Source organism: Plectropomus leopardus, chromosome 22, assembly GCF_008729295.1.
Source record: "Plectropomus leopardus isolate mb chromosome 22, YSFRI_Pleo_2.0, whole genome shotgun sequence".
Taxonomy (NCBI): domain Eukaryota; kingdom Metazoa; phylum Chordata; class Actinopteri; order Perciformes; family Serranidae; genus Plectropomus; species Plectropomus leopardus.
The window spans coordinates 22,468,210-22,749,023 of record NC_056484.1 but is presented as its reverse complement, the minus strand read 5'-3'; the positions used below and the strand labels follow the sequence as shown (position 1 = coordinate 22,749,023).

At 38.6% G+C, this 280,814-nt stretch overlaps 5 protein-coding genes across 8 annotated transcripts; 2 read left to right on the top strand and 3 right to left on the bottom strand.

Annotated features, from left to right (window-relative positions):
• The first annotated feature begins 117,236 nt into the window (after positions 1–117,236).
• On the top strand, positions 117,237–187,414 carry arhgef39 (Rho guanine nucleotide exchange factor (GEF) 39). 2 transcript variants are annotated; one of them, XM_042511454.1, is made up of 12 exons: positions 117,237–117,294; positions 120,931–121,102; positions 123,285–123,379; positions 129,855–129,975; positions 134,808–134,926; positions 149,716–149,786; positions 155,614–155,742; positions 168,459–168,688; positions 178,287–178,375; positions 184,857–184,980; positions 185,094–185,191; positions 187,057–187,414. In XM_042511454.1, exons 2-12 carry the CDS (start codon positions 120,953–120,955, stop codon positions 187,088–187,090), a joined length of 1,260 nt encoding a protein of 419 aa, XP_042367388.1. In that variant the 5' UTR covers positions 117,237–117,294; positions 120,931–120,952; the 3' UTR covers positions 187,091–187,414. The 2 variants fall into 2 exon arrangements, with proteins under 2 accessions (XP_042367388.1, XP_042367387.1); XM_042511453.1 differs by having other exon boundaries at positions 187,054–187,414.
• Positions 187,415–192,773: 5,359 nt separating this feature from the next.
• Positions 192,774–214,168, bottom strand: rergla (RERG/RAS-like a). Its single transcript, XM_042511664.1, is given in 6 exon segments — positions 192,774–193,618; positions 194,592–194,655; positions 194,658–194,739; positions 211,410–211,483; positions 213,833–213,889; positions 214,008–214,168. Coding segments are annotated over 6 exon segments (615 nt in total). The 5' UTR covers positions 214,060–214,168; the 3' UTR covers positions 192,774–193,332.
• A 15,340-nt stretch (positions 214,169–229,508) lies between these two features.
• Positions 229,509–245,639, top strand: il17ra1a (interleukin 17 receptor A1a). 2 transcript variants are annotated; one of them, XM_042511191.1, is made up of 11 exons: positions 229,509–229,710; positions 232,242–232,266; positions 232,826–232,972; positions 233,106–233,227; positions 234,683–234,809; positions 237,409–237,456; positions 237,543–237,697; positions 238,626–238,700; positions 238,833–238,905; positions 241,146–241,259; positions 241,434–245,639. In XM_042511191.1, the coding sequence occupies exons 1-11, from the start codon at positions 229,615–229,617 to the stop codon at positions 242,879–242,881; spliced, it is 2,430 nt and encodes an 809-aa protein (XP_042367125.1). In that variant the 5' UTR covers positions 229,509–229,614; the 3' UTR covers positions 242,882–245,639. The 2 variants fall into 2 exon arrangements, with proteins under 2 accessions (XP_042367125.1, XP_042367124.1); XM_042511190.1 differs by having other exon boundaries at positions 241,143–241,259.
• A 9,043-nt stretch (positions 245,640–254,682) lies between these two features.
• Positions 254,683–256,448, bottom strand: tmem121b (transmembrane protein 121B). The gene has a single exon (XM_042510945.1). It carries the CDS (start codon positions 256,446–256,448, stop codon positions 255,270–255,272), a length of 1,179 nt encoding a protein of 392 aa, XP_042366879.1. The 3' UTR covers positions 254,683–255,269.
• Positions 256,449–262,632: 6,184 nt separating this feature from the next.
• On the bottom strand, positions 262,633–279,942 carry mkrn1 (makorin, ring finger protein, 1). Of its 2 annotated transcripts, none has more exons than XM_042511307.1 (8): positions 279,840–279,942; positions 279,020–279,151; positions 271,669–271,889; positions 270,421–270,644; positions 268,574–268,788; positions 268,042–268,152; positions 266,121–266,265; positions 262,633–263,372 (listed from the first exon to the last, which is right to left on the bottom strand). In XM_042511307.1, the coding sequence occupies exons 1-8, from the start codon at positions 279,911–279,913 to the stop codon at positions 263,160–263,162; spliced, it is 1,335 nt and encodes a 444-aa protein (XP_042367241.1). In that variant the 5' UTR covers positions 279,914–279,942; the 3' UTR covers positions 262,633–263,159. The 2 variants fall into 2 exon arrangements, with proteins under 2 accessions (XP_042367241.1, XP_042367242.1); XM_042511308.1 differs by having other exon boundaries at positions 271,708–271,889.
• Positions 279,943–280,814: the final 872 nt, after the last annotated feature.

The window sequence follows — 280,814 nt, the reverse complement described above, 5'->3', positions numbered from 1 at the left end:
TTGAGGTAATCATACAGGCCTTTAGATAACATCTGAATTCTCTTTTGAAATGTGGACAACATGGCTCCATCTGTTTCACACCGACCCTCTGAGCAACCCTCCGCATCACACACTGTTTGATGGGAACAATACTTGTCTAATGGACCTTCAAGAGCTCATTTGTTTGAAGCAATTATTCCAGGAAGACTGTTCCTGTGAAGTTTCCCCTCAGACAGCACAGATTATTTGCTCCTTGCTTTAGAGAATGACTGAAGGGCATTTCTGCGCTGCGCTGCTACCAATAAAGACAGAAAAGGTACGACTCTGGGGACAGCCATCTGCCCGCTGTGTGTGTATACAGAGGTGGAGGGGATCAACCAATCAGCTCTCACTGATGTATGTGTGTGTGTGTGTGCGTGCGTGCGTGCGTGCGTGTGTGTACTGTATATATATGATCCTATGGATGGGAAAATGGCAGGATGTGGTGAATCTGGGTTATGAGCCTCGGTGTCATTGGTGTCAGGGTGTATTAAATGGAGCTGGGTCATCTGTAAATATGCCCCTGTTGCAAGGAAGAGGACATATGATCATTGTGTAGCAGTTTTGGGAGCTTTTCAACCTCCATTTTGATGCGAAGGCGCGGACCACCAGGAGGAAGCCCACTGCTGACTCAGACCTGCTTCTCTTTCATTTCTCAGATTGTTTTCCCACATTGAGAGCTGATTGGTTGATCCCCTCCACCTCTGTATACACACACAGCGGGCAGATGGCTGTCCCCAGAGTCGTACCTTTTCTGTCTTTATTGGTAGCAGCGCAGCGCAGAAATGCCCTTCAGTCATTCTCTAAAGCAAGGAGCAAATAATCTGTGCTGTCTGAGGGGAAACTTCACAGGAACAGTCTTCCTGGAATAATTGCTTCAAACAAATGAGCTCTTGAAGGTCCATTAGACAAGTATTGTTCCCATCAAACAGTGTGTGATGCGGAGGGTTGCTCAGAGGGTCGGTGTGAAACAGATGGAGCCATGTTGTCCACATTTCAAAAGAGAATTCAGATGTTATCTAAAGGCCTGTATGATTACCTCAAGTTAAAGACACAGTATGTGTTCATCCTCAGATCCTCAGTGATCTGGTGGACTATAATTATTGAAAAAAAATATATTGTTGAAATATATTCAGAAAATCTTGCAACTTCTTGGAAATGGTTATCAATATGTCTATATGCTAACAATATTGTATTTTTCATTTTTCATTTCATTGTTTTCATGAAATATTCATGAGAGACAGGGTTTTAAAAAAGAATATACAATGAATATAAATAAAATAATGATAGAAATAGCGAATAATATTAATATAAATTATATCTGTATAATTGTAATAAAATCAATATCTATATAATTGTGAACATTCTCACAATTATATACTAAGGGTGGGAATCACCAGAAATGTATTATTAATTTTTTTAATATAATGCATTAAGGCTTAAATGTTACGCGTCAGAACCATTGAGCCAGTACTGTACACAAAGGACAATCAATTTTTTATGTAATCAGTATCACTCACTCTTGTTTTTTTGTTTACAATACCCATCATATATTTATTAATATATTACAATGTAAAAGTCTAGCCAAACAAGTTGTTGAAATATGTCACTTACAGTGTGTCAGCTGGAACTACAACAGATGCAAATCAGTGACTTATCTTGGGTTGATGGTTTTGATATATGATGCAGATAATGCCAACCAAAAAAGAAAAAGTCAGTGGATGTCAGGTGCTCAGTGGGAAGCTCACTGAGTAACCCGAGTTTGATATACAAACTGGCTTTTATTCATTCTCTTAATTTCCCAAATGTTTATATTTGACATTTAAAAATCCAGCAAACTTAATTCCGTCATCTGAACGGGCTGCTATGAGGCACTGCGCAGCTGTTGAGTGTTGTTGAGTGTGAGCATGAGTGTGTTTGTGGGAGTGTGTTGCTTCCCTGAAGAGAGGCTATAGGGAAACAACTGAAGGAAGGTGTGAGTGGAATGTCAGTAGAGTTTTCTAGTTCATTTTTTAATAGGTGGAAATTACACTGAAATAGCTGGAAAAAATGATTGGCATTGTACGTTTCTGCAAAGCGTGGATACGTTACATTTGTACGTCATTAAGTAGTAGATATGCTGAAACTTCAGGTTTGGTTATGGTTAGGAAAAGATCATGATTTGGCTTAAAATACCCTGTTTTAGGGGCACAATTACTGAAGGAAACAAAGCAAAGTTTTGGGAAAAAAAACATCCCTGCTGGAAATACTGTGAAGTGTCACTACAAAACACCCACATTTAGTGCCTAAAAGCTGCAGAAAACATAGGAACCAGTCGCTATAAAAGACTTACGGGTTGCTACAGAACAGACATTTTTGTTGCCTAAAAAGTAGCTAGAAACATAGCAACCAGTTGCTATAAAAGACAGTGAATCGGTCACCACAAAACACCCACATTTAATGCCTAAAAAGCAACTGGAAACATAGCAACCAGTTGCTATGTAATACAGTGACAGGTCGCTACAAACACCCATTCTTGGTGCCAAAAAGCTGCAGGAAACATAGCAAATAGTCGCAATATAAGACAGTAGTGGGTCACTACAAAACAGCCACGTTTTAGTGCCTAAAAAGCTGCTGGAAACATAGCAACCAGTCACTATGTAAGACAATGATGGGTCGCTACCAAACATCAGCGTTTGGTGCCTAAAAAGTTATTGGAAACATAGCAGCCAGTTGCTATAAAAGAGTGACAGATTGCTATGAAACAACCGTTTTTGGTGCCTAAGAAGCACCTGGAAGCACAGCGGTAATTCAATATACTACAACCGATTTTGTTGTTTGCTGGTCTCCGAGAGTGGTCTGCAGCTCGACTGGTGTCTTGGTTAGATGACACAACATCCACCAACCCCTTGTCATGGTACTGTTTCTGGTGGAAAAATAGCGATAGGTAGCCTAAGAACACCCTCATCTGATGGAAACACAGTAATGACCTGCTAAGAAAAAAACATCAGTTTTGTTGTTTGTTGGTTGTGAACGTGCAAATGTGACATATTTTTTTATTTGCAGAAACCTATGCCAACATCATCTTCTGGTGACTGGGAGGTGTATTGGCTCAATCTGATATTTTTAAATTAAATATACTGGTGACCTTTAGGCCAAGAGGAAAATAAATCTTTTTCCTGACTTGTGCTAAAATATTTGTTGCATTTGAGCATCTCATGAATCATTTGTGTGTGAATTCAAGAAATATTTCTTGTGTTTTTCCCTGAGTAAACTCCAGCAGATCAAATATTACTGTAAGACATTTAATCACTTCATTACATCAGCTAATCACAGCATGTAGTGCATGTGCTCTTTCAGTTCAACCAGTCAGCTCTCATAGAGGGAGAGCTGGCGGGACTGCCGTATATTGACCTGATTAAAACCAAAGTGAATATTTTATTATCTGATCATTGCGTTAGAAAATCAGTGATCAATATGTCCGCTAAGAGAATGACATTTCAGCCCTATACTAATGTGCAGTGATGTGTGTGTGTGTGTGTGTGTGTGTGTGTGTGTGTGTGTGTGTGTGTTTGCTTGCCCATGTATTCATGTGTGCTAATGATTCAGAGAATTTCCCAGGGTGTTGTTAGCAGGGCGGCAGCAGGCAGCCCTGGCAGACTCCTCAGCTTCGATTATGTATCCTCTTTTATTCAATCATTGCATTGCTCTATAGCTGACGTTTGGTCAATACTGCAATCTTCTAGTGATCAGAATATGCCAGACAGTCCGCTGCACAGAATTCCATTAGTTTGGCCTTCAGATTGATGCACTAAAACAAGATATTGAGTCAGAAACAATAATTTGACAACTATCTCAGGGGTTTTATTCTGGCCTCTGAAGGATGTTGAGTCAACAGTTTATACATTCTTAAAATGTCTGTTATCATCTGTAAATGCATGTTAAGTATAAAATGGTATACTAAAATATCTAAAGCCTCAAAGCCACAGATTTGAGTTTCCTTTACCTTTAACTTGAGCAAGAATTGGAAAGACTCACATATGTTGTTTGTCCATTCTCCCGGTGTAAACACTGACCCGAACAGCTCTGTTTTTATTGTTCTGCACACATGATATCAGTGACCTGGTAGAAGGAACTGATGCTCGTGTTCCTCACAGGAGACTTACAGTATCGCTGGTTATTTTTTGACATACTCAATAATTAACTGCACTTCGTCCTTTTTGTTTGGCTGTTGCGTCACCTCGTCTATTGCTCTGGAGACAGAACGCATGTCTCCATAGATTGCCACAATGTGAATATTTAAAAGAAACAGCATGAATAAATCAATGCCCTACAACTGGATGTACTTATCAGCAGCCAGAGCCTGTGACAGACAACTGGATCAAACCCAAACAGCCTCCGGTTCAGATGCATCACACTTGACTGGGATTCAAATCCTGTATGTTCTGCAGAAACCCTGACCTTATATGGTCGTTGAAACAGCGATTTTAATTTCTACTTTTTATAAGCTGTTTCAGTAGCTTTCTATCATGACTGTTATACTTTCACTGTATGCTGAGCACAGTCGTTTTAGTGATGAAAACATCACAAATATGCCACAGTAGCTGCCTGGGTGTAAGATTTTTACAGTGAAACAGCACAAGAGCTCAGGCTCCGCCTAAGAGATTTTCACATTTTGCTCTTCGACAAAAAAATATGTCCGTAAATACCCCACTTATGAATTTTGAAGCTTTTATGTGTCTTAAAAAAGACCTTTGCTAACAAGTCGCTAGATGAGACTACAGAACATCATCAAGCCGAACCGTGCCAAACATGGTTGTATAGTCTCAATGTGGTGGTGACCGTAGTGTAGTTTGTTTATAGCCTAATGTGAGCTTTTTACTTCTGGTGATAGCAGTTAGGGTTTTGGGTTCTATTGGGGACAACCATACATGAACTGGACTTCACCCATAAATTGGATCCAATCCAGAACCAAGACAAACAACCAGTGGTATATAATGTAAAATGCATGATTACGGCCTCAGTGACACCTTGTTTGTTACTGTTAATTATGTAATTGTCTTAAAAAAGCATAGTATCAAATTATTAAATTTAAAACTGTCATGTATAATATCTTTAATCCCGATTCTGCTGAGAGGGCCACAGCTAGACAAGCAAAAAAGTTGCTCACAAACAACAAAATGCAATCAAAGTCATATAAAAGAGAGAGCAAAGTAAACATTTCCAAACATATATGTGCCTCTGCTCAGTCTATGTGGATGTAATAATGAAGGAACCTTAGCCTGCACCAGTATTGGCTCACTCACATTCCCACAGTATCAATTGAGTCAATCAGAGCTTATTCCAAAGGCTGGGGTAGGACACCGGGACCTTATTTCCAGATAGAGGCTTGGCATTATCATTCATATTAAACAATAACCCAATGGCACTTATTTTCAGAGAACAATATCAGCGGTCAATCAATAATGCATCCAAGGTTCAATTTGAAATTGATATTCTGCTTGCAGTTAATATCATGTGGCTGCTCAGCTACAGCTCTGTGTCTATGAAGGAATTACCTGGCTAAATAATCAAAGGCTAGAGTGTGAGTGGCTGCTACACAGCAGATATTTATCTCCTGGGAGGACGGCTTAATATCGCAGGAAACATTAATATAAGAGGAGGATAAGCAAATACTTGCGGAGATAAGATGACTGCTATCAAGCAGCTAAACGATTTTCGACTACCACATGTCAATAATAGGAAAGCTTATGCATTTGTAAAAGTTCTGCTTTATTGCCGATTTACATAGAAATTGCCTTATTTTAGACTAAATAAGGACTTCTTTCATTCTCTTATTATAGCTCTTTATCCGAGGTCTGGGATAGGATATGGTATTGATTGAGAGTGTTCCTGTGCTAGTGCACTGCACGAATGGAGCAATTTTCAACACTTAATAATGGTCTTCCCATTCTATTGTTGCTTATCAGACGGGGTAAGAAACATCAGTACTCAAGTACTAGACTTAAGTACAGTGCAGTACAGTTTATGAGACTACCTTTTCCTATAGATATCTATCTGCAGTTTCTATATACAAACACCATTAGAGTTTAAACTCATTGTGTGTTGACATTAATGCAGCTGTAACTCTGGTAGTAGCACAGGTTATCCAAAATCATTGCTGGTTCAATCCCCAGCTGTTACTGTCCACATGTTGCCACATGTCCTTGACCAAGACATTGAACCCCAAAACTGGTCACAGTGGGTGTGAGGAAAAATGTGTTTGGACAGAAGTGTCCGCCAAAGGAGTGGGTATTTACTCAGTGATGGCAAATCTTTTCCAACATACTCATTTTCACTTGTACTAAATTTGTGGTGCTTTCTTTGGTTGGTTTGATTGGTCTTTGGCTGAGTCCGAAATGTAAGGGGGACTGCTGATCATCCTGATGGCTCCATAAAAATGTTAGCATTGTATGTTTCTTTAAACCAAGGATATGTGTCATTAGTCAACAACATTGGTGAATATGTGCTTAGTTTTAGGCACAAAAACTAGGCATTTACAGATTATTGGCCTGGCAGATTATTGGGGCCAATATTGGCCATTTTGCCAAATATCTGTATCAGCATTTTATTTTAATGAATGCTGAGATAGTTAGTTAATGAAAATGTGCAAAGAAAGTATCAGCATTAGAGGAACTTTCACTTTGTAAAACCTCAGGAAGCTATTTTTACTCATTCATTGTTTAGTAAATTTTCACTGAATTTGATTTTTAAAAAAGTCATCAACATCATGTACACCAAGGAAACTTGGTGTACATGATGTTGAAAGTTTCACTTTTGATTAAACATTTGCTAAAAGCATTTCAACAAAGTTTTGTGTAGGAGTTTGTTATATTACAAATCCAAAATTCTGTATTTAAAGTAATAAATATTCCAAATATTGGTTATCAGTCTCATTAAGTACTAATAAATGGTATCAGTTTTGGCCCTGAAAAAAACTTTCAAGCCAGAAACTTAGAAAAATACAGTAACGAAATAAAGGCGTAGACCCTAAACATTGATAATAATAATAATAATTAGCAAGATGAGGGCAAAATAAAAGATAAGTAAAAAGATAAAAGTTAAAATGAAAAGACAAAAAAATAAAAAAAACAACAACAAAAAAACAAAACAAAAAAACAGATTAAAAGATGACATCACCTAAAGGCAATTCTACAAAAATGGGTGTTAAGAAGTGATTTAAAAGAGTTCACTGATTCTGCCAGCCTTAGCGAGCTGGCACATATAGGATTAACATTTCTGTAGTGTGTAGCAATGTCTTTGTTGACAAAAGTGTAAACTTATATGCAAATTATATGCGTGATCTAAGCAGCTAACTAACGTTAACTCCAGCAGGTAGCCAACAACCCGGTTTTATATATCTAAAGAACTGCATGGCAACCAGACTGAGCCTCTAATTGGGACTGGTCTTTATTTGTCAAAATGTTTAGCCACACCCAGCCAGTAAAAGGGACTGGGTGTCTATTTGGGATTAGGCTTTTATTTGAAGTTTTACGGTATACATATTTTGGTTTTGAGGTGACCTGTCCCTTTAAATCTAGCCTCTCTTTCTATCGTGAAAGAAGGCCTGCAGTGTGTAATTTCCCACAGACGGATTCTGAAATCTGGTCTTGGACAGAGCTGTTGTAGAGACTTTTGGAGTTTTCATGCACACATACTTTCAAAGTGCGACGGCCATTGATTTGGTTTAAACTGGCCAAAAAAAAGATGCATGGTTTGGATGTTTCCTCAATCGATAACAACAACAAGCAGAGGTTCATTCGTTCACCAACATCCATTCCTCACTTTGTCTCTGGTGTCATTTAGGAAATATAGTTAGAAGCTATTTTTGCCTGCTCAAAATGTAAAAAAAAAAAAAAAGCCCCATCATGAGTCCATAAGGTAAATGAATGGAGCACCCTGTGGCAGGAGTTATGTTATCCGTGTAAACAGCGAGTCCGGCGACATGCATGAAATACAACTGCCTCCACAGACGCCCACAAACGGTTATTGATGAAAATATGATGGTGGATTGTGCTCTCCCTCTGAGGCTCAGCGTTAGCACACAAAGACCATAAGAATAATTATCATTTCAGGAGAACAAATATTACCCCTTGGGCTCCAATTATTTTCATGCATTTGCTCCTTCAGTGTCTGACTGGAATCTTTTTTAATGGTTAAAAAAAAGAAAAGAAAAAAAGTGTTGTGCTTCCACCCTGTGTGTAACAATCGAGCTGCTACGTGATGCATAATGAGGCGAGGTCACGGAGATACGGACACTGGATCTGATTTCTACACAAGTACAAGACATGAAGCAAGACCAGGGGTGAAGTCACTGAGTCTGACTGGTGTGGAATTATACTGCAGGTGCCAAGCCAGTTCAAAACCGAGGTGTGATAGTCTGCCTCCTGATGAAATACATTACAGCTATCTGATGTGATATGTTTTTTGCATCTCTGTATCACAATGTAGCCCAGTTGCAAGAAGAAAATGTTGGCATTGACTGCAAGTCAGAATAAATAGCATTTTCAAGTTTTATTCAATGTTTCTAATGTGACACAAAGCGGGTTTCCGTTAACCCTCAAATTGCGCAAATTAAAGTTGCAAATATTGCATACAAAAAATCGAAACACGTCAATTAAACAAAAAAAAGGAAACCCATTGATTGCAAAAAACTTTTTATGTTCGCATGAGGTGGTATTTTAGGTGATTCGAAATTGCAATTGAAACACTTTTTGGCGTTTCTAGGTCACATGATGCTATGGCTATGTGCTTGTCAGTAGGAACTGGCTCCCTCATGATGCAGCAGGAGCTACAAGAGCTGTTATTGCATCACATAACTCTTCAATAGTTTAGCAGATCATCAAGAAGATTTGAATTCACAATTCCTCTGTGAAATTATGGACTATCACCTCCCTCATCTTTCAATTATGGCTCCATAACATGCACATGTGGCCTTGGATTAGAAATAATGATGGCTGGTGTGGCATTTTTGTCTCCCATCACTTTGCTCAAAAACAGATTATCATTGATAACAGTGCATAAGTGCAGTGCATTAACAGGCCTTCGCTTTAACATCCCTGAGCTGTCAAAATAATATACAGCAGCATGCAGCATACATTATAATACAGCTTTCACAACATGCATTTCCCTACTTTAAAACTAAATATAAGTTGGTTTTGGTCGAGATTGGCCTGTATCACACAGCGCGCGCAAGGAGCACGTGAGCAGTGCCGAGCATATTGTTTTTTATTTTGGCGGCCATGTTATCAAGTGAGAGCGTGCTCACTGCCCCCCTGAGCAGCGCTTGTCAGGAGCATCTCCGCTGCGTGCCAGTTGCAGCACATTCAGAGAAACGGTGGCTTGCCGATATTTTTACCCGTGACGCTTGTGTTTGTCAGCAGAAATAGACAGTGAAGATTGTGTTTTGATTGTTATATTGGCTCTATACCACTTTTTACTGCAGTTTAAAAGTCTCTCTGTCACAGAGATAAGGAAATACAAAGATGGCTGTTTTACTCAACTTCCCCACATCCCTTTCAAAACAAAAGGAAAGCAGTTGCCTATACAAGGCATTTTATTTTGAAACATTTACAGGAATATGTTGTCGACTGTACAGGAGCTTGCATGACTTCATAAATGAGTGGAATTTTTGCTTATAAATGTGGAAATACAGTACTAATATCTGCTGGCCATGAGCTCTCCTCCTCCTCACCTTTGCTTTCAATTTAGATGCTGCATCACCGTTGGATGTCACTTTTGCATATATTGCAGCCAACACACATCCTCGTTTTGCATAACGTGAAGTGCTCCCAAACTTTGAAGTTTTCCTACGAAACGTCCTCTCTGCCCCCTCCGTGCCTCTCCAAAACACCGGCTTCTCCCGTCTGCATGTGATGCAACCAGTCCCACAATACAGCAAGTGTGGAAATAAATAAAATATATTTAAAATATATTACATTAATACACAATTACACTTTACTGGACGGCTTATTTGTCTGTTTTCAAATTGCAACACTGAACCACAGGGGCCAAATGCCTAAATCACCAGTTCACCAAAACTTCAAGTTTTTAAAATGAAGACCACTGAGGTTTCTGAGGCCTAACAATTTATTTCTGCCACTTTCAGTTTTTGCAGTGTACTTGTGTATATCTACTATTCATCCAGTTAGATAATTTAATGTAATACTGCAGGTTATGTTTTTTTTTTTTTGTCCCTGTAATTACTGCACATATCAGGCCATATTTATGCTGCAGCAGCGAAATCGGTGATCGACCCATTTAATGGAAAATGACCGAACGCAGAGCAGCAGACTTGAGCCAACTTTTGCTCCACGCAAAGACTGCTATCATCAAAGATAGTGTAAAGTTTATTCCAACTAATTGGCAGCAACATAAAAGGGAGATTGAGCAGCATTGAAAGACACAGAAAAACCTCCAAATCTTCTCTCCTTTTTTTTTTTTTTTGAAATTTATCTGTTTTCTTTCATACGGCAAAAACAAAGCATTTGCTCGTTAATGATGAAAGAGCTCCATAACTCCCATGTTGACTGACGATCACTGAGATGTATGACACCTCTCAACTTGTCATAGAGGAGTTATTTGTACTCTGCTGCGATCCATTCTGTGAGGAAAGACCAGATGTCCCGTCTTAATTAGGCCGGCAGTGATGTTTTTAATGACTTCTAGCCCATTACAGGCGACGGAAGAGTTTTCAGATCTTCCTCCTGTCACTCCTGTGGGCCTGCTGCTCTTTGTCTCAGGCTCGAATGTGAGTTTTGACACATTTAAATCCTCCAAAGACGGTCGGGGGAGAGAGAACGTGCACTTTTGTGTGTGTGTGTGCAGGCACGCACAAATGAGAGCGGCAGACAAAGAGTTGTCGAATCTGTTGTCGAAGAATGAGAGCAACTTGCCCCTAATGTGCTCTGTGTTGTTCGTTTATCACGCGCGCTTCATTTATGAGAAATGTGGGCACGTATTGTAAAATATATTTAATTCATGGTATATAAAGTTGAAAAACTAGGCCATCGTAGTTGATGCAGGATCTGCTGTGTGTGCGCCTTAAATAATAGTGCAAAGGAAGGGAAAAAAAAAAAAACAGCCTCCAAGGAATCTGTGTAGTTCTCTCTCTAAGGTTTTGAGTCAGACAACACCTTCTTTTCCCCCATTCTTCCCTCCCCCCTTTGCTTCAGCTCTCTTTCTTCTGTTTGGTTATTCTGTAGTTCCGCTCCTCGGCTTTTCTTTTTTTTTGGAAGCCAACACACCATCATATTGTCAGAGAACGTCTCCCCTCTCATTCATTTTAACTGGATCATGGCTCAAAAATTGTTCACAATGAAAAAGCATCAGAAAGGGCAGCTGCAGATCAAATATGAATATAGTATGTTTCCAGTGATATGATATGTCAGTGAGGAGGTGAAGCGACCTTACCTTCCACGCCCTATCCGTAACACACGAAGCACCTCAAGGTAAAGAAAGAAGTAAGTTTCTGAACAAATGTTATTGCTTGCTGTAATGAGGGTATAAAATGTTATTAATATTTTAGAACAAGCCCTATTTTTCATTTCTGAAACCCACTGTGGGGCTCCTTTTCAAAGGGTTTCAGTCAAAACCCAATGGGAGATTCAATTGACTTTAATCTTGCATTCGTTTGAAAATTTGAGCCCATTAGTTAACTTTGCCTTCTCTGTGCAGTTTTCATTGCATTTCAATGAAGCCGCTTTCCTGTGGTGTTAAAACACTAATAGTTGCTTCAAATAGCAAATGAGAGCGAGGGAGCACGAGAGAGATGGAGACGAAAACGAGAAAGAGAAGACGGTTAAGATGGTCGAAAAATGTTGCGAAACGTCTATATTTTTTTCAATTTGGGGATTTTATATATGTGACCTTGCACTGTAAAATCTCACAGGTTGATCTTAAGAAAATCAAGGAAACCCACTGCCTAGAAAACACTGTGAAAAAATAACTAGTATTATGTTTATATCAATTTGTTAGGTTTACTCAAAATTTTATTTAGTTTATTTTGTAAGATCAACCTAAAAATCAGCTTGTTTTAAGAATAGCGGCTGTGGCTCAGGGGTAGAGTGGGTCGCTCTCTCATTGGAAGATCAGCGGTTCGTTCCCCGGCTTCTCCAGGCAACATGTTTAAGTATCTTTGGGCAAGATACCCCAAATTGCTCCGATGCTGTGCCACCGGAGTTTGAGTGTGTGTGAATGCTTACTGAGTAGCAGGTGGCACCTTGTACAGTAGCCTCGGCCACCAGTGTGTGAATGTGTGTGTGAAGGTGACATGTAGTGTTAAAGCGCTTTGAGTGGTCAAAAGATTAGAAAAGCGCTATTCAAGTGCAGTCCATTTAAGTGACAGCAACTTACTCAAACCGCATTAGTCTGACGTAGCTTAGTAATTGTGTTTACTCTGTAGTGTTTAGGAAACTGGTTGCATTTGATAAATAAAGTACACCAATACACCAAATACACTAAATACACCGAAGAATGATTATTTGGCAGGATTATTTTCATTTTAACAAAATGCAATTCTGTGCACCCTAAGACAAGGCTAGTGTTTCTACTAAACAAACAAACCATACAATCAAAACAAATCCACTTTAAAGTAAGGTTGTCAGTATTAAAAAGGTTAATGGCAATGCAGTTAAAGTCTGTACATATTTATTTTTAATTGCGTTAATCGCCAGCCAACAAACTGGTATTATATGAAATTGGAAGACCTGAGTCATTCAGTGGTACTGTGATTGGTTGGACATGTTGGGACCCAAGCGCTGACACAAGACACAGACAAGAATTACGGTGAATCAATAGTGCAATTTATTTACAGTGATGTTAGAGCAGGGTGGGGGGAGGTGAGTGAAGTCGGACCGTCCTTCGATGGTGACGTGAGGGGGGAATGCTCCGTGCGATCTCCACGTGAAACAAACGAACCAGTTCAACCAAGGTGAGGATCCCTTCCGTGAGAACTTGAGTGCTCGGATGAGTGTGGGAAGCGAGCAGGCAGGCAGGCGGGCAAGCGGGCAGGCAGGCACACAGATGAGTGAACACGACGACGGCTAGAGCAGGAAGCTGCGGCGAATCTGAGACAAGAGGGGAAAACACAAGGGACAACAGGCAAAAAACACTTGGAGACAACAAAATACTGAGAGGCCTTGAGGAACATCTACCACTTGGCAGGAGTAATACTCTGGCAACGAGTAGGTCTGAAGCCACAGCTTAAGTACACCACCAGCTCATCAGGAGATTGCCTGTACCTGGCCCAGCCTATGGGAGAACAAACCACGGCCACACACACACACACACACACACACACACACAGGTTAAGGCACAGAGGGGTATGCAGACAGGGAGAAATACACAAAGGAGGAAGGGGAGGGGGGCTGCACAGCAGTTGATCATGACAGGTACCAATCACGTAATGCTAGCTGTTCTTAAAGGGTAATAAATACAGCTCCAAAGTTAGGGTAAACTTTGGCAATGGAAAAAAAGGCATGACCATTTCATATTAGTCCCTTGACCTCTGACCTCAAGATATCTTATTAAAAATGGGTTATTGGATACCCATGAATCTCTCCTTTACAGACAAGCCCACCTTATGCTCGTCCCATGCAGTTTTTTGCTGTCATTTGATTCCTGATCAAAACAATCTGGTAAGAATTGCTCTGCCTTGTGAATAAGAATTTTATAACCGTTTTAATGCAAAACTAAAAACATTTGAATAAAAAAGTGACTAATTGTAATTATATGTTGAAATTCTGTTATTTTTCACAGTTTAAAGAAACATAATATTTGATAGCCCTACTTAAAAGCCCTTTAAAATGTGTTTAAAAATAGATATAAGACTAAGTCTTTCCATTTGATGTAAGGTTTCAGTCTGGAGCTCTGCAAAAGCCCTGCTTTTTGTGTGTGTGTCTGCGGAAGGCAGACAGGCGTAGGAAAGCGAGAGAAGAAGAAAAAAACGACAATGTTGGTGTATGAATCCCCACGTTCAGTACCGCTTTCCAGCTCCTCCATGATGTTTGTTTTGGTGCCCTGCACTGTATTAACGCCACCTCGGCTACACGGGTGAATGCAAATCGTTATCAGGTGACATAAACGAAATAAACGATATAGCATAATATGAAATGATTGACGTTTTCAGTCCTCAGATGTTTTATTTTGTCATATTGCACAGCACTACTGAAGATCATAAGATAGCAGCTTTATTTTTGCTGGCTGTATTCTTGCTCTGCTGTCAGTTGTGAGTTGCCTTTATTTATAACTGATGACTGTAAATTGTAGTTATATGAACTCAGGAGTAAATTGACTGAAACAATGTAACTAGTTATTGTAACAACTTATTGTAACCACTCGGTATTACTGTTATAAGATGAGGCTTGGACTGGATTGCTGGTAATTATAAATAGGTCAGTTAAAGGGTGAAATACTGCCCCCCATTTGGTTGAACTGGGTGGCTGGTAATTAAAAATAGGTCCTTTAACAATTAGATTTGAAGTATACATGAATTAAAACTGATATATTGTATTTACTTACCAAATCCAGGCATTCTGTTTTCTAGATTTAAAAAAGGAAGATGAAGTTGTGAGCGAGTGTTGGTGTAAGAGAAATGTAATACGTCGCTGTGAAGTGCAGTCATCATATATTTATGTGCCGGAGTGAATCATTTTCAGATTGAGACATGACATTCGGTATGGGGTGGCATCCTTCATGCTCTGACAATGTAACAGCTGCATCCACATAGCAAGGCTAATTGGGGGAACACATAGTAGCTGCAGCAATGAGAGGTCCGAATGGCCGTAATGAAATAAAGGAATAAGGGTGGGACCTGAATTATTCTCTTTGATGTCAGCTGGACCTCGGAAGTGAGACTCTCTAATTGCCACGGCTCAGTAGCGTTTCCCTCCTCTCTGCGCTCTTTCTGGACACTGTTCACATGTCTCTCTTTCACCTGCTGTCCCTGCACTCCGCCTGAGCCAAACTTTGGAGGTTTCCTCACCTAAGGCGAGCTCATCTCCACTCAGTATGATGGATGTGAATGCTCTTCATACAATATATCCCCTTTAGACTTTAAGTTCCAAGCGTCTTGGAAATTGCCTTTTTTGGATTCATGAGCGAGGGCATTGAAAACCTCCCAGCAGTGCTTTCACCAAACATTTTTCAAAAGGTGTTTGTGTCACCAAGCTCATCTAGCTCTCCACTCAGCCGGCCTCTTCCGACCAGCAGCCTCACCCTGATCACAATAGGCATACAGCCGCGGGGGTCAGTGGATGTGACTGCATCCACTCTGTCCGCTTGCCTTTAAGCAAATGTCATTATGCTTTTCATCACGGGCTAAACAGCTCTCTTATTCACCCCCAGAATCCCCATTAATGAAAAGTAGGTCAAGTGCAGAGTTCCAAAAGGAATGCCAAAATCTCCCACCCCTGCTCTACCCCTGCCGCCAGCCCGACCCCGTGGAAAAACGTGCAGAGAAGAAACTCTCTCCAGCGATTTGTCATGCTTCTCAGCCAGCTCTGGCTCACGTTAAATGTATGTACACATCAAAGGAAATGATGAGAATGGCTATTTCAAAAGCACTCGCTGCATTGTTAGATTACTTAAATGCCTCTCCTGCTGGCGAGCGAGGCTGCGTCAAAGCGAAAATGAGTCAACAGATCTTATAGAAGCGCCAAAGTATCTCATGGATTTTATAGAATCAGCCTCAGTGTCCTTGTGGGATCCCTCCTACCTTAGCGCCGTCCCTCATCAAATGAAAGCTCATGTTGTTGTTTCTGCTGCCTCTGTTTAATCAAGCGGGCCCATCCCCCTCCCCGGCATCATCACAAGCTACTGACACAATGCCTGACTAATCCTACGCCCAGCTTTGGGATATGGCACCCACACAGTCAAATGAGCAAACAAAGAAGCTTAAGTCCTCTATACTGGATTAAGGAGGTATAGGAATAATGGTGGGCCATAGATACTCGGCGAGCGCGGCTGTTGTCGGCTAACCCCAGGCACCCAGTCACACCGAGCCAAGTGTCTCAGACTGTCTGAGCCTGGCCTAGCTGAGGCCATCTGTCATGACCCCGGTCCTGGACCTTTGGCAACACGCAGCGGTCGCTTCGATCATCATCAGTCTTGTCGATAAGTATCAACTGGAGACACACATCATTTCAACAACAGCAGATGACTGATAGACCTGCTGATAGACGCCAACGAGAACTCTTCTCACACCTGACTGGATGAACTCAGCACTCACTGGGTTGTCATCTCTGTTCCTGGACAAACATTGCAAACCCACATATAAGCCTTTTTGTGGGAAAATTGCCAAATTATGTACTTACAAGTACAACATGTTTATTAATGAGCTTGATAGGTGGACTTTTGAACTTTGGACGGAGCGAGGCCAGCTGTTTACCAGTGCTTCTACTCTTTATGCTAAGCTAAGCACGTCCTGACTTCAATTCGGGACTCCACTTTAGTCTTTTTCTTTTTTTGTTTTGCACTTAAGACATACTGTAGAACTTCATAGCCCGGGCTTGTGTTTGCTTCAGCCACTGTATTCGACTGGCCTCTATTTGGGACAGGTGTCTATATGGAACATTGTAAATCTTAATAAATTGTATAGTTAAACCAGTATGCATATGAGCTGAGTGATAAGGCTTCAAAAATACTGTGATATTTCAAGGCGATATCACGATACACAATATATATCTTGATATCTTTGAATTCCCTTTAAACAAATATTAGCTCCTAAAATACTAACTTATTATACTTATTGAATGAACTGCAGTACAATAAAGTTAAGTAAAGTAGCTACTGGCATATAATAAAGTTGAATACACTACTGTTATAATGACATTCAATAAAATACAATTACAATGAAGTTAAATAAAGTACTTTTCTAATGATTTATTTAAAAATATTGTTATGATTAAATAAATTAAAGTGGGACCCATGGTGCCTTTAGCACCACATTTTTTAAAAGCACTGTTTGCTCCTGGTGACTGCATTTAGGCTGCAAAATCCTGAAAGTAGTGTCCATTTGTGAAAATTATCCTGCTGAACAAAAATTTTAAGTGTCAAACATGTATTTGCCACATTTTCTGCAATGATTAAAAATCCAATGGAAAAATCCCATAGGTTTTTTGACAACGGATCCAGGGCGATTCTGACTTTCGCGTTGGCCTACAGGAAAACGTCATCCCTGGAGTACGTTATATAGTCACCATCTTGATTAAGCATAGTAGCATGCTAACGTGCTGAGCAGCTCTAAACAAAGTCTAGCTGAGGCTGACAGGAATGTCATTAGTTTTGCAGGTATTGGACAAATTCATATTTTGACATGATGGTGATAAATAAGGGGATAAGTCAGAGGAATTCATCTTTTAGCCACTGCAGATGTCAGTGCCAGATTTCATGGCAATTCATCTGATAGTTACTGAGACCAAAGTTAGTATTTCCCAAAATGTTGACCGATTTCTTACTAAGAGAAGATTCAAATGGAAATTTACAGTGGTGAAAAACACCTTGGGAACCAGGAGCCGCTGGCCACAGTCAGCTGTCAGAAGATGTTTTCCAGACTGGCAAATCAGACCTGATTACCCAACTCATCTTATCACTTATAGATCCAATCAAATTGTGACACCAGCCTTCCTTCTTTCATTTGTAATGTCATGTAATGTGATTTTATTTAGACAGAGTTGGTGCATAATAAAGCATTAACCTTCTATAAAACGAGAGCTGCATTGTTCCAGGTTTTTTCCGCCCATAGTCTCTGGGCAGCTAGGTGGAACGATAAATTAATGACAGGATTTGATGTAAATATTAGGGGTCGCCCGATATTGGTTTTTCAGGGCAGATACTGATTATGTATAGTTTATTAGACCAATAACTGATATTTGGAACCGATATGCATTTACAATAAAAATAAAAATCTTTCTGTCAATATTTAACATTTAGAATATAACAAACCAACCAACCAATGCAAAACTTTGTTTAAATGCCTTTAGCAAATGTAAAATCAAACTTAAACTTTCAACATCATATATAGCAAGTTTCCAGCAATGTTTTTTTTTTTTTTTACAAAGTTCAGTGAAAATTTAAATAAAAAAATAAACTAATGAATGTAGCTCCCTGAGGTTTTACAAAGTCAAAGTTCTTCCCATGCTGACACTTTCTTTGCACGTATTGCCCACTGCCCTCCCCTGATGTTGGTTTAGTGTAATATACACACTTTTTCATTAATTGATTTTATTGGCGATCATTGTGTATATGTGTGTGTGTGTGTGTATATGTATGTATATATATAGGAATATATATATATTGTTTCAACAGGATGAGCAGACTGGCGCTGCACTGTTGTGTAATGAAAGGTTGTGAGCATCCAGCACAACAAAGTGTGGACTCTCCGATAGATTATGGAGCAGGTGGGATTTAATACTCGACTGGACTGTTCAAAGCAGATGCTTTGGAGGGGTGTGCATATTCCTAACAGCATATGTGCTGGTGTGTGTGTGTGCTGATTTTTTTTTTTTTTTTTGGTTTGTGTGTTTAGAGGCAGTATTTGTGTTTTGTATTTGTGTGTGGAGGTGTGTGTGTATCTGTGTGTCAGTCTGTCCATGAGCGTTTAAAGGCTCAGTCATTGGACCCGAGGGAAAGAAAAATGAAGGAAAAGGCACAGGGCAAAGTTGCAGTGTGGGGGGTCTGTATCGAACCTGGGCCATCTACCCACGATCCCTGCTGCATCCAATTTCAGCACCAACGCTTCCTGTTAAACCCCATCAAACAGACACACGGTGGCACAAAGGAAAACCTCATCTCCACGGGAAACTAATCCGCCGGTGTGCGCTGTAAGCCTGTCAGGTTTTTTTTTTTTTTTTTTTATTGAAAGAAGTCATCACTCATTTCGCCAAAGATTAAAAGTATGGCTAAATTGAGAAAATCCGCTTAGGAATTCTGAATTTAAATAGTGAGTTGGAGGGGCAGCTAGGAGAGATGCCAAGGCTTGTGGGGAGCACAGACAGGTATGGGAGGTGAGATAAATTGAAAATATACATATTTGTTTTTGTAGTTGGATTTCCCATAACCATCAGACTGTTTTTCATTTTTTAGTGAAAGCAGAGGGTGGAGGAGGGGGGGGGGGGGGGGGGCTGGAAGCAGGAGGCCTCCCCATCCATACGGAGCAGGAGTTGGAAATGAGAGAGCCTCACCTCACAGGCAGTCTCCTGATTGGAGATTTCTGATGCACAGACACACATGTGAAATTACTTCCTGTGACTTTAATTGCCTCGCTGTTGGCAACAAGGTGTTTCAGCAGGGAATGCCAATTGCTACCCAGCTTTGCCACAGAGAGAGGGTCAGCAGGGGTGTGTCCGAGGAATGGCCTGGGTCACTGTGGGCATGTGGCACCCTATTATCTCAAACTATGATTGGCTATCTGCCTCAGAGGCGGGACTCAACAATGACAGCTGAAAGAAGTTAGTAACCAGCCCGTTCTCATTCCAAACTCATAAACTACTGTCGTTATGACAGTGCTTTTGGGGTGTAAATCACTGGTTTCATCGCTATACGATATTATATCAATACTTTGGAAGATGATACAAACAACATATACATAATTGTAATTAACTGAAACTATTTCATTTCCTTGAAAATGTTTTCTGGAAAAATGTTTTAATTTAACTGAAACCATGATCTTTTTCTTAAAACTTCAGGGCTATCTGACTAAAACAAACTTCTCTCAACATCAAAATGTGGATTAATAACAAGATCAGTATTAATTGTCAAGTATCATAGACAAAACAACTTTTTTTTGTAAGTCATGTTTTCCCCACATATACATCGTGCTAACATTATTAGTATAAGCCTTTGGCATTTTACATTGCATAAATTAGCTTAGCAGCTGGAGAACTCTTCCTTTACTCATAACTTAAGCAGTTTACATATAATATTTATGCTTTCTCTTATCTCACCGTTGGCTTAAGTCCCTGCATCTCCTGACAGAACAGATCGGATGAGTTTCAGCCTGCATGCTGTTTTTTTTTTCAGTCAAACATCGTTGAAACAGAGCAGCTAATGTTGATGTTTCAAAAAGTTTTAGCAGAGTGAGATGCCCAGTATGTACGTAATTTTTCCTGAGTACAGCTTTTGTTTACATATGCTCTGTCTCTTGACTTCTAGTTTCTCCAAAAACTCAACAACTGATGATTTATTCCCGAGTAAATAACATTATCCTTATCATCTTTCTCTTGACTGCTCCCTGTCATCTGCCTGATGCAGTGACACAGAATTTCAAAATAAAGGTGCATCAGAAAGAGCATGATATGGATCGATGATTACATTTTGCATCAATGATACAGGATTTTTGCTCATCTAATCGATATATATCGATGCAAATCAAAGGACCCTTACACCCCTGCATACTCTATCATTCAATGTTCATTTTTAAAAATTGATATGTACGGTGAGGCTTCAATTCCCAGTTATACTCATGTCGGAGAGTCGTAAATATTTTGTATTGGGGATAATTACTGGAATGTTATTTTATTTTGTTTGCCGTATATAGCTTTTAGAATGTGAGAAACTGCCAAAATCAAGTGTTAATGTAAAATACAACTAAATACCACTTGCAAGTCTCTCTTTCTCCACGTCACATGTATCTGAGCTGTGCTTTCCAGCAGACTGATATTACTCCTTGTCTATGAGATATTTCATGCACTGGCCAGAGAGCCTGTGTCTTAGGTGATAATTATGTCAGCTCCCAGACCAAATGATGTATTATTTATTTTGCAGTAACTCGCTGATTCCTCTCCCTCTAACTGCTGGCTGAGATGTGTGCCCCTGGAGTGGTCATTAATCTGATATCTGGCCGGCCTGGGCGCAGCCCCTATGATCCTGACCCAATCTCAGATCCTAATCCAAGGAGGAAGAGGGCTGCAGGCCAGGATTTGGAGGCCCAAGCTATCTCTCTCTTTATAATTGATAGGTTTTAGGCGATTATACGCTTCACGTGATTACGATCTATAACGATGTATTGATTGGACTGTACCGGGATCCAACCAGGCTGCTTTTCACGCTAGAGACACCTACACCTCCTCTCCATCGTCCAGGATCTGGCTGCTGTACATTTTGGTTTGGAGCTATTTTGGACTTTGACATGAGGAAGACAGGCACTGATAGTGTGTGTGAAATATAATACACACATCAATGCTCGCGCACTCACATGAAATTATTTTCTTGAACGAGGTTAGAACATTGTGTGAAGCTGATGTTGGCCTTTTATTCTCCGTGGTATTTTGGGTGGGTCAGTATCTTGCGGCTCTGATAATCATGGAGGTTTCTTCCTGACACAGTCTGGAAAAGCAGATGTGACATTTCCCAGTGAGCACAGTTGTGCTGATTTGTAAGTGAGAAGACGTTTGGGTTTAGACCAGACATGACAAGTCTTTATTTGAAATTTAACAGTATAAATGCCTCCGTCATAGGTGAGGTCTTCACGTGCTCCTCGAAAATATTGCACCAGTTGTGCAGTGGTAATTACAAATTACATACATTCAAGTGCTCTGGTGAAAAAATAGCAACAAACATGGACACTAGAAGTCCCGAAGTCCAAGTTACCGTCAATTGTTGGGTGAAATCACTGTGTTCACATAACTTAGCTATGAACTTAATGAGCACATTATTATTATTTAAAAAATAATCAAAAAAATTATACATATAAGAGCCACGTTGTAAGACACTAAGTCTGAGATTATCACTGAAAGTAAACAAAGGAAAATTCTAGTCATAATTTAAAAAAATATATTAAAATATGTAACACTACGTTAAGTATGTCATGTGACGACACCTTACCATGATTGCTTTTTCATAAACCTAACCAAACTGGTGGGGCGCTAATTTAGGAGACAGTCTTGTAGATTGTGTAAGAGGGCTTTGTAACCACTCACAGTATTGTACTCACATTACTGATTTCAATTTCTTTGTCAATACCTTAAATTTCTGCAGGTTTTTCATTAAACTTATTCCTTTGATGTATAAAAACCTTCTCTTTTGAATCTTAAAAATAGACTTGTTTCTGATAATAAGTGTCAAATCAGCATTCGCTTAAACACAGATCATGGCAGATCTTCAGTTTTAGTGTTATTGGACCTCAGTGCTGCATCGACACAGTCGACCATGATATATTACTTGATCGACTAGAAAATTGGGTGGGACTATCTGGCACAGTTCTTGATTGGTGTGCATCCTACTTAAAGGGCAGGGATTATTTTGTGTCAATAGGTAACTTTAGATCTGAGCAGACCAAAATTACATGTGGAGTCCCCCAAGGCTCCATCCTGGGGCCTCTTCTGTTCAACATCTACATGCTTCCACTTGCTCAGATCATAGAAAAAAACAAAAAATAGATTACCATAACTATGCTGATGACACCCAGCTCTACATTTCAATGTCCCCAGGTGACCATAGCCCCATACAAGCACTGGGTAAATGCATGGAGCAAATATCTGAATGGATGTGCCATAATTTTCTTCAGTTAAACAGAGGAAAAACTGAGGTAGTTGTTTTTGGACCCAAGGAGGAACGTCTTAAAATCAGCATGCAGCTCCAGTCACTTCAGTTAAAAACCTCAGACCAGGCCAGGAATCTGGGTGTTGTCATGGATTCAGACCTGAATTTTAAAAAACACATACAAACAATTACAAAGCCAGCTTACTATCACCTCAAGAATATTTCTAGGATTAAAGGTCTGATGTCGCAGCAGGACCTTGAAAAACTTGTCCATGCATTTATCTTTAGTCGAGTTGACTACTGTAACAGTATCTTCTCTGGTCTGCCTAAAAAGTCAATCAGACAATTGCAGCTGATCCAGAACGCTGCTGCTCGAGTCCTTACTAAGACCAAGAGAGCGGACCACATCACTCCAGTTCTGAGGTCTCTACACTGGCTCCCTGTCTCTCAGAGAATAGACTTTAAAATTCTCTTGCTAGCATATAAAGCACTGAATGGTTTAGGCCCAAAATACATCAAAGACCTTCTAGTCCAGTATGAACCATCAAGACCACTCAGGTCATCTGGTGCAGGTCTGCTCTGTGTTCCAAAAGTCAGAACTAAACATGGAGAATCAGCATTCAGTTTCTATGCTCCGTATATCTGGAACAAACTACCAGAAAATATCAGGTCTGCTGAGAGTCTGAGTTCTTTTAAGTCAAATGCTATAGATTTACATTTTTTTGAAGTTGTCAAATTTAAGTCAACCACTTAAATATTGGCACTTATTACCATATTATCATCAACTTGTGTTTACAGTACACCAGCAGGGTGCTTCAATATGAGTCGAAACATACCACCTCAGAAACGCTGAGGTGTCTTAGGTTTGAATGTTGGCCTGTGAAGCTGTGGAGAAGCAATGAGAGATAGTTAATTATGATAAGTGTGGACTGGGCTGTGATAACCATGCTCTGTGATCTCTATCACCTGCACTACAGCTCTGGGCTCTGAAACATGAAGGACAGCTGAGACGGAGAGAGACAGGAAGCATGAGGATGTGATCACCACCACATAGCTTGGACCAAACGGCACTCACTAACACAGTCATCCACCAAGGCCACCGTATCTGAGGTATGACATCTACTGTAGGCATGGCTGGTAGCAGACACCAATATCCTGCTGAGACGCTGTCAGATGTATGACATTGTGCTCACATGATGATGACATACTAGACTGTATTGTTCAAATTCCATCTTTTCTCATCTACTGGCACTGTTCTTTGACTTTTAGGCCATTCTCAAACTGTAATGTCAAATACTTGCAAGTGTACAGTCCTATACAATGTTGTAGAATACGCCTCATAGTATTACAAACCACTGTGCACTGATTAAAAATGAGAATTAAAAATGCAATACTCAAAAGAAGCAAAGAATAAATAGACATAAACATGCAACATTGGTAAGAAACACTTGCTAACCAAAGCATTGTCACTTTTTAAGCCACAAAGGTTTCTTACACACCGAGTCCTTTGGGACTGTGAGGCAATTTTTTACTGTGGCCCTGAGAGCTCAACACACAGCAAATAGACAAGCAAATGAACATTTTTACTGACTTGACAACCCAGGTGTAGCATTTGGAAAATATTCACCAACTTGACAACACACTACAAAAAAACCATAGATTTAAAGACACATGTGAAAGAAAGAAAGAGGTTCTTTTAGAGGCTCACAGCATATTGGAAACTGTTTCAAGGGGGACACTAAAAAGGCTGAGACGTGCTTGCATGGACGTATAAAGAAACCTGGATACAGCGTTGGAGGTGCAGCCCCGGTTATTCCTTTGAGGTTGGTCAGTGGTACATGAAGGCAAAAAAGCTCAATTTCCAAAATATGTAATTGCCCAGATCTTCCACATCATTGGGCCCATAGAGCAAAGCACACAGGAGACTTGCTGTGCCCAGCAGCTAATTTCTGGTTTAGCACTCTGCTAACTTGAATGGGGATAAAAAAGAATTTCAGTATATGGCTCTCTAGATTTTAGAAATGTTTTCAAACCAAATACATCAAATCTCGATAGTGAAACCAGTCATTTCGCAGGGGTTGTGATGTAAAAAGAAAAGTATCAACTGATTTATGGATGTCATTCATTATGTAAGTGTACAGCAAAAACTTTTTTGGGCTCCATGATGGACCTGAAAATTGTAATTTCATTTTCGGCCACGCTGTAACAAGACAATTTGTTTTAATTTAAAAAAAGTTAGATAAGTTAATGTTGTAATTTTACAACTTGTCTTTTCAAATTCAGCCAACTCAAAATTTAAAGGCAGCCTGGTCTTGAAGTCTTTTAAGTTAGAACAAATACGTTATTTTTTACAGTGCACTAAGTCAAATTGGCTTCAAAGCACTTTAGCTTAGCGTTCCCGGGGGCTTGCATACTTGTTGGTTGGCATGGTTTTTGGGTTATTAAGCTATTAGTGGGCTATTTATCAATGGTGTTGGAAAGTGACCTGGAATGTATTTGTTTCTTTTAAAATTTCAATATCATGTTTACATGATTCACAAAGTATTGCATATTGCAGATTTGCTGCTAACATAGAGTCCCCTGGAAACAGTTTTAGCTGTGAGAATCCTGAAGTGATCCAGTAAACCCCAGAATTTCATGTGGAAGCTGCTCGCTTCTCGTCTGAATGCGATATTTTTTCTTTTGCCTGAACCCAACTATTCGTGTCCCTGTTGCCCTATCTTAACCATCCATGCCAGCATGTGCATTTGTTGACATCCTGGTGTTGGTTTCCATGTGCTCTGTTGCCTAAACATAAACACGTGCACAGGGCCATAAGTATAAATAATACAGACAGTGTGATTGCACTGGGGCCTGTAGTGTGAAGGGCCCCATGGCATGAGCCATATATAGTATATATAATATACACTCAAACATGTAAATCTATCTCTATCATGGTGCAATAAAAAAGTCAGTATCAACCAAACTGTAACAAAATTATAGCCTTATTCTACATATACAATAAAAACTATTAATAAACTATTAAGAACTATTAAAACAAATGATTTTTAAAAATATTTATGTCATATACAGATGTAATGATTATTGGGTAAGGCATGTATGTTGTTGCACAAAATCTGTCAACAATGACAAGATTATCACACAAAGGCAAGCCCAGCCAGCAGTCAGGCCATTTAAACACAAAAGAAAAGCAAGATAGAAAACAGGAGGAGAATGTTGAAAAGCAAACTGAATACATTATATACATACATACACACACACACACATACATACATGTATGTATGTGTGTGTGTGTGTGTGTGTGTGTGTGTGTGTATATATATTACTATTATTACTATTATTTTATATATTATATATATATATATATATATATATTTTTTTTTTTTTTTTAGTAGTCGCCAGCTCGCGGACAAGCCCCTCTCTGCTGCCCTCAGTGTGTCAACAAACATGTAGCAGGTAAGCTAACATTAGAAGCACGCTAGCTAACAATTGTCTAAATAACCATAATGTTTGGCTGTGTTAGATGTACATTTTAAGACAAATCATACATGTATTATGCAGGTGTAGTTGTAGGCTGCTAATAAGTTCATGTCTCTACCGGTTTGATAGCCAAGCCATTAATATCATGGGAAGCTAACTAATAGCCGAGTGGATGCCAGCTGTTCCTAGCATTAGCTAACTGTTAGGTTGACATATCTTTGGTTGCAGGCCTAACCAGACAGAGTCAGGATCATTCAAATAGGTGAATGATCCTGACATTACAGGGGATTAGGGGTATGTGTCGGGCCGCCGTGCCCTCTTTCAAAGGTTGTTATTATTTTGGGGTCTGGTCACCGCAAAGCACCTGTGTCATAGTGTGCATGCACTATTGTGGGTAGATTGTGTGCGTACTGCTGTAGTTGGCCAGTTTTTGGGACATGGTGTTGTGGGTTGATAAGTATTTCCTCTGTCTTCTCTCTTAATTGCTATCATCTCTTGCCTGTATGTGGAGGTGAGCATTTTTGTACTAAAAATGCCTGAAAAAGTCTGTGGTCACGTCAGCAGACAGTGAAATGTTCAGCGGCTCTGCTCCCAACTGCTTGTTGTCGCATGTGAATATTGACTGTCATAGCACTGTCCCTGCTTCTCATCACTTTCTATTTGACCTCTGCACTCTGCAAATACAATAACACATTCCCACTGTAAAATCCAACACATGGTTGGTTCTGTATATATACGCCTGATTGTGTGTGCATAACCTAAATGTGTCTATCTGTGTATGTATGTGCTTCGTAACTAATGAGTCCAAGCGGCCATCATCATAGCCTGCACCGGGGCCCGTCGTTACTAACTTGTGCCACTGCATGTTCAGCGTAATCCCACAATGTGCTTTTGCTGACATCTCGTTAGCGGCGTCCCAGAATGTCAACAGCAGACGCAGAGAGACTGTAATATGTAGACACGGAAGTCGGCAAATCAGCATTTGAGATGTTTTGGGATGAGAACATGTTGGCCTTTCTGAATGTTGGTGAATGTCTTTGTTCTGCCTGTGTTAGTTGTAGTAACTTAAAAGTTACAATAATCTAAATACGTTGTAGCATGTTTGATAAAAAAGAGTAAATTAAATAACAATAATTCACACGTATACACAGTATCAACTGAGGGGCCGTTTACACACCAACAGTTCTTGCATGAAACCTCATGGCTGCACTGCGCGCAGGCTTGTGGTGGTCTTCTATGGTGTGTCATTACAAAGTTACACCACCAACTACTGGCCTGGCATGCATACTGCAGCAATTTTGGTTGTTTTTGCAGTTTTTTTAAAAACTCAAAGAAAAGACTGTTCCATTTTTAGTAGGGCTGTCCTTGTCTAAATGTGGCGTTATTCTGCATAATGTATCTGTAATCTTTACACAGTCCAAGATCTTCTCTTAAGATTCAGTTGACATCAGTAAGTTTGAAACATATTGGTTGTTAGTTCCCATTGGTTGGTCTACTGACTCATCGTGGAGACAAAATTTCTCGTTTCCCATACAGCAGGTGTGATTGTATTATGTATTAATAAATGGTTTTAATGCACAAACATGACTGTTGTGTTCAGTGCCACACTGCAGAGAGCAACAGCCCATCTCTGACTTCCTCTCCCAGAATCCATCTATTTCAGCAGCAAGCCATGCAGGGAGAAAGAGAGGGAATTAAAGAAAAGCAGACAGAAGCACTTCTAGCTCATTCCAGCATTATGGCACATTTCCATTTTTCGCCTCGGTCTTAATCTCCATTGAGTGACTGTCATCACCCTCCGGCAGTAATTAGGCATGGACTCTGGACAACAACAGACGAGCCGGTCTAGCTCGTCTTGAGAAGCAAATTACCTTTAGCTTATGGTAAGCAATATTCTGTGCCAGGCAACTTTTACTGCTGATTAGCAATTAGCCCAAACTAGCGGCAGCCGAAGCGCTAATGTTTAATTTGCTCCTCTAATGATATACGGCGTTGTGGTGCAGGCGGGCGGGGATGGAAGGAGGCTTGGATACGTATGGATTTCTACTTAATTCCTTTTCATTTACGACCTGACAGGCCCGCAGGTAGGAAAGGGAGGAAATTTCTTTGCGATTAGTAATGGCTGCTCCTCAAAGAGAAGGCAGCAGGCGAATGCTAAGAAGGCACACACATACACACACACACACACACTCACACACACACACACACACACACACACACACACACACACACACACACACACACACACACACACATTTACTGTCTCATTTCTGGGCCCTTCCCAGCACATTCACTAGCTCAATTATTCACAGTGAAGTTTGAATAATAACAGCATTTTCTCTGAGAAAACAGAGTGATTACTGCGCTCATCTCCTCCTTCTGTTAGGAGAAGCAGTTGTTGTGAATATGAGCTAAACATACCTGGAGAGCTATTACAGAGACCCCTCTAGTAAATGGATTGCGGCACGCTGTCACTATGATAATGTTGTTTCAGCTATGAAGCCCGCGGCCTTCGGAAGGATCACAAGGAAAGAAGGGACGTGACATCGGTAAACATCTTGACGAGGTTGTGTCTGCGCACAATATGTATTTATTGTAATTCATGGCGAAAGAAAAAGTGGATTTGTAATCTCCCGGGTCAGTCATTAAGAGATGACATTTCGTGTAATAACACCATTAGAATTTAGTCCAACTTCAAGTTCAAACACGTGTTGGTTTCATTCGTTTATAAAGGCGCAGCAGTGGCAGTTTAACCCTTTGAAACCTGGATCGACCTAAATTTTCTTGTGCAGCGTTAAGAAACCATTTACAAGCATGTAAACCATTAAAACTAGAGCAAATTGGTTTGATGTCTTTTGAAAACATGGGAAAAAGGCAATGAGCAACTTGGGTAGAAATGTTCCGCATATTGCAAGAAATTAGAATATTCTAAATATAAATTAATAAAAATAAAAAGGAAAAATGTAAAGAGAACTACAAAAATATTTATTGTAGTCATATATTTTAAAACATGTTACAGAAATATATTTCTATATTATTTTAGCAATTGTTTTTGTTTTATTTGTTTTTTTAATATTATTATTGAAATGTCTCAGAATTAGCAAGAAATTTGTAAAAAGTACAAGAAAATTACCTGAAATTAGTTGAAAAAAAACAAACAAAAAAGACCTAGAAATAATGCAAAAAATTGTAATAATTATGTAACATAACTGTAAATATATAAATATGATCACCATGAATATTGTTTTCCCTAGCTTTTTTCTTTTTCCCCTAGACATTTTTCCCTTTTTTTGACAAGTAATTTTCAAAAATCTATTATCCTTTAATTTGTGGAATATTCTTACAAAATTGCTTATTTCCCCTTTAAAAAATCCACCAATTTGCTCTTAGTTTAAAGGTTTAAATACTTAACAATATTCAGTAATAATACTGAAAGGTGTCTTCAAGCAGCACATGAAAAGTGACCCCAAAAATGATTAAGAAATTAATAAAAAGTACAAGAAAACAAACAAGGCAAACAAGACTTGGAGAAAAATGCTTAAAAAATTGTAAGAATTCTGCAACATAATTTTAAATATGGAATTATGTTAATTATTTATATACTTGTTTTCCCTAGCGGTTAACTTTTTTTCCCCTCAACATTTTCCCTAGCTTTTTAAAAAAATCATTTTCCAAATCTGCTTATTGTGGTTGCTTATTAGCTTTTTCCCATGTTTTTTTTTTTTTGGGGGGGGGGGGGGGGTCAGACCAGCTTGCTCAACGAATACTTGTGAGAGGCGTCTGAAACAGCACAAGAAAATTGATGCCACTCCTGGTTTTCAAAGGGTTAAGAGGTGACATTTTGTGCTACATAGAAAAATGTAGTCCAACTTCAAGCTCAGACATGTGTTGTTGTCTCTGCAGTTTAAACGAGCTCTTGCTGAATGGAGCTCAGGTTATATGTGGACTGGATGAGGCAGTGGTTCTTCAGCTTCTTACACCTTGTTTACTGCAGAGACTCCGCTTGTTTGCAAACACAAGCAGGCGGTGTCAGAGGAGGCTCCGGGAGCTCCCACAGGACCGCCATAATCTGGGGCGGATTCCTGTTTAAACTAAAACGTGCTAGTGGGCCGGACTCGACAAATCAGGTGGACTCGACAAATCTCTGGTGGGCTGTGTCTGGAACAGGGGCTTGTTAAAAAGTGCAATGGGCGCTGTGGGAATAGCCCCTCTCCCCTCGGGGTTAGGGACTCCTCCTCTCTAATGAAGCTGGAGGATGAGGCTCGTTATGTGCTGCTGCCTGTTATTCACCGGGCCGCGACTTTCTCACTCTCGCCCTCGTTTTCTCTTCCACTGGATGTAGTGAAGTGACTGCGGTGTGGAACCAATCAGGTGGACCATTTCGGATTCCTCTTTTTTCTTTCAAACTGCTCCGGCGTTATGGATGTGTCAGAGGGGAGTGATTTAGGGAAGATGTGGCCCTGCAGAAGTTGAGACAAATGGAGGCAGTCAGGGCTGCTGGTGAACATCCACAGTGTGGACAGCTGTAGTGCTTAGATGGTGACGATAACAATAAGACTTGTCTAGTGGGTCATTAGAGCTCTAACAGTCACAATCACTCACACACTGGCCACTGGATTCTTTATTTTCCAACATGGAAACACAACGGGCTGCAGGACTTTTACTCTGTACAAATGCAACAAATAAACATTTTTCACACATAGTCATGTAGTATATTGAAATATTGTGCCTGTAAGATTTTTTTATACCATTGTTATAAAGAATATGCTGTACACTGAAGAGAGGGTGTGCGACAACTCTGGATACCCCTATTACTTAAACAGGGCAGCGGTATTGATGTACTCCTGATAATATGTCTACAGCATGTTGTAGAATATATGACATAATATATTTGAACTAAATGACTTCAGGCACAAGGCATTTCCATATAATTTTAATGTATTCAAAGGCCTTAGGAACCTATTCCATTTTGTGAAGAGCTCTTTGCATGGGTGGAATATGGTCTCAATAAAAAAAGAACAAGAGTATAAAATTCATGTCTTCTATTTCTATTATGAGCAATGTACGGAAGCCCTGAGAGGCAGGTAAAAAATGTGAACAGTGTTTTCCAAAACCTAAGTTTAGTAATATCTTCTGGGTATGGGATATTATCTCCTAAGTACAGGATTTTATTTCCTATGTATGGGATGTTGTGTTGGGCATGAAATATTATCTCTCACATACAAGATATTATCTTCTACATACAAGATTTTTATCTCCCATGTATGGGATATAGCCTATGTATGGGATGTTATCTCCTATGTATGGGATATTAGCTCCTATTTATGGGATTTTATATCATATGTACGAGTTGTTATCTCTCACACACAAGATATCATCTTCTTTATACAAGATTTTTATCACCTATGTATGGGATATAGCATATGTATGGGATGTTATCTCCTATGTATGGGATATTAGCTCCTATTCATGAGATTTTATCTCATATGTATAAGATGTTATCTCACACACAAGAGATCATCTTCTTTATACAAGATTTTTATCTCCTGTGTACAGGATGATATCTCCTATGTACGGGATATTAGCTCCTATTTATGTGATGTTATCTCCCACGCACAAGGTATTATTCTCTACATACAAAATATTATTCTCTACATACAAGATTTTTATCTCCTATGTACGGGATATTGTCTCGTAAGTACAAGATTAACTTTTAGGCTTTATTAGGCTGTTTTGAAAACCAGAAAGTTGTGCAGAATTAAGCATTTGGTGCAAAATATAAAGGTTATTGAAAGTCCAGCCAAATGTAAGCATAAAGGACTATATACAAATGTTGACTATAAAACATCAGTTTCGCTTTGCAGGACATTGGCACAAGAATCACCAGCCCACACACTCACATAGGCAGTTGAGCAAGTGAGTAGGCAAGAGAAAGAGAGATTTATTCATGTTTTTTGCAGTAGTAATACCAATACAAAAACACATAAAACTCTGGTTAGAATACTGCTCCCATTACAAATACAATCCAACTTGATGGGTTTTGCTTAGATGTTCATTCAGCACTGTGGATAGCCCCACTGTCCATAGTAGACACCTGCTAAGCTGTAGACAAGTGTTCAAGACCAACAAACAACAATGGGGCCAATGTTGGCCAGTGTATCTACATTTATTATTAAGTTCATCTCCCACATGGAGACATAATTTCCTTTGTGTGGAATGTTATCTCCTACAAGATAAACTTTTAGTCTTAATCAGGCTATTTTGAGAGTGAGAAAGCGGTGCAGAACAAAGCTCTTAGTGCACGATACAAAGTGCATAAAAATACTAAATGTACTACAAATGTCCACTGTAAAACATAATGGAACTTTTGCAGTGGCGCTGGCACAATTCTGTCTCATGCACACAAGAACCACCATTCTATGACGTCTACATTCTTATGTGCGAACAAAATGAGCCTACTCAGTGAGCGAGTGAATGGGCAAGATAAAGAGAGATTGATTTGTGTTTTTTATTACATCATAATTACACTGCATTATACAGCACCACCATATAACTCTTTGCCTACTGTTTGCATTACAAATATCAGCCAGAGGGTTGGTTTTTGCTTCGCTGTTGTTTCAGCACCATGGAGAGCACCGCTGGCCATAGTAGATGCCTGCCAGGCTGCAGATCACTGTTCAAGACAAACTACCTAGAAAACCAAAAGTGCTAATGTTTCTACTCTCGTGGAATGACATCACGTCATACTTGAATGTGAACTGCACTATATGTGTAAAGGGGATCTTTTCAACATACGATTTGCAGCCTCTTCATACAACTAATAATCAATTTTAAATATACAACCACCTTTCTAGCTGAAGCCAAATCATCCATAAAAGAGGACAAAACTTGCACAAACTAAAATAAAAAGTGCAATGGACACTGTGGTAGGTGCGACAAGCAATGTACGGATGAATAATTTCAATAATAGGGGTCGGTCGATATTGGTTTTTCAGGGTCGATACCGATTACAAGTAGTCAATGAGACCAATAACTGATAGTTGGAACCGATATGCATTTAAAATAAAAATAGAAATCTTTCTGTCAATATTTAGAATTTGGAATATGACAAACTCGAACACAAAACTTTGTTAAAATGCCTTAGCAAATGTTTTATCAGAACTGAAATATTCACACATTCAACATTCTATAAAGTCAAGTGACAATTTAAATACAAAATGAATAAATAAAAACAGCTCCCAGAGGTTTAATGAAGTAAAAGTTGCTCCCATGCTGACACTATTTGCTATTTTTAATTCGTTTTTTTGGTGATCATTAAAATAAAATGCAGTCCCAATTCCAAATACATTGCAACACTGTGTAAAACGTAAATTAATAAAAGAGAATGCATTGATTTACAAATGTATTTAGACTTATATGTCAATAAATACAGTTCAAAGACAAGATATGTTGTGTTAAACCTAAAAAATTTTGTTTTTTGTAAACATACACTCAGAGCAGTACCTGATTTCTAGAAGACATGGTTTGTACTTTATTTCCTGCAACTACTGTCTGCATCCCAATAACACACACACACACACACACACACACACACACACACACCAAATACAACATGTGATGTGTGTGTAAACACCTGATGCTGTGCGAATGTGTCCCAGCCTTCAGTTCAGACTGGACATCATGTGGTTAGTGGGGTACGATGGAGACCCACTGGCAGCAGAAACGCAGCTGCACAACTTTACAGCTGAAATAGTGAAAGTGAAGAAAATAAGCCCAGCTGTAAATTTCAAAATGATAAGTAGAAAAACACAGCTGTCCTCCCTGACCGTGTGCTACGCTCCCAGGTTATTTGACTTTATATTTTTATTCCCATGCACACTCTGCTCAGGTACGGCTGTTGTGTATGTTGCTGTTGTGAAAGTTCAAAAGCGAGGCAGATTTTTTTTTTCTCTCTTTCCTCTTTCAAAGTCCACAAACTCAACTTTTCTCCAACCTGTGCATTGGGTTTGCCCAGACTCTGGGGAGAGGTAGCATGGAGGAGGAACAGGGAACTCTCACTCATCTCCTCGCACAAAAACACAGAAAAAGACTGACAGGCAACTGGTTCAAAGCTCCCTCTCCTCTCTCCCTCTCCTCTGGTGCAGAATTTCAATGCTTCATTTTTGTTTTTTTTTTCCCCCAACAAAGACAGTTTTTTCAATGATTCTCTGTCAGCCCCTCAAAGCTCCCCCTGCTCATTGATGAATTAAGATAAACATCAAAACTATGGCAACACTGTGCCCTAAGAATTGCATTGCGAACACAAAGGCGTTTCCTTTGTTCTGTCTTTAGAAAACATGCAAAATAGGAATTTGCTGCACAGGAGGGAATTACATGCTCTTTGCAAAACAAGATAGGATTTACCAGGCCAGGTAACACAGTGTCACCAAGGTACTCGACAGTACAATGCAACACTGAAGTACAGACAACATAGTCATATCTTCCATCATCAATCCAGCTAACCTGTATGTACAGTTATGGGAAGGCTGTGTATGTATGCAACATGGGACTGAACCCTCAGATAATACAACAATAAATCTTGCATATTTAAAGTGACAGCTTCAACAAGGTTCATACTAGAGTCTGACCGATATATCAGTCAGCAGATATTATCGGCCGATATTTGCCCTTCACGGATATATCAGTATTAGTTTACATGTTGTTCTATATGCTCAATATGAGACACAATTTAATGCAGAATAAGATGCTTAGAGTAATTTAGAATGAACAAATTCCCAATGAAGTTTACTGTTTTAGTGAACTAATTTCAACAATAAAAGTTTATTGTCATAGTTGAAAGTATCCTGCATTCATTGCATAATCTTTGTCACAAGTTGATTACCATATCTGCATTGCATAATTTCATTTATACTTTACATCATCTGATATATCAACATTTGAATTTTTCACTCCCCAATATCGGTATCAGCATTGGCCCATAAAACTTCAGTGTCGGTCGGGTCTAGTTCATACATGTACTGTGAGAAAATGAAGAAAATTACAGTTCTTAGTAACATCTTATTTTCAGTGTACTCAGGAGCTGTGATCACTTGCCAGACATGATCACAGCTTCATGACAAATACATTTTTACATCCAAACTTCCTGCAGTCCAGCGTGTCTGACCTCGTCGTCACCTCAGTTCAGTCCACCCAGAGCTGTGACGGACTTCAGGGTCACAGCTGTGGGCCAGCTTTGTTATCAGGCCTTCACTACCCTGTGGGTGCACCAACAGGGACCCCAGCTCACGGTCCTTAGCTCTCCAGCATGGTGATAAGGAAAGGTCAGTGCGCTCGAGTCATCTTGTTGCCAGAGGCTGGTGAACATATCTGACAGACAGGCGGATGCAGTGATACTCGTCCATTTTAAGATGCTCCGGCAAGGATCTGACAGTGAGGTGACCAAGTTCAGTGTCAACAGCTATGACTTAAACATATACACAGTTTGTCGTGGTGTGGTGCCATTCAGTCTATTATAGCTTTTGAAGCTTGTGTGACATTGTATCAAAAAAAAAATACATTTGAAATAATTCATTTAAAAGTAGATTTATTTAGAAAGATATAGGAGGATTGTGTAGCTTGCCTCAGTAATGTTTTGTTTTCCCAGATCTATACAATGAAGGTTGCCACAACAGCCACATTTTTGGGAACTGCTTTTATCTCAATAATGTTTCATGATTTTGTATATACACGGACATGTGGGATATGTAGTTAACAAAATTTTCCCAACAGTATTCAAATAATGTACTGCTTACAAACTCATTGCAAGGCAGCAAAACACACGCCAAACAATTTGACTACAAAAAGCTTCTCTCCAAAATTACCTGAACTTGGACTTAATATCTCCTCCTCCTTTAGTATGTCTGGAAAATGTTAAAACAAGTTCTTTTTAGCATTTAAACAAACAACACGTTCTCATCCCTGGTCATGCATGTTGCCGCTTTGCAGTGGACTTCTGCGTCTACATAATATGCTTGAGGTATTCTGGGCCTGCTCCTTATGTTCTGGGATGCCACCACCATGATGTCAACAAAAGGTGGGATGCTGCACGTGTTTATAACACAAGCACATGGCAACCACACCAGGATGTCAACAAACGCACATGCTGGCACAGATGGTTAGGATTAGGGGAAGGAGGCGCATAAGGTGTAAAAAAAAAAACATAGCAAAAAGCAAACACCAGACTCCAGCATGAAAGTCCAGGATTTGTCCATCCACCATCCCTCCTGCCCGTCCTATTGGCACTCTTGCACTACTTTTATTAAGTTGTCGGTTGCATTTCAACCCCCTGCTGTGTTTCAATTGGACGTGACAGGTTCTGTCCGGCTGCATTGTCCAGTGATGCTGACCAACGGTGTATCATGCAGCCACAGCAGGTGTAGTCAAGCTGTCTGCCAGCATATAACAACACCGCAATAGGTTCTGTTCTGCTGCTGATGCCACCCAGTGGTGTATCATGTACACACAAAAGATGCCTTTTGGCGTAGTGCAATTACATAAAGCACTGACAAAGTGGTGCTCTGCACTGTGGAACTATGGTGAGAGTCTGCCAAACACACAGAGAGTGAAGGGCTAACTGTAGGCATCACAGGGCTAATATTACCTAACGTATCTAACGTTACCTTATCAGTGGCTCGGCGACAGCCATGGTCATGGTGCCCACTGTCTGTCTGCTGGAGTATAAAAACACCATGATCGGTTCTGTTCAGCTGCATTCTCACCTGATTCCTTTCAGCTGTGGTTCATGCGCATGCAAAAAATGACCTTTGGCGTTGCGATCTTACATCAAAAGCATTGTCAAAGCAGCTGTATTTTACAAGTTTTGAATGAAAACAGGCTTAAACAAATGGCCCACAACAACACAATAATCACACAGCTTCTTTTGCAACCTATTTTCCCATCTGGCCTCCTACTTATTACAACCGTGTGCACTGGAGGACGATTATATACCATTCTTTCTCTGCAGCTATAGGCTACAAAGCTAGGAACTGCTGTCCATACATCTAGTTTATAGTGCAGAGCTGAACTATTTCTTTAATTCCACCCTCTCTGTGGTAGAATCCAGAAGGGAAACTGATGCTGTAACATTCATCAGACTCTGTTCTGCAGCATGGAAACAACAATATGAGCAGAGCATCTTTACCAACAATCCAACTGAAAGAGTCTGATTTAGAATCAGCTCATATGTTCGAATATTTGAATCCATGTAAACACAATCACTGTCAATGACAGCAGGGTTACCACCAACACTGACCAACCCCTCCGACAGCACAATTCTCCCCTCGGTTCAGGTGCCACGAAGTTTACCCAGCACACACACACACACACACACACACACACACACACACACACACACACACACACAAACCAATATTTGTTCCCATCCTACACATCCCTCCCCCACTCACTGTGTTATTCCTGATTAACCGTAAACGAGCAAATATTTTCCCAGTGTTCGCCAGGTTAGATCCCCATTTAATTAAACTGGCTCATTATGTCGCTCTCTGATTAGTGGAGGAGAATCAATTATTCAATTCACAAACATGGGCCGCAGGAGCTGGAGGTGCACAACGAGCTGCTCATTTAATTCCAAGGACACTAATTAGCTACAAAGCAAGCAGTAACTTTCCTTCTCCTTTTTTTTTTTTTCTCCCCTGCCTTCTTTTCCAATTACCGCACATGCAGGACACTTAAAGTTAGTGAGCAGAGGAGGAAGAATCACAGGCCGGGGCTGTGGGTGGTGTTTTAAGGAGGTGTTTTGGGAACGGGGATGGGAGTGGGGTGTGGTGGGTCAATCTTTGCCTTATTTATCCGGATTCTCCTCTAGTTAGCGAGGTCAAGAAGGAGAAGCGGGCAGGAGGGAGCTTATTTGCTGATATGTAGATCACGAAGCCTAAGCATTCAGGAAACGACCCCAGGGATTTGCGGATGTGTCGAGCCGGGGCCGCTTACTTTTGTTCTCGGCAATCAAACAGCGGGCAATTATCCGAATTATTGACAGCAGATTTCTCATTTCAACTGCAAATTAAGGCTATCAATAAAGCTTTCTGATGCAAAAGTGACTAATTAACCAACGGAGTGGATCTCTGAAGCCTTGATATAAATAAATAAAAAAACCTCCAGTCGGCTGCACGTTGTGGAAACACAGGGGAACTAATTAGTTTAATTATCAAAACAGCTAATTAAAATTACACAGTTGCCTAATTAGTTCTGTGCTTCTTGCTGTCTCCTTCTCTCCCTCTTTCTTTTTTCTTAGTTGCCCTCTCACTCTTTAATTGACAGGTTGAAGTTAAATATAAAATAGGAGGAAGGAGAAAGCGGTGTGTGCGTGTGTGTGTGTGCATGTGTGCGTACGTGTGTGTATGCGTGCGTGTGTGCGTGCGTGTGTGCTTGGAAAGATGCAGGAGAGCACAAACAGCTCCTGCTGAATATCTCCGCCTGTGACAGAATACTAACAGCAGAATAGATGACTTGTTGTCCCTTTGGTGAGACGGTCCAAATTTTCCTCCCATTAATCTGTCCACAGGATCGGGGCGGGCGGGCGGGGCGGGGTGAAGAGGGGAGAGAGGGGCTGACAAACGCGGGGTCAAAGCAAAGAGCAGGCCTCCTGTCTCTAGGAAGAGACAAAGCTTGTGCCAAGGCATTTGCTGCTGGGTGTTAAACAAAATCATTCAGCAAACAAGATGAATAATAATCATTTATAGATTGTTTGCGCAGTAAGTATGTCAAATTCGGCGCAGTCTGTCTTGTGGTGCATCTTTCCTCATCTTTTCTAGTCAGACCTTGCCTGGTTTTTAACACTGGAATCCGCCCATTCCACCGTGTTTCAGTTAACAGATTTATCTGGCATTGTGCCATGAAACACCGCTATCTCGGTTAAAACTAAAATTACTCTCTTTTGGTTTTATGTCCCTACAAACAAGTCAAATTGCACTTATATCCATGTCCGTCCACACTCATATGTAGTCATGACAGTAGACAATGCTTCAAATATGGATGTTGCTGCAAAGAGGCTACATATTCATGCATAAAACATGGATTCTTCACACACATCTTTTATCCCAGCCACACAGAAGATCTATACAATCAGCTTAGTTTCAAGATAAGCATCACCAATTCAGTATCTGACTGAAACTATCCCCTTCTGTTCCTGAAATACATTGAGTAAAGGCCAGAAATGTGTTTTTGCAGAACAATATGATGGCAACTTGAAGTTGACCTTTGACCTTGTGGATATAAAATGTCATGAGTTCAGAATTTTATCCTTTTAGACATGTGAAATTTTGGCAGAATTAGCCTATTAATTCTTGACTTACGACCAAAAAAAGCTTTGATCAACAAAACGTAATCAGTTCATTCATGAGTCAAAGTGGATGTTTGTGCCAAGTTTGAAGAGATTCCCCTAAAGTGTTCTTTAGATTTTGTGTCAAAGAGAATGAGATGGACACATGGTCGCTGTGACCTTGAACCTTTTCCACCAAAATCTACAAGTACATCATTGAGTCCAAGTGGACATTTGTGCGAAATTTGAAGAAATTCCCTCTAGGTGTTGTTGAGATAATACGTTCACATGAACAGGATGGACACAAGGTCATTGTGGCTGATAGTATGAGTTTTCTGTCATGACTTCTGAAGAATGGAGACACCTGTTGAAGCTTTAATAAGCACACATTTAATATAAGTAAAAGTATGAGTATACAATTAAAATTACAACAAACACAAGTACAATAAACAAGTACAACATAAATGAAGATGAGTACAAAGACAAACTAAAACAAAGACTACAAATGAGGACAAGTACAAAAAAGACGAGCGCTGGGGTCAGCCCAGACAGAGACAAGACTAAACGCAGACTAACTGAGACAGAACATAGAAAGCTGGCTGACACCGATCACATAGAAAGGCAGTGGTATTTATACAATGCTGTGACATCGATGGTAGTTATCAATTACTAACATGTCAGGTACTAGACTTCTTTTTAGGAATGAGGTATGTATTTGTGTAGCTAAATTTACTGGCACTGGTCCAGCTCAGGTATCCATGGTCGAGCATAACTTATAGGCACTAAGACTTTACCATATATAGGTAGGTCTTCCTTTAGGTAGGCATAGATTCTCAAACTAACTATGGAGGATGCATAATCATAAAAATACATACTAACAGTGACCTTGACCTTTGTCCACCAAAATCTATTCAGTTCATTGAGTCTAATTTCACATTTGTGCCAAATTTGAAGAAATTCTGCAAGGTGTTCTTGAGATATTGTGTTCACAAGAATGAGACAGATACAAGGTCACCCTGACCTTGACCTTTTACCACCAAAGTGCAATCAGTGCATCATTGAGTCCAAGTGGATGTTTGTGCCAAATTTGAAGGAATTCCCACAAGCTGTTTTTTTAGATATTGCATTCATGAAAATGAGACGGACACCGTGACCTTGACCTGTAATATCTAATGAGTTCATCACTGAGTCTGATTGAAAAATTTGTGCCAAATTTAAAGAAATTCCCTCAAAGCGTTCTTTAGATATCACAATCACAAGGACGGGGCCAATGGACGGATTAACTCAAAACATTATGCCTCCAGTCACATCTATGGCAGGCGCCAAGGCATAATAGAACCAACCAACGAATACTAATGTTGTAATGCTGTTGTCTGACTGTTGTCAAGTGGTGCAAAAAAAAACCAATGAAGGCTAGCTTGTTTTTACTTCTCTCCGCTCCATTCTTACAACTCTGGTATTTTTCAGGTCTGCAGTGGTTTCAATTACTGAGGCTTTTTAAAAAAAATAAACTCTATTTGGGAGCTGTTTTTAAAGATTTTTTTTGTTCACCAAGAAGTAGATTCAGATTCCAATGATTTATCATCTCTTTGTTCTTAGCTGTCACTGGAGCTTTTGCAACAACATGCACAATTTTTCGTTTTATCTACTTTAAGAATTTCAATTGCAATGCCGTACATCAAAAACCACAAAAAAATCTAACAATTGCTGTTATTTCAAAGTTTATTTTTTGGATTTTTATCTGTGTGATCACACCTCTCATACTCAGTTGATATGAGTACGTACAGTATAGGGAACAGGGGTAGGATGTTATTCAAGTCCAGCACTGCTAAATCATTTACAGCAGCACGTGCCTGGGGCTACACACTGGAACAATGTCAGAACCATTTATAAGTTGACAACATGTTTCACTGGAACAAAACCAAACCCTCAAACCAAAATTCATTATTGCTGCAATGCAGGGAAATATGCCATAAATTACGTGTATTACACAAAGCACTGACTAAGACAAAGTATATTATTTCACCCTGAATAATACAGTCATTATACAGCAAATTTATAATATTTGAGCACAAATGACATGCAGCCTGCACATTATGCATCTAAACATCAAGTTCATGTATAAGTAATACAGAGTAATTATTCTGCGTTAATGGAGAACAAAATTACTAATTTCATGCTCAGCAGCACCTCAACAGACATGCCAAACATGTACAAATATATAAGATGCTGCTATCTGTGATAAAGTTATATTGACCTGCAGGTTGAATGTGACAAAAACCCATTCAAATCCTTGCAGCAAGTCTTGGCCACATACATTCAGCTGTTTTCAGAGAATAGGGTCTGATGAACTACCAGCAGACAGACACAGCTGGAGACTAGCTGGTGAACACATAGTAGTCTGGACTAGATGTTTCTCTTAAGAGTTGATGGGGACCAGAAACAGAGCTAAAAGGAGAGTGAAGGTTGCACTTCACCAGGTGAACAAAAACACCTGTTTTTATTTTTTTATTTTTTTTACCTGAATTTACCAAATTGTCACATCAATAAAACAAGTACACAGTTTTCCCCCTATCAACAGAACATCAAATGATGTAATTTTGTACTGTACATGTGGTGTACATGCATCACACAGAAAGCTTGTATGTCTTAAAAAAGTTAATAAAAAGGTTTATAGGATATTTAACAAAGTAGTGCACAAAAATGACATTTAGTGCCCAATGTAAAGTTATGCACTTAATGTAAAGTTACAAATTTTGTTACAATGAACTGATTACAAGGACAAATTTGAATTAAATCTACCTTATACCTTAACATAAAGTTACGTACTTAACGTAAAGTTACTTTGGTTAGGTTTAGGAAAAGAAATGTGGTTGGTCGTCTTTAGTCTTAGGTAAAGAAAGTTACATAGGGTAGGTTTAGGTAAAGAAATATGGTGATGACATACCTTTAAATAACTCAGTGTTCACTTGATTTTTTTTCTCAGTTCTAAACAAGGGTGCCCTGGGGAAAGTCCTGCGTTTGATCAATTTCACACCCCAACCTGCCTCCTTATGTGGACTACCTGGCTCCTTGTTCACTCCCATCAGTTCATTGGTCAAAGCCATGTGGGTTGCCTTAATCTAATGTCTAAAGTAGTTCGGGTGCAACTGCAACCATTTTATGTTCACCATGTTTTTAAAACAGCAACTGCTGATGCTCATATACAACCTTTTCTGTCGTTTAGTTATGAGAATGTGTTGATCTCCTGTAGAGATGGCAATTTCGACACTGAAGATCAAACTGTTTTGAAACGTTTCGTCAGTTCTGGCTTTGGCATGTAGCACGAGATGGGTTTCAAAACATCACGTGATCGGTACCAAACCCGGACAGATTAAGTCAATGAATGAATGTTAATGAATGAAACTATTAAAATGTTCTACAAACTAACTGTAGCATAGCATAAGACCAATGTCATTAGATCATGTAGCTAATAATGACATGAAATAGTCACCATGTCCTACAAGAACTAAATCAATAGCAGTTCGATTTGATTTGCATGACACCTATTGAAGTAGGCTTTCGGGCTGGGGAAAAGGGAGCTTACACCAAAAGCAATGATAAATGGGTGCAGTCCAAGCTTCTACCAGAAGATGCCAATGTAGAGCGAACAGGTTTTGAAAGGTTTCAAAGGAATGGTTTAAAAGTATTGAAATGTTTCAAAGTTTTGAATTTGCCATCTCTAATCTCCTGCCCCCAGTGGTGGTGCTTATTAAGGCAACTGTGCTACGGGTTGTATTGGAGGATAGGGACAAACAACCAAAGGGGTTGTATGGCTTTGAGGTTTGTTTGCCTAGTTGTAACTATGAATACTAAACTGATATTTATGTGTAAGACTGGCGACGTGTCTCTTTTGGGTGGGCTCTGTTTTCGGGGTTGAGTTTATGTCCAACTGATGCTTCCTGATTTTGTTATGCATATCATACAATGAGGCCCCAGAACCCCAAACTTTCTCACTGCTCATGACTTGGAATCCAAATTGAGGGGAAGATTTTGGTTTTTGGTCAGGGCTTCACAAACTCTCCTTTAAAATTGAAAGAAAAGTAAACTAACCTGATAAAGAGACATTTTTTAAACATAAAAAGATGGCATTTACTTTCAAATGAACATCCATGACCCTTCTGGGATATGAGATTCTGAAATTCCATCAAATCCAAATTTTTAACCAGCTGCTGATTGGATCAATCTTGGAAACAAGATTTGCAATGAAGGAAATGCCAGTAAACGACAGTGACATCTCTAGGCCATCCTAGCTGCTGGACCTGGACTTGGACTGGACTCTGGATGTTGGTGTTGGTCAGCAAGGTTTCTTTGGCCCCAGAGAGAAGTAGACTGACCTTTGCAACCAGCCAGTGAGGTCTGGGGATGTTTGGATACTTGCTGATCAGCCGTCAGCACATTATCTGTCAGGTGCAATGTGTTCATCCCCTCCAGCTAAAGAAGGTGCTCATCAGCAGCCTCCCAGCATGTAAATGGTCCAGGAGCGAGCAGGGCCAACCTGGAGCCTTTTCGGCCAGGGGTATTTTTAGCCACACTAATCAGGGAGCTTATTATTTCTCGGGTTCACAAGAACTTTGAACTGCAGACTCTCTTGGCCTAAAAGATTCATGAAGGAGAGGCTATCGGGGGACCTTCTCAAGGCTGTAGAGGTCAGAGGTTGGTGTTATCCCTACGGCAACCACAGAAAAACAAATTATATGTGTTAAGGGTGCACTGCTTGTACATTTATTGTATATGTTTAATGTAGCGTGTTGCGGGTCTAACTGATTTATAACTTGAGGGAGGCATATTGACATACACAGCCAGGTGGAGATATATGGGATTTGTTATCTGTTCCAATTAAAAAAAGCTTAGCAGTGCAAAGTAACCGGTGTAAAATCTATTAATGTTGCACGGGAAAAAAAACACTGTTTCCAGTGTAATTGGTCATGCTAATAAGGATCTGGGGCATAAAGTGATATTTTTAAATATAAGGGCAGGGCTCTGCTGTAAATCTCTCTGTTAGGGATTAAAAAGTTTCCTTGGCATTAAGAAACCTCTTTGGAAATCAATGTAATTATTATTAATGGATAATAATTATGTTCTTAGGGATGGCCTTATTAGACTGCGAGTAAATATGATGGCCCTCCCCAGGTAGCCAAAATGACCTGATGAGCATTGGCCTGACCTTGGCATGCCAGAAGAAAATAGTCGGGCCACGTGAGACATAAGGATGTCATGTGAGGATAAATGATGCCCCAGAACTGGGACAAATACTCTGGCTGCCGATGTTGGCATCACTGGGCCATTGTCAAAAATGGCCAGGCCCAGCTTCAGCCTGCACTCAGCATGCCGGAAGAAATAAGTAGGGCCACGTCCAGTTGTCCGACTTGACTGAGGCTTTGGATGCATGATGCCCCAGGATTGCCCTATTCCAGCTGCAGACACTGCCATTACTGGCCTGTTATCAAAAATGACCTGGCCCAGCTTTGGCCCAAACCCGGCATGCTGGTAGGAATAAGACAAGCTGTGTCCAGTTGCCCAACTCAGTTTAGACTTACATGAATGACACGCCAGAATTGGGCCATATACAGACTACCATTGACTCAAACTTAGCACACTGGAAGAAACATGCTGGGCTGTATCAGATCGCCCAACTTAACTGTGACTCTGGATGAATGTTGCCCATAATTGGGCCAAATAAACTGGCCCAGCTCTGGCTACAGACACTGCCATCACTGGGCTGTTATGAAAAATGACCAGGCCTAGCTGTGGCCAAAATGGCATGCTGGTAAAAAAGCTGGGTCTAGTCTAAAAACCACGTCTAGTTCCCCATCTTGGTGGAGACTGGGACTGAATGACACCAAATAAACTGTCTTAATTCCAGCTGCTGACAACGCCATTAATAGCATTTTATCAAAAATGACCTGGCCCAGCATCGGCCCAAACTCAGCACACTGGAAGAAATAAGTCAAGCCAGGTCCAGTTGCCCGACTCTTCTAAGACTTGGGATGAATGATGCCAAACAAACAAGCCTGATTATGGCTACATGCATTGCCATCATTGGCTCGTTATGAAAAATAACCTGGCCCAGTGTGAGCCCAAACTCAGCACACTGGAAGAAATAAGACGGGCCGCATCCGTTGGCCCGACTCGGAATGAAACTCCAAATAAACTGGGCCGATTCTGGCTGCCGACATTGCCATCACTGGGTTGGAAAAAATGCCTTTTGTATATAAAACGCAATCTAGCTGGGGCCAGCTGGCGAGGGAAGCATGTAGATTACAGGGTGAATTGCCTGCAAAGCGCTGTTCCATTTGAATTGTCAATGTGGCTCCTCCATTTGACTCATACAGAGACCATTTTGGCTCAGATAGAGCAAAGACAGATTCCATCAGGTCCTTATCTGTTACAAGTTGCATTGCTTGCAACCAGATTCAATAGGTAGCAATAATGGTGTTATTTTTTAAACATTAGGATACCTGGGTTTTCTGCACTGGTCAGCAGTGGGGTATATGAGTATGAGAAAAGCATATAAAACATGCCCAGCTTCCTTCCCCTCCCTGCTGTCCGATACCATGAATGGTGTATTATTCCTATCATTTTTCTGACTTTCTAGAGGAAAAAGTAATTTTATCTTGTAAAGGGATGTATTTTTTTCATGCCCCCCCCCCCCACCCCTGTCCCCCGAGTGGTGTATATTGTTCTGGGATGAAGAAGTCTTCCAGCTGCATTGATACATCATCGCAGCCAACTGCAATCACTGTCTGCAGACTGTCAGCAGAGACCAATTTGGGCCACATACCCTCTGACCATGACATTTAAGAAAAATTAATCCCACTCTAAGCCTTCGAAGAGAATTAACTCCGCCGCAAAAGCAAAAAAAAGACTATCACCAAACCTCTACAGAGGGCTGGCGGTGCGTGGGGTCTGCCGTTCTCTTGTGTTGATCAATAGGAGGGAAAGTGTTTGACAGCTTTTGTGCGAGTCGGCTGATTCTTTTGTTGTACAACCGGATGACGCCAGCAGAAGCGCCTCTCTTGCCGATGCAGATATGCCTAACATTTGAATTGGATGACAGACTGAGTTGTTGAGTGAGAAGCTCTGAGTAACCACTTAGGGAGCTGCCAATCACGCCACTGACATTGCTGTTTTTCTGATAGAGTGTGATCGAGGGTGCTGGCGGAATCGCGTGGCCTGCGAAACAACACTGAAGGTGCCACTTTCAAAAGAGAGCATCCCAGCAGCTATGGGGGGAAGCTTTCATCAATCCGGCGAGGAACAAGTCTCTTCCCTCAACACAATTCATGTGGAGCCAAAGCATTTGGATAATAGCCATGTCTCGGCTATGATAGAGACTGAAAGGATGAAGGCTTTTTGCCCATTAAGGCGATGGAAACACTCACAGATACACTATCCCAGGTTATTAGTGGGCTCCGGCAAAAAAGCACTCAGCAACATGACAGTGAGACATTTCCTTGAGACACAAACATACATCCCAGCATCATATGTTGTGTCAGAGCTTGAAAGGTAGTCTCGGCAGGAGCAGACTGATCATCACTGCGAGAAACTGAAAGGAGCTCTTTGACAATTTTTCTAATATTTTCCCTTTGCATTCCCAAATTTCTGCTGGTATCAGCTCCAACAATGTGTGCATCTGTTTCCCCTGCGCTCGCAGTGAGACCAGTAAAACTGGCTTTATGTAAAGTTCCTTTGATCGCTTAAGACACCTTGCATGCTCCGTTTTGCAGCGGAACAGAATGAGCCGCAGACTCCCATCTTATTTACATTTCCCTTTTCATAACCCGTTCTGTTACAGCGTGAGCGCGGAGAAGGCGGCGACACAAGAAGGAAGGAAGGGGAGAAAAAAAGAAAAAAAAGAAACAGTGTGTTTCAATGCCAAGGTGCCTGGGCCTCTTTTTAAGCGGTAAATGTTCTGACGGGGGAAGAAGAGAAGGCGATAATGAGAGCAGAACTCCTTTCCAAGACAGCCGCATTGTTTTAATTGTTCAGACCGGAGAGAACCGAGGGAGGAAGGAGCCGAGTCTGTTTTCTTAGTGCCAGTGTTAAAAAAAGAACAACCTGGCTTTTTCCCGGCAATGTGTTGGAGCAATTATATACAAACCCTGTAATTATGCATATCTTTTGGAAACATGTAAAAGCTGTATGGAAATGAGACTGGGCTGCTTAAGCAGCACACGCGGCACCCCCCACGGCTGTGCATTGTTTGATATTTTAGGCAGTTTTGGCAAAGTAATGGGGAGTTTAAGGCGCGCTGCTGTTTTGTTGCGTGTGTTTGTTCATGAAACTGTGTCTCAGCCATGGAGGGGAGTGGACATTAGCTGGTGGGCAAAAATGAAGCATAAACACCCCTTCTCTCAGCCTGCATCAGCGCACCCCACCACCACCATTTCCATACCTCCTCCTTCCTCCACAGATCTCCCTCTCTCCTCGCTCGTCTCTGCATGTGCTAGGTCCCACCCTTAATTAAGTCTGCTGGGGTTTAAAGTGTTGAATCTTGTTTAAAGCCCATATCAGCACATTTAAAAGGACTGTGAGAGTGTGCATGGTAATCAGGACATCCATAGCTGTTTGGGAAGAAGCGTCGGCCACTGAGAGCCTGATTTCAGACTTGATTCCTTCACAGTTGTGGTTTTTTTTTCTCTCTGCATATGTTCTTGGGAGGGAAGGAGAGGCTGTGATTATTCCCAACTGTCATCCAGTGTGTTTCTTTTGTGCCGACTCAAGGCTCCTACCGCTCACAATTACCACAAGTTAATCTTATCACAGTAAAATTCAATTACTTTTATCAAGGTTATTTCATAGGCTACAGATGTAGCCCGGGTAGACCCTATTCTGCTGGCCATTGTGTGCTCTTGCGTGTGTTTCTGTGCCAATAATTGAGTTCCGCTTTTACCCGCAGAATGCCGTGTCCCGAGCAGCAACAATGCAACATGTAACAGCTCTATGCGAAACCAATAATGGGGGCATTACTGCAGTTCACCTCGGGCCGAGCACCTGTTACTGCGTCTCCATTCTGTGCTCACACTGACATTTAAAATGGGCATTTTCGGCATTGATAACAGGTTAGTGGCAGGGCTGCAAGCCAGGAGTCTGATGAAGGCTATTTAAATGCTTGCAAAGTGGCGAGATTAAAATCGAATAAGTGCAGCTTTTTCCCTCCCTTTTTCTGCTTGACTTATCTGGATTCGTTCCCCCAGACCCTCGCCGCAGTGGATTCTGGGTGACTCCCTCCCGCCCAACACACCAATTACCCCTGGATGGATTTTTTTGAGTGAAGCAGGATAATTGTGTAATTATCTGGGTGAAATGGGAAGTCTAATGTGTTAAAGTGGGATTTTTTTTAAGCTGCTGTGAAAAGAGGAGACGGCATGGGAGGATTGTGCCGCTCGTGACGCTGCAGCGCCTCCTGCTAACAAAATAGATAAATAAATAGATATGGCCAGAGAGGTATCAAGTGAGATGATTGACCTGACCTGAGAGTGCTAGCTGCAGTAAACCTACAGTGAGGTCACCTGAGAGGACAGGAGGAGCTCTGATGTGTCCGTGAAAAAATATATGTACCTCAGATCTTCAGTTAATAGCCCGGGCTATTATTCACTTAAATCATTTAACTCAACAGGCTTATATTTGGGACAGGTGTCTATATGGAATGGGCTTTTATTTCCTTTCACACAAAACTGTTGCTCAGCAAAGATGGAAATGCAATGGAATTATTTACTCTTTGAAACCTGGGCAAATTGGCTTTTTTTTCCTCAAAAACATGGGATTAAAGTAACAAGCATGAAAGAAGAAATAACCCAGAAGCTAGCAAAAACATCTGTAAAAAGTAAAAAACAAATTACCTGAAAATGTTCCCCCCCCAAAAAAATAACACACACACACACACACACACACACACACACACACACACACACACACACACACACACATACATATATATATAATTTATTTATTTAGTTTTGTTTTGTTTTTGTACTGCAGAGATATCTTGGTGATATGTGATTGTGGTGGATGGTAGAAGCAGGCCTGCCCAAATGGCTGGGCCCAAACGTCCCTCACATCTGTTTCATTCTTGTTAACATGATGTCGTAAGAACTCCTTGAGGGGAGATCTTAAATTTGGCACAAACCTCCATATGAGCTCAAGGATGAACTGATTAGATTTTGGTGGTCAAAGGTCACTGTCACCTCACATCTCTTTTATTTGTGTGAAAGCCATATCTTAAGAACACCTGTATGGAATGTTTTTTAAAACTTTGACACAAACATCCACTTGGACTCAACAACGTACTGAATAGATTTTGGTGGTCAAAGGTCAAAGTTCTCTGTGACGTCACATCCATGTTATTCTTTTTGAGAGTGATATCTTAGAAACACATTGAGGGATTTTTATTTTATTTTATTTTCGAATTTGCCACAAACATCAACTTGGACTCAAGGATGAACTGATTAGATTTTGGTGGTCAAAAATCACTTTGGCCTGGCATCCATCTCATTCTGATAAACATGACATCTCAAGAACAGTGTAAATGAATTTTCTCAAACTTGGCACAAACATCCAATTAGACTCGATGATGAATCTGATTAGATTTTGGTGGTGTAAGGTCACAGTGTTTAAACAGTGTTTGTATATGGCCATATATTAAAAATTCATACCCTAATTATGACACAATTTCACGCAAATGTCTAATAGAATAAAATGATAACATTTAATATCAAAAAGGTCAAAGGTCAACTCCAAAGTGACATCATAACGTTTTCTGTCCATTATTCACCATCATTGCTAAGGACCAGAAGGTTAGGATATATAGACAGATCTTCTGTGCTGCCGGGTTGAAGATGTGGGTGAAGCATCCATGTCTTAGAATTTGAGCTTCTTTGCAGAACATACATATTTGAGTTGTCAACTGTCATGGCCACATGTCACACATGTCTGGACAGACATGGATGTAAACTCTGACTGCAACTTCATTGGATGGCAAAGGCATACAACCACGTGCAATATTTCTATTTTTTTGTTGTTGATCTTGCAGTTGTTTGCAAGACTTGTGAGCATTTTTTTACTACTGCACAATAAATACAATTTTGATTTTTGTTTTAAGGAGTAATTTTTGTTTTAAAGTAATGTTGAGTATCTTGGTTAAAATTATGATTTGGTCATCATTGCTTATAATAAGAATGATCATAATTATTGCTGGCCCCCATAGGCCCTAGAAAACTTTCCCCTTATGGGCTGCCCAGGGTGGATATACAAAATAGTGGACTTTTACACTGAGAACCTGGGTTTGCATCCTGACCCATGCAAGGTTAGGGGTAGTTTACTGAAAGACTTTGATTGAGGATTAGGAAAGATGGTGGTTTTGGTTATTTAATTCTATTTTTAACAACATTTATTTGAACTTAGCTTGAGTGCTTCCAGTTGCCTAAATAGAACCATAAAAAACAAGATAATGCTTTAGTTGCCTAAAGATTATATTGTAGTGAAACTAATTTTACATTACATTACATTTAAGTACATTGTAAATGTACTTAAAATGCACAAACCTTAAAATCAAAGTAAAAGCTTTTTAAATTATAAAATGACTGTCTTCTTAAAAAAAAAGATACCACAAAAGCATGTAACCAAAAGCACATGAGCTGTGCACATACTGTATAACATGCTAAAGGCCAAATTTCCACATTGCAACAATGCAGTATGTAGTGGCCTAAAACTGGCACCATACAGGCCATTCTATTTATGCAAAGACTACATTCCAGCTTTATAGTCTTAATTGATATCAAAAAGGAGGGAAGAAAAATCAATGGAAAGCCATGAAGGTATTTTTCCCCAAAATAACACATTGCATTGACCCTAATCCAAATCCACTCAGAAACCAGGCAATTTCTCACTGCCAGTCTCCAGACCCCAGCTCTAGTCGTGGCTGCAAGCGGGCGGTAAACACTCACTTGTGAAACAGGGGGAGGAGTGTGTGTGTGTGTGTGGGGGGGGGGGCATAAATGAAAATTCAAGGAAAGGGAACATAAGATATGTTGTCTGCTTTCAGCGGTTGTTAGAAAATAAATTGCTTTTGAAAGTAGAAATGTTTACCTCAATTGAGAACCGTTTTATGCCCTTGACAGGAAATTATTTCACAGCTTCTCAAGCAGTCGCTCTTTCCAGTGGTTATGTTTCCTTAACCCCACCAAATAACATTGGCCTTCACGTTCAGCTTGAGTATAAATAGCCTGCTTTGCCCATGTTTGGAGGACTTTCTCAATAGGTTCCTCAACTAATTTCTCTCCTCTATGGAGCAGCTGGAGGAACAGAATAGAGGGAAAATGGTACATTGGTGTTCCTGCAGCTCTGGTATCTGGAGTGGTAGGAAAACAATGAGAAGATCGGATATGAAATAACACAGCAAGTGCTGAACAAACATCGGTGTAACGGTAAATGGAAAAGCATAGATTCTGCATCACAGAATACATCACAGCAGTTGAATAGAGACTGTCTTCACCAGAACAATGATGCTGTTGGTCGTTTGCTCTGTTCAGTTGGCTTATGCTTGTTTTTTCCTGAAAATCAACTTGGTAGGTTTGTTTGTAGATTGTAGGTTTTGTTTGACCATGACAGTGGGGGCTGAGACATGCAGTCAAAGTGTAATACTTTTGACCATTATCAGAATCTTCCAGTAACCTTGAATGACCACAATTGTCCCATTATAGTCATTGTGTAGTGCTAGCTACTCTTAGCTTTAAGTGCTAACTTGATAATTACTGAACTGAAACTCTTTTCAGAAAGCAGGCAAAGCAAAAGCATAGGGATGGGGTATGGATGATATATGATACATCACTGTCATACAGCATGTACTACTTACTAACATTGCAAGCACTATTTGTGCCATGTTTATCACAGTATGATTGCTTATAGCATAATGCAAAAAGCTAATTTTTAGACTGACTTCTTTTACCAACCTGACTTTGTTTGGCGGCACTATAACCGATATACCAGTTGCCCATGGAGTGTCCTTGTTATAGAAAATGCTGTACTCTTGATGAACCAATGGATGACAAAGTAAACTTGACAAATAATATTTCAAACTTGATGAATAATTAAATAAACTTGATGAAAAAAGAAATGAACTTGAGGAGTGAATTAATAAACTCAATGAGCCCCAGTTGTCCTTACATGAATATATGTTTATAACTAACTAAACTCCTAACATAGAGTTGGTAAATGCTTTGTGTATCTTGGAGACGACTGGCGTTGTGATTCCTCTAAATCCCCCTTAAATTTTTGTTTTTAGTGGTTTTGTGGGGTTAAGTGGAAAAGATCTTGCAACTCAAGATGTGTCAAAAAAGTCATTATTTTACTCGTAATCCCTCTCAGAGTCACCGAGGTAAGCCCTCAGCGGACTCCTAGGACCCAGCTAAAATGGCGGTGACACCTGCCAATTTGGAGATTCCTCGGAATGAAGACATGTTAACTGAGCTGACCAACATCCGAGCTCTCCTGGAGAACTTGAGCAGAGATATGAATGGCGTGAAAAACTGCATTGAGTCTCTGAATGAGACAGTTAACAACCTCGGTGGCAGGATCACCAAAGCAGAGACAAGAATCTCCAGGTTGGAAGATCAGGAGGCTAAAGCTAACCCAATTATGGAGAATCTGGTAAAGCAGAACCAGCAACTTCAAGGAAAGCTGACGGCTCTGGAAGGATTTTCCCGACGCCAGAATGTCAGAATCTCGGGTGTTAGCGAGGGAATGATGGGACGTGATCTGGAAGGATTTTTGAAAACCTTATTGTGTGAGGCGCTGGATATAAAAGATGATGTCTGGTATGAAATCGACAGAATCCATCGCATAGGCCCTGCACCTGCAAACGACTCAAGACATCGTCTGCTTTCTGTGTGACAAAGCAAAGTCAGCTGTCTTAGCTGCAGCAAGGAAGAAGAAAAAAATAACATGGAATGGCATGAGGGTCCGCGTTTTCCAGTTACGCGCAAGAAGTACAGGTAAAACGCCAAAAATATGAGGATGTGCAGCGCATCCTACAAAAAAGCAAAATTGAATATGCGTCGCGTTATCCGGCTGTCCTGACCCTCACACTTGACAACCAGTGACACCAGTTTTCCAGTCTGGCGGAGGTAAAGCAGTTTCTGAGCGCCTGAGGAATCGTAGAGGGGGCAGACAAAGAGGGACACAGGTTTGGCACGGGTGAAAGTGTTTCAGCTGTGTGGCTGTGTGTGCCTTTTTTTTTTTTTTTTTTTTTACTAATGAACCTCTAAAACACTGGAACTATGGACGAAGCACACTGGGACTTTTCGTTTATTTTCATTTAATGGGTAAGATATGTCTAACATTTTATATTCACTTAACTTTGATATATTTCTGGTCATTCTGTTTTAAGATTGAACTGGCGAGGGTCGACAGAGCGGTCTAGTCACCTTGCATTTATTTTTGATTTAATTTTTTTTCCTCCAAATAGCTTATTTATACGACTTTAACATTTATATGCATAAACTGTGGGGATGATGGAGGCCAGGTGAGCCATAAATGGGATCATCAGGTACTACGGACTTGCGTAAGTTGTGTTTTTTGGGGGTCTGTTTTGACCCACTGTTTACGGTGTGTTTTTTCGTTTTATTCGTTTTTTGTTGGTGTTATCTTTTATGCCCTCTGTCTTGCACAGCTCAAATTAAAGTGACCAAAGTGTGCGGCACTCTGTTCGAGAGGTCGCCTACCTACTGTAATTTAGACCGTTTTTTGTTATGACTATATTCAAAATAATTTATGGACTATTGCAGGTTGCCACAATGCTATCAAGAGAAAAAAAATCTTACATATTTGAAACATAAAAAGACAGATATTGCTCTCATTCAGGAAACCCATCTTAATGAAGAAGAGTCTATGAAACTAAAAAGAGACTGGGTGGGTCAAGTTTATTATAGTACATTTTCTAATAGGAAAAGAGGTCTGATCTTTTGGGAAGGAAAAATGTAGATATCCAGATAGTTAAACATTATGCCCATCAAGAAGGTAGATGGGTGGTCTTGGATGCTGTCATGGAGGGTCAGAGATTCACTATTGCAAATATATATGGTCCTAACTCATCTCAACCAAAATTTTTCTATGAAATTTGTAACTTAATAAACATTATCATATAATGTATATCATATATACATATATAATTATAACATTATCATGGGAGGTGACTTTAACCAAGCAAGGGATGTCATTTTGTATAAATCCACTTGGCCTCGGCAAGTTAATGATCAGTCTGGTGTTGCAATAGACGTAATGGCCGAAAAGTTGGTATTGGTGGACATTTGGAGGTTAGTTCACCCTCAAGAAGGCGAGTATACGTTCTTCTCGCATCCACACTTATTCCAGAATAGATTATTTTCTCGTCTCTCGCTCTGTAGTAAACCAGACTGTTAGTGCTACATTTGGTAACATAGTTTTAACTGACCATGCCCCTGTAGACACAACTATAGCTACAACAGAAAGTGCAAAACATCCATTAAGATGGCGCCTAAATAATTCACTATTAAATACTAAGAGCTAGGGCTGCACGATTAAGGCCAAAATTTAAATCACGATTATTTTGATCAATATTGTAATCACGATTATTATTCATGATTATTCATCATGTTAGGGAAAACATCTTTATTTTTATTGCAGTACTTTTCAACAAATAATATGTAAACAGTTTTCAGTGCAAAATGAAACTTTAAATAATCTTTTTTTTTTGTTATTTAACTTGTCAATCGTAATAAATAAATAAATAATACATATTATATAACATTTGATAATTCATCCATTGACATTCACTCCATTATATTCGTATAGATTTAAATTGTATTTTTTTATTCATTCTTCTCACCAGTTGCTAGATGGCTGCCTTGACGACATTAGCGCCACTGTCTGTTGTGATACAGACTAGTTTGTCCTCTTGCAGGCTCCAAGAAACCAGTGCCTCCTGCAGTCCCTGGGCTATAGGTTCTCCTCTGTGGTGTTATCAGAAAAATGACATCTGCAAGCACCAACTTTTCACGTGAAAAGTATTGTCAAGGAGAAGTACAGCTCCATTATTCTGCTTGACCATAGGTCAGTCGTGGTTGCAAAGAACCCAACAGTTCCCTCTCTCTCTATTTCCCCCCGACGTTTTTCATACAGTGTAGGAAGTGCCACTTTGGCGAAATAATTGCGTGAGGGGATCACATATTTCTTGTCAAGTGTGTTGACCATTTTTCTGAAGCCCTCGTTACTTACTGTATTCATTGAACACGTCTTTGGCCAAATAAAACGATATCGCGTCTGTTATTTCAGCGTGTCTTTCGGCGGTAGATGGATACGGTGTTGCCTGGTGCAGGGTCGCTAATATTGCTGTCTGGGTTGCCGCTGGACACGGATGGGGATTTTGTGAGGCAACGTTAGCTTTGGACTTCATACATTCCTCATATTTGTGTTCGTGATGTTTTTTCAGATGGTTGAACAGATAAGTTTTGTTACCCTGCGTGGCAGACACAGCTCTGCTGCACTCTTTACATATGACTACTTCTTTAACGTCACTTGCCCTGAACCCGAAACAGGTCCAGACAACGGATGTTGATCCCTTTCGAGGCACTAGCTCCTCACCGTGATGCTCCTCTCCAATTCCTGCTGTACTTTCTTCTCTCGACATGACAGTGTGACAAAAGGCTCCTGCCGCAGGGTGCACTCGCTTGTTATTTAGGCAGCTTAATGAAGCCTTAACCATGCATTCTCCCCCTGGTGGATGACTGACGACTGATTGAGAAAGTGCTTGATGAGATATGCAGCAGAGCCCGCATTTTAAATGTAAATATCGCCGATGATCAGGATAATTTAATCATGGCGGCCAAAATCGTGATCACGATTAAAATTCGATTAATTGTGCAGCCCTACTAAGAACTACTGTGAATATATCAAAACAGTGATGAATGAATTCTGGGAGTTTAATAATGGATCTATTGATGATGTTGGTAAAACATGGGATGCCTTCAAAGCTTTTGTTAGGGGATGTCTCATTCAGTATAGCTCTCGGAATAAAAAAGCTGAGAGGGTGAGGTTAATGGAGTTAGAGCAGAATATTAAAGAACTCGAACAACACTACGCACGATACCCTGAGAAAGGAATATGGAATAAACTTAAACCGAAATATGAGCTGAATTGAATTTGCTCTGTTTTGTACTAAAATATTTTATTAAAATATTATCAGCAGGGTCAGAGAGCAGGTAAAGTTTGAGCACATACGGTGAAACAGATGCAAAGTAGTGATATCATTGCATCTATGTTTGATAAAAATAACAAATTGATTAAAAATAAATAAGAAAATTAGCGATGAATTTAAGGAATTTTATCAGGAACTTTATACATCTCAAGGATGTGAATGAAAAACAAGTTCTTTGTTTCTTCTCTGCTCTTAAAATTCCTACTCTGATTGAAGAACAAAAAAATTCTTTGGAGAATGAGATTACCTTGGCAGCAGTTAAACAGGCCATTGATAGTCTTAGGTTAGGTAAAGCTCCAGGCAATGATGGGTTTTCATCAGATTTTTATAAAAACTTTATGGAAGTGCTTGCCCCAAGACTGTTAGCAGTTTATCAAGATGCCTTACAGAAAGGTAAATTGCCAGCAATTATGAGATCAGTTGCTGGCTTGCTACAGCAATATAATATTGCAGTTTTTTTGTAATTCCTCACAGATTTTTTCGACTGGATTTATTTTTAATTCCTCTTCTTATTTTTTTTTATTTATTATTAGATGTTTATTATATGACGTTACTTTTAACCCCAGAATTCTATTATATTACAACCACTTTTGCTCTTTTTAATCGTTATACACGGAAAATGTTTGTTTTGTTCTAAATAAATGGATGCACTTTGTTAACATATTCTATGGTCTATAATGTCGTATAATTTTTTGAGACAGCATTTCTTACTGACTGTTAAAGGGTTGGAGAAGTCTCATTTACAATGATACATTTGATTTATCTTGTAAACCAGATGCTCCCAGGAATCACAGATGACACTGATGAAAAATCTGTTTTGTAATTATGAAATTGAAACAATTTGCCACTCATACGATGAATGCCAGTATCATTGATTTGTTTATTATTGATTGTTTTTCGCCAAAACCTAAATCTTACAAGGTCGCGTTGAACACATCATGAGAACTTGACTTTCGCTTGGTGCTCATTTTAACTGAATGGAGCTTGAAGGTATCATTAAGTAACTCAGTTTAACCTCCGTCAGTCTTCGTCACCGGCTGTTGATACATTGCAGTGGTTTTTCGGCTAATGGCTGGATGTAAACAGGTCCTCCGACGACCACTATATATCCGTCCACGATGACTGATGTGTTGTTTGCTTCTTTGCCACCCACCCACCCGCTTGGTTCTCTGGTCTCCACAGAGTCAGCCTGGAGCAGTCTCAGTCAGTTTCGCGCTTGCGCTGCGGGCTCGGACACTTCCTGGCTTGTCCGAGCCCTACGCGAAACAACTGGCCCGCAACATGTAGCATGAAGCAGGGCGCTGCCAGCGGCTGGGCCCCGGGCATCAGAGCAGTCCAGCAACACTCCCTCCAGAGACTGGAGGGAACGATGATCTGAACGCAGACCAGGGGTTCTATTCATAAACTCTCTGAAACAGATGGTGACATTATTTGTGATGTCACAAGGCATAATCCCTGACAATAACCTTGACTGGTGACATCATTCATGATGTCACGGCACACAAGTCTTGCCCATGAAGCTGGACTGGTGACATCATTCGTGATGTCACGGCACATAAGTTTTGCCCATGAAGCTGGACTGGTGACATCTTTCATGATGTCACGGCACACAAGTCTTGCCCATGAAGCTGGACTGGTGACATCATTCGCGATGTCACGGCACATCAGCCCTGCCCATTAACCTGGACTGGAGGTTTTAGATTTTGTTATTGTAATCATACTGTAATTGTATTCAGTTCTATTTTTCATACTGAACTTATTATTTGGTTTTTATACCATATATAATTATTGTTTTTGACACTCAGTACTTAAATGAATTTATTTGAATAGTTTTCTTTGTTTGTTTACATATTTGTTTACTTTACTGAGGGAATTGTAGTTTCCGACTTTTATTATATAATATTGCCAATTTTCTGTAACTATAAATACCTCACAAATTTTTTCGACAGGATTCATTTTTTTTTTTTGCACCTACTTATTTTTTTCTCATTTATTATTAGATGTTTATTATATGATGTTACTTTTCACCCCAGAATTCTATTATATTACACTCATTATTGCACTTCTTAAAGCATATTATACACGGAAAATGTTTGTTTTGTTCTAAATAAATGGATGCATTTTGTTAACATATTCTATGGTCTATAATGTCGTATAATTTTTTTGAAACAGCATTTCTTACTGACTGTTAAAGGGTTGGAGAAGTCTCATTTACAATGATACATTTGATTTATCTTGTAAACCAGATGCTCCCAGGAATCACAGATGACACTGATGAAAAATCTGTTTTGTAATTATGAAAATTGAAACAATTTGCCACTCATACGATGAATGCCAGTATCATTGATTTGTTTTTATTATTGATTGTTTTTCGCCAAAACCTAAATCTTACAAGGTCGCGTTGAACACATCATGAGAACTTGACTTTCGCTTGGTGCTCATTTTAACTGAATGGAGCTTGAAGGTATCATTAAGTAACTCAGTTTAACCTCCGTCAGTCTTCGTCACACGGCTCGTTGATACATTGCAGTGGTTTTTCGGCTAATGGCTGGATGTAAACAGGTCCTCCGACGACCACTATATATCCGTCCACGATGACTGATGTGTTTGTTTGCTTCTTTGCCACCCACCCACCCGCTTGGTTCTCTGGTCTCCACAGAGTCAGCCTGGAGCAGTCTCAGTCAGTTTCGCGCTTGCGCTGCGGGCTCGGACACTTCTGGCTTGTCCGAGCCCTACGCGAAAGAGCTGGCCTGCAACATGTAGCATGAAGCAGGGCGCTGCCAGCGGCTGGGCCCCGGGCATCAGAGCAGTCCAGCAACACTCCCTCCAGAGACTGGAGGGAACGATGATCTGAACGCAGACCAGGGGTTCTATTCATAAACTCTCTGAAACAGATGGTGACATTATTTGTGATGTCACAAGGCATAATCCCTGACAATAACCTTGACTGGTGACATCATGAATGATGTCACGGCACACAAGTCTTGCCCATGAAGCTGGACTGGTGACATCATTCGTGATGTCACGGCACATAAGTTTTGCCCATGAAGCTGGACTGGTGACATCATTCATGATGTCACGGCACATCAGCCCTGTCATCAACCTGTACTGGTGACATCATGAATGATGTCACGGCACATCAGCCCTGCCCATTAACCTGGACTGGTGACATCATTCATGATGTCACGGCACATCAGCCCTGCCCATTAACCTGGACTGGAGGTTTTAGATTTTGTTATTATAATCATACTGTAATTGTATTCAGTTCTATTTTTCATACTGAACTTATTATTTGGTTTTTATACCATATATAATTATTGTTTTTGACACTCAGTACTTAAATGAATTTATTTGAATAGTTTTCTTTGTTTGTTTACATATTTGTTTACTTTACTGAGGGAATTGTAGTTTCCGACTTTTATTATATAATATTGCCAATTTTCTGTAACCATAAATACCTCACAAATTTTTTTCGACAGGATTCATTTTTTTTTTTTTTGCACCTACTTATTTTTTTTTTCATTTATTATTAGATGTTTATTATATGATGTTACTTTTCACCCCAGAATTCTATTATATTACACTCATTATTGCACTTCTTAAAGCATATTATACGCGGAAAATGTTTGTTTTGTTCTAAATAAATGGATGCATTTTGTTAACATATTCTATGGTCTATAATGTCGTATAATTTTTTTGAAACAGCATTTCTTACTGACTGTTAAAGGGTTGGAGAAGTCTCATTTACAATGATACATTTGGTTTATCTTGTAAACCAGATGCTCCCAGGAATCGCAGACGATATTGATGAAAAATCTGTTTTGTAATTATGAAATTGAAACAATTTGCCACTCATACAATGAATGCCAGTATCATTGATTTGTTTTTATTACTGATTGTTTTTCGCCAAAACCTAAATCTTACAAGGTCGCGTTGAACACATCATGAGAACTTGACTTTCGCTTGGTGCTCATTTTAACTGAATGGAGCTTGAAGGTATCATTAAGTAACTCAGTTTAACCTCCGTCAGTCTTCGTCACCGGCTGTTGATACATTGCAGTGGTTTTTCGGCTAATGGCTGGATGTAAACAGGTCCTCCGACGACCACTATATATCCGTCCACGATGACTGATATGTGTGTTTGTTTTCTTTGCCACCCACCCACCCGCTTGGTTCTCTGGTCTCCACAGAGTCAGCCTGGAGCAGTCTCAGTCAGTTTCGCGCTTGCGCTGCGGGCTCGGACACTTCTGACTTTCCGAGCCCTACGCGAAACAACTGGCCCGCAACATGTAGCATGAAGCAGGGCGCTGCCAGCGGCTGGGCCCCGGGCATCAGAGCAGTCCAGCAACACTCCCTCCAGAGACTGGAGGGAACGATGATCTGAACGCAGACCAGGGGTCTCTATTCATAAACTCTCTGAAACAGATGGTGACATTATTTGTGATGTCACAAGGCATAATCCCTGACAATAACCTTGACTGGTGACATCATTCATGATGTCACGGCACACAAGTCTTGCCCATGAAGCTGGACTGGTGACATCATTCGTGATGTCACGGCACATCAGCCCTGCCCATTAACCTGGACTGGAGGTTTTAGATTTTGTTATTATAATCATACTGTAATTGTATTCAGTTCTATTTTTCATACTGAACTTACTATTTGGTTTTTATACCATATATAATTATTGTTTTTGATACCTAATATTTAAATGAATATATTTTAATAGTTTTCTTTCTTTATTTACGTATTTGTTTACTTTATTGATGGAATCGTATTTTCTGATACTTATTATATAATATTGCCAATTTTCTGTAACCATAAATAAATCACAGATTTTTCCCACTGGAATTAATTGTATTTGCATCTATTTATTTATTCATTTATTATTAGATGTTTATTACATGACGTTACTTTTAACTCCAGAATTCTATTATATTACAACAACCACTTTTGCTCTTTTTAAACACATTATACAACGGAAATGTTGTTTTTTTCCCATGTTATTTATCTTTTATACCAGATGCTTCCAGGATACACAGATGATACTAATGAAAGTATTATTGATATGTGTATTATTTATTGTTTTTGCAAAAACCTATGTCTTTCAAGGTCGCGAATTCACCCCGTGAAGCGGGTGCGTTTTTTTCCCATAACTCATGTTTACATTTCAGTAGGGCCCAAAGTTGTGCATATTTAAAGCCGGGGCTGCTTGAATGACAAGCTGTCTGCGAGCCGGTGGTACAGTCTGTGTTAGTTTCACCCCTCCACATCTCCACCCTCTCATCCAAATATGGTCACCTCTGGCTCCCAAAAAAAACAAGATGGCAACAGCCAAAATGCCGAATTCATTGCCTCAAAACAGCAGATCACAAACCAATAGATGACGTCAAGGTAGCTATGTCCATTATTTATACAATCTACAGTATGTCCCTACTGTAACGGGTGTATGGAGGACCCAGATGCAGTACAGTACACTTCACTGGCAGTTGGTAATAACTTTTATTAAAACCAACACGAATGGAGAACAGGATACAGACTGAGAGTTCGTTCTTCGAGCTGTGAGCCCTAGCAATGTCTCTGGGAATCACACGAAGCGAAGACACGAAGCTTGTACCCACTGTGGCTGGTGACGAGGAAACCCCGTAGCTCCGTGAGCCGACAACACGTGTGTGAGCGTTGTCGGGGATCGAGCGGAGAGGTGGTCGAGGGCAGGCAGGGGTTCGGTTATCGGGAAGTCCGTCCACGGAAACAACAGTACCAGCAGGGATCAGGCAGGAGAATCGTCGAAGCAGAGCAGAGAGGTCTTTACCGGGGAATCCGTCAGATTTCCGGAATGCCGAAACTGAGCACGTGGTCGGGGACAGAAGGCAGGTAGGTTTCACGAGGAGAGCAGGTCGGGGACAGGCAAAGTCGGCAACGGAGAATCTGTTTGGCGAGTGCTGGAAAGACGTGCATGCTGCAGAGGACGATCTGGCAATGTGTGTGTGAACAGGAGTGTCTTAAATACCGGGTTGATTGGTGATGAGCTGCAGCTGTGGGGAGAGCAGGCTGCAGCAGTGGGCGTGGCTTGGAGGTAGAGCAGGTCAGAGGAAGGTGAATGGAAAGTTACTGGCAGGGAGGGGGAGGAGGAGAATGCAGGAATCATGACACCTACTGTTGCTACTTCACATAAAAAGGCTTGCAAATGGCTTTTATTGTGAAGCAGTCAGAGGAAACGTAATTCATCAAAAATGACCCCCTTCATACTTTGCATTAAACTAAGTTTTGTATTCAGATTGTTTCGAGATATGATTTACACCTGTACTTTCATTAGTCAAGCACTAGCCAATTGCGATCTTGACAACCAAGCATCTATAAAGTAAAACATGGTCAGTTTCAACACCACCCATAAAACAATTTAGCTGCCCTGAAATCAAAGCATTTCATGGCTGCCATCATCAGATGTTTTTTTTTTTGTGTGCTTTTAATTACCTGAGCTAAAAGCTGCTGGCCGTGGAAGATGCTGGCTTCTATGAAGACCATAAATTCTGGGATTTTGGGGAGCGATGGGATGTCAATACCCAGGACCTTCACTCTGAACTTCCTGTTACAGTCCCACATAGAAACAGTGAAGACTCGTTCATGGTCCTTCTCATCGATGGTCACCTCCTCATGTGTACCTGACAAAGAAAATGTAGGAGGGCAATTATTATCTCTGCCAAGTGTGGACTGTGCTTTCATGTACCAGGTTGGCTATACATCATCAAATACACAAACAATACAGTACACTTAATCTAACTGGTTACCTGCGACTCCAGTGCAGTCATCCACTTGTGCCCAGTCCTCCTTCTGAACCAGATCTAGGTCTGTATCAGGTGGCTTCTCCAGAACCAGGTGGATTTCCTCCCCGTTATTCAGACACTGACGGATCCAGTTGAAGTTCTGCAGTGGCTTATCTCCATAAAGATACTTCTCCCTGTTAAAGCAGACAGCCAAAAAGTCACTTTTGTAAATCGCAAAACAGAAAATACTCATGATCACCTGCTGAAAACCACATCTCTGACATAATTTCTTTTGTTTTAAACTTGATTACAAATATACGTAGCTATGGTGTGTTTTAGCCTTTGACATACCTTCAACACACACGTAGCACAAAGTCTGCGTCACACATGTTGTCAGGAATCCCCAACAAAACTCTCTTATTGCCGTCTTGGCGAAAAAGCTCACCAATACCTGAACAAGATTTTTTAAAAATTGTCAGAAAGTGTTACAATAACAGAAGAGAAATAGATGGTGGTCGTCAATGGAGACCTTGATGGTCTGGCTGGCTGTGCTGATGTGGATCACCACCAGGATGTGACCGTTACTGACCTGAAGGAGGGAGAAAGTAAACAGCAAATGTGAAAAGAGTGCATGAAAAAACAACAAAGAAACATACAATTACAATATAAAGACTGGAGACAAAAGGTTTTAACAGTTTCTCTGCAGCTTAAGGAAAGTTATATTGAAGACTTTTCAGACTTCTTATGACCATGTCATTACTTTATTTCACAAAAAAGGAAGGGACCTACAACATTGTCGAATTACCGGCTGATTTCATTGATAAATGTGGATGAAAAAAAATATCTCCGTACGGGCAACCAGATTAGAGAAGGTACTTCCCAGTGTGGTATATCAAGACAAAATAGATGCTCAGCAGATAATCTTCGCAGGTTACTGCATATTATGTGGAAAAGCAGGAATAATATTGATCCCATAGTGGCCTTCTCCCTAGATGTGGAGAAAGCATTTTATAAGGTTTAGTTCTCTTTTCTTTTTTACACATGAAATAAATTTGGATTTGGTTCCTTGTTTATGCAGTGGATACTGCTGGTGTATACAGAACCGATGGCAACAGTTCTTACCAAAAGAATTATATCTCCACAATTTAACCTTAGCTGTGGTACCAGACAAGGTTTACCATTGTCACCACTAATATTTGTCTTGTTTTTGGAGCCTCTGGCAATTGCTTTGTGTGAAAGTAAAAATATTCAAGGGGTCTATATGGGAAGAGAGGAACATAAGCTTGTCTGATACGCAGACGACGTCCTTCTGGTTTCCATTAATTCCCATACAGCCGCGTCTGATATCTCATCTATTGTTGACTTGTTTTCTAAAATTCCTGGTAACATGATTAACTGGGCTAAATCAGAGGCCATGCCTCTTTCCAAAATATGCCCTCCCGCCATTAGAGCGTTGTGGCAAGATAAATGGATGCCATCAGGCTTAACATATTTAGGGATTAAATTAACACCAGGACTAGAAAAAATAATGCAAACCAATATTTCCCCCGTTATTCAGGCTATTCAACCTGTTCTACAAAATTGGGCTTAAATGAATATATCTTTCCCAAACTTCATTATATTTTATGTATGCTACCCTTAACTCATCCACCCAACCTCCTGAAACACTACAACACTCTTATAGAGAACTATGTGTGGTCAGGCAAAAAAACAAACTTTAATCGTACTAAACTATATGCAGCTAAAAACAGTTGAGGTTTATCGTTGTCTAAAATAGATTGGGTTTAATATGCATTTTCACCCAGAATGGATGCCACCCTGGGTAAAGATTGAGGAGGAATTAGTAGCTCCAACTTCTTTGGAGGCTTTTTTTGACTCAAGAGGAGAGACTGGTGCCTTTTAAGAATCCAATATTATGTTTTGTCCGAGAAACCTGGTCGAGGTCTCACCATTTGATTAAAGAAAGCCCATATATTACACCTAAAGCCTCTGTCTGGTATAACAGAAAAATACTAATAGGAAAGAGAACTGTTATGTGGGAGAATCGGGTCAGAAACGGAATTCAGTTGCTCTGTGACGTAGTTAAGGAAGAAAGAATAAGATCATTTGATGAAATGAAGATGGAATATAATCTCAGTCAGGAGGATTTTTGGAAATTTTTACAGGTCTGACATTGTCTTCTGTCCAGTAGGAAAAATGACTTAACTCTCCAACTCGAATTCAGGAGCTGTTCTACAAAACCTGTCAAAGAAAAGTTAGTGCATCTAGGCTACAATGGCTACAACAACAGGTTGTAGAATAATACATTGGAAATCCACCAGCCCGTGTTGTTTTAGGGAGTGGGTTAAACTAATGAAAAGAATGGCTACATTTGAAAGAGTGAGACACAGTTTAAGTATGGAGCCCCTTTCTGGAATTGATAGAGAGAACTAACTTTTGACTAATTTAATTATTTTTTGGCACCTGATACACTAATATGGTCTCATGTGATGAGCTTTGTAGACTCAGGTGGTACTCTCAGGGTCAAACTGGTAGGAAAGAGAGTTAGGATTGATGCTATTAGATCCAGGACAGTTAGACATAATGTTACATAAAGTTATAGCTAAAGTATACAGAGCCTAACTTGCCAGGAGTGTAACTGTTTGGCTATCCAGATGTACTCCAGGTTCTTGTGGTCAGTTCACACCATTAAAGATTGCTCAGCCCCCTCAAGCTAATGTCTCCGTTGCTTCAACACCAACTCAACCACCAGCACCTCCCAATTGCTACTGTCATGATTTTGTTCTTGTGGAGATAATTTGCTAGAGCAGAATGCAACTGGGAGGATCAGAATGGGAGTGGGATAAGCTATAGGTAAGAGGCAGCAACGGTACTGTATCTACGAGTAACCGTCAGGAACATGCTGACGGCCAGTGAGCCCTGAATATATTTTTCATTGACCGTCTTCTTCTTGCAAGATTAAAAACATGCAGTTCCAGCAGCGTATCTCTTTGACCAATATTCCAATGTCAGCAGCAGAAATCACTTTCCTTTGCTCTCCATTTCTTTCCAGACATGTAGAAAACACCCCCCCAAACAAACTGTCATTAGTTTTGGCGGGAAGATGAATTGTGGTTTGGCTCATTTATATCTATAGTCTCAGCCAAATATACCATTGAATTAAAAAAAAATTTAAAAATGTGATGACACAAAATCTGCACCCTTGGAAGTACGTTGACTTATCCCCTCTTGAGAAAAGATTATTTGTCAAACTGGCTTAATATGTAATATGTAAGGATGTCGCAGCTGCTCAAAGATCCGCTCTGGTATTACTTGGCATTTACTTGACATTTTGATGAACACCTACTGGTACACCAAGAACAAGAACAACAAAAATTAAAAAAGACATTTTCAAGAAAGTAAAATAAATTGAAATTTGTCATACAAAACAGAGTACAAAATGTTACTAAAGTCTTTCTATCTATCTATCTATCTATCTATCCGTCTATCTGTCTGTCTGTCTGTCTGTCTGTCTGTCTAAAGTAAATCAGTGTGCTTTATGCTTTGTGGCATTGCTTTACAAGGTGAAAATGCCCTTTCTCTTTTTATGGTGGCTTATACAGGGAAGCTTGAATCTTTTGTCACAGCTTTTATTTTGTTGGAGTTAGGACGCTGAGGGGTTGGAGCACCTCTCCAGTCGCACACACAGCCAAAACAAACACATAATGGCAGCTCTCGAAGCTTCAAGACTGCAAACCTCTTTCAGCCCTCACCAGTACTGCTAGTGGAGGAAACAACAAACAAAAATATGATGATGAAACAGATGTCATGGCCAGTAAGGTGGAATTATTTCATTGTAGCACTTATCTCTAACAAGGAGATGCCTGTAGCTAAATGCCATACACAGATACAAGAGTGCCTAACTTTGTTTGCATACAGGGCTTGATTTTCAGTTGCATATATTATTTGCAGAAAACTGAAACAATGCTGTCAGAAACAGATAAGAGGACAGATCTTAGTTATCTTAAAATTCTCAACAGGTATTACCCTTTTCCCTACTTGATAGTAATGGAAGACACTGATTTTAGGTGTCACCCATCAGAAATTTGCAAAATGTTATGAATTTTAAGGCGTAATGAAAACTGCACACAGTTGTAAGTTAACAAAAACCCCAAAGTAAACTGAATTAATATAAAAATGCACATTACTTTTTATCCCTTTATGCCATCTGTTTACATAAAGCATTCCCCTGCAAATACAATGTTTTTTATTTTATTTTAAATGCTTTGTCAAGTGTTCACACCTGCAAAAGTTCTTCAAAGAAGAACCAAATTATGCAAATATTGTGACTCAGTAATTGCTGGTGACGAACAATTAGACTGGAGTAGGCTATATCTAGTTTTGTGTGGAAACAATATACAACAACTACAAAATACCACCTAGAATTTCACTCACCATTAACTATTCACCTGAACAGTTTATGATGTTGATGATGTTCTCTAATCTTTATTAACAATGGTCAATAGCCATTACTGTCTGCAGGGGCTGATAGGCCGTTTTCTACATGTACAGTGTGAGCTCTCAGGTCATGGCTTGACAATTGGACCGTACAGTGAGAGTGCATTAACCCTGAGCTTAATTTATTAATTTATATTATTAATTTATTAATTTAGAATATAACAAACTCCAACACAAACATTTGTTCAAATGTCTAATTCCCAGCAACTTTTTTTTTTAAAAATTTCAGTGAAATTAGAAATAAAAATGAATAAGTAAAAATAATCTCCCTGAGGTTTTACAAAGTAAAAGTTCCCACCATGCTGACACTTCTCAGCATGTATTGCAGACTGCCCTCCCTGTGGTTGGTTGAATATATACACACTCTTTTTTCATTAATTAATTTTATTGGCGATCATTAAAATATAATGCTGATACACATAATCGGCAAGATGACAAATAATAAGCTTCGATAATCAGCCGAGCCGATAATCTGTCAACCCCTAGTCTCAGATACTCAAAAATGTGTTGCAGCCGGGCAAACCAAAGGTCGTGCAGTCTGTCTTAGTCTTGTTGACCATCAGGGGAAAAAAATAATATAACTGTAGAAACATTCATCCTTGGAGGGTCCATGCAGGATTTTAGGACAGACCCTCTGATAGTTACTGATAGCTGATGTGTCAGATGTGGCGTGTCTTCATGCAGTCTTTGAGTCATTCTTTTTTATGAGTAGCTATATAAATAAACCTGACGAGACCTCATTTGATTAGGCCATACGTTCTGATTTAAAACTTCACGAGGAAGTTTTGTCAGGCATATTACAACAGGGTAGTTTGAGCTGCCCAGGAAAAGCAGCAATAATCATGATTGAATAGTGATGACGACTGTCATAAAGCTATGGTTGTCTGATCGAGTTAGTTCACCAAGACTAACGACTGCAACAACACAGAAGAATTGACGATGACTAATTAGCAAATCCATAATGTTTCCCTCCTCTTAAGCATCTCCCTTGAGGCTGTTTTGAATCATTATGCAAATGGTGTTGTCAAATGTCAATTAACGCGAGCAGAAATCCTGTGATTTATTATTTTGAGGAGTTGTGTGCAGGAGGAAACTTTCTTATTCAAGTCATTAAAACTGTGTGGGAGACAAAGGTGGCAGTGAGGAAATGTGGGAGCAGCGAACTTGAGTTAAGCTGCAGAGAGAAAACAACCCTGCTGTGCAGATGCTACGTCACTGACCAGGAGACACGATAAAACTGAGCCAAAAATTTAGCATAAAAAGTGTGATAATTGTTTGCAAAGGACAAGGTATGCATATAGAAAACACTACTACAAACAGAAAAAGTGAGGAACTTGTTGGAATTTGAAAAAGGGTGGTGCTAAGTAAGGAGGTGGAGAAAGGGCATAGCTGATAAGACCATAAGTTTAAGACAAGTCCATGATCAGTCAAATTTTGTGCCAACCACAGGTCTGCCTGAAACATTGACATTTCTCTTAAGGGATACAATAAAGGCGAATCTTAATCTTAAAGCCTCAGGAAATGTGCACATATTATATCAAAGTTGAGTGTCTCATTAAATATCCATAAAAATCTGAATGTCTAAATGTTCCCTACTGAATTCTAAACAGCTCATTTTGAGGATGAAAGCATTTCTCCACACTGTATGGTCGTGGCAGATCAAGTTTTGATTGAGACCTGCTTGGATCCCACCTTGGCCAACTGTCTCTTGTCTCCATGACGACAGCCATGGAGCAAAGCAGAATTGGCGTGGTACACCCCATACTGTTCCAGCCCTCTGACTCTGGCTGTGTTCCTAAATCCAATCTATCGCTCTGCACTAAATTTGAGCCTCATTCCCACTGGACCAAAAATCTGCTAATACCTGCTAACATCTGGCTTATTAATGCAATGGGAATGCGTACGATCGGCATTCACACCCGGGTCAAATGACTCTGCAGTAGATTTGTGTTTTTATTGCCTCCAGCTCCGACCGGCATTGATAAAAAACACAAACCCGGGTGAATGCGGCAATTTCAGCTCCTCGACCAGCAAGATGCAGTAACTTGCTGTCCCTAATTACTCTCCATCTCCTCCTTAGCAGCTAAAACACCGACCCAAATACAGCAACACTGAGTTTGAAAGGGAGACTTAATAAGTAAGAGATAAACAACAAGAAGAAACCACTGAAAAGTTTTCAAAGACCTCTGTTCCTGCTGTTGTCTGCTGTTTACCTGTTCTACAGCCTGTCCTTGACGTTGCACAGACACACCAACCAGACAACACACACACACATGCACACACACACACACCCCAGCTGACAGAGAGGCAGACTTGCTCTCTGGCGTTGAGTTCAGTGGCAGTGGGAATACAGCCATCGTTCATATTTAGCAGGTTTACCCGTGTTTAAAAAACCTGCATGCACACACTGATTTTGGTGTGAAAGGGGAATGAGAGAGCTGTTGTTTGAAGCCACAGAGCGTTCTAGTTTCCAAGAATTCACCAGCGGTTAAGTTCATCACACATTCACTCCGTCAGACAGAGTGCCCAGAGTGCACTGCTCTGGATAACCAAACCGTACATTCCAACAGTGCTCTGAATTTAACAACAGTCCATTTTGTGCTTTGCGCTGCGGCACTAAGAATGAGTGTTTAAGAATGCACCCTCTGAAATTTCAGAGTCAGAAGATTCTCACAATAAATAATTTCACTCTGTCAATGAATCGTGAGTTTACAAAATTGTTTATTATCGATATTATGTTAGCATACAGTGGCATACAGCATACATAGCACATGCAGCACGAGCTAAAATGCACCTATATTCTATCAAAACTATGAATGCAATGATAAATGATGGCATTGTAGGGTTAGCTAATACTAGTGACATGTTATTAATTTACTCTCATTATTTTATTGCTTTCCTATTTGCCACATACTTACTGTTGGTAAAAGCCAGGTAACATACACAAACATTGCGTGCTGCACATATAGCGTTACGTTAGCTGAAGACGTTACATCTACAATACTGAAAGGAGTGTTAAAGGATTTCAGTTTGGCATGTTAGTATCAACTGACACCCGACTTTGAGTTTTTGATCAGCTTTATCCATATAACGTGATTTGGATCATGGATAACCACGCCCAAATCAACCCAGCTTCAGGAAACTGAGAAAGTAAAATGACAATATTTCAAATTAGGATTGAGGCTATGATCATTTTTGATGCTTTTTAATTATGCATTAATCTCCCTGAGGTTTTAAATTACATGCCTAAATTACATATTATATATCTCAGAGGCTTTAATGTACCAGAAGGTTTAGCTTTCCACTTTTCAAAGTTTGGGCCCATTTTGAAAAGTTTGATGAGACACCCATGTGTTGAAGTCTCTAGTGACATTTTGTTTTTGATGGTGCTTCATGGATTCAGGAATTACCAAACAATGGCTGGAGAGCTGAGAGAGCATACCAAAGCACTCATTGTTCATGTAAAAAAAAACACTTACAACAATCAACAGCTGCAATCAAAAACATTCTGAAATCTTTGTTCTCTGCGTTGTTGTGGGCCTGTCAAGTACTCGCCGAACATGACAAGCACGGACTTTCAATAGCAAGGGTGAAGTGGCTTTTTTAGAGGCAGCACAATTACCCAATAAATCAACCTATAAAAGACAACACAGGGTGTCAATTAGCTTGTGTAATTGAATAATTACTGGCCAGAGAGCTCCGGCACAGTCACCGCAAAAGCCGTTCTCCAAATGTCAAAAAGCAATTGAAATAAATTACGCATCTCTCACATCAACCCAGCGATTAGGACGGCCATAACAATTCACTCCGTTTACCTGGAATAGCTCCCACAGTATACCTCCACACACACACACACACACACACACACACACACACACAGATTCTGCTAAGCCTCTGCTCTCTCTCCTGCTGATATATATTTTTTAATTTATCTGACACCGTGAGGGTGTACACAGTTTCTCCCAAAATCCAATTTCAAATCCAAAGGAGCTTATTGTCATGAAAACATTCAGATAGCCTCACTCTGTATCAATACTGTCATAAACTTGGATATATCAGAATTGTATTTTAAAAAGTGGCATCTGTGAATTTTATGAATACATGAATTTTTGTTCCTCCTATGGGAACTGTGTCTCCCTGTTCCTGTTCCCAGTCTGGGAATATTTCTGTGTTAAACATCAGTCTTTGTGGTTGGGATGGCTGCAACAGTGTGCTGTCTTATTAGGGCAAGGTAATATAACTTTAAACTTTGTGTGATTATGTGTTTTAATAAGCCTGCTTTATGTTGGTTGACTTATCCAAAAATGGGAATGTAGTAACATTACTAAAAAAAAGTCTGATGAGGCATGGACATGAGTAGTAATTAATTAATTTGGCTGTCAGTAATTGTCTAATGTATGGAGTAACATTTTAGTAACTGGTAAATTCATTTGTCATTGTAGAACTACATGCAGTGTGTTGATTCACTCCGTGCCTCCTGGCCCTGCTGTCGCTCTCTTGCTGTTTATAATGAGCCTATTGCTGCAGGAGCGCGAGCTCTGCACTGAGAAAATATGGTAAGCATTTGCCTGCACAGTCATAGTGACAGGGCTAACTGTAAGCATTACACAGCTAATGTTACCTGACAGTTATAAGCAGATTAGAGACTTTCCTCCAGTGCTGCATCAAACAGACAACAATGGCAGCAACAGAAAATTTGCTGATTTTAATCCTGTTCGTTTTGAATTTATGGTTTAATAGGCTCATTGAAGCCTTGTTTTTTAAATGAATTTCATATTGCACTTATTTTTGCTGGCCAATTCACATTCCTGGGTGTCATGCTGTTTTAACATTAAAATTTACTATAACTGCACATGGTTATGTTTTGGCGACAAAATTACATGGCAACCACTGCCGGGACATCAAGAAATGCACATGCTGGCATAGATGGTTAGGTTTAGAGGAAGGAAGCACATGGTAAGGTGTAGAAAAAACATCACGTTCAGACATGAAGCAAGTACCAGGCCCATCTACCACCTTTCCTACAGACCCTAAAGGCACCCTCACGCTCCTTATATTATGTTGTTACCAGCAGCAGTTTAAATCTGACAGCATCGTGCCGCATATCATGCCGCAGGCGGCCTTCGGCCAGCCGCCAGAATATAACACCACGGTCTGTTCTGTCCGGCTGCATTCCCAGCTGAGGTTGTCGAACAGCGTTTCATGTGCACTTAAAAGATGTCTTTTGGTGTCGCGCATTTAGCCAAAAGCACTGATAAAGCAGCTTTTGGCACTGTGGAACTAAGGTAGTAGTCTGCCAAACACACAGAGAGTGAAGGGCTAACTGTAGGCGTTACAGGTCTAATGTTACCAAGTATTACTTCACATTACCAACTGTTACTTTGTCATTGGCTCAGAGACGGTCCTTCAATGCTGCATCAAATCTACACCATGGACAACAAAGGCACCTTGAGAAAGTTTGCCAGTTTTCTTATGTTGATTAGGAATTCATTGTTTAATAGGCCAATTGAACCCTGGTTGTTCATTAAATGAATTTCAAATTGCACTTATTTTCTGTTGTTACCCAATTCACATTCTATTTCTTACTTTCCTTTAACCTTTTTTTGTGAGTACTCAAATATACTTACTTAAAATGTCCATGCCCATTAATTAGCAGTTCATGGGTGTCAAGCTGTCAAAAGCAAAACTGACAGAAACTGACAAACTTACTTTCAACTGATAGAAATGATGTTAAGAAACTACAAAATAAGACCAAAGCTAAGCAGAACTACTGTATGAACTTCCCTAAGCCTTAAATATTGACATTCAACTCTTTTTAGTTTTGTTTCTAATGATTAATTGGTTGATTCGGTGTAGTTTTCATATTTATAAAGACACAGCTTTTACTGTGAGAAGCTTGTGTGAGCAGTGCCGGAGCAGCAGTGGAATTTTCCCCTCACATAACCTAATTAGAGATCACATCAGGGTTGTTAGGTGAATGGTTTATTCATTATCCAGAGGTACATTTAATGGGCCAAACTCATTTAGACGCTCATTATCAAACTTGGCAACAGATCATATTATCCAGCCGTTTTGATCTTTCTGAAGGACATAAGCGTAAAGAAAGGCAGGGAGAGGCGAGTGCAGTAAAAACTAACAACGTGCCAGATCGGCACTTTGATTAAACATTGAAGGATCGCCTCTCACAAAGAACACTGTTGTCTCTCTGCTCCACGGACCCCCATGAGTCCCCCACCATTGTCCGTCCGGCACTGCTGCCACGCCCTCTAGCCGGGCTTGACCTCACCTTATTGGCTGGGCCATCCTTTGATGGTTTCCTGGTGCAAACAGTGAAGAGGTGTATGTGGAATTTTCACACTTTCCTCAGCCTCATGCCTAATGAGCAAACATGGGTGGGGACTGGCTTTTGATTGGCAGGCTAAACTAAATCTGGAGTATCAAGGTCGTCCTTAATAAGATGCTGTTGATTCATGTTTGTCATGGATCCACTGGGTCTGCACAGATGATGTCCCATGGTAGTGTACGTGCTGATATTTTGAAGAAAACGGGATAAAAAAAAGGATATGAATAAAACAATGAGTGGTAGGCACAAAGTATTGCTTCATGGGTAATTTAGATATTTTTTTCCATGTTCCATTTGTTTGATATGCATAATCATGTCACGATGATTGGCTAACCCTAGAGGAAGAAAAGAGTGACAGACTTGAAAAATGGGAAATGAAAAGAATGAAAGTTGGCTGGCAAATATAACAGTGGATTTGTCAGAGACGATGCAGTGCGATCTGAGAGGCTGCGCCTAAAATGATGGTGGGAAACAGCATGGAAACGCAGCTGATTTCATCCTAACAGGATGCAAGAATCTGACATTATGTATCAGGCTGCCATCAATCTATTTTTTTCCCCTTATTGTTACCTAATTTAATGAAACGAGGAAATTGATAAATGAGTTAATCAGTTTTTTAATCATGTCTGACTCACCAATCCTGTCTGTGACTCTAGGCCTTTGGTGCAACATGGAATTATCTTTATCAGGGGAATTTATATTTTATGTATTTATTTCAGACAACAACAACAACAACAGCTACTGAGAAATCAACAGAAACAGCTCAGCTAAAAAATTAAAATAAACAAAAAAATACAGTTAGAAAAAAGAGAAAGATGACTGGCTGCTCTGCAGGCTTTGATCAAACGTAGGTCAAAAACTTGTGTGAGGTGCTCATGGAAAACAGGAGCCAACAAGATAAACAGGACGGAAATCCAAGCACTCCAAAAATGTGGAAAAACCTGAAAAAGGAACAGGAATTATATTAAAAAGCCTTTATCTTAGTGGCTAAATCATTAAAAAAAACAACATGTTTCAACCAATATAGTGGCAGAAACCAGTAGGAAGCCATGTATGCCTCAGATGATGAAATGACAGGTACAACAAAAATATATCATAACAACAAACCATAATGACAATGTGAAATCAGACCCCCCCCCCCCCCCAAAAAAAAAAGGTGGGGGGAGGGGATATAATATATAGAAAAAACATTTTCATTATTATTGTCAATGAAATATTATTATCAATGGATTTTATATTTTATTCATTCATTCAAACAAGAACAAGAGCTACTGAGAAATCTACAGAAAAAGCTCAGCTAAAAAACAGAGAATAATAAATAATAAGAAATAAATAAGTGATAATAAAACAAACAGAATAATACGGTGTGTGCATAATTTTGTTTGCCTTTTTCTTTTATATATATATATATATATATATATATATACACATATATATATGTGTGGATGGCCTTTGCCTTTTCATTTACTTTCATGGTAATGCCATAAATTAGTGTATGAAAAAAATGAAAGGGTTCATCACCGATAGGAAGAACCATCACTGGCCAAGTCTATTGGTTCCAGCACTTCTTCATCCCAAGTCATCACATATTGCTGCTTCGCAGTGGACTTACACGTCTACATGTAACGTTTAAGTATCCTTCTGTTGCTGCTGTTGATGTTCCTTAATGGCATCAATCTGATATCAACAAATGCAAATGGAGGGATGACGCTGCACATGATTATGTTTAGGCAACAAAAGCACATGACAGCCATTGCCAGGATGTCAGCAAATGCACATGCGACCATGGATGATTAGGAGTTTGGCAACAAGGGAACATGGTAAGATAGGGGGAAAAAAAACTACATTCAGATGCAAACACTGGACTGCTGCATGAAAGTCAGGGGTTTGTTGGACCCATCCACCACCCCTCCCGCCCATTTTTCTTTGTTACTGGCAGCATTTCAACCTGACATCGTCCTAAAGTGTTTCATGCAGACATGGCAAGTGCTGTCTGATCATCCGCCAGTTAAAGAAACACTGCAAACACTTCTGTTCCGTTCTCACCTGACGCCATCTAGTGGTGTTTCATGCACATGTCAAAGATGACTGCCGTCGCGATCTTATGCCAAAAGCACTGTCAAAGCAGCAGTATTTTATAAGTTCAGGATGAGAACAGGCTGATTTAGTTAGATTTAGTTCCTACTAAAGATAGAAATGTTGTAGTTTACAATTAAATGAAACTTGGTATTATACTTGAATACTTCTTGCGAACTGGCTAGAATGTGTCCATAGCACTGAACAGCTGGTCAGACTTGCCTGTGATCAGATTGTTTTGAACGTCATTTCAAATGTATAATTACGATAATTTTTTCCCTAGCTTTAAAAAAAAAATTAATATATATACTATTTTTTTTCAATTTGTGGGACATATCTTTCCAAGTTGTTGATTGCCTTTTTTCACATGATTTCAAATTAAATCGCTCCAGGTCTAAAGGTTTAAATAAATATGAAAGGCATTTGAATTAAAGGAAAAGTGATGTCAGTTCAAGATTTAAACATTTCTTCACACTGTAATCTCAGCTCATGTGTATTATTTCAGTAAACAAAGTAACTTTGTTTAGCAGGTCATGCGCCTGTTTCGAGATATGTGGAATCAATCAGCATGCAGGCGATGAAAAAAACGCAGCCTGTTTTAGATCCTGCCTGAGTCGATGCTATCGTCTTTAATTTCCCATCAAAATGTCGGGAAGATCACTCATTTCCCAAATTAAACATCTTTCACTGGTAACTTATTCAAGAGATTCCAATTAGCTGGAAAGTGGTTCTTCATGATTGTGTTCCCCCCCACACCCCCTTTCCCATTCAAATACTTTAAAGAAAGCCTTAAAGGAGAACGCGCCCCCCCAACTCACCACCATCCTTCTTTATCCGGTGTGTGTGTGTGCCGCTGCTACTGAGCTCTATCAAGTGGTATAAATCTTTAATTTTGGAGATCAGCATTAATGGCCGAAACAGCCTCAGATCTGGGCTCCGCTCCCCCGCTTTCATCCTCTCGGCTGGAGGAATTCTGGGAGGGGAGGGGGGGAGCCGGCTACGCGATCGTTTGCTCCCATAAGTACACAAAATTAGCTGCTTATCAGTTGATCTCCGTACATGATCCCTCAGAAATCTTTTTCGTCCAAGGCCACTGCTTCTGCCGCTGCCTTTTGCCGGAGCCTCCGCAGAGAGGATGGAGGAAAAAGGGGAGGTGGAGGGGAGCTCTAATTAAATCACTTTTCAAAGACAATAAGGCCAGCGCTTCCTCGTCTTCCTGAACTCCCCCTGTCGCCGGCAGACACTAAGCTCCAGCCTTTCTTTTTTCTTTTTTTTTTTTACCTCGCGGCTCGGAGGGAAATTGAATCGTCATTAATCGGTTTTAGCCTCCCGTGTTGCCCCCTGTTTTTTATCAAAATTCAGCAAGCTCAAATAAACAGGGAGACAGATAGATAGAGAGAGACGCGGGGAGAAATACTGCGCTCGCTGAGCTCTGCCAGGCTGCTTTTGTTTTGATGTATCCCCACGTTTGTTAACTCGACTCTCTCCTAATCAATCAAGCGCCAAACGCATCATTTTGCTGTTCTATTTTGACTCGTCTCCCAAATGTGAGCGTCAGTGATTCTCCCGGCTGTTTCATAATGTTGCCGCTGCCCCGTATTTCTTCACATTAATGAGTGCAGGCGGTGGAATTAGGCTGGGCGCTGCCTGTTAATGGGCCTGTGAAAGCTGGAGAGTGACTGCAGCTCTCGTTAGCCGAGCCGGCGGCTATTGATTGCGGCGGGCCACTGGGGGCTCCCTACCTGCGGTTGACTTTGTACTTCTGCAGGAGTTGTAAGGGTCTGCTGAACAACAGGGACCACGCACATCTCAAACAAGGTCTATGAAAAGCCTATCAATTAGGCTTTGAAGGTCAAGCAAACTCTCCCTCCCCGCACTCTCCATCTCCCCACTCTTGCTTGGTCTTGAGAAGGCGGTATCTCCTTTGCTCCCTCCAAAATACATCTGAAGACTCCATTCAATTAAATATCTCTCAGCTCCAGCTGCTCCCTAAGTGAAAGGTCAACTAAGTCCAGGAGGCTAAAAGAGAAAGGCTTCTTCACAACCCCTCCCCACAACAAAGCCCCCCAAGCAGGCGCTCTTGCTCTTAATGATACCCACTGGTCAATCCCTAACTAGCAGTGACAGTTAGCCCCAGAAGCACCACTGCAGACCAGAGCCAATCGATCAGGTGAAAAAAAAAAATACATATAATGATAACCCGCAGACATAATGTCAAGCCCTTGCACTGTCCCAATTGGTTGACATTCAGGTAGATGGTGGGGAGAGAGAGCCGGGCCAGACATCAAACGCGAGGTGCAGCAGTGAGCTGTCTTGCTCTCTTGCGCCCACTGAGGTGGGTTAACCCTCTCACATGAACTCTAATTATCCACACTGTGGCCTCGGGGAGTCCCGGAGGAATGGCCGAGCGAGCCCGACGACGCACACACTCAATAACCATCAACACAAACACCACCTAATTGAGTCAAATTGGGCCTCATTACTTAAGCTTTAGTGCAGCCATGTTGAAAGCGAGGCTAACTGGGTGTGCGGAGCCACGGAGGACACCAGAGTCCGGTGTCCAGGGCAGCTGCGGAAAAAGGGGAAAAAAGATTTTTTTTTAAATAAAGTAAAACTTTTACAGAGTTATTTTTGCTCGATTTGTTCAAATCTTTATGCAAAGTCATTCTCAGCCAGCAGAAAATGTTCCAATAACATTGGCTAACGTTGCCTGAAAGCTGCAATTATGTTTTAAAGAAAACACTTTAATCTAATTTAGAGAACATTTTAAGGATATTTGTCATTTCAAATAATGTCCCTGTAAGGTTAATACTAACCAAGATGCAACGAATTAATTGCAACATTCTGAGGATGTTTTGGTGATGTTGAGAGGTGACAGATCATAGGATGTTCTTTTATAAAATGTTCCAACAATGTTACATGAGAGCAAAGGAAGAACGTTTTCAAAGCAATATTCAGAAAATGTTATTGAGGACTGAGATTACAGTACTTTTCTTACAATTAAAAAAAAAATTAAACATTTTTTTAATTACAACAATTAAAAAAAAATTATTATATATATATATACATATATACATATATATGTATATATGTTTATAGAGAGTGTTGCCTGAACTTTAAGATTCTGTGAAAACTTGCAGCCGAAAACGTAACTAAAACATTCAGTGGTTGCACTGTATCATTCCCAGACTGTTTTAGAACAAAAATTGCTAGCTGAGTTGGGAAATCACAGGATACCATTTGATATTTTTTTAACCTTTTTAAAACTAAGCAAGAAATTGGTAAAAAGTTCTAAGAAAATGATCTTAAAGTAAGCCAAACAAGCAAAAAATTAGTTAAAAGGTCCAAGAAAATGAACACAAGAAACATAAAACAACATATAAATTAAAGTTTTATGGGTATTTTTCCCAGTTTGGATAGTATCAAATATTCACCTGTATAGCTAATTTTCTGGTCATTTTGTTTGGTCACCATTTACCAATGTCTTGCCAAGTTTGTTGCCAGGCACATTTTGCCAGTCTACTCAGCTTTTTTCTCATGTTTCCAAAAGAAATCCAACCAATTTTCCCAGGTTTCGCACGATTAAAAGCTTGTGAAAGTCATCTGAGTGCAGCACAGGAATATTCATGTTGATCCAGGTGTTGAAAGGTTAATACGGTTTATCTACTGTACCTTCAAGGCAGCCAGTGGTTTCCATTCATTTTCATTTCTGGTTTCTATGAAAATTGATTCTAGTTTCTAAATCAGAGAATAGGTCCTTTTTTCATGTTTTCCAAAACCAAAACCAACGATTCACTATTTGATCTGTTAACTCTATAAAGAATATCTGGAGAAGTTATATGGAAAAGAGTGTGGTTATAGTTATCTGTAAAAAAATATATACCACATTTCCACCAAAATTAGCTTTTTTTTTAACAAAGGAAAACACCATTTAAAAAAGCTACAGAGTCCTTTCCCATTGCTAGTAGAGCACAGCTGCATACACAGCTCAGCAGCATATGAGCCAGCCCACTCTCATCCTGAACTTGTGAAATAGTGATGCTATGTCATTGCTTTGTTTGCAAATCCAAAAGGCACCTTTCACATACGCATGAAATGCGGCAGGAGGGTGTAAGGTTATAATGCTGCTGGTACCAACATAATAAAAAGAGTGTGAGGGCGCCTACAAGGTGAGTGGGGGGCATGGTGGATGGATCCAACAAACCCTGGACTTTCATGCAGAAGTGTGCGACATCAGCCCCTCATGTGCATGTAAAATGCAAAAAACTGATGTCAATCCCAGTTTCAGAGGATTAAAAAGTTCAGCAGTGATGTGAACGTAATTTGGACTAAATGGTATAAAATTCAGTTTGTGTAAATATTAATATGGTCCTCTACCTGCAGGTAGACCAGTGAAGCATACATTTGCTCTGATAACACAGAGCTGAAAATATAAACGCCATTGATCTGTCTGCTTTCAAACCTGGTTCCACTTTCCAGTTCCTCACTTAAAGTAAGAGACTTTTATCAATTAGTTGATATGATACGCAAACTAAGGCCCTGGCTCCCCTTCTCAGATTCAAGTCAGAGTGTCCCATTTTTGGATGTGAACCGGACAGACGGCCTGACTCCAGTGGCAGATGAGAAAGTGCTGGTCTGGGCCGCCCCAAACTCCCATCAATAGGCTGTGGAGTGGCAGCCAAGCAGCAGTAAGACAGGATGGCTGTCGCTGCCTCACTGATTACAGCGGCAGACTGCAGGAGAGACCGGCAGGATCCCTTACACACCCTGTCTTCCCTCTGATTTCTCTATCTCCCTCGCCCTCTCTTCCCTAAATGAAAAAGTGCAGACTAAAGGCGATCACATTTCCCATATTATCAATACTATCTGCTCTGTGGCCCTGCTGCGATCCTGTCGCCCATGGCCTTGTAACCTTGTTCCACATTGTCTGTCCTTCCCACTGCTCTTACTGGAAACACTGGTGACACTACAAGTCAACTTTGTTATTAAGCATCACAGCATCATCAGATCATATGCAAAGAAAACTCAATCAGAGACTCTGATAGAATCCCACAGCTCTGTACGGCATCTACATCTGTTTTAAATGAACACTCTTAATCCTTTAAAACCTCAATCGACAAAACACCTTTCACAAGCATTTAAATCCTTGAACCCGAGCAAATTGGTTTGATTTTTTTCTTTGGAAACATGGCAGGAAAAGACAAGAGCAACTTGGCAAGAAATGTCCCACATTGCAAAATTTTGTAGATTTAGAAAATTAGATTTAGAAAAAAAAAAAAAAAAACTAGGTAAACTACAAAAACTACCTAATTTTTGGGTGATTCCTTCTTAAGTTTGCTGAAACTAGGTGGGCTTCCATTAACCCTCAAATTGCAGAAATTAAAATTGCGAGTCTAATATATGTTTAATGGAAACACGTCCCTTTTGGAAAAACTCTCATTTATTGCAAAAAAACGTTTTTGCACTTGCATGAGGTGGAATTTCAGGCAATTGGAAAAAGCCGTATTTGTCCAAACTGTCGTGGAAACTTTGTCATGGAAATTTTGTCTTGTCTAGGTCACATGATGCTATGGCTATGTGCTTGTCAGTAGGAACTGGCTCCTGCATGATGCAGCAGGAGCTACAAGAGCTGTTATTGCGTCACATAACTCTTAACAGATTATCTGTCTCACTTCTGTAAGGATATAGTGACAGTTTTAGCAAGTATGACCAAAATATATATATATATAAATATATATATATATATTAAAAGAAAAAAAAGGACCAAGGTCATAAATGAGCTTCCAGAATTATTTAATGTACCTGACAAGTTTGAAAGCAAAACCTGTGTAACTGATACCCTAAAACTTCAAATAAAAGCCTAGTCCCAAGTAGACAGCCAGTCCCTTTTACTATTTTGGTGTGCGACACATTTTGACAAATAAGGGCCTGTCTCAATTAGAGGCTCAGTCTGGTTACCATGCAGTTTATTCTTTGGATGTATAAAACGGGTTGTTGGCTACCTGCTGGATATAACCTTAGTTAGCTGCTTAGATGAATTATTTTACAGAATTATTTTAATTTATTTTTTTTAATTTTTGTTTTCAGGTCATTTTCGCTTGCTTCTTTGTTTTATGTTCTCAGTTTTTTTTGTTTTGTTTTTTTGGCAAATTTTCAGGTAATTTTTTTTGCACTTTGGACATACTACTCACAATGTTAGCTTGGTAAGACTCTCACCATTTAATCATTCAGTTTACTGAAACCGTGAGCACCAAAAAAGACAGTATTACCAGAATAGTGGACAAATTTAAAAAAAAAAAAAAAAAAGAAAAGAAAAAGAGATTAGTATGATGTAGATGACTATTTTCTAAAAGCAAAAGGAAAATGTCCATTGAAATATATTCATAATTATAAATTTAAAGTTATTTTAGAGAATTATTATAATTTTAAGCATTGTTTTCAGGTCATTCTTGCTTTGTGTTTTTTTTAATTACTCATTTTTGGTTTTTTTTTTAAATATTTTTTTAGGATTTTTAAAGTTTTTTTGGCAAATAAGCACTTTTTTAAAAAATACTTTTCAAAGGTTTCTTGCTATACCTCTGGGTCATTTCTTTTTTTGTTGCTCATTATCTTCTGTACCATATAGACGCCTGTCCCAAATATAAAACCTATTGAGTTCAATGATTTAAGCAATTAATAGCCTCGGCTATTAATTTAAGTTTTAGGGTATATTTATCATTATATTAGAATTTTTTTTTTGTAATTTAATTTTTATTGCTTTTCAACAAATATTATTATAAACAGAAACAATACCAGTACCACAACAACAAATAAAATATATATTTTTTTTTTTTTTTTTAGATTTATTAGAGTATTTAATTAAAGAGAAATAGAAATATTTCAATATTGTTCAGCTAGTATGGTCAAAATGTTTTATTTTGTGACCAACAAATAGCCTCTAAAACAGTCCTTTGGATTTGTATTGATTTTGGGATCACTCTGCCCTCCATGTCAAAGACAACAAATGCTGTTCAACACTTTGATTTTTCATTATATTCATGTCTCCACAGTTCCACCAGCCGAGCCTGCGGTCAATATCGCACGTTACAATGTATTTCCCCGTACAATGATTACCTATTGACCCCTCCCCTTATGGGAATGCTTGATATGACAGAGGCTCTGGTCACATATTCAAATATCCTGTAAGCATCTCTTTCAATAAAAACTAAATCCATAACTGGATTTGGATTTCTCCAGCTGTGGGGAAACCGAGAACCTCCGAATATGACTGTCTCATATGACACTTTAATGCTGCAGTAGTAGACTTGTTCTGGACACACTTTGCTCTTATTGTATGACAGCCGTGCTGACCAATTTTCTGGAAATATGAAAGCCCTTGCATTGATTAAACAACTCTGCCGCTTTTACATTCGGACAGCAAATAAAACATTTATCGGCTGTCATTTAGAGTAGATGCTCTCATAGATCACTTGAAGACCAAACAGGATTTATAAAGAAGCCGGTCTGCTAAAACCTTGACATTTCTGCTTTCAAGTCCGGTTTCATTTTCTCAATGCAAAATCTCGTGTTAAACTTGAGTCAAACTGTTCCTTGACTAGAGACCTAAAAGTGAGCCGGGCTGATTAAATCCCCTCTTCTCTGTGAGCGTTTCACCCCGGTTCAAATGCCTCCTGAGTGCCTGAAATGGTTCATTTGTTGGAGCTGTCCCCTGCATCCATTTCTACAGGTGCCGCACTCAAAGTCATTCATTTCCTTTGGCTCCTTATTTCTCCCTTTATGCTGAAAGTACTACTTGCTGGCTTTGATTGAACTCAATGGGATTACAACAGAGTTAATTGCTCCTGGGTTTGTCCACTTATTACCATGTGAACTCCCTCCGGCTCCTATTGTTTCCAGGCCTTCCATAAAGATTACCTGCTCTTGCTGCAGAATTGCTCTATTGTCTCCTATGGAGCGTGGGCTGCGAATGAAAGGTGAATGGCGTACAGTACAATAGAGAGGGCCACAGTGGCAAGAGGTGGCTGTATATGCACTAATGAAAGTATAGGTACAGCCTTTTAAAATAGGAGTGCTGGCAGCTCTCAGATTGAGCTATTAGACCCAAGTGATTGGATGTGCTACTTTATTTACCTGCAGGTAGGAGAAAAAAGAAAGGCAGCGCGGCTGTGGTGGCCACTTTGGCTCGGACTGAAATATCTCAGCAACCACTGGATGGATCGCCATGAGTTTTGGAGTCACATACTGCTATACTTTAGTTTCTTATATTGCAGTTATTGTGAGAATTATTTGATGTGCAAAGACTAGGCAAGGCAAAGGCAGATCTTATTGTAAGTGACATTGGTGGCTACAAATGGCTCCCCCCTCTGGGTGGCCCCCAAATTGCACCCCACCCCCTCAAATTTTATTTTATTCAGAGAGGTCTCCTAAGGGAAACTTACCCAGGACACAGAATGTGCTAGATGTGCCCCTGTTCTCTCTATGTGTGGCTTGTCTGTGCAGCCGTTTACACGGCAATGATTCTTGCATGAAGTTTTAAGCTTCTGTTGTGGTTTGGCCTCTTGTTCTCATGACAACGGCTTTCTGGGGGCCTATAAATGGAAAATTTTGAAATCGGGTTTCAGAGTGTAATCACAGCCGCACTTGGAGCTGACTCATAATGTTCTTCTGTGGTGTGTCATTACAGAGTTACACCACCAACTACTGGCCTGGCATGCATACTACAGAGTTTTCAGCTGTTGATGCGGATCCGTTTACTTGAGGATCATTTTCACAGTGTTATCATATGAACACAGATTCTTTTTAAAAACACAAAGGAAAGACTTTTCCGTTTTTTGAAGACATGGCCTAAATTTTCTTACCTCTCAGTCAGTATGATGGAAAATGAAATGATAGTTGTTTTGATAACATTCCAAATTTACTAAATCCTGTCTCAAAGTATTATAAACCACGGTGCAGTATTTGGTAATTCTTTAAACTCGCAGTGTATTTCCTGTGTTGTATTTTAGCTCCTGACTGGTACCTGCAGCTACATAGAGCGTCGTGTTTTTTAAGGCAGTGCTGTTTTCAGTCCTAACATACTGTTCCAAAGTAGGGGTTTGAACCCTAACATCTCAGACCAGTGGCTTACTGGTTGCAGGTGATGAGCTGTGGGTACTGCCCACAGCCCAGCCGAGCGCTCTGCAAAAATCTGAAGCATTTCACACGTAGACTTGTGAGAAGGTCAGGCAGCTATTGTTGGTAATTAACCCCCAGTGTCAACACAAGAAAACATTGGCAACAAAGCCTCACTTCAGAGGGCCATTCACCCTTAAACTTGTACTTATGACCCACAGCCAACAATCAACATCACGACACACACACACATACACACACACATATATCTGAGCGGAGGAGAAAAGGTCAGACGTAGCACTTCCCCAAACCTTTTGTGGTGTTTTGCTACGCCAATGGGAGAGTGGCGTGTTGAGGGACTGTCAGAACTATGAGGGCTCTGCCAACAGAGAGGTGTGCAACCTTTAGTGTCCTGGTCTTGAGGAGCACCACCGCTCTCACCTTAACATTGTTTTAAAGGCCATGTGTACTATTTACACTTTACATTTACCCTTTAGTTTGCTGTCTCTTCAGCTAGAGCTGTGACCAGCATATTTATGAGCGCGCACGCGGTCTATACATACCGGCTGAAAGCTCCCTGAAGTTCACAAACAAAGGACTTTGGATCAACACTTCATTCAAATCTTTCACTGAAGTTGAGTTCTGGTACACTTTCCACAGGCAGTACTTCACAATATGATCAGTGCTTTTGGTTGACACCTATCTGATTGTCCCATTTTCAGCATGGGCGCAATTATGAGACAATGGGCCCCTGGGCACAGATATGCAGAGGGCCCCACCACCTCTCAACTCCATTGTTGTTTAGCATCTTTTTCTTGTTGTTTTGTGTTGGTTTTTTTGTGTGTGTGTGGGTTTTGTGGTTGTTTTGCTCCTTTTTGTAGTTGTATTGTAGTAATTTTGTGTCTGTTGTCATTTTGTGTCTCTGTGTTGTTGCTGTGCCTCTCTTTGTAGTCATTTTATGTGTGATACCTTTTACTTGTGATACCTTTTGTCTCTTCATAGTTATTTTATGTCTCTGAGTGGTTGCTTTGTTTTGTGTCGCTTTATAGTTGTTGTGTGTCTCTGTAGTTATTTTGTGTCTGTATAGTTGTCTTGTGTCTCTTTGTGGACATTTTGTGAGACTATATTTTTGTGTGTCTCATTTGTGGTTGCTTTCTGTATCTTTGTTGTCATTTGGTGTTGCTTTGTGTGTCTTTGTAGTCATTATGTGTCTCTGCATAGTCATTTTGTGTGTCTATGTGGTTACTTTTTTATATCTTTGTAGTCATTTCGTGTCTTTTCGTGGTTTCTCTGTGTATATACATATGTATATATGTATATGTATGTATAGGTATATATATATACATACCAAAAGGATTACAGTACAGTTAACTCTGATTTCCTTCAAACATGAAGACAGTCTTTCTAAACTTGGCCAAGTAGTTTCATTTTACCAAACCTTTATCACAGAAGTGGTACAGAAGAAAACCCTCATCTGAATTGTCTTCATTTTGGAAGACAATTTTCCTGTTCCATTTTAACAATTGTGGGACTTAGTATCTGTTGGCAAACCTGTTTTCTATAATTAAGTTTCCGTATGACTTCTGATTTTGCAAATACATTTTTAGGAAGCACAGTTGCAATTTAAGGGGGCATTATAGAAAGAGAACAGAGAAATGTGAATATTTTGCAGGTCCATTCAGTAGGAATTCAATATCAATGGATCTGGCTGCATTTATTAAGAATGTTGCCTTATTTTTTATTTAGAAAATAGTGTTGGTGGCATTATGTTCCCTTCAGAGTGCTTTTGCTGTAAAAAATGTGCAGGACTTTCTAAATGTCATTGTTAGGAGACAGGGTTGCCTCTGAGTTTGCTCCATAATCGCACATTCTCCAAATGATCCTCCCAGCTCTCTGTTGATGTTTGATCCTTAATGAAAAGTGACGCTTGTTTCATTACAGCTTTTACAGAGTGACACCTCTGAAGCTGTTCCGCTAAGTGAAGTCATGTCCTGTCCACTATCATATCAGTTCCAGTGGACCACACTGACTGGCCACTACATGAGTTTTATTGAAAGGCCAATATGAGCAGAGTGATAAATGGCTCCAGCACTAGTTTAGATGGCCTGGCTGGCGGCTCGTTTGGAAGAGGAGCTGCATACAAAGTTCAATCCCATCTGTCTCCAGCAGAGTTAAGAGTCAATGCTGGTGCCACAAACACTCTTCATGACATTTGCAGTCAGCTCTGAGACACAAATCATCCTGTGGGGAGTCTTATAATTAGGAGTGTTTTGCATGATTTAATCGATCAACAGAGGGGAAAAAAATGAGAAATATCCACAAGGTATTAATTACTGGTCTGCACCGTTTTCTGGTGCCATAACCACAATTCACTCAAGTGGGACACATTTACACTCATAGTCTCTCCCTCCACAATGAAACATGAATGAGCATCCAGGGTGGTCCCGGCTTCTAACTATGCCCTGAGCCAATGCCATAGGCAAGGCGTTCCTCTGGCTCCTTTCTATACAGCATCCCTCCAGCCAAGAACCAATGCCTTTTCAAGTGGGTTACACAAAGTGGAAATGTTGAATATGAGGAGGAAGGAGGACTGCACAAACACAGATATATGAATCAAAGGCCTGTCGGCGTCAGGGGAGGAGAATACACACACCTTAATCAAGACAAGCTTGTATATTTTATTTATTGGCTATTTATTATTGAGGATATATCACTGTTAAATAATTCACCGGCTCCTTCTTTCTTACCCGTAAGTTAGGTCTCGGTGCACAATACCTAGAGGGTACGTTTTCACATTCATTTTTTTCCTGAAGTATCACTGTTAACATTAGATCTCAACTTTCTCTCACTTCCCTCAGGGGATTTTTGATTCATAATTCAATCACTAATTCCTTCCAAGGTGACGGAGGACTTCAACCAGTCTGGGTTTTGCTTTGATAATATAATTAGCCATTAAACAGACACTGAGACATTTTAAAGGTGACATGATCCGTCTATGTCAAACTTCATCACGTCCACCCTTAAGGCGCACAATCAAACAGGGGATATGTCCAAGTCAAATTGTTCAGATTAGCAGTGTAATCAGAGGTGGCGCGGCGGCGACAGTGCTGTCAATCAGGGAAGCTGCAGTAAAGGGTGTCATCAGGTGGACATGTAAGTCCTGAGTTGCTCCTGGAACACGTGAGAAGTGCATGTGAGAATGTCCTAAAATCTTAGATATATCCTGAAATTCTAGAAACATCCTAAAATCCTAAAAAAAAAAAAAGCCCTAAAATCTTTAAAATGTCCTAAAATCCTGCAAACATGCTAAAATCACAAAAAAAAACCCATCCTAAAATCTTAAAAATGTCCTAAAATCCAAGAAACGTACGTCGATACGATACGTCCTAGAGGTATCCTAAAATCTAAGAAACATCCTAAAGGTTATAATAGGTCATAAAATCCTGTAAATGTGCTAAAATCCTAAACATGTCCTAAAATATAGCAAAATGCAGAAATCCTAGAAATGTCCTAAAATCCTAGAATAGTCCTAAATCCTAGAAACATCATAAAAGGTTGTCATCAGGTGGACATGTGGGCCTGAGTTGCTCTTGGAGCACGTGAGGAGTGAATAAACAGGGTGGCTGGCCAAGCAGGCTGCCAGAGACGCTTTAATTAAAACTGTGACATTGTATCATAAAAACCAGAAACCTAATCGTGATGGAATAAGTATAATGTAATTATCAGCCAGGTTATAAATAGCTTTAATTTCATGCTTTGCGGAAAATGAAATGGAAATGGCGTGGAGGGGAGGTGCATGAATGTGTGTGTGTGAGTGTGTGTGTGAGGGGTGAGGGGGTAGTTTACCGAGCTTGTCGCCACCCTCTGCCAGCGCCAAGAGACAGGAGCCAAATCCAATTTCTCCTCTCAGGTCACACGTCTGTCCACTCAGCCATCCTTCAAACTTCTCTTGATCTGTCACCCTCCTCATCATCGTCCCCCGCTGCAACATTATCCAATGTGACTCGGACGGCCAGGAAGCCACCTGGCAGGCCAAAGAGTCCTGACAGTTTGTCACCTTCCCTTCCAGATGCTTGATTAATCCCAGCTACACACAGCGAGACCCTCACATTCTAATTCACTGAATGACCTGAAGGAACACAGGGAGGTGATACTGATGAGAACAGAGTCATCAGAAGCCTCTTTCACTCACTCTCAAGTGTTTGGAGCATACAATAAAGGTTTATATTAAAGTGTGAGCCTACCTTAAAAAATTAGTGTGTCTGTCAGTGGCCTGTATTTTAATACAGTTATACTAAACTTAAAGCCTGTGGACCAAATCTGGCCCCCAATAGGGTATCTGGTGGCCCTTTAACCATTTTCTAATTCCCAATAAAAATAAAGTGATGCAAACTAGTTGTTTTTGTACTTTTAGTAGATATAGAGTGCCAGAGTGCATACAATTTCATCATAATAGAGGTTCATCAAAAGTAAGTGCCAATGGAGGATCCTCTGCACCCCCAACAGAGGTCTTAGCTAAGCCCCTACCTCATAAAATCTCAGAAACATCAGAAAATCCTAGAAACATCCTAAAATCCTATAAATGTTGTTAAATCCTAGAAATGTCCTAAAAATCCTACAAATGTCTTAAAATCTTACAAATGTCTTATTATCCTACAAATGTCCTTAAATCCTAGAAACATCCTAAAAATCTTACAAATTTCCTTAAATTCTAGAAATTTCCAAGAATCCTAGAAACACCTTTAAAATCCTAAACACATCCTAAAATTCCTCAAAATGTTCAAAATTCTCACAAATGTCCTTAAATCCTAGAAACATCCTAAAATCCTCAAAATGTTCAGAAACCCTACAAATGTCCTAAAATCGTGGAAATATCCTAAAATCCTACAAATGTCCTGAAATGCTAGAATTGTCCTAAAATCCTACAAATGTACTTAAATCCTAGAAACATTGTAAAATCCTCAGAATGTTCAGAAATCCTGCAAATGTCCTAAAATCCTACAAATGTCTTAAAATCCTAGAAACATCCTAAAATCCTACAAATGTCCTAAAATCCTCAAACATCCTAAAAGTTTAGCAACGTCCTAAAATCCAACAAATGTCCTAAAATCCTCATGCATCCTAAAATTTTAGCAACATCCTAAAATCCTCAAACATCCTAAAATTTTAGCAACATCCTAAAATCCTCTTACATCCTAAAATTTTAGCAACATCCTAAAATCCTCTTACATCCTAAAATTTAAGAAACGAACTGAAATCCTCAAACATCCTAAAATTTAAGAAACAAACTAACATCCTCAAACATCCTAAGATTTTAGTAATGACTAAAATCCTACGTGTCATTAAGTCCAACAAAATTCCTAAAATCCTACAATTGTCCTCAAATCCTAGAAATGTCCTAAAATCCTAGAAACATGTTTGACCGTCCTTTCACTCCTCTGATCAAACCTCATCAGCTCCTGCATAATTGAAAGGAAATCTCTCCTTGGCTCAGTGACCACCATGGTCCTGATGACACACCAAAGTCAGATGGGGAGCAGGAAGTAAGGAACACTGGTTTGGAATCATTGGGAATAGAAGCAAGAGAATATGCTAAAGCCTTAGATGGTCCGACACGCAGCAGGTATCGTCTGAAATTTTTTTTTTTTTTTCTAGACAGGTTGATAGATTTACCTGGCCTGGAGGTGATCGATATCACAAATGACTTCGTCCTGCAGACCTCCTGAAAAGCTAGCCAAATGAAGGCGTACAATAGTCTTGAGGCTTATAACTACTCTGTGTGTGGCTGGGTCAACGGCATCAGATCGAGAGCAGCATTGTAAGACTGTCTTCTTATTTTTGGCCAAGTGATACATTTACTTGACAATCGCTGTCTTTTAATATTGCCATTTCAACTCTAAAGTAACTTTACACGGATGCATTGCTAGCATCAGGCTATGTACTAGCTGCCTAGCTGCAGCTACTATTTTCTACTTTGTTCTGTTAGGTCAACCATTCTCAGAGGTGTTCAGAAACACAGCTGAAAACGTGGGTCATGGCTAAACAAGACAAAAGTTGTCTTGATTGTATGGCTTATTGTGAGAGAGTAATGCTAAAAACAACAAATAGTTATTTTGCAGCAAAAAAACAAGATGCAGACCAAACTCTACTGAGTGATATTGTATTTGCACAGAAATATTGCCTCCCTGGTCTGTGTTTCTTTAGATTTAGCCAGATGTATAACTTTAAGTTGTAAAATGATTATAGCTTTACTTTTCCCGAAGTGGTCACTGCATTTACGAGTGGAGTGTTGTTCGACTCCACTCCTCAAGGCTTTAGATGGAGGTTTTCAATCCATGCCCGTCACTGTTTCTGCAGGAGTTTTTTAAACTTCTCGCCTTCATGTGTCACTACTTGAACGGGACTTGAAAGAAGCTCTTGTTTTTTTTCCTGATTTGACCGGTTTACACAGCTGTAAACAGCACAAAACTTGTATAGGTTAGGTAAAGCATCACTATCTATGGTATCATGACCTGTTTGGGGCAAAAGTGGAAATACTTTCTCTCCTGCACCTTAATTGTGTCAGATTTGTGTCTAAACCTAATCAAACACTAACCACAGTGGTGGCAGTTCAGGAAACAGTCATATTACCTGTTTATGTAACAGTCATTTGTGTTGGATTGGGAAAACAAACACTTGATTTTACATTTAGTTTGGAAGACTTGTTGCTGCCTTTATTTTTTTGATTGTTTGTTAGTTTGTTTATAACCACATTACATTAAAGTCCTAGTGTCATCAATGTTTAAGCTGTCCAATAAGCCAGTGCAACAAAAAAAACTGTGTTCCATTCAGTTTTCGGACAAATGAGCAGCTCAACAACCAACAGCCAGAGCAAAGGCCGAGATGAAAGCAGCACAAACAGCATCGCTGATTTGCTTGTGGAAAGATGGAATTTATGAAGAAGGTTCACAGGTGTGAGAGGTGAAAACCTAGCCGCCTGAGAGCCTAATGATCTGAGGGGGCCTTGAAGTAGTCCTTGGGGAGCCCCAATAAAAGCGAGCGGGAGAGGACCACACCAAGAAAAGACACAGTGGTCACACTGAGCCAAGGAGAGATTTCCTTTCAATAATGCAGGAGCTGATGAGGTTTGATCGCAGGAGAAGAGGAACGGAGCCTGCAGAGAAACACATAAGTTTGATGCTGTCTTTTTTGTCACTTTTCACTGGTTGCCATGGTCACCACATATGGTTTGATTAAGAGAATGATTGCTTTGATTAATCTTATACAAATGCTTCAAGTCTAAGTGCTTTGCTAAATGTCTAATTTGCCTCATCGCATCAAAATCATGTTTGTGAAAATGAAAACCATTCACAGGGTGTCAAAGTGTAATTAAGAACCAATGCCTAGGTCAGAGACATTCCTTCGGTGGCTGCTTTTAAGAACGGCATTTGAAAGACCTAAGGTCTAAGCATCGGTATCAGCGTTTAATAGAAATGCTTCCAATGAAAAGCAGAGAGCAGAGAAAGCTATGCTTAGGGAGTGATAAACAGTGGCGGGGAATAATACTGAGCTTTTTCAACCTTCCACTATTAAAGACTCAATGAAAGGTGAGTCTTAATTATACCTGCAGTAATGGCCTACATATAGTGAGGACTGAATGAGCTCGGACCACACATAATGGTGAAGGACAAAGTCATTTTTTTTTTTTTTTGCTCAGTGTAATCATAAAATGAAATTCCCAGTGTCCATTAAAATGAACCAGCTTATTACATCCCATAAGCTTGCTGATGATGAGAATGTCTTTAAAAAAATAACTATTCCATGTTTATGTTTATTTCAGCACAAACCCTTAAGTCTTATTTATACTTTTATTTTTCTCTTCTTTTTTTTGCCAGCCTGCAATTTGCGTTTTATTGTGTCATATTAATTTCCCCCGAAGTGACATTCTGATAGGAGCAGAACAGATGGAAATCTAGGATTGTCCTGGCAAAATTCATCATGAAAAATGCATCAGACACCTGTGTAATTTGCCTAATCATCTTTTCCTAATAAGCTCCCTCCATTAATTATGCACGACTTCCACAATGCAATCAAGATAAAAGTAAATCTGATGACTTAATACCCTTCAAAATAATTACCCCCTCCCCCCCCCTCACAGCGCCCCCCCTCCTCCCCTCACCCCACACCCATCTCTGGGACAGCTTTTCTTTTGATATGTTCCTCCCCTCCTCCAGGATTTTAATTGGGATTAGAGAAGAGAAAATACCAAACATGGCCTCTTGTCTGCTGCAGTGTGGATTCAGTAAAACTGACTTGTAACCCTGTCTTACTCTACTCTACCAACCACAAACACACCCTTGCATGTTTTGATTGTGCTCTTCGTTAATCTTAAAAGTTAACACTAAACTGTGTCTTCTTATTCCCTTATTGCATAGTAAGTATTAACGTGATGTAAGTGGTGTAGCTACATTATATATTAGCTTGTGTGGGTCAGTAATGTTTTTGTTTTGATTATAAATCAGGCTGCTCTCATATAGAGCTTGTAAGTATACCTGAAGTAATGCACCACAATTAATATATAACACAATCATGAGCCAATAATTTGTGTATATTTCATGTAATTGTGAAGGCTGCCATCACGTAATCCATGTCCTGACAGAAGTAAAGAAGGAAGTTATATAAAGACAAAATGTCCTTGTAAGGAGGCAGGGTGCTGGTGGATTGGTTAAACAACACAGGACTTCCCCCTAGGAGACCAGTATTTGTCTCCCATGTGAAACCACATTAACTTTGAGTTATTTTAAGATATGTTGTCACCGCGTTTCTTTTCTTAAATCTAAGCTATGAAACCTTACTTGCCCAAATCTAACCTTTGTAATTTTACTTGCCTTTACCTAACCTATAATTTTCCATTAAGTACATAATTTTTCTGTTATGTAGAATGACAACGCCCCACAATCTTTTTTCTCCTAAACCTAACCTATGTATCTTCACTTTTCTATAACTAACCTAAATAACGTTAAGTATGTAATGTGACAATGAATACAAACAAAGAATGTTTTACTTGAAAACATTAAGTTGTTTGAAATAGAAATTTAATTTTTATTAATTTCTATATTAAGCCAATAGTACATCTAAAGTAAATTATCAAGTAGTCTATACTGGCTTTTTTAGTTACTTAAAGTCATGTTTTAGTGTTCAACACTAAATGAGTATTAGTAAGTACAAAATGCAGTACCTTTTGTACTTTGTACTTTAAGGAAATTGGTTTGCATACCTTTTTTAAGTAAGGTAACTAATCAGAATTTTAAGAGTGACAATACACTTAGTTACATGATGACACCCAACCATGATTCTTTTCCCAAACCTGAACCTCATAACTTTACTGTACTGACCCGACATAACTTAACGTCAAACACAAAACTTTATGTTAAGTATGTAACATGACGACACCCAAACATGATTCTTTTCCTAAAGCTACCCAACCATTGGTGCTAATTTGTTGGACATCACACAATCATTCACTATAGCAATTGACCATATCTCTCTGCAATGTGAAACTCAGACTTTTTACCCTCTTATTAACTAGGTTTCCAGCAGCAGTTTTCAGTGATACAGGTCTGATAAACTCACTGTGCACTACCTGCTCAGCACCTAGCTGGTGAACATGGTGTAGCATTTTGCAGCTGAAGATGCATAATGCAGCTTTAAAGACCTGAAGAAACTTCATTATGATAATGCCACAGGTTCAAATCAAAGTTAAATAGGCAGTGGAGCTGAGTAGGAAGATTTTATTTCCTTCAGGCCCAAAGAAGTACTCTTACATGTTCATAGATTTACATCCACAACGGTTTTAGGTGTAACTGTGACCCATTATTATATAAAACACCTTTTAGTTGGAGTGGTTTACCCTTAATTTGTCCTCAGCTTAGATGTACCCCTTTGAGATTTACAGTATATCTCAGTACAAAATGCAGACATTGCATTATTGTTATAGACATAGGGGAGAATTAGCAAATGGGAAATAAAGACAGAGAAGTAGGAGGTACACTGACACACTAAAACTACTTTCAGAATTGCTGCCCATATTGCTGGTAACCCTTAGGCCACTGGACACCTGGAATCACTGTTATATAGCACAGTAATAGCATTTAGCTAAACATTTTTAAACCCCCTCCTTCCCAACATAATGTCACGTTCCAGGAGAGCAAGTCAGCAAAGGTTGATTCTCATTAAGTCCCACTGTCTGCTGTAACAACACTCATGTGCCCCAGCAGCTGATACCGGTGACCACGCACCAAGGTGTGGTCAAGAAGAGAGGACAAAACTACAATATTCTACACAGGGTGAAGTAATTACATCTTCCTGACAGTCTCTGAAAGAGGTAATAGGAGTCTGAAGGGAATAGATGGATACATGATACAAGAATGAAATTGTATGCCTCCGCTGACCAGTTAAGTGTATAGCTGAGTTATAATGTTAGATAATGGACAGAATATTACATCAGAATATTATATCACAATGAAGTTGTCCTTCAACATTTAGGATATGATATATCATCATTTTATTCTATTAAACATTTATGTGGATTTTAACATGACCAGCAGATTAATTCTTTAGTTATGGCCAAAATAAAGACAGGTGGAAGTGATCTTCGGCCACCAAATTGTATTTAGTTCATCCTTGAGTCTAAGTGGATGTTTGTGCCAAATTTTAAGAAATGCCCTCATGGCGTTCTTTACTCATATGATTTGAAAATGTGACGCTTTAAAACACATTGCATATATATTACATTATTTTGAACAAAATCAAAAAAAAATAATTTAAGGGGTCAGTCCAGAGTGGGTTATTCATTTTACTGGCATCAGTAATGCTTTTGAAAAATTAAATATTTATGCAATGCTTTGATACAGTCACAGTAAGTAAAAATAATGTCTATCAAAGAAATTGATTAAAACCTTTCATTCAAAACAGTTAGTAAACACCATTTTGATATTGTTATATCCTTGTTACAGCCATCCATTTCATGAAGGAGACATTTTAAAATTATGAAAAAACATGGTTGTGTTTTGTCTCAGGCAGGGGTTTCTGAGAAACCGAAGTCCTTAAGAGGATTTTTGTATGCATCTATATTTGTATGTGTGATCTAAGCAGCTGACTAACATTATCTATGTATGTAACTAACTTAATTTGAAAGGGACCAGACTTTTATTTGAAGTTTTACAATAGTTACGTACTTAATGTAACATGAGGATGTACCTTAAATAACTCAAAATTAATTTGGTTTCACATGAGACATGGACACTGGTCTCCTGGAGGAAAGTTGGGTATTTGTTTGACCCATCCAAAACACCAACGTGCTTCATTATGGGGACTTTCACTTGTTATACTACCTTCTTCTGTACTCCTGTCAGTGCATTGGTTATATGAGCACAGATTAAACTGATTAAATGCAAATTACTGGTTCATGATTACATGGGATATAAAATTTCTGGTGTATTACTTTCCGCAGATATAAATACAAGTACAACATGGCTATACATAGGTAGGTATAGATACAAACCACGGGGGACCAGTGGAATCATGCTGCCATGTGAAAGAAGCAAATCTCTCGGATCAGTTAAACCCCTCTACATGAAATCTTGTCAAATTAAAAGTGTGCTTTGATGTATGTCCATTTTAAACGGAGGGAAGGTTAATCAACAGCAGCTGGTGCGATCAGACCCTCCTCCACCCACGTGAAGGTTGATCTCAGGATAACATTCCAGCTTTAACACCTGCACATCACAAGTGATGCACTGCTGCTCTAAGTAGCTGTTTATGGGAGCTTTTACTTCGTTAATTTGGCGACTGCTGAAGTGTTAATCAATGCTGTTGCTGTGGCAACGGAGCAAACAGCAAAGCGGAGTAATTGTGCTCCATTGTTTCTGACACATACAAAGAGAGAGGGACAGAGAACACAGTTTAGAACTGGATGTCTCTGCTCACCTACCTGCTGTGGAGTTTACAGTGGCAAGGAACATTTTCACAGTTATGCATTAGAAATGTGCCTCATATAGTTTCACACAGATTTATTAATTTTTTGGTTGGTTATTGCTTTGGTATTATGCACTAACTGAATTTCAGGAATTCAGTTATGCTGTTTGAGTATACATGCTAGTTAAAAAAACTCTTTCAATAAGGAGAGTGAAGGAATTGCATACTGATATACTTTGATTTCTTATTTTACAGTTAAAATGATTAATCATCTGATATGCATAGACCAACACCAACACTACAACATTTAACATTTTGAGTTCCACAACAACCCTGTTTGAAGTTTTATGTATCCACACATTAGGTGATTCATTGTTCTTCAAATACGCTGGTTATCCTTTTCTTTAAAAGATTAACATACAGCTTTAATTTGAAAGGGTACATTGACTGCAAGGAACAACACTTTTATTGGGAGCAAGCCTTCTCAAGTTAGGGAGACTTGTGAGTACCAATAGAACCCATTTCCATTCAGATATCTTGAGGTGAGAGTTCAAGGGACCCCTTTGAAAATGCTAAGGTTTTGCCTTAGGTTGTCAGATTAGGCTGGTGAGCTCAGGTTTTGGTTTTGGACTTGCTTTGAGATGCTGCTTGTTTTCAATTAAGGCAGTTTAGTCATTTCTCCAAAGAGTGATGTTTGAAATGGTCACAGCCAGAGTTGAGTAAATCCGAGTGTACTTCTGCTAATTGAGACCTCATGCTGGGCTCTGTGTTTTGCACATCTGGAAAGCAATGATGCACCAAAAGAAAGTGTATATTCTCTGCAGCTCATTTTGAAATATTGCTTGATGAGAACAGTAAACATAAAATGAAAGGCTGTATGGGAGGAGGAAACAGCAGTTAGATAATGCTTGGGGTGGAAAAAGCTGATTTGATAATTAGGAACAGCCTCTCCTTTCTTAAACATCCCCTGCCACCTGGACAATATTTCCTGTAAATGATATACCTCAAACAGTACTGCAGGTTCTGCATTTACATTTCTTCCAGACCCTCAGTGACAGACACACTGACCTGTGCCGCAGCAAGCAATCAGCGGCGATAAACCAGTTTCAGCAGCTTTTAGAAGAAATTTAAATTCCCTCCTCCTATATTTGGGGCTCCTACATAGAAACTCATAACATTCATCTGAGGTGGGACCAAGTCATTGTTTTGTCTCAAGTAAATCTTTACACTCAGGTCAGGAGTCAAGTCCCAAGTCAAGAAATGCTAGTCCCGAGCTAGTCCAAAGTCAAAACTTACAAGTCTCAAGTTGTAAACTCTCTTCACCAAATGTATTGTCAGTATTAAAATATGCATTTATATGTTGCTAAAAGTTATGTAGCTTTTAAGCAATCATTAGGTAAGCATATGCATGCTAAGTAGATACACCTCACTATTCTTTGTGCTACTTCAGATATTAAAAGCCGTTGGAACTTGTTTTGTCTTTGTAATTTTCAACCTGCATGCTGCAGTTTGTTTTTTTTGTTGACCGCTGTGTTTTTTTACGTGAACAAAGTTATATTTGGTATCATTTTTGGTTCAAACAAAGATAAACATCTGGGAATTTAATTGTTGACTTACTTTCAAGTCCAAGGGAAGTCATAAGCCATTGGTGTTAAAAGTCTAAGTAAAGTTGCAAGTCTTTTTTTTTTACAAGTCAAGTTTGAAGTCATCGAGTTTGTAATTTGAGTTTGACTCGAACTCATCCTCATACAGCAGATTATATTATAGCCCACCAATTACTGCCCCAAAAGGCGTTATGTCCTTTACATAAAGTTGCGTAATTGACGGAGAATTGTAAAAGTTGGCTTTAGGAAAAGAAATCTAGTGAGGATGTACCTTAAAATGACTAAAAGTTCGCTGAAAAGTTTACATGATTCGAAACAGGAGTCACCTGGGGAAAGTCCATCCACTGCCCAAACCTGGACCTGACTGGACCGCTTGGGTCTGATTCCTTCTTTATTAGTGTCAGCACATTGGTCACACGTTCTTACAATTACAATGGCTTACAGTTAGATCTGCACAAATTTTGGTGTAATACCTTTTGTAGGAAAACATACAAACAGTGCATGACAACAGCCTGCAGACTCAAGTCCAAGCCATGTGACTCGAATCTACACTTCTGAAAATCACCTCAACGCGCTGTTTTGAACATTGCTTCATTATAATTCATTTAAAGATGCATTTAAATAATTCCCCCTTAAAAAAAAAATTATATATATATATACACCTCATATTTTATCTGAATCCTGTATGAATAGCTGAGGTGTGGGAGGTCTGGAACCAGATTACACTGACAGCACCTTTTTCAACTACAGTTCAAATGTACTCCAGTGTCACAGACCTCATTTTATAATTTTGAACTGATTTAATGTTTTATTCAAACATTGTTTAGTAATTCAAAACGTGATACTTCCATAACTAATTAGATTTACTTTGATTTAATAAACCTTCACTGCAGAGTGCCTATAGAATACTAATATTAAGTATGTGGCACAGGAAAAAGCTGCACAGAAAATGTAGAAGTTGTATGTAAAAAAAATCAATAGGAAGTTTTAATGGGTTTTACGTGGGTAATGATAGAGGAGGTTAAGAGGCTAGGGCGCGGGTTAATGGCACTATCAGGACATAGACCAAGTTAAGTGCAAAGGAAAGGTCTACCACCAGAGGTTAATTAACCTTTCTAAACCCAAGGTGTCGGAACGCACATACATATTGAATGGAAGCTGCCACAAAAAGCCTGTAGGTCACGGCTAATACATTCCGCAAGTTACAATTAAAACATCATCAGACTAACACCTGATCTCCATTTAAGAGCCATTTATGAAGCCGCAATTCAGGAGGCAATTTATTACAGTCAAAAGCCGCCTGAATGGGGGGCAGTTAGGTTAGCAGATATGTAATTTCAGTCAATGCAAAAGCAATGATTGGGAAGGAAAGGCCAGTGATGCAAGCAGTGAAGCATTTACCGCGTCTGCCACTTCCTCCCTCTTTATGTTAGTGAATACAACAGCGAGGGAACACGGAGATAAGTTAGATGACAGGAACACAAGTCCTCTGGAGGCTTTCGGAGCTGCACTGTGAGTGCAAGTTTTGCATGTATCTACAAAAGGCAAGACTTTTATTAGAGATATGCTTGTTTTACCAGTAAATAATCAGCCTGTCAGCTTTTATTTCTCATCAGCTTTTTCCATGTATTTATGTGCAGGACAAATGCGCTGAGCCAAAATATAAACGCAACACTTTAGTTTTTGCTTCCATTTTTCATGAGTTTAAATTAAAGATCTAAGACTCTTATCATGCACGCAAAAGACTTCTCTCAAATTACTCACCCAGTGGACAAGATACCGATTTTATCCCAACAAAATGAGCCTCCAGCCTGCCCTCATTGATATGAATGGGGTAGACACAACAGTTGAAACACCTGTCAGTATAATGCAGTACTGTTCAACAACAGCACTTATCTATTAAATGATCATACAGTTGAATCATCTTCTCTCTAAAACAGTTTCAACACAAACTGAACAATTTTGAAGGAGTATTTAAAACGAGACTGTTATACTGCACTTGTTGTACATAGATGTACCCAATAAACTGGTTACCAGGTGTGGATTCATATGACATTCCAACCTTTTGACAATTGATACCACCACAGCCCAGTCGCCAGAAGAAAACATTGGCATCTTATGTTTCTGCAAAACACTTATATTTTAAAGTTACATAGTTTATGAGCTGACTGTCATGAGACTGGCATGATGCTTGCCAAGCCACAGACCACTGTTTTAGACCAACAAACAAAACAGGTTGTGTTTTAGCAAGTCAATGCTGTGTTTCCAGAGATTTTTGGCATCAAATTTGGATGTTTTGTCGTGACCCATCAATGATTTTGCAGCAGCTTTTAAGGCACAAAATGTGGATGATTTGTAGCGACCCATATTTTTCTTGCAGCTTTTTATGTACCAAGCATGGGTGTTTTGTAATGAACCATCCCTGTTTTTCTAGCAACTTATTAGACACTAAATTTGCGTGTTGTGTAGCAAGTAGTTTATTAGGCACTAAATGCAGGTGTTCTGTAGTAATGCATAGCTGTTTTTCTAGCATTTTTTTATGTAGTGAATTTGTGGGGGTTTTTTGGCAACAGTCCCCGTTTTGCCAGCAGTTTTTTAGACACCAAACATGGGTGTTTGTAAAAACCGTCACTGTTTTCCAGTGACATTTTAGGCCCAAAACATCTTCTGTAATGACCTGCAGCTTCTTTCCCAGCTGCTTTTGAGGCATCAAACATGGCTATTTTATAGCGACCAGCTGCTGTTTTTCCAGCGGCATTTAAGCCACCAAACGGGTGTTTTGTAGCAACCATCGCTGTTTTTCCAGCTGCTTTTCAAGCACCAAACGTGGATGTTTTGTAACAAACCATTACTGTTTTTCAGTGGCTTATTAGGTACTAAACCTTGGTGTTTCCAATGACCTGTTCCTTGTTTTCCAAAAGCCTCACAGGTGCCAAACCTGGGTGATTTATATCTAGCTGTCATTGTCTTTTAGCAGCTTTTTGGGCACAAAAGTCACAGCTGTCAGTTTTTTGTTACTATGTGGGTGTTTTGTAGGGACCTGTCACAGTTTTTTGAGTGGCTATTAAGGCACCAAATATAAGTACTTTGTAACAGCCCAACACTGATTTTGCTGCAATGACAGTGCCATGAAAATAAGTTATGTTTTCCTGAGATATTACTCTGCTTTTCTGACTGTGATTGTGCTCCCTAAACTGGGTAAACAAAACATGATCTTTTCTCTACAGATGTTTTTTATCTAAAAACAGCATTGTTTAATTGAAAAGTTTTAACATATCTTTTATATACCAATACGCAAATGTAGCTAACATATCCACGGTTTGCAGAAACATACAATGGCAAAATTCTTTTGGCAATTTGGTTGGCCATAGACATAGTTTTTAATTACTTGATAATATTCATTAAACCAAACCTGCTGCTGACTTCCTGTACAAGAGCAACAAGCAGTGCACTGACAAGACAGGTTGCCCCTCATCACCACTTCAATATAATTTACAACTGAACCAGAGGAACCGGAGCTGCTGAGAGGTCAAATGAGCTTTTTTCAGAGCTGATTGATTTAATTACATGTATCAGCAGGTATACCTGTATTTGCAGATAGCTAGTCTCAGCCAGACTCCGCACTGCCTTACTCAGTGGCTAATACGCCCCTTAAGCTATGGAGGAAGTCGAAATGAGATGCATGCACATACCCAAAGTAACATTATCAAACGCTGCTTCTTCTTTCAAGCAGCCAGTACAGCGGGTTCTGCCATTCCCTCAGTGACTGGTATCCCTGTTGACGCCTCCATGTTGGAGAGTTCCCTATGGGCAAACACTTCCAAAGGGAAGACACATCGGAAGCAGTTTTGTGCATCCTGTCTCTTGGAAGCTTCCTTGAAAAGGTGTGACAAGGAATGGAGAATAGGTGGGGTGGGGGTTTGGGGCTGTAATAAAAAAAAAACTTCCCAGTGAGCACTTCCTCCAACTTACACAGACAAACACCCAACCAAAACCCCCTCTTTCTCCCATGAGTCTGCTGATCTACACCCTAAACAAAGACAACAAAGCAATCCCCACTGGAGAGCGGCCATCTCTGACTGCCTGCAGACTATCTCCTGCTTCCTCTCACACAAACATACACACACATGCACACACAGCTTCCATTCTCCATGATGTAATGAACCTGCAAGGCTTTCCCTTTTTCTCTTCACACTCCAGGACCGCTTTTTTTCCAGAAACACTTTTGATTTACTTTCAGAGAGGAAGTTTTTAGAGTGCGCCCCACCCCTCTCCTTGTAACATGTCTCCCCACCCACTCCCACCCTCAACCCCGCTTGTATTTAAAGACAAAGTTTGAGTACACCCCGCACCTACTCTCTGGATGAGGCCTATTCCCCCGGCTCACTCTTTCCAAGTAATTGCCCTGTTTTTCAAGCGAGTGCAGATTCCTGCGCCACACCAGTGCCGTGCTTTAATTTGCGGGTAAATAGGTTTTCTGCTGAGTTTAAAGGCTCTGTGCCCGTTGGGGGATTCAGCTTTGGGGAGATACTCCGAGGCTGAGAGAAATCATTAGGCGAGGGGTGGGAGAGGAGGCGCGCTTCATGATGCAAACAAGCAGTCAGCGGTGACCTGACAAGCTTCCCTGACAACAGCTCCTTTTCACTGGATGTGGCGAGCTAGCTTTACAGTGACTGTGTGGTTAAAGGTCAGATTCACTACGTATGGATACAGACATTTGCTAAAAGTCTACACAGTGATTAATACTTTGACTTTGGTCTGGTAAATTCTGCGTAAATATTAGCCAAAGCTAATGCCCAGTGGATTGAAGTTATAATGCAAACACAAGTTTTAAAGGCTTAGCTCAGCCAAATTACATACATATACATATTTAAACATCACATGAGAGGGAATGCTGGTGAAATGGATAACACTGATCATCTTGTTGCAATGCAATGTTCTGCCAGGAAGGTCCCGGCATTTATGTGGATGCCACCAGTCTGTTCTTATTCCGAACTCGTAAAATAGCACCGCTTTGACAGTGGCAGTTTTGGCATATTCATGATGGTAAAAATTCATGATGGTAAAAGGCACCTTTTGGGTGCGCATGAAATGCCACTCAGGTGAGAATGTGGCCTGACAGAGCCGGTTATGGTGTTAATATACGTGGGTGGACGAGATCTACCATGTATGCATGAAACATGGCAGGATGTCATCAGGTTGAAACGCTGCTTGTAACAACATGATATAAGGCACACAAGGGAGTTATAGGGCAGGCAGGAGGGGTGATGGATGGGTCCAACAAACCCAGGACCTTCATGTTGGAGTCCAGTGTTCACTTCCTGTCTGTATAGAGAACCCGACTAAGGATTCCTAAAAGCTGGAAATGAGTTAGCATTCAGCACCTCTGGTTCTCTCATCTCAAAGTCAATGGGTTTTTTGAATGTTTTTTTTTGGTTAGAGGCCTGAAATAAGGTCTGTGGTTAACACAAGGTGAAGAGACTTTAATGATTTGTTTTTCTGACATAAAATACTCCAGTAAATACACCATTGAGAACTTTGAAGCTTTTATGCATCTTAAAAAAGGTGGTTGCTAACAAGTGGCTAAAAGAGACTACAGAATGTCATTATGCCAAACTGTACCGAAACAACCGTAGAGTAGTTTGTTTTAGCCTGGCATTGGCTCTTTACTTCTGGTGGTTGCATTTAGACTGCAAAAATCTCAAAAGTGGCATTCATTTGTGAAGCTTATCTCGCTGAACAAAACATGTCAGTATAAGAAATGTTTCTTTACCACAGGGCTTATCTCCTGCAATGATCCAAAATCCAGTGGAAATTCTGGGGAGGGGCCAGTACCCCTGTAACACTGAACCTGGGCCCCCTGTGCCCCTCCCAATTATACAATAATAAAAATTGCAATATCGCGCCAACGTGAAAGGCAGAACAAATGCGTGTGTCATTTGTTTCCTAGTGGATTCCTTAGAGTGCTGCACCGCCACTGGCTGGCTTACTGAAGCGTGGATGGGGCATGAACTGCATCAGTTCAACAGGATCTTAGTCAGGAAAATACAGACTGGGATGCAGAGACCCTCCAATACAGTAAAGTTAGTACAGTTCATTGAGCCATATAAAGAAGTGTTTTTGAGCTCTACAGGCTCTGCAAATAGCGGTTGTGATCCCAGTGAGCACTGCTTCTTGAGAGCGAAGTTTTTCTATGTTAAAGCTGGTGAATACATACCTCAGATCCACCATGAACGATGAGAGATTAAGCAGTCTGGGTGTACTGAGCATTGAATCTAGGAGGGCAAAGGCTTTGAATCTTGACTCATTTGTTGATCAGTTTGCCAGAAATCACCAAAACCGCAGAATACAGTTGCTGTAATGTGAATTCCTATAAAGGAAAATAGACTGGGGTGCAGAGACCATCTAGACTAGCCTTATAAAGGCTTTAGCTGATGCTCTTATTGTTTTATTTTGTTTTCATTTTAAGTATTGTTACTGAAACAAATACCAATAATGGTATTTTTGTTGTTATTGTACCTTGTACTGAACTAAAATTGTTGAAGGCTTAAACACTGCTTTGTTGCCGAAGCTAACGAGAATGTTTTATTTTGTTTGTTTTATTTGAATTTTTTTGCAATATTGTAGAAAATTGTAACTACCATATTCAGACAAAGTTTAACTGTAACTGGAATTCTGTTACTGCGCGCCAGTACTTTATATTACTTTATTCTTATTTAAACTGAAGCTTTTGAATGCTTGAATGCTTGTCTTTGTCTCTTTTGCCCGGGTTGAATGTGTCCCTTTGACAAAACCCTTGGCCCCAGTCTGCAACCCCCCTCCCCCCAGTAAAACTGGTCTAGAACCGCCACTGAAGGGAACCAGGGTGACGATAGCTTCCTGGACTGACCTATAGAAAAATGTCATCCCGAGGGCACTCTGTATGATTGTTTTTCTCTACACCTTACCATGTGCCTTCTTCCCCTAAACCTAACCACCTGCACCCTTGTTGCTTAATCCTAACCATCCGTGCCAGCATGTGCATTAGTTGATGTCCTGCCGTTGGTTGTCTTGTGTTTGTGTTGTCTAAACATAACCACGTGCCACGTCATCCCACCATGGGCATTCTTTGACATCAAGGTAACACCATCCTGGAGCATAAACAGCAGATGCAGAAGGGTACCTAAAACGTAATAAATAGACGCGGAAGTCCACTACAAAGCAGCAAAATGTGACCAACAATGGATTTTAGGTGGGTGGAGCACCACATTAATGCAAGGACGAAAGGTTTCCCAGCAGAACCTTGCATTATAACAAAGTGACCAATGTCATTCACTTCACCAGCTGTAGGTTTTAATGTTATGGCTGATCGATGTATATGTAATGTACATACAATATAATTTTATTTCCCCAAGTCATAAAAGATGAGCCAACCACATGGAGGCTTAGTAGCCACCAGAATTCGACCTTTTCTTCCACATATGTTTACCACTTTTTGTCATCTGTGTAATCCCTTCATTAGCAGGGGTCGTCTTCTGAAACCAGCACACGCAGCATGAAGAGATCACATGACGGTAATTGCCTTTTAAATTACCAGGTTTCATTTGACAACCTCTGCTTGAGGTGAATTCTTCAATTTAAATGACTCTATTACTTTCATCTGTGGCACCCGTAGTCCCATTAATGCGCCTGATGTGTAATTATTAGCATATAGTGACAAGCACGTAAAAAGTTATTACATTGTTTCAACATGGGAATGTAGTTGTCAGCCCAGAAACCAGTCTGAATAAACCAGTTTCACAATAAATTGCTGATTACTAATGACAATGTATTGCGATTATTTCCTTAATCATTTCTTTAGAGGGTGATTGCACATTCCAAGACAGATAAGCCTCATGAAGAAAAACTTGCTCAGTCAAAACTAAAAGAAAATGTATTATCCCCTCTAATGGTATCTGTCTCCTCTTTTTGTTCATACAGCTCAAGATGGCCTCAGAAATACCCATTTCTGATTTGCTAGATCAGAACACCCCAAACATTGTCTCAGTGAGTCTTTGTGCAACAGTCAAAGCCTGCAGGTTAACATGTAGTCACACCTCATCCTATGTTAAAGAAATATTCCACCAAAAACTGCAATGGTGTCCACAAGTGTAGGTCATGGCCATCCAAATACAACTGCTGCTTAGTTAGCTTACTTTGTAGTTAGGCTAACGTTTTTGAAAGGGAACAATTGGGATTGGGATTTTCAAAGGGGTCCTTTGGACTCTGACCTCACGATAGCTAAATGAAAATGGGTTCTACTGTACCAACAACTCTCCCTAAACTTGAGTAGGGATATTCTCAGTAAATGTTTGACCCTCACAATCTACTCCTCTAAACCTGAATTTCCCCTCTGGGGATCAGTAAAGGAATAAAAACTGGTGAAACAACCTTTAGCTTTTCTGTCCAAAGCTGCTGGAACATCCTACCCAATCAAATTTGGGGTGCTCTAATACTTATCCTTGTACCAGTGCTTAGTATGTACTACCGAGAGAACATGTCTATCAGTAACCAGCCAAACCCCTTATCAATACTCTACATAGACAAAGAATATGAAAAATCTCTTGTACTATCCATGGTCAGTTCAGAAATGATTTAAACAAAGAGAGTGAGACATGGTCAGATGGCCTGAGGCGGACATATGATGTCTGTGATGATGGGTAAATCTCTAAGGCCTGTTGGTGCCTTTATTATGAAGCAAAACAAAAAGTTGTTCTGAAGTATCAAACAATGTTTCTGTCCATTGTTGGATTCATTTGCTGACAGCTGAATCATGGAAACTACAATAGATACATGAGGCTCAGTACTAATAGTGTTTGTGGAGGAAATAAGCAATAACTGCAAATTCAGGCTCCCTTTGCAAAGAATGAAATAAAAAAAGGATTGCCTTTGAAAATAAAGCATACCTCTGGAGAATAAACCTATTATAATGAGATAAAAGACAACTAAAAATAAGATAGCTGTACTACTCTTGCTTGTTCATCCTCAGTATTAATAGTCTGACTTTAGTTTCGAGGTTGTTATTCAAGGTCCATGTCAAATGTGTAACCTCCACCATCAAGTGTTTTACTTTGGCATCCAATTTGGATTTAATTTTGATAAACATAGAGTAGTCCTCCCAATTAGACAAAATTATACTCCAGAATTAGACCATATAAACTGGCCCTGGCTGTTCTGGCTGCCCACACTGCCATTACTGGGCCATCATCAAAAGTGACCTGGCCCAGCATCGGCCCAAACTCGGCATGCAGGAGGAAATAAGTCAAGTCGCGTCAGGTTGTCCAACTCTGGGCTGAGATTCTTGATGAATGACGCCCCCGAATCAGGCCAAATAAATGGGCCCACTCCAGCTGCCGTTATTGCTTTGACTGGGCAGTTATCAAAAATAATTTGGCCCAAACCTGGCACGCTGGAAGAAATAAAACAGGCCATGTCCAGTTGTATGAGTCAGTTTGAAGCTGGGATGAATGACGCCCCCGATTTAGGCCAAATAAACTCACCCGATTGCGGCTGATAAACACTTCCATCACTGGGCCATTATCATAAAGGACCTGGCCCAGCATCAGCCCAAACTTGGCATGCTAGAAGAAATATGCAATACGCGTCAGGTTGTCCAACTCGGCTAAGAATCTGGGTGAATGACACCACAGAATCAGGGCAAATACACTGGCCCACTCCGACTGTCGATATTGCCATCACCTGGCAGTCATTCAAAGTGACCTGGACCAGCACTGGCCCAAACTCAGCATGCTGGAAAAATTAAGCGGAGCCATGTCCGGTTATTTCAGTCAGCTTGGAGGTAGGATGAATGAGGCCCCAAAATTGGACCAAATACACTGGCCCAGTTCCTGCTGTGATAACACTGCCATCCTGGACAGTTATCAAAAATGACCCGGCTCAGCATCGGCCCAAACTCTGCATGCCGGAAAACATAAGTTGGTCCACATCAGGTTGCCCACTGGCATTACTGGATTCATATTATTTTATACAGTTCTATGTAATGAGTCTTTGTCTTTATTCAATGCAATGCATTTATATGACAGATATAGGAAAGTGTTGAAGCTATGTAACATTTGGTCTGTCAGTAATTTTTGATGATGCTGAGAGGGAAATTCCCCTTTTTTCTGCTCATTCCATGTCTCGGACCAAGTATCAGTACCTTTTTGAGTTTATTCGATGCTCATTTAAAAAAAACAGAGTACAAAAAGGGCCTTGGATAGTGTTCTGTAATATGTCGCAGCTTGTCTCCAGCCTCCAGACCTTGTCAGTCCAACAATTCAATACAGGCCCGTTTTGCAGTTTGAAGCCTGAGCGGCTGCTTTTGAGTGAGTTAGTGTCCCTGACCGTCAATTAAGAGCAGACCTCATTGACACACATAAAAAAAAAGAGACGCTGCCATCCAGTGCTTTCAGTAATTGGCATGACAGTTTATCATTATCCATGAAAACCGCTGGGTTTTGCAAACACATGGCTGTTTTGATGGTCCTCCACCACTCAAGTGTCACTCAATTTTGTACAGCTGTTTGTTTCTTTGTGATTATTTTTTTCTCTCCCAAGGCCAAATGGTCATTTCGCTTAAATGAGCTCACCGTGCTACAAAACACAAAGCACCGGCGGGGTGTGGAGTGCAAGGTTCCAAAGGCTGATTGAGAGTTTTAACCAAGGCTACCACAGGCAGACAATGGGCAATTACTGCTAATTGCTTTTGAGCAACTCTAAAATACATTTATTTTTATATTTGCTCTTGTTAAATTGGGTGATTTATTAATTTATTTAAAGTCTGTGCTATTGCTTTCAATTATTTAACTCCAGATTTATGTGTGGTTACATCTTGAGGAAGTTGGAAAAGGTTTGTGTAGGATAAGACACAACTATACTTAAATTTTCTCGCAATACATACACTGTAAAAAGAAAGTTCAGTTAAAAAAGTTACACTGTAGAAAGAAATGAATTGTTTTAACTGCCTTAACATTTCTAGTTGACTGAATTTGAGGAGACAAGTTGAGGTAATTTTGTCATGATTCATCTAGTCTTGTTTTTAAGGCCACCCACACGCCACACAGTATAAAGAACCTTTTTGCTTTAACTGAAAATGTCAGTGTTTGGGCAGCCTTAAAATTTGAAGTTGAATTGATATCAGAGGACTAGTTGAATCATGACAAAATGACCTCAGCTTGTCTTCCCAAATTCAGTCAACTTAAAATATAAAGGCAGCCAGGACAATAACTTTTTTAAAGTTAAAACAAAGACTTTCTTTATACAGTTTAACTGACAACAAATCATTTTTTGTTAGTTTGTTTTTTACAGTGTATGTCTTGTGTACTGTTAGTAAAAAGTTTCCTGGCTTCCTAAAAAAATTTAGTTAACTGAACTTTAAAGACAAGTTGAGGTTAATTTGCAATTATTCAAAACAAATAAACTCTTGTAGTCAAATAAACATTAATTAAGTAAATATTATTTCAGTTGGGCTTAAATCCTTTCAAGTTGATTTGATTAGCAAAGTGTGTCTGTTTTGAATCATTGCAAAATTGCCTTAACCTGTCTTCTGAAAGTCAGTCAACTTAACATTTTACAGCAGCTCAGACACTAGATTTTGTAAAATTATAATTCTGTAACATAATTGTAGACATGTATTCTTGGTAATTATAAATATAATTTTAAAATAATTTTCTAAGTCTACCTTTCTTTCAATTTTTGCATCATTTTTCACCATGTTGATCATTTTGGTTTTTTTAAGCTATTAATTAACTGAATTATGTTTTAGTTGTGTTTAAATCATTTCAGGTAGGGTTACAGATTGTAAGCACTTTTATTATTGATTATTGGTTAATCTGTAAAATTAATGATCGATTAGTCATTGTTTAAAAAAAAAACAACTTAAAAACTTTGCTGATTTTAAATAATGCCAAATGTTTCTTTTCCTCAGTCAAAGCTCACAGTCACATATAAAATATACTTTTGACAGCATTTCGTAGCCTATTGATTAATGGATTCAATTTTAATTTTAATTGTTATCATCCCGACTTTCAAGTTTATTGTATTGTAAATGTATTTGTTTTAAATCATTACAAAACTGCCTCCACTTGTCTTCTCAAATTCAGTCACCTTAAAATTTGAAGGCAGCTCGGACACTGATGTTTTGAAGTTAAACTGTTTCTTTTTTTTACAGTGTGCACTTAGCTCTCAAGAGTTTAGCCCTCTCGTGACAACAGAGACTTTGCGCTGAAGAGTTCTCAAACAATTGCAGGGAAAAAAAATCCAAACACACTACAAATTTTATTACTTAAGTCTAACTGATACAATTATGTACTTGTCAGCAGGCCACAGGCGTGACTCAAGTGTCAACACTTGACGCCAGTGATTACCATTTGACAAAAACATTGTTAATTACAACTCAGAAGTTAAGTGAAGAGCTGACGCTGGAGCATTAAAACATAAATGAAGCCCCCCTTTAGCAGAGGTGGATAATGGGATTCCACATCAATAAACACTTAAGAGATTTTTTTTCCACATCAAGTGCCGGCATCCTGTGGAAAAAGTGCTATTTGACAGTAATATTTCCCCCTGTATTCACTTAGGAGATTTCTGTCCAACAGTGCTCCTATTTATTTTGATGTGACTTTTTATTTGTTGTTGTTGTTTTTTTGCCTTTCAGAGCCAGCTCATTTGATATCTCTCGGTCTTGCAGCCTTGTTTCATATAACATCTTCCAGCAAAGGTAGCCTTGCCTCCTATGCTTTGAATAATTCATGACTTGCAATTCAATACAATTGGATTGGGGAGAGGTGGGACTGAAAAGTTGAATTACAAAACATCACATTCTTTCATCTCATGAAGTTTTTTTTTTTTTTTCGCAAAGTGCAGAGGTCAATTATGAGTCCTCTGGCAATAGCTGGTATGAATAATACACCGAAGGGCTCCTGAACCTTGGGAGAGTTCCTCCACTTGTGTAGATTATTGACGCTTTTACTTTTTTTTCTTCCTATCCTCAGGTAAAAAAAAAAAAAAGGACCTTTTGTCTGTGGTCTCCTGTACTGTTCATGCCTCCATAGCCTCGAGGCAAAAGAGGCCTAATTTGCACCGGTCTGTTTTGGGGCCAATTATTATAATACCAAATGTACTGGAAACAAAATAAAATTGAAAACAATAAAGAGCGGCCCCACCAATATCATGCATTTTAATAATCCTCTCATTAAAAATGCATTTTATCTGTTCAGCAATTTGCAGAGATTTTGCCTCACTCTCTTTAGACTGGGCCACATTACCTGCACAACACGGATGTGCGGCTCCTGGTGCGCACGGATCTGCTGGGAGGTGGGGGGAGGGTTCATGTGGAATATCATCTGAGAAGTAAAAGTATTGAAATTCAACAGATTAACGGCAAAGTAAAATAATGACATCATATAACTGTAAATAGGAAAACAATGAAACAGTGTTCAGTTTCAGAAGATGTCGATCCAGGTGTTGAAGGGTTAACAAATTGCCAACATTTATTTCTAATTCTAGCATGATGGTGTACTGCAGATCTACACGTGATTTGTCCAAGTGGTGTTGCCGTACCCCAGCACAAGCAACTGCTTGACTGCTGTGTGTACAACCAATAGCAAACACTCTGTTTTGTGACTTTCAAATGGGTCCAAACAGTGGTTCCCAGCTGGTCCAGCTACGGGGTCTAGACTCTCCCTAGTCATGGTCCACATGTTATGTTTGATGTTTGGTATTTGTATTATGTCAAGATCCCCATCAGCTGTGCTTTAAGGCACAGCTAATGGGGATCCTATCAAACAAATTAACATTAGATAATTTACCACATTTTCAAGTTGATAAAATTAAATTAATGTAAATAACAAATTGACTTAAGGCACAAATAGCGAGGCACTTGAGGTGCATTCAGAATGGACCTGCGACCCAATTTTGGACCGCAACCCAACAGTTGGGAGCCACTGTGTTAAAAATGGGAAAAGTAAAATGCAATATGTTATATTGGCTAAATCACTGTCGACTGTTATGGTTTCTGTAAAGTGTTGGTATGTCATTAAAAAAAGGTTATAAAAAAGTCATAGTGTGTGCGCTTCTTCTGTGCAGCCATCGACCATGCTGCTCAAAACTTTGAGAACCCCGGAGCTAAGATTTGTGGTTCAACTCACTAATTTCTCCTGTGGGGAATGACCCCCAGACCCTCCTCAAGGGTTATGTCAGAGAAAACTTAACAAGACATGACCCAAAAAAAAAAACAAAAAAAAAAAGAAATTAGTAAAAGTTACAGGAAAATACCTGAAAACAAGCACACAAAAAAACAACAAAAAAGTAATAGAAATTAAAACAACGTTAAAATTACCTAAAAATAGTGATGAGTAATAATAAGTAAAGTATATGTACCTTTTTGATATTTTTCAAATAATCTTTTAAAAGCTTATTTTCAGGTCATTTTCTTTTACTAATTTCTGACAATTGGTGGGAAATTCCTTGCCAAGTTGGTCATTTACTTTTATTTCCTGTTTTTGTTTCAATGAAATCAAAACGTAAAATGAACACATTTACTGTACATTTCATTGCTCCAGAGAAATCATTATGTCCATATGCTTCCTTGAGGGGTTGTCGTGGAATAAATGTCATCCAAAAAACAACTGGAAAACTGGAAAAAATTAAATAAATAAATTGAAATATGTAAACCAATAGGCAGCCTCATGATCTACTTCAGTACAGATCAGATTTTGCACTTCCTGCCAAATTGTTTGGCAGGTTTTATTACACGAAGCCAAATTACTTTCAATGTAAACTCATTGCCCCTAGTGGTGTTAATAAAGTTGTTAAATTGAAACCTTTTTTTTCTTTTGACCGTAAGAACTTTTTGCATACAGGGAATAAAAAAAGCCTGTATTTTTATGATCATTGGAAAAACACATATTTTAGTTTAAAATTGAAACTCTTCGATTACAGTATGAGCAAAATGAACTGTTGTTGCTGTGAAAACCCTGATTTGTCCTGAAGCACTCTTCAAACTGAAATGACTGTCATTAACAGTAATTAACAGTCAAACCAATACCCAGGTATGAAATCAATTAACCCTTTCACACCCGTATTGAATCAGTTTTCTTGTGCTGCAATCAGACAGCTTTCATGTGCTCCTAAATCTCTGAAACCTGAGAAATGGATGCTGGGATTGACAAGAAATGTCCTGCAAAACTGAAAGAAAAAAAAGCCCAGAAAATTATCTTAATTATTTAAAATCCTGTTACTGATTTTTTTTAATTGAATTGAATTTTCTTGGCAGTATCTTTAAGTTTTTGGGGTTTTTTTATTGTTCTTTTTCGGGGCTTATTTTCATCTGACAAATTTCTTTCTAATTTCTTGTCACGTTGCTTGTCGCCCTCTTTTTATGTTTTTCAAAGAAATCAAGTCAATTTGCTCAGATTTCAAAGGGTTAACCAGCGGCAGTGAAATGCAGCTAGTTTGATGATATGATTGAGATCTGTTCCCATATTTCATCTTTTGAAGGAAACCACTGAGACACTAGTATACTCAGCACTGTGTGTGCACAGCAGCCTGTTGGTTTTGTAGCCGTCCCCCTCCTGACTCGAGCCGTGTCCTGCAGGAGGACTTGGCCTCTATCAGCACTAGATGTCAGTGTTCTCGCTGCTCTGCCGAGCTGCAGGCAACACAAACTATAGCCTCAGATATGCTGCAGAAAAAACACATCCTTTTTTTTCCACTGTAAAGTCCTCGTGGATTTCATGCTATAGCCTTGTGCGTCATGGCCTGATTACTGAGGGCATCACTTTTATCTCATAATGAGCAGCAAAGTGCTGAGCTGCGTTTTCTGCTGCAGACACTCATATCAACTGGTGCAGCAGCTCCACACTTGTTGCTGCCTAACTGGTGTCTTTGAGTAAAAATACACTTCACTCATTCACTGTGACACATATTGAACATCAATTAGAGAAGGTTACAAAAAGACAACAAAAATTCACCCAGACATTTTAATCACACTTAAAAAAAGCATAAATTATTCCTTATACATTGGGGCCTCAGTATAAAGCAGAGCTGTAAAACCACAACAAGGATCCAGGGTGTTAGCTGGTTTCTCCTAATTTAAGTGAATATTTTTTTAGGGACAATATTAAATAACATGATAAGGACCAGTGGTGGAAACAAAATAGTAATAATAATAATAATAATAATAATAATAATAATAATAATAATAAAGAAATACCCCCCTCAAAAAAAAACAAACAAACTAAAAATTATTCAAAATAAATTAGAAAAATACTTGAATGTTTCTCAAAAATAGTTGCTAATTAATCTTCTGCCAATCTTCGAATTGATTCATCGACTAATCATTACAAAGTACAAGGTAGATGTATTGTTATTTTTCTTAAACGTGCTTTAAGAAGAAATGAAATTTAAAGTTGATCCTAAATTCTGCTACATCTTTTTGGAGTTAAAGGAGAAGTTTGGGGGAGTCTCACAGCCTGGGGAAAGAAGCTGCTCTGTAGTCTGGTGGTTCTGCAGCGGATACTTGTGTATCTTTTCCCAGAATGCAGCAGAGTGAACAGACTGGCTGGGGTGGCTGCTGTCTTTCAGTATCCGTTGGTATCCATCAACGGATACCAGTCAGTATGCTTTCAATTGGTCTTTTGTACTCAGTACTTAGGGCTGGGGCAATGCGTCGTCGTAATCGATTACGTGAATATGTCGATTCACATAATGCAGCACATCTAGAAAAACTCGCCGTTTTTTTAACGTGGGACGCTCACGTTTGTTGACTTTATATCACTTTATACTGCAGTTTAAAGTCCCTCTCTGTCACAGAGATGATGAAATACAAAGATGTTTGTTTTACCTCAACTTCCTTGCTACCCTTTCAAAACAAAAGCTATCTTACTGTCTGACAGACTGCCATCAGTTGCTGTTACAATGCATTTTATTTTGAAACATTTACAGGATGGGGTTGTCAGCTGTGCAGGAGCTTGTATAACTTCATAAATGAGAGAAATATGTGCTTATAAATATGAACATACAGCACTCATATCAGCAGGCAGCTGTATGCCTGAAGGAAGTTAAGGCTGGACTATTCTGATGCAGAAAGATTGTACTAGTTATAATTATTTCTGTTAGAGAAAAGTTAGTGTTATTCAAATTGCACTAATTTTTACTGTAAAGATGTTTTGTTGCACTGCTAGATTTGATGTTTGTTACTGTAACAAAGAGTAACTGTTTTGTTAAGTGACTTGAATTTTACATTTATTTATTTTGCTGTTGGATTGCTAAATGTAGATTGCACTACATTCCTTTTACTTGAGTGGAACAAGCTCTTGCATTGGTTTTATTTTTGGAGAGACTTTATATCAGACTGTAACACAGATACCAGTTAAGACTGGGCTATTTTTTGTTGGGGAATAATGCCCTGCAGCGTATGACGAGTTTTAAAATGTTATTTTCAGTAAATTTGTTGTTATATTTATTGAGTAATAAAAAAATAATAGATCAATTTAAAAAATAATCGATAGATAAACAATAAAAAAATAATCGTAAGGTGCAGCCCCACTTGTAACTGTTGGGTGGTTTAATTTATAACAAAACATATTTTTTTTTTGAACTTCTTTTTTGAATTAACTAGTAACTAAAGCTTTCGGCTAAATGTTTTGAATCGATTAAAAGTGGGATGGATTGACAAAGTAAAGAACATGTAACTCAGATTTGTTCTTAAGTACAGTACTTAAGTACACACATATACAAACTTAATAAAGGAAACCTTTACTTTTATATATCATTGACACACAAGATAAATTGTAATTGCCTTTATTTTTTGTTTATTGTTTACCCTGTTTTGTTTTGTCGCCTTATTTTTTTCACATTTTCTTCATTTTGAGAAAAGACAACTTATTCAGTCTTCAAATGGTTAACTGGGGTTAGAGTTGATGTACAATCTTAAATGTTTCTTCTGTCAGTGTTTTTGTGACACAAATATGTGTTTTTACAATGTACTGCCACACCCATTACAGACATCTACACACAATATTTTGAGACTAAATGTGTTTAAACTTTACTGATATGGGGAAAAAGACATTTCAGAGAATTAAAACCTTTTTGGTGTATCTAGTATTGCATGTTCTGTTCCAAATATCACTTTCTCCAGTGACTGCAAGCATGTTATAAATAACTTGTCCCACACATGTTCTTCAACAGCAGCCCAGCTGTGAGCACAGAGGGGGAGGAGTTTCCGGCATTGTGTCGGATTGGAGCAGCCAATCAGCGTACGCGTCAACATCGCAGCCCGGAAGACGGAAGCTCGCATCGAAAAAGAGCGCCTTGATTAAAAGTGGAGACGTTACCTGAAGGTAAGCCAAGAAATATCTCTACACACGGTACATACAAGTCTTTGAAAGATATTTTATGTTGTCAAAGCTGTTTCTAACAAGAAGCAGCGACGCCGTAACAAAGAACGTAAATTTGTTGTTTAAATGTTATTTCGCGTCTTCGTATCGCTCCTTTTCAGTTTCAGCCGATACTTTCTGCCCTTTCGACGCCACTTGGCGTTTTTTTTATGACGAATGACGACGTTTTTATTGAAAGACACAAAAGTGCGGACTATTTTCCTGCGCTGCTGTGGTATGCAGCAGGCTCTCGTTATGTTGTGTGTGTGTATGTGTGTGTGTGTGAGACTAATGACAAGATATTTCAGATTTCAGGTGTGTCGAGTACTCTCGATAAGCGTTTCCCCCTGTCATTTGAATACTTTGTTACGTAAAGCAATTATCAATTTATGGTTTTATTAAGAACCCAAGTGTGTTTTAATTATTTTAGTACTTATTTTTACTTGAAGCACTTACACAATTCTATTTTGATTATTCTTTTGTATCTTTTATTCATTTTTTAATGTATTTATTTTTCTTATTTATAATAATCCCTCTTTTTATTTTTTGTAATATTAAAATGATTATAATAATTATTATTAATAATATTTTTTTATTTTTTTACAACATATTTTATATATTGTATTTCTTTTTTTTAAAGTGTCACTAAACCTTGGCTCAATGCACCCTAACAGTGGTGAATTACTGAAGCTAAATAACCAATCCTTCCTCTGTCCCTTCTGAGCATTTGGACCAAAACCTTTAATTTTATTTAATTTATTTTTTATATATGTTTTATGTAAATTTTTCCCCATTTTTTGCTCGTTGCCTTTCTCCCTTGTGTATTTAAAGGAAATCAAAACCTTTTTTTTTTTTTTTTTTTCGGGTTTCAGAGGTTTAAATACTTGCAAAAAGAAAAGTGATGTCATTCCAGGTGTGAAAGTGTTAAAATTCAGTCAGACACGTCAATCAGTTTGAAAGTGATAACAAGTTTTACATTTGTGATTGCGTTTTGGTGGTGTTGTTGCAGTTGAGTCATGAATTGTGCTCTTAAGTCAAATGTTCAGGGTTCCCATGTTAATGGAAAACTTGGAAATTCCAGGCCTGGAAAAGTCATGGAATTTGGAAAATTATTTAGCACCTCAGGGCCCACTTTATTATTACACAGACTCTTATGGCTCTGCACAAAAAATGTGCTTTTCAAAATTAAGTTATTAAAAATATTATACATTAATATAACTTTCTACTTTTACTGGGTTTATCTTTTAACCAACATCAGTCCTAATCATAAATGTCAAATATTCACAACTTTTCAGAACTTTAACCCTTTAAATGCTAGGCTTTTGTCATGATGTCAACATATTTTCAGATGAAAAAAAGAAAGAACTATTCTCAATATACTACATGCTAGGTACTTGTTTTATACATTATTATTTTTTTGGGCAGTGTTAAATATGCACACTTATACTGCTCTGCACACAAAATGCACTTTATATATTCAGGCTATAAAAATATACAATGATATGATTTTCCCACATTTAACTGTATACTTTATTTAACGTTACAACAGTATTTTATTGAACTATATAATAACTTGATTTTATGGCAGTAGCTACTTTATTTGTAGTTCATTTAATAATTTTGTATTTTAGTAGTTTACAGTAGTTAAGAGGAGATTTCAAAATATCGAGATATATATCATGTATTGCGATATAGCCTAAAAATACTGCAATATTTTTTTTAAACCATGTCCCTAAGCCCTAGTTTGAAATGTCCTACCAGTTATAACACTTTTAGACAATTAGTTTAGTTGAGGTGCACACAAAGGCAGTTTGGGTCGTTCAGTGCTGGCTCTGTGACAGACTTTCGAGGTGTATTGTTGGACTGTAGCTGAGCTCCTCACTCAGCCACAGTGAGACTCAGCGTGTGAGTGTCTCCCTGTGGGAGAGGTGTTCCCTGGTTAGCATTGATCAGGCCCTCTTGTTTACAGTGCAGGGCTCCTCAGGGACAGTGCAGGGGTTAATTGCTGCTAAAGCGCTGCTCTCTGCCCACTCCTCGCTCTGCTAATACAAAGGAGATGACACTAATGAGGGAGTGCAGGGAGGACACTGCCTGTCCGCGGCTGGAGGTCAGCTGGGGGAGGGTCTGAGCATTACCACAGAGAGAGATTGGCATCATTTATTTTCCAAGGTGTAAATAGTGACAAGTAACTAACACATGGCTGCATCTGGTGGTTATTTTACTTTAAAGAGCCAGTTCAGCACAAAATGAAAATGACATATTATTTCACTTACCTTTAGTGCTGTTTATTAGTCTAGTTTTGATGTGAGGTACTGAGTGTTGGAGATATCATCTGTACAGATGTCTGCCTTCTCTCCAGTATAATGGACTAGATGGCACTTGGCTTGTAGTGCTCAAAGCTTAAAAAAAAACAAAACAAAAAACATTTGATAAACTCCACAGCAATGTCTCTTTCCAGAAATCATGACCTGGTTACTCAAGATAATCCACAGACCTTGTTGTGAGCAGTTGCAGTTTCATGTAGGACAGTGTTTTCCCATTAATGAATACAGTGAGACTATGGCTAGTGAATCGTGAAACTAAACCGTTCATTCTGCTGGGCCTCAAACTCTCTTTCACTTACAAAAATCTGCAAATATCTTCTCTCATCCATCGATCTGATCAGCTGTGAAAGATCAGTTATCTACCCCATGAATGACAGTTAGCTGCGAAGGAGATAAAAAGAACTCCACCTGCTGGGCTGCATTAAAGGACCCAAAAAAACGTCAGATATTTGAGTGAAACCACAGAATGCCCCTTGCCCCTCATCTGCTGCCACCAGAGATACACAGGCAATCTGTGGGAAACACTGTAGGACTTTTTTTTTTTTTTTTTTTTTTAACCAAACTACACCTGCCAGCTGTTTGACTGTGCAGAAGGAAGTGTGCATCTACTCATAGATGAGAGACTCGTGCTTGTGACATGGCATCTTCCAAGGCCGAGCTGTAACTTTAGGGAGCTCATTGATTCTTCAACACAGTGATTCAGATGGTGGGTGTAGTTTGCTGAAAAGAAAATAGTTCCAACATCAAACTGCTCACAACAACGTCTGTGAATTACCTTGAGTAACCGGGTCATAAAGACACATTGTGGTTGAGTTTTTCACATGTATTTTTTTTCTAGTTTAATTATATTGGAAAGAAGGCAGCTTACACCAAAATTATCTAGACTGACAAATAGCACTACAGATAAGAGGAAAATATGTAGTTTTCATTTGGGGTGAACTGCTCCTTTATTGATAGCCCCCCTTTAACTGAAACTGAATCTTTAGAGACTCATTACAGATTACTGATCACTTTCCCGTCGCTGTTTTTGAGTTAAGTTACTGTTGTAGAATAAACTTTTATAATGAAGGGATGGCTGGTACTAGTGAGATTCCACAGGTTACTTTAGATTTTATACAGTAACTTACTGCTTATTAACTGTCAATACAGACAAAGAAACCACAGCTTCACAAAAGCTTTTTGTTTTGAAAGTTCATACTGATTTGTATGTGGTGTCATGATTAATGTGATGCCAGTCTGTGAACCTCACCCGGTCTTTTTGCTTGTGTCTCTGCAGTGTCCTCCTCATCACTGTGACCATGAGTTTCTCCCCCGGTCCGTCCGGCCCCCCCGGGTGCACCAGTATCCAGGAACAGAGAGACCGCTGGGAGAGAAAACGCAGCCGAACAGCCAAAGAGTTGGTACAGACGGAACAACGCTACTGCCAACAGCTGGAGCTGATCACCACTGTATGTACTGCAGCACTCAGCAGCACCGGTTCAACCTGAGAGGGGTTACACTGTTAACTGTGTTAACTGAAGCAGAAGTGACAGACATTCAACATTTCACTTCTCAGTGCTGGGTCTGTTTTTATATCTAATTTACACATCATTTTTATATTTTATTAAAATGTCCTATATTAAATTACATAAAACATTATTTTATTTTTCAAAAAAAAAATGGGGGGAAAGGCAATTAGCAACTTGGTAAGGAAATTAATTTTTATAATTCCATATTTAAAATAATGTCACAAAAGTCCAATAATTTTTAAGCACTTTTTAGATGGTAATTTCTTTATTTTTTTAATCCTTTAAAACCTGGATTGATTTTGTTGTGCTGTGCTCAGATGCCTTTCATAAGCATTTATACCTCTGGAGAGAAAAATGGTTTGATCTCTTTTGAAAATATGGGAAAAAGGCAATGAGCAACTGGCAATTGGCAAAAAATTGGCAAAAAATTGGCAAAAAATAGAAATAATAATTAATAACCTCTAAAATTAGCTGTGGGGATATTATTAGATATTATCAAAAATATATAATTATATACAGGAAATATATATGATAATTACAGGAAAATTTACATTTCTTTATTTATTTTTACACTTTCTATTTGTTTATTTTTTACCTTTCTTACTTTTCTCTGCTTATTTTCAGATAATTTTCATGTAAGTACTAATTTCATGCATTTTTGTCATTTCGTTTAAGTTGCTCATTACAGATAGACATCAGTGCAATTTGCTGAGGTTTCAAAGGGTTGTTTTTTAGAAATAAAAAGAAAATATATTTTTTTTGTATTTTACTAACTTTCAGGTAATATTCTTTACCTTTCTTCCTGCATTGTCATGTTTGGTTGATTTCTTGTTTTGTTGCTTATTGCCTTCACCCCATGCTTTTTATAGAAATCAGGCCAATTTGCTGCAGTTGCAAGGGGTTAAACCATGCAAAGTGCACTCTTACTGTACAGTGTATTAACAGACTCAAGGTAGCATTCATGGTTCTCTTCCTCCCTGTGGAGAGAACAGACTTTCCCACCCACCACTGCAGCCTCATTTCTACACAATTACTCACCCTCCACCCGTTCACTTCAATTAGGAGTCATTTTAGGCCTAATGCACATTCAATTTGCTAATCCCATTTTCACTTCAAATGACTTGAGACCGGCACAGCTGTCGCTTTATTGTGAGTGTTGCGGTGCAACAACATCCCTCTGTACTGGTGCTTCATACAAGCCATGCAGATATATACAGTACTGTAATGTTAACAGGCAGCCGGGCTGCAGGGGAAAAAAACAACTGGAGTTAGTGTATGTTGTGTGCAGCTTCTTACATGTGCTCTGTTTGTTGGGAGAGTGATAGAGATGTCAGGATTGAAAGCACCTCTTTGTCAAACCAAAAAAAAGTATTTTAATAAAGGCATATCCAATCAGAGACAGCCCTTTCCTCTCTTATTAACCCTTTGAAACCTGAAGCAGCATCACTTTTTTTGTGCTGCTTTCACCCGCCTTTTACAACTATTAAACCTTTAAACCCCAAGCAAATTGATTTGATTCCTTTCAAAACAGGAAAAAAGGCAATGAACAACTTGGTGAGAAATTATACACAAATTGCAAGAAATGAGTAGATTTAGAAAATTATTTTTAAAAAGCTAGGGAAAATGTCTACAAAAAAAAAGAAAAAAGCTGGGGAAAAGCTATATTAATAATCATCATCATTACTTATTTAAAATTATGTCAAAAAGTCTCCATATTATGAAGGTCTTCTTTGAATGCCTTTTTTATTTTTTACTTGTTTTTATAAATTTTCATGTACTTTTCTCTACATATCTTTCTGGATTAATTGTTTTTTGGTGGGTGTATTATTTGTTGCTCAAAAACTATGTTTATAGCATATCATAACCACGTATTTCAAATGATCTTACAGAATTATTATATTTTTTTCAACACTTTTTCAACATTGTTCCTTTTTTAAAATGTTTTTTTTCAGATAATCCTCATGTGCTTTCTTTTTTATCTCTTTATAATTTTTGTTTTTTTCAACTTGTGTTGCTCATTGCTCTCTTCCCATGTTTTTGCAAGAGGGAAAATAATTTACCAAAGGTTTAATACAAATGGAAAGCATCATTGTGCGTCGCTGTGCTCTCTTGTTTCTCACAGTACTTTGTGGAGATTTTGAAGGCCAAAGGAACCCTGAAGCAGGACATTCAAGAGAGCATCTTCAGTTCAATTAAAGCCATCCATTCAGTGAACCAGTAAGTATCCTCTGAATAATTTACACAATATCTATGGGAAACTGGGAGGAAGATTAGAAGTTTGTCTCTTGCTTAAGACCGCAGACCAGATAAACTGTTGCCAAAGCATTGTCCTTATCTTCTCCATTAGGAGTCAGTGATAACGTGTTGCAGTGTACAGGCGTTCTCTCCCCTAGTGGACTCATTAACACGTATAAGGAACAATCAATCCAGGTGATATCACAAGACAGTTATTGTTACCATAGAAAGTTCACGACTTGTCGTTGCCGACCTGACCTGCTGTTGAAGATCTCAGAGGGAGGGAGCTGAGAGCGGCTGATCTCACCGCTCGTCTAGACGTCACATTGATCTCGATGTCGAGGTGCTGTGAAACTCCAAATCTACATGCGCACTTGAAAGACTTCAAAAAGTTTGGTGATATAAATAAAAGGCCGACGTTTGAAGTGAGTACACGTGTACATGCTAAGGCGCCGCATTCAGCCGTCCATAAATCAATAAAGTAGGAAAATAGGGCTCATGATGGGTTTTTGAGAGCTGATACCAAAAGTGATGTTTTTGTTTCAAAGCAGTCGGACTGAAACTTTGATCATTTCTGTGTCCAAACATAGAGCTTTTACAGTATCTTTTCTTACTGTGGTGTAAAAGTGCAAGAAACTGTTTACTTACTATATTTCTGCCTTTTAAATAAGTGTATAATAATAATAATGATAATGCTGATAATAATAGTACTAATAATGACAATAATAATGATAATACATCAGATTTATATAGCGCCTTTCTTGAACTCAAGATCGCTTTACAAAAAAAAAATAATAATAATAAATATATATATATATATATATATATATATATATATATATATATTACTACTATCACTAATAGTAATTATTATGATGATAATAATACGAATACTAATAATAATGCTACTACTACTACTACTACTACTAATAATAATAATAATCATAATAATGATAATGATAATGATAATAAAAATAATGATAATGATAAGAATAATAATGATACTACTACTACTAATAGTAATAGTAATGATAATAATGTCAATGCAAGTATTTCCTTCAGTTCGTCCTTGGCCACATATACCCTCCTTTGCATTTTTTTCCAATCTTGCATGGATCAACAATGTATTTATTTATTTTATTTTTTTTGCGTTAGTACATCATACGGTATGTACACTGCGTTAATTAACTCCCTAACACTCCTCACTGGATGCTTCTCATGCCAGGCTTGACAGACGACAGCACGCAGCCACAGAGCTCAGCCATTACGTAATGTCAGCTGGCGTGTAATGTGGACAGTCGCTCTCTAAATCTCTCCTCCAGTCTAAACACAGTGGCACAGACAAAACACACCCAGCTGAGTATCAGCCAGCACAGCTTGACAAACTGTGCAGCGAGTGGCTGGGATACCTTTGATTGGAAGCTCCATTTCCAGACTAAATAATGAGTGGTGTGGGCTCCCTCAGGCTCTCATCCTCTGCAGACTGACGGGCTTTCTTGTTGAGAGTGCTACAATGAAGATTGAAGTATGAATTACACAGTCTGATGTATTGGATAAATGGTCCTGCAGTTCCCATACATCTTCATTATGAGCCCCTTATTGAATCAATGGTTGAAACATAATGGCAAGCACTCCATTTAAAAACCGCTCCATGGAGAGACAGTGTGTTAGCGCGAGACTGATTTACCACCGCTCAGTGATTGATTATAGATTTCCCCATATTCTTTTCACTTTCTTTCACTCTGACATTTGGTATACAGCGACTATCTGTACGACGGTGCCAAGAAGACTGGATAATAACAGTGGTGATAATTAACTCTCGTAGATGGATATGTGGGTGACTTGCTCATCCGTTGTCACACATGAAACATCAAGTATTACACATTGTAAGTCTTAATGCATTAAACAGGCTCATTATAATCAAGGGGCATGTTGTAAAAGGCTTCCTGCTGCGTCTGTCTGCAAGCACACTCTTTTAGTCAAATTGAGGGCTGGGTATCAAACCTGCTGCAGCTAGCTTTGTGGTAGTGACTCAGATTTGACTCAAGGTATTAAATGTCTGGTCAGATTCATAATTGTTTTATATCCTTTGATGAGACTTTTAGGTTTATATAAAAATGTTGCCAGTGTTAGACTTTTTTATTCAAGCCAAGTTCTTTTATGGCTGCTTTGCAGGGCCGTATCTCTAGAGTCAACATTGGGGGGGTCCAATCCCCTCCTCAACTCCACCCCAAGAAAAACATTCTAAATTTGAAAACTAATTTCATATTATATTTTATTGTTTATCACAAGCAAGTACAGCTATACAGTATACTGCATATACTGTATGACTAGGGGTCGACCGATATTGGTTTTTCAAAGCCAATACAGATTATTAGTAGTTAATGACACCAATAACCGATATTTGTAACTCATATGCATTTACAATAAAAATAAAAATATATCAATATGTCAATATTTAGAATCTGGAATGTGACAAACTCCAACACAAAACTTATTTTAAATGCTTTTAGAAAATGTTAAATCAAAACTAAAACTTCAGCGAGTTCCCTGCAACTGTTTTTTATAAAGTCAAGTGAAATTTGAAATAAAAAAAGATTAAATAAAAATAGCTCCCTGAGGTTTTACAAAGTGAAAGTTCCTCCCATGCGGACACTTTCATGGTACTTTTTAAGTAATTGATTTTATCGCCAGTCACTTTTCACACACTGTCACGCCACAACTGCATTTTCTCGCAGTGAAAAATAAATCATGGATAACTTATGACAGCAGCGCAGCGCTCTTTCTCTCTCTCTCCTTTCATGCAGGGCCAATACTGATAGATTATTAGTAGTTAATGTGATATTTGGAATTGATATGCATTTACAAACTCAAACTAAAAACTTTGATTAAATACCCTGAGCAAATGTTTCATCAAAACTAAGACTTTCAACATCATATGCAGTAAGTTCCCAGTAACTTTTTCACACTCAAGTGAAAATTTACATAAAAAATGAATTATAAAAATAGCTCCTTGAGGTTTCACTAAGTAAACGTTACTCCCATGCCATCATTTTGTTGTACTTTTTAAGTAATTCATTTTATCGGCAATCATTAAAATAAAATGCTGATACAGATAATCGGCAAAATGCCAAATATCGGCCCCAATAATTGTCCAGGCCGATAATCTGTCGACACCTACACTACATATAATGAGTTTAGCAGAAAGAGGAGCCCATGTATTTATGACGGTATTGAAAAACATACCTTTAGGATTTCCAAATACCCTGGTAAACTATAATATTGTAGTACCACCCAAGTCTTCAGATAACCATTCATCAAATGATCAACATGATGGAGCTCACATGTAATCCCAGCTTGATGATGAATGTTGTGTGGATCTGAAGAATCCCAGATGTGATAGGGAATCTATACATCTTCATCAGAGGATCACTAGAAATATTCTCATAAGATGATTTCTGCAGCTCGGTGCCGATTCCTACGACAAGTCGCTGATTCTCACAAAAGCAGCAAGAAACCACTTGAAAAGCAGAAACACTTCTGTGAGCGCTGAGCTTGTGAGCTCCTCACAGCGTAATGTTGCTCTGATAGTAATACAACTGTGTCAGTGTGTGCAGAGTGGAGGTATATCCATCTGATGTTTCCGCCTTTATTTACTTAACTCCAGAGCGCGGCGGGAATACTAGTAATGAATTCTGCCTTCATTAAGCTTTTGTTGAGTTACGTAAGAAAAAGCAGACGTGAATATATTGATATGCCACGCCATTCATTCTGCTTTCTGCCTGTTTATGGAGAACAGAGAGCAGGCAGCAGAAGGAGCAAGCCAATTATCCCCAGCTGCTAACATGACAAACAGGAATCAGCAACTTGAAAGAGCTGTCAGCGGATCCAGGGAGGAGCATGCAATCAGCACTGGATTTAAAACAGTGGAGGGGGGGGGGTCAGGATGAAAATAGGTGCAGTCTGAGAGGACGTGGAGTGACATGAGTCACCGTGTTTCATCACAGCATGAATCACATCGTACAGGTCACGCAGAGCAGCAAAATGCCGGTTTATTGCTTTTTTTAATATTCCTGTGTGTGTTTATTTATTTCATTAAGTAGTATTTATGCTCACACTGTGTCCCAACAATTAGTATTCCTCTGTTCAAGACCCCCCCCCTTTCCTAAATGAAGGCGCCTTGGCCTGAATTGCATGGTCGAGGTTGTATCCGCCCCAGATGTCGCCGCTGCTCGGAATTAATGTGGATTAACGTGACACGCACAGAATGCTAATGTTTTCTCCACTGCCGCCGCCGCTGATGGCCAGACAATTTAATTGCTGTGGAAAAAAAAAGTATAAAAAATGTAATCCATAATTTCATATTTATCATAATAGCCTCTGGCAGTGAGAGGGGGAAAAAAACGGAAACACAGTTTTTCCCGCCCTTTGCCCTCGTTAGAACTCTCTCGGCTGCTCCTGCATCTCCTGATTATGAACAGAGGCTACCTTGGCGCACAACTTCATTAAAATCTATTTAAATCAACTTCAACGGCAAAGTGCTCCTTCTTACAGCATGTACGAACAGAAGTCTCTGGGAACATCATTAGAGAGTGGGGTTGTGTGAGTGTGTGTGCTTGTGTGTGTGTGTGTGGTACTTCCTCTAAGTTTGGATAACAAGCTCCTTCACAAGTGTCAACACCCCCAACCAATTGCGTCCGTGTTACTGTAATGTGCCTGACAGGCTGAACGACTGCTTTGCCTCCGCCTTGATCCACTTGTTTTTGTTCCTGAGTTCAGCGGGCGTGTTCTCACTACAAAGTGGCCCCGGGTGCCCCGAAGGTAGACCCCACCGTCTTGGTCCCAGTAAATACGTCACCCACAGGGAGAGGCCCCCTTCAAGTGTCACTACAGAGCCCCTCGCCTGCTAAGGCTCCCATTAACGGGGAAGCAATCCTCTGAACTTTGCTCAACCTCCGCGCTTTTCCTCTAAACATGTGTGCGTTTGCTGAAAACGATGCCTCAGATGTGTTCTCGCCTTATTTGAGCTCCTTGGTTTGCACTGATGCAGAGCAGCGGTGCATTGTCAGGCGGTAATGTGCACTAACTCAAAGTCCAATGCGGTTTGACTGGAGGCTAAATGCTCACTGGGGGGCACTTTGAAACAAATGCATCAGAAATATGTGAGGCACAAAAAAAAAGCCACACATATTGGAGGAGTTACTTCTGCCATGTCCTGTGTGGGGGTTCACTGTGTTTCACTGCTTGTTTGCATGCCCCAGTAATGACTGACTATACTCGATACATTATAGTGGCTGGGTTAGCATGTTGTACAGATATATTGCGATTACAATTTTTGAAAAATTCAAGGATACGTGTGGAGTTGGCTTTGGATGAGGTACTTGTCAGCAGTCAGTGTGTTTGTTCCGGTCGTTGGTGGTCCGCACACCCCCAGTTTGGGGAAGCAGACAGGAGTTCCACCACAAAAGCTAAGAAATGTATCGCCGTGGACATGGGCAACAACAAAAAGTATCTATTTAATATTACACACATGTGCGCTTTCCAAAATCAGGCTATAAAAAATATTATACATTAATATTATTTTCTACTTTCATTGAGTTAATTCTTTAACATGCACCAGTCATAAATGTCAAATATCCATTAATCTCTGGAGTTTAACCCTTTAAATACCAGGTTTTTGTCATGATGCCACTTTGTTTTTAGATTTAAAAAAAAAAACACAAAAAATTAATTGTTGTTAATATACTACATACATAGTAGATTTTTCTTCTGATTATCACAGCCTGGGATATGTCAGTGATATGCAGCAACATTGATTTTTATACATAATTATTTTTTGTGCAGTGTCAAATAATCACACTCCGCACACAAAATGGACTGCTGGGTGCATTTTATGCACTTTGCATTTTTTGATCATTTTGACTGTGTTCATGCATATGGCATACATTTTAGCAAGATTGTGTGTTTTTGTTTAATCAGTGAATTTTCAGCTCAGCTCCTACAATAAGTCTAAAATACACTGTGGGAACTAAATTATTACATTCAGACTGTTAAGTGTAAAAAAGTATTATTTCTGGGTGTTATTCTGCGGCTTTTGACTTGGAATTTGTCATTTTGACTATTTTCCACCTGATGACGTCTTTTTTAACCAAATTTGGCATATAGAGAAACTAAATGCTATTTCTGCTAGGTGCACTGTCACAACCGATTTTGCTGCTAGTCATTGACATATCCCAGGCTGTGATAATAATAATTTACAGAAATCTACTGTGCATATAGTATATTGAGAATCATTCATTTTTTGTGGGTTTTTTTTCACTAAAAGTTGACTTCTTTTATTTTTTGTCTTACCAGAAAATTAAGACAAAATAAGAGAAATTTAAGAGAATGTTGCTGCATGAAACCCAGTGTATTTTTGTGTCTCCTAGTCTTATGATGTGGTTTTTTTTTTCTGCAGATCTCTGCTGGTCCATCTGGAGAACGGCTACTTCGGCCGAGGCTTCGAGCAGATCTGTCCACAGCTGCACCACTACAACACATATGTAGACAACATCTACAATGCCCGCAAAGTTCTCGGGGTAAGAACGCAGCATTTCCACATGGTTATCACACATAATTATCAGATCCTCCTGTTGCACTTCCAATCATTTCACATGAGCTGTGATTAGATTGTAATAATCCTTGTGGGAAAATTGGCCAGCGTATTCCTCAGTTATTGAACTGAACACACAATAACAAATCCAGAGGTTATTTGATTCTTGGATCCAGACACAATTAGTTCCACTATGTCAGGTCAGTGACGGCAGTTATGCCAAGGCAATATTTTCATGGAAGTGCAATTTAGCATACCAGAACTAGTTTTCACCCAATTAAATTAGTTATTTAGTTTTGCAATAAACTCTAAGTGAATACCAATCTCACCCCTGTTCTATGATAGGTGGTTTCACCAGAAGTTAGATGCTGGAACTATTTTTTGCCACAGTTGGTTGTAGTTACTGTAGTCCATTTTTCCGTAGCCCTGAGCCCTAACTGACCCAGCCAATTGGCGCATACTTTCGGCCCAAACCCGGTCCGACCCTTTGGGCTTTTCGGGACCCATTTGGACCTGTTGGGACTTATTGGGCCCAGGTTGAGATTGAGAACTCTACTTTAGGGATGTCAATAGGTGTATTTTTAAACTTTGAACAAGGGCAGGCTGGCAGTTTCCACTCTTTATGCTCTCTGGGACGACAGCCCCACACTTAACGCAGCAACATCAGATAGATATCAATATTTTTATCACTCCGTGCCAGCGAAGCAAAGTTTTGGGATGTTTGTCCTATTCTCATGAATGTGACATCCCAAGGACGCCTTGAGGGTATTTCCCCACACTTGGCATAAATGTCCACTTGGACTCAACAATGACCTGATTGAATTTTGCTTGTCAAAGGTCAAGGTCATTGTCACCTTGCATCTATCTCAATAGTGAATGTGATATCTCAAGAACACCTTGAGGGAATTTCTTCAAATTTGGCAGAAACATGTAAGGCTGAACCCAAATATTTGGCTATTCAAGTGTTTGTTTGTTTATTAGTTTGGTATATGGATTTAATTAAGGCAATCAGATGTTGTTTCTTTTGTTCTTTTTGCAGAGGATGAATTTCATTTCAGTGTTTGTGATTCTGCTTCTGCACCTGTCACACACACAGTGACAGGAATCATCATTTTAACAAACGGTTATTAATGGGTTTATTGACTAAGTCGAGCCATGTTCTTTGTCGGTAGTCAAGTGCCGCAACACAAACATGTGAGCCCTCCCGCAGCTCATCCGGCACCATTTCCTGCAGCACAGAGCAGGTGAATTTAAATATCTTACATAATGAAGACTACTCTAGAACACTGGACACCGATTGCTATACTGATAACTGGTGTATTTCTCATATTGTTGAATTATTTCTTTAAATACTGTAAAACTACACCCTCACATATGTCAACCCCATTCCATAATTCACATCCTGATGTAGCCCGAACAGTGACAGTGATCCCATTGGAGAGGCATCTGTGTTAGTGGTCTAGTCTGCAGGGAGAGACCAGCAGACGCCCTGTTGCTAGCTTTGCATCAAAGCTGCTCAGGTAATATTGTCTTAATTAAGAGTAAGAAAGAACACAGAACATTGATTAGTTGCATTGATTGTGGACAAAGTCCTGCAAGTTTGCATTGATCCTCCTGCAGATCGACATCCGTTAGAATTGACTGAACTGGAAAGCGTGTTGTAGTGACAGGTGTGCTAGTTAACTCAGGTGACCAGTGATTGGTCTTCTAAGCAGTACAAACCAGCACAGTGCCCTAATGAGAGTAACCTGTGACCCACATTAGTCATATATATATGTATGTATGTATGTATGGTATAATATTATAACACATAAGTATATACCACATAGTTATTGTAATAATTTTGTAACATTATTGAAAATATGTAATCATGATAATTATAAATAGTTTTTCCCTAGCTTTTTCTGTTTTTTTCCCCAGACATTTTTCCCTGGCTTTTTTTTTTTAAATCATTTTTTCAATCCACTGATTTCTTGCAATTCGTGCCATTTCTTTCAAGTTGCTCATTGCTTTTTTTCCCCATGTTTTTGAAAGAAATTGCATCAATTTTCTCAGGGTACAGAGATTAAAATACTTAAGCGTCTTAAAGCAGCACAAGGAAAGTGATTCACTTAAGGTTTCAAAGGGTTAATAGTTTTTCACTGGAACTGTATAGAGATATGATCTTATTTAGAAATTATGATTCAACAAAATGACTTATTGAAGTTTTTGTTTTACATCCATGAAGAGTTTGGTCTCATATAAAGCATTCTCACAACCCATCAGCTATCAGTCTGATGACAAACCTCGTTTGGTGAGGACTAATGTTTTTGGGGTGAGGGCAGTGTCGCCAGTGCATGTCCGGGCCAATACTTCCTCAAAATTGCGGCAGTCATTTCTGATATGCAGATTTTTACAAAAAGCATACAGAGATTGTATTTTGCATCTCTTTTGCTCTCCACACATTCTGTTTACCTGCCGTTCAAATGCACTACTAATGGACTACAAACAGAAACCAGGAACCTTTTGATAAATCTAGTCCTGTCGACTGCACATTCTGTAAGATTACATGTATAACAGTGGAGCACAGTTGATTGCACTGAACATCATTTTGACTATTTTATATGTGATTAAGCAAATATTTCACTTTTGTGATATATTTTAACAATAATAGGATGAAACGCTGCATTTGTGCTCTGTTCTCCACTGCCGTTTATGCCGTCTATTCTAACTCATACATAAGCATGTCATTAAAACATTACGCCCTTGCCGCCCATGGTCAAGTCTTTCCTGATTTGAGTTTTACACAGATCTAATCTTGGGAGCTGTTACTACTTCTGGTCCTAAGTCCTCTGGCACTGCTAATTCTGGTCCTAGGTCCTCTGGCTCTGAGATCACTCCGCCCCCCCCCCCCTTATCGGGCAGTGTAAACGTGGCGTAAGATTGCTTAGGGTGGGCTGCATGAACTGTTATATGATACTATGAGTCCTTACTACAGTTGATTGTTGATGTGTGTATAGGTAAGTATAGGTATTTATAATGCATCATAAGCCCCATTAGTCAACCTCTGATTTATAATTAGTCAAGAGCATCCATAAGCCCCTCGATACTTATAATTCATTACAAGTACAAAATGTTTTATGACTGTTGATATAGTGCATCAGTAAGCATTATGTGTTTATGAGTCCAGTCATAAAGCATTATCAGTGTTTCCCATTAATAACCAAGACTATGGCGGGGCAAATTAGACTGTGGTGGCCTGCCATAGTCGAGCGTTACTAAAATATGTACACCATTGGGTTATTTATAGCGCAGTACAGGCAGAGACGAGCAGCAGAATGTCAGGCGCATTAAAAGTGAAACTAAATTGTTCATTCTGCTGGGCCTAAAACTCTCTTTCACTTACAAAAATCAGCAAATATCTTCTCTCATCCGTTGATGTGATCAGCTGTGAACGTGTCAACAGATCATTTATCGACCCCACGAGTGACATTCAGCTGCAAAGGAGATAAAAAGAACTCAGCCATCGGATATAAGACTGAGACCACAGATTAGCAGTCTCACTCTACCCCCATAAATTTGTAGGAGAAGGTGTCATATACTAAAGCTGCATCATACAGTGTGTGGCTCTAAATACTCAAGATATCCAACTTAGGTTACTGTTTGTCTGGCTGTCTTTTGGGGCTGCCACTGTACAATCAGAATCAGAACTGACTTTATTATCATTGTACGTGCATACATCGATATTTTAAGCGTTGATGACTTTCAGTGACCTATGCAAAGAGTCGACTCTTTCAGGTGTCTGATTTACATACTCATAACACTCTGACACTACCACACCTCCTCAACCTGATCAGTGATTCCTCTCACACTGTCCCCATCATTCTATATACTCACAACGTGTCAGCTCACTATGTCCAACTCAGGCTGCCACAGCCTTAATGACCAGCTAAACAGCTGTATGTCAGCACAAACACACACACAAACACACACACACACACACACACACACACACACACACACACACACACACACACACACACACACACGCACGCGCACCCCCGCGCAGCTGGCATCTTAAGTCAAGTGGCATGCACTGAAGTTGTAAAACAGTAAAACACGTTAGGGCTCTACTCAGGTCTCTTTAAATACAGCAGCAGTGCTTATTTTGATGATTTACAGAAAGGACAAGATAAGGCTTTTTGTCATCCAAATGTTGACATACAATCATGCTGACATGATGTGCAAATGCATATTTAATGACATCTCCAGCCTCCTTCCCCCTTCACCTCCACATACCTCAGCTGGCAGCCCACTGACTGACAACACGGGGATGTCGGGGTCTTGTCAGGCAGAGTACGCATCTTGAAAGTGACATGAGATTCAGGGGTGGTCACTGGTTGTGACAATGTCTGTCACTGGTCTACAGGCTGCATGCAGATGCTGTTGGACTCAATGCATTTGCATGTTCCTGTTGTTGTGTTCCTGTTGATTAGTTGCTAGTCAGAGAGTGTCATAAACAAGGTGTACATGAAGTGTATTGTAGACAAGTGTAAAGGACTTTTTCGCTTCTCTTGAGAAGCATTCAGGGTGAGAACATGGGAGATATTTATCTTAAACCCTGTTTGTTGGTGATTCTCTTGGACGGGGATGGTGATTTTACTATTGCATGTGCCAATTAGAGATTTTGTTCCCAAACTAATCCCAAAATACTTTAACAGCTCAAGAACAAACTCACTGCAAGTAAGAGAAAACAAGTAGGCAAGGAGCTTTGTGTTTTAAATGTACCTGCAAGGCTCTGAAAATAACTCAGCTGCAATGCTTTGTGTTTTGTCTTAGATCCAGCTGAGGAAAAACAAGGCCTTCAGACGTTTTAAGAAACTCCAGGAAGCCCGACCAGAGTTCAACAACCAGAAGCTCGAGGACTTACTTCAACTTCCTGTTCAGCGAATCGATCAGTAAGTTTTCTGTTTTCTCTACAAAGCAGAAGGCCATATGTTACTCTACTTTTTCCTCTAGATACATAAACTTAGTGTTACACCATTTTCTTTTAGCAGAGGGCATTAAATTTATGATATGGGGAATTGGATTTGATGACTTTTACAAAAATCTGCAATTATTTTCCAGTGATAACCTTCCACGTAATTGAACACAATGGCAAATTTATTTTCTGAAAGTGACCTGTTTACATAACGAAGCTCTAACATGCATCTGTTTAGGGCAGCACGATATGACGTTTCATCATCAACATTGAAATGTGCAATAGTCATATCGAAGGTTAAGTAGTCATGATGTTAAGTAAGATTTATTTGCTCAAACAACTCATGTTTGTTACAAATGGAAAACTGGCAAGATTCTCATTTTCCACCATTGATATCGGCTAAGCTTTCCTCTTTAAGACAACCTATGTGTAGAACCTGTGTGTAGAAAAGTACCATTAACAGGCCGGCAAGTACAGCAGACACAGTGACGCACAGTCTTTTCCAAAATTGATTTTTTTTTTCATTGGAACTTAAAAAGTCATGGAAAGGTTTTTAAATTTTGTCCTTGTAAATGTATGGGAACCCTGATAAAATCTCAATAGATCAAAAATTCATAATAAAAACTGTCATAATTGACATTGTTTGCAGTTTGAAGTGTTCAGTCAGCAATTTGATAGGTTTCTTTTACAACGGAGGACCAAAAAAATTGGTCATTCACATTAAAATCAGTTTTGTTATAGACAACCGAGAAAGTCGGGGAAGGTCTCAGTTTTTAATTAATATATCTATTGACAGTAAAAAATGATGAATACATGTAAACAGTTACATACAGAACCTTTAAAAGTTTAATAAACCGTTACATTAAATCATATTAAAGTGAAACACTATTTCTTAACAAACTGTCCCATTTTAGTTTAGTGCATCAGATTGGATTTTTTACACCTATGAGCCAGATTAGCCTACATGTATTTCTTTTTGTTTGTTTGCAAATTATTCTGTTTTATTTTGTCTAATATATTTTGGCCTAAAACAGATGGATTTTCTTCTTGTTTAAGTGTTGTTCCAAAAAATATTGATTAGTTATTTTTATAAAATATTTTTGTAATTTATTACAATGCTGGAACTGACTAGTTCAGTTAGATTTTGTGTTTTTATTTTTCATATATTCATGTTCACATCTAGCAAGAGGACTGTATTACCTGTATTATAATGGATAATACAGTAAATTCTCTGCTGCTCCTGTTTTTTTTTTTACTAATTAATTGTCTTTGACTTTGCCTTTTTTTGTTTGCTGTTAGTGTGTCATCAGTGAAACTAAATACTTCCTGCACAGATGTTTCACGCTTTCATACTAAAAGCTTTTCAGGCACTTAAAGGGCAAAGTCCCTCCCTTCAGGCTTTTAATGTGCTGGTAAATGCACATTACTCTGAATTTATCAAGACCACAAGTAAACATAGAGGGCGTGTCAACTTTGCATTAACAGCAAACAGGGAGAGATCTAAACAGGTAAACGTCAATTACCTGGAGTGACCTTTCGAGCAGCTTTAGAAGATGTTTTGTGACAAGACCATGGAAATGAAGCAAGCAGGGAAAATTGATACATTATTGTTATTAATCTGATACATTAATGTAAATCCACCATTATCAGTGTTTATAGAGTTTAATATTTCACTGTTCTCCCGGTCCCCCTCCATGTAGCCTTTACATTATCCTTGTTATTTTTTCCACCTGATGTATGTACAGCTCAGGGAACATTAAATGTGTTTATTAAAACACAAGAAAAGGACACAGCATCACAATTCGATGATATCTTACTGCATAAGAGGCTGTTAGCCAGTTTCCCACACATTCATTTATTTGTGGTGGCCCACCACGATTAAAACATCTGCCACCTCTAATAGATGTTCTATTTTTGTTCTAAGAGATGTTTATAGCACCACGCTATCAGTGCACAGAATGCACTCAGGGCACAGAGGGAGCAGTAGAACGCCAGGCGCAGTGAAAGTGAAACGGCTGGGTCTGAAAATTTGCATTCACTCACAGTTACTGCTCCTCTTATTTATTGACCTGATTTGATCTGATCATTTATTAAATGATCTACTGATCAATTATTAACCTGCAAGTGACAAACTGCTGCTGAGGAAAAAACAGCTAACGAGGCCTGTTTCCACTGCAGAAACTTGGGGGTAGTTTTACAGGGTCTCACCCGTTGGTGCGTGTCTCCACCTCAGGCACTGCCCCAGTAGGAAAATTTTTGAGAACTTTTATGGGGGAAAAAAAGTCCCTGCCTTGCTAATGCTTCATTTCCACAGCAAAAACATTGACACTTCTGGCCCAAGATGAGCCAGGTCCTTCAAAATAAAGGCACCAGAAATTTTGCTTTGATTTAATTATTGCAATACTTTATTTAACTTTACTATAACAGTACTTTAACACTAGAACAGTATTTTATTAAGCTTTAATATGACAGTAGTTTATGTAACTTTATTTTATGGCTGTAGCTACTTTATTTGTAGCTGTAGTTCATTTAGTAATTTTGTATTTTAGTAGTTCACAGTAGTTTACAGGAGATTTCAAAATTGCACTACTGTGTTTCTACTGTGTAATGTATTTTTTTTTCCTGCTGTACTGAAGTCTCACCGAAATTTGACTTCCATTTAAGAAACTACAATTTGGGAAATTACAAAAAGTAACACTTAAAATGTGGCCACAAAGTCACGGGGAAACATTTTGAGTGCACCACCAATGTAAAAATTTGTGGAGCCTTGACAGAAAATGTTTCCATCACATTTTCAGTTGTCTGTTTTGTAATTGATACAGAGGTTGAATACACTGTTTTTTTTTTTCTTTTTTACTCTAAACACCAAATTGTTTGTGAAATGTTTTCTGGTGTACCAGCATCTCTGCTGGAGAAGGGTCACAGATTTCATGCTTGACTTCTGTTTTTGCTGTTTAGTTGTTTTCCTTCCACCAGTCACCCGCTGCACTGCACAATGTATAGTCTCCGTGACAGATGTAATTATTATTATTTGATGTAGCGCCCATGTAAGTACTCAGACTGTCCAGAAACTGTCAAAATCTCTTTTGTTAAGCACGAGTTTTTGTTGGCTGTAATTTCATGCGGTCTTGATCTCGCTTGTTAATTAGTGGAACAAGAGGAGAAATGGGCTGAAACGTGCTTTTCAGTGCAGCAGATATCTGACAGTGGTTTATCAAGCTGCATGCTTGTATCTTAATTAGGCCTCTCTCATGTTTTCATCTCTCCAGATGTACAGTCAAGCACCTCTAAATGTTACATCCATCCATCATGGAAGAGAGAAGTTGTCTGTTAGATGAGCTGACCCTTCACCTTAACATCTGTGACACTTTACTGCATATCTCATTTATGTTCACTTTCTACAGTGAAGAATTGCCTCCTCTTGATTTTCTCACTCTTCCCACGCACCAGGGCTAAGGTACAACTCTGGAATGCATCTCTCCAATGCGTCTTAATTTATTAACAATACCAGTGCTATCTTTTTTCCAATTGAAAAAATCTGTATACCTCACTGTGTGGACACCATAGGACTAATTCTTATGTAGACCTGCACGTGTGTTTTGCAGCTAGAAACGAGTACAAGAGCCAAAGAGAGTGCCCAGCTTATCACTCACAAGTGGGAAATGGCCAACTTAGTTCTTCAAACTCGCCCTCTCTGCTTTCCCCTCTACTAAAAGCAAACCTTTCTACACCAGCCACCTCTGTCCCATGTGAAAGATTTTTGTTATTTTTCTTTTACAACAGGGGAGATTGTGAATCTCCAGAAATGCATTAATTGCGTAGTTTGTGTTTTGCATTTATACCCTACCTCAGAAATAAAAAGGAATTGTTCAATTTCATTTTTGTTTGAAATAATTAATAGAATATTTTCTCTCATAATTTTTCTGTAATCTCATTTTGTAGTTAAAAAAATCGTGAGAAAATCGTATTGTGAAACCAGTAGCGTGAATCGTATTGAATCGTGTGTTGAGTGAATCGTTACTCCCCTGCCTTTCAATCATCTGCAGCTACCTGTCCGTCCCTCTGTCTCTCTGCTGTCACTTTAAGAAGAAAGTCTGTTCGGGCATGGAGTTTTCACCGATAGTAAAATGAGTGTGTGTACCATTTTAGCTCATTATGGATGCACCCTGTAACTTTATGTAACGTGACTTCTGACAGAAAATGTTGGTTAAATGTGTTTGGGCTACAGTCTAAAGAGAAAAATGATAGTACACTCTTTTGTCAGTTTGTTCTAGTGTGTTGCAATACTGAATGGGAAGACAGTCTTTTGGTCAGATCTTGCCCCATTGCATTCACTGTCAATGCGAAATTACAACACTGACCCTGACTTCAGTGACAATAGATGCTCAAAGTGAGAATTTGGGGTTTTGGGGCTTAAGATGCCTATGTTTGGCCCACGCCTAGAACCGGCCTCTGAGGTTTTGCTGTTCTTTCAACTCATGGCATTGCATGAATGTAGCTTAATTTCCACAAGAACATGCTGTTAGTGTTTAGATCACTGAAAATGTCTTGAAAATGTTTTCTTTGCAAGAGTGGGAGACCAGTTTACTTTTTATGTAACCATTAGGGGAAATAAGATTCCCCTCCCTCACTCATAAGAGGAAGCTGACCAGTGTTGTGTGTGACTCTGACACATAATCAGTGGGCCTCATTCTCTCCAGCTCAGCTCTCTCTCACCCCGCCTTTTTCTCTGCACTCCCCATCATCATCATTGATTCGTCTGTCGTTCTCGGTGAAACTCAGGAGACTCGAGGGATGTGTCTAATTGTATGATGATTTTAAGTGGCACGGCTAGATAATCATCTACGGCTGGCGCCTTACCTTGCTCTGGCTCCGTGGCTGGGAATAGCAGGAAATTGTTGTCACTTATCACCATTCAAGGATGATGGATGGCGAGTAGGGCCCGGAGTGCGGATACTTATGTTGCTGCTGGGGGAGGAATAAAATCATTTCCTTTATTAAGTGGCATTCACTAGAGCCGGCTGGAGCAGTCATCGGCGTCCTCCCCACTGAGATCACCATTATGACAGTGATGGGGTCTCGAGTTGATTGTGGCGGTGAATAGCAGCCCTCTCCGCCTGTATTGGCCATGTTTATGTCGATAATAGAGATGCAGCTCTCATAGAGATGGCAGCACTTGGAGGCCTTGGGATAAATTTGCTCTAAGCTGAGCACCATTTAGTATAACAAGAGAATGGCCCAGTGGTCGACTCACTGTAGAGAGTGAGCATGCTCTATTTAAAGTCCGTACAACTCCAGAGGTCTCAGGGTCATTGTCATACTTGCTAAGCATTGAGAAGTGTGTAGCTGTGTGCCGCAGTGGCCATGCTTGATTTTGTCTTTCAATTGTCAAGGTGGGATTTCAATTTGACTGCTTTATGTGATCAGGTACTTCCATCATCTCCAGCAGCTGAAAACAGTAAGGTTCTCCAAACACAAGGTCACTGCATTGATTAATTTCTTTTGAAAGAATTCTGAAAGATGGAGCCTTTCTTAAGTGGCTCCTCTCGGTGGTCTGCAGGTACCGAGTTGTATTTCCATCACTAATTTGTGTTGCATTGTCTGTCAGTTGACCCTGGAGTTCATTGCCAAGTTTCAAGTGAGGCTTGCAATGAAACAAAGTGCCTCAATTATGATGTGAGACAGTGTTTTGATTGCGTTTTGTTTTGATTCTATTGACCCTGAACGCAGAGACCACACTTCACAACTGAGGAGAAAGGTTCAAGATTCTGATAATTGAATATGAGCTCTTCATAATAAACTGACCCTAGACAAACTTAAACGGTTAATATTTCCAGGGCTGTACCTGGATCGGTATTGTTCAAGTCGCTAGTATGGGCTGATGCTTTAAGTGTCTTGGGGTGGGAATCACTTGACATAGAGCTGCTTCTGCTTTCTCTTGTGTTCTTTTTTTTTTTCTTCCAGATATTGATTTTTTAAAAACATTTTCACAGATTGTTTCAGTTACCCTACATTTCAACATGTCAATTTAAACATTTTACATGTAAGATGTATAGCACCCTTGATCATTGTCTGTTAAGTGTGCATACCATGGATTAACTGGGACATGAGTCCATGCAGCAGCACTGAACTATTCAAAAGTTGGATAGTTGATCTGTCAATCCATTCATAGCTGGTCAGATCAGATCAGGGGAGCAGCTGTTTGTGAGTGAAGGCGAACTTTTAGACCTGGCAGAATAAAGAGTTATCTTTAACTTTCAATGCATTTGCTGTTCTACTGCTCCATCTGTGCCAAGAGTATGCTTTGTGCTCAGAGAATGTGGTGATGTAAAAAAAACCAAAGGGTATATATATATATATATCCCAATAGTGCTCCGAATGTCCGAAAGTCTAGTTCCAAAAACAGAAAATCTATTTGTGGTGGAATATGTTTTAATCATGGTGGGCTGCCACAAACAAATGTGTGGGAAACCCTGGGTGCACACATTTACAGTGAACTAAGTGCTCATTAGTGTGCTTATTAGTTACATATTGGCTCTTTATTAGTCATTATAAATCACTTTTTAATGCCTTATTCTGCACAACTACTTGGCAATTAACTGAGACTTTCCCCTCAAGATAAGATAAGATAACCCTATACTAGTCCCACAGTGGGGAAATTCACAATGTTACAGCAGCTATTAGATACAATATAAGCAGCAAAAGAACAAAAAAAAGAAAATTATTACAAATATAAAAATATTAAACTCCTAGAAAAGATTGAGCTGCACAAGGGGCAGCCTCTTACAATTACCTCCTAATTACTGGCTATTGATAGGAAGTAAGGAATATGTACATCAATTACAAATGTAATATGCTTTGCAAAGTATGGGCCTTATACGAAAGCAGTAATGCAAAAATACTCATTATCTCTTAAAAACCCACAGTGAGTATGGTCTATTTTTATATAACAAATATCAAAACTTGAAGTGGTAATAGTTTCAAAAATAACTCAGAATTAAAGGAATGATTTGCTGATTTTCAGGAGCTGCAATGCATTTTTAACAATTTTAACGTAATCCTGTGGGGCAGTTGCATATGGCAAAGCTTTGTCCATCAAATGTGCTTGTTTTGCTCACTGACATGCTCATATTGTCATACTAAGAGTTGGAGACAATAGTGACAGAGAGTAACGTTGGTGTTGACCCATCGTGGCTCCCGGCTCAGCTGATCTACTGGAGCGATTCCAAGACCCGTTATTTACATTACCACATTCCTGGAGCACAGACAGTACTCTGAGCACAGATGGAGCAGCAGGAGAGAGCAAATTCTGGTGAGAACGGTGGGGAAAGACAAGAGGTGGAAGTGCAGCAAAGCTCCTCATGGCCATTCACGGAGCTCCACCCCATAAGGCGCTCTGTTGGCCACCCCGATGGCTGCCCTGATGGCTGTCCCGATGGCCACTTTTTTATTGGTCTCTTTCTGTCGGTGGCTTTCTGTTGGGGGCTTTCCTTTGGCCTCTTTCTGTTGGTGGCTTTCCATTGGTTGCTTTCCATTGGTTGCTCTGTTGGCTTCTGAGCCATCCATGTCTAGCCATCAAAAGTTTACTATTAGACTACCATGTCAGCCCCGCAGCTTGTTAAAAAAATAGTAAAGAGCAGAAAAAAGGTCCTGTGGGATATCAGTATTGTTATCAGCTCAAATTTGAAAAGTACTCAATCCAACTTAATAGGCGTAGTTCAGTATGGACCATATAAAGTGGTGGTACCCCAAGAATAGTCATTCTCCCGTAAAATCACGTAATCATGTAACAAAACACAAAAATAAAAGTGTTGAAATAATTCTGCGTTAAGTCTTTCTAACTCACAGTCTGTTCCCCATTCTAATATGAAGTAGTTTGACACATTTAACCCACACAGGTTCCCTATTCTAAAGTTCCCTCCTCTTCACTCTTAGTAAATCCAACACAGCACACAATGACTGCATTTAAAAGACCTTATTCTTAAGTGATAAGGCAGTATACATCAAATAGATATGTTTGAAAATATTAAATGGTCCATGAATAAAGGACAAAGTTCTGCTTGTGCTGACTTTGTTCTTCGACCAGTAAATGGGAATAAAACTTGCATTTCAATAGACATCCTTCTTTCAAGGTGTAATCCATGACCTTAGAGTGCCGTCATTTAAATGCAGTAGTTGTGTGCTATGGTGGCTCTACTAAGTGTGAAGAGGAGGCAACTTTAGAATAGGGAACCTGGGTGGGTTAATACATGAATAAGTTATGAACATGACCTCACTTTAGAATTGGAACCTGTTCTTATTTAGAAAGACTTCAAGAAGTATTTCACTGCTGGAGATGGCCTTTTCATCAATATGGGCTATCTATGCACTACATAGAAAGATTTAAATACCTTTTACATGAGAAAAGCGGAGAAAAAGGGCTTTTGCATTTGATTTTACCCAAAAGGTAGAAACCCCACAACTACCAGAATGTACCGTGCTGCACCTGACCAATAAACAGTCCTGCTGGGTGGTGATGTAATGTGTCCTTGTCAGGAAACAACATGGCAGCGGCCGGTAACAAAAGATCTCAAATTACATTAAACAGTAAGATTAAAGATCTTAGTGAAAACACTTCAGGGGAGAAATAGGCAACACAGTAACAGAATATTGTTTTATATTTGAACAGCACTGCTTACTTTTACTGTATTAGAGTTTGGTCTAAAATGAGAGAGAAAGAGAAAGAAAAAGAGAGAGCCTGCCTCAGTCAGTTTACTCTTTATGTTCGAGGCAGAGAGCACACAAAAATGCAGAAGGGCAATCTAAAGTTCAAGCAACAGACCTAGTGTCAAGTTATCTGCCAACTAACATGTCAATAATGTAAGTAATTCCAGTGAAAGGAGCTATATCAGTTTAAGCGTAGCCTATTCTATATTTAGAATATTTTTACCACTTTACCTTGCTGTATGACAGCAGCCCTTAACAATGGGGATTTGAAGCTGTTCTATCAAAAACACCAAACTCCACTGAACAGCAAAGCTGCTGCTCTACCACTGCCTCCATCAGCTGTTGTGTTTGTAAAGAGGAGACAATATTGACATATAGTGTACGCTTAAACTGATATTGATTTTTGTAGGTGGCAATAGGAGTTTTTGCTGCAGCTCCATCCGTGCTGTTGTTATGGGACTTTACTTTATTTATCAGAGGTGTGACTTTTTTATTTAAAATAAATGTAAAATGCTACCTTTTCAAGTTTTATGTCCCTTACCTGAGCCAATATTAGAAATACAAGTCCTTCCTCATATTCCTTCCTCTAATTTCTTTCAAAAACATGGGAAGAAAAGGCAATGAGCAACTTGGTATGATATGTTCCACAAATTATAAGAAATTTTGAAAATTATTTTGAAAAGGTAGGGAAAAATGTCTGGTGAAAAAGAAAAAAAGCTAGGGAAAAACTATGTTTCTAATTATCATAACTACATATTTAAAATTATCTTTCAAAATTATTATTATTGTTGAGTACCTTTCACAGGTAATTTCCTTTGTTTTTATCATTATATTTTTATTCATTTCTTTCTTTTTTTCTTTTTTCCCCCAAATTCTCAGGGCTTTCTTTGTACTTTTTACAAATTCCTTGCAGATTTTTGGGTCATTTATTCTGTCATTGCTTTTTGCCTTCTTTCCAGTTTTTGGAAACAAATTAAGCCAATTTGCTTAGGTTTCAAAGCGCTCAAGTCTGACTAAGCTTTCTACATGACAGAGGAAATTGACTTCCAATTGCATTATGTGTGCGTGTTGGTCCGACTTCTAAAAAAATTCGATTAAGTCAGATTTCATGTTAACACGTATTTTAAAAGTCCAGTTTTAGTCGGACTAACACAATTATTCAACTTTTTCTATTACATATATATGGAGACATATTGAGTCTGTGAGTGTGTGAGGGAATGGGTGAATGAGAGGTAAACTGTAAAGCGCTTTGTCTTACAGAAAATCACTTTGCAAGTGTAGTCAATTTACCATCGGAGCATATCACACAACTCTGATGCTTTTTCCTTTTTCATTTTGGTAACAATTACTGGTTACCTGACTTTTTTTTTTTGTCAAGACTGGGTTTGTGATGGCGTGGGAAAAATACAATATGCTTTAGCAGACAGCTTTTAATCAGGGGCTTCTGTGCTGATGATTCCAATTATAAGCAGCCACAGTTATTTCCCTGCAATACATTCACTTAAAACTGTACAACATTAATTCTCCCACTGATTTAAGTTGACTCATGCGGCAACAGCACAGTAATAAAAGCTCCAGTCATTCTGCGCTTTGACTGAAAAGTGTTTCCTAATGTCTACATTTACACAGAGTTCCTTTCTCTTTGAGTAAATCCCCGTTAGTCACCCTATCAGAAAAAGATAAGACACTCTTCACAGTCACTTCATATTACATTTTAATTGCACAAGTTTGGACAGTGGAGTATCTCTAGTCTTCTGTATTTACCGTGGATGTGCATTCCTCTCCTTTTAAGCTATTAAAGTTGAGTAATTACCCACAAGCCCATGCCATGTTCACTAACCCATGCAGAAGCCTGCCAGTGCATCTTGTCTCTTAATTACAAATTTGAATCCTTAATGCATGTATGGAAAGCAAAATAATTAGACAGATATTTCCTCCATCTCTTTTCTTTACTGACGTGTGTGCAAATGCCCAAATGACCTGACAGGAGAGAGTGAGAAAAAAAGCCTGCATATCATCTGCATATTATAAAGGGATTAGCGGCGGAGGCAGGCGCATCCCTCCACCAGCGCATGCTTTCTAAAGCTGCATTCTTCATTAGAATATCTGAACTGTCATAAATATGGTTCAGATTATGTTATTGTCTCATTATCTTTTCTTTGCTTTACTGCTAATGAGCGGGACAGGGCAGCTAAACGAGAGAGTTCCGTTTACATTATTTGAAATGTGCCGTAATAATGCTCATTAGAGTGTTCCCTTTTTGTTACACAGTTGCTTTAATTAGATTTTCGTCTCCACTCCTTAATAAGAACGAGGGCATCCATCGCTAATAATGCCTGTAATGTATTTGTTATTACACAATGAGACAAGAAGAAAAAGAAGTGAAATTATTTCTCTTTTTAAGTGTCTCTTAATTGGAGGAGGCTTAATTAGATCTTGTTTGGCTCCGTTTCATTTCCGATGAGTAATCGACTACAAGAACAATGCCCTCCTCCACCTCCCCCACCTCCATCCGCACACCCGCCACTGCGCTAACCTGCTGTTCTACACTTCAGCTTCAGTAAATCCACGGAAATGCAGCACACATACTCGACCAAGGTAGTTTCAGACCTCCTCATGGTTTTCTTCAGCAAATGGATTGATAGAGATGCTCAGTTGATCTTTTAGTTATTACATAAGCTACATATGAAACTTATGTCTTGGTAACAGGTGGTTGTAAAGAGGGAAATAGGATTGGGTTATGTCTACCTAGTTGGGATATATCCACAGCAAAACACTGTGATGGATCATGACCTTGTTGTTGAAGTATGGGTTATTCAACCAGCCAACCCAAGAACTACCAACTTTATGCATTATAGTAACCCAATTTTCTGGGGACAAGGACTTGACTAGGGACTATGACAAGGATAGAAACAATTAGGACTGAGCTCTGCAATGGGAAGAGAAGGTGGAAGGTGGACTATTGCCTGCAGTGATTCTGTAGTGATTTATGTTAAAGAGTAAGGTCCTTATTTTTTTAAAACCATAAAAATCCCCCAAATCACCATTGCCGAACTGCCAGACTCCATTTAAATCAACAGCATCACAAAACAATCTGAAGCAGGGTAGCCACTCGCACAACTCTGTGGCTAGCTTCTTGGCCACAAGGCACTTTACGAGAGCACAACAGAGCTCAGTGGGGCCTGGAAGCACCCCGAAGTGCCTCAAAGCCAGGAACCTGGCCCGGGGCTGTGTCAGCTTTTTCAAAAATTTCAACAAGTAGTCATAATGTAGGAAGTGCCATTCATGGCTTATAGCCATGAATAACAAGAAATGTTAGCTACCGAGCTGACAATAGTTAAAGCAACTAGCTCACCATGTACAGTGTGAGCTCTCAGGTCTGGGCTTTGCGATTGGACCGTGTTGTGTGAGCACATTAATTGTGAGCTTTGGCTTTACATCACAGATGATTTACTTGTATGGTATAAGATGGAATTAAAAACAAAATTTCTAAAATCATACAGTGTATGCCCACATTAAAGTACTGAAAAAAGTTACTATTCGGTACCGAACCAATTCTGGTAACAGTACAAATTTGAATGGTACCCCACCCTGTCAGTGAAATGGCAAAACTTCATGGCAGTTACTACAAGCCTGGTGGCTAAAAGGTACCACTTTAGGGTTTCCCACATATTAATTTATTCGTGGCAGATGCTCCAGGGATGAGGTTTTCTGTAGACCGAACTGAAAGTTAGCGTCACCTTGGTTCCCTCAACAAAAAGCCTGTGGGATTTTTCCGTTGGATTTTAGGGTTATGGCAGAAAATAAGCTCTATGGCTAACAAATGTTTATTATTATTATTATAATAATATATGTTACACATTTTGTTCAGCAAGATAATCTTCACAAATGATTACCAGTTGTAGGATTTATACAGCTTAAACACGTAAAAAGTAAAAAGCTAATGTTAGGTTATAAAAGAACTACACTACGGTTGCATGACTAAACATCGTGACCACAACAAGGCTGAAAAGCCGTGTTTCGCATGATGCTCTGTAGTCTCACTTAGACACTTGTTAGCAACTGCCTCTTTTAGGACACTTAAAACTTCAAAGTTCACAGTGGGATATTTACTGACATATTTTATGTCGTAGAACAAAACTTGACATAAACCGACCTTATTTCAGGCTTCTAACCAAAAACACAATTGCAACCTTTATAAAAATATCCTGTAGAAAGTATATTAATACTACAGATTAACCCTCAGTATTTACCCAAAATACTTTACTGCTACTAAGACCATGAACAATGTGACAGCTACAGGATTTCTGGTATTAAAGTCTTCAGAACTCAGTCAAGCAAACAAGTTTCCAAGTTCAGCTCGAAAGAATCATCACTGTGTTGTTGTATTCAGTCTATACAAACAATATCACACTACAGTGTTGTCACTCTCCAACACATCTCTTCCCACTCATGCCACCACATGGAGCAGCACCAGCGCTGTACAGTCTGCTGGTGTCACTAATAGCCTCTTTCAGTGGCACCACTATGTCTCTCAAACAAGGCCAGACTGCACAGAGAGCGCTGTGAAGCCAGACAGACACAGCAGAAATCAATGTCAATTGTCAATGCACTTCAAGGTCACATCATCCTAGTAAAAAGGATAAAGATTTCTGAGGAAGCTGACACTCTTCACGACTGTTACTTTAGATTAGTTACTTTTTTTTTGGTTTGTTGCTTTGCTTCTTTATTCTTTTAATTAGGGTGAATATCTGTTTAGTTATTATTTCAATTTTACTTCAATATGTAGGTCTCTGTAGTCCTGGAGGTCCATTCAGAAGCGACCCATGCTCGTTTACAAAGAGATGGTACAATAGTCTGACTGCTGTACAAGTAAAGGAATGGTATTTCAGAGATAGTCTTTGTAATACATGCATGCGGCTGATGCAAAAGCACATGGCTTAGAATTAGAGCTTGACCAATATTATCGGCCAATATGAGCCTTTCACAGACATATCAGAGCATATCGGATTGGTGTATATTGTGCCGATTAGAACTTTTTTTTTTTTTTTACAGACCATACAATGCAGAAATTTGTTTAAATGGTCAGCAAAGACCAATGCTGAGCACATGCAGTAATAATGTTTAGTTTTGTTTGTGTGTAATGTTCAATAAGTAAAATGTAAAATAAAAGTTATTTGTTTAGGAGAGCAGCATACTGAGTACTTTTGCATAGTCATACCGGTACAAAATCAGTGCACAATCCACATAGAAATGATCTATTTTCATTCGAGCTTAAAAATTCACTATATTGGTCGCCATATCAGTAATCTGTCAATTTTTTCCACCACACTGGGCTTTTCTTAAAATGTATGAATATATTTTGTGGGACAACTTTTATTGACCAATGATTAGTGGACAGTATGTCACTGAAAGGCAATGGAAAATCATAACACCCCCGAACCATAGACTGAAATGGTGCTGAGGTCTGGACACATGATGGTCTGTGTTAGCTACGCATTAGATGAGCTACACATCCAGAGGTCGACCAAAACAATGTTGTTTTAACTTAAAAAAAAAAAAACTGCCAACATTTTTTAATTTATTTTTTTATGTTATGACAAAGTTCATGTTATGTTTTGTCTCTTCTACATCAGTGTTTCATTTGTTTTCTGCCAAAGCATGTGAAGAGGGCTCAAGTAAATCCAGTGCACATTTCATCGTGTTACAGCTGTATCTGTCAGAGGCCGTCACCATCAGCAGCACTTCAAAGCAAAACCTGCTCCCTCCATCTGCATCCATCAGGAGCTTAACTCACACTGCGGTGCATTTGCTGGCCCGTTAGATTCCTCTGAGGTGCACTTTGTGAGGCACCCTCTCTGTTTTTTTTTTCCTGCACCCAGCCGTCAGTGACAGGACAAAGACTGTACTGTACTCTGATAGTGATAGCTGAGCTACACGAGTAAAGTCGAACGGAAATGAAAAACGCTTGTTGTTCCAGTTTACACTCCTTCCTTTTCCCAGTGATATTTTTAGACGGCGAGCAAAGCGTGACCTTGTTTATTTTCTGTTTCCTCACAGGTATAAACATTTCCTGCAGGACCTGGCTGCCAACACAAGTCCAGACAACCCAGAGTTTCAGCAGCTTTCAAGTAAGTGTTTTCTTTTCTGACTCAATAATCATTTTACCTGCATTTCAAGGAAAATATCTGCACATTAACCCCCTCAAATGCTTTTATAACAGAGCGGCATGTCTTGTGAGCTCAAATATGCACACGTGTGAAGCGGAGGTTGATGTCGCTGTCACCTCTTCCTCCTCCAATCTGTCAGGATTGTTTGGTGGTGGTGGTGGGGTGGTGTTTGTCAGCAGCAGCAACCTAACAACAAGTGATGAGCTCGTGGCAATGCGCTTTGCATCACTAGTCACAAAGACTTTGGGCTCGCTTGGAACTCTTCCTACCTGTGACAGGCGGCTTTGGAGCATGGGAGAGTTAGGTAAAGCTGCACAATTATAGAATGTAAGGCCAGTCCTCCAACAGCAGGGAAACAAACAAACAAACAAACAAAAACCTACTCCAACCTGTGAAGACTTTCATCTCAGCAGTCAGACTCTGTCATAGTGAAAGACAGCCCTCATTATCTTCATTTGAGGAACAAAGGAAAGTGCTCTCTTTCCCTTTCATTCCTCATTTGTTATTGTCACAGCGGCGCTCGGCTAGTGGAGAAATGAAAGCGAGGCGATGCTCAATATGCGTGTAAGTTCTGGTTTGATGTGGATTTTTTGACATAATTAATTGGGAGCGGATCAGAGGATATTAAGCGGGAGCTATATTAATAAATAAAATCTTTCAACATCAACACGAATCCCGATAATGACTAATTTCAATCGTCAAATAAACAGCGAATCTGACTCAAGTGCGAATGTACACAAGGAATTATTTATGTGTATCAATTAAAATCTCATTGCTGGTGTGCTGCCTTTGCTTACAAATTAAAACAGCCCCTGACTCTAAGATGAAGGTACATATCTAAATGTGCTCCACCATCGCCTCTTCCTCTTCTCATTAGAGATCCTTTTTTTAAACTAGGCTGCTTTTTATTGGGGGGGTGGTTGGGTGTGTGGAATGAAAAAAAGAAAAAGAAATCGTCCGCCTATTGTAAAGGGAATTATTTAAAAAAGAAATTCCAGACAAATCACATTGTATATGATTAAGCAAACTAGCAGATAGAATCACAAGAGGCTTTGTTGTTGTTGTTTTCTCTTGTTGTGCTGCTCTGTGTCAGTTTGATTTCCTCTTCTTTTGTTTCTTTTTTTCTCCCCCCCAAGCTCCCCTTTTCCCCTCGCAGTGCATTCAGGCTGGATTTAATTGTTGTAATTGCGGTGCTTCAGGAGTTTTCATCAGCCCCCTACACTCCGACTCCTCTGCCATAGTAACCATAAGCAAATGCGACCTGATGCAACTCTCCAACTCTGTCAGAGATTCAACAATAAAAGTTAACAGTCCTCATCCCGTGGTCAAACACAGTCTAAACAGTGAATAAATGGAATAAAGAGCTGTAAGAAGTGGAAGACATCTCCCGAATGTCTAATGGGCTGGATGTATTATTAATGCCTCGGCCAGAACTCAGCCCAAGAATACAGTAATTAGGAGTTGTTGTTTTTCTAAAGCAGGGATTGGAAAAATATTCCAAACACGTACAACAAAGGGAAAAAAGTCTACACGGATGCCTTGTTTGGTTTACATTGTAATTGTTGTGAAGTTAAGCGAGCCAATTAGGCCGTGATTATTTTAGTGTAGACAAGTCGCCCTGAGGATCAAGTTCATCCGCTCGAGTTTTCAGCGCTCAGAACAAAAGCAGGCAAAAAAAAAAGTTGAGCTTGAAATTAGAATCCATCTGTTTGTTGTTATTTTGGACGCCTTAATGATGTAGCTCTAAATGTTTACAGCAATTATTATGGCTGGCACGCAGTAATTGGAAGCTTGTGTCTATTTTGATGATTTGCCTATTTGTTCGGGTGAGATTTTAAAGCTTTTGTACAAAAAAGTGAGGACGGTAGTTTGTGAGAGTTCTTGACATGCAGATAAGATGTGGCAGTTTTGATTGACTCACACTGAAGATTGTTCAGTTTTGATAATCTGATGGTTGACTGGGTACAGCTGGGTGTTGTTCCTCAGTACATTTTGAATACCGGTTTAGAATCTGTGCATACACACATGTGAAGTAGTGAAAGTTGGTGCTGGTCTGCTTTTACGTGATGTTGGATCAGATATTTCCTGATTTAATGGCCGTCCACACCAAGCACTGAAACTATAACTAGGGGTCGACTGATATTGGTTTTTCAGGGCTGATACTGATACTGATTATTAGTAGCTAGTCAGACTGATAACAAATATTTGGAACCGATGTGCATTTACAATAAAAATTTTTAAAAATCTGTCAATATTTAGAATTTGGAATAAAACAAACTCAAACCAAAAACTTTGAATAAATACCTTAAGGAAATGTTTAATCAAAATTGAAATGTTCAACATCATTTACAGCAAGTTCCCTGGAATATTTTTTGCAAAGTCAAGTGAAAATTTAGATTAAAAAATGAATAAATAAAAATAACTCCCTGAGATTTTACAAAGTAAAAGTTCCTCCCATGCTGACACTTTCTTTGCACTTTTTAATTCATTTCATCGGTGATCATAAAAAAAGGCAATACATACAATCAGGAAAATGCCAAATATCAGCTCAAATAATCGCCCGGACTGATAATCTGTTAACCCCTAACTATAAAAATAAATATAACAATAATTTGCGTTATCACTAATGAAGGATAACGTTAACGCTACGCACTCTACAGAAATGGATGTTGATGAGCTGCTGCTGCTGTACGCAGATTGAGGAGAAACAAACAGAAAACTAGGTTCACCAAATTCTTCAGAGACGACAGAAACTGGTAGAATCAAAAACTGTATCACAAGAGCTGTCATATGAGTCGATATCTGTTTGCAGACGTGGCGATGGTAAAAGAGGACGTCAGTGAAGACAAAACCAACTCCAGAGACCCCATCAGTGCCAGAAAGGTTTTTTTATAATAAGGTGATGTTTTTTAATCAACACAAGATTTTTTTTCTTTCATCTTCTCCTGATAGCAGTCAGCAGCTCCACTTACTGGCCAGAATCTGCTGCAGTCAGGGAGACCAATCAATCATTGATGACTTAATTCACAGGAATAACAACAAAAAGAAAACCAAACAGCTTCATACATCTTTTTCAACATAAAAACAGGCATTTTATGGTCCAAATTAGCTGTCAGGATCTCTGTTGGATGTGATGTCTAAATAAGACAGACTCTGATTGGCTGTTAGTATTTCTATCATTCATTAAATCACTCTAGGATTGATCTGGACGATATCGTTTGCCACTTTCATTGTCATTATAGTTGTAGTGCGGGCTCTGCCTTCTACTGGAGTTGGAACCATTTCTAAAACTATCTTCTTATAGTTATAGTAACGGTCATACTTATCGTTCTTTGTGTGGACGGCCCTTAAAACCATAATTTTGATCATTTTAAGGTTTAAATACACCAAACTGTCATTAGAGAACTTGAGGCGAAGGAGGCTGACTGTTGTGTCGCCTTACATCGCCTGTGTTTTGGCCAAAAAGTTGCACACTGCAAAAAGTGCAGCCAACATCCATCTAGCGTGTATGTTCTGTGTCTGTGTGAGAGGAAATAACTCTTCATACCAGCAGGCAGTGTTAGTCTGTATTTATCATTCAAAAAGGGACCAACAGTACAGATTCAAGATGCTTGTCAGCACATAAACAACATAATCCAGTGTTCGAAGAGCAACGCATGTGTTATAGCCAATAATAGCACAAGCAATTGTTTTCAGTTTCAGTTACAGTTTCTGATAAAGAGCTCAATGACTAAAAAAAAAAAATCGTACCCAATATAACAAGTCTGTTTCGATCTCACGCCATCTTGACTTTAGTAATTTGTTTACTTTCCTTTTTCTCTCCAAATGTTGAGCTGGACTGCCAGTCAGAGTGATTTCTCTCACTGTTAGGCCACAAAAAGTTTTGCCTAGTGCAAACAGTGTAGGACAAACTGCAAAACCTAGAGCAACAAATGTTCCCTGATGGTACAACATTAACTGAATGTTAGCCTGGTGTGTCAGGGCTGCCGACATTAAACCGAAGTTATCTGATTTTTTTGCTACATTTAAAGAAGGGGGTTTTGTGGAAAACAAGTTGAACAAAGTAAGATATTGGAAAATCCATCAAATCAAACAACAAAATTTATTAATTTCAGTTGCCTTCCAAAGTACCCCATATAAGCAGGACAATAAATTAGTCGGTGTCTTTCAAAACGTACATATCATTGGTAGAAAAAGATGCAGCATGGTTAATGTTTGGTTGGACAACTAATATGTTGTCTGGTTTTAGTTCCGTCTGCAGCCGTCTGTGCTCAACCATCAAAGATCATTTGTGATGAAGCGGCTCCACTCTGTGCACGGCTGTTTAAATGTGAGTGTTTCCAGTATGGCTCTAATTATTATGACCATGCTGAGGCATCCCGACACACACATTCATACACAGCCCAGCCAGCCTGACCCACTCAGCACACCATCAGGCGCAGTAAGATATTTAAATTTGCACAGTCAAGTTAAGTTCTCTGCACTAATGAAATCAAGCAAAATCAGACTGCGGTGCTGAGTGAGCCCCAAAAAACAAGATTCCAACCGTTCACACGTGTACCTGTGTCGCATGCGTTTGGACACTTTGATTTATTACCACATTTGGGCACATTTCTTATCAAGTAATAAAATGACAATATTGGGAACATAGTAAAAGTTTGGCAGGAATCTATTCATTTTGACCGTTTTGTAGTTTGTTTGTTTGTTTTTAGCAAGAATATCAGAACAAAACAGTTTTAAGACATAATCAAGACAAATGTTCACTGTTCCATCTCCTTCAAGCAAAAAGCACAACTCCAGTACACAGACTTACAACAACAAAAAAGACAAAAAAAAATAACACACACACACACACACACACACACACACACACACAGTGTGATTTGCCCTCACAGTATCAGTTTTTAACTTTTCTCTTTTTCTTTTTATGTTTTGCTTATTTTTACAGTAATTTTCTTTAACTTTTTATTAATTTCTTGGTAATTTTCCGGCTATTGCTTGTTATGTTGCTTGTCAACCTCTCCCCAAATATCAAGCCACTTTGCTCAAGCTTCAAAGGTTTGAACAGTTTAGAGGTAATTAAGTCAGCCATGAATATCTGTTTTTTGGCTAATTAAATAAATTAAGATAAATAACTAAAATTTAGACATGCACCAATTTATGGGCCAAATATAGATATGGAATATGTAACAGCTAACAGAGGATGGGTTTAGTTACATTATGATGCGTTTAAGCGCTATACAGTAAAAATGAGTATTGGGCGAAGGTAAATTATGACATTCTCATGATGTCTTCAAATGTAATCTTGTAAAATGTAGTTGGGTGAGAAACTTGAATAAATACAGCTTTTTTAATAATAATGTATGTTTTCTATGTTGTTCCACTTTAGAAGGTTTTAATATTTTTTTGCATTTTAAGTAGATCATCCAACTTTTTAACTTGACCAAAAAGTTTATGTCGTTTATGTTAACATACACATTTGGACAACATTATACCTAACCTTAAGTAATTGATGTTGGTTCATTTTGTGACATTTAAAATGCCCTAAATACATTTGTATAATTGAATTTGTGCTCATTCAAGGATGGTGTAACGTAGGGCTGAATGACTAATGTAGGTTCCTTTTTTTCCCCTGGCACAAAAGGGGGAATAAATAACAAAAACAAAATAAACAACAGCAATTGATTATCGAAAGTACTAAGAGATGGTATATTGTTGCTGAAAAAAGGTGTCATCAATGAATGTCCTCACATGTATGGTAATAGAGATGTCTGTGTGTTTCCTCCAGGGGCGGTGACGGCGGTGTGCGAGGTGTCCCAGCGTATACAGAACAATAGCCGCCGCCATGAGAACCACCTGCAGCTGTGCCGGGTGCAGAAACTGCTGAAGGGGCGAAAGACGAAGGTGTTGGCTGCAGGTTAGAGTCTCTGATCACATATTCCTTTCATCTCCCCCAAGAAGCACCTCCACCTCCTCTCCTCTCTACCTCTCTCTGCATCTATTGCTCCGCGTCCTCTGGGACACATCAGGGTGGAGAGGGAAGTGAGAGAAGTCGAGTTAAACTGAGGGGAAATTAGTTAGGATGGAGACATTCTGAAAGCACTCGGCTGGATTGCTTTAATCAATGGAATTTATTGGACTTCCTGCAGGAAACTCAAGTATTTTGCACATCACACTGAGCTTGCTTTATTAATAGAGCATCACTACTTAGGGATGTGTCGATTGTGAAATTCTGGGCAGATACAGATTTTTAAAACAACAACTTGGCCAAAAGCCTATACTGGCTTTTTTTTGTTGTCGTTGTTTTTGTGCTAAGTTTTTTTTAGTCATTTAACTGCTTTAAAAGCCTTTTTACTACACTATATTTAATATATCATGCTTTCTCTCGTACTGCCAGACGACTGCCTGTGTGGGCAGTGCATGACAGCTACCTCGCTGAACTGCTGCAGCTTGCACGCAGACAGTACTAACACTGACTTTCACTACTGTATTTCCACAATTAAAAGTCAATATTCAAAGTATTTATAAAGCTGTGCAAGCCACTGCATCGTCAACAACACAGCCATGACAATATTTCACAGTAAAAAGCCTTGTGTCAACAACTGAGCCTTAACTGTGAAATATAGCTGTTAAATGCGGCAGGTCTAAAAATTTGCTTTCACCCACCTCTTCAGCAGCTGCTCCTCTCATCCATCGATCTGATCTGATCAAATCAGGCCGCATCAACTAATCAATACTAATAGCTTCTTGGATTTTAGGATGTTCCAGGATTTTAGAACATTTCTAAAATGTAAGGATATTTCTCTGATTTAAGGATGTTTCTGGGATTTTTGTACATTTCTTGGATCTTGGGACATTTATTGAATTTTAGGATGTTTCTAGGGTTTGAGGACATTTCCAGGGTTTTATGACATTTCTCAGAATTTAGGAGGTTTCTTGGATTTTAGGACATTTTTTGGATTTTAGGTGGTTTTTCAGGATTGTAGGACATTAGGAGCATAGCTAGGACCTCTGCAGGATCCTTCATTGGCACTTTGCTAAACAATCTAGATTTTGATGCTGTTTTATGTAGTCTGGCACCTTATGGATACTAAAGGTACAAACAATTCTCCAGCATGAATCACTTTATTTTTATTGCAAATTAGAAAATGGTTGATGGGCCACACATTGATCTGATCTGATCAACTCAGACTGGAACGACGAAGTAATTATCCACCCAGCGAGTCAAACTTCACAAACTGCTGCTGAGAAGAAAAAAAAGAACTAATTGGAAGTTCTGCCTTTGCTTTGTTTACGGACCCGCAAAAAAACTGAAAAAAAATTACAGAGGGGACACAGAATAATACAAGGAGACACACAAATAAAAACCTCATGAAGTTTACCAACCCCAGCTACCACCCCCCATAGATTTAGATTCTGTGGGAAAACCTCGGCTGCTGCCTTCAGAGAATGTCATCCCTTCATCTTATTTGCCAATCGGCTGATGTCAGTCAACAAGGCGATTACAGCCAATACATCGGTACATTTTTATCACTGACTATAGTGTAATTTAGTGAATATGTTTTCCCCTTTATTCCCCCTTCCCTGTCGCTCATTTATTTCCCTCTTCCATTGATGCTTCTTCTCTACTTGTGGAACGGTGGCCCTTTTCTTCCTGACACTCCCCCTCCTGTTGTTTGTCTGGCCTCCTCGTTGCTCCGCTCACCCTGCCAATCTCCCCCAGGACCAATTAGAGCCCAGCCTCATCTTGCGGACCAGCAGATAAAAAGGAAGCCAAAGCGTGTTTGTGTGTGTGTTTGCCGGATACGAGTGAATGCATGTGTGCATGAAGCCACGAGTGTGTGTTTTTTTGCTTGGATATGCAGACTTTTTTTTTTTTTTTAATGTGTGTATTTCCGGATGTGTTGGTGCAGGCTGGGAGCGAGCACTGAATAGCAGCTCATCTCTCTAATGCCGATGTGGGAAGTTTCAAAAGCTTCCTCTCATCCAAGTTCTCAGGCCCTCGCAACTCCGCCGGCTTCCTTTCCAGCTAATAAAGCTCCGGTCCCACCAGGCAGACTTCAGAGCAGCAGCAGCAGCAGCAGCAGCAGCACCACCCCGCCCCGCAACCCCATGCCGACCCATTCTCCTTCCTCCCCACCAACACCACCTCTAATGTGGGTAAAAGAAAAGCGCTCTGCCTTTTACAGATGAGAAGCGTTGGAGCCCCTCAAACATATTAAGTAGCTCTGTAGGAGATGAGGGGGGCGATTGTGAGACACAAAGCCTGAATCAATGGGACATCGATACAGCAGACAGTCAGCCCATTTCCCTGGGAGGCCACAGATTTGTGTCTGCCTGCCTGTTCCTTCAATTTAAAACAAAGACGTCTCACATTTTCTATCTTGTTTCACATTGATTTCTTCCAATTTACGTCCCTTTATGTTCCTGACTGTTGCACCTAATTGTGTTATGAATTTTTACGTGTATTTTTCCTCAGGTGTCTTGATGTCAGTCAGACTAGCCCATTAAATTAAGCCTTACTATACATTTAAGACTACGTTAGAGGGAAACAGAAATGATGAAATGTTTCCTTTGAAAACGAACGCTCCTCCTACACAGATTCATTGAATATTTTTTCTCCTTTTTAGTGCTAAAACATTTAGAGCAGGGACGCCCAATTTGCTTTGCTTTGGGGGCCACTTTTTCAGGAGGTGACAGGAGGCCAGGGGCCAGTCACAGCAGCCCCATATATGTTTCAGGAAATTTCTTGGATTTTAGGAAATTCCTCAGATTTTAGGACAGTTCTAGGATTTTAGGACATTTCTCGAATTCATAACATTTCTAGGATTTTAGGATATTTCTCAAAATGTTAGGACATTTCTAGGATTGTAGGATGCTTCATCGATTTTCTGACATTTCTCAACTTTTAATATATTTTTTGGATTTTAGGACGTTTGTAGCACTTTAAGGCATTTCTTGAATTTTAGGACATTTCTAGGATTTTAGGACATTTCTCATATTTTAGGACATTTCTCATATTTTAGGATTTTCTTGGAATTTAGGACTTTTCTGTGATTTAGAATATTTCTTGGCTTTTGGGACATTTGTTGGATTTTAGGATATTTCTCAAAGTTTTGGATGTTTCTAGGATTTTAGGACATTTCTCAAATTTTAGGATATATCTTGAATTTTAGGACATTTCTCAGTTTTGGAATGTTTTTAGGATTTTCGGACATATTTCAAATATATTTCTCAGATTTTAGTACATTTCTAGGATTTTAAGGTGCTTCAAGGATTTTAGGACATTCCTCAAATTTTAGAATATTTTTCAGATTCTAGGAAAATTCTAGGATTTTAGGATATTAGAGGCTAGGCCGGTACCTCTATTTGGGGGGTGTGGGGGAACCTCCAAAGACACTTTTTTTTTGATAAACAAGCTCTATTTTGATGCTGCTTGACTACGTATGTATACTAAAAGTACAGAAATAATTCCTAGAGTGAATATTTTTATGAATTAAAAAGTGGTTGTGGTTCCCCTCAGCTGTAACCCTATCAGGGGCCAGATTTGGCATGTGGGTTGTAAGTTGAGTATTAAGTTGAGAGTGAATTTATCCACAGAAAATAAACTGACAGCAAATTTACCCAATTAGCAATCATGTAAGTCATTTATCAAGCAAAAAAAACAATTCTTGTTGCTTTTCTCCATTTTACTATCATTAATTTACAATTAATGCGCTTGGTTTTCAGACTGTTGATCAGATAAAACAGGTATTTTACAAGGACTCATTGTAGGCTTTGTGAAGTTGTAACAGGTCCTTTACAGTTTCACAATGTTCTGACATGTTATAGATTAAACAGTTAATCAGATAACCACATCTCAGGGTGTGTAACTCTATCTCTCAGACAGTTCGATACATATCTACAAACACAGTCCACAATCCCATACAGAAACCATGCAGATAGATTTATAACAATATGAGATGGTGTAATGTGATTCAACCGGATCTGATATTGATTTTAGCTCAGATTTCATATTATTACTTGTTCATGAGTTGTGCTTTAGGTTTTGTTTACTAAATGGAAAAGGATACATTCATATTATCTGGATTTTTTTTAATCCACATAATGAATCAGAAATAAAGATTCAGTACTTTAACTGCCACAAGTGCACATCGTTCTCTTAAGTAACAGTAGCAAATTGTGTTTCCACCAGCATACTTTATGATACAGCATTTCTTAACATAGGCACTACATTCTATATATTTGCTAAAGGGCAGTAGAAATTGTTGGCATTGTGAGGTTCTGAAAACCATTTCATGAACGATAGAAATACTATATGAATGCTAAACAACTAGTTCAGTGTTTTATGTAAAAACCATTGCTGTGTAAATGGCTTGGTCTTGGTCTTGACACACTCTGGTCTTGCTCATGACTTGTTACATTGTTTACATTTGGTCCAGTTGGTTTTGGTTTCACACTGCAGTTAATGTGAACGGACTAATGGACTTTACATGACATACATACTTCATATCGTCATCAACTACATGGGTTGCAAGTCTCTATACTTTACATTTACTTCTTGTTTTTTAATTCAACGCCTGTGTTATCAAGTTAGAGTATGCAGACTGCCTGAGAAACGGTGGCTCGCCAATGTTTTACCCATGCCGCGAACATTTGTCAGCAGCAATAGACAGTGAATATTGTGTGTTGATAATTATATTGACTCTATACCACCTTTTACTGCAGTTTAAAAGTCTCTCTGTCACAGAGATGATGAAATACTCCAACTTCCCTGCTTCCCTTTCAAAATAAAGGCGCTCTAACAACGTCTGTTGGCAGAAACCCATCAGTCACTGATACATCGTATTTAATTTTGAAACATTTATAGGACCATGTTTTCGGCAATGCAGGAGATGCACGACTTCATAGCTGTGTCTAATTTGTGCTAATAAATGTGGAATTACAGAACTCAGTGACGTTGCAACAACGCTGCATGTGTGAACACCACAAGCATGAAACATGCTGCAGCCCAGCGAGGCTGCCATCAAGCACTGCTGCGTAGAACACACCTCCTTTTGTTGGACCAATGTTCGGCTGTTTGGTCTGGACCATGATCCAGGGGAGGTTCCACACCTGTCATTTTGGTTTGGATCAACCTGAAAATTCCGAAAGTCCAGACCAAATGAGAAAGCACCCCTAGTCTTGATTTAAGTGGTCTTGACTACAAACCTGTATGGAACTGAACACAGATGCTCCTTCGGGGATGATCCAGCAGGAATTACAAGAGATGTTATTGCATCACATAACTGTGAGATCGTGGACTATCACCTCCCAGAAATCCCTCATACGTGGCTGCTCCCACGTATAAGTGGCTCACCTTTCTATTATGGCTCCATAACTCACCTTCGTGGCCTTTGATTGGAAATAATGACGGCTTGTGCGGTGGCTGCAATAGAAATAAAGCTGCTAATGTTTCAACATCCATCACCATGCTTCTTGGAGTGTTATCACCAGAGGAGAAGTCTCAGAACATCACTCAGTGGAAACACATTCATCTTGCAGTTTTGTTTTATCATCATTTTGTTTAACCTTTCAAAAATATCACTTAAGTGTTGTGCAAATCTTGAAGGAAATCCCCCTGCTGATAATGCAAAATAATTATTAGTTTTTAGTTTTTAGTTATTAGTTGTTACAGCTGTAGCCTGAAGTCTTTCTCTATACTCCCGAGTTCACCTGTTAGCTCTTATTACCAACCTCCTAAATGTTTCCACTAGACCTGGTGTCTGGCCTACAGTAAAACGACTCAGGTGTTGTGCGGTCATGATGTGAAAGGAGCCTGTTGACTCTCCAAACCCACCAATGCCAAAGCCGACCTTCACTCTGCCACAGCAGCTGCCCTCTGCCTCTGTTATTCCTCTGGCCTCGGACACATCAGGGGGAACAGGACCCTTTGTAGATCAATCTTTATTTCCTGCCCCACCTTCCTCAGCCCCCCCCACCTCGTCCAGCCCAAAAGACTTTGTAGTAGAGCAGAGGTGCTCTTTGACAAGGGAGGCTGAAAGGCCTGGACACGGAGAGGAGTGCTCGGCACTTCCTGCTCTTTGAACCTGCTGCTGCCTCAAAGCACCGTGGATGGTCAGATGTAGGCAGGGGGTCTGAAGAGAACCTGGTCCACAAAGAGACTACACACAGCATAATCCAACCTCTCTGACTCTGTCAACTTTGTCTGACAGGGGTGTGATGGGAGATATCTGATCAAAGTTTTAAGGATAGAAAAACTAGAGTTTGCTTTCCAAAGTAGCAAGAAGTTAGTTTACATTTTTTCATGAAATTATGCCGTAAGAACATGATTTTTTATATTTTAATTTCAACAGATATTAGGTGTCAGGCATTAAACCTTTGAAACTTGGCCAAATTGGTTTGATGTCTTTTGAAAACATGGTTATAAAAGACACTGAGCAAGGAAAAATGTCTAGGGGAAAAAAGAAAAATGTAAGGGAAAAACTGTATTTACAATGATTATAGTTACAATAAATCTGACCGAATTTGATGGTTTGATTTATTTATTTATTTATTTTTAAACATAAGAGTAAGAGACGACCCACAAACTGGACGAAATTAGGGAAAGGTGACATGAAAAATTTTAAAGAAGACAGAAAGGAAGAGAAAACATTCAAAGTAAAAAAAAAAAAAATCCAAAAAAGGGAAAAATTTCCCAAAGGCTATATATAGTATTATTGTTATTATTACTATTTATTAACCAATTCATACATTTTTTTTGCTAAAATCGGGTAATTGTCTTGTAACTTGTAACTTCTTCCTGTGTTTTTGAAAGTCCATCAATCCATCCATCCATTTTCTACCGCTTATCCGGGGTCGGGTCACGGGGGCAGCAGCCTAAGCAGGGAAGCCCAGACTCCCCTCTCCACAGCCACTTCTTCCAGCTCTTCCTGGGGGATCCCGAGGCGTTCCCAGGCCAGCTGTGAGACGTCTCTCCAGTGTGTCCTGGGTCTTCCCCGTTGTCTCCTACTGGTGGGAATGAGCTTCTCACACTATCTCTAAGGGAGAGCCCATCCACCCTACAGAGGAAGCTCATTTCGGCCGCTTGTACCCGCGATCTTGCTCTTTCGGTCACTACCCAAAGCTCGTGACCATAGGTGAGGGTAGGAACGAAGATCGACCGGTAAATCAAGAGCTTTGCCTTTCGGCTCAGCTCCCTCTTCACCACGACAGATCGGTACAGACTCCACATTACTGCAGACGCTGCACCGATCCGCCTGTCGATCTCCCGCTTCATCCTTCCCTCACTCGTGAACAAGACCCCAAGGTACTTAAACTCCTCCACTTGGGGCAGGATCTCCTCCCCCATCTGGAGAGGGCACTCCACCCTTTTCTGGCTGAGAACCAAGGCCTCAGATTTGGAGGTGCTGATTCTCATACCGGCCACTTCACGCTCAGCCGCAAACCTGTTTTTGAAAGTTATAAAGCTAATTTAAACAGGTTTCAAAAGGTTAACACACTCAGTCATGGCCCATGTTATTACACCCAGATATATTTTGAGTCGTGAAAGGAACAGAGGGAGATCACAGAGTGTCTGTTTAACCACTTTACTTGATGTCTGGAAATACATCGGTTTCAGCACGCTGGACACAGGCAGCATTCTGATGCTTGAGCAAACGTGACACATTACTGCCCATGCATGAACTAAATGTGATAACATATATAACAAATGACTAAAAAAAGTTGTTTTTATAAAAGTTACCAACTGTAGCTTTAAAGCATTACATTCAACTTTTGGAATCCTCCTCTCTCTGTAGCTATAGACAGACAATAGGCCTGTCCAGTAACAAACGTCCCTTACCACAAAAAGAAAAGCCCCAGGCCTGTTGGGTCATTGTGAAAGAGCTGAGGGTTCCAGCTGGGGATCTGTTTCATGTGGTAGCTCCCGTCTGCCGTTGTCTTTTATTTAACACGTCCTGAACTTAGCACTGAGATGACAGGTCTGACAGAGTGCTTATTGTAAAATGACTTCTTGCTCTGTGTCTTTAAAGGGTTGTATGAGGCTAAGGCAGGGTTTTATTTATATAATATTTAACAGAACTATCACAACCAACTGCTCCAATCTCCGCACAACACCTGAGAGAGTCATGGCGTGTTTCTCGAGTGTTCCGTTTGAGACCCATGGCATTTTAAAAGCAATTTGACCCCCGCCTGGCCCCCGCCACTTAATCTCAGTGGGCTTGTCTGTAGCTGAAAATGTCCTCTCTGAGCCCCAGAGGCACAGCTCCGGCCACTCAGGCTAGCTGCAATCACAGGCTACAGGCTGGGGCAATTACAAAAACACCCCGGACCCAGGATGAATTTCATCTTATCTATCCAAATGTCAGCCTCTTGCTTATTAGCTATCATCATACTGCTGCCAATCATGGTGAAAGAGATGACAGCTTTCCTCCGCGGCCACTCCCTGACATGCCTACCTCCCACTGAGTCCTCCTTAGATTATCTTTTCATCCTCACTTATCTTTTCAGTTCAGCATGGCTTTAGTTAGTCTCATTATTTTTGATTATTCTGTGTAATTCTGCTGGAATTTAATGCTGAGGAGGCTGTGATTAATGTCACTTTTACACTGACATAGTGATGTAGGTTAAATCTGCATTGGCCATGTTTATAAGGAAATGATTACATTATGTTTTGGCTGTTCATTTACACGACAACGCTGTTTTGTGTGCTTGAAAATGGGTTCCAGAGTGCAAACTTGTGAGAATGCCACCATTTTCATTGTCATGTAAATTGGCAATACAAAGATCCCTCTGATGATGGGAACTTTTTTGCACATGCACATTATGGTCTCAGTCAACAGCCATGCGCAAGTAGGCGGACAACGACTCCCGAGGGCTGTTTGTGATGCTCACCCTCCTTAATTTATCAGCGCTACTCCAAGTGTAGATTTACCACACCATCACTTTGATGAGCGGAGGCGCATCACTTACATGCACCAACTCCACCTTTACGCCGACCAAGGTACAAATACATACACATACAAATGTTGGTGCATTAGCCATCTTTGTATGTTCACATCTTATCGCTCTGTAGAAGGATATGTGTGTCTCTCTAGATGTATGCATGCACGTTTGTTTCATCATAAAATCACACCGCCATCTACTGGCTTGGCATGTATACTAGAATATTTTTAGTCGTTTTTGCAGAAAACAGAAATACAGAAAATGATACTGTTTTCTGTGGATGGTTTCCACGTAAACGTGCCCTATGTTTGTGGTTCAGTGGCAGTTTACCAAATCACAATTCAGGACTGAATTAGCATCCATGGTTCAATTTTAAATATGTGCTAGTGCCTCATCTAAGATAAAGAAAATTAAAGCTGCAAGCAGCGATGAACGGGCCGTTGTACCTGCGTGCACATCAAGAGTCGCATGATGTATGCAGAGAGTTTGGACCCTGGATTGAGCTATTTCACCTGTTGTACCACTTCATTTGGCCACTAGCTGGCACTGAGAACATACTAATTGTAGTTTATCTTATCATTTGTAGACCAAACCATATACATTTCATATAAATCCTATTGTGTTGCCAGTAGATAGTGCAGTGAGACAGGTAATTGACGTGTCTACATCACACGTAAAATTTAGGGCCAACTGGTTGATGTAAAGTGATGTTACAACCATTTACTGTTTGATTTGATTTATTTCAAACATGTAAAAAAGGACATAGAGAAATTATTATACAAAAGCACACATAAAAAGTAATATTCACAGACAAAAAACATAAAACAAAGGAAATGGTCAAATACATGATGACCTGGTTTACATATTCGAAAAGGAGTGAGAAGAAGTAAAAACTTATTTAATCCCACCCCTTCTCCATAAATCATTGAATTTGAATTGACGAAGGTCTTAAGGCTTTTCTTATCAAATTTGAGCTGAATGTCATCTTCCTGTAAGGAGGTGCACATCAAAGTAAAAAACATGTCATTTAGTGTTGCAAGGAGGTGGCGTTATGACTACAACCCCTGGCAAAAATTATGGAATCACCAGTCTTGGAGGATGTTTACTCAGTTGTTTGATTTTGTAGGAAAAAAAGCAGATCACAGACATGCCACAAAACTAAAGTCATTTAAAATGGCAACTTTCTGGCTTTAAGAAACACTAAAAGAAATCAAGAAAAAATTGTGGTAGTCAATAGCAGAGGGAAAAAAATATGGAATCACTCAATTCTGAGGAAAAAATTATGGAATCATGAAAAAAGCAAAAAAAAAAAAAAAACAACAAAACACTACAACACACCACTAGTACTTTGTTGCACCACCTCTGGCTTTTATAACATCTCCCCAGTGCCTTTACCTGACATTGCAGCCCCATATCATCAATGATTGTGGAAATTTGCACGTTTTCTTCAGGCAGTGCTCTTCATAAATTTTATTGGAATGGCACCAAACAAAGGTTTCAGCATCATCACCTCGCCCAATGCAGATTCACAATTCATCACCAATGAATATGACTTTTATCCAGTCACCCACAGTCCACTGTTGCCTTTTCTTAGCCATTGTAACCTTTTTTTCTGTTTAGGTGTTAATGATGGCTTTTGTTTAGCTTTACTGTATGTAAATCCCATTTCTTTTAGGCGGTTTCTCACAGACGTTGACTCCAGTTTCCACCTATTTATTCCTCATTTGTTTTGCTTGAGCAGTTTTCAAGACATATTGCTTTAAGTTTTCTGTCTTAACGCTTTGATGTCTTCCTTGGTCTACCAGTATGCTTGCCTTTTACGGCCTTCCCATGTTGTTTGTACTTGGTCCGGATTTTAGACACAGCTGACCAACATCTTTTGCAACATTCTGTGATGAGTTACTTTTTTTAAGAAGTTTGATAATCCTCTCCTTTGTTTCAGTTGATATCACTCGTGTTGGAGCCATGATTCAAGTCAATCCACTTGGTGTGACAGCTCTCCAAGGTGTGAGCAGACTAATGCAGACTAATGAGCAGATTTAATTTGATGCGGGTTATTTTTGGAAATGGAAATTTACAGGGTGATTCCATAATTTTTTCCTCAGAATTGAGTGATTCCATATTTTGTAGCCTCTGCTTGGTCTAAAAAAGCAATTGTTATTGACTACCACAATTTTTTTTCTTGATTTCTTTTTGTGTTTCTTAATGCCAGAAAGTTGCCATTTTAAATGACTGTAGTTTTGTGGCATGTCTGTGATCTGCTTTTTTTCTATAAAATAAACAACTGAATGAACAGCCTCCAAGACTGGTGATTCCATAATTTTTGCCAGGGGTTGTATAAGTCATGACTGTGCTGTTCTACTCCACTGCTGGCAACTACTGCTAACTATAAGGTGGAATGTTTTTTTGTCTTGAAAATGGCAACAGCCGAGGTCACAGGCGTTATATCTTCAGATTGTCCGCACGTATGTCCGGTCTGTTCTTGAAAACCCAACATTTCAAGAACTCCTTAAGGGAATTTCTTCAAATGTGACACAAACATTAAGATTGACTCAAGGATGAAGTAGTTAGAGGTTTGTGGTCATAGATCAAAGGTGAAAGTCACTGTGACCTCATCTGTCTCATTCTTGTGAATGCAATTGCTCAAGAACGCCTTCAGGGAATTTCTTAAACTTTGGCAAAAACGTTCAAGTGGACTCAAGGATAAACTGATCAGCTTTTGATGGTCAAAGGTCAAGGTCACCTTGACGTTGCATTTATCTCATTCTTGTGAACGCAGTATCTCAAGAAAACCTTGAGGGAATTTCTTCAGATTTGACACAAACATTCACTTGGACTCAACTATGTGTTTATTAGAATTTGATGTTCAAAGGTCAAGGTCACTGTGACCTTGCATCTACAAAGTAAATGAGCTGTGATTTTGATTTATTTTTTCATCTTACTATTACTATTACCATCACCATTTTAACTGTTTGTTAGAGGCCTTTTTTATGGGGTCAGTTTAAAAAATATGATTTGATTTCTGTTATTATAGCCCCAAGAACATAAAAATGCAAAAAAAGAAATTCCCACTGCTTTGTTTCTTAGTGAGGCCCTTAAAGGGTTAAGTGTGCCGGTATGTAGAAAAATCTGTTATTTATTTAAGTGATTTAGCTGAATGCTGAAGTAAAATCATTTTTATTTCCACAGTGCTGTTTTTGCTTCAGCTTCTGCAGCTGTCGCACAGTGAGGAGCAAAAACTGTTTCCCCTCACAGAAGAAGTTGAAATGAGTCAGAACAGGGTTAATGAATGTCACAGAGCAGTGACAAAATATGTGGTGAAAAGCCTTTCAGCACGCTAGAATCTCTGTGGTTCAGCTGTGATAGTGAGTAAAATAAAAAACATTCTTTTTATAAAGCGAAATGTCTGTATTCCCCACCAACAAACTACCTGAAAAGATTTGATGAGGAATTTTTAGGGATTAAGATTCTGTGAGTGGCATCTCATTTGACGAAATGCTGTTGAACTCCATCCATGGAAACTTTAAATGAACACAACAGCAGCATCAGTCTGGGTGTCAGCAGTGAGATGTGTCGCAGGTCTCCCAGTGCATGCTGGGAGCGCCACCACCTTCTTTTTTTTAACCCAGACAAGCAGCTTAGGATAATAATTGTCTCTGTTTCTGTCTGTTCCTCCTCCTCTCACAGGGAGGTGGTACATCCGTGAGGGCTGGCTGAAAGTGGTTCCTCCTAAAGGTGCGGAAGCTAAGCCCAAGATGTTCTTCCTGTTCTCTGACATGCTGCTGCAGGCCAAACGCTGCAGCCCGCTGCAGTACACTAACAGAGACAAATTCGCCGGCCAGCACGCCTACCCCCTGCAGGACTGCACTGTGGAGAAGGTGTTTGGCCACACCAGGAGCCAGGGAGGCCTGCTCAGCGTGAGTATTGTTAATGTGATTGTTCAGTTTTTACAACTGTAGGTCAAGGAATATCTGGAATATTTTATCAGATAGTGTTCACTGTTCAGCCCAGTTTAAGTGAGAAACTGACAACCAAAGATACCAAAGGTATGGAAGAAAAAAAATTATAAATGGACTAACAACTTTTTAAAAGTATTCGAAAAAACACATTAGAGGACAGACCTATACATAAGGAAAAGAGCATGAAACATTTCATTCTACTTTATTCATTATAGTATGCTTCATCGAAGTATCAGCTGAACTTTACACTATATTAAAGCACAGAGTGAGGAGTATTTTTCCTGCACCTCTTTCTATTTCAGTCACTCATAACATGTTCAGTGTACATGTGCTCTGTATGTATTTTTATTAAAAATTAGACTTGAATAATCTCAGCCTATGAAGTATTTACTTTAGAATATATATTGTAACTTGTGTCCCTTCTAGGCAGGGAATTGGTCTTCTTCTCTCCAATAATAAATATTAAATTAAAAAAAAAAAAAGATCAGCAGTAAAATCTCCTAGTTCTTGTTAATAACATTGAAAGCACATACAAAGGATTGTATATATATGTCTTTTACTACATTTCACTGGAACTGAGTCTTGTTGCATACGGAAGAAATTATTAATTGGGTGATTGACTGGTTTGTAGATATTTCACTTTCTATCACAGGATGCATGTTTTTATTTTCAACAGTCAGATTACCATCAAGGCTGCAAAGATTATTTTGTAGTTGATTAATTTATAGATTAATTTCTTGTTTTCTCAATTAGTCAATTAGTTGTTTGGTCTATAAAATGGTAAAAAAAAAAAAAAGTGGATCAGTGTTTTCCAAAACCCAAGATGACATCCTCAAATATCTTGTCTTTTCCACAACCCCAAAATATTCACTTTACTTTCACAGAGGAGTTGAGAAACCAGAAAATATTCACATTTAAGAAGCTGGCAATCACAGAGCACCCTTATCTGGTAGGAACAAGCTATTGTCTTGTGGGAACAAGTGATTTTATTGTTGGGATAAGTCATATTATTGTGGAAACAATTTATTATATTGTGGGAACAACTTATTTAATGGTTAGACAAAATTATTGTATTAATAAAACAATTTATTATATTGTGGGAATAAGGTATTAGTGGTGGGAACAACTTATTATATTGTGGAGTGGAGTTATTTTTCTATCAGAACCAAATTATTATCTTGTGGGAACAAGTTATTATTCTTTGAAAACAATTAAGTTTCTTGTGGGAACAAGTTATTATTTTGTGGGAACAACTTATTTCCTTTGAGAACATGTTATTTTGTTGTGGTAATAGGTTGTTATCTTTTGGAAGATTTCTTTTTCTTTTTTACTTTACTCAAAGGGATTAATAGATTGACACATAATTAATCATGAGTAATCATTGCAGCCCTATTAACTGTATTGACGGTCACTGAGCTTTCAGTTTTTTTGTATATATCATGCACATATACTTCCAATAGGAGGGCCATTTACTGCAGTTGACACAGGATGTGTATTTTACTGTTTAACTGCAGAAAAAATGGGAAAAGTTGAATGTTAAAAAGAAACGAGAGTTTGTCGGGCAGCAGGTGGAGGAGACATCTGTTCATTGATTTAAATACACACATGAGTGAGTCCTTAGCACAGGCATTATTTAATTTCCACTTTTGATGTATGTTGCTTTAATTTGTCTTACTTATGGCCCTGACGGTTGCTGTTGTCGAATCTGCCAAACGCAGGTTCCCTGAACCTTTTCCAGCCACACTGAATGAAAACGTCATTTAGTTCTGCTTGTCAGTGGAGACTTGCGTTCCCTCGCCTCCTCTTCTCCCTAATCACTTCAAGCCCTTGTTGAAGTAGCCCCAAAAGTTGAACTTTTAATGCGTCTCTCCTCTCAGTCTGATCCGTCTCCCAGGTCTCAGTACAGCTGCTGGCTGACAAATTGTGTCTAAATGATGTAGCTGCTGTCATGAAACATTCAAAGGAATGAGTCGCGCGTCATTGACTGAGTAACGAAAGCGTTTATGCAGCGAGCGTTTAGTGCCAATGCTGCATGGTATCAATATTCATTTCAGCAGATTCGCTCTTGCTCAAAGAGCTCTTTATGTTGTGCTGCTAATGTGCTTCCTTGAGTTGCACAGCGGCTTTGTGGACGTTTGATTACTTCACTGTCGTCTCACACTGCTGTCTGTCCAACATGGTAGCAGCATTTCATAAGTTCTGACATTAAGGCTCCATTTCCACAGGACCAGTTATATACAAGAGGGCCGAGACAGCTAGTGACCTAATGAAACTAGACAGAAAAAAACATATGGCAATTTTTTTTAGTTGATTAAGTAATAAGACATCAATGCCAATGAGAAAAATGTTTTATAGTAATAATAATAATACACCTTATTTGTATCGCACCTTTCATACAAGAAATGCAGCCCAATGTGCTTTCAACAAAGAAATTACTTTCACCAAGTTCTTCACATAAAAAGACATAGATGACATAAAGACATAATAAAACCTGCATGTAAAAATAAAATAAGATCAGAATAGAATGCGTAGAATGCATCTTCACATACATAAAACCCTCTTGATAATACCAGTAAAGTACTATAAAAATAAGGATAAAAATAAAATGCAAAGAATGCATAACATAAGATGGAAAATAAAACCCAATGAGATAATATGAATAAAAATAAAGCTAAGAATAGTGTATAAAATGCATTAAATTAAGGAAAATACAGCATTTTAATGAGGTGCAGCACTGTGAAAGTGCAAAGCAGAATGCCGTTAAAACAGAGCTAGTTAAAGGCTAAAGTGAAGAAATAGGTTTTCAGTTTTCTTTTAAAATATTTAGTAAGGCAGCTTCTCTCGTATCTATAGTCAGTGTGTTCCAGAGCTTTAACTGACAAATGCTGCATCCCCAATTTTCTTTTGGCTGTTTTTGGGAACCTCCAATAAAGCAGCTGCAGATGATCGCAGTGTTCATGAAGGCGAGTAAAGAACAAGAGAGTTAGCAATGTAACTTGGTCCATTAAGGGCTTTGATTTTTAGAAGAAGTATTAAAGGACTTAAAATCAGTTCTAAATGATACAGGAAGCTAAAACTGACCTGATGTTTCTCCCCTCTTGGTTCTGGTTCTGGTCGGTAAGCCAGTAAAAAGTGTGTTACAATAATCAAATTAGATTGAAATCATGAATAGAACAGAATAGAATATCTTTATTGTCATTGTACAGGTGAATACAAGGTAATTCAGTTGCACTGCCTGAGCAGGGCTCAAATAGAATAAAAGGGCAATAAAACAGAATAAAATAAATAGTAAAAATAAAATACATAAATATTGGAAGTTATATCTCATATGTATACCCATACACACACACATACCAGTTCAAATGTATACATATGTACACATTTACATATGTATACATAAATACATATACAGTACCTGTGTATACATTAAATTTTACATAGAGTATTGCATTTGTCTACATGTGGTGATGTTTTGGATGAAAAATGAAAAAATCACTAGCTTCACAGTCACTGCTGTTAACAGTGTGCGCTTAAGCAATCTGGTGGATAAAGAAATGGATGCCGTAGTATTTCAAAAACAGTTGAGGTAATAGATTTCATTTTCAACTGAAAGAAAAACATTTGACATTCCGTCATTTTCTCTCTTTTCTCATTTTTTTTTAGGTTAGAGGTCATTATGGCAAATAGACAGGGAACAATTAAGGACTATGAAAGAAAATGGAATACATAAAGGCCATGTTTAGATGACTGATGATGATGATGACATTTTTGTCTGTTTTGTTTTTAGATAATAGTGTCTTTTTCTCTTTTTTTTTGAAACTCATTTTGTGGCATCTATTTGCGATGTGTTGTTCATTTGGTGCGTCTCGTGTGCATTGCTTTAATTTCATAAATATAATTTGAAAAAGGAGAAATGAATGATATCAAACTGAGAAGTGTAGCACATTTTAGAAAATAGCTGCAATGATTAATCAATTAACTGGTTAGTTGTCAACTTTTAAATTAACCACCAACTAATTTCATAATCCATTATTTCGTTTGAGTACATTTTAAAGAAAAAAAGTCTAAATTCTCTGATTCCAGCTTCTTAAAAGTGAATGTTTTCTGGTTTCTGTATTCTCATATCTAATGCTAAAGATTCATCCATTCATATGAACTCAAATACTGTGCTTTCTGGCTCTCTCGTATTGTTAATTTTTGATATAATTATTCTTCTGTCCTCTGCTACTAACCAAGAAAAGAAAAGTCATTGTTTGCCCTCAATGTCAATATCTAGTATGGTATCAAATTTCAATATTTTTAAGGTATTGTATCAAAGGTAGAAGTCCCACTATTGTGACAACACTACCTCTGTGAGTGTAAACTGATTGTCTTCGGTATATGGACAAAATAAGACATCTGAGGACATCATATTTGTCTTTGAGATAATTTAGAGACTAAACAACTTTATTCAAGGGAATAACGGACCAACTAATGGATCATTTAAAAAAAATGTTTAGTTGCATTCTATTCCAGAAGCAGTTTTTTAAATAAAAAATCATTTAGTTCATCAAATGTCAAAACAAAAAAGAGAGTCCACCACAACAACCTTAGGTGACACTGACAAATGTTACGCTGTATTTGCTTGATAACTATGATATTTATCAAGTTATCAAGATTGTTTTCAATTAATTTTCTGTGTTTTGACAGAATAGTTAACTTGTTTCAAGTCTGAACACTCCGGGATACACTAAATGTTTAAATATCAAATAATTAACTCATTGTTGCCACTATAAATTGTAAAATGGATTTAATTTTTTAAAAAGTCTTGTTTTCTCATAAGAATAAAACAAACAAAACAGATAAATTCAATCACAAGCCCTCGCTATATTTCACTTCTCTAATGTCATTCCACTTTGCAATAAATCCAGCAATATAAACTATTTTTTCTACAAAACTCTTTTAAATTAAATTTCTTTAGATGTATAGACATAAGCAGCTCTACCAGAAATTATGCAGATTTAAATTCAGGCTGCAACTTACAGTTATTTTTGTGATGCCTCCATCTGGAATTTTTACAATTCACAAATAACTGTTTGGTCTGTGAAACAAATTTATTTTTCTGTAGCTGTCGACATAATGTCACTCAAATATGCATCTATGTATGTGTATGTTTGCCAGCCAGCTGAAATTATGTTTGAATAGAGTTTGAACATGTCTTGTTTAACCCTTTGAAACCTGGAGTGACATCACTTGATGCTTCCAGACACCGTTTACAAGTACTGAATCATTTGAATTCTGAGCGAATTGGTGCATTTTTTGTCAGAAACATGAGATAAAAATGCAAGAGCAACTTGTTAAGGGCTCTTCCACAAATGGCAAGAAATTAGTTGACTTAGAAAAATGTTTTTCAAAAGCTTGGGAAAAAATCTCTAGGGAAAAAAGAAAAAAAGGCAGGGGAAAAACAATATTTGTAAAGATCATAATTAGTTATTTAAAATTATTTTACTAAGTTATTATAATTTTTTCGCACTTTTTCCATGTCATTTCGCCATTGTCAATCTTTCTTTTTCTCTTGTATTGTCTTTAAACAAATTTTCCAGATAATTATCTTGTACTTAACATGATTTTTTTAGCCAATTTTTTGGTTATTTTTTAGTTCATAGCTAATTGCCTTCCTCCCATGGTTTTAAAAGAAATCAAGCCAATTTGCTCAAGCTTCAAAGGGTAAAAAAAAGGTTCCTTAAAACTTAATGGAAAAATTTTGAAAATTTGTCCGTTAAAATGCATGTGATTTTACCTGCTAATTAGTCATTAGGATCCACTGAAGTCACACAATTTCGCAAGGGACAAAGATTTATTTTATCAACAGTTTGTGTAAAATACAGAATGATTATCAATTGTGAGGATGTGAAGCATAAAATAAAGATGAAAGGGTGAATTCAGGTAACGTGCAGTGTGTGTGTGTGTGTGTGTGTGTGTGTGTGTGTGTGTGTGTGTGTGTGTGTGGGTGTGTGTGTGTGTGTGTGTGTGTATCGTGCCCAGGCTTATGTGACTTCATTTGTTGAAGGCAGTGTGAATTAAAAGCATCCTTCAAGGGACTAATGAAAAGGCTGCAGATGGGGAGATTAGTCAGAGCTGTATTATTTGGAGTGTGTGTGTTTGTGTGTGTGTGTGTGTGTGTGTGTGTGTGTGTGTGTGTGTGTGTGTGTGTGTGTGTGTGTGTGTGTGTGTGTGTGTGGAGTCGGGGACTGTAGTGACGGCTGCCTGCTGTAACAGAATCTCTCAGTTGCTGGATCAGATTAGGCTGCAGATCCATCTCTTCCGGCCCTCCAGTAAATACATCTTCCTCAAGCCTGTCGCCGCTCTCCGCCAGCCCGCGCCGCGCGTTATCTAATGGCAGAAATGGCATTTCATTAGCCTCTTATCCCACCGAGGCCCAAATGCATACTCAATAGCATTACATGTAATTTCTCATAAGGACACATTATTGATCCCGGGCCCCTACCTGAGCTCAAGGAAAAGGGCTGTCAGCACTCCAGGGCCCTCCTCATCCAGGGCCATGAAGAATTAAAGCCAAATTAAATTTGACAGCTGTAAATGCCATGGCAATCTATATGCAAAGTTTAGGTGGATAAAAAATAGCTTTTATTAAATTTTTTTTTTTTCCCCTTGGTCACACATGTTTGTTGAGAGCTTTTATTTGCCCCAGCGTATTTTCTCCTCATCGCCTCCTCTCCCTCCATCTGTCGACCTTCCTTACTCTCTCCTCGCGCTCCCGTCTGCAGTCTTCCTCGCGCTAATATCCCCTCACCGCTTGAATATTTTCCCACATCCCTGACAGATTCTCTTTGATGTATAAATAATCAAGCTAAATTATGTGCGGCGATGAGGCTCCGTGCTCCGCCGTTCTTATTATACAAAGTAATTTCTACCTAAGAGGGTCAGATTTCCTGACAAATCCCTAATTACCGCATTGCAATAGAAGTGGAATCTATTTGTGCATAAATCAACCGCCGTCCCCCAAGTGGCGAGTGCCTAATACCGTGCGGCACTCAATTCGGCCCCACTCACTGAACTCTGTAATTAGATAATACTTTTGATGATGGTACATTTGAAATCTTAATCTATTTAATGTATAATGAGAGACACCCCTTCCTCCCCCCTCAGTTTAAAAACATCATTATGTTTGATGCACTCGTCTGTGCCAAGTTCTGTCCAAACACATGGAAATAATCAATATGTCACTTCTCAAAAAGCTGGCTTCCTGTGTTGAGGCCACAGGTAAATGTGAGAGGTCATTTAATATTGTGGAGGCCTAATTTTGATCCCCTGTAATAGCTTTGGCCGTGTAATTACGGCACTCTAAAAGCCCCTTTTGTTTGGGCTCAGACGACTCCTTTTTTTGCTTTGTTTGACAATCTGAGGCTGGTTTTTAGCGACGTGAATGAGAGAGTTGGTAATGACTGTTGGCTCAAAGGAAAAGGACGCTGTCAGTGTCTGAACCTGAGCAGAAGACATGTCTCTGTCCAGCTGCCTACACAACACAATTGAGTGTTTCTTGTTAATGAAACAGATTCTGTTACTTTACAAGACTTTGCTTGCATTCTCGGCTTTCCTTACTTTCAAATTTCAGTGTTTTAGGGCAATGGATGTCAGTGGGGTGCAGCTGTAGCTTTGCTGTATGAGGAGCCAGCAAAGAGACGTTTTTTCTTGATTTGGCCTGCCCTCTACTGTTTTTACAATGTTACTGCAGTTTGAGCTGTGCTATGGTCTCTGATACAAGGTACAAGGTAGATTTATTAGTCATTTTTTAAACATAGTTAAGAAAAATGACATTAAAATTTGTCCTTGATGCTGCTACACCTTTAGAGTTGAAGGATGAATCATTAAAATCAGCAGCTTCAATGAAAATTCAAATTCTAGGGCATGTTGCTGCTGATGCCATCATTAAATTCCTGCAGTGCATTTTTTGAATTTTCATCAGAGTCTTGCGTCCTGTCAGCTCTGAACAAGGTCCACCCATCCAGTGTAACAGCTTGATCTGGGATGTTAACCATATCTCTGTGAAGACGTGTGCAAAGCAGTCTCTAATTTCCCCTTGCTAAGTGAGTCTCAGTCACAAATCATCCACTTTATTCTCCTGCAATCAGACATTTGCCAGAAGAAGGCTTGACAGAGGAACAGCTCTTGGTCCAAGTCGGGTCAGCCTCGCCCTGATGCCGGTTCTCGTCCCTCGCTTCATCTTGCGCTTTCAGTTTTGTTTCTCCCCTCTAGTCTGACTGGCTGCTGGGCATATGCCACTGATGGGGACCCTCTCATGGTCTGCTGCATTCAGTCCAAACCCCACAAAACTTTCCCTGATGTTGATAAGTGCCTCTTTGTTGTAGAAAAGTTGTGTTTCAGCAGAAGGGGCAATGGTGTCGAAAAAAATAGAAAAATATAGCAAAAACATAGCAAGGATTTGGACGCTACTGGCTGCTGCATCTTGATACGCTGCCATCGTCATATATATATATGTATATATATACTAATAAATAAAAATAATAATAATAATAATAATAAACAATCAAACTAGTCAAGACTCTTTGTAGTCCGTCATTGAGAGAAATTACTCTGACTGCCAGTCCAGCTCAACAAAGGAGAAAAAAAGGAAAGTAAACAAATAACTAAAGTCAAGATGGTGTGAGATCAAAACAAACTAATTATTGTAGGTAAGACTTTTTTTTTTAGTCACTGACCTCTTAATCAGATACTGTTAACAATTGTTGGCTATAACACATTCTTTGTTCTTTCGACATTTGATTGTGTTGTTAATGTGCTAACTGGCTAACTAGCATCTTGAATCTGTACTGTTGGTCCTCTGGTTCCCTTTTTCAATGACAAATACAGACTATCACCGCCTGCTGGTGTGGAGAGGTCTTTCCACTCACACAGACACAGAGCATACGTGCTAGGCGACTGTTTGCTGCACTTTTTGTAGTTATGCAACTTTTTGACCAAGACATGGGTGATGTGAGTCAGCCTTCTTTGCTGCTATTTCTCTGATGACAGTTTGGTGTATTTAGGCCTGTAAATGAATAAAATGCTGGTTTAAAGGGCCATCCACACAGAGAAGAATGACTACAACTATAAATATAAGAAGATAACTTTAAAAATCATTCCAACTTAAGTGGATGAAGGAGTCCACACTACAACTATGACAGCGAAAGTGACAAACAAAATCATTTGGATCACTCCTCATGCAATTTCATGAACAACAGAAATATTGATAGAAAAATCAGCTGAACTAAAGAAACGCTCACATTTAAACAGCCATGCACAGAGTGGAGCCTCTTCATCACAAATGATCTTTGGTTGAGCACAGCTCATCAACATCCATTATTGTGGTATGAGTAGTGCATGCTCTGCACTGCTGTGTACAGAAAATTATCCTTCATCAGTTACAACACACATTATTATGGTTATAGTTATGGTTAGTGGTCGACAGATTATCGGCCTGGCCAATTATTGAAGCCAATATTTGGCATTTTGCTGATTACTAACCCTTACTCTTCTTTATCTCCTCTTTCTCCAGTTAACTTTTCCCAAAGCCAAACTCCTGCTGATGTCCTGCAACCAGGAGGATCTCAATGACTGGTACCAAAGTCTGAGTACTGCAATCAGGTATGTAGCTGCTACACACATACACACATGTTTTTGTCAGAACCCAATTCAAGCCCAAGAGAGTAGTAACGTTCTTGAAGCACTGTGTTTGTCCCTGTAACAGTATTTGTTGTTACCACGGTTACAGCTTATGTGTGTACCATTATTACGCACATGGCACCTTACAAATGATCGTCAAATGCAATTTTATCTAAGGTTATAAATAAATGATAATAAATAATAGTATAATAATAGTATTGGCATATGTCAAGTCCTCAACAACATAAACTCTTCTTAAACTATAACCATTGTTAACTGAACTATTCCCATAATCCAACCATCGTCGTATATTTAGAGTTATCATAGAGGAAGCGGATAGCATCCACAAGGCTTGTCATTTAAAATATGTGCCAATGTACAAAAACCTATATCTAAATATTGGAGATTCTGACTAATATATACTTATATACACTGCTTATTACAAACCTGTAAATAAACTATTATTTATCTTATACAAAAATTATGAAATTATAACCAAAAGTATTTATAATATATACATATATACATACACATGCAAACATATACATCCATACACACGCACATTCTAATAGATACTTGTACCTGGCAAAATGGCCTACTCCACCTTTGAGAATGACCTATGCCCCATTAAACTACATTTACACAGATTATGGTCTATTCTAATAGATATTTTACCTGACAGAATGACTAACTCCACCTATTAGAATGACCTACTCCCCATTTAACTACATTATACAGGTTTTCTCTGGAAAAACAAAGGTAATAGGTGTGAATATGGAGGCGGACCGTGTCATACCAAATTATGATCTGTTGCACTAGCATTAGCATGCTAATTAGCTGGCGAAATTAGCATTGTTTGAAAGCCCCTAAATGGCTATGTTTCAAACACAGGCAAAACACAACAAGCCTCGATTAGCACACAATACGCCAACGTCGAGAGAAATGGCTGTTTTCAGACCACAAACTGGCACTTACCGTTGTCTTCAGCCACGCACGCCAGGAGCGTCTTTGTCCACACACATGCAGCTGCACACTTCCTGTTTACACAGGAAGCTGTCATGTGGTGGGTGGGCAGGAAACAATAGGTGACCAGTTGGAAGATTCCACATTCCAAATTCTCACCTATCAGGTCACTTCCAAATTGTATACTAATAGACGAGAAGTTGGAATTCCAAATCATGCCCTTCCAAATTCCAATTTTGATACTAATAGGCGAGAATCTGGAATTCCATAACACCCCCTTCCAAATTGGAATTTGTACGGTAATAGGCGAGAATTTGGAATAGTCAAGATTCTGGAAGGTGCCCTAACTCTAACCCGCTCATAGGCGAGAATTTGGAAATTTGGAATAGTCGAGAGTCTGGAAGCTGCCCCAAGTCTAAATCTCAAGCCCAGGGGGTTGGGGGGTTGGGCCCCCTTGCCCTGCCCCGCAATAATAAGGACGGGTCACGTACCGTTCATAAAACCTTCATTTGCTCACAACAAGTCAACAACACAGGTCTCTCTTGGACCTTGTGCCTATCAAAACCAAAAGACATAGGCGAGCAGAAGCAGTACGGTTACACAGAAGATCAAAACAAGGCAGTAAAACATCCGTATGAACCAGAAATCGCACACGTCACCTGCACATTGTGCATGCGTGACACTGTGCAGAACTAACCATTGAGTTACATGAGACACAATTTCAAATAAAACAGAAGGGCAGGACACAGCGAGAAACACCAAGAACAACACCGTGGCCTTGACCGCCCAATGTGACGAACCCAATGTGCCGGCTTGACAACGACGGGAGGCTTGGTGGTTGCACCTCCGTGCCGGCTGGCGATATGGAAAGTTGGAATAGTCGAGATTCTGGAAACTGCCCCAAGTCTAAATGGGACACCTCTCCCAACGGGGTCCTCGCTCTCCCAACGGTTGGTGGTTGGACTCGCTCAGTGCTCGCTCAGCCTGAAAACAGCCTCTCTGTGCTCTGAGACAGCCACAGAGAGTCTGGCTTGGTCAAAGGTCAAGTCAATGGTAACAGCTTGAAATATGGTGGCCACCCAAAATCCCACCTGTTGCCATACATTCACCTTCCAAATTATGAAAGTCGCCCCGGCCGGAGATCTCTCCGACGCCCCAACCAGGGCCCATGCAGCATCGATACTGACTCTCTCTCAGGCCCCCTGCTGCTGCTGCTGCCGCCCTCTCCTGTGTTTGTTCTGTCCTCCTTGGAGGGGGCGTTACCAAACGCCACCTCCCCGCTCACCACCCACTTTCAAATCAAAATGAATGGGGTATCCCCTAACCCTAACCCTGACCCCAAACAGTAACCCTTCTATAGTTAGCCATTTTTCAACATGAATGTTGACTTCTTGGACTGTTTTTTGAAATTCTACACCATAAAATTCTTCAAAATGTTGTACCATACGTTTTATCTGCATCTGAAACAATGTCTTTTTCAACTGTTCTCACTGAATGCTATAGTATGGCATTTTTCGTAAAACTATAGTGTGACTTTTTTCAAATTTAAAATGTTGACTTTTTGGATCATTCTTTTGACATCCTACACAATAATATTTTTCTAAATGCTATACCATAAATTTTATTGACATCTGGAACGATGACTTTTTCAACCATTTTTTCCACATGCTGTAGTATGGCGTTTTGCGTTTCTATCAGAATGACCAACCCCCCATTTAACTACATTTATTTAGGTTATGGTCTATTCTCATACATATTTGTATCTGACAAAATGATCTACTCCCCATTTAACTACATTTATACAGCTTGTGGTCTATTCTAAAAGATATTTGTGCCTGACAGAATGACCTCCTCCATAATGAAATACATTGAGCCTCATTCACTAAAAATGTGCGTAGAAACGTTCTTACGTGCGCCTGCAAAATTACTGTTGGATTCAGTGCGTACCAGCTAATTTTGTTCTTACTTTTTTGCTGAATCACAATCATGCTAAACTGGCTGACTCGTGCCCACTGTCTGCAATTAGCATACTGCCATGCCCTCTTTTCTCTATACAAGAAATTCCATCTGCCGAGAGGTGTGTCAGGGAGCAAGCAGTGAGGTTATGTCTGCACACATATTAAAGCCACACATACCAGTGTCAGACCATCAGTGAGCATCTGTGAATGTAATGGTAGCTGGAAACAGCTGATCAGCTCTCTGATATTCTCTGCTGAACGCACTGACCTTAGTCTCTCCCATCAAGGTTAGATATGACATCTTAAAACCTGCTCGGAGGTAGATCTGAAATTTCTTTGCCGTGTTAATAATAATAATAATAATAATAAAAATAATAATAATAATGATAAATACATGACATTTATATTGGTGGGAGCAGCGATCAATACAGGTGGATTCAAGTCTCATATACTCCACTGTGAGCTAGGCCTGGGACCCTCTGTATTTATTGTAGAATATTTTAATAATGACAGTAACTGATGAGGATGTAATAAATGCCTTCATTGGTAAAGTAGTAAATTAAGGATTTTTGGCATTGTTCTTTATTAAAGCCTTTTTAATGAACGTGGTTAGACACCTTTCACAAGTATTTAAACCCTTCAACCCTTATCATTTGATTGGATTCTGTCTTTGAAAGTATGCTATGAAAAATCATAAAATGATCAAATTGGCAAGGAATGTCCCACAAATTGCAAGATTTTGATGATTCAGATTTTTTTTTAAAAAGGCAAAAAAATATATATTAACATAATTGCATATTAAAAATATTATTTTGGAACACTTTTTAAGCTTCTTTGATGTTCATATTGTTGTTTTTTCCCTAGTTCTACTTTATTTTGTGTATTTTCTGACTTATTTCTTGCTTATTTGGGAGTCATTTCTTCAAAAAATTGTTCTTGCCTTATTCCCACATTGTTTTTTGAAAGAAATCAAAGAGATCAAAAAAAGTCATGGACATTGCCGAGGTTTTAAAGGGTTAATCTGGTAATCATGTGATGTTTGCATGTGTATTTCATTATCTGGATATGTTATTTTCATGTTTCAGCTCAGACTTCACCTGTGTGTGGCATTAACAGAGCTAATAGATGAGCTCGGTATGCAGTGTGTGGACAGTGTTTGATTGTGCTCCCTCAGTGGATAAAGAAGGACTGTGAGGAAAAGTTTGACACGGGCTGCTGCTGTACCTCCAGGCTTGTCTGTCTCTCAGACAGCCTCTCATCATTGATCAGCCAGACCTCAGTAACTCCACTCCCAGCCCGCCTGGCCCCGGCTCCCCGGAGGAGGGTCCGGGTCAGCCCCGCAATGTGGAGGGGGCCAGCCATGCTGAAGGCCCCGACCCCGGCGTGCCCGGCCAGGCTAATTAGTTTATCACTTTGTCAGAGAGGAGAGAGAGGAGGCTGTCAAAGAGCTCCGACCACCCGGCAGATGGGGGCCCAGGCTGCAGGCTGACGGCTCCGAACTCCAGGGAGCGTAATTAGCTGCGGTGGAGGACTGAGGAGAGGACAGGCTGAAAGGACCAGGGGTCAGCATCGCTCACACCACTGGGGAGGAGAGCAGGGCTGAGGGGTGTGTGTGTGTGTGTGTGTGTGTGTGTGTGTGTGTGTGTGTGTGTGTCTACACATAGCTAAATTATTGATTTAACAAAGACTACACACACTGCTTGGGCTGACATCTCTGAATCTATTGAATGTTGCTCTCAGTGATTATAAAAAATGTATTGTTTGCTGTGGCATATCAGATTGGTAGCCACTGTTTCCAGGCGAAATACACACGCACACACGCACACACGCTCACCTTCATTTAACTACCTGCTTCTTCTATCTGTGACTGCAGAGGTTACTTAAAGAAAAGTTTTCACTTTTTAGCTCTTGATAGTTTTTTTCTGTGTAGTGCTTCCTTTTGTTGAAAAAATGTTATTGATACCCCCCCACACACACACACAGTCACACACAACTCCTTGCCAAGGGACTTAATTAGTGTGTAGATCAATGCTTGGTGACAGTAAGTGAACGGTGAGGCAGGCTGAGGGCTGACCACCTGGGATGTAGTGAAAGCTAAAGACAGTTTAACTCTTGGTTACCTTTTTATCTGCAGAGCTCTGACCCTCTCCACCTTCTCAGGCTCATCTCGTAACACACATTCATAATATATGTACAGCTGCAGATCATTTGCATATTAACGTTTTTAGTTCTCAGTGGAAATGTTTGGTCATATGATATCTTATTGTTTTATAAAATGATGTGTTCCATGTTAAAGCCAGCATAACTTGTTTATTCAAGTACCGTATAACTTCAGGCTAATATTTGGGACAGACGTCTATATGGGAAGGGCTTTCACTAGCCCGGTTTTTATAGATGTGTAAAATTGGGTTGTTGGCTACCAGCTAGAGATAACCTGAGTTAGCTGCTGAGATCATGCTTACAAATGTGTATACTGTATATGTTTAAACTTATGTCAGTATGGACACATCATTAGCTTGGTAGAAGACAGAATTATAGCATGGAAAACAAGAAAAATGCACAAAAAGGATTAGTAGATGTTAAAGACTATATTTTTAAAAAGGCAAAGGAAAAATGTCCAGTGATCTATAATTATAGTTATATATTACAATTATTTTACAGAATTATTATCATTTTTAAGCTTTTTTTTTCAGGTCATTTCTTGCTTTGTATTCTTTGGTTTTACTTTCTCGATTTCTTTTTCTTTCTTTTTTTTTCTTTTTTTCCCCAAAATTAATTAATTTTCTTGTACTTTCCACAGATTTCTTGCTAATCTCACAGATTTTGTGTTTAAGGTTGTGTTGAAACAGAACGTCCAGTCCAGAGTGTGTCCACCAGAGAGCATTGACAAGTTTATTTTTGCTGTAAAGTTGTTTTCACTTGGAATTTTTTTTAACCCTTTGAAACCTGAGAAAATTGGCTAAAATTGTTGCTATAAAAACATGAGAAGAAAGAAACAAACAAGTTAACAAGAAATGGCCTGAAAAAATCAGCATTAACTTACTATAAAAGTTACAAGAAAATGAAAGAAAGCACAAAAAAAGTTTAAAAAATAATAATAAATAACTAAATAAAAAAACAAACAAACAAGAAAATGATCTTCAAAAAGTGCAATATTTTTCTGTGATTTTTAATGTACTATTCTAGTAATTATAATTGTAGTTTTCAGTTTTCCTTAGGTTTTGATAATATCTTCTAACCTCCCCTTGGCTAATTTTCAGATCATTTTTTGTCACCTTTTACTAATGTTTTTGCAGTTTGCGGGTAATTTCTCTCCAAGGTACTCATGTTTTTTTTTCTCGTGTTTATCAAAAATATAAATCAAACCGATTTTCTGAGGTTTCAGAGGTTTGAATACGTGTGAAAGGGGTCCAAATGCAACATAAAAAAGCTGATGTCGATCCAGGTGTTAAATACTTTTTAACAGTAGGTATATCTTTGTGAGATATAATTTTACAGAAGAACCATATAGGCTGATAACTTGGCATTTTGTGTCTTTACAGGAAGCTGCAGTCTAAGCAGACAGTCGTCCATCAGAGAGATGAGTTGTGCCGGAGACCCCTCAGATCAGCCGCTGACGGGCCCAACACACCGAGCAGCAGCAACCCCAACAGGAAGAGAAACCTGGTGATTTTTCTACATAATACTTAATTCTAAAACCAAGTTTTCAGTCTTTCAGTCATTATCATCGAAGCCATTTAATTTGTGTGAGTGAATAATAGCTCTGTCCCTCTCTTCAGGTGAGCAGTGAGAGCAGTGAGCATGCTCAGAGGCCTCCAGCTGAGTGGGAGAGCAGCGCCCCCAAGAGGATGAAGCAGTCTGACACTTCAGAGAAGAGGTGGGATCTTTTGAATTGATTTATTGGTCTTCAGTTCCTGGTTTCCAAGAAAGCTTTAATTCCTTATCCACTCAAAAATGTATTTTTCATCTTTTTTTCTTTTTTTTTTACTGCACTTAATGATGTACGTACAGAGTTTGTTATCACATTCATCTGCTGAAGGAGGACAGTTTTCTTTGACCACCTCAGCTTAACATATGGCAGGACGAGATGGTTTTGTGACGTCAAAACCAGTTTGGAGCCGCACATTGCCCCGTGTACAGCTAACAGAATTGCGATGTGAAAACTTAAAAACTTCCACCTGAACTTTGAGAGTGGACTCTGTAAAGTAGGTGATAGACTGTGGTGGTATGTAATATTATATACCTTCAAACCTACTGGAAAATTCACCAGGAATATGCAGAAATTCAACTTTCTCTCAGTCACAGATAGGGCTGGGTAAAAAAATCAATTAATCAGTGCATTGCAATATGTTTTTTGCCAATTCAATATCGATTAATAAAATTCTGGAATAAATTTTTTCTGTTGTAATGATGCCCCACTCCCATGGGGGCAGTGTGAGTGCCGCCAGAGTGTGACTGACGTTGTTCAGAGCCCCCGCGTGACCCCCAAACAACGTCTGTTGTCTAGTCATTAAAATGGCGACAGTAGCGTGAGGTAGTGGTGATAAAATCATTGATCTATTATAAATCTGGATACAGCCATATCCGTGGTGCATGAAGCAGAGAAAACTCTTTTTCCGGGTTTAGAAAAGTGTAAAATACCCGGATCTACTGGCCCATATAGCATGCCTAGAAGTGATTAACGACAGCCGAACGCGGCCGAGTGTACCCGAGCACTGACTCTGACTCACTGGCTCGTTCACATCAAGTTACCCGAGTCGAGTCGAGCTGCAACACCTGCAACAGCAGCTCATCAGGGGTATAACGACAGCGGTGCTGTCGGTTTTAATATTTACGTGATAATCAATCGTGACCCAAAGTGACCGAAAGAATTGTGAGGTTCTTGACAATACTCAGCCTAGTCACAGAAGACTTTTGGGGCTTAATTGGCTTGTTAACTCATCACAAAACACACCATTCAAACTCAAGACATCTTTTGAAATGAACAATATTTGTATATTTCTTGACTCTGGATTTGGAGTGAGTGAGAAGGACTGGATATTATTTAACAATATTTGATTAGCAGGGCTCATGGGCTCAGGAAAAACCTGGAAAAGTAATAGAACTTTAAAATAGCAATTTCCAGACCTTTAAAAGTTTTGGAAAAATGAATATACCCAGAACATTTGTTTCACGAAAACATGTATAATAGTGCACATGTGGTTCAGTTAAGATCAAGTAAGAAGAATTTGTATTGGTTGAACAACAAGCAGTGTTTGGGCCAGATCAGTCATGTCACTTGATGTTATGTTATGTCGTGTCGTGTCGTGTCGTGTCGTGTCGTGTCGTGTCGTGTCGTGTCGTGTCGTGTCGTGTCATGTTATGCGTGGATAAGGTCAACCTATGATCCGAGTTTCACCTCGTTCTTTGACAAGACGTAAGTTCATAAATGCCATGACAATGGCAGTTTAATGATGTCCAGCTCTACTAAGTATAAGCATGACTTGAGAAAGATCTGGACGTGCAAAATGTGAAGTGTGTAATAAAGCATTGGACACTGCTAACATGGAATAGGCAGTGCTACATAGCCATGCTGAAGGAGCTTAAAGAATGTATGTTAAAGAAGATTTGGCTGAAAGTCATGGAAATCTATTGGTAAAAATATGTATGAACTCTGGAGTTGTTACTGTTGACTTTCTTGCAGTAATGTGGCATATTTCTGATTTATTATGACTTCAGATCTTTATCTTGTGTGTCCAGCAGTGCCGAAGCGTCCTCCAGCTGTGTGATCCTCTGATGGACTTCTTCTTCTCCTGCAGTCTGAATACAGTTCAGCAAGAGGTGATGGTGGATCCTGAACGGTCTGTCTGACAGTTTCACTTCAGACCGACTTCTGTGTTCCACTCTGTTTTGCCAAACACGACACACATGCAGCCGTACATGTGTGCTGATAACACTTTTTTTGTCACAAGTCAGGATTTGGATTATTACTAACAGCAGCTGTAGCTTCTGCTCATCCTGTGCAATATATAAATTATCATCATGTGCTGCTTTAAAGACCAAATGTATGATGAATGTTTAGCTGTTAGCTGCTTGTCTTAAATAGCTAATAGAGCGGTGTGTTCATGGATTCACATCTGGAAGTCCTTTTTCCCAGACAGTACCTGAATGCACCGCTCCACCAGTCTTATCAGATAGAAAGGGAGAGGTAAAAAAATAAACTGCACATACAACAGCATTATATACATCTTATTCCAGGTGGACCACGGGGCTTGGACCATGTCCCATTTTAAAAAAGAGTAAAAGGGTAGCAGAATGACACTTTAGGCCTAATAGCTGTAAAGCATTTCACTTTCCAAATTTCCAGTCATATAACATTCACACCTCTGGCCCTGTTCATTATTAACATGCATCTTGGTGATGCAATCACAAGTGGACAGCACTAAATACAAACATTAACCACCTGAAGTCACTTGTTTAGGTGGTCTGGGATGCATTTGACCACATATCTTTTGTAGTTTAACCCTTTGAAACCTCAGCAATTTAGCTGGATTTCTTCCAAAAACATGAGAAGGCGGCAATGAGCTAAGAAAGAAGAAGGAAAAAGTACAAGAAAATTACCAGAAAATTAGTTTTAAAAAAAAGAAGAAAATAAAGAAAACGACCTAGATAAAGTGCTTACGAATTATAATAATTGTGTAACATAATTTTAAATATGTAATTCTGATAATAAGAAATATAGTTTACCCCTAGATTTTTTTTCTTTTTTTCTCCAGACATTTTCCCTGGATTTTAAAAAATTGTTTTCTAAATCTACTAATTTCTTGCAGTTGTGGAACATTTCTAACCAAGTTGCTTATTGCCTTTCCTCATATTTTTATGAAGAAAATTGCATAGCTTTGCTCAGGGTTTAAAGTTTTTAATATTTATGAAAAGTGCAGATCTGAATAGCAGTGGTCACCTGGACCACTCGTGTCTCAGCTCCTCTTATGTTCTGATCACTGAGATGCATGTTCACACTTAATTTACAGCAGTCATCTTACATTCATGTCATTTTACCACAACAACCAGGTACAGTTTTGGATTTATCAATTATTGCAACATCAGCAAGTCATGATCATGTATGAAGCGAGAAAATGGCCAATATTAAATAGATTAAACAAAATTAAATATGTGAAATGATTTCTTTTTTCATTTTTGTTTAAATGAAGTTCATCATAGAAGTATGTATACTTTCCAAATGCCTTTTTCAAAGGTGCATTTTTTTCTTAATTTTGTATTTTCTGCCCCCTGACACTTATGTTTCATATTTGTTGTTTTGCATCATCTTACATCATTTGAAAAAAGTCTTTTTGAAATACTATTAAATAATACTATTTCAATAAATTAGAATGTTGAAATAACATTTCGCAATGATAAGTCATGGGCATTAAGCTGTCTAGTTATTTCATATGATTATTTATTTTAGAATGTCTTGTTATCATTATTTATTTAATATTGGTCATTATAATGTTGTAAAATTATGACTTGGAATGTATTGCATGACTAAATATGAATGCTTCATGCCAGCCAGAGTCCACCGTTTAAGCTCACTGATCCCTAATTTATGAAAAGTCACACTACTGATCAGAGTGACAGAAGCACCTCTGTCATCACACAGTAACTGCAGATTCAGCGTTCACTCCTCGTCACGACGCTGTCGTCTTTCTCCTCTTTTTCTGTCTTGCTGCTTTCCCACCTGACCTGAACACATCAGTCAGGTCACATTACTGTCTGTCTCCCTCACTCAGCATTACTGCCTCACACATGATTATTATCGCTTTACATGTTTTTGGGATGTTTGTTTTTAATAGAGAGTAGTTAATCATAGCTTTTGCATGGGAGACACACTGTGGTGAATTATTATTATTATTATTATTATTATTATTATTGATGGAATGAGTGCATTTTACAAACTGCACTGAGTTCTGCAGTACTATGACTGTGCAGTACTATCTCTGTGAATTATCTGCATACAGGCGAGAAAACCTGGTCAACAGAACGTTTTAAATGCTGTTTGCCTTTTGTTTTTATTACATCACATCATTTATTTTTATTATAATCTTTATTAACGAATCAACAAATATTTGCCTCTAGCTTGCAAAAAATATACATTTAATTTGTGCTAATTTGCATTTTTAAGCTTTGAATGTGTTTTACAAATCACCTCTTTTTATCTTTTTTTGTGCTATCTAAAGCTGTAACACTGGTCACTAATCATGATTGAGATGGAAACATTTAATTTCCCAATAAACTCCGAAAGAAGTCAGTGTGCTTGTCTTTTTGTTTACCAAACGCCTAGTGGATGGAGAAGTAGAACTGTGGTTTCGTTTTGAAAGTAACCCTTTGAAATCTGAGCAAAAATTTCTTTGAGACGTGAAGAAGGTAAAGAGCAACCAAAGTGAAAAAAAATAAATAAATTGAAAGAAATGTGTAACAAGTACAACAAAAAATAACAGAAAATTTAAAAAAAATTACAAAAAAGAAAACCAAGCCCCCCCCCCCCCCCCCCATTTTATTTTGCTGATGTGCCCATGACCCAAAAAGGACATTCTTGTTTTTTCCCCCTTATCTTTTTCTAGAATTTTCAAAAGTCATTTTCTTTTTTTTTCAAAAAAAGAAAATGACTTTTGAAAATTCTAGAAAAAGATAAGGGAGAAAAACAAGAATAGTCATTTTAGATCATGTGCACATCAGCAAAAGTAAATAGGGGAGACAGACATGATGACAGACAGATCAGGTCCATGTTTTAAGCCAGATTCACAAGTCTTAAAATATTTGATGTAAAACTGTATCTGGATTATTAATCCTCCCCCAGCTGCAGGATGGTGTGATGCTGATGAAGACGTTTGGCAGATGATGGGTTGTCCCCTCAGCCGCAGAGTCTATATTCTGTTAAATTCTTCACTCTGACCGGTTTGTCATCACATGATCAGATAAACAGCACATCTGTCAGAGCTCAGTCGCTGCAGTTCTGCTTTATTAACATGAGATGGAGACAAAGACAACGCTTAAATATAAAGCTTCTACAGGACAGCAGGGACAGTTGGAGTTCAGTTTTGCCCAGATCACTGTGTGCTTATACAGCCACAAATAATACTATATTTCTATTTAAGAAGTTGAGTCTAAAGACGGTTCATGAATGTAAGTAAGATAGCATACAGATTTAAACTAAAAAAAAGTGTTTTGAGTTTTGAGGGAGTGTACCATTGTAGGAATGTCCAGCAGAGTTGTTAACAGTGAACTAAATTTTGATTTCACTCACATCTCTAATCTTATTTGGCAGTACATGCAACCAATCACACAACAGAGAGCAGAATGGATTATGTCCCAAGTCACTAGCACCTTGCTGAATAAAGTTCCTGGTAAAGACCATTAGAGGGCACTACAATTGCACCACATACTGCGAGCACTCACTGTGACCTTTGCAAACACATCTTACTGTGTCTTTAGCTTCCTCCTATGAGTCAAGATGCCACAAAGTTGCACCCAAATTCAAAATCTAGTCTAGACAAAATTGTTCTGTAAGTCATAAGCAGACTCAGAAATGTGGTGTGTATAATTTAGAGGAGGCTGAGTGGAATGGAATTGGTCCCAAATTTCCAGGATCTTGGTAAAAAAAAGAAAGATTAACTCTCAGATTTAGGCCTAATCTTTGTTTGGAATGTGGATTATTAAACCGTTATATTTGACATTTTATAATACTTAAAGGAAATATTTTTTTGGACTGATTTTGGCATCAGAAATTTTTTTTTGAGGTATTTGCAAAATGTAATCAAGACTTGGTTTGTTTTTACATACTTATACATGTGAAATTTTAATGTAGTGTCAAACACTACATTTTGGAAGATGTCAGACGTTTATGACGTCATGTTCATGTCAAAGCAGCAACTTTGTCTCAAAGAGCTGAACGACCGGAGGACTACAAACCCCGTGGAGGCAAACCTGGATCTGACGGTCAGTGGTGAATTGTGGAATAGGACACATGCTGCTCGATCCAATAAGCACCAGTTGTGAGAGCTCATTCATTGCTGCTTAAAGCTTTCATTTTAATTTATCTCATGTCTGGATACGTGTACCTTGGTTACATATTTAATGTTGTCCTCTTGTCTGTTTGTTAGCAGGCTAAAGCCAAACTGAAGGAACAGAGCCCACCTGTCCAGCAGCTCCTCCCGGATGAGGGTTCTCCAACTGTGACTGAATTTGACGAGTCGCGGCTGGAAAAAAGCGGGAAACCCAGGTGAGAAGGCAGTCCCATAACCTCCAAGCCCTCTCACACCTTACACGCCCCTTCCCAAAGCCAGTCACCTTTTCCTACAGTGTTCACTCTGAGCGTGATGCGTGCGTTTCATACAAAGTCAATGCAAAGACGCGCATAGATTCAAATTCACGGCCGGTGGCACGATGGATGTGTTTGGAGGCGAAAACGTGTTTCACCTCAATCACACAACCTGAAATTTTTCAACTTGAGCAAGAATTTCGTGTGACACTGTGTTGCGATCACCTATCGTGGTTAAGATCTAGTTGAGATATTCCTGATGATACTGTGATCCAGAAATGGAGGATAAACCATGTTGCTGTCTGTGGAAACACTAAACTTCACTGAGCATCTAGACTGTACAGAGACGAGACAAATAAGAACCTGAGGGGCTCAGTGTCTCTTGTGTGGGCTATTTGCTTCTCAGCAAAGTTCTCTGAGTAGTAAGTTGGGTCTTTTATCGTGGAAAGTAAACAGTGGAGAGCGTGTAATGTGCTGCCGTGACAGTCTGATAAATAACAGTCTTGGTTCACTGTGTCCCCAGGCACGGAGACACTGTGTGTCCATCTAGCTTTCTGTTGTATTTCACTACAAACCATGTTAACTTTCAGCTGCAACTTTCCCAGCTAACTAAAGCAAAGCCACAGCTGTTAAGTGTGAATATTCCCATGTTGCAAACTGCTCCAAAAATACTCCAGCGGCTGAATACGTGCGAGTAACGCAATGCAAAACGTTTTTTGGTGAAGAATATGCCAAATGTAATCAAAACATCTACTACATACACATACTACATGTGGAACTTTGAAATACTGTCAAATGGTAGATGTTGGAAGATGTCAGAAGTTTATGACTTCACGTTCATGGCCAAGCAGTTTGGTTTTTAATGATGTCTGTTTGTTAGCAGGCTAAAGCCAAACTGAAGGAACAGAGCCCACCTGTCCAGCAGCTCCTCCCAGATGACAGTTCTCCAATTCTGACTGAATTTGACGATGAGACGCCGCTGAAAATGAGCGGGAAACCCGGGTGAGTAGACAGCCCCCTAACCTCCAAGCCCTCTCACTTTTTACACGCCCCTTCCCAAAGCTAGTCACCTTATTTTGCACTTTTCCATGAACACAATCACCTGTTCTTACACTCCCTTCCCACAGAGAAACGCAAAAAGCATGTCCTGTCATGATGCAACCTTTTAATATCATTTACAGTTTTTAAACACATTATCTTTTAGGAAATGTACAGAGCCAAATTCTCTTTAAATGTTTATTTCTCACTTCCAGACAGAGTGAGCAGGTGTGTGTTGCTTTGTTATTTCTGTGACACAGTAACTATCATATGTTATTTCTGAGCTGAATCTTTTACATGTTGCCATCTGTTTTTTGTTGCTCACATCTCAGAGTCTTTACTTTTCACTGACTGCTGATCTGAGGTATCATTTGTTGTCTGACTGCTGCTCTCAACTCACAAACATCTTAAATATCTACCTGATATGGCCGAGGATGTGATCTAAATGAGTTTACGGGGCATTTAGTTTCATTTATTTGTAAATTTGAGAGCAAATGCATGAATTGAAGTAAGCAGACAGCAGGCTCAGACGGTACATGCTCTGTGCTACTGTTATATTACACTCACACACTAACGCCTCTCTTTCTACAGACATCAGCTCAACTGACAGCAACAGCCAGACAGGAAGTCAAGCCACAGGATGCGTTCAGTCCTCTGGTCCAGTCTCGACCGACAGCTGTCCTTCACACTGATTTCCTCCTCTTGCCGAAGACGTTGTTGATGAGTTTGGCCATGGACTTGGAGCCGCTGGGGCGTCTCCTTCGATCCTTGGCCTTGCTGCCCAGGCTAGCGCTTTGCACCATCTTGAAGAATATGAGCGCCACCTCCTGGTGATGCTCAGCCGCCGACAGTTCATAGAACTGGCAGTGAGACTCAGCAGCCAGACACTGACCCTCCTCACGCCGCACCTCCCTCATGTGGCACAGGTCCTGTTTGTTGCCCACCAGGAAGATGAGTGAATCTGCGCTCCTGCAGGAAAGATCACACAATCACTGAACCACTCTTACTTCAGGAAATGTTGTGGCTTTCACTGGTTCTTTTTACATTGCTGATACTTTACTTAAGGCCCACGGGCCAAATCTGCCCCCCCCCCCAACCCTTTTTTAATTCACAATAAGGTAAAATCATAGAAACATGCTTCAATTCTAGGAACGTCCTAAATCCTAGAACGTCCTTAAAATCAGACAAATGCCCTAAAATCCTAGAAAAGTCCTAAAATCCTTGAATTGTCTTAAAATCAGAGAAACATGCTAAAATCCAAGAAACGTGTTAAAATTTAAATGTCCCAAAATCATAGAAATGTCCTAAAATCTGAGATACGTCCTTAAATAGTCTAATTGCCAGCAAAGACACCTTGGAAATATTGAGTGACCCCAAAGTTTTATGTTATAAATATAAAATGCAGGTCCCAAACATTATGAAACACCAATGCTAACTTGCATATGCTGGGCAATTTTTATAATTTGCATAAATTTGTATAGTCACATATATTGATAATATTTCGGCAACAGCTTGGCCAATTTGGACATTATCTGGGTGGTATTGGGGTTAATTTTGAGGATGCTGAATCCAATTCTGATATTTTTCACATTTCAATACCAGAAATCTGCATATTTCCACTGCAGTTGGGCTGATTTTGCTTCATTTTTATTCAATTTAGACGTTTTAGAGGACACTGGATTGATTTTATATTTTTGAAATGATTGAAATAACTTCAAGTCAGCTATAAGTTGTACTATAATTCTAAACACATTCATAGAGCAATGCTTGAAGTTAACATTTGAATTCACAGGCCATCACACTCAGCTGATGTACAGTTGCTAAATGTTGGTATGAAGGGCGAGTACCATGGCAAAGGAAATAAGCAGCAGGCATAGACAGGGGAACTGTGTGCATGAAAGCCATGCACACAGTTCCCCTCATTGTTGCACTCAGCCGGTACCTTTTGGCAGAGCCCAGCTGGAGCTCTCTGATCAGGTGCACTATGGCTTTGGCAGTGAGGAAGGGGAGCGGTCACTGATGTCGTAGACCACAATGAATCCATCAGCCCAGTGGATCTGTTCGTTTACAGAAGTCTTACCCTCACAGGCCTGAAAAAATAAGCAGAAAAATTGACATCATGTAAAACAGAAATGTTAAAATAACTATGTAAAATCAACCAGTTCCAATACAGTGCAGTTCAAAAGTTGATGTGAAAGCCAGTCTGGCTCACTGTCTGTCCCTGAAAACACATCATTAACCTTTTGAATCCTGGAGCACCATCACTTTACTTCTTTCAATGCTTTTTCACAAGTCTTTAAAGCTTTGTTCAAAAATGCGCCACAAATTGCAGTTCAAAAAGAGGTGCAAAGAGATGATTTTTACAAGATACAGGGATGAGGATGGGCTCATCTCATGGGCTGTTTTCAAAGATGCATGTGTGTGTGTATTTGTATAAAATATAAATATGTTATAATATATGTATATGTGTGTGTGTGTGTGTGTGTGTGTGTGTGTGTGTGTGTGGGTGTGGGTGTGTGTGTGGTAGTAAGTAGCTTTTCACTGTATTCTGCTTATTTGTTGGAACTGATTTGAGGTTTTTGTTTATTTTATTTTATACGTCTGAAATAAATTTTCATTCATACATATGATACTGTGTTGTTTTTGATGATTTTGTACGACGCTATTACGTCAAAACAACCTTGAGTTCAAGAAAGGCGCTATATAAATCCAATGTATTATTAATAATTATAATTATTAATTATTATTAATTATTATTATTAATTATTATTATATATTATTAAAGATTTTTGTACAACATACTATACTATGACATTTTTCAGGATTTTTGGTAGACACACTATACAAAAATGGTTTTGATGATTTTTGAAAGACATGCTATGACTTTTTGACCACATACTATATTCTATAGTATGACGTGTCTCGACATGCTATACTATGTGCTTCGTAATATTTTCGACATGCTTTATTATGTTTTGGGATGTTATTCCGACATTCTATACTATGACGTATCTTGACATGCTATACTATGTGGTTTTCAGCTGTTTTTTTGGACATTTCATATTTTGACATTTGACCCATTTTTGGACTTTTTTTCCGACATTCTATACAATGTGGCTTTCAGATGTTCTTTGGACATTTCTTATTTTGACACTTTCCGACATACTACTTGTATGTTTTCGGTAATTTTTTATACATGGTATATTATGATGTTTTTGGATGCTTTTTCAACATTCTATTCTGCGATGTGTCTTGACATGTTATTTTATCTGGTATCAAGCTGTGTTTTTGACATGTCATGTTTGGACATTTTTCGCAATGCTATAGTATGATGTTTTCGGTCATTTTTTTTGACATGCTAAATTAATGATGTTTTTGGCCATTTTCTCAACATTCTATACTATGACGTGAGTTGACATGCTATTTTATGTTTTCAGCTGTTTTTTGGACATGTCATATTTTGATTTTTTTAAAAATACTTAAGTTTTTTCAACATTCTCTACTATCATGTGTCACAACATGCTTTTTTATGTGGTTTGCAGCTGTTTTTTGGACATGTCATATTTTGAGATCTTTCGACATACTATAACGTTTTACAGCATTTTTTAGTCACATTTTGACCCTTCCTAAAAATGGCTTTAAATGACATAGAATACCTTTTAGAGACGCGTTATAGTATACAAAGTGGGAATAAAGGTCAAAAAAAGGCCAAAAACCTCATAATTTAGCATGTCAAAAAAATGGCCGACAAGGCAATAGTATAGTATGGTGAAAAAAATCACATTTTGACCTTTCCTAAAAATGGCTTTAAATGACATAGAATACCTTGTCGAGGCACGTTATAGTATACAAAGTGGGAATAAAGGCCAAAAAGGCCAAAAACCTGATAATTTAGCATGTCAAAAAAATCCCCAAAACGGCAATAGTATAGTATGGCGAAAAAAGTCACATTTTGACCCCTCCTAAAAATGGTTTAAAAACGACAAAGAAGAGCTTGTAGAGACATGTTATGGTATACAAAGTGGGAATAAAGGTCAAAAAAGGCCAAAAACTTCATAATTTAGCATGTCAAAAAATGGCCGACAAGGCAATAGTATAGTATGTCGAAAAAAGTCAACTTTTGACCCCTCCTAAAAATGGCGTAAAAACGTTATAGAAGAGCTTGTAGAGACGTGTTATAGTATAGAAAGTAAGAATAAAGGTCAAAAAAGGCCAAAAACCTCATAATTTAGCATATCAAAAAAATGGCCGACAAGGCAATAGTATAGTATGTCGAAAAAAGTCACATTTTGACCCCTCCTAAAAATCACTTAAAGCGACATAGAATACCTTTTAGAGACGCGTTATAGTAGTATACAAAGTGGGATTAAAGGTCAAAAAAGGCCAAAAACCTCATAATTTAACATGTCAAAAAATGGCCGACAAGGCAATAGTATAGTATGTCGAAAAAAAAGTCACATTCTGACCCCTCCTAAAAATGGCTTAAAAAGACATAGAACACCTTGTAGAGACACGTTATAGTATACAAAGTGGGAATAAAGGTCAAAAAAGGCCAAAAACCTCATAATTTAGCATGTCAAAAAAATGGCCAGGAAGGCAATAGTATAGCATGTCGAGAAAAGTCAAATTTTGACTGCTCCTAAAAATGACTTAAACCGACATAGAATAGCTTGTAGGGATGCATTATAATATACAAAGTGGGAATAAAGGTCAAAAAAGGCCAAAAACCTTATAATTTAGCATATTAAAAAAATGGCCAGGAAGGCAATAGTATAGTATGTCGAAAAAAGTCACATTTAGAATCCTTCCTAAAAATGGCTTTAAATGACATAGAATACCTCTTTAGAGACGCGTTATAGTATACAAAGTGGGAATAAAGGTCAAAAAAGGCCAAAAACCTCATAATTTAGCATATCAAACAAATCCCCAAAAAGGCAATAGTATAGTATGGCGAAAAAAGTCAAATTTTGACCCCCCTAAAAATGGCTTAAAGCAACATGGAATACCTTTTAGAGATACGTTATGGTATACAAAGTGGGAATAAAGGTCAAAAAAGGCCAAAAACCTCATAATTTAGCATGTCAAAAACATGGCAGACAAGGCAATAGTATAGTATGGTGAAAAAAGTCACATTTTGACCCCTCCTAAAAATGGCTTTCAATGACATAGAATACCTTTTAGAGACATGTTATAGTATACAAAGTGGGAATAAAGGTCAAAAAAGGCCAAAAACCTTATAATTCAGCATATCAAAAAAATGGCCGGGAAGGCAATAGTACAGTATGTCGAAAAAACTCAACTTTTGACCGCTCCCAAAAATGGCGTAAAACGTTATAGAATAGCTTGTAGAGACGTGTTATAGCATAGAAAGTAGGAATAAAGGTCAAAAAAGGCCAAAAACCTCATAATTTAGCATATCAAAAAATGGCCGACAAGGCAATAGTATAGTATGTCAAAAAAAGTCACATTTTGACCCTTCCTAAAAATGGCTTTAAATGACATAGAATACCTTTTAGAGACGCGTTATAGTATACAAAGTGGGAATAAAGGTCAAAAAAGGCCAAAAACCTCATAATTTAGCATATCAAAAAGATCCCCAAAAAGGCAATAGTATAGTATGGCGAAAAAAGTCAACTTTTGACCCCTCCTAAAAATGGCTGAAAACGACAAAGAAGAGCTTGTAGTGAAGCGTTATAGTATACAAAGTGGGAATAAAGGTCAAAAAAAGGCCAAAAACCTCATAATTTAGCATGTCAAAAAAATGGCAGACAAGGCAATAGTATAGTATGTCGAAAAAAGTCACATTTAGAACCCTTCCTAAAAATGGCTTTAAATGACATAGAATACCTCTTAGAGACGCGTTATAGTATACAAAGTGGGAATAAAGGTCAAAAAAGGCCAAAAACCTTATAATTTTGCATATCAAAAAAATGGCCAGGAAGGCAATAGTATAGTATGTCGAAAAAAAGTCAACTTTTGACCCCCCGCTAAAAATGGCTTAAAGCAACAAAGAATACCTTGTAGAGAGACACGTCATAGTACACAAAGTGGGAATAAAGGTCAAAAAAGGCCAAAAAACCTCATAATTTAGCATATCAAACAAATCCCCAAAAAGGCAATAGTATAGTATGGCGAAAAAAGTCAAATTTTGACCCCCCCTAAAAATGGCTTAAAGCAACATGGAATACCTTTTAGAGATACGTTATGGTATACAAAGTGGGAATAAAGGTCAAAAAAGGCCAAAAACCTCATAATTTAGCATATCAAAAAAATGGCCGGGAAGGCAATAGTACAGTATGTCGAAAAAACTCAACTTTTGACCGCTCCCAAAAATGGCGTAAAACGTTATAGAATAGCTTGTAGAGACGTGTTATAGTATAGAAAGTGGGAATAAAGGTCAAAAAAGGCCAAAAACCTCATAATTTAGCATATCAAAAAATGGCCGACAAGGCAATAGTATAGTATGTCAAAAAAAGTCACATTTTGACCCTTCCTAAAAATGGCTTTAAATGACATAGAAAACCTTTTAGAGACGCGTTATATTATACAAAGTGGGAATAAAGGTCAAAAAAGGCCAAAAACCTCATAATTTAGCATATCAAAAAGATCCAGAAAAAGGCAATAGTATAGTATGGCGAAAAAAGTCAACTTTTGACCCCTCCTAAAAATGGCTGAAAACGACAAAGAAGAGCTTGTAGTGAAGCGTTATAGTATACAAAGTGGGAATAAAGGTAAAAAAAAAAGGCCAAAAACCTCATAATTTAGCATGTCAAAAAAAATGGCAGACAAGGCAATAGTATAGTATGTCGAAAAAAGTCAAATTTTTACCCCTCCTATCAATGACTTAAAGCGACATAGAATAGCTTTTAGAGACGTGTTATAGTTTAAAAAAGTGAGAATAAAGGCCAAAAAGGCCAAAAACCTGATAATTTAGCATGTCAAAAAAAATCCCCAAAAAGGCAATAGTATAGTATGGCGAAAAAAGTCAACTTTTGACCCCTACTAAAAATGGCGTAAAACGTCATAGAATAGCTTGTAGAGATGCGTTATAATATAGAAAGTAGGAGTAATGGTCAAAAAAGGCCAAAAACCTCATAATTTAGCATGTCAAAAAATGGCCGACAAGGCAATAGTATAGTATGTCGAAAAAAGTCACATTTTGACCCCTCCTAAAAATGGCTTAAAACGACAAAGAAGAGCTTGTAGTGAAGCGTTATAGTATACAAAGTGGGAATAAAGGTCAAAAAAGGCCAAAAACCTCATAATTTAGCATGTCAAAAAAAAACTAGCCGCAAAGGCAATAGTATAGTATGTCGAAAAAAGTCAAATTTTTACCCCTCCTATCAATGGCTTAAAGCGACATATAATAGCTTGCAGGGATGCATTATAATATACAAAGTGGGAATAAAGGTCAAAAAAGGCCAAAAACCTTAAAATTTAACATGTCAAAAAAATGTCAGACAAGGCAATAGTATAGTATGTCGAAAAAAGTCAACTTTTTTGACCCCTCCTAAAAATGGCTTAAAACGACAAAGAAGAGCTTGTAGTGAAGCGTTATAGTATACAAAGTGGGAATAAAGGTCAAAAAAGGCCAAAAACCTCATAATTTAGCATGTCAAAAAATGGCCGACAAGGCAAGAGTATAGCATGTCGAAAAAAGTCAACTTTTGACCCCTCCTAAAAATGGCTTAAAGCAACATAGAATACCTTGTAGAGACACGTTATAGTATACAAAGTGGGAATAAAGGTCAAAAAAGGCCAAACACCTCATAATTTAGCATATCAAAAAAATCCCCAAAAAGGCAATAGTATAGTATGGCGAAAAAAGTCACATTTTGACCCTTCCTAAAAATGGCTTTAAATGACATAGAATACCTTTTAGAGACGCGTTATAGTATACAAAGTGGGAATAAAGGTCAAAAAAGGCCAAAAACCTCATAATTTAGCATATCAAAAAAATCCCCAAAAAGGCAATAGTATAGTATGGCGAAAAAAGTCAACTTTTGACCCCTCCTAAAAATGGCTTAAAGCAACATAGAATACCTTGTAGAGACACGTTATAGTATACAAAGTGGGAATAAAGGTCAAAAAAGGCCAAAAACCTCATAATTTAGCATATCAAAAAAATCCCCAAAAAGGCAATAGTATAGTATGTCGAAAAAAGTCAACTTTTGACCCCTCCTAAAAATCACTTAAAGCGACATAGAATACCTTTTAGAGACGCGTTATAGTATACAAAGTGGGAATAAAGGTCAAAAAAGGCCAAAAACCTTGTAATTTATTATGTCAAAAAAAATGGCCGACAAGGCAATAGTATAGCATGTTGAAAAAAGTCAAATTTTTACCCCTCCTAACAATGGCTTAAAGCGACATACATTAGCTTGTAGGGATGCATTACAATATACAAAGTGGGAATAAAGGTCAAAAAAGGCCAAAAACCTCATAATTTAGCATATCAAAAAAAATCCCCAAAAAGGCAATAGTATAGTATGGCGAAAAAAGTCAACTTTTGACCCCTCCTAAAAATCACTTAAAGCGACATAGAATACCTTGTAGAGACACGTTATAGTATACAAAGTGGGAATAAAGGTCAAAAAAGGCCAAAAACCTCATAATTTAGCATGTCAAAAAAATGGCCCACAAGATAATAGTATAGTATGGTGAAAAAAATCACATTTTGACCCTTCCTAAAAATGGCTTTAAATGACATAGAATACCTTGTCGAGACACGTTATAGTATACAAAGTGGGAATAAAGGCCAAAAAGGCCAAAAACCTGATAATTTAGCATGTCAAAAAATCCCCAAAACAGCAATAGTATAGTATGGCGAAAAAAGTCACATTTTGACCCCTCCTAAAAATGGTTTAAAACGACAAAGAAGAGCTGGTAGAGACACGTTATGGTATACAAAGTGGGAATAAAGGTCAAAAAAGGCCAAAAACCTCATAATTTAGCATGTCAAAAAAATGGCCAACAAGGCAATAGTATAGTATGTCGAAAAAAGTCAACTTTTTGACCCCCTCTAAAAAATGGCGTAAAACGACATAGAAGAGCTTGTAGAGACGTGTTATAGTATAGAAAGTAAGAATAAAGGTCAAAAAAGGCCAAAAACTTCATAATTTAGCATGTCAAAAAAAATGGCCGACAAGGCAATAGTATAGTATGTCGAAAAAAGTCACATTCTGACCCCTCCTAAAAATGGCTTAAAAAGACATCGAACACCTTGTAGAGACACGTTATAGTATACAAAGTGAGAATAAAGGTCAAAAAAGGCCAAAAACCTCATAATTTAGCATGTCAAACAAATCCCCAAAAAGGCAATAGTATAGTATGGCGAAAAAAGTCACATTTTGACCCCTCCTAAAAATGGCTTAAAAAGACATGGAACACCTTGTAGATATGCGTTATAGTATACAAAGTGGGAATAAAGGTCAAAAAAGGCCAAAAACCTCATAATTTAGCATGTCAAAAAAATGGCCGACAAGATAATAGTATAGTATGGTGAAAAAAATCACATTTTGACCCTTCCTAAAAATGGCTTTAAATGACATAGAATACCTTGTCGAGACACGTTATAGTATACAAAGTGGGAATAAAGGCCAAAAAGGCCAAAAACCTGATAATTTAGCATGTCAAAAAATCCCCAAAACGGCAATAGTATAGTATGTCGAAAAAAGTCACATTTTGACCCCTCCTAAAAATGGTTTAAAACGACAAAGAAGAGCTGGTAGAGACACGTTATGGTATACAAAGTGGGAATAAAGGTCAAAAAAGGCCAAAAACCTCATAATTTAGCATGTCAAAAAATGGCCAACAAGGCAATAGTATAGTATGTCGAAAAAAGTCAACTTTTGACCCCTCCTAAAAATGGCGTAAAACGTTATAGAAGAGCTTGTAGAGACGTGTTATAGTATAGAAAGTAAGAATAAAGGTCAAAAAAGGCCAAAAACCTCATAATTTAGCATGTCAAAAAAATGGCAGACAAGGCAATAGTATAGTATGTCGAAAAAAGTCACATTCTGACCCCTCCTAAAATGGCTTAAAACGACATAGAAGAAGCTTGTAGAGACGACGTTTATAGTATACAAAGTGGGAATAAAGGTCAAAAAGGGGCAAAAACCTCATAATTTAGCATATCAAAAAAATCCCCAAAAAGGCAATAGTATAGTATGTCGAAAAAAGTCAACTTTTGACCCCTCATAAAAATGGCTTAAAACGACAAAGAAGAGCTTGTCGTGAAGCGTTATAGTATACAAAGTGGGAATAAAGGTCAAAAAAGGCCAAACACCTCATAATCTAGCATGTAAAAAAAATGGCCGACAAGGCAATAGTATAGTATGTCGAAAAAAGTCACATTTTGACCCCCCTCATAAAAATGGCTTAAAACGACAAAGAAGAGCTTGTCTGTGAAGCGTCATAGTATGCAAAGTGGGAATAAAGGTCAAAAAAGGCCAAAAACCTCATAATCTAGCATGTAAAAAAATGGCCGACAAGGCAATAGTATAGTATGTCGAAAAAAGTCACATTTGACCCCTCCTAAAATGGCTTGGCGAAAAAAAACGACAAAGAAGAGCTTGTCGTGAAGCGTCATAGTATACAAAGTGGGAATAAAGGTCAAAAAAGGCCAAAAACCTTATAATTTAGCATGTCAAAAAAATGGCCAGGAAGGCAATAGTATAGTATGTCGAAAAAAGTCACATTTTGAATCCTTCTTAAAAATGGCTTTAAATGACATAGAATACCTTTTAGAGAGACGCGTTATATAGTATACAAAGTGGGAATAAAGGTCAAAAAAGGCCAAAAACCTCATAATTTAGCATGTCAAAAAAATGGCCGACAAGGCAATAGTATAGCATGTCGAAAAAAGTCAACTTTTGACCCCTCCTAAAAAAATGGCTAAAGCAACATAGAATACCTTGTAGAGACACGTTATAGTATACAAAGTGGGAATAAAGGTCAAAAAAGGCCAAAAAACCTCATAATTTAGCATATCAAAAAAATCCCCAAAAAGGCAATAGTATAGTATGGCGAAAAAAGTCAAATTTTGACCCCCTAAAAATGACTTAAAGCGACATAGAATAGCTTTTAGAGACGCGTTATAGTATACAAAGTGGGAATAAAGGTCAAAAAAGGCCAAAAACCTCATAATTTAGCATGTCAAAAAAATGGCCGACAAGGCAATAGTATAGCATGTCGAAAAAAGTCAACTTTTGACCCCTCCTAAAAATGGCTTAAAGCAACATAGAATACCTTGTAGAGACACGTTATAGTATACAAAGTGGGAATAAAGGTCAAAAAAGGCCAAACACCTCATAATTTAGCATATCAAAAAAATCCCCAAAAAGGCAATAGTATAGTATGTCGAAAAAAGTCAAATTTTTACCCCTCCTATCAATGGCTTAAAGCGACATATAATAGCTTGCAGGGATGCATTATAATATACAAAGTGGGAATAAAGGTCAAAAAAGGCCAAAAACCTCATAATTAAGCATATCAAAAAAGTCCCCAAAAAGGCAATAGTATAGTATGGCGAAAAAAGTCAACTTTTGACCCCTCCTAAAAATGGCTTAAAACGACAAAGAAGAGCTTGTAGTGAAGCGTTATAGTATACAAAGTGGGAATAAAGGTCAAAAAAGGCCAAAAACCTCATAATTTAGCATGTCAAAAAAATGGCCGACAAGGCAAGTATAGCATGTCGAAAAAAGTCAACTTTTGACCCCTCCTAAAAATGGCTTAAAGCAACATAGAATACCTTGTAGAGACACGTTTATAGTATACAAAGTGGGAATAAAGGTCAAAAAAGGCCAAAAACCTCATAATTTAGCATATCAAAAAAAATCCCCAAAAAGGCAATAGTATAGTATGTCGAAAAAAGTCAACTTTTGACCCCTCCTAAAATCACTTAAAGCGACATAGAATACCTTTTAGAGACGCGTTATAGTATACAAAGTGGGATTAAAGGTCAAAAAAGGCCAAAAACCTTGTAATTTATTATGTCAAAAAAATGGCCGACAAGGCAATAGTATAGCATGTTGAAAAAAGTCAAATTTTTACCCCTCCTAACAATGGCTTAAAGCGACATACATTAGCTTGTAGGGATGCATTACAATATACAAAGTGGGAATAAAGGTCAAAAAAGGCCAAAAACCTCATAATTTAGCATATCAAACAAATCCCCAAAAAGGCAATAGTATAGTATAGTATGGCGAAAAAAGTCAACTTTTGACCCCTCCTAAAAATCACTTAAAGCGACATAGAATACCTTGTAGAGACACGTTATAGTATACAAAGTGGGAATAAAGGTCAAAAAAGGCCAAAAACCTCATAATTTAGCATGTCAAAAAAATGGCCCACAAGATAATAGTATAGTATGGTGAAAAAAAATCACATTTTGACCCTTCCTAAAAATGGCTTTAAATGACATAGAATACCTTGTCGAGACACGTTATAGTATACAAAGTGGGAATAAAGGCCAAAAAGGCCAAAAACCTGATAATTTAGCATGTCAAAAAATCCCCAAAACAGCAATAGTATAGTATGGCGAAAAAAGTCACATTTTGACCCCTCCTAAAAATGGTTTTAAAACGACAAAGAAGAGCTGGTAGAGACACGTTATGGTATACAAAGTGGGAATAAAGGTCAAAAAAGGCCAAAAACCTCATAATTTAGCATGTCAAAAAATGGCCAACAAGGCAATAGTATAGTATGTCGAAAAAAGTCAACTTTTGACCCCTCCTAAAAATGGCGTAAAAACGTTATAGAAGAGCTTGTAGAGACGTGTTATAGTATAGAAAGTAAGAATAAAGGTCAAAAAAGGCCAAAAACCTCATAATTTAGCATGTCAAAAAAATGGCCGACAAGGCAATAGTATAGTATGGTGAAAAAAGTCACATTCTGACCCCTCCTAAAAATGGCTTAAAAAGACATCGAACACCTTGTAGAGACACGTTATAGTATACAAAGTGAGAATAAAGGTCAAAAAAGGCCAAAAACCTCATAATTTAGCATGTCAAAAAAAATCCCCAAAAAGGCAATAGTATAGTATGGCGAAAAAAGTCACATTTTGACCCCTCCTAAAAATGGCTTAAAAAGACATGGAACACCTTGTAGATACGCGTTATAGTATACAAAGTGGGAATAAAGGTCAAAAAAGGCCAAAAACCTCATAATTTAGCATGTCAAAAAAATGGCCGACAAGATAATAGTATAGTATGGTGAAAAAAATCACATTTTGACCCTTCCTAAAAATGGCTTTAAATGACATAGAATACCTTGTAGAGACACGTTATAGTATACAAAGTGGGAATAAAGGTCAAAAAGGCCAAAAACCTGATAATTTAGCATGTCAAAAAATCCCCAAAACGGCAATAGTATAGTATGTCGAAAAAAGTCACATTTTGACCCCTCCTAAAAATGGTTTTAAAACGACAAAGAAGAGCTTGGTAGAGACACGTCATATGGTATACAAAGTGGGAATAAAGGTCAAAAAAGGCCAAAAACCTCATAATTTAGCATGTCAAAAAAAATGGCCAACAAGGCAATAGTATAGTATGTCGAAAAAAGTCACATTTCGACCCCTCCTAAAAATGGCTTAAAACGACAAAGAAGAGCTTGTCGTGAAGCGTCATAGTATACAAAGTGGGAATAAAGGTCAAAAAAGGCCAAAAACCTTATAATTTAGCATGTCAAAAAAATGGCCAGGAAGGCAATAGTATAGTATGTCGAAAAAAGTCACATTTTGAATCCTTCTAAAAAATGGCTTTAAATGACATAGAATACCTTTTAGAGACGCGTTATAGTATACAAAGTGGGAATAAAGGTCAAAAAAGGCCAAAAACCTCATAATTTAGCATGTCAAAAAATGGCCGACAAGGCAATAGTATAGCATGTCGAAAAAAGTCAACTTTTGACCCCTCCTAAAAATGGCTTAAAGCAACATAGAATACCTTGTAGAGACACGTTATAGTATACAAAGTGGGAATAAGGTCAAAAAAGGCCAAAAACCTCATAATTTAGCATATCAAAAAAATCCCCAAAAAGGCAATAGTATAGTATGGCGAAAAAAGTCAAATTTTTACCCCTCCTAACAATGGCTTAAAGCGACATATATTAGCTTGTAGGGATGCATTACAATATACAAAGTGGGAATAAAGTCAAAAAAGGCCAAAAACCTGATAATTTAGCATATCAAAAAAATGGCCAGGAAGGCAATAGTATAGTATGTCGAAAAAAGTCAACTTTTGACCCCTCCTAAAAATGGCTGAAAACGACAAAGAAGAGCTTGTCGTGAAGCGTATAGTATACAAAGTGGGAATAAAGGTCAAAAAAGGCCAAACACCTCATAATCTAGCATGTAAAAAATGGCCGACAAGGCAATAGTATAGTATGTCGAAAAAAGTCACATTTCGACCCCTCCTAACAATGGCTTAAAACGACAAAGAAGAGCTTGTCGTGAAGCGTCATAGTATACAAAGTGGGAATAAAGGTCAAAAAAGGCCAAAAACCCTTATAATTTAGCATGTCAAAAAAATGGCCAAAAGGCAATAGTATAGTATGTCGAAAAAAGTCACATTTTGAATCCTTCTAAAAAATGGCTTTAAATGACATAGAATACTTTTAGAGACGCGTTATAGTATACAAAGTGGGAATAAAGGTCAAAAAAGGCCAAAAACCTCATAATTTAGCATGTCAAAAAAATGGCCGACAAGGCAATAGTATAGCATGTCGAAAAAAGTCAACTTTTGACCCCTCCTAAAAATGGCTTAAAGCAACATAGAATACCTTGTAGAGACACGTTATAGTATACAAAGTGGGAATAAAGGTCAAAAAAGGCCAAACACCTCATAATTTAGCATATCAAAAAAATCCCCAAAAAGGCAATAGTATAGTATGGCGAAAAAAGTCAAATTTTTACCCCTCCTAACAATGGCTTAAAGCGACATATATTAGCTTGTAGGGATGCATTACAATATACAAAGTGGGAATAAAGGTCAAAAAAGGCCAAAAACCTGATAATTTAGCATATCAAAAAAATGGCCAGGAAGGCAATAGTATAGTATGTCGAAAAAAGTCAACTTTTGACCCCTCCTAAAAATGGCTGAAAACGACAAAGAAGAGCTTGTAGTGAAGCGTTATAGTATACAAAGTTGGAATAAAGGTCAAAAAAGGCCAAAAACCTTGTAATTTATTATGTCAAAAAAAAACTGGCCGCAAAGGCAATAGTATAGTATGTCGAAAAAAGTCAAATTTTTACCCCTCCTATCAATGGCTTAAAACGACATATAATAGCTTGCAGGGATGCATTATAATATACAAAGTAGGAATAAAGGTCAAAAAAGGCCAAAAACCTCATAATTTAGCATGTCAAAAAAATGGCCGACAAGGCAATAGTATAGTATGGCGAAAAAAGTCAACTTTTGACCCCTCCTAAAAATGGCTTAAAGCAACATAGAATACCTTGTAGAGACACGTTATAGTATACAAAGTGGGAAATAAAGGTCAAAAAAGGCCAAAAACCTCATAATTTAGCATATCAAAAAAATCCCCCAAAAAAGGCAATAGTATAGTATGTCGAAAAAAGTCAAATTTTTACCCCTCCTAACAATGGCTTAAAGCGACATATATTAGCTTGTAGGGATGCATTACAATATACAAAGTGGGAATAAAGGTCAAAAAAGGCCAAAAACCTCATAATTTAGCATGTCAAAAAATGGCCGACAAGGCAATAGTATAGTATGTCGAAAAAAGTCACATTTTGACCCCTCCTAACAATGGCTTTAAATGACATAGAATAGCTTGTAGGGATGCATTATAATATACAAAGTGGGAATACAGGCCAAAAAAGGCCAAAAACATCATAATTTAGCATGTCAAAAAATGGCCAGAAAGGCAATAGTATAGCATGGTGAAAAAAGTCAACTTTTGACCCCTCCTAAAAATGGCTTAAAACATCAAAGAATAGCTTGTAGAGACACGTTATAGTATACAAAGTGGGAATAAAGGCCATTTTTTTGACATGCTAAATTTGACTTTTCTGGCCTTTTTTCAAAATTGTATGCTATTCTCTACAAGCTATAATAAGTTATTTACAGTCATTTTTGGGACATTTCAAAATTTGACCCTTTTCGACTTCCTATACTATGCGGGTTTTGACCATTTGTTTTTTTCAACATGCTATATTATAATGTTTTTGGCCACTTTTTCAACATTCTATTGTATGATGTGTGTCAACACGCTATCTTATGAGGTTTTCAGCTATTTTTTTTGATGTCATATTTTAACATTTTTAGACATACTATAGTATGGCGTTTTCAGACGTTTTTTTCATGATTGTTGGACGATATACTATACCTTGATGTTTTTCATTATTTTTGGACGACATACTATACAATGTTGTTTTTCATGATTTTTGGATGACATGCTATTCTGTGACGTTTTTCATGATTTTTTGGACGACATAGTATGCTGTGAGTGTGAATTTTTATGATTTTTGGGAAGGCATATTATACTGTGTCATTTTTCATTATTTTTGGACTATATAATGCACTATTTCATATTTTATGATTTTTGGTCAACATATTTTTGTGACAAGGTGGTATACTATGATGTTTTTATGATACTTGGATGACAATTTATACTTTGATGTTTTTTTTATGATTTTTGGAGGACATATTATACTATGACTTTTTTATAAGGTCTGAGCAACATACTATACTATAGCACAAACTTTAGTATGATTTTTTTATGATTATTGAACAACATACTATAGTATGATGTTATCTATGATTATTTGAAGCTATACTACACTGTGATGTCTTTTATGATTTTTGAATGAATCACTATACTATGTCGTTTTTTTTCTTGGAGGAGATACTATACTATAACTTTTTTCATCATTTTTGAATGACATAATATACTGTGGTTTTTCCATGAATTTTTTCACAACACAGTATGATGTGTGTTTTTATTTTTGGAAGACATACTATACTATGATGGTTTTCATGAATTTTGAACCACATTCCATAATAGTATGATTTTTTGGCGACATACTACACTATGACATTTTTTTTGACATTCAGTGCTGCACATACAAATCTGAAGTAATTCAGAGTCATTTGAAGTAATTTCTTTCAACGATTTTGGAAGGTTTCAAAGATTTTAGGACATTGCTCGGATTTAAGGACATTTCTAGAATTTTCAAACATTTGTAGGATTTTAGGATGGTTCTAGGATTTCTGGACATTTTTGCGATTTTAGAACTTTTCTTGGATTTCGGGACATTTCTAGGATTTTAAGACATTAGGGTCTTAGCTAGGACCTCTGGCACTTTTTTTATACACAAGCTCTGTTTTGATGCCATTTTTTTGCACTCTTACATATACTAAAAGTACAAAAACAATTCCCTGTGTGAATCGCCACCCAGCACCTTATTGGGGGCCAGATCTGGCCTGTGGGGAGTACGCTGGGTGTCACTGTCTTAGTGGGTACACAATACTACAAAATACATAAAAGACTTGAGGCAGTCAAAGTGAATGAAAAGCTAGAATACCTAAAACAAGGTGTGACCTTCAGCAGAGGCAGTTTATGTTTGTGGAGGTGAGCTGATGCTGTCTTTGTGCTCTAACTCAGATGAATGGAGGACTAAACTCAGGCTGGAGGCAGTGGTTCAGCTGAGAGGACGGCCCCATGCTCGACTGGCCCTGCAAACTAAGACGGATGAAAGTGCCTTTTTTTTCTCTTCACAATCATTGGGCTCTATTTTAAACACACAAGCACAACAACAAGCTCAGATCAGGAGGTGTTGGGTGCACAAGCTGTGTGGGCATCTCCACCTGCTATTTTAGTTCATGTATGGGTAGCAGTGCTAAAGGGCTGTGTGGACAGAAGGCGTTTTGTTATGTTTTTAACGGAACACGTTTATTAATTTTTTTTCGTTCACCTGTGACAAGCGAACCATGTAAAATTACTTTTCTCTGACTCTTATTTCTCTGACTGTTGTGTCTCTGTGTTTGTGTCTACCCTGTGTGTGTGTGTGTGTGTGTGTGTGTGTGTGTGTGTGTGTGTGTGTGTGTGTTCCTCACTTATGACAACTACTGTCACAATGCTTGTTGGAATGCATGGGTTTGATTGGCCATGTAGCATCACATGAGATGATTTACAACATATCATTAGATATGACGTACTGCACTGTAAAAATTTCTCTGATTTTGGATGACGTAGTAAACTGAAGTTTTTTATGATTTTTTGGAGGACATATACTATGTTTTTTTTATCATTTTTGAATCACATACTATACAATGTCATTTTTTATTATTTTTTAGAAGACAAAGCGTTCTTTTATGATTTTTGACGACATACCATACTATGACATTTTCAAGATTTTTGGATGACCTACTATACACTATGTCTTTTTTTGGACATTTTTGAATGACATACTCTACTATGACAGTCTTATGATATATGGATGACAATTTCCCATGAGATGATTTACAACATATCATAGGATAATGTAATGTAATAGGACTGTAGAATGTATCCCTCTGAGGTTATATTCTTAATATATTACCTAATAAATTAGTACATTCACTGCACAAAATAGAGCAGGGCTTCAACCAGACCAATGTTTGGTAACTGTGTGATCAGAGGTAATTTTTTTATGCTTTCTGTGGTTACTGGACTATCTAAATAGATACAAAATCTCTTTTTGTGAACAAGATGATCAACATCTTGTTGGTCTTGCTCCATCTCTGTGTGAACTCACCTGAGAGCACGGGTCATAGACCTCCAGATTCATCTGCTTCCCATCCACACACAGCCGCTTTCTGTAGATGCACTCTGTAAAAGGGAGAAAAGGAGCGATAAATCATGATGAGACTCATTTTTCTGTTGATTCTTTGTGTACAGAACAATAAAATGGAATCATCAAAGATAGCTGCAGCTGGTGAGAGACTTCCGCATACCAGGCAAAAACACACACACATCCTTATAATACATACACACTTCCCTATAATACATCCATGGTGCTGATCTGACCAATGGGAGCAGTTTGAGTTTCAGTGTCTTACCAAAGGACTTCAACATGTGGACATACAGTATGTACAACTTCTGAAAGATTTTTGTGGATATGAGGGTGAAAATATACACAGTTTGTAAAATAGTGATATATTTTCAAGTTCGTTTTTTCAACATACAATATTATGATGTTTTTGGACACTTTTCTCAACATCCTATACTATGACATGTCTCCACATGGTATTGTATGGGGTTTTAGCTTTGTTTTTTGGACACGTCATATTTTGACATTTTTCAACATACTATGCTTTAATGTTTTTGTCACTTTTTTGACATGCTATATGTTTTTGGCCATTTTTTTCAACATTCTATACTATAACATGTCTAGACATGCCATACTATGTGGTTTTCAGCTGTTTTTTGGACATGTCACATTTTGACATTTTTTTCGACGTACTATAGTATGATGTTTTCTGCCATTTTTTGGACATGATATATTAGGACGTTTTTAGCCGTTTTTTCAACATGCTATACTATGCTTGTCTTTGACATGTTATACTATGTGGTTTGCAGCTGTATTTTGGACATGTCATATTTTGGCATTTTTCGCCATACTATAGTATGCCGTTTTCTGTCGTTTTTGGAACATGCTTTATTATGATGGTTTTGGAATTTTTTTCAACATTCTATACCATGAAGTGTCTCAGCATGGTATACCGTGTGGTTTCCAACCCCTTTTTTGACATGTTGTTTTTCATAATTTTTGGACGACATACTATACTATGACGCTTTTCATGATTTTTGGATGACGTACTATTCCATGACGTTTTTCATGATTTTGGGATGACAAACTATTCTGTGACCTTTTCCATGATTTTTGGACAACATACTATACTATGACATTTTTTTTATGATTTATGGAAAACATACTATACTATGTTGATGTGGTGACTTTGGACAACATACTATTAAGTGATTTGTAAAATAATTTACATTTATCCAAATTGGTTTGGTATGTGTTTGTGGATTGAATGATGCATTTTTAACACCTTAAATTACTCACAAATCATCCTACTCATTTGTAAATGAGCAAAGACGTATTTGTCACCAATACTGAGACAAATTTGCACCTTTTTTCTTTCACACCTTGCACAGTATCTCAGCTACACTCCCTGAAGGAAGGAAGAAAACAAGCTCAGATGAAACTAGATTATTCTTGGGGAAACAATAGCCTATTGAGCTGCTATCAGAGACTAATGTGAGTCATTCTCCCTGCAGGTCAGGCGGCTTTTCAAGGAGGCTGCACAGTGTTATCATCATTACAGCACCACTCCTCACAACACATCTTGGCTGACAATATTACAAAATACGACTAAATGGATCAAATATTTAGCCCACGCTTTCAGTATTGAGTTGTGTGCATGCTGACAGAAGCTGCAGTGCCTGTAGTTTAAAGCTTGGCAGCTGTTAACATCATGCAAAGTACAGAACATAAGAGAGTTTACAAGCAGAAGAGATAAGACGTTTTGGGTAGAAAACAGCAGAGCGAGTCAACCAGTGTACAGGACCTAGAAAACAAGCCAACTGGCATACAAACATATCCAGATGATTGTGATTTTTGCAGGACAGGGATATAAAGGAGCATGATGCTGAACATATGAGTGTGCAGACAGAAAAAGGTTACAGGGAGGGATACAGAATATTACACTAACTTAAGTTTACCATCATTGAAAGATATTTAGAATTCTACATACAAAAATATTTTCTTATTTTATGAAATAGATTTAACAAAAAAAATACAATTTACATCATTAACTATCTGATCAAATAATAAAAAATAGTTTTGAAATAAAATAACAAGCCCTAATTAATGGGGAATTAAAGGATTTTTCAATCTGGACCCTAATTTCTAATGTTAGTCTGTCTGACTCATAGAAAAACATTTTTTGACACTGATCCAATATTGAGAGAGAGCGCTGCAGCCAGAGGTGTCAAAACAGGCTGAAATAACCACTCACGGCAGGTATGCTCCATCAATCTACGCCAATGGAAAGTATTTATTTTTGCTTTTTTTGGTTTCAAAGTTTAAATCAGTCCTGGTGTCTGTTGGTACAGAGGAAGGTGGACATATTTCTGATTCCAAAATGTAATCACTGTGTAAAAGTGAATTACCTGAAGAGGACGCGTACTCCCCGATGAAACGCCTGGTGAGGAACCGCACGATAAGAGCTGCAGACACACACACAGACACACACACACAAACACACACAGAGAGGCGAGCTCAGTCAGAAGTGATAAGTTGTCGATCTCTGATGTTTAGAAACTTGCTGCACAGCTGCTCTCCTACCTGATTTCCCGACTCCTTCACTGCCCAGCACGGCGATCTTGATATCATTCATGTTCGCTGTAGAAACAAAACTAGAGTCCGGTACAGAAATATCTCTCACATCTCATGCATACAGGAGCTAATCAGTGAAATTGTTTGGTCAGAGCTGGTGTGCTGCCTGGCGTCACCCGCTGCACGCTGGCCGGGGGGCGGATCCTCGACAGCGGCAACACACCTAGGAGAGAAGGGGGGGCGTTTCCATCCGTCCATCCATAAATCCAGCCCAGAGATCCAGCCCATTAGAACCACATTTCCTTTCAACCCTTTGAAACCTAAGCAAACTTGCTTGATTTCTTTCAAAATAAATGGGAAGAAGGCAATAAGCAACAAAAGAATAATTGACCCCCCAAAATTAGCAAGAACTTTTAAAAAAAAAAAACAAAACAAGAAAATTACCTGAAAATTATTTCTTTTAAAAAATGGGGGGAAAGTGCTTAAAAATAAATTTAGTCCGTGTAATTATGATAATTATAAATATAGTTTTCTCTTCCTCTTTCCCTAGCATTTTCTCTTTAAAAATAATGTTCAAAATCTACTAATTTCTTGCAATCTTTGGAACATTTCTGACCAAGTAACTCATTGCCTTTTTGTCATGCGTTGAAACAAAAATTGGAATGAATGAAATCAAAAGTTTAAACACTTGTGAAAGGCATCTTTAAGTAGTGAAAAAAGTTGTGTCACTCCAGGTTTCAGAGGGTGTCCTGATTTTTTATTTATTTTTTTTTTTTTTTCTTTTTTTTTGTTGGCAATGAAGCTCCCAAAGAATCAGGAATTATACAAATAAATAAATAGAATTAATTTTAAAAAAAAATTATTTTAATTTCAATTTTATGTGACAGTATAAGATGCAACAATGTGTAAGCGGCATGTAGCGGCATGCTGTGGCTGCAGTTTTAACCTTTTAACAACTGAATCGAGATCAATTTTATGGGCTGCATTTCAACACCTTTCATGAGCATTTAAACCTCTAAAAACCTGAGAAAACTGGACAGATTTCTTTCTTTCTCTCTCGCTCTCTATTTTTGTTTTCTTTTTTTGCTTTTTGCTTTTTCATGTAATTTCTTTGAAACTTTTGAAACTTTTAAAATATCTTACAAATGCACATTTCTAAAGATGTGCACAAGAAACGGTGAACTCGCAGGGTTCACATCCTGCCCAGGTGAACATGTCGTCAAAAGCTGGTATTTAAAGTAAATTATTTAAGAGCTCTTTGTTTTCTTTTGTTAGCTCCTGCATTTCCAAGCTACGCATGTGACTGAATAACTATCAATCATTTAATACATTACAAAAGGTAAACAGTCTAGTAGGTTCCCCTGCCAAACACATCTTACCCATCTTTTCTCTCCAAGTCTTTATGTTCTGAAGTGTTAAATCAGCCATATTTTAGGTAGATGATTTCCTGTGAAGTGAGTCCAGGTGTGATTGAGTATCTCTGGATGAAAAATGTGCAGGTCAATCTGCTAAATAACTGCACATTTGTGAGGCCAGCAGCCCCTCCGGCATTCCCCTTTTAAAACTGTGGCTGTAAATCCTGATCTTACGTAACATGCTGATAAGCTCCATGTTTCCATCAGCTGTAAACACACAGGCGGAGCAGAACAGTTGAGCTGCCAGGATCCACCTCCATTTCTAACGGAGGAGAGGATTTCCTCAAGGATTTGGTTTCCTCAGCACCAAGTGCTGCAGGGAATAGGCATAGCCATTCATTATGTGTGCCATGTGAATAACATAATTTCTATTTGAAATGTGCCGGCAGTGACAGTCTAACTGGATTACAGCACTACAGATGACTTTACTTCAGCACGTGAGTTCAGCAGGTCTCAGGTGTGACCATCTGCAATGCTACACATTGGGGAAAAATACGGTATATTATCTGATAGGAACTTATCATCAAAAATTAAGAAAACTCTTAACATGACACACTTGCATCCATGCCAAAAAAATATGCATGTGTCAAAATGGAACAACAGAGAGACATTATTCTTGAAAATGCACCATAATAAACTGAAACATTCTCTCCTTTTGCTCTCCTACAAAAGAACTTGTGTTGATGGCTCCTCTGTGTTTTTTCCCAGAAGTTAAAATTACTTCATTTCAACTTGTAATGTAATGTAATTAATGTCATGTAATGTAATACATGTTTGCAAAATGTCTTCATAAAGCTTCCCTCTGTTAGCAAATGATGCCTGACACTTGTCGCTGCTGACGGGCATGACTTGTTTTAGTTGTGGTACTGTCTTATTAATCTTTGTTTGCTGTGATTTTTTTTTGTGTGTTTGCTGTTTGCAAGCTTTACATAAATTGCACACAGGGATGCAATGGGACAACGGAATGTAATGTTAAAATGGGGCTCAGACAGATTTTAGATTTTAGATGATGTTCTGTCATGTAGCAGAATCACACATTCTGTGACGACGTACCTTCGCTAACGGTGCTTGAGTAACACTTCCACAGCGACTCAGCGATAATGTTATGTTGCTTGGAGTGTGAACACAGCTTATATATTAGCACCCATTTGTGGGCCCATGGGTGCGCAGGTCTTAAAATGAGGTGTGGTCAGGTGCATTGTTGGAAAATTGCTATTTTGAGGCAGCAGAAAGCGACTGTAGCAATGACCAACAAAAACCTAAAGTTAGAATGGCGCAGTATTTTCCTGCTATATTAAAGACTGCAGAAAGTAAGAAGCTTACATAGGTGGATTCAAAACACGTGCACATCCTGCTTGCTACACACACAGTGACCTGTGGATGGGTTGTAGTGAGTGAAATGATATATCATTAATGAGAAAAATATGAATGGCGTTCTTTAAAATGCGAACATAGCAGAGGGCAGAGCAGAGCTGCTGTCGCACTCCACATCAAGGGAAACACGGTGTCCATTTACACACAAGGAGCAACGTAACTTTATTGATTATTTCAGAGGCTAAAAATTAAGTTCTGTTTCCTCTGTTGAGTTTGTATTTACAATTTTTAGTTTTGCTGCTTTCATGTCCCACAATATTTGCTGCAGTGACATCACTGCTCTGACTGCATTACACTCAGCAGAAAGCCGCTTGTTTCTCTAATTTGCCAAATCAGCGCTCTAAGTATCCTTTTGCATCTTCTATTGATGATCCAGGATGCTGCTGTTTTGTTAAGGCAACAAAAGCACATGGCAAACAGGACCAGGATGTCAACAAAAGCACATGCTCAGGATTGGGCAACAAGAGCACGGATGATTAGGTTTAGGCAAAAGAGGCACATGGTAAGATGTAGAAAAAAACCCATGACAGTTAGATGGGAAACAACACCGGACTCCTGCCTGAAAGTCTGATTGGTTCCACCGCCCCTCCCACCCACCGTCTGGGGACTTTTGTGCTTCTTATACTATATCGTTACTGGCAATGTTTTAACCTGATACCAACCAGTGGCACATTGTGTGGACAGAACAGGTTCTGTCCGGTGGCAGCTGACACCACCTGTCTGGGTATCAAGCTACCTTGCCAGGTGCTGCATATCACAACACCGCAACTTTTCTGTCCAGACGCCTTTCAGCTGATGCTGGGGGGCATATCATACAGCACAGAAAGGTGAATATTGGCATCAGAATTTTATGCCAAAATCACTAGAAATGCATTGGTATTTAACCACTTAAGAATGAAAACAGGCTGGAATTAGAGATGACACTCTGACTTGCTGATTCACATTACAGTCAAAACACACTTATTTAAGCACTAAATACAACCCCTTTGCCCCTTGTGCCCTACTTTGCATCCAGATTGCTCACAATTTAACAAGCAAAGCGGAGTTTAACACGCCCTAAATGCACTTGTGCAATGGACTTTAATTATCGCTATAGATCATTTGATGCTGACCCTAAATATTATATATTATCTATGAACTCAGAACAAGTTGATGATGTCATATGCACATATCAATTTGTATTTTGGTAAATATCTTCAAATGGATTCAAGTGACCCATCACATTGTCGTTTTATTACAGTTTTGCACATTTTTGCAACAACAAATGGTTAAATAAATAAATAAATGTTTGGATTGATTTTTGAGTGCTGCTATGACAGAGAAAGATAATTAGTTGTGGCAGGTCATTGCATCTCACTGGTTAAGGTGCTAAAATTAGAGCATTCACTCGGGTTTTGTGTTGCCATCAATACTGATCAGAGCCAGAGGCGATAAATACCTGTGACTACTGCAGAGTCATTTGACCTGAATGTGAATGACGATTGCACTTAACCCTCACATTAAAAAGCCAAAGGGTGTTTTGTGCAGTGGAAAAGAGACTTAAGAAAAGTGAAGACCCTTTAAAGCCTTTCCTCAGGAGCAGCAGATATTCTGTAGTTCCTCAGCTCACAGAGGTATTGTGATACACTTGGAGGTGAGCAATAAATCATGTGAGAAATATAACCAGAATGGATTTTTTTTTTCTGATCCAACAGCTACCTGTTGGATGAAACCCACTGTTTGACTGCATGGTAGAACTCCTAAGAGAAAATGGAACATTATGTATGTGTATGTATGCTTCTCATACCATTTCAGAAACACATTGTTACTACAGCAAACAGTCATATGTGATCAAAAAACACCTTAAGCACAATAATAAACACAAAAAATGATTTATATATATTCTGAATGTCTGACAGAAACAGCAAAACCACATGAAAACTATGACAGTTGTAAAGTCAATAAGAAATGTCGTGGTAGACATGCAAATTAAGTATATTGAGTGAGATAGTCTATGTAGGGTGGATGGAAGCAAGGATCAAATAAATGGATAATGGACTTTCAAACAGAAGACCACTGTTTGTGTCCTGTTTGAAACCAAAAGTAACATAGTTACGTGACTTTAGGTACTTTGTGTACTTTATGTAAACAATACATAATACTTCACATAGAGTACGTTAAGTAAGTATGCAAAATATGTAAATTTACAGATACACCGTAAAGAGAAGACAACACAGTCATTTAAAATAAAAAACTGCTACGAATCCCATCACTATATTACGAATGTCTGCCAGAAACAGCAAAGTCAAATAAATGAGCTAACATGGACATGCAGTAAACACAAAAATATTATAGGATACAAGTTTGTTTTTTCTTTTTAGGGGAATAAAGCTTCAAGCGTGAACAAAGACTGCCCATGCAAAACCCCATGTATTTATAGTCATATAATTAATAAAATACTCAGCCAATCTCATAGAAATATGTGAAATGGACACCAACTCAATAACCCATAATGTTGTGGTGGTCACAAAATATGTAAAAAATAACGTTCTGGGAACACGAAAACAATGGAAACTGTAAAGTCTACAAGAAATAGTATAAAAAGCGAGAAGGTCAGTGTAGGGCAGGGGGGAGGGGAAATGGACTTTCAACCAGAACTCTGCTATTTGTGTCCTTTTTATAACCAAAAGTCAATATAGTTGCATGACTTTATTCATATCATGTAAGTATACAAAGTACTTCACATAGAGTACTTTACATAACCATGCAAAGTGTGTAAGCTTACATCACTTACATACTGTACGTAGTTATTTAGTGATGTAGTTATAACGTCCTGCATCTATGTTCTTTTCCAAAACGTAACCAAGTATTTTTCTTTCTCTGAACCTAACCAAACTGTGAGTCTTTGACAAAGAAACTTTGAATTAGCATTGTTTTTTTTTTTGTTGCTAGCATGTGATTTCGACACATTTAATGCCACCACCTTGTATTGTGCAGTAAAGACGTTGTTTCCATTTAAAGTGTTTTGTGCTACTTTGTTGTAGTGTTTAATTCACAAGTCATTCGCTCTCTGTTATGATGTTGTTTGAAACAGCAGGTGGACAGGTGAAAGAGTTGTATAAAATATACAAAAAGACCTGAGCCAGCACTCACACAGCAACAGTCACTGCTGCTCCTCCTCAGAGCGAGGCTAATACAGGCATGTGAGATTATGACTTTGACTGATTACGTTATCACTGCCATGTGCTGATTATTATACATGTTATCACACAATGTAAATCAGCAGCACTCAAACATAAATAAGTTTTGTTTGGAACGGACTGAAACTGATACTATGAAATGCACTTTGGCAGGTTATCCTCTGTCAAAGTGTTCTGTTCATTGTCAGAGATATTCCCGTTGCAAAAGCACCATTTAAGGGGCAAAATCCCACCGCAGAATTTTCCTTATACACATGGTTCCACAGCCTGTAGTGTTTAACATTTATGGCGAGTTCTGAAATAGTGTTTTGAATGACACTTCACATAATAGCACATACTGTAGGTAGTGCAAAGATATGAGTTGAGGTTTTATTTTATCCTGCCTGTTTCTCTTTACCTTATGCCACATTGTGAATGATCCCAGCCAGCATGTTTCACATGGAGGCGGATGATGTATCATGGTAACGCAGGCCTCCTCCACTGTGAGCTGGAGCTGAAATGATAAAAGAAGCACACTGCATTTAGTGATCTTGCATTGATTGGGGGAAAAAAGCTATTTTTATTCTGTTGAGGCGTGTTTTTAAAAAATGCAGTGGTTATGTAATTAATGCAAATATCTGACAATTCTGTGCCTGCACCTAATGCATGCCCATGCCACCAAAATGTGAATACAAAAGCTAAAGCCTTCTAGTAGCCCTTTCATAGCTGTATAATAACCCGCTTAACTATTAAATAAGATCTAGGTCAAATACTTCTAAGTCACTAACTTTTAAAAAACATTTTAGACATCACTGGGCTATTGTGTAACAGTCTGAATAGGCCTGTGGGCAGATATTCACACCTCTTGTAAAAGAAATTAAGATAGAAAGTTACTCAAAATCCCACTCTGTTGTTTTGTTTAGTCAACAGTTATGGGGGTTCAGCCTTGTACTGCAGATTATAACTGCAGAGGTCTTTCGGTCCTGTAATCAATATTTGTACGGTCTTGAGATCGCAGTCTGTAAACAAAAAAAAACAGCAAAAAATTTTAAATAAAGTGAAAAGACACAACTTTGGTGGAACTCAACACCCACTTGCTGAAACTACAGGCACGGCTCTCACATATGGTACACACTAAAAAAGGAGAGAAGGTAGATTGTTAAAAAAAAAAATGCAGTTAGTGTATTCCTAATACTTGTGTGATGTTTAATTTCTGTTTTTCTTTCCAATATAGTTACAGACGCAGACTATCTCCTTCATATGATATGTTATCTCCTACATACAGGATGCTATCTCCTATGTAGGAAATAATATGAGATAAACTTTAAGGCCTGATAAGCCTGTTTTGAAGGTGAGAACACCACGCAGAATGAAGCAATTAGCACATGATACAAAAGGCATTAAAAGATCAGGAGATATATGCTTATGGCCAACGTTGCTTGCAAAAAAGACCCTGTCCTCTCAGGGACTGAACCTGACTCTATTGTTGAATACAGTTGTTTAACATAATTTTTACAGTGCAAATGCATAGTTTTTTTTCACACTTTTGTGAATGTTTATTTTGCAGTTTACAGTCCATGAAGCTCTCATCCAGGGATCCATTGAGACCACGATGCCACTTATACAGAGGACATCAGGACTGTCCTTGGGGCAAGATGGTGTCGCAAGATATGGATAACTGCATTTGCGGCTTTCATTTTGTTTGAACCCAAACTACCCTCCTGAACTCAAGTAGACCTTTTGCACACCAGAAGGTTGTCATGGAGATGCAGAGCAATGCAGTTTTCAAGATTAGTATCAAAGACTCTCAGTGCACTGTCACCAATGACTAATGGCAAGGCAAATGCAGTTTTCCATTTTCCGTGTTTGCCATCTTGGACTAAATAAATACATACGGCAATATAGAATTCCCCAGGGATGACGTTTTTCTGTAGAATGACACAGAAGCTTGTGTCACATGGTTCCCTTGTCAAAAAGCCTAAGGGAGTTTTTCCATTGGATTTTTAGATTATTGCAGAAAATATGATCTGTGGCAAATGTTTATGATACCTACATGTCTTATTCAGCAAGATAATCTTCATAAATGAACACCATTTTTAAGATTTTTGAATGCAGTTGTGAAAAGTAACAAGCTAACTTTACGGTCTGCCAGCACATTTGGTACTTCCGAACTCATAAAAAACTGTTGCATTGACAGTGCTCTTGGTGTAAGATTGCAACGCTTAAAGCCACCTTTAGCATTTACATGAGATGTCGTTGGACCAATCAGGTTTCAATGCGGCTGGACAGAACCAGTTGCAGTGTTATTATACGCTGGTGGGGAGCCATCTGCATCAAAATGCGGCCAGGTGGTGTCAGGTTGAAATACTACTGGTAACAACGTAATACAAGCAGCACAAATGCACCTATACGGCACACAGGAGGGAGAGGTGTTGGATGGTCCTGAACTTCATGCAGGAGTGCAGTTTTTATATCCGGTCTGAGAGGGGTTTTTTCTACACATTTCCATGTGACTCCTTCCCCTAATCTGAACCCTCCATGCCAGCATGTGCATTAGTTGATGTTCCAGCATGGCTGCCAGGTGCTTTTTTTGTCAAACATAACCACTTGCAGTGTAATCCTACCATGTGCTTGTGTTGACATCACAGTAGCAGCATCCCGGACCGTAAAGAGCAGACGCAAGAGGATACCTTGAGTGTAATAACTAGGGATAAGAACGTGTTGGCTATGAACCACCAACACCAAGGTGCATGACTTAACATCACGACCACAATGAGGCTGTAAAGCCATCTTAGGTGCGTCTCGGAGTGAAGACATTCTGTCATCTCATTTAGCAAGTTGTTAGCAACCATCTTTCATTAAGCTTCAAAGTTCATGAGTGTGGTATTTACTCAAGCAGTCTATGTCATAGAACAAAACGTAAAAGTCTCTTTACCTTGTGCTAACCCCAGGCCTTATTTCAGGCTTCTGACCAAAAACCCATTCAAAAAAAACCCATTGACTTTGAGATAAGGGAACTGAAGGTGCTGAAATGCTAACAGAGGTTTAGGTTTTAGGACTCATTCCTGGGGTACTTGCTCCCGCTATTGCACTCCTTGTGGACTCTGTTATAGATTCTAAAGGCTTTGGATGTGTACTTTAGTTCATTTCAAATGGAATTGGAGGTCCTTTTTTTAATTTTTACATTTTCTTCGCATTCAGAAGTGAAGTGCTCCTTTTGGGTTCTATCTTTAGTAGATGTTAATTTTGCTTTTCTGATGCTGTCAAGCTTTACTGATAGATTTTGGCACATTTCATAACGTGTTTCTTGCACCCAAAGTGCATAATATAAAATTGCAATATATTTTTTAAGGCTCTTAAAAAAAGAGAGACATTTAACAGTTCACTGACATGATAACATCTTTGTCAAACAAGAACAAAAACAAGAAGGGTGTTGTCAAATAAAAATGTGAAGAGCAATAAACAAGTGGTGACGACGACTGTCCATGGGTGTCTTTGTATTGAGTATTGGATGACAATGCAGAGATCCATTGAATGGAAATGTCAGACCACTATTTTCATCCTTGTGCTTAAATCACGCTTTTTATGCGTGGGCTCTTTCACCAGAAGGAGGAGGTTGTTATGTATGGAGCACTATTATCTTCCTTCAGCTCACGGACAAAGGAGAATAAATAGGTCAGTCAAACAGAGAGAGCCAAGGACAGATGATTGCTGGATAGATGGAAACAGAGGTTATATTTATCTCAGTGAGTGCACTCCTTCTGGAACCATGACTACTTGAGCCTACCCAGACCATGGGCAAACATGCATTAAGATTAAAGATTTTGTTATGGCTGTGCTTTGACAAAAGAGTACAAAGAAATAAATTATGAAAGAAAACCATCAAGAATTAACAAAACTATCCACAGAACAACAATGTCAGTATTTATCTGTTCACACACTTGATGAGCTTGAATGAGCTTCCCCAGTAGAAAATGTTGAAGTAGCAAGACCAGGACCAGGACAGGTTAGACTGTGTCCAGCTGCAATTGTAAAGAGATGCTTGCTTGCACCTCCAAAATCAATCAATCAACCAATCAATGATTTAATTGTAGTGTGGAATTATACAAGGCAACTCTCTGCTCTGTAATTTAGGGTTTTTTTTGTGTTTTCTCACATTTTTGGCTGCTACTTTATAGATGGATGGTTTACTTATGCATGGACTCTGGCTGTGAAATGATTTAACTGTGTAAAGCAGTGATCCCCTGCAGGAACAGGACAGTACCTCACATACCAACATACCATCCCTTCATTATAAAGTGCATATCTCCTCTCCTTCTCTCCCTTGAATCCTCTGGATAACCTCCTGCTTGAATGGCTTTGTCCAGGATTTATTCAAGTTTCTGTGAATCAAAAGATATTACAGTTCCTGATATCTCGTTGGATACTGATGCGGTACTTTGCAGTACCAAAGATTTTATTGATGCACCAAAATTGTGTGATGGTTAACAAAAAATGAATTTTAGCTAACCAAATGTGCGGGTTGAAAATTACAGACAAAGACACAACTTCCTCCTTTTGTTTGATGTATGAAATTGCACAAAGAATGATAAGTCCAGGCTGATATTTAAATTTAGTCCGTTTACATGATGTTAGAAAAAGTCAAGTTATTGTGTTAGTCCAACTAACTAACTAACTAACTGGAGTTTTAAAATATATGTTAACATGTTAGGCCAACTGAAATTATACTAAATCTCTTTCATGTACACAACTCAAGCAGCCTGAACTGTTCCATAGTCTACACATTGGGCTTCAACCCTGAGTCGAGCAGCATAAATTCGTAGAAAAAAACAAAACAAGATGAAGGCACCGAGTAAAGCATATTGGACATACAAAATTTACAGCACTGACTTAACTGTGCTTGACTTAACTGTGCATGTAAATGTACTGATAGCTATTGAACTGATGCTAAGCTTAACTTAGCAGCTGAGGAACTTTTGACTTGTTTAATGCAAATTTTCAAAAGCATTCATGATTTTTGAAAATGTGAAGAACACATTATGACTTATTTAGGACTCAAAACTCAAAAGGTTAGGGCATGGGACTTGCCTTTGAACTTGTCAGTCTTGACTTGTGACTTGACTCGGGACTTGCCTGTCTGGACGTGGGACTTGAGATTGGACTTGAGTGCAAATACTTGAGACTCACAGAGTTTGATGGTGATTGGAATGGGGGTTTCACAGTTTGCTGCTCAGGGCCGCTTTGTTTCTGTGTCCTTTATTTTTTTAATAATGTAAAGTTTTTCGCAGTGAACTTTTAGTTTCACCCCATTTTTGGAAAACTGTAGACAGCAGCTCATTTCTCTCCATTAGCTGACTGCAGAGAACATTATAGGGAGGACAGATAGAGGCCGGACGCTGCAGATATGGGTCAACTCTGATGGATGGCAGGCGTACTTCACTGCTATTAATGGAAAGGTCTGGAGGCCCTGCAGATATCTTTAAACAATAACCACAGATTTGACTGAGAAAAAATAATGATGGAAAGCTTCTGTTTTATGCAGCAGGGCCCAGAATAACTTCAGATATTGAACATATAAGCACATTTACTGCAGTGACATCAGCAGTCTGTAGACTTTTCATGAAACATGAAGCCAACAGCATGCTGTAAGATGGTAATGCCTTGCTCCATCAGCTGTATAAAAGGTTGCTTGAACTGAAGAAGCCTCTCGGATTTAGAGGTGAGGCATCTTACACACACTTGTATCGCTCTGCGCACAAAATGCGCCTTTCAAAATCAGGCTTTGAAAAAATTACACATTAATTGAATTAATTTTTGAATCAACATCAGTCCAAATCATAATTAAAGCTGTCTGAATCTGAATATCAAGTATTAATTTTCAGAATATTAACCCTTTAAATGCCACGTTTTTGTCATAATGCCACTATGTTTTTAGATGAAAAAGGAAAAAAAAGAATTATTTTCAATATACTACATGCTATTTTCATTATAATTTTTATTATCATAGCCTGGGATATGTCAATGATTAGTAGCAACATTGATTTTTTTACACTAATATTTTTTGTGCACTGTCAAATAATCACGCTCATACCGCCCTACACACAACATGCGCTTTTCAAAATCAGGTAATAGAAAATATCATATATTGATATTATTTTCCACTCTCATTGAGTTTAGTTTTTTAAACCAGCATCAGTTCTAAACATAAATACGAAATATTCCTTAATTTTCAGAATTCAGAAGTTTTTGTCACGATGCCACTATGTTTTTCGATGAAAGAAAGAAAAAGGAAAAAAAAAGATAAGCAGCAACATTGATTGTGACAGGTATGGTAAAAAAAAAAAAGAAAAAAAAGGTGTTGGAAAGATGATGGAAATTAGTAAAAATTACAAATTTCAAGGCAAAAGCCCAGAATTACACCCAGAAATAATACATACTTTGATGGCTGTGGGATCAAAACATGTCAGTTTGAATGGGTTTCAGTGGAGCATTTTTTGCACTTAACAATATGAATGTAACAATTTTGTTTACACAGTGCATTTTAGACTTATTGCAGGAGCTGAGCTGGAAATTCAAAAATTACACAAAAATACACAGTCTTGCAAGAATTAAGTAATATGCATGCACACAACCAAAATGATCAAAAAATGAAGAATTAAAAGTGCGTGAAATGTGCAGAAACATTCCCTAAGGTTTAAGAAAGTCAGCCAAGTCCAGTTGCCTATGATTTAGCACTTAGATTTATCTTATGTTCACATTATATCCTGTATACACTGAGTTTTCATCCCATGTGGACACAGAGGTATGGTGGCTGCCTGTGATAAATTCATCATCCAGCTCTTCAGCCCGTAGTCACCTCACTGACTTGTGCTGAAGGATCATGTCAGTCCACTCAGATCAGCAGCTCTTTTGTCCCACAGCACCGCCACATGTTGTCAATGTCTGTCAACACTCTCACTTATCCTGAAAAGAAGTTTTTATCTTATCTAGCAAGTCTGATCTCTGCCTGAACAGCTGAAACATCAGTACACACACCTGGACACAGCAGACACCCTCTGCTGCAGCTCAGGCCCACATGAGGAGGCCCCGTTCTGCTGCAGCAGCACACTGATCCATGACTGGAGCTTTCACTCACTGGCTTTGTTTCTGACCACAGCTGCCTATACTGTACATTATCTGAAGGCTGGGGGTGTGTCTAATTCAGGTGTGGCAGATTATCCCATCAGGTCCAGGTGTCAGGGGGGATACAGCATGAGATATGAGGGAGTGCCTTTTCTTTGCATTAGTGATGCTTGATTAAAGCTGGGGTAGGCGGTTTCATTGTAGCGTCATTGGGCAAAAATCCCATGACAGGCTTTGAGCATATTGTTAGTGAAGTGGTCTGAGAGAAAATTCGGCTCCTGAATTTTAGTTTTTATACTCAACACTGTATTGTGTTTGACATAGATCTGTGTCCCTTCATGGACTAAAGATTGCAAAAATGAAACCTCAAAGGACGTATGTATCTTAGATTGCAATTAGTTTGTTGTTTGGATTTAACAGAATAATTTAATCATTTAAACTCTGTGTTCAGCATCTACAAAGGAGTGTACATTATCATCTGATGTGATACGCAACAGAAAAATCATAAGGTAACGTAAGTATTTCAAAGTAATATCTGACAAGCCGTGCTGGAATGTGATATTTTAGGCATGGCGCTATCTTAAGATCATTATAAGTTAGTGAACTGCACCACATGTCTGTGAGGAATATTATAGCAATATAATAAAGGCATTAAAAATGAAATAGTGAGATATTGTGAAGTAGTTTTGCTATTCTAGGCATAATTACAGCTATTTTTATTATATTATTTATAATAGTAGTCCTTTTTTTTTTTTTTTTGGTTTTTTTTGTTCTTTTTGATCTTCCAGGACCTCATTGTGTTTACTGAGGTATCAGACCTCACTGGCTTGAAATTACAGGTCCTTGTCAATTACATAACACCAGAAAGAAAAAGAAAAAAAAAACTTTCCTACTTATCTGGGGATACTGAAGAAGTGTACTTTTTTTTGCACTACGAAGACAACTTTTATACATTGATTGATCTTTTTGAAATGTGACAGAAAAGTGCACAATAATATCCCAATGTTCGGTGACTCGAATACACAGAACATAGCAGTCCTCAAAATATCTGTGCTGCAGTTCAGTCTTTTTGTGCCATCTGCTGGTGAATATGTGGAAAGTCAACATGTCCTCCTCCCCCTCCACTTCCTCCTCCACTGTTCACTTGAAATTAGATAATAATCTGTAGGAGGCTGAGTCACATGTTCCCTTAGAAAGATGTTAACCCCGATTGTCTGCTGCTGAGCGGAGGCGGAGAAACATATGGTCGTGACATTTTTATTACAAGCTGATGAAGAAAAATTAAACAGCAAAGTAGCATGTTCCTCTGTACCCACTCTGCCATGCACGTAACAAGGACGAGACCTGAGTCACTATTCATGGTGCATTCCTGTCAGTGGGAAAAAATATGTGAAAAGATTATATTGTTTTTAAATCGTTGTTGAAATGTTTAAGTTTAATCTTTCTAAGTTTCAATTTTAGTTTTTTTTTTTTAATCATCGAATCAACATGGTTGTAAATGGTGTTTATATTGAACGAGTGTCTGAAGCTAGATTTCCTGGATTCATAAAAGACGACAAATTGATTTGGAGGAAAAAAATGTGTATTGGTGCTATGAAGAAAGCAACGAAGCTTAGAAGAAGCTTATTCTTTCATATTTCAGTTATTGCACCGAGGTGTGGGCCAACACGTTTACGACTAATACTAAACCTTCGTGTTACAGAAAAGAGCAACAAGACTTAAGGTGCATGCCAGAGAACATACTAACAGACTGTTTATCAGCTCATGTGTTTTGAAATTTAAAGATTTAGTTGAATCTAAAATATTATTAGTCATGTTTAAAGCCATAAACAGATTATTACCGGAAAATCTAAAGAGGCTGGTTATATTAAAATCCAACGACGAGGATCAGAGAAGAAAGTTTAATTTCAAAATTCATTACGCTCGCACTACATTAAAGCAGATGTGTGTTTCAGTATATGGAGTCAAACTGTGGAATGCTCTGGATAATGACTTCAAATGCAGCTCAAACATTATTCAATTTAAAAGGAGGTATAAAGAAAAAATAATGGGACATTATATTATATTTATATCTATTTATATTATATTTCTGAGTAACAGTAATGTTAAGAGAACTGTAATTGATTGTTTTTGTTGTTATTGCTAAATGTCATATGTTTTGTCTTTTGCGAGAAAAAAAAAATGTTTTTTTCTCATTGTTTTGAAAATTCTACACTGAAATTAACAAAAAAAAACAATCATAAATTAATAATATTGGGGGTATGAATCAGGGGCAAGCTTTTTTTTTAAATCATAAAAATCATTATTATTAATTAGGCCTATAATAACTTTAGCCGGAATCAGTGCTGTACATTCCCAGGCGTCATGAAGGCAGCATGAGGTAACTTACTGTAAACAGCAGGTGATTTGCATAGTTAACAGGAAGTTTTTACATTAATCAACAGCAGCGCCAGTCGCACACCATCGTCGTGTTTTCGCTGTAGTTTGGAACTGTCTAAAATGCTTTTAACCGGCAGGGACTTGGACTGACAGCAGTTTTTCTTCACAATGATACTTTTTAAAGCAGTTTTGGTGTTAGTGTGTGTGTCGCTGTCGTGCGGGGTGAGGGTTTTATCATGGCCTGCCCTTAACTGCTCCACACAGGTAAGCTAACCGACAACAAGCTGTTCAGGGCGTACACTTTCGCTAAATATTCGTATATTAGGTACACTGAATTATGTCTGGTTTATTATTCTACTTTACCTTTTTTACGCTGTTCGAAGTATTTCCTACAGTCTACAGCAATTTAATTATTATTTTTTAAATATATATCTTTGCAACAGAGACCACGTTGCTCGTTATAATTATGGGACTTGTTATATGGACAATATGTAACACAATTTTTAATCTACATAATAAAGTTAGATCATCTTAGATTTTTTTCCATTACCTGTAGTGCTGTTAATCAGTGTAGATAGTTTTGGTGTGAGATGCAGAGTGTTGGAGATATCGGCTGTAGAAATGTTTGCCTTCTCTCTATCATAATGGAAATAAATGGCATTCAGCTTGTGGGGCTCAAAGTGTCAAATATTAACTTGACAAACTCGCTGGTGGGTGTAGTTTGGCGGAAAAAAGTTCCTACATGAAACTGCTCGCAACAAGATCTCTCTTATCTTGAGGAAGCAGTTAACCCCTTGACACCAATGCAAATTGGCTTAATCTCTGTGAAAACAATAAATGAAAGCAATAGGCCAGTTAACAAGAAATTACCCCAAATAAGCAAGAAATTAGGTAAAAGGTTATTAGAAAACTACCTGAAAATTTAAAAAAAAAAGGGACAAACATGGTAAAAAATCAACAACAACAAACAAACATGGACATGACCTGAAAAAAGTGCTATATATGTAAATTTAAATATTTATAAATATATAGCAATTATGAAATTAGGTTAGTTAATTTCCTAGATATTTTCCCCTCAAAGAATACATTTCTAATATTTTCTCTCTTTTTTATAAAATTATTTTCAGTTCATTTTCTGTCAGCATTTCCTAATTTCTTGCAATTGTCTCTTGCCAAGTTGCATGTAGCCTTTGAAATACGTAGTTTGGTTTTTTGGGGTGCACTGCCCCTTTGAAAAGCCAAATGCCTTGACAGATTTTTGAAAAATAAACCTTATTAAGACAGTAGAACCTTTTTTTTTTTTTTTTTTTTAACTATGTGGGCATATAAAGATATATAACAGCATACTGATGCCAAGCTTAACCCTTTGAAACCTGGAGCGAAATCACTTATTTTGCGCTGCATTCAGATGCCTTTCATAAATACTTAAAACCCTGAGCAAATTGATTTTTTTTAAACTTGGGAGAAAAGGCCATAAGCAACTTATAAAGAAATGGTCTGAAAAGTTCAAGAAATTAATATATTTAGAAATGTTTTTCTCAGCTAGTGAACCGTATTTAAAGGTATTATATTTATATATTTAAAACTATTTTTATAGAATTAATTTAACTTTGAAGTTTTTTCAGGTTATTTAATATGTTTTTTTACTTTCCCTTTTTTAATATTTATTTCCTTTTTAAGCTAATTTACAGGTAATGTAGTTTTTACTAATTTGTTGCTCGCCAACTATTTTTTGAAAGAAATCAAACAAGATGCTTTCAAAATAAAGTCTGAAGATATTTAGTTAAATCAATGCATGAAAGTTTTGCAAAACACTGCTGGTTTCTTGTTATGAATATTAAAAAGTCCCCAAAGTTTAAAAAGTGATATTTTGGATTTTGTGCACACAAGTTGCACACATTATCTTGTGGCTAGAAGGTATTCTCTTGTGTGCACAAGTTAGCTGACTATTTGGTCCCAAAAAGATATTAACTTGTTCCAATGAGGTAATTAGCCTTTTTGGACTTTGGGGACGTGTGTGCGACATCATACAGTATGTTTTGGTTTTTCTTACAAAGACTGATGCTTATCCTTGTGCAGGCATACATTTTAAAATTTGCTTTGCCTTTACATTTCTATATGTTTTAAATGTGTGTGAAACATTTATAATTGTATCAATATTTGTATGGCATCTTTCATATATACAGAAGAGCTCATATATACGCCGTAATGTCGGCTGCACTATCTTGTCATTTTGACTTTGAATGTTATTCTGTCATAACACCACGTGAAAGTTTCTTGTTGAAAGAAAAATGCATCATCATTACATTAAAGTATCCTGTTGAAGTATTCTGATTTTACATGTTGCCAGTAGAGCTGTGATTAATCAGTTAATTGGCAACTATTAAATGAATCACTAACTAATTTGGTACTATTAGTCGGTTTGAATTATTTTTTCTCAAAAATTATTCTCTGCAGGTTTTAAATGTAAATATCTTCTGGTTTGTAGTGACAGTAAAGTGAATATCTTACAGACAAACAAGACATTTTAGGGCATCACCTTGGGTTCTGATCAACATTTTTCAATATTTTCTGACAGTTTATCAATTAAACAACTAATTGATTAACATAGAAAAAATGGACAGATTAATTACCAATGAAAATAATCCTTAGCTCAAGCTCCAGTTGCCAATTACAGTTTGATTTTTTTGTGTTTTTTAAGAGTTTTTTGTATAATTGGTGAAAAGTTGGCAAATCATTAAATTAAAATTATAGTTCTAATTTCTAATCTCCTTTTCTTTTTTTTCCTGCCACAGGGTTTGAGATGTAGCGTCACCACGAGTGAGTGAATTTCACTCTTCCTTATTTCTTTTTTTGTCACATTCATATTACATTTAAATATTGTTCAGTATTCTTTACCCCAATGGTCACAGGGTTTATATGTAATATGTAATATTGGGTACATACTCTATCTTAAAAGTGATATTGACATTCCACAAAATTCCACTCAAACTATATATATATATATAATATATATATATATATATATATATATATATATATATATGTGTGTGTATGTGTGTGTGTGTGTGTGTGTGTGTGTGTGTGTGTGTGTATAATTTGTATTTTATTTTAGCACTTTTTCAGATCTTTTTCTGATTTGTTTTTCTACTTCTATTATTAATTTTTGTTTGGCTAATTTCCGCTAATTTTCTTGTACCTTTTTGTCAATTTTTTCTTTTCTTAATGCTATTTTTTGGTCATTCTTGTTGCTTATTGCCTGCTTATCATGTTTTTGAAAGAAATCAAGCAAAATTACGGTTTAAAGGGGGTTAATGAAGAAATAAATCAACAAAAAAAACATGAATGTGCATGGATAATGGTCTGTGTCTGTGTGCAGGTAACTGTTTGGACAGTGAATGGCTGGATGTGCATGAGTACACTCCCAGCAGTCCAGAGGGGTTTCAGGCGTCTGTGGACACTAGGTGGGATGAGACAGGACACCTGCAGCCGGTACTGATGGCCAACTGGATGATAAAGGATGATGGTGAGTCAGTGTGCCGTCTCAAGTGTTACATGGGAATGATATAAAATGCAAGAAGTGTACAAGGAAAGTTTGGATTTCTGTTAGGTGTGATGTAGTTAAGACAGGAAGTGAGCTGTGCTGTGTTTGTCCTCAGGCAGTATTGCTGCGCTGAATGCCACCGAGCTGCATGTCCTGGTGCTGTCCACCAACATGAACCTGTGTGTTCGATATACTTTCAAAGACAAACTCCCGATGAGGAGTCCATCAGGGGACAAGGTGGGTGGCTCACAACAACTGAAATAGCACTTACTGCGCCATTATCAAATGTCATAGCCATTATGATCTATATTTGTACATACAGGTAGCACATATTTTATTTTATCAAGATGACTCAGCCGTTCTTATGTCTGTCCATCCGTCCTCATGTCTGTCTGTCCTCATGTCTATCCGTCCCTCCATCCTCACATTCGTCCGTTTTTTCTCATGTCTATCCATCCCTCCTACCTCATTCCCGAAATTCCTCATGCCCATCCTCATGTCCGCCCGTCCTCACGTCCGCCTGTCCTCATTTATGTCCGTTCTTATCTTGTACAATATACCAAGAACCCCTTGAGAGAATTCAAGGGGAATTTTCAAATTTGGCACAAACGTCCATTTTTACTCAAAAATGTATTTGCCAGATTTTTGCGGTCAAAGGTCAAAGTCATTGTGACCTTGTCTGTCTCAGTCTCATTAACGGGATATGTCAAGAACACCATGAGGGAGTTTTTCAAATATGGCATAAACGTCCACTTGGACTCAACAATGAATAAATTACAATTTGGTGGTGATAGGGGAAAGGTCAAGGTCACTCTGACCTTGTCTGTCTCTCCTGGACTGACTATCTCAAGAACACCTTGAGGGAGTTGTTTTTTTTTTTTTTTTTTCAAATTTGGCACAAATGTCCACTTGGACTCAACAATAAACTCATTACAATTTGGTGGTCAAAGATCATGGTTGATGTGACCTTGCATCCTAGTCATTCTTGTGAATGTACTATCTCAAGAACGCCTTGGGGGAATTTGTCAAAGTTTTACACAAACGCCGTCTTGCCATCAAGAATTAACTAATACAAATTTGGTGGGTGAAGGTCAAAGGTCATGGTCACCGTGACCTCATAAAACTGTGGCCCAAACTCAAAATTTGTTTGCTAATTATTAAAAAATTTAAAACTGTAGTTTGTGAATATGTCCTGCTGTTAATATCATAGATCATATGATCAATACTGGACCTGATCCAGGTTCAACTTTTTTCATCAGAGACGTGTGTTCAATCTATGGCTACAGCTACAATCAGCATTTAAAGAATATTTGAATTTATCATGTAAAGAATAAAACAGTGTACATGATACTTGATAAGAAACACTCGCTGAGATACACTGTTGTTTTCTTAATACTGACAGACATCATTTTCATGCACACTTCCCCTAAACTGGATCGTTTTTCTGATTTCAGTGTAGATGAAATGTGCAGCTGTACTATAGCAAAAAAATGAAATACATCAAGATCAGATAAATATAGCTGTATCGAAATATATTTATAAAGCATGGCTTTGGGCAAAGCCCAGCAGCACAGTTTTATATGTGGTAACAGTCTGTAATTGATCAAAACCATAGAAATACGATGAGTAGAAAGGACAGTCATTTTATTTCTATGGTCCAAACATTCAGACAGTATTGTTTTATGTTTTCAGTGGTCGTTCTCAGCTAACATGCTGGTGTTGGACCCTGGTCAAAAATACCATGTCTCTGTCTTCAACATCCCCAAACCAGAGATGGGTCACAGCATCTATGATGTCAGCGCTACTGTCAGCGTACCAGGTGAGTTGAGGTTGAAACCAAGCAGCAACCACTACGGTTAAAAAAAATGAAACCAACATGGAAGTTCCTCTAATGGCCACTAGAGGCTGGCTCCAAGAATCAGTCAATCCCCACAGCCCCCCATGCTAAACTGCACAACTTAACAGCAGAAATAATCATGTTTACAGCCGGGGACAAAGCTAATTGTCCACATTAATGACTCTACAGGCGTTGAATTTATATGTAAGTCTTATGTTTAAATAATATTATTTAGGCAAAAAGTTATGCCTAAATAAAGGCGTGGCCGCTTTGAGTAAAAGATGTGTGTCCTTCGTTGACATCACTAGCATGGTGACGTTGGTTTAGTTACATGATAATGGCGTAATTACAGATTTACAGAGTGTAGGCGTAGCTGTAGCTGTCTCCTCTTTAACGTGTTCAGTTTTTGAAAATGAATTTGTACGGCTTTGGTCGCCTTTAAATTTTGTTCAGGGTTTGAATGCACTAAAAAAAAAAAACATTGGATATTCCATTTTTGCAGAAAGTACATTTTTGTTTAAAAAGTTTTGTCTGTTTGTCTGTTTTTCGATTGCAAAAATGAACTTTAGCATTGTCACAGTTGATCATAGCTGTAATTGCACAGTGCAAACTAAGCTAGCAGCTAGCATTAGGGTTAGCTTCACGCTTTTGGCCAAATAATGTCACTACTGGCTTCAAAAATCAAAAGTGGTTGACAGCCAAGATGCCAAACTCAAGGCTTCAGAACGGGAATCCACAAATCAAGTGGTGACATCACCATGACTATGTCTGTCATTTTGTACAGTCTATGACCAGAAGGAGCTTCTGCTCTGTTCTTGCTCTTGTTACCGTTTGGTTGACGTTTTAAGTCAGTTTTGTTTTATTGTTTTAAATGTATTTCCACATTTGTATTTAAGTCTTTGTAACCCAAGCTAATTGACAAGAAGACAATGGAAGAATGCAATGAAGAAATTACCCCAAAATTAGCAAGAAGTCAATAAAAAGTATAAGAAATTATATGAAAATAGGTATTCAAAAAAAAAACAACAAAAAAAAAACATCACCACATAAAACCCCAGAACCAAACAAAACAAAACAAGAAAAACAAACACAAGGTAAACAAGACTTGGAAAGAGTGCTTGAAAAAAAAATCCTGTAACAATTTTGTAATTTTAAAAATGTAATTATGATATTATTTAAAAAATATTTTTTCCTGTTTTATCACTAGGCATTTTCTCCTTTGCCTTTTCAAAAATCATTTTCTAAATTTACTTATTTCTTGCAAGTGTAGGAACATGAAAGAACAAGCATGTGCTCAGGGTTCAAAGGTTTAAATACTAGTGAAAGGTGTCTCAATGCAACAAAAGAACACTGATGTCGCTCAGCGTTTTTAAAAGGTTAATCAAACCCATCTCATTCCAGTTTTCTTAGTTTTGAAGTCTAAATAAAGTAGTTAACAGGAATATCGAGGATTATGTGCAGTTTATACACTGATATATGAGGTGTTTGAAATGATTACCAGATCAGCAGCTTTAAAGGTCGTAGGCGACAACTAAAAACAGAATACAGAGGAAGATGATTCATGCAACTCCTGTGCAATTTCCTCAAAAAAAAGAAAAAAAGTTGCAGGTGAAATAAACAAACTAGGGTAGATTTTGTGCATCCGATGTTGTCTTCACTTTACAGAACTTTGAGTCATCTTGACTTGACATTAACTCTTTGAAACCTGGAGCAACACCAGTTTCCTTGTGCTGCATTCAGATGCCGTTCTCATACATTCAAACCTTTGAAACCTGGGCACCTTGGTTTGATTTCTTTTGAAAACATGTCTAAAAGGACAATGAGCAATGTGGCACGAGATGTCCTGCAAACTGCAAGAAGTTAGGAAAGAAAAAGACCTGACAATTAGTTTCATAAAAGAGGGAGAGGGAGAGAGAGAAAGAGAGAGAGAAAATGTAAAAACTTAAAAAAAAAAAAAAAAAAAAACAGGGGAAAATGTCCAGATATTCTATTTATAATCTTTTAATATAATTATAACTATTCTTTTTTTTAAAATTTCATAACAATTATAAGATATTCTGTTTTTTAATGTATTGTTTATTCATTTTTTGTAACCCTTTTTTTGCTTTTATTTTTTTGCTAAATTTCAGGTAAAAAAAAAAAGGCAATCAGCAGCATGGCAGGAGATGTCCGGCAAATTGCAAGGAAATAGGGAAAGAAAAGACCTGAAAATTAGTTTCATAAAAGGGGGGGAGAAAGAGAAGGAGCAAAATTTGGAAAATAATAATAAAAACAAATAGGGAAATATGACAGGAGAATTATATTTATTACTTTTATAATAATTATAATTATCCTAAAAATGTAAGATATATAAAAAGAATAGTTTAGAAACTATTCTATTCATATATTTATTTAGTTAGTTATTTATTTAATCAGTATTTTATTTAAGTTATTTTTTTGTCGTTACCTTTTTTTGCTTTTTTTTTTTGGCCAAATTTCTGGTCATTGTCTTGCAACTCATAACTTGTAACCTGTTTTCGAAAGAAATGCAGCCAATTTGTTGAGGTTTTCAAGGCTTAATGAAACTGTCTTGTTGACTCAGGTTGTCTGGATCCCAGAATGCAGATGACCCAGTTTTGCATAGAGAGAGGTGAGTCCCTGACATCTAAAAGTCCAGTCACAGGGAGTCAGCCACATGAAGCGGCGCTAACATGTCGTCTTGTTGCCGTTCTGCAGGCAGTCTGTGGCAGCCCAACATCAGTGTGGCTCAGATCGATACAGCCGGTGGAAGATCTGCTCTGGCTGTCAGCTTCTCACCTCACTCGCTCTGTGACGAGTACATAGTTATTGTTAAGTGCTCCACTATCCCACAGGTCGAGCGACCGTTCAAGGTAAGACCCCATCATGACGCTGGACATTCAGCTGTGTTTGAGGAGCACTCGTGCGGTTGGCTGTCTGGCACAGAAAATGAGTGCTTTCTCCTTTTCAATGGTTTGACCTAGAACCTTCCTGAATGTGCTCATTACAACATCCTGTGTTTTGTACCTTAGCCTAGTTTCTAGCCCAATTTTTTTTCCCTTTATGTCAGTACAGGAAGCTGAGCCCTGCTGCTCTGTTTCCACTGACTGTAACAAAAGGCTGCTCATTATAGCCTGTCCAAAATACAATCAATCTGAAAAAACTGTTTATTACAGGTCCATTATTTCATAGCACTGTCTATAGGATAAATTCAATCCAAAAAAGTAGGCTTTAAACTGAAATTAAGATTATTATTCACGAGTACATGACTTCATTTGAGTTTTGATAGTGTATGTATCATTTTGATCTTATTTGCAGGTTGTTAGTAATATTTTTTTAGTCTAGCTAGACCGAGGGTGTTTATCTTATTTATTATTATTTTAATTATTATTATAAATATTTTTCTTTCACTCATTTATTTTATTGATTACTATTACTTTTGATTACTTGTTTCTGTTGTAATGTAATGTTATGTTGTTTTGGACCCCAAGAAGACTAGCTTGTCGCCTAGGCGTCAGCTAATGGGGATCCTTATAATAAACAAATAAATAAACATATAAAGCTCATGGCATCCTCACAGAGACATGAGCTGTAGTTCATCAGGGGTGACACGTGTCCTTTCTGAGGACTAGACTGTCTTTGGTTGTAACCACAGACCTTATTTCAGTCATCCAACCAAAAACCCATTGACTTTGAGACAAGGGACTCTAAAGTCATGCTAGTTATGCATTTTTAAACAAAAACGTGTGAATGTAGCCTCAATGATGAAAGACTGTGCATGACAAAAACTCTCTTCTCCAGGGTAATCAGACGACCCTGACTGTAAGTTTCAGCCTCGACAAATGGCCGAGATCTTGCTGCCAGTTTGATACTCAGGTAAAACCTTTCAAAATAACTAACTGAGGATGTCAGTGTGTAACTGAACTGTTGTTTCCAATGCCTCTGCATTCTCTACGATCACATATGACTCTAATGTTAAAGTTAACACGACTTCATTCTTCACTGCAGATCAAACCTCTTTTCCCACAATGTGGTCAGGACTGTGTCCGTCGAAAGAGAACTCTGGACATTTGTCCTCACGGTATGTTGGCAGATATCAGTACCATAGCTAAGTGATTAGGTGCTCTATCTCTCCCAAAGCTACAAATATCTTTCCTTGAGCTTCCCTTAATGACTCGGATAAAATGCAGTGGTCTTCCCACATGATGTGTTCATAGACTGTCCGAAATTTGAAAATCCAATGACAATTTCTGTTTTTATGGTTTCTGGCTATGATAAATGGTGTAATGGTGTAATTTTGGTGATTGTTATTTTGGCAGGCCCGTGTGTTTTCTTTAAAAATTGCCAACAATTTTACAAGAAAAAAACCTCATCAAATTAGTGATAAAATCACCAAAAATCTAAAAGAAAAAGAAATCACAAAAAATGTTTTAAAAAAAATTAAAAAAAAATAAAATGCCAAAAGTTTTAAAGAAGAAAAAAAATGGTACTATTTTTTATTTTAAATCACCAGATATTGTCAGCATTTTTAAAGAAAACATGCTGGCCTGCAGGTTTGGAAAGCGTGTTTTCTTTAAAATTTGGCTGTAAAATAAATACAAAAATATTTAAAGTTGTACGCCATAAGTTCCTCCCTAGTGTTTTAAAAAAATGTTTGACATGCCTTCCCATTTTTGCACTGACCCCTCCCCTCTCATAGATAATGAACAGCCCCTAATTAAGATAAAAAGCTCTGGATCTCTAGTTTTAAAAAATATTTTATATTTTGTCCTAAAATCCTAAACATGCCCCTGAGTTACAACACATCTTTGTCGCACAACACAACCAAAATAGGTAAGAAAAGCCTTTGTTGATTTCAGAGGGGAAATTTGGAGAAATAAATGCTGTTTGGATAACCTTTCAGTGGTGCCAGCCACATCACAGCAGGTGGCCATTAAGTCAAAATGGTCAAAGCTCCACCTGTACATCAAACTATTTTGTCCACATTCCCTAAATTATTCCTACTGCCACCTCAGTAATGTGTGTTCACTGCTTAACCTCAGTGACTGGTGATGAAGAGGATGTGCGCTTTGAGAAAAGAGACAATAAACTACTGAATGACACGCAGGACAGATGAGTGCTCATAGATGAACTCTCCCCACAACAAGTCACTGTGTTTTTAAATCAGCATGTACAGTGTCTCTTTAACTTCTACCAGGAAATGCAACTACAAGTAAAAGGAACATTTTGTTTTTTTAAGCCTGTTTATCATTTCTCTGCTTCACCTTTCTCTCCATCAGTAAAAAAAACAGGTACATTACTTACCACAGACAGTCAGTTTAAAGGGTCGAATGTCTCCTTTCCCAAACTTTGTTTCCTTAACTCCTTCTCTGCACCTCCTCCTTGTTACCTGGAATGTTAGAGGGAAATTTAGGGTCTATTTTGATAGGTTTATGTATTTCAAGAACATATAAAATTGCAATCCAATTGGTTCAAGTAATTCTAACACAAACCAAAAGAGTACAATTTATTTAATAAATCAAATAAAACATGAATTACTAGCTAGCTAGTTCATAGAATTTACCTTATTTACATTCAATTTCTGTAATCAGTCAATAAATTCTGTGTATTTCATATGCCGAATATAGTTACATAAACTTGAAGTAAATACAACATGCCTAGAATTTATTAACAGTAATTGCATAAAATTAGAGTAAATAACTTTTTAAAACTTTATTAAAGCACAAGCTTTATTTATGTCAGTTCGACATACTTGAAATACATAGAATTAATTAACACTAATTATATAATTTTTTATGTAAGTTAATTCAACATATTTGAAATACATGTTATTTGTCAATACTAATTATGTAAACTTTATTCAGTAAATTAAACATACTTGAAATACATAGAGTTAGATCAAGAAATTAAGCCCCTTGAGGGAAATATTAAGGTCAAGTGTTGTTGTAGTTTGAGTATTATGTACACCAGTTTTAATCAAACTTAATGTTGTTATGTAATATACATTTTAGACTACTCTGGGGCTACAGACTAATAGTCACCATGGTGTCAACATCTGTGGACACCAGATGCTTGAAGGGAACTACTTCAGTGGAGAAGTGAAAGCGTTGCTAGAGGAAAAGTTAGGACATCAACAAAGTCATTCAGATTCAGCCCTGTGGAACTTAAATGTACATATAGTGACGGAAATCATTCCAGTAGCCACACTGACAGACTGACCAACTGACTGAATCTGCAATCCATAAAGCCTTTCCACTAGCAATAAAACAACACCTTATGGGAAATTCTAATCAGTGAACTGTGTTCTGATTTCCTCAGAAGAGCCAACAGATGCCCCAAAGGTTCCTGTGAACCTGTACGTGTTCATTGTCCTAGGAGTGGTGTTTGTGTGTGTTGTGACGGCAGTTATTATGTGCATCCTCCGCCGAAAGCAAGGTTAGTTACATATTTAATACATTTTCAGGTCCAGCTCTATGGAGTTCTAAGTTCAAAATGAATCTAATTTCATTTTCACTTGAAGAAATGTTGTTTATTTGTGCCTTTATAATGTCATTTTTAAAATGACTGAATTTGGCGATGGCATTTATCTGAGCTCTCATGCACTTTCAGGCAAACCTGTTGTTCCTGATCCACCTGTGCCACCTAAGATACCGTGGCAGCAGCAGCTTAAACAAACACCTAAAGTGCTGGTTATCTACTCCCAGGACCACAGCCTCTACAGGGATGTGGTGCTAAAGCTCTGCGCCTTCCTCCAGGCTAAGTGTGGCACCAAGGTGTTGGTGGACCTGTTAGACTCCACCTCTGTCGGAATGGTGGGGCGCCTCCGCTGGCTTGAGTGGCAACGACAACAGCTGAAAAATCCTTCGGACAAGATCCTGGTGCTGTGCTCGCAAGGCGTCCAGGCAAAGTGGAGAGCCATGTGCGGTCAAGGTCGGGTGATACTTAGGGAAGATGTTCTCTCCCCAACTGACGACATGATCACTCCCTTTCTCAACCTCTTTCTACCTGACATGTACCAGGCAGGCATGCTTGGCAAGTACATGGTGGCTTACTTCAATGACATCAGTGGGGAACAAGACATTCCATCAGTTTTTGACATCGGAGTCAAATACAAGCTGATGAAGCATTTTGAAGAACTGTACTTCCGCATCCTAGATGTGGAGAAGTACCAGCCAGGTCAGGTGAACCACATCAAAGGCATTGGTGGGGACGATTATTTTGACTGTCCCTCAGGCAGAGACCTTAAGAATGCCATTGAAACCTTTCAGGCCTACCAGTTGGAAAATCCTGATTGGTTTGAAAAGGAGTGTGTGGCCAGTGAGGAGGAGGTCAGGAATAAGGCTAACCTGGTCATTGACCAGCTGCAGATCCCTCCAGTCCTAGAGTGTATTCCTCTAATCAGAGAGGGACCTCCTGTCTACTTCCATGAGGTAGAAATCCATGAGAATGCCGACAGCGTTCATGTCCTCACACCTGAACTGAACCCAGAGCGCGAGCTGTCGTCAGTGGTAGAACTGATACCAGAAGTGAACCCTCAATATCCATCAAACCTGGATGAAATGTTGACAGATCACATGTATCCTCACAGGCCCAGTTCGTCGGTTTACATAGCTGAGCCTATTTCAAACAGCACGCGACTACCAAGACAGAACTGGCTCTCCCTCGAGGAAGAACCATTGGGTCAAAATTATACTGAGGAGGAGGATTCCCTGCTACCTATGAGCCAACTCCCCACTCATTCGTACCAGAGAATCCCGGCCCGACAGTACTCCCTGGACTCAACACCTCAAGAATCCTCATGTCCCAGCATGCAGAGTGACTATATCCCTCCATCTGAAATTAACCACTCTCAGCCTGTGGAGATGGAGGAGGATGGGGTTCTGGAGCCTATTGGAAAGGGTCCAAACAGTGGATCTGATCAAGGCTACATCTCCAAAATGTCCTCCCAGCCTGAACCACCTTTCAAAGAGGATCCACTGGTGGCTCTGAGAAGACTGCAGGAGGAACTGTTTCAGAACTGTCTCCCGTACTCTGACATAGATCCTGAAGGGTACTGATGCTCATGGTGCAAAATGTGTATATCCATTAATCCAATTTTATCTGCTTATCAGGGGCTAGGTCGGGAGGCAGCTAGCTTGGCAAGATACTACAGGTGTCCCTCTCCCCAGCAGCATTGTCCATCTCCTCCTGGTGGATCCTGAGGTGTTCCCAGGCCAGATTAGATATATAATTCATTCAGCATGTTCTTGGCCTTCTACTTGTTGGATGTATCTAGAAAACCTCGAACAGGAGGTACCCAGGGGGCATCGTAAACCACCTCAGCTGACCCCTTTTGACACGAAGAAGCAGTGGCTCTACTCAAAGCTTCCTCCCGAATTTTTGAGCTCCTCACCCTGTCTCTAAAACTGAATCCAGCCACCCTAAAGAGGAAACTAATTTCAACCTCTTGTATCCATTCTTACAGTCACTGGCCAAAAATCATGAACATCGATAAGGGTTGGAAAGTAGACAGACTGGTTATGCTTTGCCTTCTGGCTCAGTTGCCACTTCACAACAATCTGACACACCAAACCACCTGTCCATTTCCTGCTCCAATGTATCCTCACCCATGAATAAGGCCCAGAGATAGTTGTACTCCTTTGCTTTGAGCAGTAACTCACTCCTAACCCAGAGGGGGGCAATCCATCGTTTCAGTAAAACCATGGCCATGGCCTCAGAATTATTGACTCTCATCCTAGTCACTTCACACTCGGCTGCAAATCACCCCATTACATGGTGTATGTCATTGTCTGACCATGATGAGTCCAAAGTCCACCCCAAAAATAAGTATTAAACCTTTACTGACTTTAACTGTCATCACCTGAATGTACAGTAGGAGGGTCAAAGGGCTAATTTCTGCTCGATGTTCAATACAAATGTAAAGACAGATGGAGTCTTCTGTGCACTCCCTCCATTCATTTTGTACGCATTTGTGCATGTTTTCTGAAAGCTTCTGGATACGGACAAAACAGAGCAGTACCACTGGAGATTGTGGGGGCAGTGTAGCATATTTAAAGCAAGATACGACTATAGGGGATAACAAAGACATTTTTGAAAAACTACGAAATCTAAGAAATATATGATACTTTGAATACAATTCAGTCCACATCGTGATGTATTCAGTGGCCTCACAGACCACTGCAGTATTCAAGACTGCCTCAGCTAAAAGATACATTATTACGACCTCCTTCACTGTCGCCTTGTTTGTTGTTATGAAACTTTTGACTCCGCCCTCTAATGCCATCTATTGGCTGTATCTGTGCCAACAGAAAGGACACATGGAAATGTGAGGGCAGTGACGTTTTTGTTTAAAATAGAAATATATATTTTCCTACTTAAAGGGAGTATAAACAAGCCTTAAGAGCTCCAAGCACAGGTGTTTTTCTGTGGCCAGTAAACTGTGGGGCTATTGTGTTACATATCCAGCGTTTGTTGATTATTTTCTAAACACAATAATCCATGTATTCTTGATATGCTGTGTGATCAAAACAGATGAAGACAAATCAACTTGATCATGCCATAGAACAAAGAAGCAGACATGGTGACTGCAGTGCACATACAGATTGATTCAAAATTTCTTAATGTATTTTGAATTGGTTGTCAGAAAAGAGTCTTGAGTAGTCTTAAGTACTCTGTACTTATTCTGATAGACTGACAACATTAGCTACAAAAATGCAGATTTTTCAAAACTGCACTGAAAGAAATATTTTGATGTGATGGGTTGTCATTTAGCAATGGGAAAAGGTGAAAGCTCCACCAAACAGTGAAAGTATTCCTCATTGGAGGTATATGCAAATAGCCTTTTTTGTTATCTGTGTTTGTGTGAGGATTGCATTTTCTTTGACAATGAAGGTCTTTGTTGACTAATGCCTCTAACAGCACTTAATTTTGTCAGTTTCACAGCGCTTATCAATTATTTCCCTCTGTTATTAAAAAAACCCATAATTAAACCATTTTGTACAGTACTTTCCTCAGATTTATTTCAGGTTTCAACCACATAATACTCTGTCTTACATCTACAGTACATAGATTGGATTATATCAGCACAGATTTACACCACACAACTTTACAGTACAGGTAGAATCCCATCTGTAAACAACAGCAATGTTCTTTCCCTGTAAACAAGTTTGAAGAAAAAGAAAGCCCATAGTATATAAGACAGAAGAGTGTTTAGATTGCACACATTGTGTTTTTCATTGCACTAAAGAGGAGAAACCATTCGAATCTGTGTATTGGCTCCTTTGAATATCCATCTCCATGAAAGCCTTTGGTAGTTTCAGTGTAGTTATGCAGTGTGCGTGTTCATGCACGTTAAAGGCCCGCTATAGTTCAGTTTAAAGTGAATAAATGGTCCCGCTTGTGATTAGACTGTGTGGTAAGATTCATGTGCAAATTCAAATAAAGATTGTTAAAGAGCCTTTCCAACAGCGCAGGATACATTTGCAAAGGTTTAGCAGATTACTGGCACAAGGAAATAATACAAAATAGTATAAAATATAACATTTAAAATACTTTGGCAATATATGATAAGCGGTAAGCAAACAGAAGCCGTCTCAGTGCAACATGAGGAGCGAAGCCGAGAGAACCACTGAAGCACTGAACGTATAGTATGTGTGTAGCAGAAGCTCTTGGATCTGTAGTCCTCTACAGAGGTCAAATATCAGGGTCAACATCATAACAACAGCCTGCTGTCTGCGGCGTGAATCAACAACTTTCCAAAAATCTGACACATTTATTTATCCAACATTCTGTTGAGTTTTTTTTTTTTAATTAATTCTGGATTTTGTCAAAAAATAATCTCAAGATCCACTTACTCACTCTCAACATCTCACAGTCCACATCAGCAGTCTTTGTCATGGAGACACCTCTGTCATCATGAGACATGAGTATCGAATGTTAACTTTGACGTAAAATCAAGAAGTTGGTAAAAACCGTCCTAGACTTGATGAACATTATGAATGGGTCTCTATTTCCTGTTGGAATATTTTTGCAGTGTATGTAAATGACATCAGCCAACAGGAAGTAAACATGGATCCAGGCTGTTGCCTAGCAATGCAATTCCTGTAAAATGGTCTGTTTACTACAGAATAGAGCACCCCAGGAATGAGTCTTAAAACCCGGAAGTCAGTAAGCATTTTAGCAGTCCTGCTTCCCTCGTCTCAAAGTCAACAGGCTTTTTTAATGTGTTTTTGGTAAGATGCTTAAAATAAGGTCTGTGGTTAACACAAACTGAAGAGCTTTTCACATTTTGTTCTACGACATAAAATGCGTCAGTAAATAATTGACTCATGAACTTTTAAGCTTCTCTGTCTACAGAGCGTCAAAACACTGAACGTTTTACAGCCTTGTTTTGGTAGGAATTCTAAGTCATTTGACTGAAGTATAGTTTGATTATAGTTTTACATTAACTTTTTACTTCAGGAGATTGCATTTGGGCTTCAAAAAAATCATAAAAGTGTTCATCTGTGAAGAGCAGTAAGTGAATGACCCAAGAAAGATCAAGGACATTCACATCTGTCTCCAGAGACAGAGGTTGCCATCTCAACCATATACTGTACAACCACTTCTGTTCCTGAGTGTCTATGATGTAGATGGCTGTGAAATGTGGCTGAAGCATCCAGAAAAAGCAACATTAACCTTGAGATTATTTTTTTAAAATCTAATTATTATCCATTTTAATTGTTCTATTAGTATTAGTATTTTTTAGAATAAACCATCTGTTGCATTGCCTCAGCTGAACTGACGTAACCTTTCCCCACAATGCTGAAATGAAAGCTGATCTGCAGGTGACATGGTAGCAACTTTCTGGAGTAGAGCCAGATGGATGTATGTTAGAACATGATTAGTAGTTTAAAATTATTGAAGGATGTGTGAGGTGGACATAAGAGACATATCATGACATCCTAACATGAATTGAATTAGGGCTGGGTATCATTTAAGAAATTATGACCAGTACCAATGTCAATACCCTTAAAGTGATACCAATACCACAAGAGCACAGCATCCAATAACCATTATGCAGGTGGAGTGTAGCCATACTTTCACACTTTTTGGTGGCATCTCTGCACGCTGTGCAAACTCTGTCAATACACCACGCTCGACTTCACCACACCACAGACGGCATGGGTAGTGGCTGCTGCTGTAGGAGTGCAAGCTCCGTAGAGGGGACAGTTATAAGAGTTCAGCCAGCCTCACACAGGGTGACAGGGCCAAAGTTACCAGCTAACGGGTTATTAACAGGTTTAACCGCAGAGTCGAGGTGTTTCAGTGTTAGTGTGAGTTTGTTCGGACCATTTAATAGCTATGGGTTGATGTTAGCGTCTGCTGCAGTATTAGCTCATGCAGATATTGAACTAAATGTTTGCATGAAAGCAGCTCCAGAGACGGCAGCAACAGAATGTTTCCTGATCCGGTGGGGTGTTGGGACAATTTGGAATCACTCCCCTGCCATAAAAAGGTATTGTATTGTTTGACAAAAGATGTTGCAATACTACTTGGTACTGGGATATTTTGGTCCTCAACACCTTACCCAGTCCTAATCATAATGGCCGATAGCTGCAGGTGTGAGATTTCTGGGGAAAGTGGACAGATGTATGAATGGTCAGTTCAACTGCACGAGATGCAACAAATGCATCTTTTTGCATCGATTTTGGATTGTTTGTTAGTAATTTGGTGCATCAGCACCCCTAAAGGTAAATGAATAAGTCCCTTGTTTTGGCAAAATGTACAATAATGGACCCAAATGTCTGAAAATTAAGTATCCCAACGACAGCTACATATAAAGTTCTGACAGTGTACTTTTAAAGTAGACTGTGTAGATTTTTTTAAGATATAAATGGAGCTCTTTGTTAGGTCTACCTTACACCCAGAACCATAACAACAGAACTCTCCTGACCTACATTACTGTAGTGATCACTCTGCTGGGGTTTAGTCAACCAACATTAATAAGGGCTTTGACTGACAAGTCACTTTTTTTTTTTGCATGTTTGACCCTTTTTACCTACATATTGCATGTGCTTTGCATCAATTCTGAAGACTTACAAAGGAAACTGCATGTTTTCACTTTGCTTTCCTCCAGGCAGTCCCTGCTATCAGTTCATTTCAATACAACATGAAAAACACCTGCAGAGAGTTAAACCTGCTTTAGGTCCTCCCTCACCTTGAACGTCAAATCTTGGTCACAGTTACAAAATTCTTGTTTTGCAACTAACTGATTTTTCATTTTAGTCTGTATTACCATCCACAACTTTATGGCCAAAAAGGTTTGTAGACAGTTCCAGTTAATGTGTTGAAAGGGGTTGAGGTAAAGACTCTGTGCAGGCCAGTCAAGTTCTTCCATAACAGACTGGGAAAACCTTTTATTATTATTATTATTATTTAAAATTGAGCTGGCTTTATGACCATGGTTGTATAAAGAGAACTGGATACACCACTGTAGGGGGGTATCGATTCATTCCCATGAGAGTTACTCAGTAGTGCATGTTGACAAAGGTTGAACTACCTGTTTGTAAAATGATAAGGATCTTCCACATCATTGGGCCCACAGAGCAAGTGGACTACAGATTCATGGCAGTTGAGCAGCTAATTCCAGTTTGCGCTCATGACACTCCTCTAGACATTCCAAATGTTGCTGGACCGGATGAATCAAATCCCAATGATGAAACAAGTCAGTTCATTGGGGTTTTTAAGCTAAAAAAAATGTATCCACTGATTTAGAGACGTCTCTTTCGCCATGTTAGTCTATGGGGGAAAAAAGTATTTTTAGGCACCATGTCATCACATGATGATGTGATTCCACTGTTTAGCTCTCCAAGTGAGCAACTTTCATAGCAATAAGAAAACGACTTTCCCAATACTATTTACACATTATTTCTTCTTTGTCATTGTATATTGATGCAGTACGATTCCCCTTCATTGGAATTAAGCAACCTAGACCCAACCAGGAGGTTGAAGTACGTGTACAGTACACATTGGACATATGGCATTCAGTGCAGGCTTTTCAAATCAATGTGCACTTCGGGTAAGGGTTAGGATTCATAGATACAGCGGTAAAATTCAAATTTGACAAAAATTAGATGTGACGTTCACTGTGAAGGTTTAGCAGGTTTCAAGAGTATAAGTTCAATTTCAATGCTATATTGAAAGAATAAGACACCACTGGCTTCCTGGAGGGTAGACTAACATGTTAACCATTACAGTACACTCTAAAAATATCAGCAATAATGTAAAGTACTTGTGACTTGTAATAAAGGGGCAAAAACTATACAAAACTCTGTATGGTCCTTTTTGGGTGGGCTGTCTTCCTTATTGGATTTTTAACCCCTCAGCAGTCCCACACTCTCACAAGGCACAACCTCTGACATGCATACCCTGATCCCGCACAAGGAGGCAAACACAGGAGGCAAATTGCACAGATCCCCTTGCTGTGATCAAATTCATTCAGCTCCAAAATAATAGGCACTAAAATCAATTCACACCCCTCTGACTCATATTGCACAATGTCTGCACTATACATCTTCATATATTTATCTAATATACTTTGATCAGCCATGTTCATTACATACAACATTACTAAGCTTATAGAGGACAGTGATCATGCCATGACAGACTGTACCTACTGTTACTCAAACAAAGCTGTGGTGTTAGTTCAGTAAATGTACAGTACTTCTGTAAATAATGCACTGACCCATTGAGAGGGAGTTTGGGGTTCCATGTGTTGTGCCCAGCAGGATAAAGATTGTCTCCTAACTCATCAGTATGTAAACGTCTACATACACTCTGAAAAAAGTGGAGTTTAAACACAACCTGTTGGATACAGCACGTACTTAGCTTTTCATTTGTTTCCATGGATCATTTCCATGGAAAAGTCCAACTTTTTGATCTGATTACTTGTCTTAACCAGAGTCAGATGACACTGTCGATGTTCTCTTTGCAAGATGACTGGAAGCTTGTTGGGCAAATGCAATGCAGCTCAAAGCTAGCAGCTCTGTTATGATGACAGAACAATTTGAGCAGCTGCTAGATGTCACTGCAATCAGTGGCGCTCCTAGACATAATTCATAAGAGCGTTTTTTGCAAGAAACTGCATGGGATTAGCATAAGGTGGGCATGCACCCATGGGTACCTATGGAACCCATTTTCATTCAGATATCTTGAGGTGAGAGGTCAAGAGCCCCTACTGAAAATGGTCATGTCAATTATTCCCTCACAAAAATTTATCCTAACTTTGGAGCATTATTTAGCCCCTTTACTGACAAGCTAGTATGACATGGTTGCTAGCTCATAAATTAACATGTCACAGCCTCTTACATACAGCAAAATCAGCGTCCATTTTTTTTCAGGGATTGTCCACCTTGATACAATTGCTTGGGGGCGCCACTGGCTGCACCAAGCACTTATCAACAAGTCCTCCATCTTAATGCCTTTCAAAATAAGCCAAATGAGCATTGATGATCTTGTGCCCCTATCAGCACAGCAGTTTGCCAAGTGGCTTCAGCAATGCATAAGACCATTACAAAAATGTCATCATTCTATCTGGCCTGCCACCTCTGTGGTAAAGATTTGGATTGATTAAGTACCAGCTTTGCCTATCACCGCTGTCTAAGTCCTGTGCTTTGGATACCCCAAAAACATCTAGTGGTGCTATAGCAATGGCATGGCACTGAACTCCTGCCTTTCGTTTAAAGAGAGAATACCCAAGAGGTTGCATATCAGAAACACATAAATGTCGGGCAAGATGGTCAACCCCAGTTCAAATGCACCAAAACCAACAATATCCCATTTACAGTGTCTAAAAGCCTGTTCAGACCTGGCATTAACATGTGTTTTGGTGCCTCCAGCTGACACCTATGTTCAGATTTAAGTGCTGCCCCAAGCCAAATTATTACTTCCACATTTTTGCCTACTGCTCTGTAGCGTGCTTAGTTGTCATGGCTGTTGAGTCAGCAAAGCTGAAGATATCACTGTCAGGAGAATTTAACATGTCTCCATCCATGGGGCAAAAGGATGTATGGTCATGCAACACCTCGCACAACTTAACACAAAATAGGTATGTTACAGAGCATTAGCACCCTACCATGAAACAACCACCAAGTCCTGCATTGATGACGTAGTCCTTGTCAATGGCCAGTGATGACGACTGCAAAAGATATGAGGTCAAATGCATCCCCGGCCACCTTAGCAAGAGGTTTGAGTGATCGTTTCACAATGCGTCTTGGCTGAAATTTACACCTATATTTAGCTTTGATCACTTGGGATCAGATCACCCGAGGCGCATGTTTATACCAGGTATAAACAGGCTCTAAATGTGTTGAACCAACAAGAGACAACAAGTTGATAATAAAGTTTTTGATTTGCTGGGCCAACTGTTTCTAAAAACATCCCTAAAATGACAGATTGTTTTTTAACACTATGAAATGGCCTCTAAATTTGAAGTGAGTATAATCGCAATAAACAGACCACATCACTGATGACTGTATGCCATTGGTTTAGATTTGGGAGGATGTATCCGAATTGCTTTGTGGCACTTTGTTTTTTCGTCTGTAATCTTGGAGGTATGGGACATTCTCTTTCCTAACTGATTTTCTTGACAGAAATGGCACCATGGGGCGCCTGGTGGCTCAGTGGATAGAGCAGGCGCCCCATGTATAGGGGCTGTGTCCTCGCTGCAGCGGTTAGATTCTGGCCACGGCCCGTTGCTGCATGTCAGCCCCCCTCTCTCTCCCTCTTTCACACTTGTGCTGTCCTGTCTATTGAAGGAGAACACGCCCCCTAAAAATATCTTTAAAAAAAAGAGAAAAAAAAGAAATGGGACCATACATTTTAACATAAATATATGTAGTCCCAGACTTGACTCACTGGTTTGTTGAAAATGACTTTTTCAGAGTCTGCTGAGCTTTTTTGTACACTTGGTATGACCATTCAGCAAAGAAAAAATACAGTAGGCCCATGAATGAGAAATTGAGAGCTTCGGAGAACTGACAAATGTCAGAGTGAACAGTAGCTAGTGATCTTTAAGGACATCCAAGAAGTGAGAGAAGTAGTAAAACAGCGGCACAGCCAGTGACACCTACAGAAACTCCTGTCGGCTGCGGGGGTCTATTTGAAAAGGGCTGTAGAAAACCTGTTAGTCATGGCACTGTTGGATCTTTATGCATGGCGTTAACTTACACACACGTGTCTACTCTACCGTCAGTACCGGACACATTTAGAAGCAGCACAGACCCGCAGACAACACTGTCATCAACAGAAAATACTGGTGTACAGGGGCAAGTCCAACCAGAGGGTTCTTCAAATTGCACTTTACGTCCCAACATGACACAAAGTCCGGCTGCTGTCTCTCCATTCAGGTGCAGCGATAAACTCACAGACTCAACACACACAACTCAACATGGTCCAATGCACTACAGTTTGCTCTGTTTGTTAGTAGGCTATTGCAGGTGTTGGGTTTGACTGTAGCACCTGAAGAGTGGTCTGAAAGGGGTGCATTGTAAGGCTGGTACAGACGACGCGTTCCAGACGTGTCTGAAAATTGGAAAATCCATTCTCCTGTTGTGTAACATGCCATCGACCATTAGAAAAGAAACCTCAGAGAGATGAGTCGGCTCTGAGGTTTCAGTGTCTGAGACACTTTTACAGTTAAGCTTCCAGCTTTCCTCGCAGTGTATTTCAGCTTCCAGCTTCTTTAGGTAATGCAGTTTAACTTTGAATTCTGCCAGTTTCACAGTGTAGCTTCCAGGTTTTTCAGTAGTGTAGTGAGTCTATTTCATATCTTTCAGGCAATATTTAATATTTCTCCATTACAAGCACTGCTTTTGGATTAATTCCAGTGGTCAGCATTCACACGCATTTTCTGCAGGAAATGCGTGTGAATGCATTTTCTAGTGTTTACCTCATGGTCCTGTAGCAGGTTACTGATACTCCCAGCATGTAAAACCGCTGATGATCTGTGCCCAGGCATAAAGTTGATGTGTGCAAGATAATGTTGTAGAAATACATATTTGCAAAGAGTTCCTGCACGCAATATTTTAAAAAACAGCTAACTGGCTATTTAAATAAGGGTGGTATTTTATACCAGACTCAAAGAAAAAAAAGAGAGATGTATTTTGAAGTTTTAGGCAAACACTCCTTTTTAAAAGTTGCTGGAAGGGATCTCTTTGCAACTAAAAGTAAATAGAAAAGTACAGTTGCACTAGCAGTTGTTAATTGGTGAAGGACTTGGCACTGCCAGTGAATCACAGATGGCGCTTTATGTAACCAGAGCAGCTGCCTTGGGGCCCAGATGCCAATGGGCCCCCAGTAAGCAAGTTATAACAGTTTTTTAACAGTCTTTGTGTTCATGTCTTTATGTATCGTTATTATATGAGTAGCTCTTTAAATCACATGGTTTTGATGTATTGTTTAAAAATTGCACTTGACATAAAAGAAACATGTTGAATAAAGGGTAGGTTAACCAAAACGTATTAAAGTCGCTTATTTGTAGCGGAAATTAACTCTGCGTATATTTTATTGGACATTGTCTTTTTTTTATTGTATCTCTGAGATTTTGTCTTCACCACTATGCAGTGAAAGTCAATGGAATTCGGCTTGCATTCACAAAATTTCGAAAGTTCTAACTCTCTCCACAAATAATGTCCCTGTTACTGTGGATAATCCAAAGAACACAGAGACACTTTTTTGCAGGAACTGTTTCTTTGTTATAAAGCTGTTCCAATGAAAACAGCCTCAGGTGTGATTTGTGGAGTATTAAAAGTAACAGGGATGCTGTTGGTGGAAAGACAAACGTCATTTTCCAGTGATGTGAGTAGTACAAATAATTTCTATTCACAACCACTGAGCAAGGTTAGATTACGAACCTGCATCTCTACACCTCTACTTCTCAGCAATAGAGGTTACTGAGAAATATGTATTTCTGCAAATTGGGTGAAGTGACCCTTTTAAGGGTAAAAACAATGACCCTATTTTCCCATGTTTTGTGTCTAAGTGACAAATTTAAACAGATCTTGTCTTTTAAACAAAACAAAAACAACAAAAAAAACTGTAGTGTAATCCCTATGGGCAATTGAGCACCGTCCATTTACGTCCACTAAAAGTGTTTGTCTTTGCAACTGACAGGCTCGGATTGTGTCTGACAACATTATCAAAAAGACCCTACAGAAAAAGACCTTTTTGTTAAAAGGTAAGATCCCTTTTCTTTAATCAGAAACGGCCACAAAAATGTCATCACCAAATTCACCAGTCCGTTAAAATAAACTGTAATTTTATGAGTGTAAAATACATTTAATTTAGAGTCAACATGATTAAAATAAAACTGAAAAGAGTCGTCTCGGTTTGTCTTTTCACTGTTCAAACAATCACCAACTCTAGTTTGGTAAAATAAACCCTTAACTCTTAACGCTTAAGATGTGAAGATATGCTGGCTTTATACATCCTAAAATTACTGTTTATTAAAATGGAGTCTGGTGGGGTTAGAGATGACGATTTTTGGGCTGTTTCTCATTAAACAAAAAGGATCTTACTCTTAAGGAAAAGGTTTTCACTGAATGGATCTTTTCCACAATGTTTCCAGTATTCACATAATAACAATCTGAGCCTGTCAGAGGCAAAAATGAACAGTTATAGGGGATGTAAATGGACAGGGTTCAATTGCCCCTCTGGAAATACATTGCAACTGGTTTTTGCCTCGCCCTTACCAAACCAATTTCAGCAATTGCTTTCGCCATTAATTACCTAATGGGAAAATGGGGTCCAGGGTAAAAATACTGAAGTGACCCTTTAAGTTTAGTCTAATAAACTGGAATATTTTAATGGAATCTGGTGGGGTTAGCGATGACAATTTTTGGGCTTTTTCTGGTTAAAAAAATTATCTTACTCTTACACCTCTTACTACTACAAAAAGGTCTGTCTCTGTAAAGATCCTGTCCATAATGTTTCCAGACACATATAATAATCTGAGCCTGTCAGTGGCAAAAACAAACACTTTTAGCAGAGGTAAATGAACAATGCTCACTTTCGCTATTGGGATTATATTGCAGCAGTTGCCTCCTCAATACTGATAAAATTTCAACAGTTCTTGTTGCCATTTGTCATTTAGAAATAAAACATGAGAAAATGGGGCCCAGGTTGAAAAATTCTATAGTCACCCTTTAAGTTTAGTCTAATAACATTTAGCCTATTTCACTTTGACATTTAGTTGTACAAAAAGAATTTACTTTTCCCTTAACTTTATGTTGATGTATAGTTGTCTAAATGCCTTACATGTGGGTCTGTTTATGTGGAAGCAGGAACTGTGTTTGTCATTTGGATTTTCCCAATTTCCAGCTGTGTCTGGAACGCAACACCACTTGTGCACTGTCCCGCCATCATCACCACAGACTGAGGGCTCGCGACCCTCGGTGATCCCGGGCTCTAGGACTGGGTGACGGCCAGTGTGTTGACATATCCGTGCGGACACATGTCGTTCTCGGACACGCAGTGTGAGAACTGTGCCGGGTTGCTGCCTCCGGCCAGCCTCCGCACCCCCCGCACCGCCACGCACTGCTCCACCAGCTCCAGCAGCTTACAAGACAGGAAGAAGATGTTTTTGAACATGAAAACCGACACCGGCATCTTGTACACGTACACCTGGAAACACCTGACCACGAGCAGCGGCGCGTTGACCACCAGGCCCGTGGAGAAGCGGGCCCACAGCCACCGGCAGCGCAGCTCGGACGCGGTCAGCTCGTAAAGCCAGATCACCGGCACCGCCAGGGCCACGAAGTACACCGAGATGACGGTGTACTTGAGGTACACGGTGGGAATCTCGCTCCGCAGCAGCATCTCCACGAGCGTGAAGCTGTCCAGCAGGTCCAGGCACGTGCTCATGAAGCAGCTCTGGGAGTGGTGGCGCGTGGCCCCGTTCAGATCCTCGATGATGGAGTTGATGAGGCAGAAGAGCAGCGGCGCCGACAGCAGCACGATGATCTTAAAGCCGGTCACTCCGCACGGGACCTTGAGCGCGATCAGATCCAGGATGGACGTCTCGAGGATGAGCACCACTTTGGGGGTACACGCGATGACATAGATGAGCCAGGCCAGGTAGGCGTAGGTGAACTCCCCGAGGTTGCAGCCGAAGATGGAGCTCTTCTGGTGGAAGCCGCAGGCCCGCTCGCGCTTGCTGCGCGCGTTCTTCATGAAGAAAATCCCCCAGCCGGAGATCACCACCAGGTCCGTGGCGATCCACGAGCACCAGTACAGGTCGGTGAAGATAATGAGGTAGAAGTCGAGGACGCCGCCCTGGAAGACGAGCAGCAGAAAGCAGAGCGCCTTGTACAGCAGGCTTCGCTTGGATTTGTGCGCCAGCAGCGGGGCGGTCTGCATGAACTCCCCCGATGTCATGATGCAGGCGGCGGCCGCGGCCGAGGAGACCAGGGGCTGGATGCTGCCGCTCTCCTCCGGGAGGATGCTGCCGCTGGTGGTCTGCGTGTCCCGCCTCCTGCTCAGGTGCCCGGCTTCCGGGGAAGAGGAGTCGGGGGAGGATGGGCTGTAGGCGGCTTCGGATCGGAGATAGTCTGCCTTCGGATTGTCGCTGCCAGTTTCTGAGATCATTGTATTTGTGCAGTCGCCTCCCTTTCTCCCCTCTTTCCTCCTGCCTGATGCTTTTAAAGGTGGAGAGACCGAGGCGCGCGCAAACACAGACATGGAGTCTGGTGGAACGGACTGCACATGCTTTTGGAAATTATTATGCTCACGTGTTTATTCATTTTCATTTTCAAAGCATTATTTTTAGTCTAAAAGTAAAGCATTGCATGTCCCCGTTAGCAGCTCCACAAGGTCAAATTAAGGGACTGTTTGTTATTGGAGAGGGGGGTGCAAACAGGGGGAGGCATGTCAAATCATTTTTAAGCACTGTTTAGGGACTAATGTTTTTATTTGGGCATAGGGGAGAGGCATACAACTTTAAATTGCTGCATTCTGTATCTAGTGCAGTTTTTTTTTTTTTTTTTTTTTTTGCAATTTTAAAAAAAAAAAAAAAATTTAAGGAAAATTTTTTCTTTTTTTTTTTCTTTGTTTTTTTTCCCAACATGCCTTCCAAACCAGGTGAGGGCATGTTTTCTTCAAACATCTCTAAAATTACATCATTAATCTCAGCAAGAAACTGTAAAAACAGACATTATTATTGGATTCTGACATTTCTGATAGTCCTTGAACACAATAATATGGAATATATATATATATATATATATATATATATATATAATTCTTTAAATAAAAAGTTACATCTTCCCATCAACAGCTCTAAGAGGCCACAATAAGGGACTATTCATTATTTATTAAATGGTGGTGCAAAACGGGGGCAGACACTGAAAATATATATTTTTTTTATCACTGTGGAGGGACTTATGTTTTTTATATTGGCATATGGCAGGGACACACAACTTTTAATGGCTGCATTTTGTGTTTTGTTTAAAAATCAAAAATATTCCATTTATCACAGCCAGAACTGTAAAAACAGACATTATTCATGGATTTTCACATTTCCGACAGTCCTATCTGACGCCATGCGCACGGCGGCGCACGGCGCAGCGCAAGTGTCATTGCTAGTGTGAGACCGGTGTCTGATCTATTTGAGAGCAGCTGAAGACGCGCGCAACAATCGGTTTCTGGCAGATGGTCACATTTTGGCAAACAGTCAGGCATGTAAAAACACATGACTTTACGTCCGTGGTAAGAGCACAGGTAGGCTATGTCTTTGTGAAACTTTAATGTTTCTTAAAACCTAGTTTTTACGTGCTTGTGATTTATAGTTTGATCGGGCATGACATTTACACGATTATAAACAATATTGTAGTTCCCATTTTTTGTATGTGTTCAATATGTCTAAAATCTTGTTTACATTTGGAAAGTAACCTATCATACTTTACAGATGGGTGATGTAAAAATAAAGGTACTATCTGCCATTATCCGTATGAGCCTGCATTATATTACGTGCTCTGTGCCCGAGATCATAACCACTCCCGTCCTTTTTGACTTCCTTTTACCTTTAGAGATACATTTTAAGAGCCAATACAACACACAAAACCTGCCAAAAACTGAATGCAGCTCCTATCTTGTCAATCAAAGGTATCTGCCTCATGACCCAATGACTTGATTTAATTCATAGTGATATATTTGACAGATTCACGTTCACCCTGTTGTTTTTAACGGTGCAAATACCTTTAAACGGCCCAAAATGTTCTCGTCGTCTTCCCGCGTGACTCATTTTACACACCTGCCTTTGATGAGGGTATGGCAAGCCAAAGCGGCCAAACAGCCGTTCTGACATCCAAACACCGCATTTTATGGGCGCTTATTCAAACAAAAAATGTTTAAAAGTGTCCATTTTTGGCAGCTTTGGCTTGCCGTATGAGGGCATCCTGAGTTGCCGGTGCTGCATCCCGTCAATGTTTTCCCGTCAATATGTTTCCTCTCACCATTGAATTTTATAGCACTTCACTTTATGGTTTCATTATGAACCCAAATGTGTTTTAATTATTTCAGCACTTATTTTTACTTGAAGCACTTACATAATTCAATTTCTTAAATATATATAAATATTTTAGTTATATTTTATATAGTTATTTTTTTCTCTCAATATTTCCTCTCATTTTTTGACATACATTTTTAGAATACCTCTTTAAAACATATTTCATATGCTTTTTATTTTATTTCATTCATTAATTGCATTCATTTTATTTCACTTTTTCATTTATTTTATTTTTCAGCCCTGTACTTAAAGCACTTAGATAATTATATTTTAAATTATTTAAATCTTTTATTTATATTTCATATAGTTTTTTCTTATATATATTTTTCTGTCTTTTATTGCATTTTAAAGATACTTCGTTTTATTTTTTAAAATTTTTTTCACAGATTTTATATACTGCATTTTTTATTTTATATAAACTTTCATTTTAACACTAAACCTTTGATCAATGTACCCAATTGGTGGTGAACCATAGGACCTATGTAATGATTCTTCCTCTGTCCCTCATGAGCATGTGGACCAAAACCATTTTATTTTATTTTGTGTTATTTTATAGCACTTTTTTTCATTTTATTTTTTTTTACAATTATTTTTACTTAAGCGCTTACATAATTCTATTTTAAATTATTTATATCTTGTAGTTATATTTTATATAGTTATTGTTCTTATATTTTCAAAAATATTTACTTTTCTGTTTTTGTACATATTTTCTTGCCTACATATTTTACATAAACATATTTTACATGCTGTATTTTATATTATTTAAACTTTTTAACTCTCTACAACTTTGATCAGTGCATCCAAACAGCCTTAGCAGCCTTTACAGCATCTGTTTTTACTTGAAGCACTTATGTAATTCTATTTCAAATTGTTTATATCTTTTTTTATATTTTACAGTTATTTTTCTTATGTCTTTTAATATTTCCTCTTCAATTTTAAAAACTTTTTCCCCCCGCATTTTTGAACAAAATGTTTTATGTGCTGTATTTTGTACTTTAACTGTAATTTCAACACTACAACTTTGATCATTGCACCTAAACAGTGGTGAACCATAGGAGCTACATAAACCGAGCCGTCCTCTGCCCCTCCTGAGCATGTGGACCAAAAACATATTTATATTTATTTTATTTATATTTCATTTTATTTTTATAGATTTTTTTTTTGTTTTATTCTTTATTTTATGTTATATCATTTTATTGTATAAATTTTACTTTTAATTTTTATCTCATAGATTTATTTTATTTTATGTTTTATTTTATAGCATTTCTAAAAAATATATATATTTTTCAGTGTTTTTTTTTACTTGAAGCAGTGACATAATTCTATTTTAAATTATGCATGTATTTTTATTTATATTTTATAGTTATTTTCCTTATTTTATATTTCCTCTAAAAAATTTTTACACACATTTTATATGCTGTATTTTACAATATTTAAACTGTAATTCTAACACTATAATTTTGATGTTATCGCAAGAGAAGTCACAGAATATTTCTCAATGGAAATGCAGTCATCTCAATTGTGTTTTATCAACATTATGTAAATAATATGTGATGAAAGCCTGCCTTGTGTGTGTTTACTGTCCATCACTCAGCAGGTAGAGTACAGCAGGTTAATCAGAGTTTATCCATAATTTAAAGAGACGAGACGACAGACAAAAAGAGACTCCACTCTGGACAGAGATTGATAATAAACTTTAATTTCAAGTTAAGATGGATGGCTGTGGAACATAGAAAACACACATTTCAGTATAAACATATGCATTCCAATGGAGTTTAACAGGTTGATACCAGCTGACAGGAGTCTGTGGATCAACGCCTCGGCAGGAAACAATCAGTCAGTGAAGCTAACACAGAGCAGTGCATGTACACTCGACAGTGGTGCTGTCTGTGGGGAAACTTAACGTGTCTCAGCTCCACGAGTCTCTGCACTCTAACGTCTGCTGAAAACTCTTTAGCCTGGTTTCGGACAAACAGATTGCCTTTTTGGTACCACAGGTGTTCCTGAGTGCTGAGATTCAGGATGGTTGAAGGGGGAGAAAGATTTCAAATAAAGCTTTATATTTTGACTGATGTTCGGAGCCAATTGGATCACAGGTTGCTAAGTTTTGTAGTTGGATCACTGGAGACAAAATTATCTGATGTCACAATTTAACCTTAATTGCACAATAATTCATTCGTCATTCAAAAGGCAGTAATTTTACCCAGACTGACAACAAGTGCACAGATGTGTGTGTGTATGAGTGTGTGTGTTTGAGAGAGAGGGGGGAGAGAGAAAAGGACAGCGGGGTCACTTGGCCCATAGCCGCTTAGCAGGTTTACCTATAGTGCTGATGCAGGACCTGTCATACAATGCATTAGAGTCCTTGATTGTCGTCTTTGTAAACCAGGTATTTCAGTCACTGAGCAGCTCATACAATGTGTTACTCTTTTCCAAGTGCAGCAGCAGCAGAGTTCTCAGTGCTGCCACTGATGGCTGGAGGAGATGCAAAGGACCATTTTGTTCAGTAGTATAAGCTGTAATACATCTTCCAGCCACAAGTGGCAGCACTGAGCAGCACTCTGTGGGCTCAAGTAATCCCAACTGTACACTACAAGACTTAGGCCACGTTTACACAAGAACAGCCCTACTAAAAAAAGTCTTTCCCTACAGTCCTGTACACAGATACGCCAAAACTGAAACTGCTGTAGTATGCATGCCAGGCCAATAGTTGGTAGTGTAACTTTGAACACCATGCGTAAAAGTGCGGTTGTGACGTCACCGTTCTCACACGATCCGCACAAATCCAGTTTACATGGTAACAGAAGGGTTTGCGTTTTAAAAAGATTACACTCTGGAACCCGATTGCAAAAGTTTGTGTTTTTTTTTTTAAGCCCCCAAAATACCGTTAACCTGTGAACAAACCGCAACAAAATGCCACCTTAGAATTATAAGATTGTATCTGCATTCTCAACAGTTTTGAGATACTGAGCTTCAAAGTTTATCAGTTCAAATAACAAAAATGACAGACCTTTTTGTTTTCTAAAAATAACATCCAAAAATGCCTAACTAAAAGAAAGAAAGAACTACTAAGTTGTCACAAATATGAATATATGAATAACTTTTCGTCACCTTAGAATTATAATGCAAGAACTGTTGCCGTGTAAACGGTCCCTGAGAAAAGAGTTCTCAAATACTGGGGATCTTGCAGGGTCACCATATGTAGGACTAACACTTATTGCTTTGGAGATTGTTCACCATCTGCTCCTGGTGAAGCAGCAGCAGCGAACACTGGACACTGTGCTGTTTCATGGCTTTGACCAGCCTCACATCGACAGCGAAACGCCTCGACTCTGTCATTAAACCCATCGGGTAATGTTAGCTGTGTAATGCTAAGTTATTCCTGTCACAGTGTGTGTCTCTGTCACAGGCCGGCAGCAGTCTCATGTAAAACAGAGAGAAAGGATGAGCGTATCAATATGCTGCTTGCAGCTCTACAGTGAAATTAGATTTTACCCATTCTAAATAGTCAAATCTGCGGTAAAGTTGCACTGACTGGGCAATATAGTGTTGTGATTGCAGGGGCGCTTCATGAATTTTTTAGAAGGGGAGAAGGCTACAGAAGTCTACTCATCTTCATCCTTTGATGACAATATAATTATGTATATTTCAATTTGCTGTTTTTCTTTTTCTTTCTTTTGGATTATTAATAATAATATAGTTAGCATTTTAATTCCCTGAACATTTATTTTAGACCTTAAAATGTGATGTACTGTCTGAGCAGTTTTATTGAAATAACTTGCTATGAATGATCTGCATTGCGCCTGAAAAATAATTAAATAATAAGGTTGCTATTGCAACATTGTGAAATCCTGGAGGGACCACCTTACTCTCATGTTATCCCGACGCTGAAAATTTGTGTGGACAGTGAAATTGCTCAAAAAATTGTTTAGTGTGAAGCCAGCATCTGTGTGCTTGAGAAATTTCAGTTTAAATCCTACAGCTGTAGATCAGCCTATGAAAAAAAAGTGCCTGAGAAGTTGAAGTTATAAAATCGTATGAGCTGCTCAGTGTATGAAATGTCCGGGTTACAAAGACAGCTCAGAGCTGGAGGTCAAACCTGACAGCAGTGTCACCGTTTGGGCTCTGAAGGACAGTTGGTGTTCCATACTCATAAAAATGTCTCACGAAAGACTTTTTTGACCCTGAAAAAAAGGGGACAGAGTTATTATTTTTCATTACAACATGGAAATGATTATGGTATATGTATTAAACATCAGCACAATATATTGGCTATCAGCAGCTTTAATAAAGAAAAAAAAAAAAGTTATGTAAAATCTTACAACATGCCCATCACGATTACAGTAAATGGTGCGGAGTAAGTTCGAGTGCATCCTCAGAGTCTCAGAAGTACGTATTAACACCTGGGTAGATGATAAACAAGTCAAACCCACACCCACAAAGAAACTTGACAATGTTTATTAGCAATATTTGAAGAAAGTTATAATTTCTGTTAAATCTTATATTGAGCTCTTTTTATCGTTTTATTATTTTTCCTTTTTCACATGAACCGCACAAGATAGACCCACGAGGATAGATGTCTAGAAAAATGTTTAGCACGAGCGCACTGACTTGCTGGAATTTTTTATTTTTTTTTTAACCTTTTATAAGTTCATTTATTAATGGCCTGCTTAAAGGCACTGCCACAATACGGGGGGGAGGGGAAAAGCTACTGTCCATCACTCGCACAAGACAGTCCATTCTAGTGTCTAGTATACATGGGGGACAGGGTGGGGGGGTTGTGGGTGGGGATGCTATAGGTAAATCTCATAGAAATCGTCCAGCTCCTCGTGAAACAAGTCCCATTCATCCTCTGAATCTGTCACCTCGTCGTCGGTTCCTGCTGCGAGCAGCATGAGGAGCATCTCGCTCAGCTCAAACGTCACCATCTCCTCATCCTCGTTGTCGAAGGAGTCGGTGCTTTCCCGCTCGTCAAAGATGTCCCACAGCGGTGTTCGCCTCGAGTTCTGGGAAGAAACGAGAGAGGGTTTTAATTTTAAAACAGAAACGTACTTTTGGGGACAAGAACTTTACCAGATGCAGCAGTAAAAGCAAACACTGTTCTAGAGACGGAAACCCAGTTGTGCCAGAAAAAAAAGAATAGACAAAATGTCAAAAATGACGAAATGAAAAATTTAATTTAGAATTTTGATTTAAATTTAAACCTTATTAGTCAAAATTGTGACAGAAATCAATCTTTTAAGATAATTCACACTTCCTATCTCAAAATTATGTCTCTGTCAGAAATTTTTGATTTGGTTTAGGGTCGACTGATATTGTTTTTTCAGGGCCAATACCAATGCCAATTATTAGTAATTAATGAGACCATAACCAATATTTACTGATACACATTCACAATAAAAATGAACACCTTTCTTTCAGTATTTAGAAGTTGGAATATAACAAACTCCAACACAAAACTTGTTGAATTAAAACTGAAAAAAAAAAACCCGTATAGATCATATAGATCAAGTTCCTAGCAACTTTTTCTTTTATAAAGTCAAGTGAAAACTTTAATAAAAATGAATAAATAAAAAATGCTCCCTGAGGTTTTTACAAAGTAAAAGTTCCTAACATGCTGACTTTTTTTTTTTTGCTTTTTCTAATTAATTAATTTGATCAGCGATCATTAAACATGAAACACTGACACAACTAATGTAAAATGTCAAATATCGGCCTCAATAATCGTCCAGGCCAATAATCTGTCGACTCCTCATTTGATTTGCCATTTTGACTTAGAAAGCCAAACTTTTGACTGAGTGTCTGATAATGTTCAACAGTTCAAGATTTTGATTTAACAGTTCATAACTTTTATAACCTGGTAATCTTGATTTAAAGAAGTATTTTGCTGCTGTGACGATGATCTTTTTTTAAAAAACTAGGTGGTCAATGTAGCAGAAAGATGCAAATACTTTTGAAAAAAGGCGCTACACGACCAGAGAAAACAAAGAGACTATGTTGTTCCCTTTTGCTCAAGGTAGAAAACTTACAACTACCAAAACGCACGCACCACACTGATAACAATGGTCTTGTTTCACAGTTAACTCTTTGTGACCTGGATCGACATCAGTTTTCTAGTAGTGCTTTTTTATAAGATACTTAACCTTTGAAACATGAGTAAATTGGTTTGATTTCTCGCAAAAACACAGGAAGAAAGTCAGTGAGCAACTTGACAAGAAGTCCCTTAAATTGCAAGAAATTAGTAAAAGGTGAAAAGAAAATGGCTGGAAAATTTATTTTATATATGTATATATATATATATATATATATATATATATATATATATATATATATATATATATATATATATATAATATATGTATATGTATGTATGTATGTGTGTGTGTGTGTGTGTGTGTGTGTATATATATGTATATATATATATATAAATTATTTTTAAAAAAGGGAAAAAACTGAGAGAAAAAAACTTCATAAATATTACAATTATATATTTATTTTATATTATATTTATATATTTAAAGCTGTTGCAGAAAAAAATGTATACATATACATTTTCTTTTCAATTTTCAGCACTTTCTTTTTTTTTTAAACCCTATTTTATGCTTATTTTCAGGTAATTTTCTTACCTGAAAATAATAAGATTTTCTTAATTTCTTGCAAAATTTGTAGGCCATGTCTTTTTAAATTGTCCATTATCTTCGTCACATTTTTTTGGCAAGAAATTCAATCAAATAGCTCAGGTTTCAACAGGCTGAAATATGTTTGTGAAAGCATTTTTGGCCAAAAAAAAAATGTATTAACACTAAGATCATGTGACACTTAGACTGAACACAGGTGGACTTTATTTAACAAATTGTGACTTTTGAAGGTAATTGGTGGCACCAGGTCCTATTATGGACTTTCATAGCAGAGGAGGTGAATACATATGCATACACCACTTTCAAGTTCTTTATTTTACAGAATTAAAAAAAAAAAACAGCTTATTTTTTTTCATTTAATTTCGCCAAAGTTGTCTATTTTGTGTAGGTTCATTACAAAAAATCCCAACAATATCAATTAAATTACAGGTTGTAATGCAAAGAAATAGGAAAAACCCCAAGGGGGGTGAATACTTTTGCAAGCCACTGTACAGGCTCCATAAATACACAACCTTTTAGGTAAGGCAGTATTTAAGGCAGGATTTCTGTCTTGCGTTACGCCTCAGACATGTTTTTTTATGGCCACTCTTAAACTTTTTTTTAAAAAAAGACTGTATATAGTATCATAGAAATATAGAAAAGTACCTCACAGCATATATTCTGTCTTGTGTTCTTTTTTTTACAAAATAATATGACTGTATATGTATGTACATATGTAAAGACTATTTGAGGTGTTGAATTGATACACAGTTGATGCGGTCATGTGACCGAGGCCTTTATCGTTTGTTAAGTATGAAGAGGAGATGTAACGTCACTGGGTTTGTGAGTATCTCAATGAAGAATCTGCAAAGGGAGCTGAAGTGTGTGGACATTCCTCTGTTCAGTGTTTGCACTGAACATGTATATAAATGTGTGCATTTTGAACTTTTTAAACTTTTTGCACCCTTTATGTTATCCTGCTTTCTACTTCCCATGTCCAGCAGAGGGTGCTGCAGCACAGGCGCTGGGGTTCCTTTTATCAACAGTGACAGCAGTCTTTAAAGAAACCTTTGGCTGTCAGAAAAACCATGACAATCTCAGTAGCACTTGTGACAGGATTTTAGTGTGAGCTATTACCCGATTCCTGCTGTTGGAGCCTGTCTGTCTTCGCTGTGGTTGAGCTTCCTCCAGCCGTCCATCGGGAAAGGCGTGCTTGTAGAAGCAATTTGAGCCGAAAGGACACGTCCCGCGGCCCTCGTCAAAGTATCGACACGGTTTACTCCTGGAGGAAACAAAAAGGAAGCCAGAGAAGACAAACACAAAGTGAGACTGTCTCAGTGATTCTATAGAAGCCTGTCATGATGATATTGTCTTATCACACCACATATGGGCATGACTTCCATCATTTTGCTGACCTCCAATCTAGAATTGTATATATACTTTAATGTATATTTTAACAGGTGTTTAGTACATTCTTAAAATACATGTTAATTTTTTTTTTTCATATTCGATGTCTGAATAGTCTTAAACCCGAAATTATTTTTAAAAATACAAGAAAATAACCCGAAAATTAGTTTAAGAAAAGAAAAAGAAAGTAAACAAACAAAAAAACCCAAGAATTTCAAAGAAGTGCCTGAAAATAATATTTTTGTAATTAAGTTTTAAGTAATTACAATAATTATGGTTTTTAAGAAGAAGAGACTCCAAAATTGGCATGAAATCAGTAAAAAAGTAAAAGATAATCGCCTAAAAAAAAATAAATAAATAAAAAGGGAAAAAAGGAAAAAGAAAAGAAAATCACAGAAATTACCTGGGAAAAAAAAATTTTTTTGACATAGTTTTAAATATGTAATTATGATAATTACAAATATAGTTTTTCCCTAGATTTTTTTTATTTTTTTCCCCTGGACCTTTTTTAAAAATAATGTTCTAAATCTACTTATTTCTTGCAATTTATGAAACATTTATTACCAAGTTGCTTAGAGCCCTTTTTTTTTTTTTTTACAATGTTTTTGGAAGAAATTGCACCAACTGGCTCAAGTTTAGTTGAAATACTTGTGAAAGGCATCTGAAAGCAGAACAAGGAAAGTGATGTTGCTCCACGTTTCAAAGGGTTAAGAAATAAAAGTGGATTGCTCTTTAAACTGGTGTGCTTATATTTTTATGCATTTATATGATCATATCCATGACAAGAATGGTCTCAAAATGACAATAAATGATATTATTAGGAAATGATCCAAAAATTAACTAGAAATTAGTAAAAAGTACAAGAAAATTATCTGGAAAAAAAAGAATTAAAAAAGAAAAAAAGGAATGACCTGGAAAAAAAGTAACATAATTTTAAATATGTGATTATGATAATTATAGATACAGTTTTTCTCTAGCCTTTTTTCCCATTTCTTCTCACCTGGATATTTTCCCTAGCTTCTTAAATTTTTTTTTTTTTTTCTAAATGTAGTTATTTCTTGCAATTTTTATCAAGTTGCTCTGTGTCTTTTTACCATGTTTTTGAAAGAAATTGCACCAATTGGCTCAAAGGTTTAAAGTTTCAGACGGTTAAAACATTTAAAGTTGATTGCTCTTTGAACAGGTGTACTTATATTATTATGCTTTTATATTTTCATAACAATATATCTTCCGACAACAGTAGTTATTGTGACTGACTGACTAAAAGCACACCGTAGGCATCAAGCTATACCAATCCATCATCCACTTTTCAAATGGATGCCAAATTTTCTGTTGTGTTTTGAAGTGTCGAGCTCTGCATCAAATAGTTTTCTCAATCATGCATCCGCCCGCTTCCCACAATCACCGCCCACTCCCACACATTCACCATCCCACTCGTCACATCCACCCACAACAGCTTTCTATTCAAACTGTCTGCTCCTTCCTGCAGGGAGGAAAACTCAACTTCAGCTTCAATGATAAACTGCATGAATTGTGTCCCTGTTTTCGGTTTGTTGTTTCCAACAGTAGACACAAAGCAGTTGGTAGAAATAAAGCTTCGAGCGCAGCAGTTTGTGTAGTGAGTTCATGGATGTGTGTAACGTGTGCGTACCCCATGCCGTCCTTGTATTTCTGGATGAGTTTCTGCTTGTCCTCCTTGTCCTCCACCCAGTACTCGCTTGGGATGACAAAGTTGGATGTGATTCGACACTCTGGGCACGACCTGAGGAGACAAGAACACAAGTGGTGGAAAGAGTCCATAGAAATTTTAAAAAAGCTGATTTTTTTCTCGAGATTTGTGTTTTATTAAAGATAAAATACGTAACTTTTCTGTGTTACAATGCCTAAAAATGAATAGACACATTTTACAGATTTTGTTGACTTTGTACTTACATCATCCAAAAGTTTCCAACAATGTTCAAGCCCAAAGAAATCTGTCATTTTAATCAAGGACACAGTCTGTGTCATTTGGAGGCCGTCGCCTGTTAGTACTGTCAAATTGCGGTGATATGGTTAGCGGGTGTTAGACAGAAAATAGTTCAGAGTTACAGACTGTAACTCAAGAGAACTCAAGTAACTCAAGACTGAAACTCGTGCCCCCTGAGAGAGATGCAGGCCCACTTTTCCTCGTGTAAGTGACTCACTTGATGATTTTGCTCTCAAACTGCTTGGCACTCCTCCACTTGCGGATGCACTTTAGACAGTAGCAGTGGCTGCAGTTGGAGAGGATGCCGAAGCGGCGCTCGCTTGGGTTGGCCTTCTCGAACACCACCTCCATACACACGCCGCACATCATGTCCTTGCTGCGTTGGATGGCAAATGAAATCTCCATGTCTTTCTCGTGGGCCTCGATGCACGCCTGGGAGAGGAAAGAGTTAAAGCAATATACTGAGGCCTTTTCTCCATTTTAACCAGGGGGTCCTCAGATACTTTAACAGAAGAAAAGCAGCTGAGAGAACAAATTTCACTGCACGTCTAATGTTTAAAACTGTGTTCAGACGAGCAGCAGAAAACGCAGCCTGCTCTTTTTAGGTTAAATGAGACCGCTGCTCTGATGCTCCTGCTCAGCAAACCTGGCTCAAGTTTTGCTTCAACAGCACACTGCGCTGACTAACCGTAACTGCAAGTGTGGATTCCCAGGAGATGTGTTTAGGGATGCACTGATTTATCAGCCGAACATCCATTTGATGACTGCTGGGAGCCTGTCTGTAAATTTTTGCAGACAGGCTGTGCCGATGCTTTTCTGTTGTGTCACATCAATTTTGCGCAGGCTAAAAAAACCCAGCTCAACACTAACGGCCTCCTTCTGCTCCCGGGGACTACAGAAAACAGGTTTGGGACAAAAATACAGTTTATCTTATTTATCCTCAGGATGGTAGGACAAAATAAACTCACTATGGACACGTGAGATGGTGGGTTAGCATTTACCCTCAAATTATACAAATTAAAATTGTGAATACAAAATATGCCAAATGGAAAGACTCCCATTTATTGCAAAATAAAATTTTTACACTTGAATGAGGTGGTATTTCAGGCGATTTTAAAACTGCAATGGAAACACTTTTTTGGCTTTTCTAGGTCACATGATGCTATGGCTATGTGCTTGTCAGTAGGAACTGGCTCCCTCATGATGCAGCAGGACCTACAAGAGCTGTTACTGCATCACATAACTCTTCAAAAGTTTTGCGATCATCTGGAAGTTTTGAATCCACAATTCCTCTGTGAAATCAGCCCCCAGAAATCCCTCATACGTGGCCACTCCCACGTATAAGGGGCTCGCCTTTCCATTATGGCTCCATAACACGCCTACATGGCCTTGGATTGGAAATAATGATGGCTAGTGTGGTGGCTGCAATAGAAATAAAGCTGCTAACGTTTTGAACGTCCATCACCATGCTTGTTGGAATGTTATCACCTGAGGAGAAGTCTCAGAACATCACTCAGTGGAAACACAGTCATCTCACAATTGTGTTTTATCAACATTTCGAAAATATCACTCAAGTTTTGGTTTATAATCACCTGAAACTAAGAAGTGTTGTGTTCATTAACTTGGAATGAGCTGTTTATATATCTGCACACAGCGCGGGTTCTCTTCCATGGAGTTTGCAATGTTGTTCTACAGCAGCCCAGAACAAACAAATCACACACTGGCTCTAGATAGTGCCATTCATGTTTTCACATCAGTCAAGCCCGACACACAGAAGAACTTTCAGTTCTACAAACTCACCACTAGATGCCAAATAAATCCTACACACTGGATGCAAGTGTGCAAGTGAAAATTAAGGGCACACTGGTGCAAATGACGCATTCAACAAATTTATTATAACATCTTTCCTCCCTCCTTTTCTGATTAGCAAAGATCAGTGTACATAACATTTCACTGGTTGAAATGGCTTGATAATCCACCTTCAATAAATCCAGAATATTCCAGGTAAAGTGAGAGTGGGGCAGTGGCCCTAACCCAGCAGCAGGTTGTTTCTGTGATGGTTACCTTTGTGTGCTCGGAGCGCTGGGTGTTGTCGGTGGGGTGGAGCACCTGGAGGCCGCACATGTCACACACATCGCCGTGGAGATAGGCACAGTTGATTCCGTAGCGACACTCTCCGACAGCTGCGTACGGACAGAGCTGCTTCCTCAACTCTTTGTTGTCCTGTGACGCCTCGCTGTCGAACTCCTCGATGAGAGGGACCGAGCTCTCCACCTTCACTGGCTCGGCTGCACAGAGAAACATTTCGACTACTATTTGGTGCCACGGTTATGGAAACAAAAACGAACAAATGTCTTCTTTTTCAAATGAGTAGAACCTGATCTAAGGACACTTTAACTGTTGAGACAGGCCTCAAAACTTGAACAACCGAATTGAACAGTCAAATTTCGAGCTGCTCTGCATTTTTGCATCACGTGACAGTGGATGAACCCTATCCACAGTGGAAGCTATGTGGAAAATATGTAAGTACAGATGGATTGAAGAATGGACCACCCAAAAAACGCAGGTCTCCTGCCTCTGTTATCACCAACGCTGAGACATAAAAAGGTATATAACTTGTTTTCTGATAAAAAACTTCCGGGAACTCCCTGACAAGACCTGTCCAATGTGGAGCTCCATCAAGAACTACATACCTTCAATGGCTTTTTTAATGTTTGCATTAGCACCACCAGTACGAACCAGAGGTGACATAAAGTGACCATACTCCACTTGTATTTCCCCCATTGCTTATATACTCAACAAAGCCTGGACTTAACTGTAGTTCTGTCTTTTTTCGATTATAAGCATTTGTTTTTGTTTTCTATTTTCTGTTGTTTACATGGCTAAAAGTTTGGGGTTTTTAAATGGCACTTGCTGGTGCATCGGTTCCTGTAGTGAAAAGTACAGTAAAAATTAATATATTCTACATTTCCAAACCCAGCACAACAAACTTAATCACTTGGCTGAACTCAATAGTCAGATTAAAAAAACAAAACCCTGCTTTGCCTGATGAAGATGAATCTGTTCCATGAGACAAATGAGTGATAGACATCAACAACACCCAAGAGAGACTTGAAATAATGCTGTCAGAGAGGACTGCTCTTTAGTCATCAAGTTTCCTGATGAGTTGACTTTTCTGGAAAACTCAAATATCTTGCCTTACATTCACCTTATTTTTCAATTAATGAAAATTAATTAACACTTGCCATGCAACATCAAATGTGACAATATAATACGTTTGAGTGTGAAATTTGGGTTAAGTGTGAGTATCACCATTCATCAAATTTGTCCTAATCTCTGCTGGTCCCTCACCCCGTCCACAGTACGGCTGTCCTGGAACGAACTCAGCAGCGTTGACCCAGTCCTGCGCTCCTGAACCAGGTGTCGGCCCACTGGGTTCTGGGTCTGACGAGCCGGCCAGCGAGACAGAGGGCAGCGGCAGCGTCTGGGGGGCTGGCAACTCCTCGTTCTTTGCTGGTTTACAGTGTTCAAACCTGAGGAAGCACACAGAAACAGGGTTGGTACAGTGCCAATGATCGACTGTCCCACAACGCTAATGGAGGAATTACAGCAATAAGCAGGACAATCTGCAGCAGACAGGCTGAAATATGAACAGCCAAACCAGAGCTAATGACAATCATAAAACACAACTTAAGACTAATGCTAGAGACCAAAACCTGGTACCAATATGGCAAATGTTCCTTTACGGCTGGTACCTACAAGATCAAATCATAGCACAGATTTCAGTGCTAGACTGTGTGATATAAGAGGGAGAGAAGAGATTACAGTTTTAGAAAAATCATGTTTGAACCAATTATTCTCCATGGAGGTGAAGTTTGGGGCACATTAAGTGGCTCTCTGAAACTCAAAAGTAGGGAGAGGGCAATGAGCAACTTAACAAGACACGGCCCAAAAATTCGCAAGAAATTCAGGAACAATAACCAGAAAATCACCCAAATATAAGGCAAGAATAAAAACAAACAGGGAAAAAAACCTGAAAAAGTGATGAAAATTAAAAAAAATAAAATAAATAAATGATATACATTTTTCTTTCAAATATATAATTATTCAATTAATTCTATAACAATTCTATATGCTGTTTTCTGAAAAATTTTCCCTGATCTTTTTTCAAGTTTCCCTCCTTTTTTTTGCCAAGTGTCTCATTGCCTTTCCCCCTATGTTTTCAAAAGAGAACAAACCAATTTGCACAGATCTCAAAGGTGCTTGTGCTGCGTTCAGAGTCTGACACCTTTCACAAGCTATTTAACAGCTTGTGAAAGTCATCTGACTCTGAACGCAGCACAAGAATAGTGGTGCCAATCCAGGTTTCAAAGAGTTAAAGAACATTGGGACTAAAACCAAGTTAAAAAAAAATCTATCTTGAATTCTGCAAGTTGATGCAGAGCAGAACCGGGTCAATTCCTCCTCTAATAAAATAATTCCCATTCCACAATTAAAACAATTTAGCAAAGGTAATAAATCAAAATATTTCAATTAATGGCAAAAACAAATCCAATCAATACAACAATTAGAACCCTACAATTTATTAGACAGAGAATTCCAATTGGTCCAATATCTAACACAAATCAAACATCCCATAAAAAGACAAACCCTGACTAAATACACACTCAGTGAGCATAAACTGGCTGCCGTAAGAGAGAATGGCAAGAACAATCAAAAAGACTTTGTACCTATTGTGAAATCAGAGAAACTGAAATTCTGAAAATGAAAAAAAAAACAAGAAATGAGAAAACTCTCCCAGAGGAATGACTCATAGGATTACTTAAAGGAGACGACTGCTCTACAGTGCAGCTGGCAGAGAACAGGTTTCTGCATGTTGCAGCTGGGAACACAATTTAATGTACATGCTTTTTAAATGAACCCTTTGAAACCTGAGAATACTGGCTGGGTTTCTTTCAAAAACATGGGAAGAAAGCAATGAGCAACTTAACAAGAAATTACCTACACATTAGTAAGAAATTAGTACAATATTGTACTGTATTGTAATATTACCTGAAATGAGCAAAGGAAAGAAAGAAAGAAAGAAAGAAAGAAAGAAAGAAAATTAGCTGTTGTCCTTGTTATTTATTTATTTATTTATTTATTTATTTATTTATTTATGCTCTCTCTCTCTCTCATTGCCTCACATTATATAGGTTTAAACACTTGTTAAAGCTGAATGCTGTAAAAGACACCTGAAGACTTACATTAATCTCTATATGTATTGATATATTATTGTGTAATCTTTATGTAATATGTAATGCTTTGCCAACAGTATATTTTGCAGTAGTCATGCCAATAATGTATATTGAATTGATTTCAAGTGAAGTGAATTGAGAGAGGGAGAGAGAGAGCTAGTGAGTGAGTGAGAGTGAGTGTGTGTGTGTGTGTGTGTGTGTGTGTGTGTGTGTGTGTGCCGGTGACGTGAGGCTGCAGCGACCACAGCACAGAGTATAAGGTGAAACATAGCAGTGCAGTGTGAGTAGACCTTAGGTTATTTGTCTGTGAGTAACTGCTGTAAATGCTTTGCTTCACCTGCTGATTAAAGCGAAGCAGGTTACGCCCTGAAGTAAGCGAGCTAAGCTAGCCTCTTATTGGAACCTTGCCAGGGTGACTTGAGGTGAACCAGCTGTTTTCATTGCATTGACGGTCTGAGCCACACCTCAACAGATTATGGAGAAATGTCTGATTGCCGTGGTGCCTAGTGGCTCAGTGGATAGAGCGGCGCCCCATGTGCTGAGGTTGTGCCCCCCCCGCCCCTTTTACGCCTGAGACTGTCCTGCCAATTTAAGGCAATAAAAGCCTCAAAAAATAATCTTAAAAAAAAAAAAATAAAAAAATCTCACGGCTGAGTCTCTTCTGAGTTACGGAAACAATTATTGATCCCAACGAAAAAATGATTTTGTCTTATTGGTACTGTAACTGTCTTTAGTGTTTAATTGTTGTTTTTGGGTTAGGTTTTATTTATCATGCAAAAATTGTTAGTTTGATAGTGTTTTATTCATAAGTATATTTAAGTGTGGTTAATGGGTTTGCATTGTGCTTTGCACTTTCGCACCTCTTCAGAATATTGCATTTTACTGAATTTTATAATCTATTTTTAGCTGTATTTTCATTCATATTATCTCAATGGGTTTTATTTTTCATTTCATGTTATGCTTTCTGTACATTCTATTTTTTACCCCCATTTTTAACTTACTTTTACTAGTTTTATCAAGTGGGTCTCATCCATCTGAAAATGTATTCTATCTATAATCTATTCTCTTCTGATTTTAATTTTAAGACATTTTTATTCAGCATTAACAATATACAATTGGCATTGACAAGAGAAAAGATGGATTTACAATGCTCACATTTTTCTTATTTTATTTTTACTTGCAGGTTTATTATGTCTTCTGATGTGAAGCCCTTGGTGCATGTAATTTCTTTGTTGAAAAGCAGGTTGGACTGCATTGAGCTCCATACAAATAAAGTTTATTTTTATTGTTATTACTACTACTATTTTAAACTGTTAAAGGGATTTTTGCACTTAACAGTATGAATTTTGTTTTAACAGTGTGTTTTAGACTTATTGTGGGAGCTGAGCTGGAAATTCCAAGATTAAACAAAAATAAACAATATTGCCAAAATTTACATCACATGCATGAATGCAGCCAAAATACATAAAATGCACTAAACAGTCCCCAAGGCTTAATTGGTCTGTATGACAAAACAAACTATTAGAGTGTGTGTACACTTGCACAGATTAGCCGGGGGCTTCTGTCAGAATGCGTTGTGTCCCCCTATGACTTCTCTGATTAAAGAACTAGCAGAAAGTTATTACTGCAAATTGCTGTGATCACATGCTTGATATCAAAATATCCTTGAAAAGATGGAGGAAGATAAAAGAAGAAAGATGAAGGTTTTTGTGGGGGGAGAGCGAATATTTTTATGTGTAAATCACAGAGCAGAGCTAGTCTAAAGGCTATATTTAGGATCAGCATCTCTTGTTTTTCTTCAGCTGTCATGAGGTTGTTTACCGAGACCCTCACAAATACATGGGATGGAAACAGGCTGTGGGCTTTTATGTTTACCATGTTGAGGATAAAATGTCACAGTAACACACGTTATCAGTGGATGATACTGACAAAATCCTAAATCAGGGAGCATGTATTTTATATCTCAATATTAATATATATCATTGTATATTAAGTCCTTTAGAATTAATCAATAAGTAACTCTATAGCAATCAGATTAATCAAAGTGATGCAAATACTGGATAAAAAATCCAATACTGATTCAGTCACAACACTGACTACATTGGACTGACAAACTCAATATCATATGCCATTTTTACACAGAGATGGCACTATAGAGCTGCTAGAGGGTCTCTTCTTTATGCCTACTTTGCATTTTTACACAGCACCAAACAACAGCGACATCATGCCATTCCAGTGTGTGATTTTAGAAAGCATGCCGGCATCACAGAATCAAAAGAGACGTGACCAGCGTGAGCTTTGTGTGACTAAATTGTCGCGATCAGAGCTCTTCCAAAGCCCTGCTTTGTGTGTGTGTCTCTGAGAGAGAGAGCCTTAGGGGAGAACGAGACCAAAAGCATTGCGTGACCTATACAAACCAAAAGCACTGCGTGACCTATACAAGCCAAAAAAGTGTTTCCATTGCAGTTTTGCGAAATATAGCTTTTTCAGACCTCCTGAAATACAATCTTTTTACGATAAATGGGAATTGTTTTTTGTGTTTCCATTAGGCGTATTTTTTATTTGCAAGTTGTCGTCTACTATGTCAAACTACACGGGAAACAAAGCTCAATTGTTGCTTGCAACACTTAACTGTCAACACTTTGGAAATGCTGTGTTGGGCTATTATCAGGGTAATATCATGTAGACTGTACCTGGCTTAAGAGGCCATGACAGCCTGTGAGCACAGCCTTATAAAAAGGAACGCCTGACCTATCTTTTCTACACCCTCCTCCATGATGGTGAGCTCCATCACTACACACTGTTAACCAGTCTGTTCCCAGAGAGCCACTGGAGTGCTGGACGAGCAGGGAGGGGAGGGCCGCTGGAGCTATGCATAAATAAATGAGCAAAGAGGGTGCTGCAGCAGAATGAACCTGGGGAACCCAGCAACAGCACAGGAGGAGGAGGAGGAGGGGGGCGGCTCAGGGAAACAGAGCAGGAGGGAGACGGAGAGCGTTATGCAATTGCCATGCAGGCTGCAGTGCACTCTGTCTGGCCCTGGGGGCTGCAGGAGAGAGAGAGAGCGGCAGAGAGACACCAAGGCAGAGCGAGCGAGCGAGACAGAGCCCATCACAATAGACAGAGCCCAGGGAATTCAACCATAATAAACCCCCACAGTGAGAGCCTTTCTCCAGACTCTTAATACAGGGTGCACGGCCCCACGGGATCACAGAAATAATGAGGACAGCCTCCTCGCTGCAGCCCCACCACAAGGATGGAGGAATGTGACTTATCAACACAACAAAACATCAACAACAGCTCAGTGCTACACACCCGAGAAAGCCTCTCTACAGGCAATAAAAAGACTCCTTAAGACAAACTGTCAAGTGCAGTAGTTAGTGTTGTGCCCCTGCTGCTGCTGCTGCTTGGGTCGGTCATCGGAGCGCCTCTGTAACTATGGGGATGCTCCTGGAGCCAGACAAGGAGCAGACAGTGTCTGAGCGAGCTGGCTGCTGCTGTCTGGGTACATTCAAGCCTGGCAACAGTCTGGGAGCCTAATCCGCTCCTCAAAGGACCATACCACTGCATGTTAGAGCCCATTTACTGCAAAGAAATACTGCTCGGCATCTTCAAAGCACGATGCAGAGTGGAAATCAGCAGGCACAGATGGAAGACTAAAGATGGGTTTCGAAACAAAATGTACTCTAGACCACCTTTAACTATTAATAGGTTGATGAAATGGTACAAACTGCCCTTTTACAAGCTGAAGCGATATGGATTTGAATTATATATATTTTTGAATCCATGTCGCATAGCTAATTTCAAAATGGCATTTAACCATTTGAAACCTGTATCGACCTAATTTTTCTTGTATTTTAAAGCTTTGAACCTGGAGCAAAGTGGTGCAATTTTTTTCAAAAACACAGGAAACTAAAGGTATTGAGCAAGCTGGTAAAAAATGTTAGAAATTGCAAGAATTTAGTAGATTTAGACAATGATTTTTAAACAGCCAGGGAAAATGTCTAGGGGAAAAAAGCTAGGGAAATTATATTTATAAATGTCATAATTCCATATTTAAAACTATGTTTAAAAAATTACATTACACTATCTTTATTTTTTTTTTTAAAATTTTCCCGGTTCTTTCCAGTTTTTTTTTTTTTAAAAAAAGACAAAAAACAGGTAATTTTCTCATACTGTTTGCTAATTTCTTGCTAGTTTGGGAGTAATTTCTTCTTCCTTTGCGCAATGCCTTCTTCCCGTATTTGAGAAAGAAATTAGTACAGGGTTTCCTACACATTCAGTTATTTGTGGTGGCCCACCATGATTAAAACATCTGCTGCCATAAATAGATTCTCTATTTTTGGAGCTGTTTTATTTAAATACAAAACAGCATGTTTAAAGATTAGATGATCAACACATTAATAACAGGCACTCATTTTTGTTGTATCAAAATGATTAGTAATGATGAATTGCTGATGAATCAATGATAAAAAAGAATTGTTAGTTGCAGTCCAGCAGAGTTCCATATTGTAAAAAAAATCCTATTTTCATATCTTTATATATAAAGCAGTGGTGCTTTATATCAAAGAGCACAATTCACAGAGAAATACACAAGTATAGACATGAAAATCATTATAATATTGGACCTTTAAGATACGAATAGCTCTATTTATCCATTCAGACGCAGCGCAGACTTATCTTTATCTCTAAAATAACAAAATGCTCAAGTATATTCCTGCATGTTCTTCAATTATTGTCCTTTCATCCTAAACAAAGACATCTGGTGACACGGCCAAGAAAAAGCTTACACTAAAAATGACGCTAATATGGGACCTTTAAGATAAAAACAGTACTAATTATCACATTTAGATGGAGACAACACTTATCTTTATCTCCAAAAATAACTAAATGTTCAAATATAGTACTGCGTGTACATCAGTTGTTGTCCTTTTTCAGCTAAAACAAAGACGCTGCTGAGACAGCCAGGAGGAAGCTTACACGTTGAACATAACACTAGCTCCATAAACACTCAAGACAAAGCCTCGCACGCATATTTTATATTACACAATTTAATCCTGCAGAGCAATGCTTATATGCCACAAAAGAGGGAGTGTTCTTCTTTGAATGTACACAGTGCTGCCATAAACACAGACCAACACCATGTTGACATCAGGCAGCAGCAGTCTCAGGTGTCAGATCCACTTGAGGAGCCGGCTGCAACACTTCTGAGAAGCCCTGCCAGCCAAGTTGCTGCGCTGTCATCTGGCTGAGAGCGAGGCCAGTTTTAGAAAGGAAGTTATAATGCCCCAGACAACTGGGAGCACTTTATTAGGCCGAGGGCAGCTGACTTTAAACATGTAAGCTGAGAACAAGCATCCAAGCCTTTTTCAGCTCCACTGTTACATAGCATTTCAAATAACTTAAGATTTTAGTTGTGTCTTTACCTGCAACGATCCCCAAACACACAGTTTCCCTTCTGAAAGAACTTGCAAATCATGGCTGCAGGTTTGCTGTTGGTTAGATCATGGGAGTATCGACAGTTCTCTCCTTCTTTGCAAAGACCATGCAGGAAATATCTGAAAACACAAAATTAGCACAAAATTGTCGTGGAAATAATAGATTAATTTCTGTCATGCTTGAAATTTGGCTAAAACATTTGATCATGTTTAAATCGGCATGCTAAACAACACTTTGATTAGTAAGTAAATTTATGGAAGCTTAACAATCCGCTACAGGAAAACTGTGTGTAAATGTCCCCTTTCACTTTCATATTGGGTTGAAAAGCCAATCTTAGCACGGCCAAACACGCAATTTAAATCATAACTTTAGCTCATGTAGTTTGGGTGTAACTCCTAGGAAGTGCATTGAATCCTGTAGGTTGATATAAATTCGATAACTATTCACCTAAAACAGCTTGTTTTAACGGTAGCTAGTTTTGAATTGTACAGCTAGTTACCGTTAAGAGATTCGTCACTTTGTTGTATGACAGTTGTTTGTCCGACTGGCATTAATGCTAGCCGAGTTCATCGTTGAAAATGGAGCTAACAAGCTGGCAGCTAACCCACCACACCAGTCTGTTGTATACCACAACACACAGAACATAACAACACAGTAGTCTGGCTAGCAACAGCTAAGCTAACAGCTGAGCCTCGGAAGACGTTGTTGTCAGTCGCGAGCCAGTCACCGTTTCGTCGCTAATATGGTGTCAAACGACAGGCGATAAAACCATCTTCGGTGTTTTAATAGTCGTGTGTCTTGTCTTACCTGCAGGTTACGTGTTTGGTCCAAGCTCCTGTTACTGGTAAAGCCGCCGTAGACGCTGCTGCTGCCTCCGCCATTGCTGTTTATGTTGAGAAGCTACAGCCGGATGTTCCGGACAGCTCCGCTTCAGCTCGGCCTCTTTCGTATATACACGGTTCAAGTCGGAAATTACCGAACACCCCGCGCCTGGTACGTCCACTACGGGGCGCCAGTGTCACACCGTGGTTGTATTAACAGGACCAAATAGGTTCAATATTGCAAACTTCTCTTTATGTCTGGGTTGTTAAGGGTCTGTTCTTTACTTGTGAATGGGGAGAGAGTGGTGCAGAAACGGGGTGGCAAATATAATTTCGTTTTTGTTTTTCACTTTGCCTTAAGGGATAATCATACAACTTCAGATAGCTGCATTGTGTATTTATTTTACCGCCCTTTAAAAAAAATAAATAAATAAAGGCAAGGCATGCTTTCTTTAAAGAATTCAAGATTAAAGAACTTTATTGTCATTATGCAAGCATTACGGTATTATAACTGTGCCATCCTAAGTGGTGCATAAAATATGAGATTGAAGAAAACTGAAAACTCTACATGGATTTGAATTAGGACACAAAGTGATTATAAGGAATGAACATTAAAAACTGAAATCCTTGGTACAAAATTACAAGAAATATTATACAAAATATGTACAGTACTAAATATGTCATCATATTAGAGTGAGCGTGCAGTAGACCGGCATTGCACATGCCCAATGGCGGGCATTCCTAAAAAATGGCGGGCATTCCTAAAAAATAAAAATAACAATAAAACAGATTAATTTTTAAAAATATTCTGCAGAATTAATGAAGTAACACCATATATCATAGCCAGAAACTGTAAAAATGGGAATTGTATTTCATTTTAAAATTTCCCATGGTCCTTGAGCAAATTATGTATACTTTTCTCAGAATACACCATCTGAGCTTAAAATAGTGGTATTTACTA

What these genes read in the sequence shown, in the direction of transcription:
- arhgef39 (XM_042511453.1), top strand. Translation starts at nt 120,953, where the DNA reads ATGAGTTTCTCCCCCGGTCCGTCCGGCCCCCCCGGGTGCACCAGTATC. An exon ending in AGAGTTTCAGCAGCTTTCAA is followed by an intron (nt 149,787 to 155,613) that starts GTAAGTGTTTTC and finishes TGTTTCCTCCAG; the next exon opens with GGGCGGTGACGGCGGTGTGC. An exon ending in CCAACAGGAAGAGAAACCTG is followed by an intron (nt 184,981 to 185,093) that starts GTGATTTTTCTA and finishes CCCTCTCTTCAG; the next exon opens with GTGAGCAGTGAGAGCAGTGA.
- il17ra1a (XM_042511190.1), top strand. Translation starts at nt 229,615, where the DNA reads ATGATACTTTTTAAAGCAGTTTTGGTGTTAGTGTGTGTGTCGCTGTCG. An exon ending in CGCTACTGTCAGCGTACCAG is followed by an intron (nt 234,810 to 237,408) that starts GTGAGTTGAGGT and finishes TTGTTGACTCAG; the next exon opens with GTTGTCTGGATCCCAGAATG. An exon ending in TCTGGACATTTGTCCTCACG is followed by an intron (nt 238,906 to 241,142) that starts GTATGTTGGCAG and finishes TGATTTCCTCAG; the next exon opens with AAGAGCCAACAGATGCCCCA.
- tmem121b (XM_042510945.1), bottom strand. Translation starts at nt 256,448, where the DNA reads ATGATCTCAGAAACTGGCAGCGACAATCCGAAGGCAGACTATCTCCGA.
- mkrn1 (XM_042511307.1), bottom strand. Translation starts at nt 279,913, where the DNA reads ATGGCGGAGGCAGCAGCAGCGTCTACGGCGGCTTTACCAGTAACAGGA. An exon ending in ACCAAACACGTAACCTGCAG is followed by an intron (nt 279,152 to 279,839) that starts GTAAGACAAGAC and finishes TTGTGTTTTCAG; the next exon opens with ATATTTCCTGCATGGTCTTT. An exon ending in TAGGACAAATTTGATGAATG is followed by an intron (nt 270,645 to 271,668) that starts GTGATACTCACA and finishes TTCTCTGTGCAG; the next exon opens with CCGAGCCAGTGAAGGTGGAG.